Consider the following 243,793-nt stretch of genomic DNA (forward strand, 5'->3'; position numbering starts at 1 on the left):
GGCTCTTCATGCTCCCTCTGCTGGAAACTTCCTTGGTGTACGGATGCCTGATGTCTGAGAAGGTTTTGAAGAATGAACCTTCCTGCTCTGCTGATTGGCTCTTGCCATGTTTTCAGTGGTCATCCTTCTGAATGGCTTTAGAGAAAGGGACATGGAGCTTCAGGGCCTCAGTTTCCACATGTCTAAAATAGGGTTTATCTGGGGGTGCTGGTCGCTCACACCTAGAAGTCCTAGCTGCAGAGAAGACTGAGATCTGAGAATCATAGTTTTAAGTAAACCGTGGCAGAAAAATTCATGAGATTCATCTCTAATTACCTAACAAAAAGCCAGAAGTAGAACTGTCAAAAAGCCAGAAGTAGAACTGTGGCTTAAGTGCTAAAAGCAAGAGTACAGGGCCCTGAGTTCAAGCCTCAGTACTACCACAAACACAAATGAAACGGAATGAAACATTAAATAGGGATGATGATTTTTCAAAAATAGCCACATCACATAGGTGGACATAAAGATGGAGTGACGTCATCCATGGAAACCCTCAGAGCAGAGCCTGACCTGGGGTGACTGCCCAAGAAACGGCAGTGATTGTTTGTCTTGCAAGGCTTTTCCAGGGGCCTAGTAGTCTTTAAATCATGCAATCTTAGCCTGGTTGTTTTTTTTTTTCCTTCGTAGACATTATCCAGAGTAGCAGATCTTGTTTAATGTTTTCCTGGCTTCCTTCCCTCTGTTTTCAGTCTCTGGGGAGGACAGAAAGGGAAGGACATCCACAAACACCACTTCTGCACACTCCTCGGCTTAATGCAGCACACACAACTGAAATGACTTTATGTTTAGCATGCATGGGTACTTAATATATGATGTGGGGAAAAGGAGGACCACTCAACAAGTAGAGCTGGGAACGTGGGCTAGTTAGGAAAAAGGGAGTTTATTTCTGTTTTTAACCATACACCAAAAATGTTACAGATGGATCAGAAATGCCTTCCCCACTCCAATATTGAATATGTCAGCTTCACAATGAGGAATGCCTTCCTAAACACAAAAGTAGAAGATGTACAGATTTGACCACATAAAATACCAACCCATAGAAATTACCCAAAAAAATGTAAGTTCAGAGAGTTACTGTCACGTCAGGCTAAAATGTTTGTAACAAATATAAGAGCTCATTATCCTGTCAAGGTTTTTTCCACCTTCTTATTCACTTTGAAGAGCTCTTTGTATATTAAGGAAACTAGTACATGTAGATATGCCCACCTATCTACTTATATTCAGTATTCACAATCTCACAGAGACTTGCATCCTCTTTACCCTTAGATTTTAAGTCTAACAGTAATTATAAGCTGACTTCACGACATATATAGTCACCGTTAGTGTCACCTGTGATCTCAGCCTTCCCACGAATAACACTCTGCTGAAGAACTGCTCGTTGTCCAAGTTTTAATTGAGTGGGATTCCAACAACTGTAGATCTATATTCTCCAGTCTTAAAGTAAAAAAAAATAGAGTTGAAAACTACTTGTATTGGAATTCACACAGAAAGCTTCTACTCTGAAAGCCCCATCTGTTTTCAACCCAAGTCACCAACATTCACTTAATGCAGTCAGAGGCAGAGGCAGGAAGCCCTGGCATTTGATGACTGGCTTCACAGCTCCTGGAAGGCACTCTATGATGACATCATTCTCCATCACTGTCTCCCTCATCTGCAGCCTGTATGGCAATGTGCCCAAGTTCCTCCATTGGTCCCCATTGTGTTTCTCAAAGCTGGGCCCCTGGAATGTCCGCACAAGACTAGAACACGTAGGCACAGAATCCCATGCTACTGATTTCGTTCACTGAATCTCTGTGGAGTTTTTATTTGTTCCTGGTACCTGTGGAGAAATAATGAAAAATTAAAAAAAAAAAAAAAGATAAACACAAGTGGTTTGTTAAAGTCATGAAGCTGAACTAAGGGACAGGAAGGTCAGGACGCTAAGGGACACGTGGATCCGTTGGAAATGACTTCCAGGTCTAGATTTAGAGAAGGTTTCTGGCTCCTGAACAAATTTGTCTGCCTATAAATTTCTTGATTAAGGGAAAGGCCTCTCTGCCAATAGACTTTCAATTCAGCGTGTCCTTCATGTGAGCTAATACCACATTCAAACTGGGTGACACAATATGTAAATTTGAAATTGTGCTCATAGCCTGCTTCCAAGAGATCAATTTATTAGCTCAGGTGGGAGATGGAAACCACCAAGGCTGTATCTAGGGCACTATTTGCATGTTTATTCATTGGAACTGAAGGTGGAAGTCAGGAGCCTTGTCTGACTCCACGCTGCCACTGCCCTGCTTTCGTGTTATCAGTGCTCCTTTTAGGAAATTGCCGTCCGGTACTTCTTTCTGATGATGCAGCTCGGGTTCCATGAGACACCACGGAAATGCCCACAGGAAATTCCTACTACAAGTTGCTGGCATTATACATAAGCCAGTTGCTTCCCGTGAGTATCGAGGACATCCAAACAAGGGCTTTAGCTTCTATTCAAAAGGACGTCTTGGAAACCTGAGCCTGATGCTTCAAGAACTGGAAACAGAGATGTGCGGACAACACATGCCCTTTGAAATATGCTCCTCGCTTCCTAAAAAATTCTTGATATTCTCTTCCATTAAGAAAATAAGCTTATACATAAGCCAGAAAAGAAAAGGCCCAAGGTTTCTTTTTACTTTCTAGAACTTTCTTGCCCCAAGCAAGGAATCTATTTTCTTCTGTGTAGATTTCCCCCTACCAAGTAAATAAAGAGCTCTTTCTACCAGAAAGAGTCAGAACAAAAAGAAAAAGACATTAACCTCTTTCATGGGTAACTTTTGTTTCTGTTTTTCCCTTTACCCAGAGTGAAGATCAAGACAAGAAAGTGCTCTTATTGTTCCTATCTATGTCTGGTGTCACTGTTCTAGTTCAAAAATAGTGCTCTTCATGGGTCCTGGCTTTGTGTGGGTATCTCTGCTCGGACTTTCCCTCTTGTGTGGTCCCGGGCTTTATCCTCTGCCACAGGGACAGAGCCTCTTAATGCTCAAGGTTAAGGCTACCGCTTTGGTCTTCTCTTGCTCCTTTTGGGCATACAGTGATATCTCTTTCTTCCCCTTTCCCTTAGCCTTCCAGGGTGTTATTTACAGGATGTGTCCGCAGATACCTTGGCTGCCATATTGCTCACACATGATTTCCTACTGCATCTTCTCCCTCCCTCCTTCTCCTTCTCTCCATCCTTCCCCCACCCTCTTCTTTTTGTATTCCGTTGGCCCTTCCAATGCTTTTATAATTAATTTCTCTATTAAATCTTTCATTTGAAATACTTCGATTTCTGCTTTCCTGACTGGATTTCTGATACAAATACAACTTTCATTGCTGTGTCTGACTCAGCGCCTCAGCCTTGGCCTTCCCTCTTCCTGCCTCCTGTGAGAACCACTCAGTAGGGTGAGAAAATATAAGCCTGAGTAAATCACAAACACCAATTAATTAATAGCTAGAAGCTATTATCTGAGAAGGAAAGGCGTCTGGAGGCAGTAACAGGCTGCGCTCCTCCCGACCTCTTGCAAGTGATGCCATCTTGAGTAAGGTATTTTGTGCTTCCATGGGTCCCCATGGAAGATGAAACCTAACTACCAGTACCACCAAATGTGAGACCTTATTTGGAAAGAGAGTCAATGAAATCGAATTGGTTAAGTAGATAAGGTCTTACTCACTTAGCAAGGCTGTTAATCCACTCGGGTGTTATCAGAAGAGATATAGACTGGAGAAAGCTACACAGTGACAACTGATAGCGAGGAAACACAGCTGCACAGTAAAGGATGTCCAGGACCCGCAGCCACCTCCAGAAGCTAGGAAAAGCCTGAGACAGATTCGCCCCAGTGCCGGCCCAGCCTCAGAACTAGGAGAGAAGACCCTTCTGTAGCATAAGGCAGCCTGGGGACTCTAGGCTCAGTCTCCTCCCCTATGAAGGTGCCAGAGTCATACATTCTGGAGATCTGAAGATGAAATAAGGAGATATACAGGACGCATCTGACAAGTAGGGGGCAAAGGAGACAGATGATTACTAGTGTTCTGCCAGACAGAGGGAGCTCATTCTCCACAGCTCTTCTTCCTGGCAGTGTTTCCCAAACACTGCCATATACATGCGCCATACCAGGTACTACATGCATAACATACAGATGCCATGGACCCACACACACACTATCTCCTACTCACACTAATCATGTCACACCTCACACACAACATACATGCACCCATACACACCTTATTCCTATACACACATGACTCCATATCACACACACACTACTTATTTTAAATGACACATGTGCACATCATATTGCATACTTACAGCATACACCACACACACACACACACACACACACACACACACACACACACACACACCAGTAGGCTCTGTATGTAGCAGCAAACTCAAAGGCACTTCTGTCCTTCCTTCCAGGACTTTGAGGATGCTGCTTTCAGCTGAGCTAGGGATACAGGGTCCTGAATCCACCAAATCCAGCCATGGCCTGGCCCTGGAGCAGAGATGGTTGGAGAACACCCAGCTTCTAGCGTGGCCCTGCCCCACCTGGAAACATTTCTGCCTGTGGCTTTCACATCTGTGACCTTAACTTGAAACCACAAGGAATTGCCAGTTATTTTTTTAAAGTTGAACAAAAAGGGGCACTTGTTTTATATTTGCCGAAGTATTTGCACATAATAGATTAAAATGATTCTAAGTTTGACCCTCTTATGAGTGTCTGTCTGTCTGTCTGTCTCTCTTTCACTCTCTTGTGGCAGTAATAGGGTTTGAAATCAGGATCTTGTAGTTGCTAGGCAGGCACTTTACCACTTGAGCCATGCATCCAGCCCCTTGGACCTTTCGGTCATTTCTCACATTTGTGGACCATGATCCCCCTGTTCACACTTACCCCTGGCAGCTGAAATGCAGGCATGTACCACCAAGCCTGACATCTTATGGGTTGTATTGGAGTTTCAAGAGCTTTTTGCCTGGGCTAGCCTTGAACTATGTTCCTCCTCACATCTGCCACCATGCTCAGCTCTGAATTTTCTTGAGAAACAAAAGTGAAGAAAGGTTATTAAATGACAATCCACCCAGAGAGGAGCAGAACGGCTTGGTCTGGATGAATCTGCAGGCCCGTGGGAAGCCTGGGGAGCGGGGAGCCTGTAGCACCCCCCACGTGGCAGCTTGTGCCACGTTCTCCATACCACTTGGGAATACTTGAAAATGATTTTAAAGGAAGCAGGTAACTTTCCCAAGTGTCCATGGAGTGCAAATGAGAAGCAGCTTTGCACCCACGAGCAGCAGGAGCCGGGGCTGCGGGGGAGCAGGGACGCGCCGATCTTTGGCAAGGCCTGGTTCCTGGCTGCCAGCTGCCCAGAGCTTAACTTGGAGCTGACACTGACCAAAGATGCTACGTGAAAACTAGCATTTGGAGCTCCCAAGGCTCCCCGTGGCCTTGTTGGGGAACAGATCTGGGCTCTAGGATCAAAACAGAACTTGAGGACTGACCTATCTCCAGCTGAGTCATCTCACCTCGAAGCCATTACTAGTCTCTCCACCAAACATGGAATGGAGAGAGAAAAGCAGTCCCTGGGAACTCTAAACAGCACCTAGAGAAAATCCTAAATTACAGAGTTCTCACTCCACAATGAAATGCAAATTGTAATTTTGCCTCCTCTAAAGGCTTATGGCCTGGTTTGATTATATCCAAAAACCTTTCTCCAGCCAGGCTTCTGGGACAGACTGAGAAGGGGACAGACCGGCTGTCAGCTCAGTCATGCCACACTCCTAAAATCTGAGAGAGAAGGAAGGAAGGGAACAGACTAGAAGAGAAAAAAAGAAAGAGGAGGAGGAGGAGGAGAAGACAGAGAGATATGGACAAAGGCAGAGAGTAAATGGGAGAAAGGACAGGGGGAAAGATCATTTCTTTTGATCCTTTTTAGCATGAATTCTCAGGTACTATGTGCTAAGTAGTACTGTGGAGAAAATGAGGGAAGGAGTAACCATGTTTGACACAAAATGGACTCATTCCCTTACTTATGTAACTGTAACCCTCTGTACATCACCCTTACAATAAAAGAAAAGAAAAAGACAAAAAGATGGAACCCTTATGCTTCAATATTCCCCACCCACTCCAAAGAAAAAAGCCACTGAAAGCCATTTATTTAGTCAAGCTCTTAGTTCTCTGCCACTAACAAAACTACAGGATGCTGGGAGGCCCGTGACAGCAGGAGAGGAGGTGGGGGCGTGGAGGTGGGACAGAAGAATTTGTCCCTGAAAAGACACTGGTCAAGCACCCCTTCATCCTTGAGGGCTCCCTGCCCCCCAAGTTCCCAATGAGCACCTACATCCTTCAAAGCCTTTGAGGTCCCACTGCCTGGCTCTCCTTCATGAGCCCGATGTCCATCCAGTTTCCCCAGGTTCCCAGAAGATGAGATCTTTCCCACATTGGGCACCCAGCCAGAGCTCAGGGCCTGAAACACAGGAAGTAGACCTGAATCTGGTGAGTGAATGGGCCTGAATAACACAGACTGGCCAGGATCTGTCTTCTAGAAAACTCTCTGTGACTTTTGATGTACCATCATTCCCCTGTGTTCAATCATCTGATGGTCTTGGAATATGGGGGAGGGGGAGACACCATAAAGGAATCAAAGGAGCGTCCATTGGGAGCCATTCCTGCCTTATCCCTTAATGGTGACTCGCTAGTCCCTCCCTTAGTCTGATTCTTTGTTCCGGGCCCCAGTAAGCTCTCCAATTGCCCAGATCTGAGGCATTCTCCTCCTGCCTCCAGGCATCTGGTGCCACCTCAGCATCATGGCTGGGGCCCTGGAACCAGGTGGCAGTGTGGGGGGCCGGCCTCGTTGCCTGCTTTTCTGAAGGCCTTGCCTGAGCCCTCTCTTCTCCACGGGCGTCCACCTGCAAGGACTCAGCCAAGTTCTGTGCAGTTCCTTGACTGTCTACAGCTGTCTGGACCCCAGGGACTCCCCGGCTCTGGCCTGGGCTGCCTCTGATACTGCGTCATCTCAACACCACGCAGGAGGCAGGGGACAGGAGCGCAGTCTGCAGCTGATCTGAGTTGGGCTGGAGGAGCAGGGTCCCAGAGGAGGTGAAGGAGAGAAAGGCACAGGAGGAGGAAAGGCAACCAAGGATACTGAGTGCCTGGAATGTAAGTCCTGCCGGGTTGGTGTGGGGAGACTGGACAGGCCCAGCATTAAGAATTTACCTTGGGGGGCTGGGAAGGTGGCTCAGTGGTAGAGCGCTTGCCTTGCATGCTCGAGGCCCTGGGTTCGATTCCTCAGCACCACATAAGCAGAAAGAAAAAAGCCGGAAGTGGCGCTGTGGCTCAAGTGGTAGAGCGCTAGCCTTGAGCTGAAGAGCTGAGGGACAGCGCCCAGGCCCAGAGTTCAGGCCCCACGACCGGACCAAAAAAAAAAAAAATTTTACCTTGGGCAGAGGAGAGCCATTAATGAGTTTTGTTTTGTTTTGTTCCGGTCCTGAGGCTTTGAACTCAGGGCACTGTCTATGAGCCTCTTTGTGCTCAAGGCTAGTGCTTTACCATTTGTGTCACAGTACCACTTCTGGCTTTTTCTGAGTAGTTGATTAGAAAAAAGAATCTCATGGACTTTCCTGCCTGGACTGGCTTTGAACCAAGATCTTCAGATCTCAGCCTACTGAGTAGCTAGGATTAGAGGTATGAGCTATAGGCACCCGGGCTATTAATGAATTTTAAGCAGAGGAGACTCATGGATTGATTTGTGTTTTGGAAAGATAACCTCCAGCTTTGATGTTTTTAGCTATAGGAGACTGCCTAGGTTAATGCATCACTATTCAAAGGCCCTGTCCAATACACACCCATTCATCAATACTCTCTAATTTGCTATCTAGACATCCAGGCGCTCAGAGTTATAGGGCTGGGGAGATAGTCAGGTGTACCACAGGCACACAGATGGCCATGGAGAGGAGCTCTGAAGGAGTCTGTGTGGCCCTCAGTCCCAGTGTAGGTGTTCTACCTTAAATTCCTAGTATGAAATTTATTTTCTCCATAAGTCATCTGAGAGTGTTTTTACATCTGTTTCATAACACACCAGAAGCAGACTGCTACCTAACTCGGTCTAACAGGCGATGGTGAATGTAAAGCATTTGATGAAGTTGTTACTGGGTAAACCAAGAGCATGTGGTCTGCACAAGAGTCAGACATCCCAAATACTGGTGATTTGCTGCAGTTTTTAATGCACTGTCAGCGAGTCAGGGGGTGTGCATCAACTGTCACCCCTCAGTTAGCCCTGCAACCACCAAGACACGGGCTCTTAAGACAAACTGCCTGGCTCTGATGCCAGCCTTATCATTTACATGTTGTGCATCCTTGAGTAAGATCCTGCATGTGTATCTTCATTTATAATAAAGGAATTATAATGAAATTTACATAATAAAGGTGTTGTCAGAATGAGTTGAATCAGAGGCTGGGAAGGTGGCTCAGTGGTAGAGCACTTGCCTTGCATGCCTGAGGCCCTGGGTTCGATTACTCAGCACCACATAAGCAAAAAGAAAAAAGCCGAAAGTGGCACTGTGGCTCAAGTGGCAGAGCGCTAGCCTTGAGCTGAAGAGCTGAGGGACAGCACCCAGGCCCAGAGTTCAGGCCCCACGACCGGACCCAAAAAAAAAAAAAAAAGAATGAGTTGAATCAACCCAAACCACAAATGTTATCTCTCTCTACTTAGCATCTCCTGGGATAATAATTTAAGCCCCAAATTGGGCTTAAGTGTGTGGCTTTTCCATAAACTCACTATTGTTTTTTGTTTGTTTGTTTGTTTTGTCAGTCGTGGGGCCTGAACTCTGGGCCCGGGCGCTGTCCCTCAGCTCTACCACTTGAGCCACAGTGCCACTTCCAGCTTTTGCTGCTTATGTGGTGCTGAGGAATCGAACCCAGGACCTCATTCATGCAAGGCAAGCACTCTACCACTGAGCCTTCTTCCCAGCCCTCACTATTGTTTTTTAGACCTTTTATATCAAAGGAAAAGTATGTTCCAACAACTGTGAAGCTCCCATTTGTACTTCTTTCCAGCTTGCTTCCAGAATGCCTGTAGGGTCATAGCATAGTGTCCATTCCTATCTCATTAGTAATTAACATGTTTGCAGGGATTTCAGATTAGGTGCCTGATAGTGAATTACTCTGATTGTGTGATGTGAATTAAACCAAAGGCATTTGCATTCCCAGTTTCTAGAATGTTCTAAGCACTCATTGTTTGGTGGATGAGTAGTAATATTAAGGGAAGCAACAGGAAGTTCTAACTGGGCCACTTTAGACCCATTATTGTATCACAGGCACCCCACATTAACAATCAGCCTTACATAAAGAGTAGATACAAAATGATCTCATGTAATTTACTGAGTGCCAGCCTTAAATCATACTGTAAGGATGAACACAGACCTGAAATCACATCAATTAATTCTGGCCATCCGATCAGATCCTCTGCCAAGCAATCAACTTTAAAAAGCACTGTTTATAAATTTGTGTTAACCTGGCTTAAGACTAAATCTAGAATTACCAAAGTGGCCAATTAGAGGTTGTTACTTGACTTATTAAAGTCTTTTTCAGTGAAATATCCATATATTTCAAGCTCCGGCTGTATGCTCAAATGTTAATCAATTTGCCAAAGTTTCCTTTTTTTTCAAGCATGCACCCATTTCACAAATAAATCAAGCTTTTAAATATTGCTTTTAAAGTTCAAGAACAAATTCTAAGAATGAGTCTAGAAGATGACAGAAAACCCAAGATGAAAGAAGAGTAAAGTGGAAAGAATACGAAGCAGGACATAGTGGTGCATTCCTGAAATCTCAGTATTTGGACCACAGAGGCAGAAAAATCACAGTTCAGGTACAGCCCTGGCTACTTAATGAGATCCTATGGGGAAAGAGAAGGGAGAGTAGAAGAGAGGAGAGCTAAGCCAGGGAGAGGAAGAGAAAAGAGGGGAGATGAGAGGAAGGGAAAGGGGAAAAGAGAGCGCGGGAGAAGAAGGAAACTAAAGATAAAAAAGGGGAGGGAGGCTGGGTGCTAGTGGCTCACGCCTGTAATCCTAGCTACTCAGGAGGCTGAGATCTGAGGATTGCGGTTCAAAGCCAGCCCGGGCATGAAAGTCCGTGAAACTCTTATCTCCAATAAACCACCAGAAAACCGGAAGTGGCGCTATTACTCAAGTGGTAGAGCACTAGCCTTGAGCTGAAGAGCTGAGGGACAGTGCTCAAGCCCAGAGTTCAAGGCCCACAACCGACAAAAAAAGGAGGGGGAGGGAAGGAGAAGGGGAGGTAGACAAGAGGAGAGGAGAAGACAAGGGAAGAGGGGGAGGGAGAAGAGGGGAGAGGAAGAAAGGGAAAAGGGGGAGAGGTGTCAAGAAGGTTCAAGCCCAAAGTAATCAAGATGGGTGGGAGAGCCTAACAACAACAGAAAGAGTCTGTGGTGTTCATCCTAGCTTAAGAGGATAAAGTGAGGCTATACTCACTGGCTAACCGCTCATTAGTAGCAGGTACCAAAGAGAAAGACGTTTCTTAGCTCTCCAATGGTTGGACACCAGGCCAGTGACCACTCAGGATGTTGCCCATAAATGACTCAAAGATGTCCAATTGTCCTGACCTCCTAGCTTGGGTTTTCCTTCTGGTTCTTCATGGTAAATAGCTCAACCTCTGACTCACTATGATTCCACCTTTCTCATTTATTCTTGGCACTCTAGAACCTGAGTTCTCCTCCCTCTGAAGTTTTCCAGGCAACAGGCACCTGCATTAGCCTGCAACCCCTTGGCACAGTTCTGAAAATTTCCCCTTGTTTACTGCCTTTGTAAGGCTAGCAGGGTTGGAAGAACACAGGCTTGCTGGAGGAATGAGGGTTCCTGATCACAGTAGAACACTTAGTTAAGACCCCTGTTAACCCTTGTTGAAGTAGCCTAGACACTTAGATGTTGGCTGAAATCCAATACCATTCATTCTACCGGTGTTTCCTCAGTAGGCCTCAAGGGACGTCATCAGATGCTCTCCTCACACTCAGACAGAAGCCTACAGAGTATCGCATGTTTATACTGATTTACTGGGCACAGTAATAAAGACTCAGAAGTAATGTTGTTGTTGCCTTCCTTTAAAGTAAATCTCACTACTAGAGGAGCAGTTCCTCCACCAAGCACACTCTGAAGAATTCTGCACTTGTGGCAATTCGTAGGTGGTTTAATAGCTATACTACAGACTGACATTCAGTGTCAATCTGTGAGATGTTGCTAGTTCTATCTAAATGAAAAGGCTTCTTGTTTAGCCCTGGTTGACTTGCTTTGTTTTTTTTCCCCTCCCATTCATGACACAGTGTCTTTGCCTATCAATCAATAGGAGGAGGAAAGCTAATATAATGAAAAGCAGAGTCAAGATCAAAATAATCTGAATAATTAGTATCCCTTGTTAGTTTTTGATTGGCGCCATCCTACATTTATGTTTAAGTGGATTTGGTAATGGTTCATGAATGGCCTATCAGCACAACCCAAGTCAACACCAAGGTGCTAATGTAATTCACAGCCACAGTAAGAGAAACTTATTGTCCAGGCCATGCCTAGAGTATATACTCAATTGAAAATACTACATTAAAAGAGAGTCATTTCAGACTCAGTTATATACAGAAAGTGGCTGGACAGGAGGAACCCTACCTTCAAATGGAAACTGAAGGAATAAGTATGCCTAGTTGTCAGAACAACAAACTCTAGGACAACAGAGAACCAATTCACCTTCAGTACACAAAGGACTATTATCATGGGTTCATTGTATAAGACTTGATCTCTGTGTTCAACGTCTAGAGGATGGTCCAGAGCATCACAGTGAAATTCCCTTCAGCATAAGGACCTCTCTCAGTTTTAGGTGGTTTGATGGCGGAACAGGTTATCCTTGTAAGTGGTCGGCCCCCACCATGGAACCTGTTCAAATGGATGCTGAATTCCAGAGTGTCAGGGAAGAAGGCGAAGGGTGACACCAAAGGATGCTGAGATGTTTCCCTGGCAGTTTAAGTGCTTTACCAACGTACAACCGCCCGGCTTGGAAGAATGACAACCGAGATTTTCCCTCCTGACCTCTCTGGATGTCTAAGAATTATATCCTTGGCTTAACTCTCTACTTTAGTCCCAGGTCAATCTAAATGTGCGCCCTGAACCGCAGCCTGTGAGAACCCAGGCTGTCTGGTCCCATGCCTTTCCTCCTCAAGTCCATGTGCAACGCTTTCTTAGTGCCACAAGAAGCCTTGATCTGATATGTTGCAACAGATTCCTCTTTTAGTTCATACTAGCCAAACTCAGTTTCTGATACTGAAAAATCAGTAAATAGCCCAAACCCAATCTAGCATCCTTTTACAGTATAATATCACCACAAAATGGTTCAAGTTAACTTGGTCATAACTTTAAAATCGACTTCTTTCCTAGTCTTACACATTGATCTCTGGATTCCACACACAATGGAGCAATCGAACAGAAATTCAGACTGATCTCTTAGTAATTCCTCTTCCAACATGCTAGCTTTCTAAAAGAACCCCAAAAGCTGTTGAGAATACATCCATTTACATTTTAATCCTTAAAGAATACGTGTCCTGCAATGCACATTGATTGAGAAGGCAATCCTTTATTATGCAAATACAAATTTCTCTTTGAAATATTTCACTAAGGAACCAGGTTTTTGTTTTTGTTTTCTAATACCTGTCATTTCTGGACTAGAACCAAGAAAATAGCACAGCCACTAAAAGTTCACTTGTTGTGCAGCTGGTCTGGCAGTTCATTAATGGCTTTATTAGGCTGGAGGATGGGAGGCCTTCCAGAGCCAAGTTTAGGAGTCAGTTGGGTTTCCAGGGTCGGGTGCCTTGAATGAAGCTCAAACATCAGGCTGTAACTCCCCAAATTCCTAGCAAGGCATGGCCTTCTGTTTGGTAAGTAATGGCCTCATGTCTCTTGTGAACAAGCCCTATTAAGAGATCAAAGCCATCCTCTATAACCCTGTTTTGATGAGTTAAGGAAAAATGATCCAGAAACATGAAGATTAAATGTCCTTAACCCTCCTACCCTCTTGGGATCCAAATATTGAAAAGAATGTGCTGGGCCAAACTATATTTGGGATGTTATCAGTCCCCTAACCATGTGGTGAACACAGGGCAGGACTCGGGTAAACTGAGACCCATCTGTGTCTGCCTCTCCCTAACTGGTCCATAGTGGAAAGGGAGCTGTGCTGTCCTATAGTCTCTCCACTTGGAGCCATCTAAAATTTGAGTTGCTGCTATGCTTTAAGTCACTCATTACGAATTGGCTCTGCACAGCTGTAGACATCTCATAGGGCTCCAGGCTCATAAGTAAACACAGCTTTCTCTCATGGGGGTTTCTATAACACATCTAACATCAAAGAAGACTGCTCCTTCAGTCTGCTTCATAAATGTGCTACGAATAGGACAACAAGTAAGACCACAGGGGCTTTTGCTTGTCTGTTTATTTTGATTAAGGTGCAATTCACATACCATAAAATTAACCATTCTAAGTGAACAATTCAGTGGCATTTACCTTCCTAATGCTGTGGTTGCCATAGCATTGAGAAAGTACTAAATCATTTCCATCCCCAGAATGAGCACCCCATGTCCATCGAGAAGTTATATCCCAACTTTCCCTCTCCACAGCCCCTGCTTGTGTGGAATATCTCTCTTGGACACATCTTGAAAATGGAGTTTGAAGGGGTGTAGTTCTTGTGTCTAGCTTCTTTCACTGAATAGCATAGTGTTGAGGCTTGGTTATATTGTAACATGTATCAACACTTCATTCCTTTTTATGGACTAATACTATCCCATGATATGTATATACTCTCACAAAAGTGTAGAGTAGAAAGGCATTCGATTTGTTTATCCACTTATCAATTGGCGAACATTTGGGCTGTATCTACTTCTTCTGTATCTACTTCTGTATCTACTAATATGAATACTACTGCTGTGAACATGTGTATGTGTTTATTTGAACATGTATTGATTTGAACATCTGTTTATACTCTTTTGGAATACACCTAAGTGTTCAATTGCTAAAAGACAATCTGTTGCTATACAGAACTGTAGTTGTAACACACCCTAGATATTAAGAAAACCAGTGGTCAGTTTCTCTGAATTGCACTACAGCTACTAGCCAAAATTTTCATGTGCCTGCACTACAAAGGGAACAGCAAAAATGGAGGAGCCCGTGATTGCTAGAGGAACTGGTCTGACTGTGAAAAGGGTTACAACAGTTACTACTGCCACTGCCATTCAAGAGCTGGAAGAGTATTCATGGGATCTCAAGGCTCACTTCTTTGAGTGTCTCTGGTTAACAAAGCAAAACCCAACATGGGCAGATGGCCAAGGACTCAAACTCCTTGGGATTAAATATTTGGGTTGCCTTATAAAGCAGACTCAGCCAAGTGAGGTGCTGGTAAAAGGCACAAAAGTGTAGAGTGGAAAAGACATGCAGCCAGCCTTACTGCTGTGGCCAGTACAGCATAGCAGACATACTTCTTTGCCAGTCTTTCTCAGGGTGAGCTTGTGGGTAACAATCTCCTCTCTTCTGATTTCCATAGGAGTAAATTTTTTCCAAGTTACAAATCTGACTTCTGGGAAAAACACACAGACATCTTCCTCCTCTCTTCAAATATACTCAGTCTTCCAGCCACTAATTGTCAATTTTTTATTATGTGATAGACACTGTTAAATGTTTCATGGAAATTGCAGGAAACAAAATAGGCAAAGTTTCTGCCTCCCTAGAGATTCGTTGTGGTAGAGAAAGATATAATACCTAAGCACATAATACACTGCATGGTAACAAGAACTAAGTAGAAAACTGAGAGAGATTAAGGAGAGTGCTACCTTAGCCCTTGCCAAAGCTATCTGGATGAAGACTCTACTGAGAGGAAGAGGTGGAGCCCGGGACTCCCAGAGCAGAGCAATTCAAACAGAGCGAGAAGCAGGGATCTTGAGGAAGTGGTGACTTTGCTTGAGGAACAGCAAGGAACCTGGATGGAGCGATAATAGGAAGGGTGGTAGGAAGGAATGGAGAAGTAGTGAGGGCTTCGTGGTCATAGTAAGAACTGCATAAAACTAGTAAACCTGATGCCAAAACCAAGTGAGGGAGTCCACATCAAGGAAATTACAGTTCCAGTCACAGAGAATATGAACGTCTTTATTAGAAAACTGATAGCCTAGGAATGCAAGAATGGTTTGGAATGGAAATATAGTCACTAGTAATGACCATTTTCATAGGTCAAAGGAAAAGAACCACATAATTATCTCAATAATTACTGATAAAGCATTTGATTAAATTCAACATTGATTAATGATTTTTTAAATTATAATAGATTAGAATGTGACGTTAATGAAAGTCTTTAACCATGAGATGCTAGTGACTTACACCTGTGTGATCCTAGCTAGTTGGAAGGCAGAGATACGGAGGATTGCAGGTTAAGGCCAGCTTGGGTAAAATAAGTTTATGGGACCTCATCTCAACAGAAAAAGCTTTCCACCAGTTATAGTGGAAAGAGGAAACAGGAGGATCAAGTTCTGTGTCGGTTTGGGAAAAAGGAAGACCCTGTCTCAACGACAGCCATAGCAAAAAGGACTGGGGGCATGACTTGAGTGGCAGAGTGCCTCTTTAGCAAGCACAAAGCCCTGAGTTCAAGCCTTAGTGCTGCCAAAATAAAAACTAAATGAAAAGACAAACTCTCTGATCTTATACACAGTTTTACAACCACATCCTCAAACAAGCAATATCAGAACCATTTCCTCTAAAATCAAGAACAGGACAAAAATGGCTACTCTCAACATCTCTCCGGAGACCAGTCACTAAGACAAGAAAAAAGATGCGCTAAACTGGTGCAACTATATCCACGGTACCAACACCACTTCCTATCACAGTTTTCATTCAGTTGTGCAAGAAAGCCAAAATATATATCCTCCCCATCCCCTCATATGGTTCTGCATTATATAAAACACCTCTAGCTTCATACAGCCAGGAAACAGTCTGGCAGATCCTTCAAAGCTGAAACAGAATTACCATATGACTAGCAACTCTACCTCCAAAATAAAAACATATGTCCACCAGAACTTGTATTGCACATAAATGTTCACAGCAGCATCACTTATTGTAGACCCAAATAGAAATCATCCAAATATCCATCAACTGCTAATTAAGCAAAATGTGACGTATATGCATACAATGAAGTACCAGCATCAGTTAAAAGGAATGACATGCTAGTGCATGCACCAACATGGTTGAACCCTACAAGCATTGTGGTAAGTGAAAGGAGCCAGGTTCAGAGCAGCACGTATTGCACGAATCCACTGGTAAGATATTCATAATAAACTCTTAGAGACAGAAAGTAGATTAGTAGTAGCTTCTGGCTTAGGGGACCAGAGTGATAGAAGGGAAACAGATAAGGGATGATGGGAACAATATAGAGCTGAGTATGGTGATGTATCTGATCAATAACTCAAAATCTTCTTTTCACAGTTCATGAAAAGAAGACTAAGGTATGCCTAATAAAATAAATCTATGAAGCCAGGTACCAATGGCTCATACCTCTAATCCTAGCTACTCAGGAGTCTGAGATCTGAGGATTACAGTTTGAAGCCAGCCAGGATAAGAAAGTCCATGAGACTTATCTCCAATTAACCACCAGAAAACTGGAAATGTCACTGTGCCTCAAAGTAGTAGAGTGCTAGCCTTGAGCAAAAGAGCTCAGGGAACCTAAGCCTTGAGTTCAAGCCCCACAATTGACAATAATGATAATGATAATAATAATAATAATAATAATAATAACAAATTAATTTAATTAATCTACAAAAACTGAAAAGAAAATGAAAGCGAAGGAACAGAGTGGATTCCTTCAAAGATAGGTTCATTCTCAATTCAATTTTAAATTATACATGTACTTTGTTTTTTAAGAACTGAATTTAAAATGCCATCGTGACTCACATATAATTATTTTAAGTCCTAAAACAATGACAATTTTCTCCTCTGCTGGCATTGCCTGGTTTTTGGTAAAGCTGGACCCCAAGCCTCTTACGACCACAATGTAGACACACACCTGTCATTCACAGCTGTGCCACAGGATACCACTCTTGTGGCTTTGCTATAATAGACTTTTACTCCAACTGAGGTGAAGAAAGAATAAAAGGAAATCTAATTTCTTTACAAGTAGCCACATGCAACTAGTTAAGGTTTAGTATCCAAGTCTTATCTTGTTACTTATGACTAATTTTGCACATTAAATATTAAAAGTATGTGAACTTTTTATTCATGGCATTCCAGTACCAAATCAAAGCAATATTGGGAATAGTTTTAAAAGTCCAAGTTCAAAAAAGCTCAAAACAAGGTCCACTGCCAGTTAAATTCTCACAGGAGCTTTCTATGTCCGTGTGTGAAGCTAGTTGCTATTTTTATAGAGCAATGAGAAGTCTGTGATGAAGTCTTTGATGAAACTGACAAATAATGTATTCATGACTATTTAAACCTCTTTAAAATGATGTTTTTAATGGTGACATTCTATTTTTGAAATGAAAGTGTTGAGTAAATTGTATTTTAGTTTATCTTTGACTTACCTAAAGACACTTTATTTGTATTTCTAGTTGAATCACAACTGAGACTTATACCTGACACTTGAACTTTTCTGACCATTCCCAGAACTCAGTCCCCCAGCCAGTAATTAAATTATTATAAATGAACAACTATGGATTTTTAAAAATCTGCTATGAAAAGCAAAAGCATTCTTTCTGTCTTGTGAGGGAATAAAATATAAAAGCATCCCCAAAGGAATAAAATATTAAAAAGTGACCATGTTCATGACTTCCTAGTATATGCAAACAGCAAATGAATAAATTATAAGATCTCAACAGGACTGCAATGCACTTAGGGAGACACAATACATTCACATGGAAAAGAAAACACTTTGATGAGGAGTATGTGCTGCTGGCTGAATATTTATGTTCCCACCCCCTAGAATTCCTATGTTGGCATTATTAAGATTAATGTTACAAAGTGGTCATGCCTTAAACCGGCTACCAACTGCTCACATCTATAATCCTAGATACACAGGAAGCTGAGATCTGAGAATCAAAGTTCAAAGCCACCCTGGACAGACAAATCTGAGAGATTCTTATCTCCGGTTAGCTAGGGGGAAAAAAAGCTGGAAATGGAGGTATGACTTTAGCAGTAGAGCCCCAGTCATGAGTGAAAAAGGAAAGCAATAGCAAAAGGCCTTGAAATCAAGCCTCAGAATCTGAAAGAAAAAAAAAAAGAGGTAGGGTCTTTGGGAAATGACCAGGTCATAAGTGCGGTGCCCTCATGAATGAGACTAGAGTCCTTATAAAAGGGACCCCAGGGGGCCTCCCCTCTTCTGCTATGGGAGGACCTAATGAGAAGGGGCTGTCTGTGAAGCAGAAAGTGATCTCTCACCACACACGGAATCCCTTTATCTTGAACTTCTCCAGACTTGGTGAAATAGATGCCTATTGTTCTATACACCTATGCTATTAGCTCTATTTTGCTTCGTTATAATCCAGAGGAACTCAAGAACATGCAGGGGATGGGATATTCACCCAACAGACAAGGCCCCTTAGCACGCACACAGCTTATGTTACATTATAAGCTTGTGTGCACAGTTGTGGAGACAAAAACTCACACATTTTCTAGCAAATAGTGAGTGGCAAGGAAGAGTAGGGCTCATCGGAAGACCCATAAAGGGGGAGAAGGGGACCCCCAACCCATTCTACCTGCAAGGAAACAAACACTGTGAGATTCTGGCTCTCAGTGCCTCTGTCCCAGTTCATGACATTCAACCCCAGCCACAGGTTCCATCAGAGTGGGGTTGATGCTAAGGAGGCCGGGGGGGGGGGGGGGAGGAGTAGGTCCGTGTAACCCACAGGGATGGGAAATACCTGGGAAGACGGGATAAGTGGTTAAAAGGTCATATATTTGCAAACTTAACTAAAATAACCAGAGTCTTAATTCAGGATAATGGTTTCCTAAGCAACAGAGAGATTAAAGCCACAATAAATTATGGCCACTCTTATCAAAACAGAGCGGTTACTGTTTTACAACAGGGAATTAGCACCCTGGTTGTTGGCTGCCAAACACAAGTCAGTGAGGGAAAAACCATCAGGCCTTTATCAAAGGAAAACAGAAAACCTCAACCAGAGTCCAAGGTCCAAGAAGACTGAGGTCCCAATTTCAGAGTTTAGAAGACAGAAGGCCTCACACCCCACCTCAGCCCAGCTCTGTCTCACTACTAGCAGTATCTTGCTGGGAAGCTCACTTTACCACTGAGCCTTTGATTGAACTCTTTGTAAAGGAGACACGTGAGGCTCCGTGAACAACTCCCAATGGGTTGCATTGCTACTGTGCTCTTGGGTCTGCCTTTAGTTAGACGGCTAGCTCTTTGAAGAAGGCCAAGGAGTTTATTGCAGTACACCGCCCAAGATTCAAGACTCCGCCTGTACAAGCTGTGACCCATTGTCTAAAGAGGAAGAGGTGGATTAAGAAGATGGCAGAAGATGGAGACCATGATCAAATACTTCTGGTATACCGCAGAACTAGCACAGTACAAATCCCTAGACATGCCTTTTGGCAAACACTTGAGTTGTGTCTTTAAAAAAAAATTTGGTCTATCATGAAGAAGAGCTGATGTTGCAGTCATGCATACATCTTACATGTATGGACAAATACATAAGAATAAATCCTACCTCAGAAGCTTACATGAATGTTAACTTTCTAAGAAGCTGTCAATTGGTTTCACTAAACTTTCCTACCACTATACATTCTCAGCAGCAAAAACTGAGAGCTCTGTCTACTGTCTCTTCTTGTGAAGATCTAGAATTATCTGATTGTTTAGGGTTGTTCGGCTTCGTGGTGCTAGTTAAAGCCAGTCTAGCAGGGACACTGGAAGCGCTGTGGTTTGTATTTGTGTGACAGCTGATGATAAGGGATGCCTCTCTCTTGGCTTTCATGGCTCCTGACAATCTTTGGTGTCCTTTGGCTTACAGATGCATGGTTCCAATCTCTGCCTCCTTCACTTGGTCCTCTTCCCTTTATTGTCTCTGTGTGCCCTCACCTGCACTTCATGTAAGGATATCAATCACTGAGTTGGAGGTGTACTCCAACCTGGAATGACTTCATCTTAACTAACTACACATGTGAAAACCCTATTTCCAAAGAATGTCATATTGTATAGCTCTCTAAGTTAACATGAATTTTGGAGAGAGGACAATATTTAACCCAGTACATCATCCCCTAACAAATAATATTTTGCAGTTGTATTGCTTATTTTCTAGATCCTCTCTCTATGCAAATGCTCTGCTATAAAGTATATGAAGATTGGGCTTTCCTTCCTTCCTTCCTTCCTTCCTTCCTTCCTTCCTTCCTTCCTTCCTTCCTTCCTTCCTTCCTTCCTCCCTCCCTCCCTTCCTTCCTTCTTCCTTCCTTTCTTTTTCTTTTGTCTTCCTTCTTTCTCTTTCATTTCCTTCTTTCTGGAAAGAAATCTGGAATCATCTGGAACTTGTTAAGGCCCACCTTTTGTTTTCCAATTTAGTTTTAACTTGTTTGGCTTATCTGCTCATACATTCATGAAGATTTAATACCGGGCAAAGTTGAATATCACAAATTACTACTTCATAGTAAAATAAAGCAGAACAAAAACCAGAGCAATGCCTGGCACTTAGGAGACACTCAGCATTTAGTTGTGTAACTTATATATAACTGTAATATGGAATAAATTTAAGGTGAAGACACAATGTGGTGTGAGGGAATCGGGAGGTGGGTGAAGAAGGAACATTCCTAGAATGGAAATATCCCAAGGTGGAGAAGTGGGGGAGAGAAGGCAGGCTTTAAAAAGAGAATGAGCAGCCTAGTACGCAGGAGGAGAGCCAAGAATCTATGTTAGTCCAGAAACTCAGTAGAGGACATGTTTCAAGGAAGAAAAGGTCGACTTGTGTCTGATGGATACACAAAGCAGAAGAAGAGTGAGTCTTTAGCCACATGGAATCACTAAGGACCTTGAAAAAAGCCAGATTGCTGGAGCTGGGGACCTGAAAGTCAGATCAAACATACAAAAATCCTCATCTGGTTGGAAACACACCAAGACAAGGATAGTGATCACTACTGGTGGCTAGAAACCCTGGTATTGCCACTGTTTCTTCTGACTATTCATCTTTAGTGGATGAATAGGTGCTAATCTAATTCAAACAACTATCATCTTAAACCATATATAATTAAGTAGAAAAAAATCGTCTGGAAAAAATTAAGGTTCACCTTTTGTTTTCAAATTTATTTTTACTTTGTTTAGCTTATCTGCTCATTCATTCATGAAGATTTAATACTGGGCAAAACTCAATATCACAAATTACTACTTCATTTTTTCTTTATTTTGTGTCAGAATATAGATGATTTTGATAACGCATGTAACGAATTCCTTTTTATTCATTTTGTGGTTATTGCCAACTGAACTCCTATTGTTGATGAGTTTGACTCCTTCCCATTTTGGCCCCTAACAAGCCAACAACAGAGCACTGTATAAATCTAAGCACTGGGCGAACCAAACTGACAGAGCCAGAACAATTGGGTGAAAGTAAATTACACAGAAAGAGTAGGAGTGAATAAAACAGGAAAAACCCTGTGGAAATTCTGGGAAACTACACAATGTTTTCTTGAGGAGAGATTTTTTAAACTTTTTCTTCATACAAAAAAATTGCCAATGTTTGCAACACTAAAATCAACAGCTAGAGGCTATTCATTTTCATTAAGTCATTGGTTTTGTTTTTAGAACTCAGTGGTTACTAAGTTGTTTCAACAAAATCGTGAGCATATCTTTCCTAGGCAGTGACCTGAGGAGCTGTGCCACCATTGTGTATAGCCATCCAGTTGTATAAATTGAGAACTTAAAAAATTTTAATACTCGCAAGATTGTTTTCTCTAACCCTCTGCCTTTTGCTCAAACCTCAGATCTGGCAATGGTTCTGGTATATGTGTATGTATATTATATTAATATAAATATTATATATATATGTGTACATATATATATGTGTATATATGTATAGATATATATGTATATATCCCTGCCATAGATCAGTAGTGATGCAGGCAAAGGGTTTCAATTCACACTGATCACTCAAATTCAGTATCTAACTGGATCTTAACCCAATACCGAGAAAGTAAATTCTGCCCTTTTGCCCCACATTAGTCCCAGCATGATTCAGAGTGGCCTGTGGAGAGAGGAGTTCCAGGGAGTCTGGGCCATTGCAGCCCAAATGCCCAGAATGCAACAGAAATGGAGAACCACTTCAAAACCAATTTGTTTCCACCCTCTGCAGTCCCACCCTCCAAATAGTGAGAGAGCTCTTCATTATTTTCAAATGGATATGAGTTTCAGTAGCCAGGGTCCTTGTCAAACCATCTGTCCCATTGGTTTTTCCCTTTGAATAGACTTAACCCTATTTCTTCCGGTTCTCTGACACATGATCAGTTCTTGTTTCTGACAGAAAGATAAAAACAAGGTCCAGCAACACACTTGTCATAAAGCCACAGTACCAGTTCTCATTTCCAGGGAGGCCAAACCCCCTTCTGGCACGTAAAGTTGCTAGTCTGGTTCTTTAGAGTTACAACATTAAGTTCATGCTGAGGTATGAAGAAAACCTCAAGCATTTCTTATCTCTTCTGTCCAGAAAACAAGGTGAGAATTCCATCCAGGTAAGGTCTTTAGAACACAGTCTTTTCTGTAAGAAAGTGTAGCCTGCTTTATCTCTTCCTTAACACCACCATATATATATATATATATATATATATACACACACATATATATACATATATATATACATATATATATATGCACACACACACACACACACACACATGCATGCATGCATTTTGGTTGAAGCACTGAAGCCCAACATTATCACACCTAGGAAAATCAACATGAACTTCATAAGATCTAATGTTATAGCCCATATTCAAACTTACACAAGTCTTCAAAGTATTTTATAGAGTTATTTTAACATGCAGTTGAGGTTGATATATTGCCTTTGATTTTCATGTTTCTTCTAATATAGAAGAATTCCCTGATTTTATGTTTTATTTTGTTTTTCTGTAAATATTTTGGAGATTTTTTTTCATCTTTAGGTCTGTCCCAATTGCCTGTTGATTCTCTCCCTCATCCTAGATCTGTCTGCTTTTGCTGGTGTTGAGTAGACCGGGGTTAAGCACTGGGCATGTGACTATCACACAAACCTTGAAACATATTTACAGCATTGCATCAGAAACAGAGTGTGTTACATGTCCAGATGTTATATTTGATCATTCTGTAGCTAACTTTTTTTATGTCCATACTGGAGCTTGAACTCCAGCTCTGGGTGTTGTCCACTAGCATTTTCATTCAAGGCTGGTGCTCTACTGTTTGAGTCACACTGCCACTTCTGGCATTTTGGTGGTTAGTTACAAATAAGTCTCTAAGACTTTTCTTCCTGGGCTGGCATCAAACTGAGATCCTCAGATCTCAGCTTCCTGTGCCTGGTGCCTGGTCAATACATTTTGTAAATAAAATTAGCAAATCACACAGTGACCAAACCTGCCTTTTCAAATCACCTCTGTATGTGATAAATCCCAGTGCATCTCCACACAGTTCCAAGCACTGGAGCAGCTGGAATTTCTTAGTTTAGCAATAATCAATATCCCTGGGAAGGGAAGGCTTTAATCGCCTTTGCTGAAGCCATCTTGCAAGGAAAAAACCTCAACCTTCACAAACTCTTGAGTTTACAAACTGGATTCCAGATTGAAACAGACTGTGAAGAGAGAAGGCAGCAAGCTTGCAGGTCTGGCCTCTCTCCTTGTTTGGAAGTCATTAGAGCCCTGGTCCAAGTACAACTCACCCAAATGGGGATTGAATTTTGCCTCACTACAGATTTAGACCCAATCAGAAGTCCTGAGGTCATAGGGTTTGTGGGGGAATGGCAGGGGATGGCTGTTCATATTTTAGGAATCACTTCTGAACAGGGACTGTCCTATTGCTGAACCCCAGGGCAGCAGAATGAGGAACGAGCCTCTTGGGGTGGGAATGACGACGTTTTCAACTAGTTAGGAAGAATTGAGGGATGGAAGGGAGAACGGGATATTGTGAATGTACCTTGAAATGATTATAATCATTTCCAGGTTGAAATTTTAGATTGACAACATTTTTCACAGAAAAGGAGTAACTTGTCTGAGTAAATGTTATGCTTGTAAACTTGATCAGGCATTATTATGATCGGCTGTTAGGTATGGGATGCTTTGCCTGTGAGCCATTCCGGCCTTCAGCAGGTCTTCCTACAGGCAGTCTCTGTTCTCCTGGCTTAGTGGATATGTCAGTGCATGCAGCTCCTTATCACCACTTCTACGTTGTTGATAAGAAAATGGGCTGAACATTCAATCAGTTCGAGTTGCATAGGTATTTTTGAGTTGCATAAGCAAAACTGCTCTGAAGTGAACTGTCCTGTCCTCCTCTGGCAACAGCAAACTACTTCTTGGGGGAAAGACCCTAATCAATATGAAATGTGAAAAGAGTTTTGTGAACTTGAGGCACGACATGAAATCGTGAAAGACTGACCTTAATGAAAATCTGTTTTTCAGCTGCCATTTCTGTTTGCCAAGAAATGAACTGTCCTCGTAATTGAATTTGAGAGTCATCTTTTGATGATACATCAAATTACAGGCAGGTAAATGTGATCTGATGAGCAGTTGGGTTCAAAGCAAGACATGCTTGGTTCCATTGTCTGTAGACATAAAAATCTGCATACTCTTTGGAAATCTCCCTGGCAGTGGCCAAGAACATACTGATCTCCAAGCAGGTCAGGGATGAATCTGGGGAGAGAGAAAGAGTAGGGCAAGGGGAGGGGCTTCTCCTTTAATTTTAAAACAAATTCCCCTGGTGTTTTGCACTACATGGGAAAATGGTATTCATGTGACAAAGTGAATTAAAGGGCAGGCCTGTGTTCATTCTCCTCGGCTTTGACTCTGAGGGACACTCCATTGAATGCTCTAAATAACGATGTACTTGGAATCGCCTTGCTGTGAACTACCTGACGAGTGGCTTGTTTTGTAGAGGCTTCAGATTTATTGAGACAGATTACACCCCAGTGTGTAAATCACTTTGTGAAAGTAAATCAGGCAGTTTTCCATAATTCTCTCAGGCCTCTGGGGTACAATTTAATACACTAAAACAATAATTTACTATTAAGTGAGGCCCTTGGGGTGGCTTTTTCTTAGGAAATCGTCTTCTCATTGGGAGATGGATTCATTATGCTACAATAAAAGAAGCCTCCCTATTTTTCTGTCTGCTCTTGTCATTCCTTGTTTATACATCCAAAAGGAAAATGTTCAGGCTTCAGGTTCGGAAGGTTGAAGTTCAATTCCTGTGTTCCTGGCAGAGGGAAGGCGTTATCTGTTCTCAGGGATAATGAGGAGACGTCAGAGAGAGGACACACATCTCCTGGCACTGGATCAGCAGAAGTTCCCCCCTTCAGCTATCCCAGCTTCAGGAGATGCTTTGAAGAAACGTCAGCCTTGTACCCTGGCACTCTGCTTCCTGACAGAATTGTGACTATCAAAGCTTGCTTCTCTAAAACATATAGCTTGCATTTTTATTTGATTTATGATGTGGCCATCTTTTAAATGTTCTCAGATTTCTCCTTTGCAAAAAAATAATAATCACAATAACCCATTAGTGCCTTAATCTTCAAGATGAAGAAGTAGGACTTGGAAGGATAATATTTAAATATTTACCAAAATGTATTGAAATGCAGATGAGTCATTTGAGAATGAGTAGCTTAAGTTTATTGAAAAAATTAATTACTTTCAGGCTTTGTAATTTTGTGCCCCTTTCATGGATAAAGACAAGAATTCCACCCACAATGCCACTCTGTGGAACTTAATATTCAAGAGAGGATTTAGATGGTTTGAGATGAAATTAAATCACATGCTTGGGTAGGCTGCATTATGAGTGACCTCCGAGCTGCATTCTTGGATTTCCCAGTTTCTGGTTTCCTCCTACATCAGGATGATGCACCTCCCCACTGGCAACCAGTCATTTCCTGCCACTCCAGTGGCCAGTCCCCTAATAGCTCGGTAATCCCTCTTTCACACTTAGACTTGCCCATTGCATTATCAAGTGAACAGGATTTAGACAACCTTTCTCCTTAGGCCTCTTTTTCTCTTGTCATGGCTCTTCTGCTTTCGAATTTAATTTCGTTTTTTCTCAAGCAGTTTCTCATCAGAAAGGACTGTGTAGTACAGTGTACCATGTTTATACATGAGATCAGAATTCATATTCTCCCTAAATAACCTGGATGAATGCCACGGTACAGAAGTGCCTTCCCCGAAGAGTTACGGATTGTCCTGTGTTGCTTTAGAAAACAGATTTGATTATGATAGAGATGTTTAAAAAGTAGATGAAGCAAAACTATACGTAAATTAAAGTTTGCTTTTAAAATTTCCCCGAGTATTTTTTCTGCCTAGTGATATATAAAAATTCAGATCTAACCTATTCCTTCTTTTTCTGAAAACTGGGAATTTCAGTGTATATTATTTATAGCTGAGATTTTTTTTTTAATTCACCAGTCTATTGTGAACATTTTTGCATATCATTAAATGCTTTATAACACCTTTTTTTGGGGGGGGGTCCGGTCGTGGGGCCTGAACTCTGGGCCTGGGCACTGTCCCTCAGCTCTTCAGTTCAAGGCTAGAGCTCTACCACTTGAGCCACAGCGCCACTTCCGGCTTTTTTCTTTTTGCTTATGTGGTGCTGAGGAATCGAACCCAGGGCTTCAGGCATGCAAGGCAAGCGCTCTACCACTGAGCCACCTTCCCAGCCCTTTATAACACCTTTTTAGAGTTACCTATTATTCTATCTTATGGATGGTCTGTCATTTGTTTTTTTCAGATTCTTTTATTTGGGTCTAGGACTACAGTGACATATGTGTTTATGTACTTACATAGGTGTCTTCTCTCCTGGCTTCCTGATTTCTTTCTGTATGTAATAAGGAGGAGGTGTCGTCTGGCAAGATGTTGCTTGGATGAGCCATCTGTATGGCTTCTTTCACCAACAGGTGACTCAGCCACGGACGTGATCTCAGGAATCCCCACGCATTGAGGTCACTTATTTATCAGATGCAACCAAACTCAAGAAATTTGCAAAAAGCCTCATAGTTAGTTCAAAAGCACAGGGTAGAAGCAGAATGCCTAATCTACCCATGCTCCTCCCATGCTATACGATCAGCTCTAGATCATCTGAAAATGACACATTTAGAAACCTGCAAAGAACACACGAGTCTTGATTGCAAATGTGCTCCTGTGCATGCACGTTCACACACATATTATTCAAATTTATGATGAATTAAATAAAATTTACAAGTACATTGTTACTTGAAAAAAAATCCTCCTCATCATATTTTACAGATGTGACTGCAATGTTCCATGTCATGTGACTTAGGTCTAGCTTATCATTCAGGTCCTTGAAAAGTTTCCAGATGAGTTGGGCAGCGGTACAGGCTGGAGAGCAAATCCCCGTGTCTCCAAGGGCTGAGCTCATGCAGGGAGCTGTCTTGTCCCATGTCAAATGCAGTGGTGGTTCCTGGACCCCAGCTATCAAAGTGCTCACCTCTATTTCCTCTTCCCTCTTCTCCCAGCAGTCCTTGCAAGATGTTTGTCTGAAACCAGTGAGACAATGAAATAATTGCTTCATCCTATCTTTTCCCAAGTGTTGCTGCCCCAGGCTCACAACCAAATACTAAGATGACAACCATCTCATTGACATGCCATTGGTCTTTGAGGTCCAGGAAGGTCTTCAGTGCCAAGATGTGTAAAAAAAGCAAGCACCTGGAGACTGGGGTTCTGTGTGGGCATCTAGAGCCCCTTCCAGTGACTCTGTACAGTGAGGAGTCTATGCTGGAGCATTTTCCAAGTCATTCCAGGTGAGACTTACATTCCTATCCCCTTTTGGCTCTTTGTACAATGGATAACCAGCGTCAACACGGCCTCCATAGGACAGAGTCACCTGATGACATCACTTGGTTGGTGTCAGGAGAGACTTGTCATGTTGCTGCCTTGGGAAAATAAACGAGCGCTTACCGACTTAGAGTAGACAGATTCATGAAAGTCTGAGTTGCTTTTAGATTTTTGCAAACAGTTGTAAGCCTGGTATATTTCAAAAACCTAATAATACAGTTGTACTTTACATAATCGCCTTCCCTACCAGTTGTAGAAAACTATAAATAGCCCTCTTAATATGCAGAGAAGTGCTATACTCCAGATGTTCCCATGGTGAGGGACTCCAGCTATAATTTCCACCTATTTCCTTGGAGCTCGGAGACACGGAAACTTGACAAGTACATTCTTTCCTACTCCCTCCCACAGATTCCCACCAGCCCAGCCCCCAAGTCCGTGCTCAAGACAATTCCATGTCCCTTTGTTGGGGAACCCAGACTACCCATAGAGATTCCTGGGCCTCTCCTCCCCCCAAAAGAACTGGTGAGAGAAACTGAGATTTTGCCCAAGCTGTGTCCTGTTTGCCATTTGTTCCCATATAAAGACTTACGGAGATGAGTTGAATAGTGGCTTCCTGGGTTTGGATATTAGGGTTTATTTTCCTAGATGACTATGTTATTCTGCCAACTTATAAAAGCATGAATGGGAGAATCTAAGGGGGAAAACACTGCTTCCATAATTTGGATTCGAATCTTGACCAATATTTAGTTTTACTGTTTTAGGCTGAACTAAAATTAGCAGCACTATTTCCATACACTCATTGTCTCCTCCAATCAGAATCCTATTTTAAGGCATTTTGTCCCTGAATTGCACCTCCACCCCCAAATATCATCTTCAGAGCTTCCATGGATGTAATTCCTTCTAATCCTGGACCTGTGTCAGAGAGGGAACACACTTGTAAACATTTGAACTTGCTGTTACACATTCTTGCACACCCATATACAGTCTTACAACACTATTACACACTTGCACATGCCCTTACACATTCTTACACCTCCCTACACATACATGCTCTTACACACTCAATCACATAAACACAATCTTTCATGCCTGCAATACTTTTACACATTTATACATTCTTACACACTTAAACATGCTGCAGCATAGTCTTACATATTCATACACATGCCAAGTTTAACATGCCAAACCACACTCAAACATAATCATACTTACACATTCTTGCACAAATACACTTACTCTTACACACTTGAACATGCTTTGGCATGCCCAAACACACTCTTACACATTCTTACATGCTTCTACACACGCCAACTGAAACATACCAAACTCTCACCTTCTGGGTTGGCAAAGGTTAGGAGAGTTTAGGAGCTTTGTCAGTCACATCAGTCTCAGACAAGATTCCCAAGGAAGCTGGGGATATGTTAACTCTCCTGTAAGACTGTGGGTCTTTGTACAGCCAGGCACTCTACAGTTGAGTTCGTGCAAATGAATTTCCAAGGTCTACAACCTACTTGGGAATCCGTTGTGAAGTTCTTGAGCTAAGTTTCACCAAGACTCTTTTCCCTTCTCCCTTTCAGACATGCTCTTCTCTGTCCTTACAAACAGGAAGTTTGCTTTGTATGAGTGCCTCAGAATAAGAAAACTAGAGCAAACCCAGAGCATTTGAGACTACTATTTAAGCAAATAGCTAGAGTCAGGAAATTGCTATCCTACATAATCCATGAAAGCACAGATTTTTAAGTTGTGCTTTTTAGACCAAGATAGGTATTTGGACTATTTTAACCATCTTTTACCTCCTAACTACTAAGAGTCTTTGCCTCTAAAGGAAAAGCAAGCAAGAAGTGAAGCTGTGTACAGAATGCAAGTCTCTGTGCTTCGTGCCCACAGTTTTTTGTAGTCTATCTGGGTAGATGTGACTCCACAGATAATGCTGAACACATTCACTTGAGTCCAGGATGAAAAGTAGATTTTTTTTCTCAAGTATAAAGTCCAAATCTAATTCAGTTGAATGGTAAGACAATGATGACTGGCTTTTTATTTTTATCAATTTGTTCATCTAAAAGATATTTTCCCATAAGTTAACTGAGCTTAATCAGTAGCCCCAAGGTCATTCCCAAGGATGTAAAATCCTTGGTTAGGTAATGAAAAAAATGCTCCTGGCAAAGGCATACCAAAATGAATAGTATTTTGGGTTTTCTCATGCTTCCTGGTAATATTGGGTGAAATAGCATGCCTTAATGAAATAATAAGTCAATATAATTAATCATCATTTACATCTTAATAAAACTGTTTTGGTTATATTATCCCCAAACAGAATTTCAATGACTCTGGTGACTGAAGAACACGTCTTTTCCTTTTGAAGGCATGGCTGTTGATGAATTTGAACAAGGACCTTCCATTGTCAGCTGACAGATTACTAACTATAATTTTTGATTATGGATTATTGAGTAATTTGGGGATATTCATTGGGAGAGACAGAAGAATTGAGTAGCATGACTGTGGGAAAATGCCTGCCATTTATTTATGGCCACAATAAGTTTTAGAATTTGCAATAGAAAAGAGACTAGAACTAGAAATAGAACTGAAGCCAAACCCTTTCTATTCTAGCCATAATGGTCAAGTGTGGACAAATTTCTCCCTATGAGAGCCAATTCCAACAGTTTTACTTTTGTCTGAGACAATTATGTAAGAACATTTGAAATACATTTATATTGTTTTAATCAACTGTGAAATCATAATAATTACAGTGATCCATCAATCCAGATAAAAATCAACACCTAACCTCTTGTGGTCACTGGCTAAATGGTTTAAAAATTCTAATTTATATGCATAGTTTTGTGGCAGAGAAGCTCACGGGTACCAATGATTACTTTGAAGCTTGCAGATATCATAATGGGATAATGCTCTGTGGGAGAAGGAGAATGGAAATGTGGGTTCTAGAAGGAAAAGGAACAACACAGAAGTTCTGAGAGTTTAGCAAAAGTGTGGTTCAGATCTTGCATAAATGAACAACAGTGGTTTTCAACTCTTGCGGTATTTCAACTTCGTTATTTATACTTGAAAGAGTTCAATCTGTAACGTTTACTTTTTGAAGTGTCAGTATTTACAGCATACTGGAAAGTATACTTTTTGTGACTATCTTAACTTACAATGAAAAATTTAAATGTCAACTGAAATGTATGGGGAGAGTGTCTTGCTTTGTTTTAATTGTATGTAAGCCACAAGAGAAAAATTTGGGAAGATTTGGGTTTCCTGATTCTAAAGAGCATGGCTTCTCCTTCACCTGTGGATCTGTTGACTGGTGGCACTCCCCCATGATCAAGTTGGATGGTCTCTTTCCTTCTATGTGAGTGTGTGTAAGCTTACACACATATGGTCCCTTTAAAACAAAGTGTCTTTGTGGACCCCCACCATTGATTTAAACTATTTCTGGAGGAACATCAAAGTCAGGGGTGGTAGGATATTCCTGCAGTCCCAGCATTAGGAGCCTGAGACAGAAGAACTGCGAAGTTCAAGACCAGCCTTAGCTACAAAGCGAGGCTCTGTCTTAAAAACTAAAACAAACAGCAACAACCAACAGATGCTACTTAAAAAGCTCTGTATTTGATCCATTCTATTCAGAGATTTTATAGATATATAACAACGCATTTCTAAATCAAAAGTAAACCATAAAACCAGGGAAGTTATTTACTTTTTTTTATCTAACACTGCCGTGGATATTGTTTGCTGACACTAAATTGCTACTCTCCATGGAGATGAGGATTGATCTTTGTAGCAGCCAGTTTTGCATTTGGTTTGAGTGACTAGGCCTATATTTGCTGGAGGGTGGAGCCTAATGACTTAATAACTCCCTCACCTTTTCTTGACTCAAATTCTCCTGAACCTTTGTGGATTGTGGTCTGAGGTGCTGTCCTGGGCTTCCCCTAGTGACATCTTCTTTTCCACATCCCACTGTGCTTATCTCAGTTGCCTGGGACAATTATCTGCCTCTTGGTGATTTAAAAAAAAAAAAAAAAGATTGCAAGCACATAGGCATGTACCTTACTGCTGGAGTGGGAGTTAGTTTTGGAATGGGAGCTAGTTTTAAAGCAGTCCACAAATGATCTCGGACTCATCCACTTTTATTACATTTAGCATCAAAACAAAGATGAGCCGGGCACCGGTGGCTCACGCCTGTAATCCTAGCTACTCAGGAGGCTGAGATCTGAGGATCACAGTTCAAAGCCAGGCCGGACTGGAAAGTCCGTGAGACTCTTATCTCCAATAAACCACTAGGAAACCAGAAGGCACTGTGGCCCAAGCAGTAGAGCACTCGCCTTGAGCTGAAGAGCACAGGGACAGCACCCAAGCCCAGAGGTCAAGCCCCACAACTGACAATTATTAATTAATTAATTAAAAAATAATAAAAACAAAGATGTGAAAAAATGTGCAATACATATTATGAATTATGTGTGGTTTCCTATCACACCCTCCAACCTCCAGAGTTCTGTGGATGTCAATGAAGATACACACACCACAGTCTCAGCTGCCACACTCAACCTAACCCTGTGCACTGCTTACCAGCTTAGGCAGCTCCAAGAAGACAGGTAGAAAAGAGAGACCATGAAATAGCATTTTCTACCTAAGCCACTCAAAGCAACTCAAAACAAAAACATCTCTTCTCATTTGCTTGCCATGCCTGGCAAGGTGCCTGGTATTTTCAGGAAGCACTAAATATTTTGCTTGTTAAAAATCCCTATTTGTATAAAGGATCCAAGTTATTATGTCACCCCGGGTGGTCCTCTGATGATTGACTTCCTTGCCAAATCCCCTAAGAATAGTTTTCCTGGGCTTAAGGTCTCCATAGATCCCAGCTGGACCTTCTGTGATCACACTGCTGTGGTTCTTTGCAAGGGAGGAGGGGCGCCCTGGGGCTTGAATTCAGGGCCTGGGCTCTGTTCTGTAGGCTTTTTGGCCAAGGTTAATGCTCTACTACTTGAGCCACAGCTCCACTTACAGCTTTTTGGTAGTCAGTTGGAGATAAGAGTCTCATGGATAAGTCTCATGGGTAATTCTGCCTGGGCTGGCTTTGAAGCACACACTTCAGATCTCAGTCTCCTGATTAGCTACGGTTACAGGAGTGAGCCAATATCAGCAGCTTCTGCTGTGTTTCTTAAGCTCCATCATACATGCATTTATACTTATTATATTTATACATAATTATGTATATATATTATAAACATTCCCTGTTTATAATGAAACATATGCTATAATTGGACATATGTATTTCTAAGCTCCTTCTTCCTGTATATATTGTACACATATATGATAAACAATATATAATATAGGAAGTAATAAAAATTTTATATGCCATCCACGAATAAGAAAGTTGTATAATATCTAAGGAATGTGAATGAGTTTCCCAAAGGATTTAATTCATTCTCTAACTTCAAATCCACTTGGTTCTTTCTCAGCCACAAGACAGGGCAGTACACACATCCATCCAGTCTCCTGAACCAGAGCAGCGGGCTTGTGGTCCTGCCTCTTACCCCAGAAGCTCTCATCCAGTGGTGTCTGCTCTTCACCTGAGAATCCCTTGAAATAAGACACAGCTTTTTGTGTGGGACTCAAGGGCTTGCTCTCTCAACTCTCTGACTTGAGCCCTATGAATTACTAATAGGGAAACGCTGGAGTTCTCTCCTGCTTGGCTTGTTCTTTTTCATTTTAAAATTCCAGGACATCCACAGGATTCTAGATCAGAATCTGAACTCTGACAGGACAAGCTGGTGTGGAGCACTGGGTGGAGTCTCAGCAAGGTCAGGGCCTGGCTGGCCGACCTTGAGCTCACTGCACCATGCTGCGCTTCTATTCCTATTAAATAAGAGGATGTTTTACATGAAGTCCAAGGTTCTGAGGTCCCATTGTACTAAAAGTAGTAAGCCAAATCTTCTTCTAATCCAAGAACCAAGTACTTAAAATGTTTATAGGCCTCTCTGATCTATAAAACACTGTCTTGTTTGATTTCTACAACAAAGCCATGAGACCTTATCATATCATATTATTTGTAATGTTGAGCAGGAAAGCAGCAAGAAAGGTATGCAGCTGCTGACCCAGGACCCTTCTATCTCAGATGTCAAATTTCTAAGTTTTCTCTCAACTTTTGGCTATCTGATTAGAAGAGAAATTTCACACTGTGAGCCCATAAAATTCTCTGTCCCCCCTTCATGACCACTTTCTGGTTCTTAGGGCTATGAATTTTTATATTTGCACCACTTATTCATTCATCCATTCATTTACTCACAGGATTTATAGGCCCTGCCACCCACCTTTGGAAGTGCTGTAGGGGTATGTGAGGTGCACACAGATGCTTCCCAAGGGCAGGTCTCTGCTAATTGAGAGAAGACCCACCACTCAACAGGGTATGGGGCTTGGCGGACCAGAGAAGGAGTGAATGAATAAAATAGTAAACAGGATCAATTGTGGGGTTGCATGATCATGACCATACCTCTTCTAGAAAGACTTCCCCTCCAGTGTAGCACCTGACTCAGCTGCCCGCCCACTCCTGTAGCTTGTACCACACTGCAGTTATCTTCCTTCAGCTTTACTTATTTAAAAAAAAAACACAGCAAAGTCACATATACACAGTTACAAACCAGATTGTATCTGAAGGCTGGCAATACATCACACCAACCCCTCCCCTACACACTCATCCTCATTCTTCCAAAAGAAGCCACCTTGAACTCTGAGATGCTGTGTCTGGCCATCACCTTCCATTACTATGTAATCCGCTTACGTGGCTAGTTCTGCCCGCCAAGAAGGGTCACCATTTTAGATATTATTTTGACTGGAAATATATTCCTCTTTTGTTTCAAACACTTTGACAGCTCTGCCATCCTTTATCTGGGCCAGATTTGGAAATTCCACAGATCTTTAGGATTTCCCTCTTTCCCCCCAAACCCTCTCTGAAAGCACTCAGTCGCTGCTTCCTTTTGGCCTGCTGCTCCTTGTGCCTCTAAAACTTCTGTCCTGGTTCCAAGTTTTCCTCCATTCTACCCCTTCACGCTAGTGTCCCTTTCTTGGATTGTGTCTTGACAAGATCCAGAATATAGACCGCCCTGTTTATTTCCTGTGATGGAATGAATAGACAGCAGTGTCTGAGTCCTGGTACATCTGAATCAGTTCTGCCTAATGTTCAAGTTCAGCTGAGTGTCAAATTCCAGAGTGAATTCATTTCTCTCCATATTTAGAAAGCATTGCTTCTCTATCTTCTGCAGCCCATGTAGAGATGCCAGATGCCAGGCTATGTTCTTTCCCTCTGGACCAGCTTTTTGGATCATTTCTGTTTGTTGTTCACAGAAATGTGCTCTGATGAGGACCTTCCCCTGTTGTCCCCAGAGTTACTCAACCTGGAGATTTGTGTTTCAGTTTGAGAAAATGTTTGGTGCATTTTTTTCTCTCCATATTCTCTGTTCTCTCATTCTGAAACTCCTATTAAGTTGGACCTTCAGACAAAACTTTCAATGCCTTTTGGCAAGGAATGGTGACCCACGCTTGTAATCTTAGCTACTCAGGAAGCAGAGACCAGAGGGTTATAGTTTGAGGCCAACCAGATGCAACAGTTCATGAGAACTCTTTCTCAGCCCATAGCTGAGCATAGCTAAACGTGCCTTTTGTCCAAGATAAGTGGAAGATGGAGATCAGGAAGTTCACAGCTCTAAGAGAGTGTAAGCAACAAAGTTTGTAAGACAGATTCCCCCCCCCCACACACACACACATCTCAACAAAAGAAGCATGGTATGGAAGTGCAAAGGTATACATATACCTACATGTGCCTCCATTTAATTTTATTTCAAAATTTCACTGAACTCTCTTCTCCTCTGATGTCCTTTAAATTTGTTGTCCTTTGAGTTTGGTTTATGTCTTTACTATTATAGTTTGAATATGAAATGTCCCTCATAGGCTCATGTTCTGAATTCTTGGCTGTCCACTAGTAGTGTTATTTTGGGAAATTCTGGAAACTTTAGGTGATGAGGAAGAAAAGAAGGCAAGATTTTGACGGCTGTATCTGGTTCCCCTTCCATTCCTCTCCCTGCTTCCTGTCCACCATGAGGTAAACAGGCTCCTCCACACACTCACACCCCTAGTTCCTGTCTACCATAAATGGAACAGTCTCTTCTATATACTCACTCTCCTGCCTGTATCACTGTGAGCCTAGAATCAAGAGTTGAGGATTTTGGACTGAAACCATGAGCCAAAATAAATGTATATTTCCCTATTAGGAGAGGTATTTTATCACAGTAAAAAAAAGTTACTAATATACCATCATTTCATGTGAAAGGTGACAAAGAAGCTATGATAAATACTTGTATTGACTAAGTCAGCTCTGTCTATGATTTCCTTACAGCAATTCTTGCTAATGAATGACAGATCCTCCTTTGTCTTTGAGGAAGGCCTTTCTTGGTGGTTCTCTGGTTTCCATTTAGGGGAATGAGTTCTTCCAGCTATTTGCTTTGTGATTCTTTTATTCTGTTGTCTTTCTTCACTTATATTCTGAGTTAAAGTTGCACAGTCTTCCTGCATGTACATTTACTTCCCTTACTTCATTTGCTCCCTATCTAGAAATGAGTCCATATTCCAGCAAAGCCCCCTAAAGAGCACAGATTACATCCAGGACTCACATTGGGCTGGCTTGGGGCCATCTTCTGGGGCACATCATACTTCAAGTCTGAAAGCAGATGTGCAACTCAGATCTAGAGTCTGCCTCTTCCCCCCACCCCAGGGAAGCTGCGTGTTTCTTACTGCAATGTTTCTGCTGAAGAGAAAATGATTCCAGGAGCTCAGTTGACAGGCAGAGAATGGTCACAGGCATATGTCCCTGGATTCAAACTCTCAGTATCAAAGAGACTGCGGAGTCTTCCAGCCTCCAAAGGGCTTGACTTGGTTTACCACTCTTTGCCCTGGTCTGGTACTTATAGCTTCCATCTCTGCTTACTATTGGAGTTGTCCATATTGTTTCTGGTCCAGAGATTTTTCTTTTACTTAGACTCTGCTATTTCACTGCTTCCATGGAAAGTCATTTCCCATGTACACTGAATCTATTCATGCTATCATAAATGACTCCTGGGGTTCCATGATCAAGGAGAAATTTCCAGAAAACTGTGTTCTTGGTAGCTGAGTACTTTGTAGTACTGGCTCTGAGTCTCTCTTTTTGGGGTGCTTGTTGTATTAAGGTCCTGTGTAGCTTCTTGTCTTGAGTGCTTACATTCTGAATGTATGGGATGCTTATACTCTCGATGTAAGCATTCTAATATTGGCCAATCTGTCTATATATGTGCATAAATATATTTCCCCCTTTATCCCTGGGCTTAACTATTAAAGATGACAACCCCTATTACTGTTAGGAATTGTAAATGAAAAATCTCATTTTGTGCACTCAAGCAGATTCATTTAATCAAGTTCTCCTTGACTTACACAAAGGGAGTTTGAAGTTCAAGTTCATGCTTTAGAAGGCTTTCTGTAGGACTTTTTTCTCCCACACTGCACATCAAACTGACTTTTTATTCAATTGCTAATGATGTTGGGATAATTAAGATAAGGCTCTGAAACCTTGCATGAAGACAAATAGAAATTACATTTATATAGTTAAAAAGAAAGAATTGTCAAAGTGGTTATTTCAAGGAATGCATTAAGCACTGTGTCAATATCACAGTTTCAATCCATGCATTTTTCATAATGTAGTGTAAATTGGCTCATCCAAACAGAACAAAACAAAAAACTAAAGAAAGGAAAAGGAACCTTAATTGTATGTGTCCTCTTTTGGGAATAAAGCCTTTTTAAGTTGCAGCCCTGTAGTAAAATTAGAGGGTGCTGGGCTTGTTTTCTGTTATTTCCTTTGCGCTGAAAGGTTATTTAAGGTTTTAACTCTACTGAATCTTAGCTTTACTATATCTGGGTGGTGTGGGAAGGAATTTAGAAATAGGAGTGAGTGGGACAAAAAGCAGGACAGAATGCAGGACAGATCTGCATAATAGACAGCAGCCTGGGGCAGGCTGTAGGCTCTATCTCACAAATGTGGACAGCTTCACCATCAGTGGTGTCTTGTTGGAGATGCAGATTCGCTGGTCCCACCTCAGAACTTGACTCATAATCTGTATGTTGATGAAATCCCCATTCAGTTGTGAGACATACTTCTTGAAGGATCAGAGCTGAAATAAATATGTTATGAAGGAGAGAATGACTGCTGGATGCCAGTGTAATCTTAGTGTAATGTCTGTAATCTTAGCTACTTGGGAAGCTAGGATTGTAGTTCAAATCCAGCCTGGGTAGCACAGTCTGTGAGACTCTTATGTCAGTTACCTACAAAAATCTAGCAGTCGGACTGGGAAGGTGGCTCAGTGGTAGATAGAGCACTTGCCTTGCATGCATGAGGCCTTGGGTTCGATTCCTCAGCACCACATAAGCAGGGGAAAAAAGCCAGAAGTGGCGCTATAGCTCAATTGGTAGAGTGCTAGCCTTGAGCTGAAGAGCTGAGGGACAGTGCCCAGGCCCAGAGTTCAGTCCCCACAACCGGACCCCCCCCCAAAAAATCTAGCAGTCAATCTGTGGCTCAAGTTGTACAGCACCAGCCTTGAGTGAAAAAGCTAAGAGACAGTGCACGGGCGCTGAGTTCAAGGCCCAGAATGAGAACAAACAAACAAACAAATAGTGAGAGAATGAACTGTTTCAAAGTCACGGAATGGCTATTTTACTAGGCATTGCTGTTCATCTCTGCAGCAGCTGCAGTTTCAATTTGCCTGTGATGAAATTCCTGTATTTGTTCATTTAAGATATTTTGTTTAGGGCTGGGAAGGTGGCTCAGTGGTAGAGCGCTTGCCTTGCAATGCATGAGGCCCTGGGTTCGATTCCCTAGCACCACATAAGCAAAAAGAAAAAAGCCGGAAGTGGCGCTGCGGCTCAAGTGGTAGAGCGCTAGCCTTGAGCTGAAGAGCTGAGGGACAGCGCCCAGGCCCAGAGTTCAGGCCCCACAACCGGACCCAAAAAAAAAAAAAAAAAAAAAAAAAAAGATATTTTGTTTAGTATTGATAGATCATTTTTGGCTTCTTTTCTTAAAAAAAAAACTGAACAATGTTTGGGTTTTCTAAATCTTCTCTAATATATAAACATTTTGTATTAGCAACTGGTTTTACCCTTATTGTTTTTCTTTTTATCTTTGGACTTGTTCTGCTATTTTTTTCTACCTCTTCAGTTAGCTCTCTAATTTTAGTTTAATTCTTTTAACTTCTTATGATAAGCATCTAAGGCTATAAATAGTTCTCTAGGTATACTTTTAGCTGCACCTGACAATTTTATACTCAATTTTCAGCTATAGTTTATTCATGTAGAGCACATCCACAAGTTTAATGTACTTATATGAAATTGTAGATGTATGATGCTTGTTATACTTTTCATTTCTAGTTTGATTGAATTATGATTAAATATTTTAGTATATTACAGTTGGTATATTAAAATTTCCCATCAGCTACCGGGGATTCACACCTGTAATCCTGGCTATTCAGAGGCTGAGATCTGAGGATCACAGTTTGAAGCCAGCCTGGACAGGGAATTTCATAAGATTCTCATCTCCAATTAGTTACCAAAATAGGGGGAAAGCTGGAAGTGGGGCTGTGGTTCAAGTGATAGAGCACTAATTTAGAGTAAGAAATGCTCGGGGAGAGTGCTCAGGCCCTGAGGTAAAGCCCAAGAACCAAGGTAAACATTTTCCATACAGTTGGATAAGTTGGTAGTTTCTGCTGTAATGCTGTTAATTTTTGTTGTACGTATATTTGACATACTGTAATTAGTCACAGTAGGATACATTTTTTAATACAACTTATTTTTCATCATTATTGATTACACATATTAAAATTCTTGTTCCAAACATCACGTTTGTAAATCTTGGCTACATCCTAAATGTTTTTCAGACCCATCGTCCAGTTCACAGTCAGGTGTGCCTAAGCAGCCCACTGATTTATCAATGTAGATTTGTTACTATTTTTATTTGTTGAAGTTCTCTTGAGTTTGATTCATTCTCAAATCTTACTCTTTGTTGACATTTTTAGACTTCCCTTTCAGGTTTAAAAACAGTAGATGCAGTCAATATATGCTTATCACCTAAAAATGAACGTTTAAAACCATTTCTACTCATTTGGGTAAACACATCCCTACTCCTTTTTTTCCCCCCAGTTGTGGGGCTTGAACTCTGGGCCTGGGCATGGTCCCTGAGCTCTTTAGCTCAAGACAACTGCTTTACTACTTAAGCCACAGTGCCCTTCTAGTTTTCTGGTGTTTAATTGGAGACAAGTGTCTCACAGACTTTCCTTGCCCAGACTGGCTTTGAACTGCCATCCTCAGATCTCAGCTTCCTGAGTACCTACTCGTTTTGCAGCCAAATTCTTTCATCATTTATTTGAGGTCTAATAATACCTCAACTATCTAATTGGTTGCTGTACAGTATTGTTGATGTGTTTTTAAGTTTAGTTCTCAGACACAATTCTATTTTTATTCCCAAGGATGGACACTTCATCTGACCAATGTCAGTCCCAAAAGAATTACAGGAGAGAACAATGCCAAAGCTGAGATACTATATATAATAGCCAATACTTATTGAAAAATATGCAAATACTGGATTGAGTACTTGGCATATGTAAACATTAATGGTCTAGGAAACTTACATTATAATGGAGGGACACTGACAGGAATGTGCAAGAAATTGATACCTTGCAAGGGGGAGAGGTGGCAGGTAAGCTCTAACCTGAGCATGGAGCAACAGAGGAACATGGAAACATGTAAAAAAGAGAGTATAATTGAGTTATCTTAGTTCTTTCTAGCTCCATAGCCCCTTTGTGTAGAAATAAATATTTTGTAATAACGAATATTTCAAAATTAAATTCTTAGGTAATATATCTATCCAAGTCCATGATATCTCAAAACTGTATATAAGTGCCCTAATTATAACATGAACACCTATAATAACATTCTAAGCATTGTTTATCAATCTATGTCCAATTAGGAAACCAAACCACTCGAGGGCCCTCAACAGAGGTTAGACGATGTAAGGTTTTGGAAAGGCTGGAAGAGCAAGCTGAAGAAGGTAGGGTTTTTCTAGAATCCGTAACTACAGAGAATCATTACCTCCAGATACTGAGGTAGCCAAAGGGAAAACTTTATCACTTAGAGCCTCTGATGGCCAGGCTACCATAGCGATTCACACCAGAAGGAACTTGGACGCTGGCGAAAATGTCTTCCTTACCCTTTGCAAGTACCCCTCCCCCCACACAAGAACATCTCTTGGCAGATCCCCAAATGAAAATAGATAAGGAGGAATCTGGGAACTGGAACTCAGGGGTTTCCAGACCCAAAGGTAGAGTGCAGAGTGTAGAAGGCATGCACAGAACCAAGAGATCATTGTTTCAATTTGCAATTTTTAAGCATAACACTTTGAAGATATAATGAAGAAGCCAGATGATTGAATCTGCTTTCAAATAAATTGGGCTTTCGTAGAAGGAAGACAGTGTTCCAATAAATATTGTAGAAACTTTCTTCATCTGACATTTGGCAACTAAAAGGCAAAATAGCTGAATTGTCTTGGCTGGTGAGATTTTCCAAATGGTTCAGTCAACATTTCATAGTCAAATGTCTGAATAAACTTGAATGTGCTGTTAGAAAATTCAGTATATGGTAAAAAAAAAAAAAAATCAGGCCAAAAGGCTTTGTGCTTGCTTGTAAAATGAGTTTGATTTTTAGGCCTAAATCACTGTAAAGAGCTTTATTTTGTCCATAGGATGTTCAAAATTGAAGCTACACGGACTGGGGCTGTCATTTGCACACCTTGCACACCCTCACTTCCACCCCCCACTAATTATGACAACCAAAAATATCCTCACACATTTTTTTTTGTTGGTCATGGGGCTTGAACTCTGGGCCTGAGCACTGTCCCTCAGCTCTTCATCTCAAGGCTAGTGCTCTACCACTTGAGCCACAGTGCCACTTCTGGTGTTTGCAGATTAGAGTCTCATGGACTTTCCTGCCCAGGCTGACTTTGAACCACAGTCCTCAGATCTCAGCCTTCTGAGTAGCTAGGGTTACAGGTGTGAGCCACCAGCACCCAGCTCACACATTTTTAATCTCCCCCACGGGGCAGTACTGTTCTTGTCAAGGGTATTGGAAAAGGAAAAGGAAAATTATATGATGTATTTTATAAAAGCCAGGTTTAAAAGTAGTATTACAAAATGATTCCCTTTATTAGTATAAAAAAGGTTTATAAGCCAGGTGGTAGTGGCTCATGCCTGTAATCTTACCTACTCAGGAAGCTGAGATCTGAGGATTCCAGTTTAAGTTCAACATCCTGAGAGACTCTTATCTCCAATTAACCAGCAAAAGTCAGAAGTGGAGGTATTCCCAAGTGGTAGAATGCCAGCTGTCAGTAAAAATACAATGCAAGAGAGGAAGGCCCTAAGTTCAAAATCTGCTATTGGCACATACAGAGAAATGCTTATACAAACAAGAGAGCAGAAGTTTTGCAATTGTCTTCATCCATCCATGCTGCTATAACAAAATCTCATTGGCTGAGTAACTTGTAAACAACAGAAATGTATTTCTCACAGTTCTGGAGGCTACGATGTTTCTGATCAAGGCACTGGCAGACTTGATGTCTGCTCAGGACCCATTGGTTCAAAGATAACATTTCATCTCTGTGATTCAGATGGCAGAAGGGGCAAGGCAGATATCTAGTGTGTATTTCTGGGGGTGATGGGAGGTAATGTTGGAGTTTTGAACTCAGGGCCTCACACTTGGTAGGTGCTCTACCACTTGAGCTATCTCCTAGGCCTTTTTTGCCTTACTATTCCTTGGATTTTTTTTTTTTTTGCCTCAAGTCACCATCTTCATGTGTTTAACGTCTCATATAGCTAGATTACAGGCATGCATGACCACACCTAGCCTCTGGGGCTGTTTTTTATGAGAGCTACTCCCAGAAATGAGGTGCTTGCATCATGACCTAATCACCTCCCTTGGGTCCAGCTGCTCTTACACTGGCAGTGTGGTGCAGGACACGAATATATGAATTTGGAGGGGCGGAGACACAAACGTCCTGCCAGCTGTAGCAGATTTCAAACCCATGTTAACCGCGGTTATCTCCGATGTTAGATCTTTGAGAAATGATTTTTTTCCTTTGCCATTTTTATCTGTTCCTTTAAAGTTATTTATTAGGGAAATTTTAAAGTTTATTCCAGGGAAAAGGCAGAGTTATCAGTAAGCACAGGATCTGTTCTGTCTAGGGTTGGCTGTTTGATGCAAGATCTTGAAATAAGCATTTACTCTCAGAAATGTCCCCTTGCCTCTTACTGGTAAACCAGTCCTGATGCTCGTCTTTCCTTAGGGATGGCGCACTAAGCACTTTCTGCTATAGACAGGTATTGCTGGGCTGAACTAGGACCTGCTATATCTTTTTCTCTTTGTAGCACAGGTTTTTTTCTTTCCTTAAAGTTGGGAGTTCTCAACACTTCGTGAGGTAAAGTATTTCACCAGTATACTTGTATCACAGATCTCAGCCTTGCCCCCTTCCTAAACAAGAGTACCCAACTCAGAGTAGAATCATTGTTTCCCATTCACGGGCCAAACCCAGGAGGAAGCATCAGTGAAGTGCAGAGAGGAAAAGGGACTGTGTGAAGATGTTTGTGAGCAGACAGGTACCACCAGCCCTGCTAAGGAAAACCAATAAGAAGGATGCTGGCCAGAGGTCTCAGCATTTGTCTAATGACTTTCTGCTGGGATTTCCCCCAACCGTGATGTCTCCAACCCCATCAGCAGACTATAAGACCTTGGCCGTCAGATCAACAGGCAAGGGTGTGGTTGTACCTGAATACACATCTCCTAAGCCTGAACCAAGCCTGGGCCAAGACCAGGGATCATTTCCAGATGTGGGCTTCACATCTGGGCCAGCCATCAGAGGCTGTTGATTCGAACAAAGACTGTAAGCACTCAAACAGCCCCAAGGCCCAGAGAAGCCTGCCAAGGCCTGGCGAGCAGATGAGTGTGGAATAGACCTAATTTATGGATTGACGGGGGAAAGATATTCCCTGGTCCACACATGCGCAAGTTACTTTTCTCTCCCAGGCCATGCTTTATCCCAGGGCTGAAGCAGCATGGTTCTGGGATGAGCAGAGCTCTGTCCTACGCACAGGCTCCTGCTGTTAGCATCCCATGCCAGGGCATTCCCCTGCCCCCAATTCATGCCACCTCTTCATTGCTATTTTCTGGCAATGGCTTGAATACAGCGTTTTTACAACTGCATGATTTAGCAGACCTTTGTAGCCCATTCACCCCACATAGTACATTTTCTTTCCTTTTTTTTTTTTTTTTTTGCTGGTTGTCTGTCTTGAACTCTAGGTCTGGGTGCTGTCCCTGAGCTCTTCAGCTCAAGGCAAGTGCTCTACCACTTGAGCCACAGCACCACTTCCAGTTTTCTGGTAGTTAGTTGGATAAGAGTCACACAGACTTTCCTGCCTGGGCTGGCTTTGAACTGTGATCCTCAGATCTCAGCCTCCTGAGTAGCTAGGATTACAGGCATGAGCCACCAGGGCCTAGCTGGAGTACATTTCCTTTAGTGCATGACAATGTCACTTGAGAATTTCCCCACTAAAAGAGAGACAAATGAAGAGAGTCCGTAAGCAATCTCCTTTGGAAGATGTCAAGATAGTTGTGACTGGGAGCAAAATCCTGCATGCCGAGGAAAGGGAAGATTTGCTTTCTGCTAAGGAGTTATGAGCCAAGTTGTACCCCTGCTCCCTCAGAGTTGCATGCTCAAGTCCTGCCCCTCAGTATTTCACAGTGCGATGGCATTTGCGGGACAGACAAGGGACAATGTGGAGGGAGGGAGATCTACAAGCCAAGGAGAGGGGCCTTAGAAGAAACCTAGCCTGCCAGCACCTTGACCTTACACCTGCAGCCTCCAAACTCTTGAGAAAACCCATTTCTATCTTTTAAGCCACCCAGACTCTAGTGCTGTGCTACAGCAGCCCAGGGAGACTCTCCAAGAGATGGGGTCGAACCTGGAGCATGAGGTGCCGGAACTAGGCACCTCACGGGGTGTCTGGCTTGAACGGCTGAGGCAGGCTGTTGGCCCCATGAGAAGTCCTGGCTGAGCTGAGCTTTGTCCTCACTGTCAGTGAGTCACTACCAAGGGTCACCACCAGGCCCCTGTGCTGTCATGGCGCAGCAAGGATAATGGCGGAGTCATGTAAGAGCCGCTGGCTCTCCTCCACACACAGAGTAGGCCAGTTATGTCGCCCAACGCAACACCCAAGAGCAGAGGGGAGCGGCCCACCCACCCCACGCAGCCCCTGGGCTCTTCAGTACAGCTGGCGGGAAGCCTGAGCTTTCTAGTTTCCTTCTATGAAGCTGGGATGGTCTTATTTCATTCTAACTTGAGTGACATGTGGAATAAAAATGTTCCTAGCCATGTTACCTTAGAAAAGATACTTAAACTGTCTGATCCTGATCCTTTTTGTTGTTTTGTTGTTGTTGCTGCTGATTTGTAAAATAAGGATGGTTGTTGTGAAGATGAAATGAGACAAGTTAGAAAAGTTCGGCACTTTCTGTTATTTATGAAGTATTTATTGAACACCTACTATGTGCCAGGTACCATATTATGCTATAATAGAGAGGGAGGTGGAGGAGAGAGAGGGAAGGAGGGAGGAATAAGAAAGGAGGAGGAGGAGGAAAAGGAGGAAGAGGAGGAAAAGGAGGAGGAGGAAGAAAAGGAGGAGGAGGAGGAAGAAGAAGAGGAGGGAGAGAAAGAGAAGGCCCATATTTCAGAAGAGGGAAAAGAATAAAGACAACAAAGTATGGCATTCTAGAAGGAAAAGGTAACCCACAGGGTCAAATGCCATGTGTTTTACTCATTCATGAGGCCAGACTTTGAGTCTGAGTGAGGCAGAACTCTAGGTGAACACTACATCAGGAAGACACTGGAAAGACTGACACCCAGGGAGAACAAGGCTAGAAATACCCTATTTACTGGCCCAGAGAAAGGATTAGGAAGTTTATTTACAGACAGGATCCTGAGTGGGGAGTGGAAGCGGGTGGGGGGAGGTGGGAAGGGGAGAAGAGTCTTCTACTTAAAAACAAGGCATTTGGCAGTTCCTCAAGAAGTGAAACATAGAATTACCATACGATCTAGACTTCTTCTCCAAGGCAGATAGTCCAAACAAGGAAAAGCAGGACTCACACAGCCTGCGGTGCATGAGCAGTCACAGCCAAAGGGTGGAAAGAACGCAAGCATCCATCACTGGCTGAACGGCAGATAAACACCATGTGGTGCATGCGTACAAGGGAATATTGCTCAACCTCTCGATGGAATGGTGTTCTGATGCTGCCAGGCGGGGCCCCGGGATGCCAAATGAAGTAAGGCAGCCACAGAGGGACACACCCTGGAGAATGCCACCTACAGGAGGTAGGGACAAAGTAGAAGGGGGGCTGCCCAGGTGGGGGGAGTGGAGAGCTAGTTAGTACCCTAATCGGTACCCCCTTTGTGCTGAGGTGATGAAGAAGTTCTAAAACTGGACGGTAGGGGAGACGATTCCAGGGGCCATGCTGCTGGAGCACGCCCTTACAAAGGGGGAAATGTCGCCGTGTGTCATTAATTTACCGTGGGAAGGGAGAGAAGAAAAGGAAGGAAGGAGAAAGTACTCTAGCGGCCCTGCAGAGCGAGGGGCGAGGGGCTAAGGCTGGCCTTCCGCTGCCCACCTTGCGTTCCTCACCTCTGTCTGCTGGCTGTGCGTCCATCCCGCCCTTCCCGCTGCTCTGGCTTCTTAGCCTTTGAGCTATCACCAGCGGGGCCGCACGGGAATGAGCAGGGAGGCCCGATGCACGACCCCCCTGACGCCCCCTGCCCTCGGGTGGGCAGGATCCGCTCAGGGGGTCGTGGCGAAGACAGAGTGAAGGGATCCCCAGGGCTTCTGGACGGGGCCTCCAGGCGCCAGGCGGGGGGTCGTGCTGTTAGCACTGCCTTCGAGGAAGGCGGCTCTCAAACCTGCAGACTCTTCTAGCATGCGGTCTGGGCAGGAGACGTGACAAGGACACAGTGAGTCGCGTGGCGGAGTTCAGTGCTGTGACTGACGGGCAGCGCATCGAGTGTTTCTACAAGTCCAGGCGCCCAGCTAAGGCCTTCACCCGGCACCCAGCGGCGCCCTCCAGGGCAGAGCGGCCGGGACTCCTGAGCACTGTCCTGAGACCTCCCCACAAGCTCAATCCTCATTCTGCTCGCTCTGAAACCCACGGGTGGGATCCTTGTTGCACTCTGTTCCCATGCCCGAGGAGCTGCTGGCCGGGCAGGCGGGGGGGGGGGGGGGGGAGCACCGTGACCTCCTGGGGAACACAGCTTCCAGGGCCCCGGGCAGGCCCCAGGCCCCGTCCCACACACACGCTTTCCAAACCCGGACTCCAGGCCCCAAGGCAGACGAGAAGAGCATAGCAGGGGCTACCACATGTTTAAAGCTTTTGTATGGAAGGAAAAAATGGCTATCCTATGTTAACATATTTTACTGAGAAATGGAAAATATACTTTTGTGATTCACATAACAAGAAAGACCTGAATTTCCTAATAAATACGTAATATATTTTACATTATATATATATATATATATATATATATATATATATATATATCGAAGTGAGAGAGAGGAATTGAGGGAAAGAAGGAAAAGAAGGAAAGAAGAAAAAGAGATGGAGAGGGAAAGTAGAAAGGAAGGAGAGAAGGAAGGAGGGAAGGAAGGAAGGAAGGGGGAGGGAGGGAAGGAAGGAAGGAATGGGGGAAGGGAGGGAGGGAAGGAAGGAAGGGAGGGAATGGGGGAAGGGAGGGAGGGAAGGAAGGAAGGGGGAAGGGAAGAAGGAGGGAAGGGGGAAGAGGGGAAGGGAGGGAGGGAAGGAGGGATTGGAATGTGTGTGTATATATATGTATATATATATATATATGATGGAGATGCATGAATAGAAAGAGTAGAGAGGGAAGGAAAATAGGAAGGGAGGAAGATAAGGAAGGAAGCAAAGAAAGAAGGACAGAGCGAGGGAAGGAAGTGATAATGCAGAAGAAAAGAGGGTTTGAGTTGCTATAGATGGACCAAAGTGTGGTTTGGATGGAGATCAAGTGGTTTTCTGGTTAAATATGATGGAATGAGGGAAGGCTGAACGAAGGTACAAATTAGTGAATAAACTAGATGAAGCTGAAATGGATGCTACTGGAGTCTGAGCTCAGGTCCTTGCTTAGAAGGCAAGTGCAGGGAACCTCTTGAGCCACATTTCCAGTCCCAGAGCTGAAAATGATAGTAAAATATAATCAGACTCTTTCAAGCAGTGGCCTGTTCAGAAGTGGAGGAGCTACTGCCATAATTCTCTTCTTTTCTAGGAAGGGTGGACTTACCACAGCTCTCCTTACAGCTGTCTCATTAGCAGCTCCCACGATAGAAGCAAGGTGCTCCACAATAACCCATCCTCCTGAGAGCAGAGCACGCTGAAATGAAAGGGAGCCAGGGTCAGTATCTTTATTTTACAGATTAATAAGAACTTCCCAAACTACTGAAGACACTACACAATATCCTGCATTGAAATACAACTGTAAACCATCAAGATGAACAAAAGAAGAGAAAGAAGGGGCTTCTTAAAGTCATTCTTCAGGATGAGACAGATTACATCACACAGTTCCCGCCAAGGCTAAATTATAGAGTGTGGTGCCATCTGCCCTTGCGTTCTTCCTGTCACTCCCTGAAGCTTTTTATTCCAATTTATTTTAGGAATGCCCAAAGGTGTGTTTCTAATTTTATCCCTCTGTAGATCTTTTTATAGTAACTGAAATCTTGGAAAATATCTGTGCTATAAAAGTACCTCCTCTTCCTCCTCCTTTTTTTTCTTTCTCTTTCTTTCTTCCTTCCTTTCTTTCTTCCTTCCTTTCTTCCTTCCTTTCTTTCTTTCTTTTCTTTCTTTCTTTCTTTCTTTCTTTCTTTTTCTTTCTTTCTTTCTCTTTCCTCCTCCTTTCTTTTTCTTTTTCTTTCCTTTTCTTTCTTTCTCTTTCTCTTTCTTTTCTTTCTTTCTTTCTTTCTTTCTTTCTTTCTTTCTTTCTTTCTTTCTTTCTTTCTTTCTTTCTCTCTTTCTCTCTTTCTTTCTGTTTTATCAGCAACAAGTTTAAGTCTCCCAATTTCCTGCTTCTCTGATTGTAACTCCTGCTATTTCAGTGTCAGCTGCACCTGTGTAGTTTGAAGAAGACATGGAAACTAAATGGACTGCCTGTCAGGTCATTAGCAACACCACTGGTGTTTTCCGAGTCTGTTGTTTAAATGCCAGGGAAGAGTCCTTGCAATGTCTGGAATTGGAGGCCAGGAGTTCAGGTATAATATAAAATGCCATGTAAATAATAGAAGGATCTAAGCCATTTTTAATCTGTGAAGGAGACAATTGATTTTTCCCACTGAGTTTGTTGGGGGTCATTTTTGTGCAAAAAGGAAATTCTCCTAAGTAACCAAAATAAAGTGTCAGCAGATACTGCCAGTACCTGTGCACATCCCCTCCCTCCTCCCTCCAATGCTGACCAGGTCCAGTGCCAACTGCCAGCGCCTGTGTCTGGGTCTGAGGACCTCTTCTTCCTCTAAAGCTCCCTTTGACATCTGTGCAGGAAACTGGCACTACTGATAGCAACCTCCCATTGATGATCGACAGAAGGTAGAGTCTACGCAGCCACCAATTCATTCTATATCCTCCTTTGAAATTCCTGTTGGGAACATGATAGCTCTTATTCTATCCCCTGTGCTTCTTAAACTCAACTTCATATTCCCTATGTCTTGACTCTGTCTTTCGAGTTCTTTCGTTAGCTGTGTCTAAGAAACTGCTTGACCTCATCCACTAAGTGCTTGATTTAAATATTTAAATGATCCCATTCTTTCTTTCTACAAAGTCTGTTTTATTCTTCTTTGTCTACACCTGGTCATATTTATCATTAGTCTCTCTCTGATGGTTTTGGTTTTAAACATATATTCTCTTTTAATTTGGGTGATACTGGTGTTTAAACTCAGGACTTTGTACTTGCTAGGCAAACTCATCACTTGAGTCTGATTCTCTGCTCAAACATATATACTCTTCTTTACGTGAGTCTTTTACTATCTGAAAGCATCAGCGTTTGGTGTGGAAGCTTATTTTGAGTCAGAAGGAAAGTGTCCTTTCAGTGTTTGGGAATTTGTGTGACTGTCAGCTTGTGTTCTCTTGTTTTTTCTGTCTGGATTTCTGGGAGCATCTCAGTCAGCTCAAGTCACAGCCGTGTATGTATAGTTCAATTTTGCTATTGCCAGACACTTGCAGATAGTCAAGGCAACCGAACAGTTACCACCTCTGTAGCTTCCTCTGGTCTCTTTCTATCATCTGAGCCCTAGAACCTTTTCATCTCTGTATCTCACTGCTGCAGTACCACAAAGATACCACATTCCGTTCTGAAGCTTATGTGTCTGTTCCAACGAACCCCTTACCAGCCTTCAAGTTTAGCACAGAGGTCGTAACTATTGAAAGACTGAAGCTGGAGAATAAATTCTCAAACCTCAGCTTCTTTGAATGGGATGCTATCTTTCATCCTTACCCCACAGGATATGGGGCACTCATAAATTCTCAGGGTCAAAGTGTGCTTTGATTCGGTCCACAGGAAGAACACATGACATATTGAGTTCCCTACATAAGACAGTTCATGAAAAGGCCCCACCAGATGGCAGAGACCAGCGAAGGTAAATGACAGTGCTTTCCCACTGTACCAGGCAGCTGGCTCACTGCAACACGATGGCCTTTCTTTGTGCTTTGTCAACCGTGGGTAATGCAATGGAGAAAACCCTTTAGAGAGTAAACCGTTCAAACTTTCCTGAGGCCAGAATGAGGCTGATTTCCTTGGGTATGCCTTGGACTTGACAATTCTTCAACATCAAATGACAACCCAGAAAGCTGTGTAAAGTTTAAAGTCTGCTGTCTGCTTGTTTCTCACTGTCCCATTTCAACCAAACACTCTTGGAGGGCAGTGAGCACAGCACATGGCTTATTTGCATATTTGTCCATGAATTTACACATGCATTTACACGTTCATTTGCCTATCCCTAGAGCTGAATTGACAATATAGTGATAAACAGATCTGAATTAAATATTAACCTTTAAGTTTCAAGTTAACAACGGTAGGGCCACATTTGATACTTAGAGCCACATTTGATACTTGGACCCTAAATGTAAAATATAAACTACTTTAGGATACTAGAAAAAATTTTGATTATTAAAAGCAGTGTGTGTGTGTGTGTGTGTGTGTGTGTGTGTGTGTGTGTGTGTGTGTGTGTGTGTGTGTGTGTAAAATAAAGACAGAAGAGTTGCTGTGCCTTTAGTAGCTCCAAATAGCTATCTTCCCCTGCCCTCTAGTGGATTCATGACAAATTATCAGAATCTGCACTTTGATTATTCTCAAAGACAATTTTCTTCATTCCTCCTACTTTTATTTTTCTCTTTGTTTTTACTGTTGCTTGTGAAAAAAGATTGTTCAACTCAGGATTTCCCCATGCTAAAAATAAAATGTGTCTTTCTCCTACAAAATAGGTGTGAAGTCATCTGACCTTGTGCAGATTTAGAATTTAACTGAGTAGAATTCAGAAAGTGGTCCCCCTCAATCCATGCTTCAAGGCCATTTTTCTTGGTGTAAATACCTTCACTCTGGGGTCCTTTGTACCACAGTTCCATCCAATCCAACAGAAAATGTTCACATCTCCAGATGCATTCCACTACCTGGAACTTCTCAAATGAGCCCTGAGCCTACCTTCACATCACCACCACCCGCAGGCCAAGAGTAGCTACTTATGTACCTTGGTCCTGCCTCCTTCGTAAACACTAATGGTTTGGAGGTCTTCAGTCTTCTTTTTTTGATAATTGTGTTTATTGTAAAGGTGATGTACAGAGGGGCTACAGTTATATGTCAGGTAATGAGTATATTTCTTTTTGAACAGTGTCACCCCCCCCTCATTGTCTCCCACATTTTCCCTTCCTGACATCCCTACCCCCCCCAAGTGTCTAGTGAATATCACTGCTGAATTAGTTCATCCTTTGTCCTACCATTTCTGTGCTTCCCCTCCCCAAATTAGATACACTTACATATAAGCAAAGGGTACAGAAATCAAAAAATGACAAACGGGAGAAAAAATAGAAGAAAAAAAAGAACTGCAAACAATACAATGAAAACCTTTTTGCTTTCATTTCTTGGAGTTCATTTTGGTAAGCATCATTTTATATGATAATATGCACATAGCTATGGAGCCTTTGTGATCCTCTCCTAAGAATATCCTCCTTTGGTCTAACTCTGTGAATGCTTAATAGTCCTGTTTAATTAATCATATCCAAGTGCAATTTTGTTGTCTTTTACTATCCATTGGGTTTTAGATTTATAGACACATTCTAGTTACAACAATGAGGGAAACCATGCAACCTATGTTTCTTAGGTTACTTCACTTAATATAAATTCTTTCCAAGCCTTTCAATTTCCTTATGAATGGGGCAATGCCATTCTTTTTAATTGAAGCAATGAATTCCATTGTGTATATATATCACATTTTCTTGATCCAGTCATCCACTGAAGAGCATCTGAGTTGATTCCATATCTTAACTATGGTAAAGTGCTGCAGTGAACATGGTTGTACTGGTAGCTTTAGTGTGGCCTTGTTTGTGGTCATTTGGGTAAATGCCCAGAAGTGGGATTGCTGGGTCATAGGGAAGCTCTGTGTTTAGTCTTTTGAGGAACCTCCACACTGCTTTCCAGGATGGTTGAACAAGTTTACATTCCCACCAACAATGTAGTAGCATTCCCTTTTGGCCACATCCTGGCCAGCGTGTTATTGTTAGTTTTCTTGATAATGCCATTCTAACTGGGGTGAGGTGGAAACTCAATGTTGTCTTGATTTGTATTTCTTTTATGACCAGAGATGTTAAACATCTCTTTGTGTGTCTGTTGGCCATTCTTATTTCTTCTTCTGATTAGTCTCTTTTTATGTCTTTAGCCCACTTAGTAACTGGATTGTTGCTTCTTTGAGGCTTTGTTTTGGAAAGGTTTAAGTTTTTGAGCTCTAAATATATTTTGTTTATTTTTATTCTTATTTTTTTTTTTTTTGTCGGTTGTGGGGCTTGAACTCTGGGCTTGGGCGCTGCCTCTGTGTTCTTTAGCTCAAGCCGAGCACTCTACCACTTATGCCACAGCGCCACTTCCAGTTTTCTAGTGGTTTATTGGAGATAAGAGTTTCATTGAGTTTCCTACCCATGCTGGCTTTGAACCATGATCCTCAGATCTCAGTCTCCTGAGTAACTATGATTACAGGCATGGGCCACCGGTACCAGGCTCTATGTATATTTCAGATATGAGGTCCTTGTGTGATGTATAGCTAGTAAAGATCATATCCCATTCTGTGGGTTTTCTATTTATCTTGATAGCTATGTCCTTTGCCATGCAGAAACTCTACAATTTGATGCAATCTTATTTATCCAATATTTCTTTGATTTGTTGTGTGGAGGCTGTCTTAAACAAAACATTTGTAATATGTAACAGCCACAGTTCTTTCCAATGAAGCACATAATATGCAAACCTTCCCTTTTGCCACTTAAGTTTGCATTTATTCTTTTATCAGACACGAAATCTGATTGTCTCTTGCTGAATTTTCTGCCTCCTGACAATGCTAAATCATCTTCCTGTCCTCCACTACCAAATCAAACCTCTCATCTGCTCATAACAGAATTTTCTTATTTTAAAACAGATAATGGGCACTTTACTTTCATCTTAGCAGCAATCTGGACCATGAGCTGACCTCTAAGCAGAAATTTCAACCTGGATAACTTCAATAAGAAAGAAAGAGCTATTGGGCAGTGAAATGCAATAGGACAGCCCTGGGCCAGAAGTCAACAGTCTTAATCTTAGCAAAGTCTCATACCCCCTGCTGGCACCCTGTCTAAATCACGGAATTTACCTCCCACATCTCTCTGAAGGGCAGCAGCAGGAGAGACCTTTGCAAAGAGGAGAGAGATGATTGCCTTGAGTGGACCAATGAGGGACACCACACGATCTTAAGAACCTCTTCAAGAAACCATATTAAATTCCCTTTTAGAAATTAGTGTTCATTTTTCTAGTTAATGGGAACCTCTGTTCACAATTTTGGGTGTACTGGAAATATCTCATTTAAAAATTTTTTAACAAATTCAATTCTAGATTTCTGTATCAATTTGCTAGAGCTTCCATGACAAAGTTCCATCATTGGAGATTTAAATATCAGAGATGTCTCCTGCCTGTAATCCTAGCTACTCAGGAGGCAGATATCGGTAAACTACAGTTCATAGACGGCCCAGAAAGGAAAGTCTGTAAGAATCCTATCTCCACTAAACTACCAATAAAACCTACAAGTGGAGCTGTGGCTCCATTGGTAAGCTCTAGCCTTGAGCAGAAGCCAGTCAAGGACAGAGCGCAGGCCCTGAGTTCAAGCCCCAGGACTGGCACACGTGCGTGCTCACGCATAGGCACAGACACACAGACACACACAAAATCGAGAAATGTGCTGTTTCACAATTCTGGAATTCATGGCATCTTCTTGTATACATGACTCTAGTTACCAACTTCCCATTTACATAAGAATATCACTTGTACTGAATTAGAGGCTACCATATTAACTTCATTATAACTTGACTTTGTTATGGTTTAGTTTTTAAGGGACAAGGTCAGCCCAGGCTGACATGTAACCCACCATGAAAGCCTAGGCTGGATATAAACTCACAATTCTCCTGCCTCATCTTCCTGAGTACCAGAACTACAGGTTACTATCATACTCTAGGGACCCATTTTGACTAGGCAGCATCACTATGAGGGCCACTTGGTCAAAGTTGATTGGGAGTTTTATCATGGACTGAACAAATTAATATACTCAATCTACAGATCAATATTAGCTGACCCCCCAAATTTGTACATCAATTACATGTCTGTATGAATATATAAGTTTAGAGAAATTATATCAATATTGAAGTGTGGGAAGTATCAACTCTGCATTAACCCATTTGGGTGATCCAAGCTGTGTGAAGCCACATGTGCAGCATGTACAAGGAGAGTATGAAGCCAGGATCTATTCCTTACAACTATAAGCACACATACTTGGTGAAGATCAGAAGGATCTTAGTTTGAGGCCATCCAAGGCAAAATGTTTATAAGACCCCAGCTCAAAAAAAAAGCTGTTTGTGGTGGCATGGTGGTGCATGCCTATCATCTCAGATACACTGGAGGTCTAAGTAGAAGGATCATAGGTCAGGCCAGTTCAGGTAAAACATAAGAGACCACTCTCTTAAAAATAACTAACGTAAAAACGACTGGGGACAATGGGAGACCAAAAGTCTCTCATGGCTGGTGGTCAGATGAGAAGTGCTGGGAATCCAAGAATACAAAAGTGGGTGGAGTTTCAGGTTCATTTGCATCTGTCTTCAGAAATGAATGAATTGGTAAGGTGGTATACAGGGGCATGCATGACACAAACATTGCCACCTCTACGATGCCCCTTTTAACTTAGTAAGAACCACTTGGCTTTCCTACAGTGTCAATCCATAAATTCAAGCCAGTTGTATCATTTTGAATCATTCTTGCTCTTACATTTGACCTAAATGAATAAGAAACCATGCCCAAAGGAAGAAGGATACAGGGAGGGGGGAGACAGCTGGGGGCAGAGAGACCTCGAGGAGGGCACTGCCTGCTTCCCCAAGGTGGTGAAATGTGAAACGATTAACCTTTGGAAAGTCTGTGAGAGCACTTGGTATTTTCTCACCCGGCTGCAGCTGAAAGGTTAATTAGTTTGCCCTGGTGGAAGAGACAGACCTAAGATTCAGGGGCTGCTTGGATACCCCATCCTCCCATTTCTAAGCACAATGCCCTCTCCATTTTGGGGGGATACATATTCTAAGAAACAACACATACCACTCAGGCCTTCCCTCATCCCCCAGTGATCCTCAGGGTCCCCCCAAGGCCCTGTGGTGCTCTAACAGAGGCACCTTCCATGCTCTACCCTGTGTCATGACTTGCCCTTTCGGTGATCTGCCCTTCTGGCTCAGGTGACATTTTCAGGCTGTTGCCATGTCAGTACTGCTTCCTTTGTTGGCAGGCACAGAAATTCTGAGAGGACCAAGGGCTGATGGGAGTTTGCTCTGGCCTGTACTCCTTGTCCTCGGGGCAGCTACATCCAGACCTGGCATGCCAGCTCCTGAGGCTCCAGAGGTAAACATGTCAGTCAGAGCTTGTGGCTGTTCTGAATAATCAGTGTCCCACTCTAGATGTAGTGTTCAAGAGGGTGCCCATGTTCTTTCCTCACCCCAAGTGATTTTCTCTGCTCATCCTCCAACAGCTGTGAATTTTCCACAGTAGTGAAGGAGGCTGTAGAGAAGTGCATGACTTTCTCTAGGCCAAGACCCAGGCAGCAGTGCTTTTACAAGCTCCCACTGACTGACTGGTAGCTGAGGATACAAGCCACATGGTGAAAGGTCCTAGGAAAGATGTCTCTATCTCAGTTTTCCCACAGTGCTGTTTAGGAAGCACCGGAATTATCCTTTGTGCTTCAGAATGGCTTCTTCAGTCTCTGTCAGCTGAGGCTATGGCTCTGCCCAAGGTGTCTAGATTCTGAAGCTCAGCTGAATTTGCAACCGGGCCTGTGGCAAAGCCGGCCTTGGTTCTTCTCTGTGACTCCTCCTCTGTGTCACCATTCAGGGATGACCAATGGTGTCTCTTCTTGAGTTCAGAAGCACACACCTTTCCCTAGGCTTTCTGATCACCTGGACTGGTCCTGCAACCAAATGTCCTGGAAATGGCCTGGGCAGTGTTCATTGGAGGAACAAAGCTCTGAAGGGCTGGGCCTCAGTTTCCTCTGTTCCACCAATCCTGTCCCCCTGTCCCCTTGTAGTTCTCCCTTAGGACACTCCATATTCCAGGCTTCTCCATTGCTGCTAAAACTGGAGATACTTCTCCAGATGCTTTTCTCTCAGATCTGCCCATGTCTAGGGCTTGCAAGAGCCCTGACCACTCCTGGCCATCCTGGAGGAACTGTGGTGTATGGGGTGAAAGCATCTCTGTGGGGGCCAGAGGGACAGAGTGAGCTCTAGCAGACCATACTACAGCATCCCCCCTGTCAGTACTTCCTGACTGCCACAGGGATTTGTGCTGTGATTCACGTTTCTTGTGAATCCCAGAATATTACCAGGGGGCTTCACAGCTCTGAAGTGTCACTGTCCTAGGCACACTCACAAATCAGCACCAGGTCCCAGGAGTGAAGATCAGCTCATGGTGCAGGCTAGTCCCAAATGAGTCCCTCAAATGTGATTAACACAAGAAGCCTGACTCAGTTGCACAAGAGGTCACTATGATATCAGAGCCTCTTGGTTCCCTTGGGTTTCCCTGAAGTTATTTTGGAGAACAATCAGGTATTGTTACAGAAGTGCCTTGGGAAGAACTTATTATGGGTGTACAGACTTCCATCAGATTACTAGGTCAGAGTCCTAACTCCCGAGGCCTCAGAGAGAGAAGGACCTCCTTTGGAAACAGGGTCCTCACAGTTTAAACAGATGAGTTCTTCTTGGCATAAAGGTTAGAATGGGGAGCCAGTCATGATCAAAACTAGGGAGAACCCAGAGTACCCCCCCACATACATCTGAGACATTCCAAATATAGAGGATACCTAGATTTCTAACAAAGACCATCTAAGGACCCCACAGCATGACAACATGTACACACACCTGGCCCGTTATGGCAGAGTTAAAAGTAGAGCCAAGGGTCTGAGGGTTTCCCCAACCTGTTTCTAGACAAAGAAGTCACCAGACAATGATAGGTTGGGACAGTTGGTCCCTCAAGATACATAGTCCCCACTCAGGCAGGCAGACTTTGTACCCTGCCTGGCCCACAGCTCTCTTCAGAGGAATATAGCATTGTCATTTCTAAGCAAAGACTTTTTCTTTTCAATACTGAAGTCTGCTTCTTTACCATTATTAGATTTATCAGTTTTGAGAGACTGGGCTTGGCTGAGTAGTGTCCCCCAAAAGTTCATGTCTACTCAGAGGTTGAGAATGTGAGTTCCGGTGCATATAGCACTCTTGCAGACATCATCAAGCTAAGACATGGATTAGGTTCTAAAGTCATCATGATCTAATGAGAAGAAATTCTGGAAGAGTCGCCCACCTAGGAACAAAGGCTCCGTGATGACAAAGACAGAGATGGGCATGAGCATTATGAGCCAAGGAATCCTAAGGTTGCCACAGCCCCCGAACCCTGGGAGAGATGAGGAGAGCTGTCTCATGGCCACAGTGAGGGGTCACTGTCAGGGAACATGGTCTCTGACCCTTGCTTTGGGATTTCCAGAATCCAGAACAGTGGGAAAATTAATTCCTACTGTCAGAAGCTCCATGGTTTGTGGTGCTTTCTAACAGGAGTCTACCCACAACCGTCCTTTCCTCAGCTCCCCTCCCGAGTGAAGGCCTGCAGGACCTGAAGAAGCCATCACACACATACAGCCAAATTGACTCTCATGGCTGATGCAAACAGACAGGCTGAATTCTGTATTGCAAATTGCTTGATCCAAACAGATACGCACACATGGGTAATGATGATGAGGTGGGTATGTGAGTACAGGAAATACCTGTGAAGGAAGACTGTCATTGTTCATGCACCTCCTGGGGAGTATTGGATGGCATCAACCAAGACTCTTCTATGTATATGTGCACACTCACTTTGCTTCTGCCAAATGTTTTTCTATATTCATGCATTCAAAGTAGGGTTTGGAATCAGCTCCCTAAAAAGCATATCCAAAGTTTATCCTTCTGGAGACCAAAGGCCTCCAAGTAAGTGTTAGGACCCGGTGAGCTGTATATTCTTCTGCAGCCAAAAGAAGCAAACGCCTAGAGTGTTGTCACAGCCAGGGCATTGTCTGTGTGTGTATATGTCACAATCTAATGAGCCTTTGGTTAAATACCTGGAATCTTCCTTCAAACAGCAATTCTTCAATGGCTTTTCCAATGTATTCCCTTAACATTGGCCTCATAATAATGAGCTCATCACAGAGCCAAAACAATGATCAGTTCTGGCCAGGCACCTGTGGCTCAGGCCTGAAACTTGAGCTACTCGGGATCACCATTTGAAGCCAGGCCAGACAAAGTATGTTCGATTCTTATCTCCAATGAATCTGCAAGAAGCTGGAAGTAGAACTATGGCTCAAGTGATAGAGCACCAGCTTTGAGCACAAAAGCCAAGCAAGAGGTTGAAGTTCTGAGTTCAAGCCCCAGCACTGGCAAGTGCACATGAGCATGTACATGTGTGCGCGAACACACACACACACACACACACACACACACACACACACACACACACACACACACACACAAATAGGCAATTTTTGAGTCCAAAGAAACTAGATTTCCCAGATGCTGTTGCAGTGGGAACCACAGATTCTTGCTTGTTCCTTGCCCACCCCTCCATCCCTGGAATACAAAAGCCACAACGCATCCTAGGTGATTAGTTCAAGTCTACTGATGTGTGGTAGACGTGTGCTTTCGCAAGCTGGGAGTGTGCTGAGCAACTGTATGTCTGTAAGAAAATCATAACGTGATGTACTGTTATGTGACAAACTTCAATATTTGACATAAATTCTGCCGACAATGCCTTTTCTCTTGCTCCTAATATTTAATTGTAATGTATTGTAGTTGCAAAGAGCCGAGTCCATTGAGACTGAAAAAAAAAAGTGGAAAAACATATCCTTTGTGGTTAATATTAATCGTTCACAGGGTTTTCTTCCCAAAGGGAAGCCTGCCAAGAGCCAGAGTGAAGGAGACAACGAGGATGAAAGTGACTCACAGGAACAGCAGGCACAAGAGGTGGGAAGTGGCCTCAGTGTTTGGCATGGAGAAGACTCTGGAGTGTGCTTTGGGCTGGAGACCGTGCAGAGATGCATCCTAGGAGGAAAGGAGGGATGGAGGGTGGCCAGGAAGTCAGTGAGGCCAGGCAGTGGTGCAGGGTCACCCCTAGAAGGAAGGACCCCCCCCATACACACACACTGGGAGATAGCAGGGTGCCTTCCTCCTTCTGGATTAGCTTCCTGACTAGAAGTAACATTTCCAGGTTCCCTTGAGTCAGTGACCTCTGTAAAACCAGACTATTCTTGGTTCTCTGGACTTCCCCTTGGGCTGTCTCAGAAGTGACCCCTCTGCACAGCAGAGACCAGCACATGGAACCTGCTCAATCAGAAGACTGGGCCTGTGAGGTCACTCACCTGGGACAGCCCCTCCCCCGCTCAGCAGAGTCAACAGACTACAAAGGGTAAGGTTGAAAGACAAGGCCCAAAGTGAACAACATACTCTCATCCGGCCCCAGAGTCCCAGGATAGGGCTTTGTCCCAAGGAATGTGTTGTCAGTGGACTCCGAAGCTGTGTGGACAGCATACAATATACAAGCTAGGTTGGCTTCAGTGTCACTAGGCGATCTTATCTTATGGAACTAACTTCTGAGCATGTCCTTCTCTGACAGTAGAGTCCATCTGAAGGCTGTTCCAAGGCTGTGATCGTGTGCTGGAATTATTCCAAGCATTCTGTGATATCCTCATCCCCCACTCCCTGTCCTTCCAAAAACCCTCGGTAAAGGAGAAGGAAGTTATTCATGTATACACTCCACATTTGTTATTTGTCACCATTTGTTGTTTTAGGGGCATTTGAGACAGACAAGCCCACAACAAAGGGGAAGCCAGTGGCTAACTAGATAAAGCAGGTCACTTTGGCTTCTGAGGGAGGTGTGTGCAGAGACTAAAGGGGAGCGAAGGGTGACAGGGAAGGAGACCCCGGGGTCAGGTGCTTACAGCTGAGCCAAGGTGAGACCAGAGATGAGAGCCAGCCAGAAGAAGGCCGAAGCAGAAGCCTCAGTGAGGGAAGCACAGACACATGGATCTAAACAGGAAAGAAGTTTGGTTTGTTCAACAGGAAGGAAGCCAGTGAGACTACTTGGTGGCTGTCAATGAAGAATGACTTTTTGCCCCAGGGGTTTGTGGCAATGTCTGGAGACAATTTTTCTCCCTACAAGTGCGGAAGGACGCTACTGGCAGATAGTGGAGAGGGGCTAGCGATGTAGAGTTCTAAACATTCTCCAAGGCACAGGATAGCCACCATCACAAAGAATGATCTGGACTAAAATGTCACTTGTGCGAAGTTAAGAAATCCTGGGATAAAGTAGCTGAGATAGCTCAGTTGGGAGAGCGTTAGACTGAAGAAATCCTGGGATAGATGGTGTGAAGGAAGCAGAAGTGATCTGGAGGTGGGGATGCTGGTGAATCATACTGGACTGTGTAAGCCATAATGAGGAACTAAGTTTTCTATTTTAATTTTTGGGCCAGTACTAAGGCTCAAACGCAGGACTTGGGTGCTGTCCCTTAGCTTATTCTGCTCAAGGCTAGCACTCTATTACTTATGGCACACCTGGCTTTTTGGTGATTCACTGGAGCTAACAATCTCTTGGATTTTCCTCCATAGGCTGGCTTTGAACCTGGGTTCCAAGATCTCAGCCTCCTGAGTAGCTAGGATTCTAGGTATGAGCTACTGGCACTTGGCTAGAATTTTATTTTTTTGATTTTTTGGTGCCTGTCCTGGGGCCTAGATGCTGTCCCTGAGCTATTGTGCTCAAGCCTAGTGCTCTACCACTTGAGCTACAGCTTTACTTCTGGATTTTTGGTGGTTAACTGGGGATGAGAATGCCATGGACTTTCCTGCCCATGCTGACTCTGAATTGTGGTCCTCAGAGCTCAGCCTCTAAAGGAGCTAAGGCTATAGGCGTGAAGCACTGTGCCTGATACATTTAAATGAGCTACTTCTGATCCACTGATATACTTTGATCGTTCATTAATGGTATTATAGACCATGAGGCAAATAAAAGGTTGTGTGCTTGACATATTTCTGGCTTACATGACAATTTTTATTAAGAATTGGTTTCATGGGCTGGGAAGGTGGCTCAGTGGTAGAGAGTGCTTGTCTCGCATGCATGAGGCCCTGGGTTTGATTCCTCCGCACCACATAAACAGAAAAAGCTGGAAGTGGCGCTGTGGCTCAAGTATTAGAGCGCTAGCCTCGAGCTGAAGAGTTGAGGGACAGCGCCCAGGCCCAGAGTTCAAGCCCAACAATGGACCTCCCCCCCCCCCAAAAAAAAGAATTGGTTTCATAACCTCTGGAGAGGCTAGGTACCAGTGGCTCACACCTGTAATCTTAGCTACTTAGGAGTTTAAGATCTGAGAATCTCAGAAAAGCAAATGACTGTGGATGAGCTTAAGGAAAGCCAAAGTCTGGAGATTGTATAACATTCCAGAAAACCATCTCGTTTGATGTTCTGACTTCTTATCAATAAGTTGGGCTGCTCATTAGAACAAAGCCCAGGTTTATTGGAAAAAGGTATAAGTAGTAATGCCTAGAAAGACATTTTAGTGTGAGACCAGCTTTAGTCCATGTCCTTAAAAGAACGACAGGAATAACACCAGGAGTAATCCAGTCATAAGCAGATGGAAGAAAATTCTCTAAGTGTTCTACTGTTCTCCCTTTAAAACACAAGAACACTGTGTTCTGATTTAGTATAAAATGAAGAAACTAATGAACCAAAGCCAAATAAACACAGTACTTTTTTATGGGTGAATTCGGGGCAGGGGATGTGGTAGCCACACAGCCTAGAAAATGGAAGGGAGCCATAGGGATCATTTCTTCTTGACAAGTGTTCAACTAGTCTTCTAGGAGGGAAGGCAGGCCTGTAGGGACTCGGCTGTGGATTTTGACATTTGTGTGGTCTATAGCTCATCTTCAGGCTGGCTCAGACCCTCAAGTCCTCTCAAGAACAGCACAGCCATCCCCACACCCAAGTCAGGAATTAAGGGCCCATGATAAAGACCAGAGCTGGGCAAGGGGTTTTCTTGGCCACTGCTGGGTAGAGCCAGAGAATCCGGTGGTATGGCTGTCATAGTGTCCCCTATCATAAGCACAGAGCTTTGCTTACTAGAAATAGCTCCCACTTTCACTTACTAATTAGGCCAATAGATTTGCCAAATTAAGTCTGAACTTGGTTCCAGTCTTGGTATTTGGTAAGGTGAGCTCTAAACAACAACTGGAGAACTGTCTTTCAAACACACAGCAATAATAATCAACTACTAACAGATGGTAGTAATCAAAACAAAGCTGCCTACACTCATTTGCACAAAATGTGAGTTAGGGAGGTGAATTAATGAAATTCAATGGCAAGAAAAGGGAAAAGCTCACTTTCTACCAGCACCTCATCTTCTTAACAGCTGTTTCTCTTGATAGTTTGCCATGTAAAATGGTTCTTTTGCTGTGTTCTCAAGCCACTCTTACTTCTATAGCAGTGATGCTTAAATATGCTTTACTGGCTAGGAATTATTTCAGACATCCCTCAGTCTGATCACTGGGGGGTAGGTAGGTAGGGCTGACAGCACAGCCCCTACTTCTTACACAAAGCTTGTCTTCTGACATCTCAAGAATGAATTAAAAAATACTCAGGAAAGAGTTATCACATGGGATTCAATGTAGTTATAATAATGATTCCTTTTCTACCTTTTGGGCAGTGCCAAATTTCAAGGTGTATTACACATGCTTTTTGTTTCATTTTATATATATATTTTAAAATCCTGGAGACAAGGGAGTTGGGAAATGGATGGGAAGTAGACATAAAATCTTTTACATTTCTGGTAAATATTTCTCTATTACTGCCTCATGGGAAACAGTACTATTACAAGATCAGTAGTCAATTGTACTTTCTTCTTCATTATTCTTATTCTGATCAGTGCTGATTCTGGGGCTTGAATTCAAGGCCAGGGCACAATCCCTTAGTTTTTTTAGTCAAGGCTGGTGCTCTCTACCACTTGAGCCAGAGCTCCATTTCAGCCTTTTGGTAGTTACCTGGAGATAAAGGTCTATGGACTTTTCTGCCCAAACTAGCTTCAAACCCTAATCCTTAGACTGCAGCTTCCTGCGTAGCTAGGATTATAGGTGTGAGCCACTAGCACTTGGTTTAAATACACTACCTTAAAAGGCTAAAAAAAAGATGCAAATTACTAATGTAACTTAGTACTGTCTCATTCAATGTAATATAGTTACATTTAACAAGTCTGTCTGTCCCATTGCTTTCTATCTATTCTAGGAAAACAGTAAGAAAATTTTCTTTGGAAGGAGAGGAAACTTCACCAGCAGGTGGTGCTATGACAAAAGCAACTGAGAAACCATACAGGGTGAGACTCTGGAACTCCTCGCCAAAACTAGTACTGTGTGAGCAGTGGCCAAGGGAGGGTTGAAGGCACACACATGTTAGCAAGTGGCTAATTCAAGTGGCAGATCCAACACTGACCAGCTGGGAGACCCTTAATCAGGATCTTCTATTTGGTTGTAAGCCTCATAAGAGGTTCTAAGCTTCTGTTCTAACCTCTTCTTCCTCTCCCTGAGCCCTTCTCTAGTTAAATAGATTTCTCTGTAGAAAGTAAGAAATATAGCAAGGAGGGAGAAATACAGCCCTTCTCCCTCATACATACTCTGCAAAGCCCTGGCCACTCCTCAGCCCTGCCTTTTGTTGGTTATTATGCAGGTGAACTTTTCTTTTTTTTTTTGGAAGGTCATGGGGCTTGAACTCTGGGCCTGGGTGCTGTTCCTCAGCTCTTCAGCTCAAGGCTAGCGCTCTACCACTTGAGCTACAGCGCCACTTCCGGTTTTCTGGTGGTTTATTGGAGATAAGAGTTTCACGGACTGTCCTGCTGGGGCTGGCTTTAAGCCTCGATCCTCAGATCTCAGCCTCCTGAGTAGCTACGATTACAGGCGTGAGCCACCAGCGCCTGGCTTCTAGTGAACTTTTCTATCCAGACTGGCTTCAAATCTCAATCCTCTGAGGCTCAGTCACTTCACAGTTTTATAGGCAGTTCCACAGCGACTGTAAGATGCTATCTTGGTGAACAAATAAAAACTCCACCTCAGAAAGTAACTGGGGATGCTCTTATGCAAGAGCATGCAGACTTTAGTATGTTTATTCTTTGGTCACTCAACATGTGCTCAACAGAATCATCTGTTCATCTCTATGTCCTATGTACCCCAAGGTTCCCCAAGGGAAAGTTTTATTTTTATCTTCACAGTGCTTTGTAGGTAGCAAGCACACTTCATGACAGAATAGACAGACAGGCCAGTGTCCAGGGCACTGGGGCACTCTGGAACACCACTTCTCAGTCTGTTCCTTTCTCCTTTCGGCCGCAGACACCAGGAAGCAAGTTTCCATGAGACCTTGTGGGTCTTGAGGCTACCCTTGAACATTAGTGGCTATGGGATTGTACCTGTTGGCTCTAGCTGACCAACTATACAGGTTCTAATACCTCTACGTGTCAGCAGTAGTAGAAGCAGCAGCAGCAGCAGCATTTCCACACTGTTGATCTAGGTCTGTTCCAAAGAGAACAGGTGAACATGGCCCAGAGGGAGATCTAAGAGCTGAGGAAGCCAGAGTGCCAGTCCACATCTCCAAAGGGAATCACTGGGAAAGAAAGTACCTGGAGCTTGATGTGTCTGCTCTGATCCATGTGGAATGGGGCAGACGAAGGAAGGCAGAGCTCCTGAGATGGCTCCACTTCCAGTCCAAGGCTGATACATTTGGGAAGATCAGTGCTTTTAGCCACTGGGTCCTCCACTGGCTGGAATGAGTGAATTCTTCTTCCATGACCACGATGGTACCTCAAGAATCCTGTGTGCATACTTGTACAGAAATGAAGTCATTACCCCCTGCCTATGAGAGGAGCAGAGCACCTCCCATCAACCCACAAGTCATGATATGAAGTGCCATCATAGAACCAGGTTGATTATTAGGAGCAAACCTCAAGGGAGACATGGGGACATGGAAAGTTGGCCCATCTGAGACAGAGAAGCCAAGAGTCTCTTTCCCATGTGCTTCAGTGTGGAGGGGGTAAGAGGCCCAGAGTCTGGGAAGTGCCTGAGGAATCAGCCTGGAACCTGAGTGTACCACTCACTACACCTACACTTGTGTCTGCTAGTGGTGGAACTCCTGATTTTCACTGTTGCAACACAAGGTACAATGGTTTGTTTATGTGATGATCTAGGGGCTCCTGGGAGAACTGAAAACAAACTTGGCTTTATGAGATGAGAAGATTTCTGGCGATCTCAATGAAACCTCTATGTATTTCCCCAACATAATAAAAGTAAGAACAAGAAAGGGTGTAACACCAGCTATTAGCCATATGATCAATTTCAGTACCTTGTTCACTGTAGCCTGAGAGGTGTATTTCCCTTAAAAACAACAACAACAACAACAACAAAACCAGCAACAAAACCCCAAGACAGTAAACGTCTGATAGACTCCAAAGTTCCATCTATCTGTTGCAAACCCAAGCTGGTGGGATCATCTGCAGGACATACCTGGCTGCTGAGACAAAAGCAGAGGGATCCAATACTTGTAAATTTCATGTTTATTATAACAAAAATGATGACATGTCCATTTGTGCATTCTGCTTTAATATGACTCTGGGTATGTAAATGGTCTACTGGTCTCTATACAGTCATGCTGATTGTGGCAGCGGTAAGGAACATAATTAAAAAGTGTCTGCAAAGGTCAAGAGGCGTGGCTCAGGGAGGAAGGAAACAGGTTCCAGGGCCCAGGCAGGATCTTGCCCAGTGTCATCAGAGCTGCCTTGTCTTATCCAAACAAAAATGGGTTTGCCAAAGCCTCAGCTGAAGGTGAGCTAGGCATGGGGACAAAGCAGGAAGGGCTTCCCAGAGGGACAAGAAGAGAAGTCAGTAATTTAGGCTGCGTCCTTACACCAAGACTACAAAACATTTGAAGCATCACTATATAACACTGAGCTATTTACAATAGAAATTTCTCAATCAACTGTTCTCTCAGAGAAAATTAGTGAGTCCCAGTGACTTAAGTCACCTGACAGAGTAAAGCAACTCCTAGGAGTTAGTCTCCATATTCTACAAATGTCTATCATTTTCAAGACAAAAAAAGCCCCCCCCACCCCGCCCCACCAAGAAATACAGTATCACAATATTATTAAATCATTTAGCAAAGGCAAGCTGGCCTGCCCTCCAAACAAACAAGACAACAAAAAGCCATTTTAAAAAATATTACATTATCATTAACTGTTTCTCTGTAATATATTAAACCTTTTGTTCTTTGTCTTTACACATCTGATATGTTAGGGGAAAAAAGTTAACAAATTTAAATCATATTCATAAAGCATCACTAGAAGAAAAGTGGTAATTATTTTTTTTAAAAAAATAATCAACAGAAAGAACCTACAGATTAGCTGCAGAGACAGTGGGGCAGTGTTTGGGAGGATGTGGAGTAGAACCCCTGGTTAACGTGAGCCTAGGAGACTGCTCAGTCTTTCTGGGTTAGTTTATTTTTATAGAGCAGTGCTCGGACTAGGTCATAATGGTGTATCGTAATAGTCCGGCAGCTGGTCCGTGTGGAATTGCCGCTGTGGCGGTGGCTGCTGTGGCTGAGGTGGTGGTGACGGCTGCTGCTGCTCTTGGTGGTGTTTCATCATTTCTTTGACTTCTTCTTCTAGCTCTGGGGGGATGATAAACTGATCATCAGGATCAGGCTGAGCCGGGGCAGCAAAATAGCCTCCAGGCTTTCGAAGCGGGGCATCTGTGGCAACCTCTATCACATTGTGGCTTCTTTCCTGGGGTGCCACAGAGCCATTCACCCTGCGGCGCCCGATAGTCCCCAGGAAGTCTGCCTTCCTGGGCAGACCTGGCTCATCCTCATTGGCACTGATGACAATGCCCTCGTCGCTGGCCTCCGCTGGCACTTGGAGCAGGTGCTGCTGTCTCTCCTTCTCCTTGGCCCTGCCGCAGTGGATGTCCACTTCCACCTCCACACGGCTGCCATTGCTGAAGACGCCCTCAATGGGTTCTTCGTCGTCACTGTCAAGGCCATTGTCAGAGAAGGCGCTGGAGAAAGTGGCGCTGGACAGCTGGCGTTGGAAGGAGTTGGAGAGGGAGACTGGGTGGAGCATGCATCGCTGCTCGCTGGGGTAGGCGGGGCTGCTCTCGTTTAGGGCTCCAGAAGACGGGGGCTCGTCTGAGGCTGTGGACCCCACCTCACTGCTCATCTCTGAGGTGGACAGCTCACTGCTGATCTCTGATGCCATACCGCTGCTGGAGGATGGCACGCCTAGCCCATCAGAAGGTCGGTCTTTGATCACCATGTTGACAGAGGGAGAGAAGATGCCTGGGCTGGGTGGTGGCACGCTGCTGCTGGCACTGAGCTCACAGCAGCAGAAGCTGTCCTCCGTGACACTGAGCTGAACCACCACGGCGCTGATGCTGTCATGGCAGCCGTAGCTCTGGGCTAGGGTGCAGAGCTTCTTGGCAGCAGCTCGGGCATCGGGCACGTTGCGCACAGCCTCCACAGCCTCCCCAATGGACAAGCTGTCCCACAGCCCCTTACTACCCAGGATGAAGAACTCATCCTGTGGGGTGAGGAGGACAGACTGCACATGGGGGCGAGGGACCACACTGGGATGGAGGAAGGTGTAGCCCAAGATGCGTGTGGATTCTGTCACTCCATTCACCTTGCCGTCCTGGAAGAAGAAGGGTTTCCAAAGAGATAAGCGAGCACAGAGCACCCCAGTTAACTGCACAGCTGCCCCTTGGGTGTCTGACTATAGGACTACAGGGAAGTATGGGGTGGCCCACAGTGGTGGATTGGTTACCTTCTAGAAAGTTTTTAGTATGTAGGCCTGGGACAAGTGGAAAGTACTTCAGGCATTCACTTTACTAAGATTATGTTCATACTAAGAGGCAAGACCTTATATCTCCTAGGCAAGCTATCCATCCACCCTCAAACAGGTGCAGGCTCACTAGCTCCTGTCAGCGATGAAACCAGCCCAAGAAACGCACAAGTCAGGTTTATTTCCACTCTACTAGCATATGGAGCACCAGGGGACAGACAGTGAGAGGCCTTAATTGGTGAAGAAAATATTATGTGACTAGCTGAGTCAGAATTCTCATGTTTGGAGGCAGATGCTAAAGAAGAGGTGCTAATTCTTAAGATTTACTTAAACTTGATTTCTTAGGACAAGCGGGGAAAGCAAACCTCCCAGATTTAGTTCAGATGGGTTATGACACTTAAACAATTCATGTATCTGCTGGATTCTCTCTTTTTAAGTTCAAGGTTCTCAGGCCCACTAAATGGTTTTACATGCTAATTTTAGCACTTCTTTCCACAAAAGGCGCTGACTATTAGTATATGTCTAAGTTGAGCAAGTCTCCCAGGGAACACCCTAGTCTTCCCACTCCCACCCCTGGCCTTGGACTCTGCAAAGTGTTTGCTTGTTCTCAGGGTAGCTTACCCCCCCCCCCCCCCACGTAATCTCATGATGCCACCCTTATGTGCAGGTGGCATTTTTGAAGATAAGTGAAACAGGGCATCTAGCACACTTTAAATGCTCTCTTTCTTGGGATGTAATTTTCCCCAAAGTGGGGGATTTGCCAAGAGCTACCCTTGCTGTTTTGGCCACCCGTTAGATTTCTCCCAGCAGAACCAATGGTTTTATGTACTGTATGTATGTGTTTTAAGGGTATGCCTGACAGAACCAAGATGAAAAACAAAACAAAACAAAACAAAGCAACATTCTCCACCCCCCACCCCACCCAATCAAGTGAGTAAGAGGAGAGGCAAAGAAAACAAAAGGTCGATCTACAAACTGTGATTCAGTTATACGGTAGATATCTTTAACCTTCAGATCACGTTGGACATGTAACAGTGATCACTTAAGTGCAATACATTCTGCATAATATCAGACTGTCTTTACTTCCTAACATAGTCTTCCATCCATTTAAATTCCCCCTGCTCTTAGAATAGACAGACTAAATTTACACACAGATGCATTTCCATGGGATCCCAGTGTATCTTAAGTCTTACTGTATCTTTCTTATGGCCCTTACAAAGCTGATCTGTAATTGGTCTTTTATGCTGCTGGACCAATTTTCAATGGTCTATACATGATTCTGTAGGTTTTATCAACAATAGAAGACTGGCAGGGTTTTTTGTTTTTTACCTCACAATTTTAATAAGCATCAGTAAGATTGAGAACTTCTTTTGGGCAGATGTATATCTATGAAGATCACTGCTCTACTCCAGTATCATTTTTCAGGCAAACGAAACCAGGTGAATTAGTAAATGTAGACTTACTCCAGGGTTTTCAACAGCATCACTGGTGCTATTTTGAGGCCAGAGAAGTCTCTTATGGGGTGTCACTTCTATTGTAGAATGTTCAGTATGAAGTTCATTATATCTCCACCCTCTACCCACTATGTGACAGTAGACAAAAGTGCCCTCAGCTGAGCACTACATGCTACTAAAATGGAACAGTAGGCAAGGAGAAAAATAACAGTTCCATAGACACTTGTTGTGTCCCAGTCAGAGTAACTTTGTAAGATGAGACCAATATGCTATTACTCCTAATTATGGGTGAAAAAACAGGCTTAGAGATATGCAAACCAGCCCTAGAATTTCAGGAACAGAGCTCCTGACTACACAACCAGCACTGTGGACCAGTGGCTGTGAACAAATGAGATGATACCCATGAAGTGCTATTCTACCTGGCCACTAGTACATGCTAAATTATCCTATAAGCTACAATACCTTTACACACAGCATACAACTGATATGTGTTTCACAATCCTATAGGTTAATAATACTTTTACACACATCATATAAGGAATTTACTGTGGAACACTATGGATTCAAAAAACTAATTTTAAACCGATTTCAAAAAATGTTCTTTGAAGGCAAACGCCCACAAACTTGTTTCTGCAATGACCTGGCTATTGCTCTCTGCCATTCCAGGAAATCCCTCTGCTCACCTCGGTAACAATGGCCTTGTGCTGCTTAATTCTCTTCAGCTCTTCTTCACAGCTCATGACGTAAGATCTGGACAGAGACAATGGCTTCCCATTTCTACAGAGAACAGTTTGGCACTTGCCCACATTAGCAGAAGTCAAGGTAAAGGACCCTCCTGGGTCAACAGGGTCATGCTTGATATGACAAAGGACAGCAGCACCTCCAAGTTTCTGCCCAGCAGTTCCAAGTTTCCTGGAATTTAAGGAGATGGAGTGAGAACTCAAGGAACTCATGTGTCATCAGTTCTGTGTATCAATGGGAAGAGAGCCACCGGAATCTGAGGTATAGAAGAAAATGCCATATTTTCCACTAAAATCCAAACGAGGTGTCTGTAATGAAGGGGCCTTTGTTCTGCTGTGCCCAGCCTGCTACCCAAAGTTAATCACACTGCCCTAGCAACACACTCCAAAGATAGCAAGAAATTACCACTTCTTTCTCCATCCACTTCTCTAAATCTTCTGTTCCTAGGAGAGGAAAACTGAAGGGCCCACTTATTCCAGAATAGGTGTGAATACAGAATGGTTGCTCAGAAAAACCTGGCTGCCCTCTTCTTCTGAAGGATTGGACTGCAGCTGAGATTTGCTGCTAATCAAACACTAGGTGCTTATGATTTTTTGACCATTTATCATGGTCTTATTATTTGAAGCACCTACAAATTCTTTTGGCTAAAAAGAAGCAAAGATTACCAAATACAATCTCCATAAATGACCATTTCTCTCAGACCCATGCTGTTTCTGAGTGGTATTGGAACGAGGCAATGATAAAAACAGCACAAGGGCAGGGAGACCCTCCAGCACTGTCAGCTCCTATCAGCTTCTAAGTGAAGCAACTGGCAATAACAGCAATGAAACTGGGCACAAAGAACATGCAGACCCCTAAGGATCAAAGTGCTCATCATGAACCTGTACCTTATTAACAAGAAAATAAAAAGTATACCACAGACCCTAGAGATAGGCCTATAATTTAGGTCTCCAAATTTGAACTTCCAGATATCCCTGACCAGATCTGGCTCCAAGGTGGCACTACTTTCTTTAAAAGGCGCAAAAAATAGGAAGGGTATATATAGCTACTAATAACAGGAATTTGGACTTTTCAGACTTTAATTCATTTTCTTTCTTTTTTGCTTTTTTGGTGGTACCAGGTTAGAACTCAGGATCTCATACTTACTAAGGCTAGTGCTCTACCATCTGAACTACACAAGCCCAGCTTTTTTACTGGCTATTTTTAGAGATGGAGTCTCCTGGACCTTTTTGCTCATGCTGGCTTCAAAGTGACTGTGAATCTCCTAAGTAGGTAAGATTACAGGCTTGAGCCCTGGGTGTCCAGCTTTCAGTTTGTAATTCTTACCCATTGAGGATAAAATCTGGGGAGGTTTTGAATACAAGACTGTGTGTGTGTGTGTGTGTGTGTGTGATTCATTTTTCTCTAAGACAAGGTGGTGACTTGTGTGTGTGTGTGTGTGTGTGATTCATTTTTCTCTAAGACAAGGTGGTGACTACATCAGAAAAGCTGATATGCCTGGTACCAGAACAGCATCTGGAGTTGCAGTGCTCAAGAACAAACCCTGTTGCACAACTTACTAGCTCTGAGGGCACTTTGCTTCACTTCTGTCTCATCCAAAAAATAATAGTAGCAACACCTGCCTCACTGGGGAAAACTGAAGATCTGTAAAGTATTTACATCAATGACTATACACAGGAAAAGCTCACTATGTATTCGTTAGCTCTTACAATTGTTCAATTGTCATGGTTCTGCCCCTGGACAGAGAGGTCAGGCTGGTGGCCAAGACTCCCACCCGACAACCTGCAAGACCACCTACAGACTCTGCAAGGGTAACCACTCACAGTACAGGCATGGCTCTGAAAACTGCAGAGGACAACATTGTGCAGCAGACACTTCGTACCCTGGTTATGAAGCCACCTCCTCTGGCAGAGAGAGGAGGAGCAGATTGCCACTGCTGCCATGACCCTTAGAGCCCAAGGTCATCTGTCACTCTGGGCCCCTTATAGCAAGAGTCTGCAAGATGGTATTTATACACAGTTCAATTCCAAGCCCTTAAGTTGGCAAAAGGATGAGCACACTTCTTTTACTTAAGTGATAGTAACAAATGTCAAATAATCCCAAATGACACTCCCTAATTCCCACAGTGAGTGAGGCTCTGTTGTGGGTGGAAGTGTCGAGTCTACTAGTGACCCTGTCTTGAACACTGAAGAAGGGGGAAACAAACATAATGTGTTGGCCCCTGGACTGAAATCTGTCCACTTCCAAAAATCTGACCAATTCCAGAAAGACTTTTATAAGCCAGGCACCTGATGACTCAAACTATAATCCTAGCTCTTCAGGAGACTGCGATCTGAGGAGTAGTTTGACACACACACACACACACACACACACACACACACACACACACACACACACACACACACACACACACACACACACACACACACACACACACACACACACACACACACACACACACACACACACACACACACACACACACACAGAGCAAGAAAATACAGGAGGGCAGGTACTTCATGTTTTACCTTTGCATTACTATGAATGTGTTGACCATGTATTCTTCCTCGTTTTTTGTTTTCTGCAATTCTTCAGCCAAAATGTCACTCATGGTACACTGGAGAAGATAGGGTACCTCCACATTCCGATCCCCATCAAATACACCATACAGGGCCTCTCGGTTGTCACGGAAGTTATTCACAGACAGGGCTGCAACACACAACCTACGAAGGAAGAATTGTGATAAGTGTACTCATCTTTACTCCCCCATGACCAACTCAACAGTAATTTCTAAGGATTTATCCCAGTGCTTCTTTCCTTATGACTCCAGACAAATTTATAGGTAAACTGAGTCCAGAGAAGTTGTACTAACCAACTTCTATCTGCAGAGAATAATTAACATTCATTGTAATATGATTCACTATGATTAACAACTATTAACATGCATCATATACAACACATGCCTTTCCTCACCTTTCTCTTCTGATTATTATTTTGTTGTTGTTGGGACCAGGGTTGGAACTCAGGTCCTCGTCTACCACATGAGCCACACCCCAGGTCAGATATGGGTATTTTTTTGAAGGAGTTGTCTTATGGACTTTTCTGCCCAGAAAGCCATCAAACTGGAATTCTGTGGACCTCAGCCTCCTGAGTAGCTGCAACAACAGGCCCGAGCCACTAGGGGCAGGCACTGATTTTATTTATTTTAAGTAGTTATACAAAAGGGTTTCAACTCAACAGTCAGATTATGAGTACACTGCATCTATATCAGTGGCACCTGATTTTATTTATGCAGTCAATGAATGGCTATTCAGGAGAATCTGCACATCTAACCAAAACAGAGTGATAATTAGGAGCCAAGCTCTGGTATTCTACTGAGAAGGCTGAGATCTGAGGACTGTGGTTCAAAGCTGGCCTGGGCAAGAAAGTTCCTTAGATTCTTATCTCCAATTAACTACCAGAAAACTGAAAGTGACACTGTGGTTCAAAGTGGTAGAGTGCTAGCCTTGAGCAAAAGAGCTTAAGGACAGTGCCTAGGCCACAAGTCAAGCCCTACAATTGAATACCCCTTCCAAAAAAAAAATTAGAAAACATGAAATGTAAAGCTATATGAAAAGTTTTTAATAATTTTAAAAGGAAGTAAGACACATACATACAGCTTTTAGAAACTGGACACAACCTGCTGTCTGCCCTGTTTATTCCTGGGGAGGAAGTTTCCAAATTGCATCAAGACAAGAGCTACGTGTGAGGCAGGTGGTGCTTGCTGGCAGCTGAGGGCTGCCCTGCAAAATGCTGGAAGAGAGGAGCTGCTTCAGCCACTGCGCACTGGAGGTCAAGAGTCTCTCTACTGCAGCTTCAAAGAATCGAAATGACCAAGTAATTTGTGTTCCAGAACTGCATGACAGAGAAGCTGGGCACGGTGCCACCTGCCTGCCATCTCAGCACAGGGACATGAGCTTATATATGGCCCTATCTCTGAAAAGCAAAAGGAATCAAACAGATGAATAAAAAATATACCCAAAAACCTAAAGAGAGAAAAACATGGACGAGAAAACAACAACAAAAAGGTATTAATGAGTGGAGGGCAAATGTCTATGACTTGGAAGATAGTCTTGGAAAGAGGACAAAAAAAAAGTCAAATGAGTATTTATGACAGACATCTGAAATTCAATGTAAAGTATAAAACTACAGATAAGTTCAATAAACTGCCAACAAGAGCAGCATGAAGAAAGCTGAGGCACATCACAATCAAACTGGTTGGTTGGTTTGTTTCCTGGTCAGTTGTGGGGCTTGAACTCTGGGCCTTGGTGCTGTCCCTGAGCATTTCAGCTAGCACTCTACCACTTGAGCCACAGTGCTACTTCCTACTTCCAACTTTTTCCTGTTTATGTGGTGCTGAGGAATTGAACCCAGGGTCTCATGCATGAGAGGCAAGCACTTTACCACTGAGCCACCTTCCCTGCCCCACAATCAAACAGTTAAAATCCAGGAAGGATGGTAGAGGGTGGACTATGGCACAAAGACATGAATGACTGCACACTTCTCTAGGAACATCAAAGATTGGGGCCACATCTTCTAAGAACTGATTTTAAAAAACCCTAAAAAAACAAAATTATAGGCCAACATAGATTTCTAAATTAGTAAAAATAGCTTTGAAAAGTGAAGGTGAAATAAAGGCACTTTTAAGAGATGGATATGTGGATCTCTATAAATGTAGTCATCACAAATGATGAAGGGGTGGGGACATCTTACTACTACATGCCTCTCCTGGGACAGGGGATGTTACTACCTGGTGAGTACAGGCCAGGCATGCTACAAAACATTCTATAATCTGCCCCCAAACCTCAACGGTACTGAAGTTAAGAAACACTGTTTTAGAAAATAATACACCAAATGCACAAGAAAAACAGAAGACAACAACACAGAGACAAACACTGGAGTAGTAATAATATTTGTAAGATGCTTATCCGTGACACGATATGATACAATACAATGCGACTTGGAGGTAAGCTGTGATAACTTAAAGATTATATTATAAACCCTAAGCAAGGATTTTCCAAAAGGAAATCTTCCTCTTCCTCTCTCTTACACACATATAGAATAGATGAGAAGGAAAAAATAACCAGCTCATGTAAAATACAAAACTCCCCAAATAAAAAACAAAACAAAAAAATACCAAACATTCTCAGTATACCTCTGCTGGCAGAGTAAAAGAAGCCACAGGAAATACAGCAAGGACAAAGGTGGCTACGATCCTGGGGCATTGTTCAGCTTCTATCTCCCTGAGCTTGTGGCAGTCTGCATCTATGCTTACTTTAGGACAATTCACAGAGCTACACACCACTACTCACACACTTTTCTGGACTTAGGTCATACTTTAATACAAACAGTTTTTTAAAAAGAAATTGTGGAAGAGGAATTATGCAGAGAAAAGCAGACCTAACTGATTACTTGCTTAATCCATATGGATAAGTAGGTAAGAAAAGTTTATTATCCAGGTTATTTTTAAAACACTTTTATATTTCACATCAGTGTTCGGAAATTGGAAAAATAAGTAGGGATTTGTAAGATACTCGATTCTTTAGTCTAAAAAGCAATTGCCTCTAGAAAGGAAATGTGAGCACTGTAATGAACACACAGCTAACCTAATGGTATGCAGTACAACGAACATGCTAATGAGGCAATAGCCAGAACCATGGAGGAGCTGAGGCTGGCCTGCTTAGGTTATTCTGCCTTTGCTGAGCAAAGGGAACAGAGGCTGAGATGGGGACTGTCTCTCCTCTAAGGAGCAGGCAGCCAAATCACCCTGTAGGGAAAGTAGGAGGGATCAAATGTTCCAGATCCAGAACTAGAGCAGATACTACTTCCTGTCCCAGAGAAAAGCAGTCAGCATGCAGCATTAGTACCACATTCTACATTCTACTTGCTAGTCAGCAATTCTCAATCCTAAACACTTTAGAATCACTTACTTGGGACTTTAAAACATTCAGATTCAATGAGTCTAGGCTGAATAATAGCTATGTGCTTATATTTCATATATCTGTTTTATGTAGTTAATACATAATTTATATAAACTTAATTTTTTTTTAAGCCAGAGTCTCATTAAGTTCCACAAGCTGGCCTCATGCTGGAATGACAGGTGTGCACTACCATACCAAGTTGGGAATTTTTATTTTTAAAGTTTCTTAATCAGTTGTGAGCTATTATTGGGTCTCCCTCCACTTTCTGTTCTTTCTTTATTCTCAATATTGTGCTGTTATACCTTAGGACTATTGCTGGATTCTTTACTTTCCTAGTATTACTTATTAGCATGCCCTCATATAATGTAAGCATGCCTGATAAGTTTGATAGCATTTCTTGAGAAAAAAAATCAATATTTTTATTTAAGAGAGGGTTGGTTGGAGAAAGTAGGAAAGAAAAAGAAATTAAGGCAGAGAACTCTGTGACAACTTGGCAGCAGGACAAATGGATGACATTACAGGGAGTTGCCAACCTAATTTAGACTGTAGAAATAGCTCTGGTCACCAATGTAAATTATTTTAAATATGGACAATCAAAGCTACTTCTCCCTTAATGCTATCCCTGTTCTGCTTGATAAACAAGCTTCAGAGAAAAGATAAAGGGTCTTTTCAAAGGAGCAGGGATGCATTTCAATACTTATGCCTTTTCCAAACACAGGAGTCTTACACAGATATAGTGTGTCAGTTACACGGTATCCTAGCAACCTCTCTCACAAAAGGGGAGTATGTGATGCCAAGCACTGCCTTAGCTTGGTGTTCAAACAGATGTCATAAAGGAGCCTCACTCTGGAGAAACATACTCAAAGAAACTTTACAGGAGAAAAGTGTGTGCAAAAGCCCTACGTTTCTTTGTACCCTACTAAACAGAGGAACAGTTTTTGCTCCTAAGTTTCATCCAACTTACTTGTTTTTCACTCCTGAAGCTTCAGTGTAACCATGGCTCCACACTGCTGGGGCTCCAGATGCATCAGCTGCTGAAGGCTGATCGATCTTGAAGCAGCGGATATTACTAACAGAACAAAAAAGGAAAGAGAATCATTAAAGCCAAACAAGTGTGAACTGCTACCTTTACTTGAGTAATAAAAAAGTCTGCTAGGCAGTCTGTACTTATAAATTCTTACATATAATTTTTAAGTACACAGCAATTTTTACAGATCACAGAGTCTTCATAGAAACAATTTTGTTTTCTAGCCTGATCATTAAAGGAAAAAATAATCCTCAGTGCCCCTTCCCCATTCAATAATCTTTTCTAGTGAAGTAATTTCTGTCTGTGGCCTAGCTGAACAGCAGGTGGCAAGGAGCAATCTGAGGGGCACTGCAGCATGATGCCTGCACATCTTCAAGAATGAAGCACATACTCATCCACTCCAGCTCTTGTACAATGTGTAATACAGGCACAGTCTCCTGACTTGGCTTGCTTGTTCACAGCTGTGCTTTACCACTTATGCCAATCCTCCTAGCCCTACTTTTTAATGGAGGTAGAGCCTCACAGACCTTCCTTTCTGGGCTAGGTTTGAACTTCAAGCCTCCAAATCTCAGTCTCCTGAGAAGCTAGGATTACAGGCATGAACCACTAGTGCTTGGCTTAGATTTATTCTTGATATATTTCATAAAAGGTAAGTGTAAAATTTATGCCTATATAGAACATAAATGTCAAAACGAATCTGTATATACTAAGTTCTTGATACTTTCTCCCTTTCTTTTTAATCTAAAAAATAACATTTCTAGCTTGTGAGTATATTCAGATGATTTTATTATACATAATTCACCTTTTTTTGGATACAACTTTTCTCTAAAGCTAGTTTCATTCACTAACAACTTGACACAATTCTGAAACATAAAAATTTTGGGGAATGTGGCTTAGCGATGGAGTACTTGCCTAGCATGCATGAAGCCCTGAGTTTGATTCCTCAGTACCACATAAACAGAAAAGGCCAGGAGTGTCGCTATGCTCAAGTGGTAAAGTGCTAGTCTTCAGCAAAAGAAGCTCAGGGACAGTGCCCAGTCCCTGAGAATTCAAGCCACAGGAGAGGCAAAATAAATAAAAATAAAAATCATATTTACAAAAAGTCCTCATGAAAAGGGAAATGTATTTTGATGATTGATCACCTATTCAGTCTTGAAAAGTATCCTTTCAAGAATAGATTCTCCTCCTCCTCCTCCTCCTCCTCCTCCTTCTTTTGAAGTCTGCTCCTCTTACTCTTATCAGGTAACTGAGGACTGGCCAGTGGAGGGCCTGAGGCCACGGTTTCACAGAATGGTGATCCACTGGCGGGAAGCCAGGCCTCCATGTCTCCTCAAGGATGCTCTGCTCAGCAGGCTTCCTCCACTGTACAACAAATCAACTTTTTCATGAAGTATTTTAAATGACAAGTGGGCACTGACCAGACCAATTCTATCCAGGAACTACTGTAAAGCTCTTCAAGTTTAGTTTGTACTAAACCAAAGATTGTATGTAATGGATCATTCATCAAATTTATCTTCTTTGTATTTTCTGTGATACTGGACAAACAGTGACTAATGTGGGTCAATGGTCAAAACTGCAAATGTGGCAAAAACCTGTAATCTTAAGTACTCAGGAAGTAGAGATTAGTAGTACGAATCACAGTTCAAAGCCATCCTGGGCTAAGAGCTAATAAAAACCCATCTCAAACCAATAATCTGGCCATAGGAAGCATTATCTATAACCCCAGCTACACAGGAGACACTAGGTAGGAGGATGGCAGTTCAAGTCTGGCTCTGGACAAAGAAACTATACCTAAAAAATAACTAAAGTGACCAGGAGCTGGTGGCTCATGCCTGTAATCCTACTCAGAAGATTGAGATTTGAGGATGGATGTTCCAAGCAGCTCAGGCAAGAAAGGAAAGTTCATGAGACTCTTATTATCTCCAATGAACTACTAAAAAAAATTTGGAAGTAGAGCTGTGGCTCAAATGGTAGAGCACTAGCCTTGAGCAAAAGACACTCAAGGACAGACCCTCAGTTTAAGCCTCAGGACCAGCACAATAGACAGACAGACAGACAGACAGACAGACAGACAGACAGACAGACAGACAGATAGAGCAAAAGAAGTTGTGGGTATGGTTTAAGATCAAACACTAATATCAAAAGTAAAGATACTGTAACAAAATGAAAATTCAGAGAAGTTTAAAGAAAATAAAGACTACTCATAACAGAGAACATAATCAGAGAACAACTTTTTTAGCTTGTTACACATCCTTTCAGGCATTTTTTTTGAGGGTGGGCACACACACTATTTTTAAAAAAGGGGGAATTACATATATACACATGTCTTTGAAATTTTTATTTTCATTTAATTCTATTCTGTGGAGATTTTCCAATTTATACAATAGGGCTACATAATAACTCTATCCACAAGTGGAGCATAATTTAGTTACCTCTACTAAAAGACATTTAGAGTTCTATGATAAACATTAATACAAAACTTCTTGATAACACCATAAGCAACTTATAAACTTATGATTCCGTTTGGGGTGGGAGGGGTGGAGGCCCGGCGGGGAGAGAGGTAGGGAGATGTCATACTTGCCAGGCAGGTACTCTATTAGTTAAGCCATGGCCCCCGACTTTTTGCAATAGGATTTCACAGTTATACCAGGCCTAAATTTATATTTCCCATGTAGTGGGGATGATAGGAGTATAGTACTATGCCCAGACTTGCCTCAAAACATGATCCTGACCTCTGCCTCCTGATCACAGAGGATGACAAGTGTGAGCCACCACACCCAGCATGAAATTATTTAATGTTGATGATGAAGCAGTATTAATGAACTCTTTCAAAAACACAGAGAGAACTTTAACAGGATCTAACTAATCCAACTTTTCCAGTTAAAAAATAATAATCTGGGGGCTGGGAAGGTGGCTCAGTGGTAGAGCGCTTGCCTTGCATGCCTGAGGCTCTGGGTTCGATTCCTCAGCACCACATAAGCAAAAAGAAAAAAGCTGGAAGTGGTGCTGTGGCTCAAGTGGTAGAGCGCTAGCCTTGAGCTGAAGAGCTGAGGGACAGCGCCCAGGCCCAGAGTTCAGGCCCCATGACCGGACCCAAAAAAAGTAAAAAAAAATTAAAAAAAACAAAAAAAATAATAATCTGGATTCAGTTCCAAATTGTTATTTCCCCCCACCCCCCATCATCTCTTCAAAATTCTTCCTTAGTACCTGCATTAGGTGTTACCATCCCTGTGTTATCATGAGTCCTGAGATTTAAGTTCCTATTGTAGCTGCTCCTTGCGTTCCTCATGTTATTTTTGTCCTTTCAAGTACAGAGATACAAACTGTGTTCACCAAGGTAGAGAGCAGTGGCCCCAGTATTTTACAGAATACCTACTTGAGCAGTTCCAGGGTTTTGTGATCAAGGGTGAGGCGAGGGTTTCCAGTCAGGTCTAGCTCCTGCAGTTTGGGAGGCAGGCTTTCAGGTAAGGTAACTTCGCTTAGCTCATTACAGCTCAGATCCACGCACTGAGGGAAGAAGGGGAAACAAGAGATGATGAGTTCTTCCACCCAGCTCTGAAGGTCGTGCTAATGCTCAATCTATATTTCTATTATTTTTAATAGTCTTAAACACTGGTTGACAGTTATTCAAAAGAGCTGCTGGCTAACTCTCATTGCTACCACTAAAAAATCCTCAAAATATTTGGGGGAAACAAGAGGGAAAAATAGTGCCACTAGATTTTATGTTGTAGCTTAAAAGATTTTTTTTTTAAATTGAGGACAGAAATTGTAGAATACTGTAGAATTTATGACAATAAAAGTGGATTGGTGAAATAAAGGATGAGATTTTTAAAAATTGTTGTTCTACCAGATAGTAATATTAAAACTAAATCATGTGCAGAACCTGAAGTAAAGGCATTAACTGAGAAATTCTTTTTACATCATCTTTCTCCCCCTCCCTCTCTTTCTCCCTCCCTCCCCTCCTCCCTCCCTCCTTCCTTCCTCTCTGCCTCCCTCTGCTCTTTCTTTCTTCTTTCTTCAGCAGTCACAGAGATTGAACTCAGGACCTTACATTCTGTAGCTCTGCCACTTGAGCCAAGTCTCTAGCCTCTTCTGATTTAGGTTCTTTTTCATAATGTCTTGTGTTTTTTGTTTTGTTTTGTTTTGTTTTGCCCGGGGTTGGCTTGGACCATATACTACATATACCCTACTATATAGCTGGGATCTCCACATTGACTTATTTGTTGAGATGAAGGTCTCACCAACTTTTCTATTTGGCCTTTTTTTTTTTGCTGGGGGGGAGAGCGTGATTGGGGATGCTTAGGATTAAACTCAGGGCTTCACAGATACTATTTATATTAAATATTATATTCTAAAACAAGAAAGTGAATTACTCTATACGCAGGAATTATGTGACATTGAAAGCAAGGTAAGGAAATTAATCAGCACCCAGGAGGCTAATTTGGAGTTTCTGCTACTCTTTTCTCTGCAGGCTTATCAACCAGCATAGTACATAAAGAGCAGTTTAACACCCCCTTGAGAAAGATACCACTGTTCAGCCACCACTGTGCCAAGGAATGGACAGGAACCCTGAAGCTTTAGCTGTTAATATGTTTCCTGCACTGGAGGCAAAAAGGCATTTGCTTAGGTATTAACTTTTCTGGATCTTGCTTAGTTTCAGCCAAAATAGTGTTCTGTATAATCAACATCACAGTTGAACCACACAGGGATGTATATCAAAAACAGCTGACATTGAGGGAATTCTGACTGTATGACACTCCTGTTTCAAATGCTTTATATGTATTATTTCATTTCAGCCTTGCAACAGAAGTGACTCTTTTCCTCTTCTTACAGAGAGGTTAATTTTCAGCTGGGATCTAACTCTGAAAGAGTTCTACTCTTTTTTTTTTTTTCCAGTGCTGGACACTGTCCACTGTCCCTGAGCTTTTTTTGCTCAAGGAGAGCACTCTACCACATGAACCACAGTGCCACTTCTGGCTTTTTGAGTCATTTATTGGAGATAAGAGTTGCACAGACTTTCCTCCCTAGGCTGGCTTCAAAACACAATCCTCAAATCTCAGGAGTGAACCACCAGCCCCCAACAAGAGTCTTACTCTTCACTTATGTGAAAAGTACGACAACAAAATACACGCATGGTCTTTCTGGCAGTTTGTAATAAACAGCTTAAAAATGTTACAGTAACATACAAGGTAACAGAGCTCTTAAAGAGCAAAGCAAAATATTCTATAATTTAAAGCACATACATATGCACATTTAGAAAATGGTTTATAAACACCTTAACCAAATAAATGTATTAAAAAACTGTAGTGATGAAAAATTATATATGCTAAAGAATATGCAAATGTCTGCAGAATTTCTAAATCTGATATATAAGGTTTGTATCAGAAAGTACCTAAAAAGTGAATGGCTAAGGAGGACTACATTTTATCCCCAGTTAAAAGATTAGAATGTAAAACTGGTAATTAGTAATGCTTGACATAAAGTAAAAAGTATATTATATACAAAGGTTTTGGAACCTCAAAAAGGAACAGAAAGTTGTGAGGTGGCTTTAGTTTCTCTACCCTTGTAAGTTGAAATGAATGTTTGGTGACAGCAATGATGCTCTGTGGGGGAATTATCACTGCTTACTGTGGTAGTGTATGTTACCTAAGTGAAGGGTCAGGGGTAGGTAGTGGTACTATTAACTTTTTTAAACTGTTCTCACAATTGACTAAGCCTTCATTGGCAAATGCCCTGGAAATATGTGAGTCTAAGGACTACTCGATAGGGAGACCAGCACTGGGTGACTAGAAGAATGTTATTCCAATAATTAGGGACAGAGCCCAGGAATATAAATTTCAGAACATCTAGCTCACGGTTTTGTTTTGAACTCTGTTGACCCAACAGGGTGTCACTTTCAGCCAGGATGTAGTAACTACAAGGATCTTGATTTGGTGTTAAATTCAACAAAAGCATAAACATCTTGAGCTAATAAATTAGGAAAATCAACATTCTTTGCTGACTCAAAGCCAAGAATGTCTAGACTAACCTACATACCTTGATTTCTGGGAGCTGCATAACTTCCGGAAAGACTTCAAGGCAATTAGAGTGAGCAATCACCGTATGCATGCGTCTGCAGTTTATGACCGTTGTTGGGATGGCTTTCAGCTTGTTCCCACTGATATCAACTTCTTCAAGCTCCTCCAGTTTTGCCATTTTACTAAAGAAAATCCATGGGAGGGGTTGTTAAAAACAAGACATTTTTCCCCCCAGTTTTTGAGTAGCAAAAAAAAATCTACTTCCTTTCTTATTACAAAACAAAAACTTAATGTGGACTCTTCAAACAGACAACAAGGAGAAAAATGGTGGTTCTTTTCCCCCTAAAAAAAAATCTCTGTGTCAACCAAGTTACCTGGCAACAATTCATTTATTAAGTAATTGGTCTGAACTCCAATGGAAATCCTACTTAAATGGGTTAAAAACTAGCATGAATCTAAAGCTTCAAGAGAGCTTAGGTTGAGCAGAAGATTTCTTTATACTGGCAACAAACTCCCAAAAATAATCAGAAGAAAACTGAGCAATAGTTTCTATTACAGTATGCTTTTCTCTATGCCCCTCTGATGCCATTTATGACTACATGTACATGGTGAGGAGTGAGGGTATGTTGAGTCATTGAGTTATTCCTTGGCTTTCTGGGAGAGCCTGAATTCAAACCAAGCCCTGGGGATATGGGACTCCAAGAAACAGAAGCTTCCCAGTTAGTATAAGTCAAACTTGCAATCTTGAGTCAATTAGTTTGGAGCTATTAATATTTTTTCTGTTCATTATAGTTTCACTTATTCAATATGCTTTAAAAAATTTACTAGGTTGGGCGTGTTGGCACGTGCCTATAATCCCAACTATGTGAGAGGCGGAGTAGGAGAAATGAGATCCAAGCAAGTCTGGACAAAAGCATAAGATGTTATCTAAAAACCAAACTAAAATGGAAAGGCCTGGGGATATGGCTCAAATGATTAGAGCATTTGCCCAGCAAACACAGTCCCTGCCCTAGTACTGCAAGAAAATTAGTGAAATGCTTTTCTTATCTTGAAAATAAATACACAACTACAATATAACAAGACCTAAATTTTTAATCTGATGAAGTCAAAACTTTTTGTTATTAAAAAATCCGCATGTTGTTGGGTATCAGGATATACTGTAAACAACATTATTCACATATTTACACACTATGAAGTAATCTCAAATTTCTAGGATTATTTGGATATGCTGTCCTTCATATTTTCAAAGAAATATGGAGAAACTAATAGGTAAAAGGCATACAAAATGATCGTGGGTACAGAAACCAGGCTCATAAAAAGAAAAGTTAATGAAATTTCAATCTCTCAACATAAAGGTGGCCAGATAGTGACTTGATTGCTGGAACATGTTCAAAATCTACTTTGAAGGAGTAAAGTTTCCTGAGCAGCTCAGGTTTTCCAGGGGAGCTACTATCTTGTATCATAACTCACAGGGAAATCAGAACAAGATGAAAAAAAAAGTTCTCTTCTCTATACTTAGGGTACACAGTTACATCTGGCACCAGTCACTGAGGGGACAAAGATAATGATCACTTCTCATCCACGGTTTAGATACAGGCCATCGAAAATGGGACAGGGAACTATGGGACTATCATGTTTGTTTGTTTTTTGAAAAACTATTATTTCTACATTCCATAATGAAGTGTAATACATAGAAACAACAGTTTAATCATCAACATCAAATGAGGGGTAAAATAGGAAGAAACTGGTAGCCAAGCCAAAACAAGACTTCAAGCCAACATATATTTGGGCCTTTGTCTTTCTGCAAGGGAAGAGACAGACTAGTATGTAGCCCTGAAAGCAACATAGAAAGGCTGGCCCCTATACAAAGCTGCAGTTACTAGCAGAACACCAGAGGAGTCAGTATTTGCTTTGTTGATGTATGAGTGTGTGTTCAAGTCCAACTTATCAGATGGATGCATGCCCAGTGAAATGGATGTAGAAGATATCCTCAGCTCAGTGTGTGGACCACACAAAGCTAGATACTATGTCACTTCCTCTGCCGAAACTAGAAATTCAAATAAAGGCATATTTAAGAGACCTACGGAGGGCATGATATGCAATGTCACAGGCCACTGATGCTTATCTGTTTGTATTTGGGAATAGAATCCAGGGTCTTGTGCATGTGAGGAGGCTTTCTATCACTGAGCCACATCCTCAACTCTCCATTATTTTTCACATCATGAACATGAATATAGTCTGGGTGTTGAACATTCTAATTCTCACCCACCATATTAATTATTATTTTTTAAAGTCTGTTCTGAGTAGTTAGGAGAAAAAACATATAACTAAACAATCTATTTCAAAATCCTAAGAACACTGTAGTGGCTAAGTCTCTGGATACATTCATGCTAGAAAAACCAATACGTTTTTCCTGAGGGAAATGTTTGCTGATCACAGCTTATATAAAAGGCAACTATGACAAAGGGAGGAATAAGCAAACGTGTTATCTGTGAAATAAACATTTCAGCTTTGATCTTCCCTTTTACAAAATGCTTGTGTAGGAATGCAACTATGACATCACTCTACAACCCTCATTACCTTGCTGGAAAACTCTGGAGTCGGTTATAGGCCATGTGAAGGATCTTCAGATGGGGGTGTCCTGTTAATAAGGGCACACATTTATCGGTGAGGTTGTTATTTGTCAAATACAACTCCTGTAAGATACTGCTTGTCTCTTCAGAAAGCGTGGCTGGAGGAAGGCTTTCCAGTTTGTTTGCAGATGCATTCAGGAATCTGAGGCTATAATGACAAAATACAATAAACACCACTGATAAGCCACAGCTCTAATTCGGAACACTCAACAAATTTAGAAGCTACCTGATTGAGCACAGGCATATATGAAGTTGAGTTTAGAAACATGAGTGAAAAGACAGGTTCTGGCTTCAAGGAATTCAATGTAGCAGGCATACAGATCACTGACCTACTACCTGTGATTAATATGACAACTATCTACAGCTATTAAATACAAATAGCTATAAATTTATTTTCATGGAAGCACACAGGTAAGAAAATGATTATTTTTATAGCTGGGAGAATGGGTGAAAAGCAATAAAGTAAGGTTAATAATCTGACTTGAGGAAGAAAAAACTAATTTACTTGTCTTTTTTTAAATGAAAGGGTTCTTATAGTCATACAACACTTAAATATTAAATCATAATAAAAATAAATCATATGACAGTTCTAATGTTCTAATGATGTCTAAATCATATTTTACTGCCATATATTCACAGCTACCAAAGGTACTCTACTTTTCAGAAATTAATAGAACATGTAACAATGAGAATGAAGAATTATAATATAGCACCAACAAGATAAATCTTAGCCAGGCACTGGTGGCTTTACACTGTAACCCTAGCTAGTCAAGAGGCTGGGGTCTGGAGAATTGTGCTTCAGCCTGAACAGAAATGCTCATTAGCCTCCGTTTCCAAAACAGCCAGCAAAAAACAAAAAAACAAAAAAAACAAAAAAAACCCCCACAAAAACAGGGATAGAAATGTGGCTCAAGTGGTACAACGCCAGCTAAACAGGTCTGAGGCTCTGAGTTTAAAGTCCAGCACTACTGCCAGGTGCTGCTGGCTTACACCTGTAATCCAGCTACCCCGGATCCTCAGATCACAGCCACCCTAGCCAGGAAAGTCCATGAGTATCTTATCGCCAATCAACCACCAAAAAATGCTGGAAATGGAGTTCTGGCACAAGTGGTAGAGTGCTAGCCTTGAACAAAACAGCTCAGGGATAGCACCTCCACCATGAGTTCAAACCCCAATATAGGCACAAAACAATCAAACAAAAAGCAAAAATGATGACTCTCACAAGTATGTTAATATGCTGTCTGAGAGAAATGAGACATATAATAGAATATACTGCATGATTTTGTCACTACTAAGTCCAAAGTCAGCACTCCAGTGGTCTTAACCTTTGATAGGAAGGACAGTATCCAAAAGACAGTATCTAATTCTATTATTTTGGTCTTCAACCTGGTTATGATTCAGGTGTTACACTTATGAAGAGGCTACATTTCTGTATTTATATTACATTTTAATAAAATTTAACCTAAAACCAACATGCTAGAAGATATATACGTTGACAGTTTTAAGATGATAGTGAATAATGGAAGAAATACAAAAAAGAAAATTACTGTCAATGCACACCTCAAGGCTTAAGGGATTCCCTGCTGCTGCAATGACTTTCCAAATCATTGCAGAGGAATGGAAGGGCAGTGCAGGGATGCATTGTGCCCAGTTCAGAAGTCACAGGTGACCTTCCTGCCATGAAAGATGTGCAACTGTGCAGCTGCAGCAGCTCGAAAGCTGGTGCTCAGCTCATGGACTCACCATCTAGAAGTCATGGGCCAACTCTGCCCCGCCACTGCTCCAGTCTACCTTTTCCACACACCACATCATTCTCATGGTAGAAAATCACCTTGGCTCTCCAGCATGGATTAGCAGATATCCTCCCATGTGTTTAAGAAAAATGTGGGGTTCATTTTTTTTAATTCCAGTCTTGGGGCTTGAACTCAGGGACAGGGTTCTGTCTTACAGATTTTCCTTCCTGAGCTGGCTTCAAACTGTGATCCTCAGATCACAGCCTCTTGAGTACCTAGGATTATAAGTGTAAGGCCAATAGTGCCCAGCAGAAAAAGTTTTTAAGAGAATGTAGAATGCCAAGTACAATTGGCATTTTATGCTGAATAAAAAGAAGGCTTTCTATTAGGGGTCTTCTTGAAGACTGTCATTTCAAGATCTCAACTACTAAGTTAACACACTTCAATTTTGCATACTTCTTACACTCTGACACCCCTCCCCCAACTCCATTATTTATTTGAAGAAAAGCAGCGCCCTCAAAATAGAATATTTTCCATTAAAGAAACACGTATTCCGCTGACATTTAAAAAAAGAAAAAAAGGAAGTTAGAGACAGGCTGTACAGACCATAAATAGTCATGGGAAATTATAGTCGTGTGTGCTACGGAGAAGAAAATAAAAGGTCATTCATGCTGTTTCTGAAATGGTTTTGAATTAGGAAGGAAAGCAGTTTCAGTACCATAATTCATTGAAGTATTTTGACACGTCTGTTTCTTTAAGCTTCACTTATACTACCTAACCTAATATCCTTAATATCTTGATTAAGAATTTCTTCAGGGGGGAGGGGATGAATGGGAAGGGATGGGAAGGGGAAACAAAGGAGGAGGCAACAACGCTTGATAAGAATTATACTTATTATCTTGTCCATGTAATTGTAATCCCTCTGTACGGTATTTTCACAATAAAAAAAATAATTTCTTCAGTGCAAAATTAGAATAAAAATGCAAAAAATAGTTTTATTGCCTCAAAATCTCAAGGATAAGGTCAGCCAGAAAGCCATCTGACAATCTCATCTTACTCAGTTCTTTAGGAAATATGTGGTCAAGGACACAGAAAAGAGAAGATAGAAAAAATGCATGAACACTGATACATTGTTAGTCCAGGAAGAGAGCAAATGTTGTGAAAACATGGATAAGTTACTGCTCACCTACAAAGTCCCTCTGCCTCTGAATAAAGGAGAGAAAATTCTTTGCAAAAGGACTTCTTTCATCTTTTTTGAAACTCGCCTATACTTAAAGAACTATCTACTTTCTCTCATTTTTGTGGAGAAATGTTTCATTTTTAGGAGAACTTGTCAAGATAGAGTAACTTCAATAAATAAAAAGATTTAAATAGTAGGCCATGGGGATTAACACGTGAGAATACCCAGGCTACCACAACGGCACAGAGCATACATCAAGCTCAACAGCCTTACAGCTGAGGTGCCAATGGGACACGGTCCCCAGAGATATGTGGGCAGCATGCGCTACAAAATGCACCCATACACAGCAATCCCACTGCTAGACCGGAAACAACAGAAGGCCCTCTGTAGTATAATTGAGGACACGAGGATCCCACAGTAATGTCTGCCCACCTCCAACAGGCTGGGGATTTACAAGGCAGCAAGTACCCAACATGAGGATCCACCAGGACTGCAAGACTCCACAAACCCCACTTCAGATCCACAAACACCCTGGGCCTGACTATCCTTATCGGCAATGCCACCTCTATTTGGTGCTAAGTGTCAAAGTGGAGATGAGAGTTCCTGGGAGACCTCTACGGCTGTATCCTAGGATGTGGCAGAAACTGCGCTCCATAGCTGGCAAGAACTCTCAAGTGCTACACAGTGGGACTGAGAAAACCTATGTTGCTCATGAGCAGACAGGAACCCTGCTACTGGGTGCCTTATAGCTGGGATACTTGTCCAGCCTGAAGCAGTCCTCAGCTTGCCAAGGTGATTCTAGGCTTTGGAAAGGAGATCTTGAGGCCCTAGAGTGTCCAGTAAAGCACTTGGCTCTTGCATTATGGCTCCTGCTTTGTTCTGATGCATAAAACTTAAATATTTTTTATGAAAAATTAAGAGATGGGAAAAATCTTGCATCATATTCACTACGAAATGCAATGAAGTTAGTTAAAACTACTTGGGCTGGTTCTAGGGGACATCATTAGGACCGCATTAATTGTGACTGAATCACCCTGTTAATGGTTAAACAGCAATCGAGTGACTAATAAGACATTCACTGATAATGTCCTCAAGGAAATTAAATTCAAAACCCATCCTCTTAAAATATTCTTTCCCCAATGTCACAATCACATTATCTTTCCTGGAGACAAATTAAATCGTTTTAAGGGTCTGGGTGTCATCTTTCCAGTAGAATGGACAAAAATTCTCCAGTACAGACAGCAGTACACTCAAGAAACTGGCTATATAACCCCACTCTGTGATTTCAGTCCTGTAAAACAGGACTGGAAGCACTGAGCCTGGTCTCAGATGATGTGATAATTGTCCTTAAGCTTCTTTCTTATACTTTTATAATAACTGTAAAAAAAAGCAGTTTGATATGTTCAGAGATATTTGATCTCTGTAACCCTTCTCACTATGCAATCCTAATTAGAGAAAAAGTAGTAGAACAGTATCTCTGCTCTATTTTCATTTGTAAGGTTTTTTGTAGAAGCCAAAGGTTTTTCCCATTTTCTATCATCTCCTTTGATCTCCCGTCATCCCAGAAACTCCTTCTCCTACTTCATAGCAGACAGACACTAAAGCTGAGAACCAAATCACTTGGCAACAATTAAACAGTAACTAGTAGTTGAGTCAGAAATAAAACCTAGATCTCATTAGCCTCGGCAGTCCAAATGTATTTCTAACTCTCCATAATTTTACACACACACACACACACACACACCCCAAATGATGGTTGGGTGGCTGGGTGGCACACACACACACACACACACCCCAAATGATGGTTGGGTGGCTGGGTGGCACGCATGCGCACACACACACACACACACACACACACACACACACACACACACACACACACACACACACACACATATGATGGTTGGCTGGGTGGCTCATGTCTATAATCCCAGTTACTTGAGAGGCAGATATCAGGAGGACTACAATTTGAGTACAGCTGGGCAAAAAATTTATCCAGGCCAGCCTGGACAAAAACTCAAAATTCTATCTCAAGAATAATTAGAGTTGGGCTGGGAAGGTGGCTCAGTGGTAAGAGTGCATGTCTTGCATGCATGAGGCCCTGAGTTCCATTCCTCAGCACCACATAAGCAGAAAAAGTGGCGCTGTGGCTCAAGTAGTAGAGTGCTAGTCCTTGAGCTGAAGAGCTGAGGGACAGCACCCAAGCCCAGAGTTCAGGCCACACATACCCATACCCACACCCACCCACACCCACACCCACACCCACACCCACACCCACACCCACACCCACCCCCCCCCCCCCCCACACACACACGAAGAAGAATTAAAGCAAGAAAGATGAGGGGTGTGGCTCAAGTATACATGCCTGCCTAGTAATCAGGACCTGAGGGCTCAGTCCCTAAACTTTTTTTTTCCCTCAAGCTTAGTGCTCTTACCACTGGTGCCACAGCTCCATTTCTGGCTTTTCAGTGGTTGCTCTGATCTCTACTGTGGAGATAAGAGTTTCTGAAACTTTCTGCTTAGGCTAGCTTTGAATTTTAATCCTGTGATCTCGACCTCCAGAGCAGCTAGGATTATAGGCATGAGCCATCAGCTCATCATGGCTGCATATATACGTTTGACAGTTTCTGGTTTATCTTGTCTCTATCCAGCTCTAACAGTAGAATCAATCCTATTTCCAATGATTTCTGGCTCCTTTTCTGGAGAATAATAGTCACATCCAAATTCTGGGTGTTAAGTTACTCTCACTGGTATGAATATCCTATTTCTAATTCATCTCAGCACAAAGAACAAAAACACTTGTTTAGTTTGGCAAGGTTTGGCTTCCCCTTGTCATTTTACTTTTTCATGGTTTTCCTAGATATTCTTGCATATTTCTTTTAAGAACTGTAGCATCAATTTGTATAACTCCTTTACTGGGGTATTTTTTTTTCAAGATTTTGTTAAATTTACAGTATAACACAAAAACCTTTTCAACTTAATATTAAGTCATTCTGTCCATTTATTTACTTTAGCTTTTACACATTTGTTAAGTTTATTCTTAAGTATGTAGTCTTCCTTTAAGCTATTTTAAATGGGGGCTGCTCCAGAGTAATATATCAACCTTTTGTAGATATATACAGAGTCTTGTTCTATACTATAGCCAGGGTGGCGTAGATCTCGGAATCCCAAGCATCCACCAACTTTGCACAGCTTAAATATTGCATTTTTAATGGCTATTGTCTGTGTCTACAAAAGCTGCTGTAGAGCTGGTTGCTGGTGGCTCACGTCTGTAATCTTAGCTACTCAGGAGGCTGAGATGTGAGGATCGTGGTTTGAAGCCAGCCCGGGCAGGAAAGTCTGTGAGAATCTTATCTCTAATAAACTACTCAGAAAAAGCTGGAAGTGGTGCTGTAGTTCAAGTGGTAGAGCACTAGCCTTGAGTACAAATTGGGTAGGGATAATGTCCAGGCTCTGAGTCCAAGCCCCAGGACTGGCAAAAAACAAACAAACCAAAAAACAACCTGCTGCATATAATTTTATATCCTAATGAAGTGCTTTATTGGTTGGCTTTATCACTTATTTCATTTTCTGCCTTTCTTAAACGTCCCTTAGTAAATTTTTACTTGACTTATTGCATATTGCTTACCTGGCAATGTACTAGTTATTTCTGATAGTTCAATTGCCTCTTCTCATTTTTTGTCAATTTTATTCCTAGTATCTTGATTTTTTTTTAATATTTCAAAATGTTCTTTTGAATATATGTAATTCTTTGGATTCACAATAATTTGAAAAATATTTCAAAAGACAGGTGTTGCTGTAGGAATTAGCAATATGGATTTGTTCATCTTTTCTCTGTTTATTTACATGACATCAAGTTGTTTTTACAAGACACTTCAATCAATGGGCCACCTGCTATCAGCATCACAAAGACAAGATACACTAAGAGAGTTCTGTTTAGATTGAGTAAGAAAGGATTTTCTCCTCTCCAGGTCCTGGTTTACTTTTATCTTGGATAACTTTTAGTTTTCCCCTTCTTGCTTCTCTTTTATCTACCCAAATGCCAATTTTTCTTTAGTAGATATGTTTTCTGCATGCTAGCCCTCCAAATTGTATATCTGGAGGGTAGGATGTCCAGCTTGTCGCAGTACAAGGGCCATGAAGTTGTTTAGTAGATGATGAGACAAACACAAATGCTTCTCATTTGCCTTTATTGATAATATTGTAAGGCTGGAGAATTATGTTATAAATATCCAATGGCCTCTGGCATAAAAAAGTTTCTTATCCCTGAATGGTAGTTGAAGGACTGCCCCAGGCCAGGCCCCTCTCTCTTCCCTGAAGTCAATCTCATTGTGGTTGTGTTTGACATGCAGCCTCGGAGTGAAAGGAGTGGAAGTACGTGAGATACTTGCTAAGGTGTGGTGCCTGCTTCTCTTTTTATTCACATTCCACCACTCCTGAGTTAAGATTAGAGCCTGTCACACTCTGAGGCTGCTGAAGGAGAGCATGCCCCACAGGAGATGCCCCAGGTCAGCCAGTCATTCACACTGTGACTGCCCCTCAGAATCAACAAGGGAGTTTTCATTGCATTCTTATTTTTAACTCTTAGTTGGTAAAGAGGTCATGGTAAGGTCTCAAAATCTATCTAAAAGAATAGTAGACAATCTGAGAATCATTACTGTGCACAGCCACCTGTCCCAATGCATTCTAATTTCCTGGGGACAGATAAAGGAATGCTACCAATACAATTAGCCAATCCTATTCATATTAGGAGCTTAGAAAAAAGTAGTGGCAAAGATCACCAAGGTAGCCTCTTTGCAGAGGCAGCACTCTGGATGGTCTATTCCTGGCTTGACGTTCACAACTGACTTAGTGCTTAGAACCTCTGGCTAAACTCTTTAGCTTTGTTCTGGTTAACAACATGTGGAGTTTGTCACTACAAGTCCAACCCTGTCAAGATCACATCATAAGCCACTCTCCAATGCTCCATCCATCCACTCCCCAAGACTGAAGGAAACCTCAGGGAGCAGGGGTGGAGGCAGTTGAAATTAAGTTCATCTTAAATCTCATTAACTGATTTTGGGGTTTGAAAAACTGACCACTTGATTTTGGTGCTTAACAACCCTGAGTAACAACCACTACCTTAAAATATTTGAAAAACACACTTACATAAAGAAGAAATGGGATATATTTAATATCCAGAAATATCACTGGACCTATATAATTTTCATATTATGGGTAAATGTCACACACATATCCTTTGTAGGCAACTTAGTTTTCCAAAATGCCAGAAATATCTGTCTTTGCCAAAAGGCACCAGTTGTCACGGTCAATTGATCATGTGCTTCTAAATTTTTTGCTCCTTTTTAAGTCTCTGATATTTACCCATATTCTGTCTGAGTCATTAAAACTTATGGTCTATGATGTGACTAATACCTCTGGGGAGATGTAACAAATACAAATGAGTAATTACCATTAACCTCATTTGCATATATATGTATATATATATATATATATATATATATATATATATATATATATATATTTCTCCCCTCCTGGTCTGAAAATACCTTGTGCTATTCCAACCTGACATAAAAACACATTTGAGTGGCCATCTAATCAAGGATCTGTAACTTTCCTTCCATAGCATCCATTTTGGTTTTATTAATCAGATCAATCCTATTGGGAGAAGCTGTCAGGCCATCAAACACATGTGCAGATGCTAGGTGGACAGGGAGTCAGTCACTGCCAAGACTTCAGGAAGGAACAGAAGGATGGCAGTACCTCTGGCAGTGACTCATCCAGTCTGCTGACCCATGGGAAATCACCTACCCCTTCCCCTGCCCATCTGTTGATGACAACCAAGTATCTGAAACTTTTCTGGAGTTTTTGCCAAGAAAATCCTTAACTCAAGAAAATCCACCACCCAAGAAGTGGTGGTACATACCTGTAATCACAGTACTGAGAAGTCACAGGTGGAAGGACGAGGCCAGCCTGGGCTAACAGGAAGACCCTATCCTCAACAAACAAACAAAACATTCTCAACTCAAAACAAAATCAGGTAATTGAGTTGTAAAACCCAGGTTAAAATATTTGCCAGTTTACCCAGGAGACCCAAACCTGCCCCTATTTAAGACACAAAATCAGTCAACTTCACAGCAATATAGGCTCCATCATACTTCACATCTGTCTGTAGTTCTGAGTTGCAAAGCTTATCACTTTTTTTTTTTTTTTTTTTTTTGTCGGTCATGGCCTTGAGGCTAGCACTCTACCACTTAAGCTACAGCACCACTTCCATCACTTATTTTTATATTTGAAATTCATTTATTTTGATCATATAATTGTCTATATTTATGTGATAGAGAATAACAATCCAATGCATCTACAACACGCTCAATGAGCTGCTGCTTTCTGAAAAGCAAGTCAAAATAAATAATACTCAAAGATGAATTCGGAGAGCAATATGGTATACAAGTTTTAGTAAAATGGCCTCAAGTTTTCAAAGGAAAATGAAGAATTTACTAAAGTCATCTAATTTAAATTTGATTCATCTCTTATTTGATTACTAAATGCTTTCTGGCCAACAGAAACAGCAGATTAATACGCACTATTCTGTAATACTTACTAGACACTATCATGCAATTAAAACTGTGAGATTGATTTTAGTAAGATTCAGATCAAGTGAACACTCTCAAGACTGCACCCACAAATACATTTTCCTGTCAGTTCTCTCAAGAGACTCGTGCTTGAAAGCATGAACTAAACCCTTTTAACATTCAAGACCTTCCCTTGGGTTATTTAATTCAAAACAAAACTGATAACAATAGCTTGTCACAAAAATATATTTTAAAAAAAGTATGAGCATTTTTTTAAAGATTTGTCTTATGGAGCAAACCCAGTAGAAGGAAATAAAGTTGCATTAAAGTCTGAAGCTACTTACTAAATACAAACAGCAATTGCTGTACTTACTGTACAACAACAAAGCAGGCTTTCTTATACCATTAACCTAGATATATGCCAGACTAACCTTCTTGTCCAAGTCTTCTCTTTTAAGCCATTTTTAAATAATGCTTTATTGGGTAGCTATTTCAAACTTTGCATTAGAGTGTAAGCTTGTTGAGGGTAATATCACTCATTTTCAATGTTTGTCAGAAGACAAACTTACTGATCAATATGATGTTGGCTCTGTTAAGCCATAAACTAACACAAATCACCACTGAAATCACCTGTCAGTTTCAAAGGCTCCTTCCTTTAAAGTTATTGTTAATGTTACAAATGTCGTATTTTCTGGGCCAGCCTGCTTCAATTAAGGTTAGTATTATTTTATTCTTTCTCTAAAACTCATCAGAACAAATACATAATGCCCATACATTTTCCTGAATGTGAATTATGTCTAAATAAAGATTATACAATAAATTTTATGAAAATTAGGTAGATAAAACCTCCATTACCTAGGTTGTTGAAAGTGGTAAGTAAGTAGCAAAGTCAACCTATTTAAGCAGCAGTTTGGTAGAAATACTTTAAAAAGTTACAATGTTATATAATGTCTAATAATTAAAATAATTTAAAGTGCTTTAAAAAAGAGCTAATCCCATCTCTCCCTAATCCTATCTATTTTAATCCTTGAGTTTTTTGCAACCCAACTGCTACTATGCTAAAGAAGTAGCTACTTATTTGTTAAAAAACAAAAGCTGAGGAATACATATTCCTAAACATTTGCTTTCTGATCATTTCCTTTTCTCTCACAAACTAAAATTCACTAAACCCTTATTGCAAAATTCTACTATGGCAGAAAAGCATTTAGCATGCTCTGTCCTCCTATCAAGTCCTTCAGAGGCTGGCAGATTTCCTCCTCTACTGGCCCTAAGTTTCTAATTGCATTAGTCTAGTTAGAGAAATCTCATAACTTAACTGTGGGGATTTCTGGCTAAATGCTTTTTGGTTGGCATTCCTAGTTTATATTGTTCATGAAAGCAATGCTTTCCTTGAACCCCTTTTTTAGTGGTTCACTTCATATTTTAATTTGTCTTGTTGCATTACTAGAAATATTTCAGCTAATATAATCATTCCTTTTCAAATAGCAGGCTCTATTTGAATAGTGTAACAACATAAACAAAATAAGAAAATTATTTTAAAAATTGCTTAATTATGAGAGGAAAACTGATAAAGGATTGATAATAACAGCTAAGCAAATAGGAAAACCCATCTCTGTCACATAGTCATAGTATGGGAAAGTAGGAAAAGCAAGTACTAACATAATTAATTAATCTAAGCCTAAAGTGGCCTGTAAAGTTTTGACTATGTAGCTGTACTCCAGTACACTTCTCATCCTGTGGTTTATGTACATTCCACAATAAATGCTTATGCACAATGTAACAACCTTCCCTGGGCAGAGAGCAATGAAACTAGTAAAGAATGTATGGTATGATCACAGTCCCATTTCCTACCAATGGTAAGAGGAGTGGCTGACAAAAACCTAGGATAGATATCTAGATAATCAGAAAAATGGTCTTAGATTACAGAAGACAAGAGAGATTCAGATGACTACACCAAACAGACAAATCTCTTACCTGTCGGCTTTCATGAGAAGGTTAGGAGGTAGCTCAACGAGCTGGTTGTGTTGCACATCTAAGACCTCTACTGAGGTTCTTTCTAGCCTTTCAGGCAGCCTTGTCAATTGGTTGTGTCCTGCTAGCAATTTCCGGAGACTGCTGTTACAAAATAAGCTGTACAAAAGGACAAAAAACAGAAGCAATTTTCTTAAAACTAATTTGAGATTAAGATTAGAAAATGAATGAAAGATTTAAACTTTCCTCTAACATCATACAGCCATTCAGAGCAACTAACAAGCTAATTTGAATATACACTTGAGGATGTTTATATTTTAATATGTTCTACACTTAAAATAGAAGGTGGGATCTAGGAGTTGGTAGCTGTAATTACCTATACCCTTAGCTATTCAGGAGGCTGAGATCTGAGGATCATGATTTGAAGCCACTCAGGACAAGAAAGTCCATAAGACTTACCTTAAAAAAACAAAAACAAAAACAAAAAACGTGCCAAGAAATCTAGAAGTAGAGCTGTGGCTCAAGTGGTAGGGCACTAGCCTTGAGCAAAAAATCCTGGCACACACACACAAACAAAAAAAGGGATGGGGGAGACTATGCAAAGGAATATTGAACAAAGCTCTACTTAGTAAGAAACAAGTTTCACAAAGTCAGTGAAGAGATCAGTCTATTTTAAACTCACAAGGTAAGTTGTAAAGGTTGTACACTTTGCCAAGGTAGGGTATACATTATGTATATAACTCAACAATGATTTGTTTTACTCACACTGAATCTAAATAAATACAGCTGAGCAATCTTTACATAAAGGATCAACATTAAATAAAGGATTCTTCTATCCAACTGAATTTATGAAACTGAAAAATATTCCAGTTTTGCTTAGATATATTTTATAATCCTAATCATTTCTCCCTTTGCTCATCAATCTGTATATTTTGGGGTTAACTTTGATTTAATCCTTCACAAAGTAGATATTCCCTCTTAAAGAGACTGAAATGCATTAATAGATTGTGTTCTTGGGAGCCTTGAAAGTTTGGCTATATTTCTTCAAAGCATTATGATGAATACTGGCTAATCTAATGTAAATCAACATTATGACCATCTCAAAGATTAAAACAGGCCCTGACTTTAAACACAGATATCTAAGGGCTGTGGAAAAGGCCAGGTAATAATTTATCTCACTATTATTATCTCACTATTCATTTACATTGCTAAAGAAAGAGGCTTCCTCATCTACCTCCTGTTTTATAATGTATCTATCAATCTACCTACCTATCTACACATTCTATATATAATATATAATATATATGATGCACACTTATCCATTAGGAATGGCTAAATCAATTTAACACACATTTCATTGCCTGCTTATCATTTTTTTGGAAAGAACATTTAAAATATACTGTTTACAGATTTTCAAAAACATACTGCACTATTTCATTAACCACAGCCATCACATTTTTACAAAGACTCATTGAACTTATATATAACTGAAAATTTGGAACTTTATATCCACAATTGTAAAAAATCACGCACATATTAGTACAACTTTATTTACTCAGAACTAGATTCTTTGCTTACATGGATGCTAGTAACCTGTCTCAGCCCTTGACAGCATGGGCCCCACCATTAAAGATATCTAAATTTGCAGGTTTAGCTCTCAATGTAACAGGACAGATGATTTATGCAGGTCAATTGTAGTTATGCTGTCACAGGAAGTCTCTGGAATGTTCTCTCCAACTCAGTAACTCAAATTTTGCTCATGATATTGCACGTATTTTTAATATGTAAGACAAGGATGAAAAAAATTTCCTTTTTTTTTTTTGTAGTATTGAACTTAAGGGTTTGGGCTTACTAGTCTGGTGCTCTTAACACGAGCTTATCTCTAGCCCTGCTTTTTCACTGCTTATTTCAGAGGTAGAGTCTAATGAGTATTTCTCCCTGGGCCAGCTTCTAACCCTGTTCGTCCAGATCTCAGCCTCCTGAACAGCTAGTATTATAAGTGTGAGCCAACTGTGTTCAGCAAAAAGACGCTTTAATTTTTCTTTCTTTTTTTTTGCCAGTCATGGGGCCTGAACTCTGGGTCTGGGCGCTGTCCCTCAGCTCTTCAGCTCAAGGCTAGCGCTCTACCACTTTGAGCCACAGAGCCACTTCCAGCTTTTTCTGCTTATGTGGTGCTGAGGAATCAAACCCAGGGCCTCATGTAGTGGAAGGCAAGCTCTCTACCGCTGAGCCACTTTCTTAGCCCGATGCTTTAATTTTTCAAAATTAAAAAATGCATGTTTGGGGCTGGGAAAGTAGCTCAGCGGTAGAGTGCTTGCCTCACATGCATGAGGCCCTGGGTTCGATTCCTCAGCACCACATAAACAGAAAAGGCTAGAAGTGACACTGTGGCTCAAGTGGTAGAATGCTAGCCTTGATCTGAAGAGCTTAGGGACAGTGCCCAGGTCTAGCATTCAAGCCCCACGACCAATCAAAAAAAAAAAATGCCTGTTTGATCAACTATAGAATGAGTAATAGGTTAATTATCAGATTAAATTCAATTATTGTATATTCTAAGCACAAAAATATTTTTTTCCATTAGAATACATCTCTACTTCTAAATAAGAATCCCTCTTGTTTAACCTTTCACATAGTTCACTTAAAGTTTAAATATTAAAACAATTCTACTAAAGCTTTGTTTTGTATGAATATTATGTTAATAATAAAGCCAATACCAAGTTTATACCATAAAAACAATACATATTAGATTTTGTCCATATTTAAAATAATACACACTGAGAACCACTTTAAATTCTTGAACAATAAAGCATTTAGCATTTTCCTTGAATGAGATTTGTTTAGATGACCTAAAAACTGCACAGCCAATCTAAGTAAAATACCAGTTATCTTCTATTTATTTACATGTGCGTATGTGTATGTTTACATGTAGAATATTCTCTTGTAGCCTCTAAAAAAACAACAACAACAAAGGCCTTAGTTCCTAACATACTATTTAGTAGATAGAGGGATCCCAAGCAGGGATATTAAGAGAAACAGGAAGAAAGAGAATAGTAAACTTTTTTTCCTAATGTTTTTCTCTAGTAATAGTCGCCATTTTTATTTTAGGTGTTCCCCTTCTAAAAGTGTTGGGTATGTGACACACACACTCACACATACTCATAGCAGTCTTCTAAATAATGATGACTAGCTAAAAAAGCCCTAAACCACCTAAAAACTCAAAACATAGTGTTCTAGGGCAGAAAACGTTTCAAATTTACAAGTACAATGTATGGCTAAAGAAGAAAGAAAAATTAACAGATCTTTATAGACACTGAAAAGCTCTCCTTTATGAGAGCTATATTCTAACAATATTACCAACAGAAATATAATGAAAGCCACACATGTAATTTTAAACTCTCTAGTAGCCTCTTTAAAAGAGAAAAAGAATTCTTATAGTACACTTTAGTTGATCCACTATGCATAAAATAATATTTTATGATGTGATTAATCTATATCATTCATATGTTGCATGGAGTATAGTTTCATGCTTATAGAATCAGTCACATTCCAGGTGCTCAGTAGCCACTTGTAACACATATACTATGATTATCATCGTCATTCCTTTCTGAAAACAGAGGAGTAATAATTACATACCTGTAAAGATGATGTAAAAGCAACCTAAAGTAAAAATCCAGCTAAAGTACAAAGGTTCACTAAGAAATTACAAAAGAGTGACATACTTTTGCCGTATTTTCATTGAGATATTAAGACTGTGCACTGACCAAAATAACTGACTTTCTCTATTATGTGACTGGCTAGAAATGTTCAAAAACTGAATCTAAATTAGGGTGGACATTGGCCATGAGTGACGACCTAAATTAGACAAAATTAAAATTCATATCCTTGATCACATCAACTCTCTTTCTAATGAATGTTCAGCAGCCACATGGGGCTAGAGGACCTCAGTGGACATCACAGACAAACAGTTCCGTCATCGCTGAAGAAGGTACAAGATAGCCCTGGTGGTTATGAACTGCTGGCTAGTCCAATGGCTCAGTGATACTTTGTATCATAATTAGTCAACCTGAAAATATGGTCTATATATTGATGGAAATTAGATTCCATCATTCAGCTATTATGAAAATCTTTCCATTAAAATGGACATCATAAAGAAAAAAATAATAACAAAGAGTAAGGGAAAATAAGGAAGAGAAAGTCTTGGATTTCCTACTCTGAATTTCAAAAACAAAGAAAAAAGAGAATCTTGTTTGCTCTTCCAAAGATTAATGATCGATTGTTCTGCCACTACCCCAATACCAAAGTTATACTCCAGAGAAAACAAAAATTGCTTATGGGTAAGAGAGACATGTTAAAAGAAAGTTCCCAAGGGTGAACCACTCATATCATTGTTGAATTCCTAAACCTTTATTTTGTTTAAAATATTCCACCAAACAGCTCTGTCCAATTTTTAACCATCTGCTTGAGTATCTAAGCCTTGCTGTACTCTTTACTCCATGGAGACAAGACAACACTAAACAAGTTTTTTAAATGCAAACTCTTTTAGGGGTTCATTATAATATACTAAATCAGCATTTTTACTGCACTTATATTTTCACATTTTCTACCTTGATCTGTAATACTCACCGGGCAGGAAGTTCACATATTTGATTATGGCCAATATCCAGAACTTCTAACTTTCGGCTTTCACATACCCACTCAGGCACATTTTCTAAGTGGTTCCTAAATATAAGAAATATAAATTATTAATTAAATTTTGTCTCAAATATGGTTTTAAGCTCTAAATAACTACAAAGAACTAATAAAACTTTGAGTTTATGTATCAAAAAATACATGCATTATTTTACAAACAAGATGAATTACAACAGGAAAAATAAAGAAAGAACATAAACACACCATTTGCATCATCTTTCAAGTTTAAGAAATTCTAGTTCCCAGAATGGGCATATGGACCCATGCAAGTTTAGAGAGTGGTGTTGTCTACTGAAATAAACAGGCAAGCAAATCAAATCCATGTATACTTCCAGTTATATTACAAACAGTCAAATGGGCTAAGTGCAGTGGCTCAAGCCTATAATCTTAGCTACTTGGGAGACAGAGATCAAAGGTTGTAATTAAAAGTCATCCCACATCCAAAAAATAAAAATAAAAAACAACAATTTCCAAGATCCTATCATGACTGGTAATAAGTACTAAATAATAAATATAATTTTATAATAAAATTAAAAATAGTAGCAATTCTCCCAATAGTTAAATATTGTTACACAACTATGATTCAGTGTATTATTAAAATAACTAAAATTCTTTGTATGAACCATTACACTGCAGTTGTAATTACAATGTAGGGACACAGTAACAAACATACCAGAAATTTATACATTGACATGACTTAATGGTTGCTACTTTGTAGGAGCCACAGGCTCTCACATGTTCCAAAATTTGGGATATTTCTCTTGTAGTTTACTTAAAATAAGCTTCACTTTTAATGTGCTAACAATTGAGGTTCAAATTGTGTAAATACATGCTATACACAAGAATCATATATTTGTGTCATTAGAAAAAAATCTATAACAATATATGTGGCCACTTGAATAAATATACTACAGAAGGTAAAATGGTCTGTTTACCAAAAAATGAGATAATGTAACTGAAAAGGCTTACATGGTAATTTTTTAAGTGTTTTGGCAAGGAAATAGATGCACAAAATAACAAAGGGGTAAACAAAATAATAGTATTCCAGGGAAACACATAAGACATGATTAATATAATTAAAAAGCTATTGGGCCTTCAAGTCATGATTCTCAACTCACTAGACTTTCAACCCATAATTTGCCATCCAAATTGGTTCCAGGGCTCAGTGGCAGAATGTATTCCTAGCATGCATGAGACCCTGGGTTCAAACTCCAGCACAGGGGAAAAAACTGGTGTCCAATATAACACCTTAGTTCTTCTTTAAACTACAGTACACAATGCATTTTAATGGAAATACATGAAGCACTTAGGAGAAGAGCTGTGATGTAAGCAGTCTTATTAAATAGTTAAGAGTTTGTTTTACAGTGTCCCTGTGGATATAAAATTCAGGTTTACCTTAAGGTGAACTTTTTTGCTAGTGAAACATGAAAGTGCTATTCCTAAAAGTATATCATATTTTTAAAGAATAAAACTACTACATTTCACTTTTATTAGTTACCCCTAAAGCCTTAAAAAACCCTTTATATACTCAGAATCATTTAAATAACTTCTGAGTAGATCTGGAACTAATACTCTGAGATTTGTTTTCTTACCTTGAAACATCCATATAAGAAAGATAATTTGGAACTGGGTAAACATCGAGTTGAACAAGTTCTAAGAGGAAGAGAAAAACCCACAAAAACATTACTGTCCAATTGACACTTTTTGCATGCAGAGTATCATTATTGTGCCTTATCTACTGTGTATGTTATTTAGAAACAACAATATTGTCCAACTTTGAAACTGTAGGAAAGTAAAGGTAATTTCTACCTTTAACGACAAGATTTTATGAAAGGGTTGAAATAAGCCATTCATTCCAATTTCTTATTTTCCTTTTTCATTTACTGTGTATCTCTTTCTAAATGTGCTAAACTGTATCCCAATAGTATCATTTTTTTAACACTCAGGTTTCCACCCATAAAACCAAAGAGATCTTGTCTTTTGCCTTCCTTACTCTACTGAAACAGCCCTCTCTGGAGAGCCACAAATTACTTCTTCATTCAAGTCTGAAAACTCTTCTTCCAAACTTTATGAAATGTTACACTATTGTTCACCAAGAACTTTGTTCATTAGGGAACTTTCTAAAATGTTCTGCTGTGCTAAACCCTTGTCACACAGTTGCTTGTTAGCTTCTATCTGGTTGTGCACTCTGCGCAGCTATGAGGAACTTGTAGATGCATTTGTGGTACCAACTCTCCTCTCTCTTCCATTTATCTTATATTCATAGTTTCTAATATCTACCTCAGAGTAGATGAACTGAAAATCAGCATCTGTAGCCCTGGCTACAACTCCCAGGAAGCTCATCTCATTAACCTAAGATAGTGGACTAGCTCTTCTCCCATAATGCATCTGTACACTGCTTTCACATTAGCAGTCTGAAAACATCATTTCTATCACATGTCTCCTCCTAAGAACGTTTCCCTGTGTCTTTATAGCTTACTGTCATAGGGTTGAAATTTCATCATCTAACTCCAAACCATACATTCTATAATTACTTCTACTAATTAATTCTACAGATTCACAATTCTGTCTTCTCTCAACTGCTAAATAAGTGACATTCAGATCTTTTTTCCTCCCATTTTATATGCTCCAGCGATCTAAATCCTATAATCTTTCAGCCAAACCTTAAAGTTTGGATAATTTTTCAGTGAGATGACAATAAGAATAGTGTAGTTAATAAATGTTAATCAATTACAACTTGTATAATACATGCTTTTATTCAGTTTGTTAACTGAAGGGCACTGAGTTTTCCACCTTAGTAAATATGTGCCATATGACATTTGCTCTTTTTTTTGGAAATATCACAATTTTTATATACTGAGGAAGAGATCTTATTAGATGATTAAAACTCTTGCTTTATGGTATCGGTAAATACATAATTCAGGTTTATCTTAAGGTATGTTTGGTTTGTGAATGGAACATATGTCCTGAACAGAGCCCACACCAGGCTTTCTCTTTACACCAGGTAAAGAGAAAGGTTCCAGGCTACTATCTTAACAAGGTAGCTCCCCAAATCGTTCATTATATCTCCTTACTTTAACAGGAAAAACAGATCAATGTGGAAATGATTTATCTAAATATCACAGTATTTTAAAAGTGGCCCAGCAAAATCTTCCTTTTTATTTCTTTAAATACTAACCTAGAATGCCCCTATGATTGTTATCATGGATAAAACTGACACTTATTTTAATGAAGATGAGTAAAGTAGAGAGGATGGCCATGAGAAAATAGATCTGCTTTGATGTTGACATGTTCACATGTTACATACCATTAGAGGAGGCATAGAGTGCTTTTAGGAAATAGCCACAAATGTTTAATGTCACCAATTGATTCCTTTCACAGTGCAGAACTTCGATGTTGTTGAAAATCATAGCATCTAGATCACCAAGTTTATTGTCTCGTAGGTCCAGCTGAGTAACATGTTGCAGAAACTCTACTTCATCTGATACAAGCTTCTTAATTATGTTCAGTCTTTCAGAGAAAAGGACATAAATAGAAACTACAATTAACTGCATGCTATAAACAATTTTCTACACTCTAACATGCTGGGGTGATGTGAAAGGATTCATGTCTCACTGCATTAGTTTTCCTTAACTTCTTTAATTTCAGCATATGGCCTTGTTTAACTGGCCAGATTCACTGGATGGATATTTTTAGTTATAATTCCAAGAGGTCTGAGACTTCATAATATATTAAACCATGAAGTCTGGAAGAAGAACAAGCATATTGATATCTTAATTCATTTTCAAAAGGAAAATAAAAATCCATTTAGGCATCTATCTCCAAAGAATTAGGTTGTGAAATTCCTGATTCCATACTTGTAGTGACAAAGGAAAACAAATGGTATTAAACATACTGCAATTTCATTGAATATTTAAGGAAGGAGAGATATGAACAGTCAAGGAATACAGAATTAAGAGGTCAATATGGAAACAAATAATGAATGAGTAGTACAAAGAATGGGAACAACAGAGATGGAGGTAAGTATAGGACTGACAACTAAAGCTAACTCTATTTGTGAACTACTAAATCAAAGAGAAATACTAAATCAAAGAGAAAAGAGTAGGAAATATTGAAAATGGGCAGTCAGCATTCACTAAAATGAAAGATACCAATTAGGATCATCAATTCTAGGAGAGAGTAAGACATAGGGAAAAACTAGGCATGAAAACCAGTGAACTGACTTAAGTTGATATGGTAACATGCCACAAGACAACTAGTAACAGGGACTAGGAACCAATATAACAAAGATAAATTTAGCTTAAAATTTTTCTCCAGAATAAAGATGAAATCTTAACTCTTAGTTTAGTGGACTATGACTAAACTTTTTTAAAGGTAATTTTATTATTATTAAGATGTTAATACTAAGAGGGGTTACAATTTCATAATTCAGGTAATATATATGTTTCTCTTTTAGACAATGTCACCCCTTTCCTCTTTCCCAGTTTCCCGGTCCCATCCCTGCCCCAAGTTCCACAGTTCACTTTCACAGTGTATACTGAATACCATGTATACTGAATACTGCATTTGTTCACTCTTCCTCCCTCCCTTTCTGTGATCCCCTTTGCCCTCCTTAAAAAACCAAAAAAAAAGGCATGTAGGGGGTGGGGTGGGGAGTCAGACAAGCATACACACACAGCACCACCAACATAAAATAATCCATGTTTCCATTTCCTGGAATTCGTTTTAATAATTCATTTTAATAGTATTTTAAGTGTTCAGGAGAGTTACGCCTTTGGGTTCCTCCCCTACTGGTATCCTCCCTTCCTATCAGCAAATTTAAAATTGAAAAAATAATAGTAATAACAAAGCCCCTCTTTACTTTTCATTACAAAGCCAATGAAGTGTGTAGATCCTTTAACTGAAGAGAACTGATACTTATTGGATGGAGTTTAGGAAAAGACTAAACATTCTCTGTAATGAGTTTCTATCCTTCAAAAAAAAATAAAACAATAAATTATTGAGAGTGGTAGCATAAAACACAAGGATGAGTGACAGCATAGAGCTAGAATCTGCCAACATATGGCTTCTTCAAATATCCACAAAGATGATGTTTTCTGGCTCTTTTTATTTTTTGTTCTAGGCTTGAAGATTTAAAAATTGGCCTCAACCCAGCAATTTGCCTATTTCCAAATGTTCACTAGATAAGTAGAATGTGTACACAGAAGAAAAAAAGAATTTCATTTTGGAGACAATAGACAGCAGGAACAAAAAAATGTTCCATGTTTTCCCCAAACTACACTTTGAATAATCTTCCTACACGGTATTATCATCTTCATTTAAAATAGCATCGATTCACACCACTTCACTGTACTAATAAAATGAAAATAAAAGTAATGGTCTAAGCAGGAGACAAAATAAAATGTAAGAGGAGTTACCTTCATACTGTTTACCTTAAATTGCCAACACTTAAATATCACACGTTTTTGAGGACAGCCAGTAACACACCTGTTTAGGATAATCATGGGTGGGAGGGTACTCAGAGACTCACATTTGCTAGGCAAGCACTCTACCCATTGAGACATACTGCTAACCATTTTGAGGTTGGTTACTCTTCAAGATAAGGTCTTATTTTTATGTCCAGGTCAATCTGGAATGTGGTTCGCATATTTATACTTCCCAGAATTGCTGGGATGACAGGGGTATGACATCTCATCCAGCCATCGATGAGAACTGAGACTCTAAAACTTGTGGGGTTTTTTTTGGCCAATCCTGAGCTTGAACTCTTGAGCCTGGGTGCCATCCCTCAGCTCCTTTTGCTCAAGGCTAGCACTCTACCACTTGAGCCACAACTCCATTTCCAGCTTTTTCTACAATTAATTGGAGGTGAGAAGTCTCACAGCCTTTCCTATCTGGGCTGGCTTTGAACTGTGATCCTTAGATCTCAGCCTCAGCCTCCTCAGTAGCTAGGATTATAGGTATGAGCCACTGGTAGGTTTTGGTTGGATTGGAACTTTGATTCTCCACTCTCTGCCTCCCAAATAACTAAGATTACAGACTTAAGCCAAGTGATTGGCTTATGATAAACTTTTTAAGAGATAAAATGTAATTAAAATTCACTTCCATACAAGCATTTTATTTCATAAACCTTCACTGAGGCAGTGCTGGTCTGCATATTACGTTCTAGCCCCAGATGTCTGCTTAACACTGTATAGATGACCATGACCAAACCATCTAACTCTCTGAGCTTCGTTTCATCTGTGGAATTTGGAAAATACCTTTCTTGTCCTGAAAAATATGAGTTCTGTGTAAAAATGTGAAGGGCTATGGTAATGATGACAGCTGATGGCTTTGTGATGGTAAGTATTTTTCAAATGATTTTGTAATGTTTGAGAATCTGATATACTTCAAAACATTCAATACAGGAAGTACAAGTACATGGTTAAGTGCTATAATGACATAAGAACATAGAGAATGTTCAAAAAAGATGCTGTGGAAAAGGAAACATCTGAATTCCCCAGTAAAATTGAATTTAAGATATGCATGGTAGAAGAAAATCAGTCCACAGTGGCGACTGTACTGAAGAGTACAGGAAGAGTTGATGTCTAAGTGCAGGATTAAGGGGAGAGGTCATATGGTGAAGAAGGTAATCAGTCAATATTTATCAAGGACTATTCCTACAAAGTGCTAGTACTGGGGGCTCAAGGATAAATGAGCAATGTTCAAATTATCTATGGTGATAGAGCTATTTTCTAAATTTCTAATTTATCACAGACTGCCATACGTTCCTGTGACACAGGACTGTACATAGATTACATTCCATATGACTCACCATGCAAGTCTAACAATGCCCTCACTAGTCAGTTCCCTGTACAATGAGATGAATCTATTAAAAAAGCACTTGGATTCTGTGACAATGTCAAGTCATAACACATATCTAAAAGATGAGTCTCAATTTCTACACACAGTGGAAAAGTGGCAAATATGTGGCATGCCAGCTCAGGCTGAAGGACCAGACCTGAGCACCCTAAGACAGAGCCTCACCCTTATATGCTAGTGAGCAGAAAGAAAATATGTATGCTTGAATGCCCTGAATTAGAGAACTACAGCTCTGAGCAGGATTGTGCCTGCTTGAGAGGCTGAACAAAGGAAATAAATGGCTCAACAATGAAAATGGAAAAGAAGAGATGAGAGAAAGTGGTATGAAAGAACTAATTCAATCTAGTAGATAAGATGTGTAACCAAAAGTTCTGTGTAGGGATAACCATGAAGTGGTATTACTATAAGCAAAAAAAGAAAACAACTGGCTGAGTAAAGAAAGAAACTGGGCTGTTTCACACGTATTTGGTTAAATATGTCATTGGGGGGGGGGGATCTGGTTGTGGGGTCTGATCTCTAGGCCTGGGTGCTGTCCCTCAGCTCTTCAGCTCAAGGCTAGCGCTCTACCACTTGAGCCACAGCGCCACTTCTGGCTTTTTTCTTTTTGCTTATGTGGTGCTGAGGAATCGAACCCAGGACCTCTTGCATGCAAGGCAAGCGCTCTACCACTGAGCCACCTTCCCAGCCCCTGGTTAAATATGTCAATAGGGAAAAAGCAAGGAGAACTGCTCCAGCTGGCAGCTGAAATGAAACTGGTCCCAAAGTGATAAAGAAGAACTAGGAGAAATATTGGAGAATAATTAGCATCAAGACAAAAGGTGGGAGAGGAAGGCCCAGAGAATATGCAACCATGAAGGCAGAAAATATAGACAGAGAAGAGATTAAGGAAAGAGAATTGGGCAGTACTTGCACTGAAGGAGATGATAGTTAATAATGCCAAAGAGGTAATAACAGACTCAAAGAACATCAAAAGCAAAGAAAAGAATATAAGAAAACTAATCACTTTTAATCTGGTGAAGGAAACCCAATCAATAACATTAGTCTTTCACTTAGAAACACTAAGTAAAACTCCTCCTTAAGTAACTTCCACTAGAATCAATTTAAAGTACTAGGGCAGAATTATACACAAAACTGATCAGATTTTTTTCCCTCCTTAGCTTTGGGGTGTACTCAGAATCATTCAATGTTTATAGAATGTTGAATGTCTATTCTGATACTTACCCACCATATACATATCTAATGTCATTTATATCTAATATAACTTAAAAAGACGCAAGTTAGAACTAGAAACGTGAAGAATTTCTAATACTTTTTATAAGAATTATTATTTCTAGACATATTAGATTAATAAAGCTAAGCCAGATCAGGAAGAATGATTTCTTTTTACTTGCAGTAAGTATCCTGTAAGAGAAATCATTTCATGTTTGTACCTGAGATTACTGTAACCTATCACCCTTGGCTCTTAAGAACTTAATTTCTGGAACATGATAGGTTTCAAAATCCAAGTGACTCAGAGGTAAATCATGATAACAGTTTTGAAAGAAAGTTAACAAAAGTGTCAGCTCCTATTCTGAAAGGTTCTCAAAGTCAGAATAATGATAAATGATAACAATTACACTTTCCCAAATTAAGATTTTTAGTGACAAGATTGATTCATTCATTCTGTGGAACGGCAAAGTCAAACTATTTTTTGTGGGAGCAGTATGTGTGAATTCTACAGGTTAAACCACAGTAAAGGAGAAGAGAAGAAAGAAAGGATGATACTACTTTAGGTTAATGACTCTGGAAGAGTATGAGTGAGGGCCTGTGGTTAGCCACAGAAAGGACAGTGGATAGTGAAGCAAGGACAGACCCACCTTTGACAAATACAGTGCAAAGTTGCCAAGGTCAGCTAAGCAGGTTTCAGAGAGGGGACGAGTTCTCAGTCAGGTAGTACTAATAGTACTAGGAGTGCTAAACAATTTAACTCCATATCTCTCCACAACTCTGAATTAGGTTCTGCTAGTAACTCTAATTTACAGATGAGAACACAGAGGCACAGAAATTAAAATAACTTACCAAAGATTTAACATGGCTAGGAAGCAGGCATCAATCTTTAAGTAGTAGGAGAATTAATTGTTGAAAAAGTATCAAATTGGACTAGATAGTATTAAGGGGTAACCTCTAAATGATGTTCTGTAAGAACTTGAGTAATGATAGGCTCTTACTTCCTTAGAAAGAGAAATTTTATGAAATGTCCTTCTTTAATGGTTCTCCATGCATTAGAAACTAAGCCTGAGCTTTGCTTGCAGTTGGGGTTTACTGTGATCATATACAAAATACAAGTCTTCTGTTTTTGCAAGGAGGCTTCTGATTCGTGGCTGTAGCCAAAATTTTGGTCTAACAGATTATGGATTTTATATTTGTGTAAGGAATAGTAAAATGGGCTGGGAAGGTGGCTCAGTGGTAGAGTGCTTGCCTTGCATGCATGAGGCCCTGGGTTCGATTCCTCAGCACCACATAAGCAGAAAAAAACAGAAGTGGCGCTGTGACTCAAGTAATAAGATTGCTGCTAGCCTTGAGCTGAAGAGCTGAGGGACAGACCCAGGCCCAGAGTTCAGGTCCCACAACCGACCTCCCCCCACAAAAAAAAAAGAATAGTAAACTAAGGAAGGATAAAGCTACTGGGTTGGAAGTGAAATTAAGTATAATTAATTGCTACATTATAGTAGGAAAATCAAAGGAAATTAATCATGCTAAATTCCTCAGATAAGCCACAACTAAGAAAGATTAAGAGAAAAATTTCCACCTTTCTCCAATTTTACCATTTTCATTCACTATGAATAATGCTGATTCAATGGCCTTATTCACTAATATAAATTATAACTCAGTTAAAATAAACAACGCATTCAAGACATAAGACATTTATCAATGACAATTTTTTAGAACAAGTTTCATGGTAGATCAAACCTTACTATTCTTCAGTATTTGTCCCTCTAAATGGAAATTGGACTAGGCACTAGTCAACTAACTAACCTGCCCCATTTCCTTTGACTAATCTCACCAAAAGGAATATAAACTATTCCACAAATATAATCCAACCATTCTGATGGGATACATTTCTCAAAAATACTTACCTTAGATCCACATGTTTAATATGAGGCATTCTTCTTAAAGACTGTAGCCTAAGGGTCTCCATACAGTTTCCAGACATACAAAGTTTATCCACAGCAGTCAATTTCTCCAGTACCTCTGGAATGTCAGTGAACTCATTGAATGAAAGACCAAGATAACTGAGCTGGTGCATGTTCTCCAACTCAGCAGGAAGGGACTGGAGAAAGTTTCCATCCAACAAAAAAGTCTGCAAGCTATTAAAGAAAATTTAAGAATTAAACAGAGAAGTACACAGTTTTATTAGCTATACTCCCATAAAGATCCTATTAGTTAAAATATGTACATTTTACAGAATGCATAAAGATAAGGCTGGGAGCAGGAATAGACATGGTAAAAACAGATCAGAATTAAGTACTATAACCTTTTCTTAGAAATGAAAATTATGACCAATTTTCTCAACTTGTATAGGCACAAATAGAAGCAACTTTAGTTAACTGCAGTGAGAACCGGCCCAAATACCATCTTTACTATTTCTTAAAATTAATTTCTAAGTCTTAAAATTCAATCTAACTCAGAAAATGAAAAAAATAATTCTCCCATGCTCAGGCACACTCACCCACAGGGAACTTCAAATCAAAGAAAGGGTTTTTTTTTCTTGTTGTTTTTGGTTTTTTGCTGGTCCTGGGACTTAAACTCTGGGCCTGGATACTATCCCTGAGTTTCTCTTACTCAAGGCTAGCACTCTACCTCTTGAGCCATGGCCCTACTTTTAGCTTTTTCTGTGATAGATTAAAGTAAAAGTCTCACAGACATTCCTGTCCCAGCTGACTTTGAACCATGATCCTCAGATCTCAGCCTCCTGAGTATCTAGGATTACAGGTATGAGCCTGGTGCCTGGCTCAAAACAAGGGCAAGAGTTTAGCTAAACTCTAACAAATGAACTTTCAACACATATCACAGGGTGCCTGGTGGCTAGGTTTGAGGCCAAGACTGATATAATCAACAAAATGTGCTATGAACCAATACACCTTTTCCTGAGGTTTCTGTTGGATTCCCCCACAATGTGATTTAAACTACGCACTTGTGCATAGCTCCAACAGCTGCTGGGACTGTTCGAAGGGCATTGCAAGATACATTCAGCTCTGCCAGTGTTGGAATACTGCAGACTGCTAATGGAAAGTTCCCTAGGTGATTATTGGAAAGGTTAAGACTCTTCAACTTGGTGAACCTATCACAATAAAACACAAACAGAAGAAACAAATGTTAGAAGTATAAAACCACATATTTTCAGCACAGCTTTAGAGATCATCTACCAAACTATACATTTGATATCATGGCCAGCATTTTATGTAAAATATAAACATGTTACAAACACACTTATTGCTCTCTAAGGTTAAGTATTTGAAGAGGTGAGTTCTATTGGAGTCATTTTTTAGCAGTATCTCAGTTTCACATAATTAACACCCAGGTAAATGACAAGAGTGAGGAGACCAGAGAGTAGGCAGTACTGGGAAGTTAGTTCTTCTGTTATCTCAGACAAGTCAAAATTTTCTGCTTATCTGAAATAAGAACAAATAACCAAAACTTGATTTTCTCCAGTCAGGATTTTGTAGTTCTAAACATTAGAACCAATGATCATTCCTCCATCTCAATCTAGCACTTGATACTGCTGCTCACATACCATTTGTGAAAAGCTCTTCTTATTTCACCATAGCCCTTTCCTAGTTGTCCCTTTCATTACTTAACAACTATTTTACTTGGATGGTAAATATAGACCTGTATTTTAAATTTTTGAAAATTAGGAAAGAATTACTTTTAGGAAGATACAGAGAAGGATGATTTCAAAACTAGTAATTACTCAAAAGTGGAAAGCAGAAAATTATCTTTTGGTGAAATATAGGTCAGTAACAGAACCGAGTATAATTAATCTACGCAAACAAATTTACTAGGACTCTATCACTGCTGAGTACTAAGAAGTAGTAGTAAATAGAGAGTGTAAAACAGACAAGCTTACATGGAAACAGGGTAGGACAAAGGACAATAATGGCCTCAAAGAGAAAAACAAAACAAAACACCAACAACTCATTCATTTTATGGATGTTTCTCTTGTTTTAAATGGCTACTAACTCAATGAAAAAACACTCCTGGACTTAAAAGAGGAAAACCCTCTATTCCATAGACCTAGAATTTCCAGCAGAACAAAACTACCTATGTATTCCTTATAGCTATAAAGCAGCAGCTAACTACCTGAAATAGTCCAAATTGAGATGTTCTCCAACTATAAGTACTGGTGGAATATCTTTTAGCCAAGATACTTGGAATTGCAAGTGTTTCAGATTTGAGGGGTTTTCAGATTTGGGAACATTAGTATAACTTTACTAGTTAAGTATTTTGAACCCAAAATGCTCCAAAATTCCAAGCATTTTTGGGTGTCCTGTTAACAAACAGTCAAAAAGTTTTAGATTCCAGAACATTTTCAGAGCTCAGATTTTAAAATTAAGGATTTCAAAAACTTAGGGAGAAAAACCCCACAATGTAAACTATCTTGTCTTTTTAAAGTAGTAATTTTATATACTGGATTAAATGAAAAAAATACAAAATGAATTTCACCTGTTTCTTTTTACTTTTTTTTTTTTAACATGGATCCACAAAGTTTAAAGTTACTTAAGTGTATTGCATTGTCCCATTTAAAAAAAAAATGCTTTCTCCATATCAGAAGTATGCAGAAGCCGGGCACCGGTGGCTCACGCCTGTAATCCTAGCTACTCAGGAGGCTGAGATCTGAGAATCAAACCACCAGAAAACCGGAAGTGGCGCTGTAGCTCCAGTGGTAGAGCACTCACCTTGAGCTGAAGAGCTGAGGGACAGCGCCCAGGCCCAGAGTTCAAGCCCCACAACCGACAAAACAAAACAAAACAAAACAAAAGAAGTATGCAGAACCCTGAATTCTCCACCCAACCAATCCAGCAATTGTTTCCAGGGTCTCTCCCTCCAACTATGAGTACGACCATAGGCACACACTGTGAGCTCTCAAGTGGGACATGAATGAAAAAACAGGACATGGATACTTGGAGTATTTGCATCTAAACTAGCAGAATCTAGTGCTCCCTAAGTCAGTCTGGAAAGATTGGCTTCATTTTCCAGAGTAAATAAAGTTTTCTTTAATGACAAATAGAACTCATATCCATTTGCCCTACAACAGAGCTCAGAGGAAAAGAAGGTCATATTCATGCAGAGCCTAATAAAGAGTAATCTTAGTTAACCATTAAAATAAAGTTATAAGACACAGTATTACAGAATTGCATGGAGCCAATGGCAATAGGTATTCCTAGGTGTTTAGACTCAGATTCAACTTATGACAAAGCTCCAAAGTACAGTTGCTTTTTATTACTGGCACAGACAAGTTCATATCCCTAAATAGACTGGACAACTTACAGAAACAGAACCTGTAACTGAAGTTTGTTTAACAAGCAAAGCCTGTAGTCCCTTCCAAACTAGGTCTATGTTCCTCATACCACAAAGTGAGTGATTGTTTGCCAGGGATGGGACACAGAGACAGAGGTCAAAAATGAGGACAGGAAAAAAATTGCAGAATGGAGACAGTAATAAAACAAATAGCCAAATCAATATAGCTTTCATTTGCATCTGCTACTCTATTTACAATGAAACAGAATTATATTTACAATAGCACTGTTTCTAGACATGAAGTATCAAAATTATCTATGTGTGTGATCTATTAATGTTTTCATTTTGTTCCTTTCTCCAACTTCACAGCTGTTTCTCCAAATAGTCATCATTTATTTGGCTTTATTTCCTAAACATTACAAACCATTTTGTATAGCTTAATATAAAGGACTATGCACATAAAATTTTGACAATGGATAAACTGAGTAAATAAGTATTAACAATAAAAGTAAAATTAAGCATGTCTTATGATCATGGTATGCCTAGAAAGGTAAAGAGGGCTGAAAAGCAATAAATGTACTTCCTTAAAACTGCTGATCAAGGCACATTGTATTCATAGATTGATCTGCTGAATTAACCCCTTAGTATAACTACTTAACAATAATAATAATGCTCTTAGAAACTGTTACTGAAGAAACAGAACAATAATTAATTTTGTCCCTATGTTTGTCTGGCTTTCTATTTAATCTAACCATATATCACATACGTGGTTTTGTCTGCCTTCACTTTACACTGATTTTTTTTTCCTTTCAGTTACTACATTTTGAGGCATAATCTCCCAAACTATATCCTTCGGCAAAATATTACCAAAAGGAAGAATACTTAAGTTTCTTAAATTAATCATAGTTAAAACATACCAATTCATACACCGAACTTCTTTTTTTTGGGGGGGGGCCCAGTCGTGGGGCCTCAACTCTGGGCATAGGTGCTGACCCTCAGCTCTTCAGCTCAAGGCTAGCGCTCTACCACTTGAGCCACAGTGCCACTTCCGGCTTTTTTCTTTTTGCTTATGTGGTGCTGAAGAATCGAACCCAGGGCCTCTGGCATGCAAGGCAAGCACTCTACCACTGAGCCACCTTCCCAGCCCTACACCCAACTTCTTTATCTTTATTAGATATAAATGTTTCAAAAATAGGTTAACCACAGTTCTATACACCTATTTCATGCTGCTAAACAAAAAAACAAAACAAAAAAAAAACTACTTGGGAGAAAATATTCCTTATTAAATAACATGAATTAACTTTTATACAAGGGCTACAAGGAAAAAAGCTACTGTACTCCAGTATCAAAGCTGAGAGAAAGAAAGAAATATATTCAAACAGTGTCATATCCTCCGGTACCGTTTTTCCTGGGCTTATCATGAATACAAGACCTGCTTAATTTTTCTCTCTTCCTTAGTATTTGCTCACTCAACCTATTCATGATCAAATACTTACGTATCTTTTATATTGAATTGTACAAGATGGCCAAATATATATGTGTATGTATATATAGGGATGCTTATAATTTATGTTAGTTTAAATTTATGTTAATGTGTATTTATATATAAATAGGTTATATATTTATGTTAATGTGATTTTTATTAACATAAATCATACTGTATATTATACAAGTATAATAGTGTGTGTGTGTGTGTGTGTGTGTGTGTGTGTGTGTGTGTGTGTGTGTGTGTGTGTGTGTGTGTGTGTGTGATTAGGAAATAAAACCAAAAACCAGTTGACTATTTGGAAAGTCTTCTTAATGACTTGGAAAACTAATTGTAAATATTTAGTAATTTTCCTTCCAAGAACTATGGATATTTAGGTTTACCTGGAAAACCCGATTGTAAAATAGAAGTATGATGGAAGTAGCTGTGGCTTTACCTTAATGGTAAGGCTCATGCAGTTAAGATGAATTCACTATATTTGTTTTTATTTCTTTGTTTGTACCAGTGGTAGGGCTTGAACTCAGGGCCTGAGAGCTGTCTCTTAGCTTTTTCACTCAAGGTTAGCGTCACTAGTTGAGCCACAGCTCCACTTCTAGATTTTTGGTGGTTAATTGGAGATAAGTCTCTTCCACTTTTCCTGCCCAGGCTGACCGTGAACCACCAGCCTCAGATCTTAGCCTCCTGAAAAGCTCAGATCACAAGTGTAAACCACCAGTGCCAAGTTTTATATTTGTTTTTAAAAGAAAGAATTTACGTTTATCACCCAAATAACACATGCAAATTTTAGCTAATAAATACATAGACGTCTAAAAATTCTCTCCTCCAGTTTTCTTTTTTTTTTTTGGGTCCGGTCGTGGGGCCTGAACTCTGGGCCTGGGCACTGTCCTTCAGCTCTTCAGCTCAAGGCTAGCACTCTACCACTTGAGCCACAGCACCACTTCCGGCTTTTTTTTTTTTTTTGCTTATGTGGTGCTGAGGAATAGAACCCAGGGCCTCAGGCATGCAAGGCAAGCACTCTACCACTGAGCCACCTTCCCAGCCCCTCTCCTCCATTTTTCTAAAACCCATCCTCCTGAGATAACTAGTGTGAATCATTTGGAACATATCCATATTGAAGAACTGATGAATGCCTACTAATCGATCTATAATTCTGAACTCTTAAAGGTTCTGCAAAATAAAAGGCCTTGCACTGACTTACACAGACTTACACAGTGGCAATGTCTGAAATGACTACATATCCATTTGTTCTCTCTAGAGAACACATTGTATTTTAATTGTTCCCATTATTTATTTTTTGCATATAAGGCTAGGTGGAAGTCTATTTTCTTTCTGGCAGCTAATTTCATTAGCACCATTTTCTATATGAATCACCAATTTTGGTGTTCAATTAAAATATACACACATACAAACACTGGAGAAAGAGGAGAACACAAGAGAGAGAGAGAGAGAGAAAGATAGTGTTGTTTCAGTAAAACAGACAAACACTTAAGTAAAAACAAGTTTAATTTATAAAGCGCACACTGCTCTTCTTCCTTACAGCTTGCTTTGTGATTTAAGTAAGCAAACTGCTTCAGTACGACCATCAGCTTCACAGAGTAATTTTTCTCTTTTATCTTCACAGGGACCAATCTCCAGAAGGTATCAAAATTCATTTTAAGAGGTTTAAGCACAATTATCCTTCAGAAACAGTTAAAGAAAAGAATGAGAAATCATTAATCAGCAACTTCCTTAACATAACTCCATGTTTTCTTCCAAATTATGACTCCTTTAGTGAAACGCTTTATTATCTTTTTTTTTTTTTTTTTTGGTCCAGTCGTGGGGCCTGAACTCTGGGCCTGGGCACTGTCCCTCAGCTCTTCAGCTCAAGGCTAGCGCTCTACCACTTGAGCCACAACGCCACTTCTGGCTTTTTTCTTTTTGCTTATGTGGTGCTGAGGAATCGAACCCAGGGCCTCATGCATGCAAGGCAAGCGCTCTACCACTGAGCTACCTTCCCAGCCCCCGCTTTATTATCTTATAGACCTAGTCCTACAGCCATGTCCCCATCTGGATGGGGACAAAAATGACATACAGGAACCTAAATATGCTTCAGAAGTTACATAAGAAAGCTATCTGAGACTAACCCCAAAGACATCTGAGACTAGCCCTGCTGGATGCAAAGGAAAGGAAAAACACAGCTTGCCTCATGTTGTTCTTACACTTGTCTGTGGCTGTGATGACAAGAGGAACATTTGACCCGTTAGGCCTGCCTCAGCATTACTGGTTACACCTACCTCTTAGAAGGCATGACTCAACTCCTTTGGCTTATATACTGCTCTCCACACACCCAAACTCTACTGCCCTGAAACTGAACTACCATCTCTTCATTTTTTGGTATAGCATGTCTCTTATTGTCCCTTTATGACTTTAGAAGTGAATTCACATGAATTTATGTATGTCCTTCTGTTCCAAGATTCCAGCAACACTATCAGCTGGCTTCCTAGGAAACACCTACCATATTTGTCTGAGAGGCTCAGCACCACATGAATGCTAATGTGGCATGTGACCAACTTCCCAACACTTGAGCCAAAATAAACAGAAACCACCCTATCTGAATTGTCATCATCATAAATGACTCTAGTTACAAGCAAAATAAGCTGTCACTTCATATGACTAGAAAACAAAATTATACACAGGCATTATTTTACTCATAAATATTAAAATTCATAACTATGAAAGAATCTGATCAAAATTTGAGCAACAGAATTGCTACAGACATAAAAATCCAATTCACAAATGCTGGAGATAGTTCATTGGAAGAGTCCACGCTTTATTATACCAGGCCCTGAGCTTGATCCTCAACATCAAAATACTAACAAACATAATCTTTATAAAAACAAAAAACCAAAAAAACAAAGGGCACATAGTGTTGGCAACAATGACAATAAGCAAAATGACAATAACCAAAAATCATTCCCTAAAGAGGCAACTTTTTATTTTAATCTTAATCTCTCTTTTAAAAGCAATTCAAGGGCTTATAATCCTAGCTACTCAGGAGGCTCAGATCTGAGGATCACAGTTTGAAGCCAATCCTGAGACTCTTATCTCCAATAAACTAATCAGAAAAATCTGGAAGAGGCACTATGGCTCAAGAGCCCTAGACTTGAGCACAAAGAAGCTCAGGGACAGTGTCCAGGCCTAGAGTTCAAGCCCTAGAGTTCAAGGACTGGCAAAGAAAATCAAGGATGGAAACATGGATCAAGTGGTAGAGTGCCTGCGTAGCAAGTGCAAGGCCCTGAGTTTAAATGTCAGATTGCCTCACATCCCCCCCCCCCAAAAAAAAGCAAGTAAATAGTATTTACTGCTTACGCTCTACATGTGAAATCCTAGGCTAGGTTAACCCTATAGATGTAATGGTGAACAAAGAAGGGGCTCCTGCCCATAAGACAGGGAAAGTATGTGCTGGGAGAGGCTCCCATGAATTGAATAAGTATGTTATCTTCTGATTCTTTAAAAAATTTCAGTATTAGAAGCAAAAGACAAGAAATATGCTGCCATGTTACAGTTAAACATATCTCATCTACTAAATGGGGCCTTAATTTATTCATCACCATATTCTATTATTTCTCACCAACATGTAATTGCCAGTGCCATTTGGAAGTTTAATATTAACCCTCGCAGTAGCAGAACAAATGACAATGTAAAAAGAAGAGCTCTGTACAAGTCAAAGAACATCACTTTTACTTCTCAAAGCAAAGACATGAAGATCACACAGTATGCTAGGATAAAACCCAGTTGAGTCACACAGGATATATAAAAGTGAGAATCAGACAGCTTCTATATCAAAGATATCATATTATCAAAGGGATAAGAAAGTGAGCATGAGCAAAAACCAGAGAGAATAGCTATGTCACGAAAATGTGCTTAGACATGAGTGGCTTAAGCTCTGTATCACAAACAAACCAAATGTATCTCCTAGTGAGGCCAAAGAAAAATCTATTACCCAACCTTTACTGGATACAGTACAAGGCTGATACTGAGATTAAACCATTCAACCACTAAACATTTACTGAATTTTTTTTACAATTTTTAAAATTGTGAAAATACGGTACAGAGGGGTTACAATTACATGAGCAAGTAATGAGTACATTTCTTATCAAGCATTGTTGCCTCTTCCTTTGTTTCCCCTTCCCATCCCATCCCTTCCCCTGCCCGCTCCCGCCCCTCCCCCAGCACCAAAGTTGTAAAGTTCGTTTTTCTTGTACATCTCATTGTTTTTGCAATGAGTCCACCGGTATCCCCATTTAAACAATTTGTTTTTTCCCTTCTCCTCCACAAATTATACCAACATCAAATACAGTGAAAACAGGGGTTCTTAACATAACCTCTGAGACACAAAAATTAGAGCTAGAAGCCAAACATGGCAACTCACACCTATTTACTCAATAGGCTGAGATCACAGTTCTAGGTCTGCCAAGCAAAAAGGCCTCATCTTAGCAGAAAATGCTGGGGGATTGGGGGGGGGGGAGGGCACATGCTTGTGATTCCAGCTATGAGGAATGCATAATTAGGAGCATCATAGTACAAGCTGACCTGGGGGAAAGAGTGAGACCTACACGAAAAATAATGAAAGCAAAAAGGGATGGGTCATGACTGAAGGGGTAAAGCACCAATCTAGCAAATGCAAGACCCTGTTTTAAGCCCCAATACCATCCCTACTTCCCTTCCCCTTAAAACAAACAAACAAAAACGGAAAAAAAAACAAAAAAAATGATCTATATTTCACCCTCCAGACACTTGAAACCATTTTATAAAGTAGAACATGAAAGCCTGGAGAAGAAAAAGAATATCATAAATGCTTACAGAGGAGAAATCTCTCTCTTAATCTGAAGAACATGAACAGGAAGAACTCAACAGACAGATAGTGACTAGAAAACAGAACATTTGAAGAAAACAGTATGATGACTATTTCTAAACATTACCAAACACTGTGAAGACTTCTGGGCCCTATAACTGGAAGTTCCAAATGAACAGACCCCTGATGCCAAACAGGTACCTGTCCTTCTAGTAAACACACAGGTGGTCCTGATGTAGGCATTTCATGAGTCATTTTTTTAATTTATAAAGTAAAAACTACAAGGCATACTTGGGAAATATGAAGTGGGCCTGATTATTAAGGAAAGAGAACTTCATATGGCTGTAAAAGTTGTACATCAAAATGGACACACTGGCATATGCATATGCCTAGAAAAACTTTGATCTAAGAAGGGACATTGTCTATCCTAGGATACAGATTTATGTTTCACAGAATTTTCATCTCCCTTCCCACTGTTGCACGATAGGCAGATACACACACGATGGCATAAAAGTATCCTACTCTGACAGAAAAATTTAAAATAGGAGGAAAAGAAAAACTATTTTAAAAGTTAGGCCTTCCCTAAAGCATTTTTCTTGTTATTATTAGGTCCAAAACCACCACCATCAATATCCTGCCAGCTATACAGTCATCATCTTAACCTATCAGGGGAAATAACACCACCAGACTCTTTCAAAGCTCCATTACTACAGAACATGGTAACATCAAAATGATAGTCACTCAGAAAAAACAGAAACTCTTGTAGTTTGTTAGCTTACAAAAGGTATGTGTAGGTAGGTGCGTGCGTGCGTGCGTGTGTGCGTGCGTGCGTGCGTGCGTGCGTGCGTGTGTGTGTGTGTGTGTTGTCTGAATATGGTAGAATTTTGTCTGGGATAAGGAAAAGAAGAAAACATTATTGTTCCAGCAGTGTTCTCATACTGGTTACCAGAAAATTACTTCAGAAGCCATTAGATTCCCCACTTATGATAATATTCATCACTGATAACCATGGAGCCCTCTTAACACCACATTCATCATTGTGCACCAGAGCTATGAGGAGGGAAAGGTTGATTCCCAGAGACAAATACGTATCTACAAACTCTGTTTAGCATTGTTAGGCTAAAGCTTAGAGAGTACAGTGAAAAGCTTAACTAAAACCACAGAAGGAGCCGGCTGTGGTGGTGCACACCGGTAATCAACGAGGAGGATGAGGCAGAAAGATCATTAGTTTGAGACCAGCCTGAGCTACACCTTAAAAAACAAACAAACATCATCAACAACAAAAACCACAGAAGGAAGTAGGCGAGATATAAGAAATCAATTGAATCAGGCTAAGGTTTTAAAGCTATCTCTCCCAGCAACATACTATTTTAAAGTGGGGGAAAAGTTAAAGAACATCTTAAATGATCCCAAGAAGTCAGTGGGGCAAAGTGTAATTTAGTACAGCCTGGCTAATAAGTAAAATCCTTTGTTTCCCTTTAAGCTCCTCTTCAAAATGTGCTATCTGAATAAAGAAGAAAATGGGTCATTATTGCCAGAAATGAGGTTGGCAGCAGAAAACCAAAGGCTATACAATCTCAGTGCTCCAAGTACCCTGGAAAGGCTTCTCTTTGATCAAATGCTCAGGGAAGGAAAGTGGGAATCCTGTGAAATGCAAATCTTCCCAAGAGGATCAGAATTCCATCTACAAAGCAAACTAAGAGGAACTTCCAGTGCTGGGAACAGTTAAGTGGGGAAAAAAAAAGACATATATATATGTATATGTATATATATATATATATATATATATATATATATATATATATATATATATATATATATAGGATTCTGAACATTAAAAGTTTAATGATTTGCTTAATCTAGCAGGCCCAGAAACAGATAAGAGATGCCAGGTCTTCTGAAACATAGTCACAGCTAGATCATTGCTATCTTCTGACATCCATATATGCTATGAAATTCCTTTCACATGCAGCAAGCCTCCCTAAATTCCCATAGTGGAAATTCCTTCCCAAGATTTGCTCTTCCCCTGAGCAGCACTTGTGCTGCATGTTTTCTTCTTTAACTATGAACAATGAGTCTACTTGTTTACCTATATGAGAGTATGTTTAAAGAACCTGAACCTGTCCTCACTACTACAGTCATAGTCAAATTTTGGAAATGGGCTGTAAAAATATTTTAGCATGTCATTCCTTATTCCACTATGCTATAATTTATTCCTACTTCCACTAAAAGGAGTTTTCAGAAATTACTGAGAAAACAAAACCTGAAATCCCTCTTACAACAAAAATGAAAACGTGAATGTCTAGTAAGGATAATTAACACTAAAAGACTTTCTATCTCAAAATAACAAGATTTCCCAAAGAATTGAATAGGAAATAAAGTCATTTGTTTTCTACTCTATGGGAACTAAAACAAAGATTTGAGCCAAGAAGGCATAATTGTGAGAAACTCATAATTTTTCTGTAACTTTCATTCTATTACAAACCCACACCCTTGCACATTTAACTCAACTTCATTCTATCTCCCCTACTGTTTTCCCATTTGATAAAGTCCCTGCACCCATCTCTCGTATTCCTTTCAGCTAAAACAAACCACGTCTAATCAGGGCTGAATCATTTCATTCCTCTAAGTTGTTCACTCACTCCTTCCTTTACCCAAAGGTAATATTTACCTTATTTAGATGGCATCATACCCTATTTATACTGCAGCCTCTAAGATACAGACCTAGTTCACTGATATTGATTAGGTGTCAAGATGTATAATGTTATTAATCAAAAATCATTCTAAATGACTGTGGTTGCCTTAAAATGGTCAACTGAGTGTTACATACACTTTACATTGCTCTACCCTTATCATCAAGAATTAAAAAAAAAAAAAAAAAAAAGTCAGTTCCCATGGCTCATACTTGTAATCCTAGCTGCCAAGGAGGCTAACAGCAGAGGATCTAGATTAAAAGCCAGACCAAGCAGAAAGTTCATGAAGCTCTATCTCAAATTAATCAATGAAATGCCAGACCCGAGGCGTGGCTCAAGTGGTAGAGTACCATCTGTGAGCAAGAATATGCCAGGCACTGAGGCCAAGTCCTGGTAAGGGAGTGAGGTATTGATTTATTAATTTTTTTGAAAGCTAACAATTAGATGTGGAAAAGGACACATGGAATTGGAAATACACCAAAAGCTTCAAGGAATAGAAGTCCTCGCAAATATGCTCTGAAAGGAGGGCAGCATTCTCTAGCTTGTCTCTCAGCCTGATAGTGGTGAAGGGCTACTAGGGGTAGCACATTCTTGCAAGGAGAGAGACAAGGCATTTTTAGAGAAATGGATTTTAATTCCATGCTGCCCATTTAAAATTTAATGTCTCCTTTTGCAACTACCAAGCCTTTGGCTATAAATTTTTCCTCATATGGTGTTTTCTAAATTGTTTCACTGTGCTTACTTCTCATCATGCCTTCCACACCAAAGAGAAATAAGATGAATTACCAGCCTCACTTCCTTCTACAAGTTGGCTACAGATACCACTGACAAAGAAGTGGAGTATAGTTAACATTGAAGTAAACAACAATTCCCACCCACTCACATGTTCATTCATTTATAGTGCACATTTAATGTTTTACCTCATCACAGTAACTACTTCTTAAGAAGACCTGATTCCTTCTCTGTAGGAATCCAAAGCCAAGCACAGATAACAGGATAAATAGACAAAACAGTTAAATAAGAAAAGTAACAACATCAATGATTTCTCTATGGGAACTACAGGGTAAATCACTAAATGTAAACAAAAGTAATCTTGTAATCTTAAGTAACAAAGGTAACAAAGTTATTTCCTATGTGATCTACATTGAGAGTCACTAAATGTAATGAAGTCTTTTAGAATTAAGGCAATACTGTTAATCTTATGATTATAAGATCTTTACCAAAAAATAGTATTTTAAATTGTTGCATAGAATTTTATAAACATGGGAGGAGACAATAGCAACAAACAACAAAATTTAGTATTCAAATGAAAATAATTTTTAAAAGAAAGCTGATGGCTTTGTATATGGTTTACTGTCAGGTATGGTAAAAACCATTAGTAATCCACACACAAGCATTCAAGTCTTTTAAAGTACCAGTCTCTAAAGAAATTAAAGTTATTACTCTCCCTACAAAAGCAGGGAAAGAGTCAGGCACCTTTACTGTGCTAAATTTGTTTCTTGTACCATATTTGCCTACAAATGGCAAAAGCTACAAAGCAGATTCATTTCCTTTGTTAATGGAATCTATAATAATTTTTATTTATGAAGTGATTTATAATTTGTCTGATTTCCCACATATAGGGTTAAACAATTTAAATGCATTTCAAAGATCATCAGTATGTATTAAACCTAGACGTATCTCCAAATGAGATAGGTAGAAATTATTAAAGTGTCAAACACTTAGGTTTTACTACTTTAAAATTAGTCTTCATTTTTCCTGAGGTAGCATGTACATATAAAAATACATATGTTTTACCCTACTAACATGTCTTACAGCAATGACAACTGACAGGTAATGATTCTTAAGAGGAAAAAAGATTTAAAAAGAAGAGTTTGCAGTTGGGTGCCTGTAATCCTAACTACTCAGGAAGCTAAGATCTCAGGATCAAGGTTCAAAGTTAGCCCTGGCAGGAAAGTACATGAGACTCATCACAAGTTAATCACCAAAAAGCAGGTAGTGGAGCTGTGGCTCAAGTGTAGAATACTAGGTCTTACACACAAAAATTAAGGAACCGAGTCAAGGACTTGAGTTTAAGCCATGTCCACACATAGATACACACACAAAAGTTTTGCTTTCCTGCCACTCATGAACTCTAGATCCTTCAGTGATCCTACACATGAAATCTTAAAAAAAATTAATAAATAATTATAAACACAAAACTAAATATATCAGTATGATAAAATGTCTAAAAAAAACCCTATTACAATGAGAGTAATACATGGCAAATTTAAAGGAGCTAAACTTATGTATATAATAAAATGTTTGAACCCATTATAACTCAGTACAATTATATTCATAATACTTTGCTATTATATTGTAAACTGTAAAACTAAAACATAGGGAAAAGTTACAGTCCTTGCTTTAAATCAGCAGAAAGCTGTCCTACACTTCATTGATTCTACAAGAAACAATCTATTTTATTAAAAACCATTCTTACAAAACCATACTAAAGCTACCAACACAACCATGTTTACTGCAGCATTATTTACCATAGCTAAGATATGGAGCCAACCCAGACGCCCCTCAGTAGATGAATGGATCAAGAAAATGTGGTATATATACACAATGGAATTCTATTCCTCCATCAGAAAGAATGACATTGCCCCATTTGTTAGGAAATGGAAAGACTTGGGAAAAATTATATTAAGTGAAGTAAGCCAGGCCCAAAGAAACATAGGTCCCATGGTTTCCCTTATTTGCAATAACTAGTATATATCTAAAACAAGCAGAAAAGGTCAGATAAGTTGATCTTAGGTGAAATGAACCCCAAGATAAGTATTCAAATGTTTTTTTCTTTCTTGTGATTGTTTCTAACATATTTATAAGATGATTTCTTTGTTGCTTTGTATCCCTCCCCCATGGTATAACCCCTGCTTTCATTGTATTTGATGTTGGTATAATTTGTAGAGGGGAAGGGCAAAAACAAACCATTTAAATAGGGATACAGGTGGACCCATTGCAACAAGTCCTAATGCTGAAAAACAAACTTTACAACTTTGTCTGGGCGGGTCGGGGTGGGGAGGGGGGAGGGATGGGAAAGGGAAACAAAGGAGGAGGCAACAAGTACTCATTACCTTGCCCATGTAATTGTAACCCCTCTGTATGGTATTTTCACAATAAAAAATTTAAAAATAAAATAAATAAAAATTAAAAAAACATTCTTTATGGAAAACAATAACAATCCTGTATTAAGACTATGCGAGTCATCTAAGATATAGGTGCCTATATGTAAAATAAAATCTATTAATAAAACAAAGATGTAAATAATATACTGTAATTTTAGTGACATAATCACAAAGATATTAAATATCCAAATTATTACTCTGATGTTTGTCTCTCCTCTATATTTTGAACAGACGAAGAGTTTTGATGCCAATAAAGAACAAACAAACAGCAGTAGATCCAAGAACAATGTTTTTCCTCTCAAACTGCCAACTTGTATGTGTACATCAGCATGCCATTTTTCTAGATTTAGAACACTGGAGGAAGTTCCAATTTAAATTCTCTGTAAAAATAGCTCATTTGCTTAAAGAAAAAATTTACAATTATAAGGAAAAGTAATAAAATATGTGCTTACAGTAAGAATCTCTCTACCTAGTCTAACTGCAATCTTCTTAAAAGTTTCTCCCCAGAAATCTATCCTAACATTAAGTCTCTGATACTTAGGTAAAAATATAAAAATAAATTATCTTAACATATACAATTATTTTCATATACAAACAATAAGCAATTACTATGTGACTTATCTCAAAACCATCACACCACCACACCAACTATATAAACATTTAAAAAGTACATTGAGGCTTTCTGAAGTACAAATGTGACTTTCTTAAATTAAAAGCAATGCCAGGAATTAAAGTTGTAATTTATATGTGTGTATGTGTGTATACAGACATGTATGTGTGTATATATTATGTATATGGTAATTATATATACTTATTACTTTGAAAATATGTCATTCAAATACTCAAAAATGGAGAGGAAAATACCTCATAGTAACGTGTGGTATAAAACAAAGTAATCTGTAAACAAAGGAGGAGGCTGCAATGCTTGATAAGAAATGTACTCATTATCTTGCCCATGTAATTGTAACCCCACTGTACAGTATGTTCACTAAAAATAAAAATTAAAAATTAAAAAAAAAACAAAAAAACGAAGTAATTTAAAGTCTAAAAGTCTAGTTTTTTCTGAAGATAAGCAGTTCCTGAGCCCTCATATGCTATTCCTTCAGGCCTACCTTTCCCAGAGGGCAAAAGAAAGAACAAAAATACACCCTTTTATTGTAGTGTAAAACTTAAAACCCTTCCATCTTAAACTAAAACATGGCTCCTATCACACACTATAAAGCATAACCTAATAAATAACATATTACTTGCTATGTTCTTTTCACAAAGAAACAAATGAAAAAAGCCGGACCCACACACATATTATGTGACAAACTTATAGCACATCAGACAGGAAAAACCAATTTATGGTAATAGAAGCCAGGGCAATGATCATCTTTGGGTAACAAGAAAGGCAGAATGAGAGCTTCTAGGGTGCTGGTAATACTCTATTTCTCAGCATGGGCATTGGTTGTATGGATGGGTGCAGTTGATGGAAATCCCCCAAGGTGCACAATACTATTTATAACTATTCTATTTTTTTGTTATATTAAAAAAAAGGTTTTCAAAAGGTTATCTAGGGAGGAGAATCCTTAACTCAGAGGCATGAGGCATAATTTTTTAAATACTTCTGAAAACAGAGATTAAGTTAAAATCTGCACACTAAACGTCAAGATTCCAGCTGTTTCCCTACTCAGTTCCCTGAATCTTGGCATGCAATCAATGCCTCAGAAGACCAAAGGATTCCTTTCAAGTAAAACTGACACATCCAAGGGAAAAGATGCACAAAAATTTCTTTGCCGTGTAGAGGGCAAAGAAGCAAATACCTATATTGACTTCAGAAAGGTAACTGTTGCCAAGAAAATGCTGTTGAAATCAATGATGAGGTTCTGTCAGAAAGCTTACAAATAGAAAATTGTGTATGTGTGTATATATGTATGTATGTATATATGTGTATATATGTAGATATATAGATAACTATATATAAGTGTGTGTGGGTATATATAGATATAGATATATATAGATATATCTATATCTATATATACCCACACACACAAGTAAAAGAGAGGCTACCATCAAACCAGTAGAGGAAGAGAATAATCACCATGAATAACAGTCCCCTGCTCATACTAATGGAAACAGTGAATTCTGGCACTACTAAAACTTGATACCTATATACTGAGAAGGTGAGGATTTCAACAAGTTGTTTAGTAAGGAACACAAAAGCTAAATCCTTATTACCTATGACAATGTGTCAATATACAATGCCTATAGATGAAAAATCAAAGCACAGAAGAATAAACATAAAAATCAGGAAGATGAAAACAGAGGAGCAAGCCAAAAGACTCAAGAGTGGCACTCGATTTTGGTACCCTGGTATTGTATATATAATTATCTGAACTAGGGAAGGAAAGGGGAACAACAAAATGGTGAGACAAAGGACAAAGGGGGAGCCTATGCAACAGCAATACTCACAAGACAGTATGTTGGAAATGATCTGTACAACGTGGGAGGGGTGAGATTGTGGGGGGGAGGGAAAGAGAAAGAAAAATGAGGGAATGTCTAGTAAGTTAGACGAGAAATGTAATCACTACCTTACTTATGTAACTGTAACTCCTCTGTACATCTTGACAATAATTTTTTTTTAAATGGCTTCACAGGAGACCAGGGCTTGGAAGAAGGGGAAATGGAGCTTTCAACAACTATTTCTGTTTTTTTTCTGAATATAGAATATATGTATTTTTATTAGTTTTTTTAATTTTTTTATTGTGAAAATACTGTACAGAGGGGTTACAATTACATGGGCAAGATAATGAGTACATTTCTTATCAAGCATTGTAGACTCCTCTTTTGTTTCCCCTTCCCATCCCATCCTCCCCCACCCTCCACCCAACCCTCCTCCCCCACCACCAAAGTTGTAAAGTTCGTTTTTGACATAACGACTTGTATGTCTCGTTGTTGCAATGGGCCCACCTGTAACTCTATTTAAAGATTTTCAACAACTATTTCTTATTATAAACCTTATTGTTTACTAAGATTTTTTTAATCTACTTACGATATTACTTTAGTGGGAAAAATCTAAACCTTTTAAAATAAAACCAAGAAATTTTCAAAAAAAAAAAAAAAGACGACAACAATATAGAGACTAAACTGAATTGGGGAAAAACAGCAAAATAATCAGTTTCCAAAGCATTCCGGCTGTTACTGTGACAGTGGAAACACAGTCCATGTGGTACAGGGTGGGAAGTAGAGGGAAAACATACAGATTCAGAGATGACAGATGGTCCAAGGGAGAATGCGGTTAGGTGACCCTGAAACATCCAAGAGACTAGGCAGGACTTGAACCCTACTGAAGTCAGGTCCATAACCAAACTACCTTCTTGTCTTGAAAAATATTCCATAAACACTGTCTTTTTAAGTGCATATTTGTCCACATGATAAGAAACATTTAAATCTGCTTTAGATTTTAATTTGGAAATTATGATATACTCAAATACAAAAATATAAAAAGCAATAATAATCATTCAAATATCTACTTTTTTTCAAATATTAACATTTTTTACCATATTTGCTTCTCAAGTTTTTTTTTTCTTTTTAAAGAGATAAACATTACAGACACAATTGAAATCCTATTCTAATCACTGTCTAATGCCAGCCCCCTGCCTTTCTCTCCAGAAGATAGCTACTAACCTGGAGTTAGCAGTTAACATTCCCCATAGACCTAAAAAGTAAACATTAGCTCAGATGAATTCCATGCCCCTTACTGTTCTGAGACAATGAGATTTGGTGGTATGGTCAAAAGTTCTTGATGTTCTGTAATAGAACTGCATGGGTCTACAGTGCTGACATACAATACTTCAAAATAATGATCTTCCCTTTTAGTTTAAAAAAAAAAGTTGTTATTAACTTTTTGTAGATATGCCAGTATGAACATTAACATCAATATATAGAGTATTATAAAAACTGAAGCTCAGTAATTCTGCAATAGTTTGCTTTCTGCAATAGTCTGCTTTCACAAGAAACAGCTAGAAGCAAATAGGAACTGTATAAGCACAGTGTTCTTTCTGGGGTATCTGCTGTCTACATAATTGTTTCACAGTAGCACCATACTTCCCAGTTGTCATTGTCACTGTAAAAATATCCTTCAGGGGCTGGGAAGGTGGCTCAGTGGTAGAATGCTTGCCTTGCATGCATGAAGCCCTGGGTTCGATTCCTCAGCACCACATAAGCAGAAAAAGCCAGAAGTGGCTCAAGTGGTAGAGCACTAGGCTTGAGCTGAAGAGCTGAGGACAACACCCAAGCCCAGAGTTCAAGCCCTATGACCAACCAAAAAAAAAAAAAAAAATCCTTCAAAAAATGTATAATGCCAGTTCTACTTAAAAAAAAAAAATCTAGCTACTCAGGGGGCAGAAACAGGAGGATGTCTGTAACAGCCCAGCCAGGACAATAAGATGAAAACAAACTCAAAGCAAATGAAGTAGGAGTGTGGCTCAAGTGGTCTCTTGCCTAGCAATAGCAAGTAAGAAACCTTAAGTACAATTCTCAGAACCAAAAAGAAAAGAAAACAAAATGTCCTTGATGGCCTCAAAAAGTTATTTCTATTACAAGTCCACTGTTAAATACCTATCTTTTTAAACTTGGGGAGCAATAAATCCAGAAGCACAAAAAAGCACTTGTGATGTATATTCAATTATGATGGTTATCGCAACAAAAATATAAATGATGATTGGAGTCACTATCGTCTTAAAATATCATTTTTACTTGAGAGAACAGCTGACAAATTAGTTATTAAGTCCTGGGTATTTGGCAGATACTTTCTCAAAAATGAAGCAAGATGGTTGCTTTCAAGAAAAACAACTGATGGTATTTGTTGTCAATGAGTCTTCAAGCTTTCAAGTGAAAATTAAAATTTTAGAAAACTTGTTTCTGCAGCAAGCTTGACAATTTCCCAGTACTTTTCTGGTAAGGTCAGCACTGATATTAACAAATGTGAATTCTTGAAACTGAATAATGAAATGTGTTAACATTTAGAACATCTGTATTATATAATAAACCAGAATTTCCCAAACAACCAATACTTAATAAGATGATGTGCAAGTAACCATTCACTCAAAGTGCAAATAACCTAGTGAATCTTAAAGTATTTCAACATGTCACTGATTGGGTTTTTGCCATATTTCACCTAACATTTAAGATACAACTACTTGTTAAAAATTCTGGTATAGTATCAAGGAATGTTCAGAATTATCTGAAAACATAATTAAAATATCCTTATTTTCAGTTATATGTACAGATTTTACAATATGCAATGATTTGTGTACAAACTTTATAATAAGCAATTACTCAGTTATTCTTTCTGGGATGTTAAAAACCATAAACAAAATAATCACAATGGTTAATTACCATACAGTTAAGTTATGTCTAACCATCTCAATTGAGTCAAAGAAAATAAACTAGTGCTTATTCATTTAAAACAGGATTTTGCAAATTATGGTCTGATATACTTGCAATTAAAGTGTAACTATTGGTATTTAATTTAGCACAGAATCAAGACTGATCACTGCTCCAAAAAGGAAAGCTCTTAAACTTGCTTTACAGACACGCTCATCCTTTCTGTCTACTTACAAAGACTCAGACTCTATTTACTTGATATGAAAAACCTAATCTTATGTAAATTTCAAAAGAAATAATTTAACATGAACAAATCAGATGTTACTAACTTTCCACTAATGTATTTATAGCTAGCTGAAGGAATAAAAGTGGTTTAAAGACCATTGTTATTATATAAATCTAGCCAGTTAGTAAGTAACCACAACCTTTAATTCCAATGGCAGGGACTTTAGGAAACTTTTCAGAAGGAGAACTGACAAATAATGTCCTATTTATCTGTCCTCTAAGAGAGAAAGTTCTTACATTAGTTTTTTCCATCTGAATATTCAAGAGGTAACGCCAGCACTCAATCCATACCCCTTCCTCAGAACACAAGCATTCATTCAGACTCACCTTTGCAGTTCACCTAGACCTCTGGCAGCTGGGAGGCTGGGATTTTGCCTTAGAAAGTTTTGTTTTAAATTGAGATGAGTGAGGTCTTGGCTATAGAAGAGATTGGCAGGCAGATGTTCCAGGCTACAACATGAAAGATCCACTGAGCTTATACGCTGGGATGCAACCTAAAAGGAGACAAAATATATCTAATTTGAGTATCATCCATTTAGCTTATACTCTCTATGGACAGAAAGAAGATAATGCCATTTGAGAAGACAGACATAATATATGAATAACAGTTAGTCCAAATACCAGCCAAGAGAGAGTTCACTTATCACATGATAAAATCAGGAAAGTGTTCCTGTTGGAGGATTCATACAGTAACCTAGCATAGGAGGTGAGTTCTAAAGAGCACAGACTACCACAATATTCTCCTTCAATGTAGGAGATTTTATTCCTGAAAATATCTGTGTAAGTAAATTATGAGTAAACTAATAAAGAATTTAGAGGAAATACAGAGTTGAGGGACAGGTACTAAGCTCTAAATGGACACTTTTGAAAAAGTTAATATACTGATGAAAAAGAACACAATGTATTATTGATGTTCTTCTACACATAATAATAAATAATCATTACACTGTATCATGTAATTAGATTGTATTGTCTACCTGCTATAAAATTCTCAGGTTCTCTCAGTTTCAAGTAAGATCCTTATAATTTCATTCTACTATTATTTCACACTTAAATATTTATTCAAATATCCAATGCCTTTCTGATTCAATATGTGCTGAGCCAGGTGCTGGTGGCTCATACCTGCCTGTAATCCTAGCTACTCAGAAGGCTGAGATCTGAAGATAATGGTTCGAAGCCAGCCTGGGTAGGAAGCTCTGTGAGACTCTTATCTCCAATAAACTACTCAAAAAAGCCAGAAGTGGCACTGTGGTAGAGCACTTGCCTTGAGCAAAAGCAGCTCAGGGATAGCTCCCAGGCCCAGAATACAAGCCCCAGGACCTGCAAGAAAAAAATGTGCTAACCATCTAATGGTATTTCAGGCTCTGTATTCCTGAAACTCAATAGTGAAACAAGAGACAGACACAGTGTCTCTACCCTATATATCAAGAAAAGAAGGCAATAAAGATATTATATGACAAATAATAAAGTACAAGGGTCCAGACAGAACCAGATCAGAAAAGGCTTTCCAGAAGATACAATGCATAGGCCCAAACTTGAAGCAGTACAAGCAGAAATCTGATTGATTGATTGATTGATCGATTGATTGATTTTGGTGGGTTGTGGAGCCTGAACTCTAGGCCTGGGCACTGTCTCTCAGCTCTTCAGCTCAAGGCTAGTGCTCCACCACTTGAGCCAAAGCACCACTTCCAGCCTTTTCTGCTTATGTGGTGCTGAGGAATCGAACCCAAGGCCTCATGCATGCGAGGCAAGCACTTTACCACTGAGCCACCTTTCCAGTCCAAATATCTGATTTTTTTATACTCCAGACTCATTTTCCTTAAACAAACACACATGACTCTGGGGAGAGATGCAGAGTATCTTGACCCTTTGGCTACAGGGAAGGCATGAGCTACAGACTTTCACAGTCCTAGTGATGACATGGGACCAAGCTAGGCAAATCAGGGCTTTTCTGGGATTTGCATACTCTGAAGCCAGGATAGAGAGAAAAACTGTCTCAAAGAGCTACAGTAAAATGAATGACTATAGATGTATCCATTTGAACTGGCCAAAAATGTACACTATAGCATGTTGTATTGTACAAATATGTATATATAGCACTTATACACACCATTTCTGAAAGACATTTTTAGCTCTAACACACACAACTCCATATATTAAATATGATTGATTGTGGTTACTTCCAGATAGGTAACAAGGGAAATGGAAAATCAGAAATGGAGGTAAGAGATTTTGAGCTTACCTCTAATGCTTGTATCCTTATAAGGACAAGGAGAAGATACAAAGCAACTAAGTCAATGTGTTAACAACTGTGGGGGCCAGCACATGGAAATCTGAGTGTGTCTTTGTGTGTAATTAACTTGAAAGCAATAGTGTGATCCCATATAAAAATGTCAGTAATGAGAAAAACAATGAGTAGCCTTCTAGATTCCCTTCAATGTTCCTCTAAGTGGTATACCAGAGATGATTCTTCCCGCTCTGATCAAAACATTCCTTTCTTTGCAGTAGGCAAGGGATGACCCCCAAAATACACATTCATGTTCTAATCCTTGAATCTGTGAATATTATCTCATATGGCAAAAGAACAAATATTACCTTATATGCCAAAAGGTGTGACTTAGTTAAGGATCTTGAGAGAAGGTATTTATTATGGAGAACTCAAGTGAGTCCTATTTACAAATAGAGATGTTCTTAGAGAGGTAGGGTTGAGATAGAAGAAGAAAAGGTAACATGACTATAGAAGCAGTGACTGGAGCCACTACAGGCTGGAAAAGGCAAGGAATAGATTCTTCCCTCAAGCCTTTGGAGGGAACAAGGTCCTGCTGGCATCTTCAATTTGGACTTCTGGCCAGCAAAACTGTAAGTGAATACATTTCTGGCTTTTTTTTTTTTCCTAAGCACTAAGTTTTTGTTAATTTATAACAGCAGCCACAGGAAACAAATCCAAACCTTGTTTAATTTTCTTATAGTACTCTTCCATTTTATTCATTCATGTATGCCGATCAACTATGATCAACTACTACTATGTGCCTACTACTCTTCTAAGTACTTAATTCAGTAAACTAAGAGAAGATCTCTGCCTCCATTAAGCTTACTTTTAAAAACAGATATATGTTAAAGATTGCTAAATACTATGAAAAAAGATAAGAGTTCAGGATTGTAGGGAAGATAAGAAATTATAACTTTTTAAATTTTTATTGTTAGTTTAAAAGTAATGTACAGAGGGTGGGAGACACTATAATATAAGTAGGCTGATCAAGACTTACTGAGAAGGCCACATTTAGACAGAATAATGAAAGTTAGCTAGCAAAAAGAATTTATCTAGAAGAACATTTCAGTCAGAGTACAAAGCCTTACCAAAGGAATATGTCTAGCATGTCAGAAGCAGATGACAACCAGCAGGAATAAAAGGACAGTAACTGACAATTAGGTCAGAATATAAGGTGCTGGGGCTGGCAGTAGATCCTAGGGGCCTTATTTTAAGCCACTATAAGAACTCTGCTTTTAATATGAGAGAAACAAGAAGCATGGAAAGGTTCTAAGAAGTTATATACTATGTGACTTCATTATTTATTTCTGTCTCAAAATTTTATGCTCCCTACACAAAAGTTTCTCTATCTTGTTCACTGACATCCTTAAGCTTAAACTGGGTGTGCCCCTCAGGATGTTTGGCTGGAAGGGGGGTACTGGACTGCTCACAATTCCTCCTTCCTTTCTCACCTTCTGCCTCTGACCTATCTAGTGCATTCTTCCATCAGGATACTTCTCTGAAGAAATAAATTCTATTTTAACGAAGGCATCCCCTTAAATGCTCCCTTGGGACAGATAAGAGAAAATGATTAAATGTCAAGTTGTATTTGTTTCTCTCCTCATTCTGGACCACAAACTGTCCCCCTGGAAGCCAAAGAAGCCACATTAATAAGGCCACAGGCAGCTAGAGTGAACTCATGGAAGCTGCTGCAAAAGTAGGAACAGCTAGCATTAAGAACATAAATTTAACGTGAGCTGCCAAGGTGAGCACTTTGGTATCTCCTCTGAAGAAGATGTGTAAGTGCTTCCCCCTAGATCAATCCAAGTCCAGCAGGCTTCCACCACAGACAAGAGAGAAACACTGTCCAGATAAGAAATCTATCAGCTGGGCAGTCCTAAGAAGCTGGGTCTACCTACATAACAGCCATTAAAATGAAGATCCTTCTCAAAGTGACAGACCTACATACATAATACTTATGGAGTAAAGTCACCTGAATACACCTCAGAGCAAGCAGCCTTTGTTGTCTAGTCATTTTTTAAGTAGTACTAACAACATGAATAGCCAACATGTAGGAAGTGCCATCCTTATTACAGTTACTGAGAGCTGAAGAAGTATTTAATCTTTACCAGTTTAAAGAAGACATCCCCATCTCAAAGGTAAATCAGAGAGAGCTGAGGCCACGTGGTTAAAGCAGCAGCAGGACCACAGTCTAATGAGAGCCTGCACGATTAACTCGATCCATCTGGTAAGGGCCTAGACCATAATCAAGAGTTCAACAGAACAGACCCCCGTTAACTTCCATGCAAAATGCTAACAAAAGTAGTCCCTGAGAGAAGTTTAAGCCCTAGGAATGAAGAATAGGCCATCACAGATAGTGAGTCCATCTTCACAGCAAAAGGGACCATCTGCTGACCCATACAGATTTCATGGAAAGAACGGTCTTTGCAACCAACATTCCTTGACATCAGGTCTCACAAAGCTTGTTAAACTTGGCAATGGTAATGTGCCCTAAAACATTTCATCAAACCTTAACAGGTTACAGGGAAAATGTAAAGGGTTACAGAAGAAATTTTAAAAGAAAAGTGAAAGAAACTGGAACTTAGGAAATGCTTCAAATCTCTGTTATTGAAAGGGCCTTCTAAAGTAGCTATCTCATAATTAACAATATAAAATCCTTTTGGCAAAAGCTACTGTACTTCTGTTATATCCATAAACATCAAGGTAGTAGAAGGCTCAAGAGGTTAAGAGCTGAGGGAAGACTTAACTATATACAGAATTTATAAAGACAGTTTTTATACTACTTCTTGGTTATATGGCTTTGATCCAGTCAATCTGTCATTCAGTTTTCTCATCTTTTAAAGTAGAATAAATAAAACATGCCTGATCAACTCAACAAATTCCAGCAAAAATAACAGCTTTCTCCTTCCTTCCCTTTCCCTCTCCCCTTCTTCATCCCCTCTGTGCTGATCCTGGTATTTGAACTCATGGCCTAAGTGCTGTCCCTGAGCTTTTTTGCTCAAGGCCAGTGTTCTGCCAACTTGAGCTGTGAAGATAAGTGTCTTAGGGACTCTCCTGCCTGAGCTGGCTTTGAACTATAATCCTCCCAGATCTCAGCTTTCTGAGTAACTAGGATTACAAGCATGAGCCATGGGTGCCCAACTTACTTTTCCCATTTTAAATAATCAAGAGAGGTTCTGTAGAATAAGTATCTTAGATCAACCTCCACAGTCACCAAAAATACAAATCCAGGGTCTGGGAAGGTGGCTCAGTGGTAGAGTGCTTGCCTTGCATGCATGAGGCCCTGGGTTCGATTCCTCAGCACCACATAAGCAGAAAAAGCCGGAAGTGGAGCTGTGACTCAAGTGGTAGAGTGCTAGCCTTGAGCTGAAGAGCCAAGGGACAGTGCCCAGGCCCAGAGTTCAGGCCTCACGACCAACAAAAAAAAAAAAAAAAATACAAATCCATAAACAGTGCTACACTGTACAAGCTACTGTGCTTGCCACTTTGAACAGTTAGTTCAGAACAATCCATAAAGTCAAACATGAGTTAACTACATATGAAAATTCAAATTTTAGATCAGTCCAAGGTAACTACGCTTTAGGAAATCTGTTATAGTCTGAATTAACAACATTAACAATAAAATTACAGGCAATAAAGTTAGACTGATAGACATATTCTGGGAATATGAATCCCAGTCACCTGCTCAAATAGTCTTCCTAGACTTGTTAGCCCTAACATACCTCTTCATGCTTTCAAGATCAATCAAACCTTCCCAAGCAACAGGACTACATGCTGCACTACTATTGTAAAAGCTCATTTAGAGGACAATTGACTTTCTTAGGCGAGGGTAAGTACAGTAACATTCATGGGATATTTTCTACCCTTTATACTTGAGTAAAGCTGTATTTATCCTTTTATGTTCACAGTATACTTCACATTAACACAAAATGATTCTGAAGGGCTTGGTCAAAACAGTTAAAACAGCACAAATAATTCTGTTGTAAAAGAACAAACAGGATTTCTGAAAACTGGTATTCTGAGTCATTAATTGCTCTGGGTAGCCTTCAGTGGCTTGGGAAATTATGTCCCTCGCTAAAAGGACAGTCTCTCTGGAGTTGACAAGATTTTGGTAAACAATTCTTAACCTCAACTGACCCAATTTAAATTCTTATCCCTCCCTGTCCCTCAAAATTACTTCGGAAAGGCTTGAGTTTATTGATCTTATCAGCCAAGCAATTAATAGCTTCCTTTCTTTCAACTTTATATCAACACAAAAATTTTTATTTTAATTTCCATTGCTTCATAAGGCAATTTATTACTTTTTAAGAAGTCTTCCAAAATGCCTTAGCTTAGTCCCAGTCCAAAATGCCTTAGCATAGCCCCAGACCTTAGCTTAGCCCACAACCTCATTTCTCGATCTTATACTAATTATCATTTTATAAAATCTGGTTACTAGATATAGAAAACTTCCTCATAAAATTAAATATATACATTAATAATGTCCTAATTAGAACATATCAATTTATCATTTTAGTAACTAGTAACTGGAATTTCAGTATCTTAACATCATTTCTTAAGTGTCATTTCCTTAAAAGGTTAAATGACTGAGAAAAATTTTAAGTGATAAAATATATAAATGTATCTATAGTTTTAAATTATTAGAAACAATGAAATGGTAAATCAATTAAGGCAATATGAAAATCTGGAGAGCTCTCAAAGCCAACCAAAAATTAGAAATGAGAGTCTATGGGAACAAGCACACAGGGAAGGAGCTATGATTTTAGAACCATGAAGTACCAGTTAAAATTCAGCAATGGATACCAAAAATAAAAGTATTAGAACCACAGCCTAAAGTACAAACAGAACACTTGTATCATTGTTAAAGCACTAGCCTGTAACAATATAGAAAGAGTAATATAAAGAAATACATCCTAACAGATGTTCCTTGGTATTCCTAACTCTCTCTTTGCAGGAGAGGCGGGGATGTCGATGAGCAGTTGGCATCCTTGTGCTATGAGCCAGTCATTCCATATAGATTCAGCATTTGTCCTTTGCAAACCAGGCACTATATGTGATACTGAAGCAGTACGACACTTGAGATGCACTCTTCATCTTCAAGGGCTTAGCCTCTTGAGGACACAGAGATCTAAACTACAATTCAACACCATCTGTGCAAGGATGCATGAGAGTACATACAAAGACTATAGATCTTAGCGCTCCATGTTAACTGTACCAGCTACCAACAGGAGGCCTCTTCACTCACAAACAGGCCTAGTATTCACAGGCACTTCTGTGCTGTCCAGTGAGCTCACTAAGTAGCCTGAACTGGAAATGTAGACCTGGTACCTCACTGTTTATAAGTCAGAATCAAATGAACAGGGTCATTGGAAATGATATCAACAGCCTTTCAAAATTACAAGAGTGTCAATCTAATAGTTATCTCTACCCCACACACATAAACACCATTGTGCTTCTCAGTAACAACAAAGAAAACAAAGCATGGTTTGGATGGATATCAAATCTGAACTCAGAGTTCCTTGCTCATTTCCTTATTGGCAAAATATGGGTAAACAATGTCTTAAGAATGTTACTACCTGAAAATGTTTCTGAAAGTCATAGCCAAGCATTCTTCAGAAGATGTCACACACACACACACACACACACACACACACACACACACACACACACACACACACACACACACACACACACACACACACACACGTTACATGTTAAATACTTCAAGTATTAGAAATAAGCTACTTGTTTTATATTCAGCATACCAAGAATTGGTTTAAGTTCCTAATTTAACATATAAGGTCCAGCATGTATTATAGAGATTTCCAAAGTCTTATTTTTCCAGTTTCCTGACTTATAAAATTATAAATTAGATCAATATGTAGAAGAATTAAATCTAACACAACAGTTGAAGATACTTCAATACTCTGGATTTAAAATACTGGGAATTCCCAAGATTTAAAAAAAAAAAGTATTAGGATAGAATTTTTAAGGGTCTATATTTTTTAATTAAACACTCAGATGAAAAGAATTCAACTTCAAAATATAAAATGACCAGATACAGAAGCCTGGTTAATCCCGTATGTTAAGCTCCTACTATCTTCATATTTCATCAGTTTTCAAATAATCAGACAATGGTAGGTCTGGTCCCTGTTTTCAACATTGAAAACATTTCATCTGCCGTTGTTCATCATGAGTCAAAGCTATAGGAAAAAGATTTCAACTCGCAAGAAAGAACTTCTTATCACAGCCTACAGGCATCTGAAACACTACAAATAATCTGGCAGAGGATAGGGAATGTCTACAAGTCCACAGTCTTTTTTTAAAATCTTAAATGCTAAGCTTGTGAACCTAGTGTCATTTTATGATGACTAGAACTTAATGTTAAAGAATGTTTAATGTTATAGAAATTATATTCAATATATATTGCATAAAAATTAACTACATAACTTAAGGAAAGGAACTGGGAAGAAAAATGGAGAACAAAGGAAGGGGTGACATTAAACAAAAGGTATTTAACTCATAACCTAACATATAGGACTGTAACCCCTTTATACAACAATTTAATAACATCAATATTAAAATGCAAAGAGAAAAAAGTATTTACAAAGCCAGGCACAGTGGCTCACCAAAATTGGAAGGTAGAGATAGGCCAGTTAAGTTTCTAAATCAGACTAGGCAAAAAAAAAATTAGTGATACCTTATCTCAAAGAATAACCTGGTTGAGGTGAGTAGTATATACCTTTAAAACCAGCTATGAGGAGGTTTAGGAAGGAGGATCACATGCCCAGGCTGGCCCAAGCAAGAGACACAAAATTCTAACTGAAAAATAATTAAATGTAAAAAGGACTAGAGATGTGGTAGAGTATTTGTCTAGGAAGTATGAGGCCCCAAATTTAATCCCCAGTAGTGGAAAAAAAAGGGGGGGATAATTATTCCAGAGAACTGCAATTAATATTACTTTACTTTTTTGGCAACTTCCTTACAATCTTACAATACCTCCTCAATTTTAAAATAACGTTATTACTTTAAAATAAAGCTTTAAGTTCCTTGTTTGAAACCTAGAATGTATTTTATTAAAGATAACATTATTCAGACAAAATCCACGTATATTTTAAAGTACTAATTATAATAGTACAGATCCCAACCAATTTTCTTTACTATTTCTATGGAAAACTGTTTCCTGAGTTCCACCAGTAACAAGAGGAACATGTTTTCATTTGCTCAAGTACTGACAATCCAAGTGGATCCTAGAACAGCAGCTGGTGCAAAGGAAAGATGCTTTTTTCTTTCCTCGGTGCTTTTTCCAGATCAAAAAGCAAGCAAGAAGGATAGAGAAGACAGGAGGGAGGAAGATGCAAGAACATGAAGTAAGTTTAAAATGGGAAGAGCCTAAATACAAACAGGTACTGCATGCATCTTTTGTTATGAGATGGTAAAGTGAGATACTTCGCTCTTTACAAGTGAACTGCAAAACTTCAGAAAATATAGTTTAAACGTTTTAAACTGAACTAGCTCAGAAGTGCAGTGAAAACCTCTTCTTCAGGAACGTATTAACTAGGATTTCAGAAACAATAGTCACCATAGAAAAAACAGAAAGGATCAGCAGTAATGTAAACAGGAGTAGATGAGGCTTAATGATAGCTGTAAGGAGAACATTCTATTATTTCATTAACTTAATCACAGCTTTACAAATAACAAAAACAAAATCTAACACAACTCAAGCTAGTTTATCTTTAGCCTAAATTCAAAGTGAAATTTCCCTTTCTTATTTTTTTCCTTTGGTTGGGGGCGGGAGTGGTGCTGGGGTTTGAACACAGGCCTTTTGCACTTGGAAGGCAGGGCACTCTACCACTGAGCTATACCAATGCTTTTTGCCTTGAGTCAATTTTCAGATACTCCTTTTAGCTGGGGTCAGTCTCAAGTGAACATCCTACCTATTTCTCCTGTGTAGCTGGGATTACAGATGTATACTACCAAGCTTGCCTCAAAGAAAAATTTCTAAATGTCTTAATTCCTAATATTACATCAGTATTAATGAAAGATTCTATAATACAAGTTTTATGTTACTAGTCATTATTGTGTTGAAAAGTTAACTATAGTTATTTGACAAATCAATCAAATTTCCATGAAATAATTAAATAAAACTGGCAAGAAATACTATATATTAGCTGCAGTCCTTTTCTTTATCTAGCTTCTTCGATGTCTCTCTCTGACCTGCTGTAGGCTCGGGGGGCATGCCTGCATCTTTACATCTGATGCAGTTGTGCCTTTGCACACATTTCACTTCTCCTTAAAATGAGTTTTCCTCACTTGTTTTTTGCAGTGAACACCCAATTATCCTTGAAGACTTCTTTCCTCATTGTTTTCCTATACCCAAATATCATATACTAAATCTCCAATCTTTTCTACCTTATCACTACAGAATTAGTACAAAAGCAATCTTCTCACATTAGGGGGGTCCCTTATAAGCAAAAATTCATGCCACTCAGACAATTATTTCCACTTCAGATTCTACCAGAGGCTTGGTAGACTATCCATGGTCCTTGGGTCTTTAAGCATAAATAATCAGTTTAAGAAGTAAAGGGGAAGTTTCCAGAAAAGCCTTGGCTCAGTAAAATGGTTCTCACAACAAGGCTATTTACCATTAAGAGCTAATATAACCAAGTAGCATGATCACTAAAGGGCAAGTGACACATTCTTAAACTACATTCAAGTTAAGAGACAAAATACACCTAAAAGATAACTAAGCTGCATAAAAAACTCCATTGTGACTACCTCTGATGATATGAATCTTCCTCAATTCTATTCACTAGAATGAAATGGAGTACTATTTGAGTTAAATATGGACAGTATATATTGTTTTTAAACACTTCACTCCAAAAGTTCAATTGTGATTCACTATGTATCCTGTTTCTACATATGGAGCAGTATTTATATGTGGCTTCACATGACTTTCATTCAACATGAGATCTAGCCATGATCTTTTACAACAGTGACTTTCTTTTTGTAAATGGTGGAAAATTAAAATACTCTATTGCATAGCAAAAGAAATGACAGTGGTGACAGTAACAGCTACCTCAACACAGACATAGCGATAATCCTGGGTTTATGTCCACCCTGTTTTAACTAAACTAGCCTGGTTAATGTCCTAAGTCTTGGAAGAGAACATGATCAGTCCCCTTCTCTCCTACAGAAGAGCAATAAGCAATAGGGCAGGGAGGCTATTATTAGAAATAGTACACATTAAGCTGCCTCTATCTGAGAATCTGAAATTCAAAGTGCCCCAAATCCAAAATTGTTTGAGTGATGCCTCATATGGAAAATTCCCTATCTGACATTATGTGATGAGTCATAGTTAAAAATGCAGGGGTACTAAATATGTAATATAAGATTGCCTTCAGGCTATGTGTATTATGTATGTATGAAACATAAATTTTGTTTTTGGTCTTGGGTCCCATCTCCAAAATATCTCATTATGATTGTGCAAGTATTTAAAAAAATCACCAAAAAAATTTCAAGTCCAACACATTTCTGGTCCTTAGTATCTCAGATAAAAGTTAGACAACCTATATTCCTAACTACAGGGCTTCACATTTAATTCAGTCATTTTACTATTCTAATTCAAAATACTAACCTTGAAAATTTGCTAAGTAGCAAATTGCTTTCAGCTTCATTTGGCTAATCCATACTTGGAAACATTCAGTCTGTCTGATAAAAGAAGAATACACCAGAGACAGAAGGAGGCTGAGAGGATCACTAATTACTAATTAGAGGCCCTATCTGAAAGCTAAACTGAAAAGCAAAAAGGCCTAGGGTATGTGGCTCAAGTGGTACAGCACTTGCCTAGCAAGCTCAAGCATCTAAGTTCAAATCTTAGTACTGTCAAAATATTTTTTTAATTAGTTAGAAGAGCAACTTATAATAATGTCCATTTCCACAATTTCTGTGTATTCTCTTTGGTATCAGATGTTGCAACTATTTCAGGATTAAGACACTTGAATGACCTCTCTCTCTCATTTCTGCAATATGAACTGAAGATGTGGGCATTCTTTAAAAGAAAAAAGTAAAAACATAGATAATAGTACTGTGCTTGTATTTTGTAAGTTTGGTCTTAGAAGTTAAGTTCATATGGTCTGGTTACACATAGACACAAACACACTTATACATATGTAATACATGTCTTAGGTCTGCTGCATCACTAACATACAGAGAGATGAAATGTATACAGACGGAACACCACTGACTGTGAGTAGATAATTACGGAAGCTGGGTTAAAACTATGTAACTATACTCATCTCTGCTTCTTAATATTTGGCATTTTCTATAATAAAAAGTTTAAAAATATTTACATATAACCAGGTACTGGTGGCTCATGCCTGAAATACTAAAATGTGAGGATCAAACTTTGAAGCCAGCCAGGGCAGAAAAATCTGTAAGACTCATATCTCAAATTAACCACCAAAAAGCCAGACATATAGCTGTCAGTCAAGTGAAAGGTAGAATGCCAGCCAAGAGTGAGTGAGAAGCCAGGAGGTTCAAGTCCCAGTACTGGCATATGTGCAAGTGTGTGTGTGTGCGCGCACACATACACACAGAATTAAAAACAATAAACAGTATCCACAACATTAAATCAGCAGATCTGAATCCATGTTTGTTTGTTTGTTTGTTTGTTTTTGTCAAATCCTGGGTTTGAACTCAGGCCATGGACACTAATCCTAAGCCTTTTTGTGCTTAAGACTAGTGCTCTACCACTTGAGCCACAGCACCACTTCTGGCTTTTTCTGAGTAGTATATTGGAGGAAAGTCTTGTAGACTTGAATGCCTGGGCTGGCTTAGAACCGTGATCCTCAGATCTTAGCCTCCTGAGTCCCTAGGATTACAGGCCTGAGAGACTGGTGTGCCTGGCCTGAATCTACTTTTAAACTTGAATTAAAGAATAGATTTTAAAGTGAAATTAACTCAATGTCATAGAAGTAAGACTGTAAGATAAAAGATTCACATCAAAGACTACATTTGAAAAGAAGTCACAGGATCAATCAACATGTCTAAAGCAAAGATTCTCAAAATAGCAGGTCATAAAGATAGAAATCCATGTCAGCATTTCCATAAAGGCACCCCAAACAGATTGTCTGTAATTCCTATTCTCTCTTCAACTACTACTCTTAGCCTTTTTACATAACTACCTCTCCAACCACTTGGAAAACATGGTGGATACGTGTTTGTTGAACAAATAATTTTTTATACATCACACATGGGATATTTACTAAATTTTCAAAGCATGTTGCTCATTCATATTTTAGGGATGACTTCAAAACCAATCCTGTAATTGTCCCAAAGGAGCTCCTCCTCAGGCTCTCCACTAGCACACACACCCAACATAAAAATTCTTAAGGGACTGCCTTAAGTATTAGCTTGGCAAGTAATGTCAAGTACTAAACTTGAGCTTTAAAAATTAGCCTATGTGAGTAAAACATATATAATAATAATCTTTTTAATTTTCCCAAAATTAAATGAAGTAAAATCCAGAAGCATAAATGAAAAAAAAGAACTTGCTTTTTTAATTACATATTTAGTTCAATAATTCTGACTTAAAATTGGAGTTTAGTCCTTTGTATATTCTTACTGTCAATGGAGTAGTGATGGTCATTAAAAACCAGGAACTCCGGATTTTTCTTTCTGTTGTTGATTTGGTTTTCTTTCAGATCCTCATCAGGATGAATCCTCATTTAAAACATCAGGACGTAAAGACAAATCTATTCTGTGAATGTTTTGTTTCCTCAATATGAGGAAAAGATAGTTTCCATAGTAACCTTGAGTATGATTAAATTGTAAAACTTCCTTATACCTACATAGAAGGAAAAGTAGATGGCAATCAGATCTAAAGGTAGAAAGGGCTTATGGTATTCAGCCATATCTACTCCAAATCTCTGCAGGCATATACTCTGAAGCACAGTGACATTTTCACCCACTGTTTGGCAGCCCCAACCTACTTTCCCTTGGTGCAGGGTAAAAGCAAAATAAGCTTAAAGTAAGATAATATCTTACTATCAGAAGATTATCCTCAATATAGAAAATTTAAATAGGGATGTAACCACATTTTATATTTGATTCCTACCCAAATGAGTAGTCCCTTCATTCCTTTTTTTTCCTAATCTTTTCAGTCAGCCCCTAATAGTTCATTCCCCCCTCCCTTTTTTTTAAAGACATGCTGCTTCATTCTCCTGGCTTAGACTCAGTGCTGGAATTACAGACATGTACCACTACTCGCAGCTCCATTTGTCCTTAAATTCAGTTAACATAATAACTTGTACAGTTTCTTTTTATTTGTGCTAGGTATCCAATATAGGGCTTCACACATGTAGGCAAGTGATCTACCACTAATCAAAACATACCCTAGTCATTCAGAAAAGTTTTGAAATCCTATGTAGTTTTTAACATTTTTATGAAGTATTTTAAAATATTTTCTCTCTTTTCTTCTACCCCTGTCTTTTCAGAAGAAAAATCTATCATTTCCCCTAAAAGGTTGCTATGCAAGTTAATAAAACAGAATGTACCTTATTCAGATAAATAAGTGCTCTTTTAAGTATACTCTTATCTGCTGAAAAAAGCCATATAAATGAAGAAATACTTAAAAAGACTACCTGTGGCCAGGTACAGGTGGCTCACACCTGTAATCCTAGCAATCACTCCTGATTGATAAGCTCAAAAACTGAATGAGCTGAGGATTAAGGTTCAAAGCCAGCCTGGGCAGTGAAGTCTGTGAGACTCTTATCAGCACTTAACCACCAAAAAAAAAACAGGCTCAAGTGGTAGAGCAAAACTGCTCAGGGACAACACCTAAGCCCTGAGTACAAGTCCCAGGACTGGCACGTGTGCGGACGTGTGCGCGCGTGCACACACACATGCATGTGTGCACACACACACACACTCACACACACACACAACTACCTGTGACCAGTTTCTGATGAATGACAGGAATGAGATACAATTATTTATTTCTTCTGTCATTCACATATACACAGATCACCCCCTTCTAATATATACTGTATATGCCAATGTAGTCCATAACATGCATATTCCATAAGCCCTAAGAGGAAAATTATTCCCTTTATCAGATGAAAAAAGCTTAAAATCTAAGGTAATTAAATCAAAGTCTTTCCTCTCTCCTAAACACTCCAACTCAATGTAAGTATAAATTGTGTTTTATAAATGTCCAAATTCCTATGTATGTACACAAGTGTGAATTTGGTGCCTAGATGAAGACATGTCGTTTTCTCTCTACTGGAGATATAATGACTAATCAGTTGAAAGGGAAACTAGAATAAGCATCCTCTCCCTCATTCTGCCACATCCATGTTCTCATCTGGCATCATCTTCAATACAGCAGAAGCTACATTCCAGAGACCCTCACCACAGGTGAAAATGGGTGAAGTAGCAGAATTAGACTGACCTCCCACACTATATCATGGTTCACTTATTGCTACTTCACAGGTGAAACCTATAGTGGAGGTCTCTGGGTAATTCCAGTGATGGATGAGGAATCAGTGTGTGTGTGTGTGTGTGTGTGTGTGTGTGTGTGTGTGTGTGTGTGTGTGTGTGTGTGTGTGTGTGTGTGTGTGTGTGTGTGTGTGTGTGTGTGTGTGTGTGTGTGTGTGTGTGTGTGTGTGTGTGTGTGTGTGTGTGTGTGTGTGTGTGTGTGTGTGTGTGTGTGTGTGTGTGTGTGTGTGTGTGTGTGTGTGTGTGTGTGTGTGTGTGTGTGTGTGTGTGTGTGTGTGTGTGTGTGTGTGTGTGTGTTTTAACCTGAGATATAGTGAAGCCACGATAAGTGAGCTGCGATATAGCATGGGCCGACTGTATCTCCCACTGAAGAGGTCTGTATTATCTCTGTGACCAAACAACTGATAGGAATAATTTACAGGAAGAATAATTTATTTAAGCTCATTATCTTAGAGATTTCAGTCCATCTTTGCAGGGAGGGCATGGCAGAGAACAGCAGTTCTCAGCTGGGGCCACAAAGCAGAGAGAGATACAGAAAAGGACAGAATAAGAAAAAGACCCTGATATCACATCTCCAATTACCTAGTTGCTCCACCCAGGCACTATCTCCTACCTATCACCACCTCCTGTTGCTTCACTACATTATGAATCCATCAAAGGATTAATCCATTGACTAGATTGGACCCCTCATGATCTAATTCTCTCTGTTAACACCCTCACAGACACATTCAGAAGTGTACTTTACTAATCTCCTAAGCATTTCTTAATGCAATCAAATTGACCACCAAGGTGGATGAGCACAAAGTCTGATGCTTTAATCTGTTCATCATTTATGGAGTAATCAAACTGTGAGGCTCCTGATGGGTGGACTACTACAGTACAGAAATGACACATTAGCCAAGCAGGAATAAGAAACAGTAGTAACCAAGCGAACAATTTACATTTGCTATCACCAGTAGTAACACAAGTTAGTATTTTAACATTCTATTTAACAGTAATTCAGCCTGGATGCTCTAGCTCACATCTATAATCCTAGCTAATCAGGAGACAAATCAGGAAGATCATGATCCCTTCATCCTAGGCAAAAAGTTCATCAGACCTTCATTCCATCCAATAAAAAGCTGGGTATAGTGGTATGCAGCTGTCATCTCACTTATGTAAGAAGTATGAATAAGATTGTCATCCAGGGGCACCTGGGTAAAAAGTGAGATTACAAGTGAAAATAAGGGATGGGGATGTGACTCAAGTGGTAGAGCACCTGCCAAGCAAGTGCAGGCCCTGAATATAAATGCCAGTAGCACCTGAGGGAGGAAGACAGGGAGCAAAGAGAGGAGGGTGAGGGAGAAGTGGGGAGGAGATAGCGGAAGGGGATAGGGGAAGAGGAAGGAGAAGGGAGGAGGGGAGGGAGAAAGGGAGGAAGGAAGGAAGGAAGGAAGGAAGGAAGGAAGGAAGGAAGGAAGGAAGGAAGGAAGGAAGGAAGGAAGGAAGGAAGGAAGGAAGGAAGGGAAGGGAAGGAAGGAAAGGGAAGGGAAAGGGAAAGGGAAAGGAAAGGGGAAAGGGAAAGGGAAAGGGTAAGGAAAGGGGAAAGGGAAAGGGAAAGGGAAAGGAAAGGGGAAAGGGAAAGGGAAAGGGGAAGGGAAGGGAAGGAAAGTGGGAGGGAAGGAAAGTGGGAGGGAGGGAAAGAGGGAATTTACCTATCTCTTATGCTTTGTATTTCTAGTCATTTTTGGGAACAAAAGCCTTCAAGTCCAAAACTGTATTTTGCTAGTTTAAATGAGTATTATGGCTTTTAGCTTAGGCTTCAATCTACCCAGTAATGCAAAGTAATATCTAGACGCTATTCTTCATTTCTTCCTGTCCTTTTCATTGTCTATAATATAGTAATCTATCAGTAATGTTGTCACTCAATCTCTATCATATCCATATCTATATTTGCCTGCATTGCAAAGCCACCCTCACTTCATGCCTGGATAAGCCACAAGAACTGTGAAGGGCCAGGCCATGCTGGTTATATTCTTGTTCTCTATAATCTAGTTACCATACATGTCAGATTATTCAACTGAACAAGAAAGCTCTTTTTAATGGCATGCCATTATATTAATAATAAAATCTAAACTTTTTACTTTGTTCTGTAATAGCAGACCCCTGACTACTTTGATTTTCTACCCTGCTATGGCCATTGCCATCTTAGGGCCTTCCTATCTTTACCTCTGTCTGGAAAGCTTGTCTTACTACATCTTCAAATAATCACATTCTTCCTTCACCCAAGTTACACTTAAACGTCTGCTCCTCTGAAAGATTTATCCTGCTGTCCCCATTGTTCTATCGCCCTGTACGTTATGATTATTTGTTCATTTATTTCTTGTCTGTTTACTTGCTAATCATTTGTCTCTCCCAGGGTAACTTCTATCTAGTGATGGGGAATGGAAGCTGTTTTTCGCATGTTTATTTCCTGGGAAAATAAAACCGTCTTGACTAATAGAAGGTGCTTGGTAGATGTTTCACGGATTGATTAAGTTAGCAATTATGTGCATGTTTAACATACAAAACTATGAGTATGTGTTGAACCTGCTTCAAATGATCTGCTGTAGTATGCTTTTTCATTTGTGAACATTCTTACTTATATCTATATCCATGCTTAAAAATTCATACCTCTGATTAACTTCAGAAAGAATATGAAGCAGCTGACAACTACTCTAAAATGCATTACTCTGTGTTTGGTCTGAAAGATCAGCACATCCCCTCACTGGGCATTCTCTAAGACACCTCACCAGTATTCCTGAAAAATCTCATAACCATAAAAAACAGAAAGACTAAAATCCTGTCACAAATCATAGGACATAAAGGAGATACAATGACCAGATGTCATGTGGTACCTTGGATTAGAAACTGGAACCAAAAGGGGACTATGGAACAACCAGTGGGACACAAAGGAAGCCTAGAAGAGAGTCCGGAGGAATGCACTAGAAATATCTGCATTTCCGATTCTGAAAAATGTTTCAGAACAATATGTTTAGGAAATTTAATGTGTGACATATGGAAACTATACTCTGCAAACTTTCCTTCACATAAAAAATTTCCAACATATCTAAATAAGAAGATTACTTTAAAAATTCACTATCTCAGTATAGCAAGCAATTTACTATACTTCGATTAACGCAGTGTCAGCAATTGATTTCCTTTGGACCTACATGACTACTTATAGATAGATAGATAGATAGATAGATAGATAGATAGATAGATAGATAGATAGATAGATAGATAGATAGATAGATAGATAAAACAACACAATAAAAAGCACAACCACTTAGATATAAAAAAGCATATTATTTAATACTTGTCTTTCATATTTGCAATCACAAAGTAACTGTAAAGCAACTAGACAGATGTACTGATCTATCCCATTAATCCCACATGAAAGTCTGAAGGCAAAGTGTTGCCTTTCCCATTTTCACCTGTAGGGGTGCTGAATTACACAGACAGAGCCTCCATTTGTCTATTAGGTTAGAAAGTCTAAGTGCAATCAATCAAAACCCTGCCCACGGCCTTCTTCAGGAAAGGGAGAAACTAATGCTCCTAAATGATACAACATCACCATGGAACAGTTTTTAATCTGATAATTCAAACGTAGTGTTGCAAAAAGACTTTCTAGACATACTCTAGCTTTCTGTTAAATGTTTTAAAAAGTTATTTTTTTATTCATTCATTGGCAAGTAATTATATCACACAGCAAATATGACTCACACTAAACTTGAATAAAAATTGGACTCTAGATTCAAAACCATAAAAGTAAATTGTGTCTTAATGGTCCTAGAGGTTGCATCATTTCAAAAACATATCCAAAATCAAAGTGCTAGAGCAGCAGTCACTCCATCAAACATCACATGACACGCAAACCACCTTTTTCACACAATCCCAAAAAAAACCCAGCATTTACCATCATATTTATAATGTTGCTACGGTTTCTACTACACATACAAAGGTACATAATTTAATGAGACAGGGTCAGTTCATATAATCAGGGGAATCTGAAAATAAGGTCAAAATAAGGTGAATGGTACACTAACAGCTTAAAAGGGATATGGCACAAGATTAGACTATATGAAAATATAGTGACAGGAAGTGGGAAATTTGTAATAATTCTCTGGGTATTCTGTGGTCTTGTGTTCCACCCTGGGATAGTCCCTTACATATTCTTAATCACATTTTTAATCTCAAGATGTATTGATCTACCCACTAAATTTAAGTAAAAAGACTAAATAAAATCAATTTTTAGTAGGCTGTTTTTCAGTTACAGTTTAAAAAAACTAAAACTTCCTTATCATTGGTTGTATCTGGGAAAACAAAGTATAGATAGATATGTTTTGTATACAGCTATGGGTGAAACAGAAAAAAAATCTTGATTTATGTGTGAGTGCTGCTTACCTTGGAGACTTGTCTCAGCCACCTTAAATACTCAGTGAAAGTATCAAAGCAAATGTAGTATGTCTGGCTTTGAGGTCCAGAAGAGCTAAATGCTAAACAGTGCTGGTGCTTCTTCACTTCTTCTACCTAAAAAACAAAGAGAGGAAAAAACAGTAAGAGAACAGAACCACTAACGTATTTCCCAAACTATACCTTGGATCAGTAAGCACACAAAGATCTGCACCTTTCTCCCATAGTCTTCCTTACTTATAACACCTAAGTTCCTGCAGCTGACCAACCAATGTGAGTTACAAGGAAACAAAAATGAAGCAAGGGGGGGGCCCCCCCGCGGGGGAGTTTTCATTAGATTTTTCCCAGCAGTGAAAAATCTTTTCTTCCTGTTTAAAAGTGGTACAGACTTCTTATTTCTCTACACCCTCACAATAAAACTTTCGGGACCTTACTTCCTTCTTAGGAAGATATTTACTTATGGGACTAAGTTCTTTTTAAAGAGACTTACTTCTTTTTAAAGTTTTTAAAACTTTAATGGAAAAATAGTCAAAATAATCAAATGTACACTCCCAGGAGGAAATATCTAAACAATAAAGTAACATATTACCCTCTTGTATTTCCCTTACAAAGATGACCATAAGACAAGTCATATAGAACATATAAAACCAAAGCCAATTAAGTTAGAAATCGATCCTATATACTTAGAAAATTAATAACATTTCTAAATAACATACATCTAAAGTACTATAGTTCCAAACATCTCACAGCTTAAAAGGATTATGACCTTGAATTATAACCTAAAACAAATTATAACTTAAAAAAATTTTAAACTATACAATCATGAAATATTACACAAGGAAGTCTGTGGATTACAACAAAAGCAGATACAGAAGGAAATTTGTACATTCTAAAACCATTGGAAAAGAAAGCAGAACTTAATATGCTTTGAATGAGATTTTAGAATTTGGGGGTGAAAAAAAATCAAGGCCAAAAACTGAATAAATCCAGGACTGAATGGAAGTGATGTTTATAAAAAGTGATGTTTATAAAAACAGAAATGGCTGACATGAGATACGAACATACACAGAGAACATTAACCAAACAAAATGCAGACTCACTACAAAGGCTAGTAATATTTTCTGGCAGGTATTTTCAAGAAAAAAAAAAAAGGCACATAAATGATACAACAAAAACAAGAACAGGGCTACTGTGTCACTCAAGAGTATAAACCACTTTTTGTGGAGTGTGTGTGTGTGTGTGTGTGTGTGTGTGTGTGTGTGTGTGTGTGTGTGTGTGTGTGTGTGTGTGTGTGTGTGTGTGTGTGTGTGTGTGTGTGTGTGTGTGTGTGTGTGTGTGTGTGTGTGTGTGTGTGTGTGTGTGTGTGTGTTTACCAACGATTAACCAAGGGAGGGAGAAAGGCCAAAATGGTCCTATAATCACTTTTCAAATTTTTTTTTAAATTTATGAGTACCAAAATTTTCTTTCACAAAAACAATCAGGCCCATATGATTTTACAGGGTGAGTTTTACCAGTTTCCAGAAAAAGACCATTCCAAGTTTGTGTAAACACTCATCAAAGAAAAATTTTAAAACATAATAATACCTAACCCAGGCCAGTATAACCAAAACCAGATCAAACGACTAACAGAAAGAAAAGTTAGAGGCAACCTCAGTTATAAAGACTTATCTAATGAAACTTCTTCCGATATGAAATCAGAAGCCAGTAGCAGATGGGGCCTGGTGACATGCACCAGTAATCCCAGCTAGCCCACAGGCAGGACCAGAGCATCATGGTTTAAGGCCAGTCAGGGCAAAAAGTGTGGCCATGTTATAAAATGGACCAAGCGTTGTAGCACATGCCTATAATTCCAGCTACATTTGGAGGTGAAGACATTTGAACCAACACTGGAAAAATGTACGAGATTTTATATGAAAACCAATTTGATTTTATATGAAAAGCAAAAGGGCTGGGGATATAGCTCACTGACCTAGATAGCACAAGGATTGGAGTGCAATCCCAGCATAGCTACAAACAAAACAATAACAAAGAAAAAAATACACCAAAACCAACTTAAATTTACCTCAGATAAGCTTACCATTATTAGCACTATAAAGCCATTAGTTGCCTTAAAATCTTTGATAAGAGTCTGTAGCAAAAGGCAAGACAAAAAAAGAACAAGAAAACTGTCCTTATTTGAATATATAAGATTAGCTACATAATAATGTCAAACAATCCATCTAAGAACAATTTCAAAGAATTCACCCAAGAACTGCATTCTCAAGGAGGTAACTACAGGACTTGGGGCTGAGTGCTCTTCATTGTCTACTGAAGCATGTAATCTTTTGTGTGGTATCTGCCCCTTGTGCACTATCTTCTTCACCCCATTTCCTAGACCTTTACAAAGGGTCACCACTCTGACAGAGTGGCATGTGTCACTTTTCCATCTCAATCTACAAAAGCCAGTGAATGGAACTCTAGTTATCTCTTCCCCTGCCATATTTCACAAATGTTAAATTACAAAAGAAGGAGCCTCTATGAGTCTTGTCCCTCCCTCCACAAGGTGTAAAAATGGAAACATCCACCCTTCCTGACAATGCCACCCATTCATACTGTAGTGAGAAATAATTACAACTCAACAAGATTTGAGAGGTTTTGTTGCCATGGTATAGCAAGCCTGAATTAAATGTTAACTGTAATCTTTTGACCATCAAAACACTCCCACATATTGCCAAATGTCCCTCAGGCACAGTAATTCTATTGCCAACAATTGCCCTAAAAAAAATACTTGCATACCAGGAGACATTATCACCAAAAGATTATGCCAACAGCACTGTTTATGACAACAAAATCCTGGAAGCAACCCATCAGCAGGAAAATTAAGAAACTAGAAATTATGGAATGTTTACATAGTAGAACATTATACAGAAATAAAAACCACATAAAATGAAAATCTTATTGTAAAACAATACTGGGTTAAAAAAATCATTTTGATACAGTCCAAAAGCTAATTTCAAAAAAGAAATGAATTGAAATTATGGCCACCCCTTCTTGGACAGTGGTTACCTCCAGAGTTATGACAAACAACAGGACAGATGAAAAGAGAACACAGGCAGAAAGACATTGGCACTACTACAATTCCCAATTGACTGGGAGAGCTTAACAGTTACTCAATTTATTTGCTCAATTATAAAACATAGTCAAATGTATTTTAATAATGTATCAAAATTCTATGTTAAATTCCAAGTCAAATTAACTATAGCATAGCTGCACCATAAGACATAACTTTATTAAATAAATATTTTTCACAATCAAATTGTAAAAGAGCTTTACTTAATAAAGACATTTATTATTTGAAAATGGAATTACCACCATACTCCAGTGATATATGAATTTGACAACATAGCAATTATTGTTATGGTTTGACCCACGTAGCTTTACCTTAATTCTAGCTCTTCCATATATATAAATTTAAAAGGGGAAAGAAAAAGCAAAACTTCCATTTACTGTTTTTCCTTTAACAATGGAAAAAAAGTAACAGACAAACACTAATGAAAGTTCAGATTACAAAAAAGTGAATTATTCCTTCCCTAACTGGGTCAACAGGTTTTAAAGGCTCAGTATTTCAATGTACTCAATTATTTTTAAAGGCATAATGCAAAACAGGTTTTACAAGGTTTGCTAGTGAAAAAAGGAAGCTATTAACTTTCAATTCACTCAATAGAAGAAGTCTATCCAATAACAGGCTTGGGAAACAGGACAGGGCTCCAGTGCTGAATGAAAATGCTAATTATAACTGGATTTTTCTGACCTCACCTGAACATTCCACATGCTTTCATGTCTTGGTCTCTCTCAACATGACAAAAATCTTTCTCACCATCTCCTTAATTTGTCAGCAGATTCTTCACCCTTCAAGTTCTATCATTAATTGCTACTCTTTCATTATAAAATCTTCCTCCCTCAAATGCAATCTCTCCTTCCATTAATCTGCCATAGTACTGTTCTCTTTTCTGTACCTCACTTACAGCAGATATTGCTGTAGTTCTCCTTCATCTCCTGACATGAAATTATAAACTAAGATGGTGAGTAATGCACGTTGGTATTTTGGAGGTACCTTGCACAATGCCTTCCCTAAGAGATACTTAATAGCTGTACTACATTTGCCTATAAAAACACTTATCATCATAGAGAAGAGATTGATGATGGAATAACATACCATCAAATATTAAAATATGTATTTAAGAAAATGACTTAAAATAGAACTGATGATGATTTTTCAGTAATCCATCCAAAAGACAAGTAACTAATTAGTCTACATCACTGATTCTTAATCGTCATGCAAAAGTTAAGAAGCAGTGGGGGTTGGCAGAGTAAGAGAAGGGGTGACACTGTCCAAAAAGAAATGCACTCATTACTCAACTTATGTAAGTGTACATCCCCTTTAGAATACCAATTAAAAATCTTTAAAAAGATAAGTAATGGGGATGGGATGGGGAAAGATAGGGGGAACAATGGAAGGAGTAATATTAAGATGCATTGTACTCACCATCTTGTGGAATTGAAAACCCTTTGTACACTACTTAATTTTTTTTAAGAAGCAATGGCTTTAAAATGAAAGCCTAAAATAGATCTAAATGTGCATTCCATTCTAGTCTATTTGTGAAGATGATCAAGTATTAGCCTTCTTAGGATAGACTGTTCAATAGTACAGGGAAAAACAACCAATATAGACTACTCACAAGAAAAGACTAGTTTAAAATTAGGAATAATGAGCTTGCTACATAGTAGCTGAACAACAAAACAATTGTTACTATACAGAGCCAGTTTTATTTTCATTATCCATCCCTAGAGCCAAGTTAAAACTTAAACAAAATTGATTTCTTATTTTTCCTCTTATTACACTGCTATTTTCTTTTTTTTTAATTGTGAAAATACTGTACAGAAGAGTTACAATTACATGGGCGAGATAATGAGTACATTTCTTATCAAGCATTATAGCCTCCTCCTTTGTTTCCCCTTCCCATCCCTTCCCATCCTCCCCCCCCCCCGCCTCCCTACACTGCTATTTTCTTTCCCCTTCCAACTTGTTTCCTCATCTACTCCCTTCCTATTTATTAGCAGATCATATCAATCAAAAATTCAAGACATATTGACATATAACTATGATCATGCTATCCTACTACCAACACTTTGTTATTTTAAAAATCTGACAAAGACATTGTTTTCCCAACCAATCTGGTTCTTTCTATTTTATAAATAATAGGCATAAGATAGTCAACTTGTCCAAAATATCTGTTGGGTATACCTGAAATCAGTAACATTTCCAGTTAAGATGTATGACCAGCCACAGTACTAGTTATTGCACTGCTCAGTAAACATAAATAAACAGAGCTAAGGAGTAAAATGTGATGAAAGACTTAGATGCTAGTAGCTTTAAGCTATTTGAATGTTCCTACGATCCTGTCCAGGGATCAGTATTCTGTACTACAAAGTACATGTTCACAGTTACCAAGGAATGTTAACATGCATTGAATTTATCATCTACAATCTAAAATAAAACAGTGAAAGTCTATCTGATCCCTTTTCATCCTAGTTCGTACACTGCAGCATATACTAATAAAGTCAAGATCACCAAGATGTCCGGTGGGCTAATGTCACTGTTATTTTCTGCAACTTCATTAGCCAACAATACCCACTGGTAGACCACAACCTTAAATGAGTCAAAACCATCTACTACTTAGTACAGAAATGGCTCAATGCAAATATCTTTTATTATTTGGGAGGGGGGGGGTTAAACTTACTTTTCCACCAATTAATGGCAGAACATGCATCTTTCCAGTCAGGCTGTCTTTCACAGATGAAACAATCAAGCAGGTTCCACACAGGATAACTTGGCGTCGTGTCCACCGGTTCACTGGTAACTGCATTTTGCCTTTGCGAACATTGTACATTCCTGAGAGCTGAATACGTTCAGAACTACCAGTGCTGTGAGGCTTTCCTAAAAACAAACACAAGCAAACAGGTTATTCTTTTTTTTTGTCAGTCATAGGGCTTGAACAGGGCGTTGTCCCTGCACTCTTCAGCTCAAGGCGAGCACTCTACCTTTTGAGCCACAGCACCACTTCTGGTTTTCTAGTGGTATATTGAGATAAGAGTCTCACAGAGTTTCCTGCCCGGGCTGGCTTTGAACCATGATCCTTAGATCTCAACCTCCTGAGTAGCCTGGCTACGTTATTCTTTTAAATGAGCTTTTCCCCCCTCCTCCTCTGCATATCAGATAAATCAGCTGGGCAGTAGTTTAACAATAGTGAAACAATGTATAACTGAGAAACAGCTGCAGAAATGAAATATGATAAGAACTACTGTATTTATTCTGCTGGTGTATTTTAATATCAGGTGGTAAACAGCCTTTTCTTAAGAGTCAAGGAAAAGACCACATTATCTCCTGTTTTTGTTAAAATCATATTTCTATTATCTTTTTTTTTTTGGGCGGCATAGGGCTTGAACTCTGGGTCTGGGCGCTGTCCCTGAGCTCTTCAGCTCAAGGTGCGTGCTCTACCATTTGAACCACTGTGCCACTTCCAGTTTTCTGGTGGTTAATTGAAGATAAGAGTATCAGGGACTTTCCTGCCCAAACTGGCTTTGAACCGAGATCCTCAGATCTCAGCCTCCTGAGTAGCTAGGATTACAGGTGTGAACAACCAGCACCCGGCCATATTTGTATTATTTTTAAGTGGTGTGCAAAGGAGTTACCCTTCAACATGTCCAATGCATTTTGATCAATGTTACCCCTTTCATCATTGTCCTTCATTTAATTTGTTTTAGCCCAAGTTTTATTTCCATCTATATTCTTAAATTTTAATTTTACATCAAAACAGATGAATTCAAGATTTTTATGGATGGTTTAAAGTACTCTTCACTCTAAAAAAGAAAACACTATAGATTAAGATAGGAAAAATAACATCACCACCAAATATTTAATGAAAGAGACTCAGTTTTAAGAATTCAAAGTTTTGTTAACCTGTCACATTGATTTAGATCTCTGAATAACTAGAGACTGGAGAAAAAAGCAAACAGAGTACATCAGGACAGCCTTTCAATTCTCCATCTCCATACATGCACTAAAGAAAGCCCTACCACAAATCACCAAATAGACTGAACTTTGGTCAGGAGGGGTCTTTACAACTATGAGATTGGCTTTCTGTTCTACCAAATAATCTTGGAGCACAATGGTAACATCATCTATCCTAGGAAAACCCTGAACATCACAACCAGAAAATCTGTCTTATCTTGCTCTGAGAGAATTTCTTGTCTGTTCTCTCCTGGGGTGTTCCAGATTAGACACACCCTTAAGGATTTGGCTGTTTACCTCTGGACTCTGAGGAATAATGGAGATGAATGAGGTAATATACACCTAAGCAATCACCCAGGTGCACCCTCCTTTGTGTTAAGACTACCTTAATCTATGACATAAGGAATTATTTTAGCTCTCAGTTGTCAAAATTCTCAGCTCAGAGGCATTCCAACTGTCCAGTGCTCTAATAAATGCTGACAATAGCAAAGAAACCAAATGCCTGCCAGTTCAAAAGTGGGCCAGTTGTAAATTTTACTTTAGAAATGTTATTCTAATTTCATGTTATTCTAATTTCCTGCATGCTCAAGGAATTTTTACATGATTCAGAAGAGACAGAAAAAGCAAGCATTTCTCAAGCTAAGACAGACATGACTACAACAGATTTTAAAACACACATACTTTTTCTTGTATTTCACACTTGGTCCATGGAAGATATGATCTATATTACTCTACTTTAAAAGCCAGACACTGCTCTACCAGGTAGTACAGCTAATATGCAGAAAATTGTACTCTGATGCTAGAGGATTACAACAGAGTTTCTGGGTCTTCATTATTTACTGAAAACTCCTCTCCAACACTGAATTAATAATTCTTCTTTTATGCAACAGAAATTGTTGTTGGGAGATATGAAATGTGTACTATAAGCTTAGGCCTATGGTAAATTCCAGGAATATCAAGAAAATGGTCTTAAACTGAGTGCAGGTAGCTCAAATGGTTTGAAGCTAGCCTATGCAGAAAAGTCTGTAGTCTCTTCTCTCTCCAAATAACCACACACACACACACACACACACACACACACACACACACACACACACACACACACACACACACACACACACACACACACACACACACACACACACACACACACACACACACACACACACACACACACACACACACACACACACACAGTGTGTATGCCAGAAATGGAACTCTGGCTCAAGTGTTAGAATGCCAGTCTGAGGCAAAAAAGCTAAGGGACAGTGAAGCCCCAGTGCCAGTGCAAACAAACAAATGGAGAGGGAAAGAAAACGTAGGGAAAGATTTCCATTTTGTTTTGCCCTCCCACCCCCGTTATCAGTCACTTTAACATTTTTGTGTAATACACAGCTACCTGAAAAATAACATGGAATCTGTGGGGGGGGGGGGGACCATAAATATGCACAAACATCAAATTTGGCAGGTATGTGTGGTGTTGCTTATTTGACCATTCTTAACAAAATTTAAAAATGATGGAGTTAATATCAAGAGTAGGTTCCCATTTCCACAAATCATATTCCTAATACTGCTGATTTTAGTACAAACAGCCATTATTTTATAAGGTAATTTAAAAAGTCTGCTGTACTTATTATTCCCAGTGTTGTTCTTTCCTTTACATAGATTGTCTGGCTGATATTTGGATGATTTTTTAAACATTTGTTATAGTGCAAGTCTCCTGTGGTGATGAAGTTCATCTGCCTCTGAATATGTGAGAAAGCCTTTTCCTGTTTGAAACAGCATTTTACTGTGCATAGACTTCTAGATTAACAGTTCTTTCTTTCAGTATTCTTTCAGTATTCTGAGGATGATTTTCAGTGTCTTCTAGTATGTACTGTTCTGATACTGTGCAGAGCATGTTTCTCAACCACCTGGTTGAGAGTTTTCCTTACACTGCTCGTTTTAAGCAATTTGATGTTTGATACTTTGTGTGTCTCATATTAAGGTTTGTGTTATTTCTGAGATTCACGGTCAAAGTGGAAAAACTGTCAGCAATTTACTGCTTCCAAGCCTTTTTCCGATCTCGCAAGGCCTCTTCTGTGACTCCAATTGTAAATACATATATTAATCAATTTGAAGTTAGCTAACAACTCACTGATATTCTATTCTCCCTCTCCCTTTTCATTATTGGTTGTGTCAATTACAATACATTCAAATTTGCTTATCTTTTCTTCTCCAGTATTTAACCTACTCTTAAATCTAGTCAGTATACTTTTCATCTCTAAAAGTTCAATTTCAGTATATGCCTATATATATACATATATATACACACATATCAATATATGTGTCTATGTATCATTTATTTTGACTTAGTTTCTATTGAATTTTCTTCTTCTTATGCATATTTTATAACACTGGTAATTTTGGTTTAAATGCCATCATTATGACTCTGCTTGATGAGCACTAATATTTGTATTTCTATAAATATTAGTTTTTCTCTAGGACAGTTATTTAGAAATAGTTTGGTTCTTATAAGGCTTGTTTCTAAAATGTGTTAAGCTGGATGACAGAGGCCTTAAGTCTAAGCTAATAATATTAGCAAGTAACATCATACTGAGTACTCTACCTCATACCTGTAAATTATAAGATTTTTCCATTCCTGCTAGAAGGAACATGAACTATTCCTGGTCCTATATAAGCTGCTTTTCAAAGTCTTTCCTTAAACCTTGCATACTTTCCGCTCATATGAGCACTGATTTGTATTCAGCTTAAGGCTAACTGGTAACCCCATGCTCCCAGAACTCCACCTCTCTGAGTAGCTCTTTGCTTTCCAGCACCCCACCCCTATATAAAACCCGCCTGCTTCTCATCAATGGACTCCCTGCTCTTTGCCTAGATGACTACTGAAACAACACAGAAATAGGCACATGCTGGATGTCAATTAAATGCCTCTGCTAAATATTCCCTAGAGTCGGTCTATCTTTAAAACTATGTTTACAAATTCTTCTAAATTTTTCCTTTAAGAGGTGGAGCCTCCTTCCATTCCCCCTATATATGGACTACACTTAGTGGTCACTTCTAACAAACAGAAAGTGGCAGAACCAACAGTGGCAGCCTGTGACGCCTGAAAGGAGGTCATAAAAGGCATTAGAGCTTCCTCATGGCTCACTCTCTCTAGGATCATTCCCTCTGGGAAGGCCAGCTGCTACGCAGTGAGGACACTCACACAACCCTATGAATAGATCAAGGAAGGGAGCAATATAAACTGCTGCCAATGGCCAGCAATGTACCCCAACTATCGTATGAGTGAACCATATTAGAAACAGATCTTGAAGGCACTGTTGAATGCAGAGAACTATCTATCTAGGATATCCTGATTTAAACCTCATGACAGATCCTGAGCCAGAACACTCACCTAAGCCATTCCTGAATTCCTAACTCAGAGAAACCACAATACAGTAAATATTTGATGTCTTGAGCCACTAAGTTTTTGGATATTAGCTAAAATATAATGATATTAATATGATGGCTTCACTTAGTTGTATTCACTAATCACAGTGGTACTTGATTACAATTTATTTTCCTAAAATAATTCGCTAAACTGCTTCCAGTAGTATGAAGAATAAACCAGGAGTAAGGGTCCACAACAATCAGAAACAGTCAAAAACAAGAATAAGAATGGTGCTCTGAGCTAATACAACACCCCCAAATGATGAGAGTAATGCAGCATCAAATACTAAAAGAGTTTGGTCAGTTCAAGAAGTTGATGGAAGAATTTGCCATGTTTTTGGAACTGAAAATGGTCTGGAATAAGTGAAAACACTCAATACTCAACCCATCTGCTCTATTTTTGGAGCTTAGACTGATAAACTCTAAAGCATGTTTCTTATTGCATATAAACCTCTAAATCCTTTTTGACTACTTACAGTGGTAGAATGAATTAAATTACTTGCCTAGGGTCATTTCAAGAGCCAGCAGAAGATTGAAATGACTCTGTAAGAGGTCTAGAGACCTGAGCATTAAACTGTATCTGGGAATTTTGTCTCAGAGTGAAGAGGCTAAAACATCTCAACGAGAAATGCTGACAGGAGCTCTGAAACAGATTTAAGACTAGTTGCTCTTTAGCTAATGGAAATGACAAGCAGCTCCTAAATACATTGGGAAAGGGTTAATTTATGCACCATATCAAAATGTGTAAAGTCAACTACCCAGTAAATGTTGCTCGCTTTCTGACAGTTACTTAATTTGATTATGTTTATTTATATCTCCTAAATTTTTATAGACTCTTCCACCTGACAAATGTCAAGACTTGAACCTTTAATCATAAAATTTTTCAATACTAGTAGATAATTACCTTTATAGTATTCATCAAACAATACCTAAAATAGTAAGATACCCTCATTCCCATCAAAGATTCTGTAAATATAATCAAAGAGGGGTATATCCACCATACTAAGCTGCCATATAAACTATATCATAATTAGATATGAACTTTTCAAAGAGCCAAGATCAAAATAATGAAGATTATTACTGTGACTGTACTTTTTGTAATATACACCAGAAGATAATAAATACTCACATTCATACTCCTGTTCCTCTTAAAACATAGTGAAGGGGGAAAAAAACCTGCTTTTCGATTTTCATTGCCAAGGAGAATTCAGCCAAAATGAATTCGGAGATTATAGAAACCAATGCACACACAGTCACATAATGTTGCAATATAATTCCAAGTTAAGTTTTACAGTGGTTCTCTCTGGGAGAAAGAGCTATAGTTTATTTTCTATTTTATAATACAAATAATGTTAAAATTGTCTTAAATAAAAATGAAGATTCCAAGGGAATATAATTTCCCAAAAACTTTATTTCTACTCCTCTACTGCATTAGATTAGTACTATTTTCTCTACAAAGTTGAAAGTAACAAGAAGAATAGAACAAAAGGTCTAAAACTGACCACCTTCTACATTCCCACATACAAAAGTCCACAGTTCACACTTCAATATTCTCCAATTAATAAGAATTAAAAAAACAGCCCCTTCATGGAGAGTTTTTTTTTTAAGTTATAATATTGTAAAAAGGGGAGCTTTGGTCACTTTTTAAAATTTGCATATGTGTATCATACTAATGATAATATACATTTACATATATATTATGGCCTTCAAATTATATCACATATGCTTTTCTAAGTTGTCAGCCTCTGTATCTTAAACACTTAAAAATGTTTAAAATTTATTAAGCATCTGTTTCTATTTGACATTGTTTCTGATTTTTCATTTTATGAATTAACTAGGTCAAGAGAACATAATTTTTTTATAGTTCCAGATTCTTCTTTCATGTAAGCATTTCTTTCTAGCCACTAGCAATAGGTCAAAATGAACAAAGATAATAATGGTTCCAGTTCTGAGTATTTTCCCCCCACAGGAATGACCTCTTTCCAGACATTAAAAGAGCATATGGGAAGAGACCTTAGCTACTTAGCTACCTTATTAATTAAAATGTTGATGCCAGTAGCTTCATTTGAGTAATACAGCAAGTGAAGTTACTACTCTTTAAACAGTTTAAAAGAGCCAAGAAAGAAAGAAAGAAAGAAAGAAAGAAAGAAAGAAAGAAAGAAAGAAAGAAAGAAAGAAAGAAAGAAAGAAAGAAAGAAAGAAAGAAAGGGAGGGAGGGAGGAAGGGAAGGAGGGAGGGAAGGAGGGAGGGAAGGAGGGAGGGAGAGAGAGAGAGAAAGAAAAAGAAAGAAAGAAAAAGAAAGAAAGAAAGAAAGGGAGGGAGGGAGGGAGGGAGGGAAGGAGGGAGAGAGAGAGAGAAAGAAAAAGAAAGAAAGAAAGGAAAGAGAGAGAGAGAGAAGAAAGAAAAAGGAAAGGGGAAAAATAAAAACCATAATTTTTCTAGTGAAGGCTTTCATAGTTGTATTTAAATACTTTTCTAATTTTTTTCAGCACCCTATATTGAATTCTCTGGTCACTACCCCTGTCCCCAAAAGACCACTTTTTACCACTTTGAAAAAATGGATGAGAAAGAGGTTAGCCATTGTTCATGGCTATAAAGAACAGGAACACACTTACCTATGAATTTAAAAATATTTGCAGCTGGGCATCGGTGGCTCACATTTGTAATCCTAGCAACCCAGGAGGCTAAGATCTGAGGATCAGGTTTTGAAGCCTATTTGTCCGTGACACCCATTTCCAATTAACCAACAAAAAGCCAGAAGTAGCACCGTGGGTCAAGTGGTAGAGCATTAGACTTGAGCAAAAGAGTTCAGAGATAGCACGCAGGCTCTGAGTTCAAGTCCCAAGTTGGGCACCAAAAAAAAAATAAAATTTACTGAAAACAGAAGGGATTAGGGATTCTTTGCTAGTTCATTTTTCAGACCACAAATAAAGCAACCAAAAAAAACTAAAACCTTTGAAGGAACATGAATTTCCAGGTATTGTAAAACCTCATATTTGAAAATTTGAAAACAATCTTTTTTCCACTGTCATTTAGAAAAGCAGTATTATATTGTAATAATATTTGAAGTCATACCTTTTACTCCTGAATTATCAGAAAGAATTTTTTTGGATGACAAATTATACAGTGTTTATTTTCAACTACAAGTGTGTGAAGAATGATTTAGGACACACAACTGGAAACTGAAATTTTACTTCCAAAATAAAAGCTTCATGAGGCAAAATATATTTAAATGATTTCATATAACACTCCAAATTCCAAAGATTCTATTTTGGTAGAGACTGGCTAGATATTTATCAGTCTCATTTTATATTCCCTGGATATACACGATAATTACATTTTGTCACCTCTCCTGAGAAAGGCCACACATGTGGTAGGGGCTAACAAAATGTGGGCAGCAGCATATAGACCACTTCTAGATCTGCCTAGACATTGACCCCTTGTGTTCATGCACCCTTCCCTCATCCACCAAAAGAATGAAGTCCAACCAGAAGATTCTAAGAGCCTCTAGAGGATGAGTTCACCACAAGGAGGATCCTGAATCCACTGGGATAAAGCTGCCTTCCTAGAGATATCAGCATGGACTAGTCATGAGAACAGAAGAAACTTGTATTGTTAAGCCAATGGATTTGCACAGTTACAAGATTTCTAGAGAAGCTAAAATTTCCCGAGCATATATTCAAGTTAAAATTTCATCCTCACTGAAACAGAAATAAACTGCTGTCATACACTAAAAGCAAACTTCTACAGTCAGCATAATAGGCATTTTCCCTCACAGCTGTTGCTCTACAACTTATATCACACTTCCACTTCCAGCTTTTTGCTGGTTAACGAGATAAAGATTCTCAGACTTTCCTCCTTACTCTGGCTTCAAACTGTGATCCTGAGACCTCAGCCTCCTGCATAGCTAGATTACAGGTGTGAGCCACCAGGCCCAGCGATAGTTTTCTGTATCCCAAGTTGGGAAAATGACTGCTTTTCATCTACTCAGTACTTGTCTATCAGCCTCGACTTTTCATCATCTTTACTTTTACTTAAGCCTTTCAGCTCCAGCCTTTCAGCTGGAGAGGAAAATTTCTCCAATCCTAACATAAGGACAAACATTGTTCATCTCTGAAATTGAATGTGTGCTAGGCCAACTCTGTTCTCTTAACTCGGATCTGTCTCCGCTGTACTGAACTCACCCACCTTCTCATCCTACCCAGCATAAGTAGGATGCAACAGTGAAGCAACTATTTCTAAATACTCAGAACAGTTCACAAGTATAAATGTCTTAATCTTACTGTGGTTTAAAAGATATGATGAGAATACAAAGATATTATCTTCTTTATTTATGCTTCTGTCCCAGAAATCATAAATCGTAGAACAAATGTTCAACATATAAATATGAAATTTAATTAAAATTTTAGAGCATTCCTTTTAATTAAAATTTTAGAGTATTCCTCTAATTTTATCAATATAACAAAAGAAGATATGACAGTGGATAAACTCCAAGTTGTAATAATGTAATAAATGTGAAAAATTCTTTTGTTTTCTATAATAAAGGAGAAAACTGATACAGTTTGAGTTTAAAATGTCTCAAAAAGCTCATGTGCTGAATGAAGCATTGGATCTTGGTACAAAATTCATAGAAAAAGCCCTTTGGGAAGTAATTGGATCATGAGGGCTCTAATTTCATTAATGAAGGAATCATATTGCTAGACTTATACTAAATGGGGTATGGGAGGTGGTAGAAACTTCAAGAGATGAGGCCTAGTTGGAGGAAGTAGGTAACTGGTGACATGGCCTTGAATGAGTTATTTTGTCTTTGACTAGTACTGCCTTTCTCTCTGTCTTTGCTATGAGAATAAGCTCTGTTCCACCATGGATTCCCACCATAATATTCAGACTCATCACAACCCTAGATACCAAGTTACCATGGACTGAAACCTCTGAAACCATGGGGCAAAATAAAATTTTCTTCATTAAGCTGAGTGTTTTAGGTATTTTGTCTCAGCAGTAGAAAACTAACAGTTATCTTGTGATCACATAATGCAATATTCTCTGAAGATTATTAGCTTGAGAAAATAAAGCCCAATCAATAGATTCACCACATACTAAATCAGAAGATTTTGTTGTGAAAGAAGATAGAGAAGTGAACTTTGTTTATAAGGAGTTGAAGCAAATAGCTGACAAGTATTCAGTAGGTAACATATGGATTTAAACTAATTTCTGATGAATTACACATTCATGTCAAGGTTCTTATATTTTGGTTTCCTCAAACAATTATGAGTAAACCCTCAAACAATTGTGATTCTTATAGACAACACTTTAACTGATATAATCCCAAATAAATTTAAATGGAAAACAAAATGGTGTTTAAGGGGTTTAGAACTGAGGAATATCTCAATCTAAGATCCGAGGACAAAGTTCTGTTCTGTCACACAGAAAATTATTAATTTCAAAACAAGTACCAAGCTAACCTTCAAAGACATTATTTCAACATTGCAAACATTTTGTTATCCCAAAGACATCCTCATTTTCTTCATTCTCATCTTCATTTTGTAAAAATGTTTTGTAAAAATTTTGCCTTGAAAGTATGATTTATCTTTCAGAAGAAATCAATTTCCTTAAAATCTTAGGAATAAAAAATTAAAAATAAACCCCCCAAAACAAATAAGTATAAGACCTATTATCCATTCCATTGCCATAACCATTTCTATGTCTTCCACTTTTGAAGAAAAGTACAATAAGCAGAATAAAACACATAAAAATAAATATTAGAAGAAAGTAACACTGAAGGTTTCCTTTCCTTCCAAATCTACAAATAAATTCTTCCTGAAATCACAACAATAAATCAATTTTAAATAAATTTTAAATAAATTAAAAAGATGAAATAGAAGCCAAGCATTCCTAATAAATTAATCTAAATTTTATCTATCAATTCTGATTTTCCACATACCACAAACATATCCAATAATGACCTCAGAGAGAATATGTCTTGTGCTCAATATAAAGATACAAACACAAGGGCTGGGAAGGTGGCTCAGTGGTAGAGCATTTGCCTTGCATGCATGAGGTCCTGAGTTCGATTCTTCAGCACCACATAAGCAGAAGAAAGAAAAAAAAAAGATAAAGACATCATATAAAATACAAGTCAGTTTTTATTTTGATTTTTTTCTCTATAGACAAAGAGAAGTCCATGGAAGGCAGAAAACTCAATTGATATGCAATCTAGAGTACTATAAACAGAAACAGAGCCATTATTTATACTGAAAGTTTTAAAGTCATTTAAAAGGAGGCAATTACATAATTACGTTTTGAAGTGCCCATAGTCTATGTCTTACTGTCTCTCTCCCTATACAATTTTATTTAGCAGTATGATGTCCTAGAGCCACAAATACAGTAACCAAGATGTTTATAACAGTTTTAATGATCAAAAGCATTCCTTTTGGAAGAGCATTAATTCCCATGTACTCAGGCTTCACTTTGTTCCCTTCCGTGGAATTAAACCTGCCCCTTTTGTCCAATGTCCCCACCCCACTCTGCTCTCCAGGAGACATGGGATCCCCTCTCCTTTGCTCATTGAGTTCTTCATGATCAGTGGCTCAGACTTAGCCTTGAGGTTCTGGTAAACTTGCTGTTCCCCTTCTGTCTGTTCACACAGCAATTCCCCATTGATGATCTAACTTTTTCTTTTTTCTGGGTTTCTCTTCTAAGATAGAAGAGAGGTAGACCACACACCTGCTCCTGCTCATTCACATCATCTCCTGGATGCTCGCATACACACACTGGCCAATGACGAAAGTTAAGCAAGAGAATGAGAAGGAAACTGAAGAGAAAACAAAGAGAAGTAAACTTAGAGGAGGAGGAAGGGGAGAGGGGAAATAAAAAAGTAGTGGTGCTGGACATAAACAAAGCAACACAAAGCCAATCATATTCCTGGACACTAGTAACCATTCTAGTAACCATTGTTTGTATATACTAATGTATATTGACATAATAGTAAATGTAAAGGATACATAAGAAAAACAAAAAATAAGTGAGAATTCTTTAACTGAATTTCCTATAAAGATTCTATCAAACCAGAAGGCTTCTGTAAAAATTATATAAAACAAATAGAGTTAAAATAATGTCAAGTATCACCAAAGCATTCAATAAAGTGAGGATTTTATTAGATAAGGTTAGGCAATAGCTACAAAAACGGCAAAAAGGGGTACAGGTGTGGCTCAAGTCACAGAGGGCCGGCCAGTAAAGTCCCCAAACCTCTCTTACCAGTTGTAGCTGCTTGTTAGAAAATAAAAGAATGCCGGGCGCTGGTGGCTCACGCCTATAATCCCAGCTACTCAGGACGCTGAGATCTGAGGATCGCGGTTCAAAGCCAGCCCGGGCAGGAGAGACCGTGAGACTCCTATCTCCAATAAACCACCAGCAAACCGGAAGTGGCGCTGTAGCTCAAGTGGTAGAGCGCTCGCCTGAGCTGAAGAGCTGAGGGACAGCGCCCAGGCCCAGAGTTCAAGCCCCACAACCGACCAAAAAAAAAAAAAAAACACTGACATAAACCAAATGACATACATTACAAAGGTTAGTTTTAGGCTCCTTTCCTGATCTATTTCATAAAATATCCTATTTACCACTTCTTTTTTTTTTCTCATAGACGATTAAGAATTTTTCAATTCTTCCCATAAAATCTCCCTCAGCATTTGTGAACTTCATTCAGCAGAGAATATTCAAGACCAGAGGAAGGATATAACATTCAAATAAGTCAATTTTGTTCTAATTTTAATAATTGGACTAAAACACTTTGGTTTGGGAAGAATATTGACCTAAACTCTACAAATGCTTGACCAATATTTGCTAATTCTCTGAATTCTGTGGGAGTTTTTTTTTAATATTAACATGCCTTTAATATCAAGTAGGAACATAAGAAGATCAAGGAACATTTGACCTTCTGGCTCTTATCAGAGATGACTTGATCAATGAATCATTTAAACAGTGACCACCCAGTTAGTTTAGCCACAAAGTTAAAAAAACTGACTGTGAAGCAATCTCTAAAGAACAAATGAACAATTAAAAAAAAAAAAAAAACCATGAGGAAAAGATTCATCTTTGTATACAATTTTTGCTGGGGTTTTCAAAGTAAGCCTATAAACTTTCATAATAACACAAACTTTTCAACAACATAACTCTAAAATATTTCTGAAGGCTCTTCAAAGGATCTTTTAAACAAAAGTAGGGAGCAAGTCCTGAGGAGACTTCTGTGAGTCAAAATTAAACTATTTTATTTAATTTTGTTACATAAAGCATATCTGTGTCAAACTGAGGAATAACAAGAAATAAAGGATGATGTATTTTGCTCACTTCCAAGTAATAATCCAAGAAGGATGCACACACACTCAAAAAGAATGAGTGGAATCATAGAGACCTGGGTTCAAAGCCTCTTTCCAAATAGGTTGGGGTGGGGGGAATCATCAATTTCTGAGGTATGTAGTAAATTAGTGATTCTGGACCCAGTAAATCAAGATCTCACGAGAACTTTTTAAGAAATGGACATTTGTCAGACTTACTCTAAATAACTGGGACTAACAAGTTTCTAATAAGAAACTCTATGAATGGAACCAAGCTAATCTATGTTTTAACAAACACTTTAGGTTTATTCTGGTGCATTCTCAAGTTTACAAAATAATATTGTAGCTGGGGGCTGGGAAGGTGGCTCAGTGGCAGAGCGCTTGCCTTGCATGCCTGAGGCCCTAGGTTCGATTCCTCAGCACCACATAAGCAAAAAGAAAAAAGCCAGAAGTGGTGCTATGGCTCAAGTGGTAGAGCATTAGCCTTGAGCTGAAGAGCTGAGGGACAGTGCCCAGGCCCAGAGTTCAGGCCCCACGACCGGACCCAAAAAAAAAAAAAAAATTGTAGCTGGACACTAGTAGCTCACACTTACTACTAATCCCTGCTACTCAGGAGACTGAGATTCAGAGGATAGCAGTTCAAATCCAGGAGATGGAGGGAGGAGGAGGAGAGAGGATAAGAGGAAAGAACTGGAAGAAAGGAATAAAACCAGGTCTACAGGGTCTCTAAATTAGAAAAGGGTGAAAGTTATTTTTTTAATAGTACTTGAAATTCTACATCTTTCCTTTTTAAAACATGTACTGAAACTAGTACATAACAGGAAGTAACTAGATATAAGTTGTCCTACTTGACTTTCTAGTGGTCAGGCTAACGCCTCTCAGTGAATTAGTGATAATTCCAATCATCTTTTCAGGTTTTATGAATTATATTTTACTGTGCATAATCAAGCTCTATTTCACATAACACTTATATTGAGGCTCTTTATAATTCCATCCTACCAAGAAGCTTTATCATTTTAACGTAAAGAAGGCTAAGATACTAAATGATATGTGTTTTATAACCAGAACTTAAATTAATTTGACATACAATCTGAAAAAATAATGAAAAAACAAGAGATGGCAATCTTTATAGTTAATTAGCTACATGGCTTATTCTCTCTTTTCTTTGCACAAATACCAACAAAATCTCTGTTCAAATACCAACAGAGCCTGTCCTGAGCACTGACCACATACTCTATAATAATATAACCTGATCTCCACTTTCCCTTACATGTCCTTCCCTGCCCTACTTTCTCTTTCTTCACAACATCTATTGCTTTACATATTACAATTTACCTAAGTGTTGTTTATTATCTTTTCCTTCAAATATGTAATTCATGAGGACACTAAGCTCGGCTTTATTCATGGATGTATACTGAGTACCTATAACAGTGCTTTGGACAAAGAATACCTGGCACACAGTGGCTTCAAAAGAAAGTTGTGAAAATATTTAAGATATAGGTAATGTTTTAAATGTTTTATTATAATAAAAAAAAGCTTTAGTTACAAAAGAATAATCTATTTTTATCCAAACAGGCTGAAATTTATATATGAGCTTCTAAAACATGCCAAGTGCTGGTAGCTCACACCTGTAATCCTAGCTACCCAGAAAGCTGAGATCTGAAGATCACAGTTCGAACCTAGCCCAGGCAAGAAAGTCTGTGAGACTCTTACTTCTTAAAAACTACTCTGAAAAGGCCAGAAGTGGTGCTATAGAGTTCATATGGTAGAGTGCTAACCTTGAATAAATAAAGCTCACTGACAGCACCCAGGCCTTGAGTTCAAGCCCTAGGACTAGCACACGCGCGCGTGCACGCGCACACACACACACACACACACACACACACACACACACACACACACACAAATTCTTAACTTTTTTTTTTCCTTTCCTGTGTGAGGCTTTAAGTGAAACAGTTAAGATCAAAGTTAATTATTGGTCAAAAAGATCAGATATCGTTATCTTATGTGGTCAACACTCATAAATAGCTTAACTAAATATAGAATTCTAAGAAATAGCAATTTAGACTTGGATTACAAAAGGAACCCCTAAATAGGATTTCTTCCAAAGCCAATTAACAATCCAGATGACAATATGCAATCCATAAACAAAACACTAATCAAGTTTTCTGAAACAACTGCAAATTCATAACAAGTTCCTTTCTTTCTTCCAGCAGATGGCTGACAAAAGCAGTGTTTTGTTGATATTTTTAACAAATTTTCCACAATGAATAATCACACTCAAATGCTTTCTCTTGTCTTTTGTGTATGAAGTCTCTGGAACATTTTATCTAAAGGCACCAACCTGACTGGGTTCAAGAAAAAGAGCACTTTTTCTGTTCTCACAGCCTTCAACTCTACTATTTCAAAGGTTCAAACACTTCCATCTATAGAAGTTTAGAAAAGTCCACAAACTAGCCAAATGGAAGAGAAAAAAAAAAAAAGACCTGGGACCTTGGCAGGGAAAGAAATGAAGGTTAAAGCTATGTTTGCAGTATTTCTTCCTGTCTTCTACTAGGTTCAAAGTCTTTAATCTAACAATTCACTATGGAAGCAATGTAGCAGAACAGTTTAAAACATGGCTTCCAAAGGCAAAAAAGTCAGATCTATCTTACTCCCACCGGTAACCCTTCTTAGTTGGTTTCTTGTCTATATAGGGGTATAAGCAATAGCATAGCCCTCCTTAGTTTGTGAAGACTAAACAAGCAAACGTGGTCTTTAAAGCACAGTGAATGATATTTGGTATTTATCTTAAGTCTGAGAGCTCCTGAATATTGTCTCTAAGTTCTAGAAGCATGAAATTCACTAATAAATTATAGATTTGTCAAGGAATTAAAATTAAAATCTGCTATATAAACTGTAGGCTCACATACAAAAGTAGTAAGAGACTGCTTCCCATATTAGCCTTTCAAAAGTTAGAATGAGCTGGGTACGGGTGGCTCACACCTGTAATCATAGCTACTCAGAAGGCTGAGATCTGAGGATCATGGTTCAAAATCAGCCCAGGCAGGGAAGTCTGTTATCTCCAAATATCTATACACCTCCCTTCCACCCCATCCCCCAAAAGCCAAAAGTGGAGCTGTGGCTTAAATGGTGGAACACTCGTCTTGAGCAAAAGATTAGGAACAGTGCCCAGGCCCTGAGTTCAAACTCCAGAACTGGAAAAATAAATAAACAAACAAACAAACAGATACACACATACACACATATAAACACCTACTTGGGAGTGGGGAACTCTTGTGTTTGAATCCTGGCTCTACCTCTCCCTAACAGTATGAATTTGGGCAAAATAACAGCTTATTCGTCTATAAAGCAAATTAAAAAAAAAAAAAAAAACTACCATCTAAATCACAAATCTGTAGTATGTGGCAGAATCCCTGATACACAAATAAGCATTCAATAACTGTCAAGTGTTATAATGGTCACGGTTATTATGGAAGAGGTGAACAGCAGGCTATAGATTGATTGTTTGGACAGAGACCACTCTGTGTCAGGAATGGTCATAGCTAAACAATCAGTTCTATCACCAGGTTCTATCCAGGTTCTATCACCAGGAGAGATTCCCAATTAAAATGAGATGATTTAAACAGCACATAATCTGATATGAGGGTGAATCATAGTACAGACCCAGCTTTGAAGATTATTAATCAAAACCAGAATGATTTTTCAGAATTGACTTTTCATGAAACACCCAGGTAACTTGCTGCCAGTAGGCCCTTATACTGTGTTTCTAATGGAACTATGTTCTTATCATGATTCAATATCATAAATTTTATTCTTATTTGCCAAGCAATTTATTTATGCATCACTTACAAATATAGGGAAATGTTCCTTTTTTTCTTTTTTGCAGAAAGGCATAAAATATACACTCATGAACAGGATACTGTCATAAGTTGCAACAATACATACTCAGTAATTAAAAAAAAAAAAAAAGACCACTTCATGGTCTTCATGACTAATCTGGCATGAATGAATTGAATGAGTGAATTTGGTATGTTACATATAGATAACATGTTATATTTATATATAATGTATATATTATATACTTTTTTTTTTTTGTCGTTCGTGGGGCTTGAACTCTGGGCCTGGACGTTGTCCCTCAGCTCTTCAACTCAAGGCGAGCGCTCTACCACTTGAGCTACAGCGCCACTTCCTATTATATACTTTTATATAATATATATTATATACTTCTTTTATAATATATACCTTTATATAATATATAGTGTATTATGTTATATAAGTATATATTTTATTATATATACCTTTATATATTTTGTATATACATATAAATCTTCACATTTTATATATAACTTTCACCTCTCCCAGTGTTTTAACATAGTGACAACCTGTACCAATCCTATCATCTCTGATCTAAAAAAACCAGGAATAAGGAAAACAAACAGGAAGTGGTGTTGTGGCTCAAGTGGTAGATCGCTCATCTTGAACTAAAGAGCTCAAGGACAGATTCCAGAGTTCAAGCCCCACAATTGACAAGAAAGGAAAGGAAAGGAAAGGAAAGGAAAGGAAAGGAAAGGAAAGGAAAGGAAAGGAAAGGAAAAAGGAAAGGAAAGGAAAGGAAAAAGGAAAGGAAAGGAAAGGAAAGGAAAAAGGAAAGGAAAGGAAAGGAAAAAGGAAAGGAAAGGAAAGGAAAGGAAAGGAAAGGAAAGGAAAGGAAAGGAAAGGAAAGGAAGACAGAGACAGAGAGACAGACAGAAAGGAAAGGAAGAAAGGAAGGAAGAAGAAAGAAAGAAAGAAAGAAAGAAAGAAAGAAAGAAAGAAAGAAAGAAAGAAAGAAAGAAAGAAAGAAAGAAAGAAAGAAAGGAAAGAAAGGAAAGAAAGAAAGAAAGAGAAAGAAAGAAAAAGAAAGAAAGAAAGAAAGAAAGAAAGAAAGAAAGAAAGAAAGAAGAAAGAAAGAAAGAAAGAAAGAAAGAAAGAAAGAAAGAAAGAAAGAAAGAAAGAAAGAAAGAAAGAAAGAAGAAAGAAAGAAAGAAAGAAAGAAAGAGAAAGTTGGGTCGATTTGCTCCAACATTGTGTATACAGCCTTTCATCTCACATATTGAGGAAGTCAAGTCAATCACATGCTATTTTGAATCAGTCCTTTGTATCTATATACCTAAATCACCCATTTATAAATTTCCTCAATGAAGTCTTGGCTCTAACACCTCCCATTCAGTTATATCTTTTACTCTGACTAACCTGTTTTAATATTTAGAACTTACTATTTTCTATTTTCCAAAGAGAAAACAAAAAGAAAATCAACTGTAAAGGAAAATGGGGGGGGGGGAGTATTTAATTACTTCAAAACTGTTTCAATTCAAACTGAAGAGTTTGACAGTAAAAAGAGAACTGTCTTTAGAACTATTTATCAACAGGGTTCTTTGGGGTGGGGGGAGAGAAGCAGTACTAGGGACTGAATACTTACCTACACAAGATATGCTCCCAGCCCTTTGATTGTATTTTGTTTCTGAGATGGATCTAACTTTTCCTGGGTTAGACTCAAACTCACAATCCTGTTTTCTGCTTCCCAAGGCAAGGATTACAGCTGGGATTGCAGACATATACCAATATGCCCAGCTAAGAAGCAAACATGTTGAGAAGTTATCAGAACAGATTGATAAAGAGGGGAGGAGTAGAAGAAAGCAAGGAAAGAAAAGTGGTCAGAAAGGGTAGCAGCAGCAGAATTCATCTTTCCCCAAAGAAAGACTGATGCCATCTAAAACTTCCCCAAAATCATTTATCCTAAAAGGGTTATCAGAAATAAAAACTTTAATTCAAGTGTTCCATAGAGCAAGTATATGACAGCGAATTACACTTTTACTGTGAAAAATAATAATTAGAGATTCAGTAAGTCATGAAAAAAATACTTCTTTCCAAACTGCCTTTCGGCTCAGTATTTTGAAATACAGGAACTCCCCCACGTTTGGAAAAAAAGCTCAGTGACTATGATGAACTCTGGGGTTTAGGTTTCTATTTCTCCAACACTCACAGGGAAAAGATGGCTGAGAGCAGAAAGAGGAATTTAATTTATTCTGTGACTAGAAAAAAATTCTGTTTACATTTATAATAAATGTATTTACTGTAAATCTCCTTGATTAGAGGAATTCAGGCTGACTATATTCAGACTAAAAACAGAAGAGTTAATTTATGATTTCTTTATTCAGAAAGAGAGAAAAAATATGTTCCAGAAAAAAATGTTAATTAATTAGCAGAATACTGGAGTTATAAAACATAAAAAGGTATTAATTCAGTCGCCCCAGGCTGCCTTCCTCAACAGACTCAACACTTCAATGACAGTATCTTCCATTATTAGTCTTTTTTTTTTTTTTTTTTTTTTTGGTTGGTCATGGTGCTTGAACCCTGGGCCTGGGCATTCAAGTCTAGCGCTTTTCAGCTCAAGGCTAGCACTCTACCACTTCAGCCACAAAGCCACTTCTGGTTTTCTGCTGGCTTATTGGAGATTCCAGTCTCATGGGCTTTCCTGCCTGGGCTGGCTTTGAACTGTGATCCTCAGATCTCAGCCTCCTGAGTAGCTAGGATTACAGGAGTGAGCCACTAGTATCCAGCTAATTACTCATCTTAATGAAGGGCATTATTTCCTATGAAGAGGAAGTCACTTTAGAAGTTCTCTACCACTGTTTGAAAGTCATCCACAAAATGAAACTGACTACCTTGTTTTCCTAATAACATCTCAGAATATTTGACTAATTTCAAATATGTCTATAAATCAAGGAAATAACAGCAAGAGCATTCAAAGATGTAGCATCAAAAGTTGTGCTCAAATAAGTTAAGAACAAAATAGCCCCGTGTAGGAGCAAGAAGCCAAACAAATCCCAAGAAATGTGGTGAGAAACTTCATTTGGACTGATGATAATTATTAATACTTTCATATCTTTAAAACTACGTTCAAACAAGCATGATGGAGTTAAATGGTGATTTTCAAGAGACAACACGCTTCACACAATGATGTCAGGCTAGCAGGCCTGCCTCTGCCTCTGCCTCTGCCTCTGCCTCTGCCTCCGCTCCCCTCCAAGTACATGCGCATGTGCAGGCCTCATTACTGATTTCTTACTTGTAAGTAAAACTAGGTATCTGAACAATTTGTTTTCAAGCAAATCCAGTTACCCCACAAAATTCAAAAGAACTATAAAACAACCAATAATTATTAAGCACTTCCCAGGGCAACAATAAAAGCAAGCCTGTCTCTGCTTGCCTTGGGAGCTGCTGAAGAGTCTCTCAGAGCTGCAGGCCACTAGCTCCAGCTCCTGCCAGGTCTCTTGCCCGCTCAACTCAGTACCTCAAAAACAGAGTCGGTTTTCCTCCCTGTTGTTTGTCCCATTTCTGCAGTAATAACATTCTCCCAGACTTAAAGAGCTGAAATCATTGTTTCTCATTCTGCTTTGTTGTCTTCAGTTTATCTTGCAGAATTTTCCCAGCATGGTTTGCATCCATCCCTCTGTCCCTAAGCTTGAGCTTTTAGCTCCACATGTACCTCTCAGCAACAGCTACCTCACTACTTTTCTTGTCTCTAGTTTCTCTGTAATAATTAGCACCATCACCATACATCATCTTCCTTCATCCCATTCAAAAGTTTGTGACTTTTCCTGGAACATTTTAAAGTTCCTAAAGTTTTAGAGTTCCTAAGTTTGTATATCATATGCTATACCAGACTGCTGAGCTTTATAGACACCAAGTATGTACTCTTGCAATAATTATGATTTCAATAATGTTGAATACCCTGTAACTTGTTTGCCTTGTCACAAATCAAATAAGCAGTGACTACTTTTTTTAGGACCATAGGTCATCATCATTACAAAGGTATATAAGAATATAATAATTAAAATCATAAAAATGTCCATAGCTAGCTTTTCTGTCTTCCTTCTTTTCTTTCTTTCCCACTCTCCCCTTCTTCTCTTCCTCCCCTCCCTTCCTCCTTTACTTCATTCCTTCATTCCTTCTTTCCTTCCTCCCTTCCTTCTTTCCTCCATCTCTTCTTCCCTCCCTGTGTTTCTCAAGATTGAACTCCGGGCCTCAAGCTTGCTAGGCAGGTACTCTACCACACAGCTATAGCTCTTTTCTGTGCTGGTTATTTTTGAGATAGAGTCTGACTTCCAGTACAAGAGTGAACCTGATCTATTTTACACTTCCTGTCATAGCTGAGAGGACAGGTATGTACAATGCACCCGGCTATTAGTTGAGAAGAGGTCTCTTGTGTTTGTCAAGCTTCGCCTGAAACCACTATGTTCCCAATCTCAGCCTCCCAAGTAGCTAGGATTATAGGCATCAGCTATGGGGACCTGGCTTACTACATTTCTTATTTGTAAAGCCTTGCCTTTCAAACTTCTATGAAAATGTATGGAAGACACTGACTTTATTTTAATCAAACTCTATTACCTGCTATTTCTAGTTACTGCCTCCTTATAACACATTAACTCACTAGCCTCACAGAGGCTATTTATTTATAAATGTTAGTAAGCAATTTACAAATATAACTTCAAGCACAATAAATGATATCAAAGTTGTTGCTATGAAAGCCCCACAGGTTCATATGTTTCATTTTCTTTCATTCATTTATTCATTCATTCAAACGCAGGGCCACTACTTGAGCCACATCCCTAGCCCTTTTATTTTCTAACTGTCCACACCCCTAGTACCTGAAATTACAGGTAAGAGACACCACAACTGGCTAATTTACATATGTAAATATATAAAATATTTTATATATATTTTAAAAATTGGCTTCAAGTATAGTGTGGAACTATTTACTTCAATAAAAGACAAAAAGGCTCCATTCCAAACCAGCATCAGCAATCTAGCACGAAGTGGAAACTTTTTGGTAAAAACTATGCTACCTCAAACTAGACCTCACAAGTGCAGAAGGTTTTATGCTAAGAAGCTCTCACCTCTGCTACTGGGCTTCCCTAGTAATACACAATATCATCATTGCCAAGAGCAAGACCTCTGGGGAAAAACTTTGGGCTAGGATGTAGCAATTGCCTGTCAAGTAAAAGGCACTAGATTCCATCTCCAGTACCAAAAAGGAAGGGAAAAAGAGAGGGGCAGGGCAGGTGCGCAAGCAGGCAGGCAGGCAAGCAAAAGCCACCCAGAAAATTCTGGGGAGAAAAAAATCATTATTTGTATAAAATCTGAGCTGTATTTTGTTCTGTATTTTGTCACTCAAAAACAAATCTGTCATTTGATCAATATAGCTATACACACAAATACTTGAGTTTTTTTTAAGCAATGGTTTTCCACAGGACAATAATGCCATCTGTTTAAACATGGAAATGTTCACCTGCTATTGTTTGCTTCTATGAAAACAAACAACAACAAAAGTCTTCCAACTAACATTTAAAGAAACAAAATCACAGCATAGCTGGAACTACTACAATATTTTAGTTCAGCTTGCTCTCCACTTTCCCATGTGTATCATGTGGCTTGGTAGCTGTGGGACTCTCCCAGCTGGTTTACTATTTTGACACAGAACCTTGATGTGGCTTTAATTCAGCTTTATGAGCTTCCATATCACAATGTCAACATCTCCAAACATGGGAAATAAAGCAAGCCCCCTCTGTGACAAGTTAAAGCTATTTTTGCACTCTTCCATTATTTATTAACACAAAAATGGAAAACCCCAGTAGAACTGTTTTCTTTCACAAACATGGGCATATAAATGTAACACAAATAAATATATATATGTTTATATGTCTATATGCATATATATCCAAGTTAGGCATGCCATTAAAGATGCTAATAAAAGGAAAGAAATTTCAGATATCCTAAAATTAACCACTTTAATGCTCTGTGATTTTTCTGCAAACTATACTATTCCACAAAACTAAACTAATGACTGCAAGCTAAGATTTGAGAGCAACAGTGATTGATGGCAGTGACCAAAATATCCTGGAACTTTCCTGTGTACCCCTTGTTACATACAGAAGTAGAATCAAACACATTTTAAAACTTGTGAGCAATCTGCTAATCCAAAAGGCACAAGGCAGCCAAACATTTAACAAACATACACACACTATGCATCATCAAGCAAGGGCTGCCTATGGTTATTTTGATGGATTTTTTTAAAAACAAAAGATGAAACAAAAGATGCAATTTTTGGTAACCACACCTCAACAGATTAAAGAATTCAAGTTATTAGGCTTAATTTTTTTTCTTTAAATTTTTAAAAGTTCTCACTGTCCACATTCATTAGTTTTTTGTTGTTTTGTCTGGAAGGAAAAGAGGTGTTGGCAGTGCTGGGGATTGAACCCAGAGCCTGGAGCTTGCTTCTCAAGTGCTCTTCCACCTAAGCCATGCCCTCATTCCTCCATCTAGTTGGGAAAGCACAGTTCAAATCATATAAAATGATGTTCTGTTATAAATAGCCAGAAGGCACAATTCCAATATAAATTGAGTATAGGATTTCATGTCAAATTTGCCCTGGCTTTGATGGTGGGATTACACTTGCTCTATAGGTCCTGCCTGGCCCTGGCTGTCCCTCACAACTGTCAATCCTCCCTCTTCCTGAATCCTAGTTCCTGAATTACTGGGCTTCCTGTACTTCTAAAAGCCAGCTGATGTAGAAAATGCAAATATGCTAAGCTATACAACACCTGGGCAGTGTATGGCAATCATCTTCCTTCTAGAAATGCAACTAAGACTCACTGTTAACAACTAATCCAAAAGAAAGAATTTTAAAGTAAATAAACATAAAAAGGCTCTCTACTGATCCCCAGGAAGAGTATAGCCTCCAACAGAAAATGCTATTTATTGATGTCTCTTCTTCGCTGTTGTAATTATTTTTTTAATAAAGTAACACAAAGCAAACATGCAATGTTTATGACGGGAGAACAGTGGATGCATACTGTGCCGCTGAGGTCTGATAAAACTCCTAACGATGGAAGATTTGACAAGAATCTAAAGATAGAAAACACTTTTCTTACAAAATTCCACTTAGCCAGTGGCCACACTTCCATTCCTGGAGTGATGATACCCATGAAATCTATGTGCAGTGGGGTCCCCATTAGTAGTATTGCATATTATTTCTAGTTCTCTTACTGACTGTTCTATAATCATCGTACCAAAATTTATATGGAACGATGAAAAAAGAAGACAAATGTGATTTCTAGGATACTTGAATATTTTCAAGAAAATAAATCATTATTCAAAATATAAAAATGAAAGATTTGTTGAGACAGAGAAGTAGAAGGGCAAGGAGAAAAGGAGGTGAGGAAGGAGGAAGAGGAAGAAAAGAAGGAGGAGGCAATTATAGTATACCTCACAAGTTAACTCTGAAAATGAGGAACAGGGAGAATAATAATGTTACCCAAAGCTAGAAAAAAATAATACAACAGCCAACGAGTTTGCTTCCTTGAACTTAAGTCACCCAGTAGGTAATAAAAAAGATCAGGATTTTAAAATGAAGACAGTGATGATAATAAATAAAACTCTGTGGCTCAATTTATTGAAATTAAGAAATAAGAAGCATAAGACCCCTTAGCCCACATTCTGAGCTCATACTGTCCCCTGTGAGCTTTAGCCACAACTCCCTACATTAAGAAACAGAATGTTTTCTTATAGGGAGATGCTCTAGCATCAGAGTACAGAATGCATGAGATGCTAGGAAACCACATGGAAACTATCATTTCTGCTGTCTAGTTAAGTTTGTTATAGGACAAGAAACCAGTGAGGGCAGAAAGTCAAACACAAAGATCAAAAGTATGTTTAGGAAGTTCTATCATCCTGTATTTATCTATCTGTTAATGTTATTATCTCAAATTATTGTAGTTACTGACTAGTATTTATTATGGCTCAGGTACTCAACTATAACAGAAAATATTGAACTAAAATTCAGTTCAAAGCCTAATATACTTCCAGACTAGGTGCTTACTACTCTTCTCTAGCCCATTCCTGTCATAGCACAGGATGACATGATTTGCTTATTTCCACATTAAAACTGTCAAGCAACATCTTGCTTTCTTAGGTCAGAAATTCCAGCATAACAAAAAGTCATAGGAGGGTGGGAAGGAGGATAGGGGTGGGGAATGGCAAAATCTTGGCTAAACAGCCCAGTCTTTGGCATTCCAAAACTATTTGGTTTCCCACCTGTTTGAGGAAGCCTTATTTCTTTCTTTTCTTTTTTTTTTTTTTTTTTTTTTTTGCCTTATTTCTTTTTCCCCATCCAAATTTTGCCATTTTCTTTCCCAAAGGGAGGCTACTAATCTACAAATGGTATCAAAATTTACAGGTACATTTGACAACTTTGCCCAATGCCTATACTATGTGGCTATGTACATACAGCCAAGCATAGAAAAAGTTAGAAAGCAGCATCGTTTTCTACATTTCATCCCCAAAGTGCTGCGGCTTCTGCTCTAACAAGCAGAGCAACTGCTTCCACTGTAGACAGCATTTTCTCTTTTCCAGGAAGATGTTAAACATGATTTGTAAGTTACAAATAATTAAATGTTGTAAACACTATCATTTAAGTAACAGAACAGAGGAACACAGTAGGAATTTTAACACTGCTTCCAACTTTGTACACATTCTTCCTGTCTTGTAACGATGATTATAAAGAGCCTTAAATGGCTCTTTATCTGCTGTCTGTGACATCACCACTGGCAGCGGCTGCACTCTAATTGTTCTGGGGAGAAGAGCTGAACATCACTGAGTGCTATCACATGCACTCTCCATCCCTCCCTGTATCATCCAACACTGTATTTAGTGAACAATATAAACAATACATCAATTTAGAGGCCTTTAAAACTGAGAGTCAAACAGAAAAACCTACCAATTATCTGGTTTTCTATGTTACACAACAACATAATTTTGTAGCTATAATTTGCCTTAAAAGTTACAAATAATGAATTTTTTTAAATTATTCCCTATTCCTTTACATTGGTTATGTTAATCTTTTCCCACAAATACCTCTCTATTATGACTCATTTTCCCTGAACAGATCATGCTTCAGTTTCTCAATTATAGCAACTACATCAAAAAAACCATAATCACTAAGTTCAAGAAAGGGTTCTTTATAAACTTCTTTTAAGTGTCAGTGGAAGTAGACTTGTGCTATGTCCCAATTCATTCTCCAAAAGTCCAATTCGTATTAAATGAAACAGCAGGAAAACACATGTCCAACATGCAGAAACTACCAATTTTCAAACTAAGGTTCTACTGGTAATAATTCCATCATTTTGTCAGCATACACAAAATGTAGGGCTTGAGCAGTTTGTGAATTCACACCGCTCCAATAAAGGAAGGTGGACTACACTGAAACTAACTTACTACCTGAACTTCTTTGTAAAAATAAAGATTATAGATAAGACCATAAAACTTGCCAAGAATTCTCATAGTACATCAACTTCACACTAAATAAGGTAGTAACTGAAATAGTAATTCCCTGCTTTCTTTTCTGAAAGCTCTTTTCAGGTTGAGAAGATTATAGAAACCTCTGCATCTCTCTGTTCCTTGTATCAGAAAAACAATGCTTTAATATTAAGTTTGCCAACTTTAGCACTACTGAAATTTGAGTCAAAAAATTCTTTCTTGAGAGGCTAATCAGTGGACTGTAGGATGTATTGCTGCCCAATGACAAAAGAAGTCAGGAGTGATCCTTCTAGTTTTGACAACCAAGAATATCTTCAAATGTGGCCATATAACCCCTGAGAGTCAAAATCGATGCAGATGTGAACCGCTGTCTGGCTCTTCACAAAGCCTAGGAAGAAGAAAGTGGATTCAAAACAGGACACCATTCAAAATTCTTCCCATTGTCTCCAATGTTGATGAACAACCTTGAAGACCATTAACCTGAAGCACTCTAAGCCCTGCTACTTCAGCTCTCATTGACAGACAGTATGCTTTCTTTACTGGGGTCATCACCCTTGTCATTCTCAGGCCCTCGAATAAGAAGAGAACAGGCCAAATCATAAAAGTATGAGTTTCCTAAAAGACAATTAAGAAAATCCTTAATTGCTTTTGAATTTCTATTGTGGGGACTGTTGTACCTTTTCATTTCACTCTACATGCACAGTAATTTAACTAGACTAACATACAAATTATTGAGTGTTATTTCTTTTTTTAATTTTTCACTAATACTTTATTTTTTTATTATTATTAATTTTTATTGTAAAAATGTTGTAGAGGGGTTACAGTTACATGAGTAGGGTAATGAGTCCATTTCATAGTAAGCATTGTTAACTCCTCCTTTATTTTCCCCTACCATCACTTCCCTCCCCACCTTCCCAACTGCTTCAGCCCCTGGGTGTTATTTCAAACATAAACTGCTAGCTGCTGTAAAAGGGGAGAAAAATGCATCAAGAATCTTCAAAGAGACCAGATGTAGTGACACCTATCTATAGTCTCAGGCCATCCCAATACATTAGTGAGACACTCTCAAAAGTAAAATAAAACAAAATAGCTGAGGGCTTAACCCAAGTGGTAGCACAAGACCCTGGGTTCAATCCCCAGTTCTGGGGGTAGGTGGAACTTTTCTTCAATGCAAGCTTGCTAATGATGCTATTTCATGGACCCAGAAAAAAATACCCATTTCATGAAAGCAGCACAATAGCTTCTTGACACAATAACCACAGCAATAAAGCACTTATCTAAAACCTCATAGAAAATAAAATCAAAATCTAATAAATATAGGTGAGCACTTAAAAAAAAAACTCTGGAGGCTGGGAAGGTGGCTCAGTGGTAGAGTGCTTGCCTTGCATGCATGAGGCCCTGGGTTGGATTCCTCAGCACCACATACACAGAAAAGGCTGGAAGTGGGTGCTGTGGCTCAAGTGGTAGAGCACTAGCCTTGAGCTGAAGAGCTCAGGGACAATGCCCAGGCCCAGAGTTCAAGCTCCACAACCAACAAAAAGAAAAAGAACAAAAAGAAAAAGAAAAATTCTGAAACATTATTAACTCATCAAATTTTAGCATGAGCATCATTGATGGGTACCACTTCCATCTTCTACAAGAATAATGTTTTACTGGTCCCTAAACTATGTTAATAAAGATTCTAATCAACTCTCATTAAAGCTATTTACTTAAACTATGGTTATGTGTTAACAACATTATAAGAGTAAAGAAATTCACTTAACCTCAACACAAACAAACATCAAAAGCAGACCACTAAAGTAAAAAACCAAATTACTTTTTGCTCTAAACACATTTGATGCTAGTCAGTTAAAACCTCACTCCATCTTTTATTGTTGTGCCACTTTCAAAAGAACACTACCATTACTCCTCACTATATCTCTGACCTTCCCAGATTTTATGGTGAAGTTCCATCTTACTCAATGATAGCAATTTAAATAAAGAAGATATAATCACACCTAACTGAAATTAGCTTTGTAAATTTCCTCAAATTCTTTCACATGTACCATATTTACAGCTAATACAAAAGCTGGAGTGTCTATATCCAAATTCACATAAATTAGTATGAGATACGTGCACTCTCTATTAAGATACTTTAAAGCAAGACTATAAATGGCAAGGATAGTTCCATTGTTTAATACAGTGAACTGTTCATTTCCACAGGTTCTATAGTTAGAGGTGCTGCATCCACAAAGATTCTTAGTGGAGAAGGGTTTGGGGGGAGGTGCTAGGCATATATATACTTGTTGCCATTATCCTCCAAACAATACATTGTAACAACTGTCTATACAGCACATACACTGTATAGGTGTGTTTTAAGTATCTAGAGATGATTCAAAGTACTTGGTCTTATTCAAATACCAACCACATTTTTTTAATGTGGGAGGAGTATCCTTGTTGCAATAACCTTTCAATAACAAGAGAGAACTGTTTTCAATTCTTCATAGGATTCCATCCTGCATGAATCTTACTTGGTCTAGAATATGAGGCTTCTACATGCTTATAAATGCAAACAAAACTCCTGTTTTAAACACACTGCTCAAGCACACAGACTCAAATATATCTGCTGACACTCTGCAATTAAGCCAGATAAGTCCTAGTGAAATGAAATTCAACAAAAACAAAGATGCTCTTTGATATCTGAAAAGCATGAAATCATAAGAATGGCTGAAAATGTATAATACAATAGGTCTTAGGACAACAGAAAATTCATGGACATAAAAAAAATTAAGATAACAATGACAAGCCATTGAATCTTCTACTGCTACCAAGCATAATCTGTGATGGGACTAACTGGCACTTTCTCACAGTTGTTTAGTCACTCTCTTTCTTAAAGGACCTCCCTTCCAATCAACAGAAATCACTGCTGCAATTTTCCTAAATGTAGTTAGTCCAAGCCAACTAAAATCTGAATATTACAAGTACAACACAGTAAATTGAAGTTCTCTTCTAACGAACATCCAAGAATATTAGAACTTAAAAAGCAAAAGAAAAGTTAGTCATTTCAATCTAGTAACACTGAAATCACACACATTTTGGGAAATATACTGAATCTAAAGCTTACCACTGTACATTTTGAGAGCCAGGCATGCTGGGATACACTTGGATCCCAGCACTTGGGAGGCTGTGCCATGACAAATGCTAATTTGAGCCCAACTTGTGCTACACATGGGAGCTTGCTTCAAAAAAGAAAAAGAGGTCATCCTATCCCAGGTAAGAAGACAGAGTTACCTTCCTATCTCTGGCCACATGAGGTTTCATGTGGCATCAGAAAGAAAAGGAAAAAATCACACTGAAACATGGTGAAGACTGGTGCCAGACAAACAGGCCATAACAGGTTATCTTAGTAAGAAGGACTGCTTGATCCAGGAGCAAAGCTAATGCCCAGGGATACAGAGCCAGGTTGTGCAGGCATTTCCAAACAAGTAAGCAGAAGCAGGAACTGTGGGAACATACCAGACTCCTAGCTGCCTGCTACCCACCAGTAAGCCGGAAAGCTTAGACGAGCAAGATGTGAGTAGTGCTCTTGAGTAACACTGCCCAAAACTACATCAAAATTTATAACCACAGACTCACAAGTTTTTCTAAAGCCACCAATTATTAAGTACCTATGAAGTACTTTATAGATCTTAGCAAATTTAACTAAGTCTTCACAAAAATCCTACTAGGCAAATATTATCAACTCCATTTTAAACAAAAGAAAACTAAACTCAAATAGTCAATAAGTCAAAGAGCTAGGACCTTTTTGGCTGGCGACATGGCTTAATGGTGTAATGTCTGCCTAGCAACCCAATGCCCTGAGTTCAAACTCCAGTACCACTCCCATCCCCCCAAAAAGTCTTTTGATTCCACAAGCCAGAGTTCTCAAACTAACAAAATGCCTGTCATCTCTAAATGTATGTTTGTTTGTTTTTTCAGTTAAGCACTTAATCCAAAAGTTACTGGTAACCCCTTGCTGTTAAGACTACATTTGTCTTTTTTTTGTTTTGTGTGTGTGTGTGTGTGTGTGTGTGTGTGTGTGTGTGGTCATGGGGCTTAAAGTCAGGGCTTGAGTGTTGTCTCTGAACTTTGTGTGTGTGTGTGTGAGGTCATGGGGCTTGAAGTCAGGGCTTGAGTGCTGTCTCTGAACTTTGTGTGTGTGTGTGTGTGTGTGGTCATGGGGCTTGAAGTCAGGGCTTGAGTGCTGTCTCTGAACGTGTGTGTGTGTGTGTGTGTGTGTGTGTGTGTGTGTGTGTGTGTGTGTGTGTGTGTGTGTGTGTGTGTGTGTGTGTGTGTGTGTGTGGTCATGGGGCTTGAAGTCAGGGATTGAGTGCTGTCTCTGAACTTTTTTTTGTTCAAAGCTAGCATTCTACCACTTTAGCCACAGCTCCACTTTGGGCATGGTTTTTTTTGGGGGGGTGGGGAGGAGGAGTTAATTGGAAATTAAGTCTCAGGGACCTTGTTGCCTGTGCTGGCTTCAATCCACGATCCTCAGATCATAGCCTCCTGGGTAGCTAGGATCACAGGCATGACAGCCATACAGCCACCACCACCCATGACATTTTTTAAATGCTGGAAAGGAATATGAAGAAATGCTACCATCACAAGGTAAACCCATCAGCACACACTAGTTGCAATACATCCATATACAACGTGGGAACCTAAACTATTTGTATGGAAACACTGTTAGCTCATGCAAATTTAAAAATAATAACAATAACAATAATAATAACGACAGTAACTATGGCAATGGTGCTCAGAGTTTGGGTCTCAGAATAGAAACATCAATATAACCTAAGAAACTTATGAGAAGGCAAGTCCTCAGGCTACACTGAATCAGAAACAGGATAGGGTCCAACAATCTGTGTTTAATCAGGTCCTAAAGGTGATTCTGATGACCACACTGAAGTGTGAGAGCCACTGAACCAGAATAAAGACCAGAAACATAATATTCTATAATATTTCTTAAAGCTGATATGTTTCTAATGTCTATTTTATTCTAAATAAAACTGATGTTAATTTAAGGCACATAAGACCAAATCCATTACCACAATTCTTAAATGATTTTTAAACAAGAAAGATTGGTATTAAGGTTAAAATTGGTAGCCTGAAGATAGCTATTTGTTGCTCACTTAAATAATTCTATCCATTTTTAAATCAGCATATCCAATAAATCATGGACGGCATTTCTTACAGTAACTACTATCCCACCCCTCAAAAAAAAAAAAAAAAAGATGTAAGAAACCACTTCTGAATTCTTGAGGTATTTTAGTGTTCAGCTAAGTGAAACAATTTTGACTTTTCATTCTTGCAAAAGTTTAATAATATGCAACTATCATACACACATATCCATACTCAAAAATACAAAAATGACCAGAAGAAGACAGAAATTTATGATCATTTCACTCAATCCTAGTATTTTATAAACTAGGAAATTAAGAGGCAAATGAGAGAAGAGTTACTGTCAGAAATACAAGGAGTGCCTGGGTTTTACGATGTCCACTTCCATTGTTCTCAACCTACCACCCTGCCTTCCCAGGATTTAACTTAACAAAAAATAGAAGGAAGACGAGGAAAAGGAAGTAAAGAAAGAGGAGGAAAAAGAAAGAGAAGCAATAACATTACAGCAAGTTCCAAATGCTGCTGTAATTAAAATAAACTTTTTTAAAAGGTAATTATTATCCAGACCTGTCATAAAGTAGAAGGAAGAGGAATAATGACCTGACAAATTGAATACAAGACAGGATCTTGTATCTGCATACCAGCTACAGCCGCAAGAGACAGTATCTGTTTTTACCATAATTGAATCCTGTACAATGTAATGAAAAGATAAACCAATTATTGCATAATTTAAATAGGCAATTGTATGAATTATTACCTGTTTAGTCACAAGTTGTTTTTAAGTAATCACTTGACGTCATTCATCTCTCTGAACACTTACGAAGCACCCAGCAAGTGGAGGACACAGCAGTAAGTGATCCAACAGCAAGGCAACACTGTTCTGAGGATTACAAACCAATGAAAGGGGCACAGAAGCATAAGATGGAGGCAACAAAAGTAGTGTAACGCGAGAGCTGTCTAGAGATAAAGGGAAACTGACATAGACCTTTGTGGAAGGTGACAACAATCTGAGGCCTGAAAAGGGCAGTTGGAGGTTTGCAAAAGGATTAGAGACAGAGGTGAGAGCAGGTAGAAAGGTCTAGGACAGGAGTGGACTTGCTTGCTCAGAGGCACAGAGAAGGAAGCAAGGCTATCAAGAAAAGAGGCAATAAAACTGACAGGTGGCAGGAGCAGGCCTACTTGGTAGGGTGTTTGGATTTCATTCCAAGTGCAATGGGAAACCCCTGGAAGGTTTTAAATAGAAACACAACAGGATCTAATTACATATGAATACAACAAAATCACTACAAATTCCAAACAGCCTTAGAGTTTTTACCACCAGCAACTATCATTACTTGAATCAAAGATGTACAAGCCACAGCTAAGCTCATGAGACCACATAACTGAGAACATTTCATTTAAAGTATTTCCATAACATAGTATAAGCAAAGGAATGACTCTAAATTACACTATATCACCAAGCTATAAACATTAAATTAATGACCTTCTTCACTTGCTCTTGGGTAGTAGTTGGCCTGTATGCTGTATAACAGTAACAAATATTCTTAAGGTGCCTATATAAAAACTCTCCAAAAAAACAATCTGAACAAATGCTAGTATATTTCTAAAAATAGGAAATCTTGTTCAAAAACCTCTATGTCAAAGCAAAACAAAGCACTAACAGAACCACCACAGTATGCGATGTCAGAGGAAATTAAAGATAATCAATGATAGATACCCTTATACCATTCTCAATACTTCGAGTTATACTTCTCTTATACTTCCAGTTCAACAAGTTATTTCCTAGTTAATAATTTATAACCAGCATAAAGAACTCTTTCAACTCAATAATTAGGAAAAAAAAAATGGGCCTGGTACCAGTGGCTCACACCTGTAATCCTAGCAGCTACTCAGGAGGCTGAGATCTGAGATTCAAAGCCAGTGCAGGCAGTAAAGTCTCTGAGACTCTTATCTTCACCTAACAGAAAAGGCCAGAAGTGGCACTGGGGCTTAAGTGGTAGAAGCACTAGCCTTGGGCAAAAAGGAGCTCAGGGACAGAGCCCAGGCCCAGAGTTCGAACTCAGGACCAGCAAAAAAAAAAAAAAAAGTCAAAAACCACACCTATTCATATCACAAAAATGAAGTATCTTCCAGGGCGCAAGTGGCTAATGCCTGCAATCCTAGCGACTCAGGAGGCTGAGATCTGAGGATTGTGATTTGAAGCCCACCTAAACAAGAAAATCCATAAGACTGTTATCTCCAATTAACCATCAAACCATTTTTTTTTTTTTTTTGTCGGTCATGGGGCTTGAACTCTGGGCCTGGGCGCTGTCCCTCAGCTCTTCAGCTCATGGCGAGCGCTCTACCACTTGAGCTACAACTCCACTTCCGGTTTTCTCGTGGTTTATTGGAGATAGGAGTCTCACGGTCTCATCTGCCCGGGCTGGCTTTGAACCATGATCCTCAGATCTCAGCCTCCTGAGTAGCTAGGATTACAGGCGTGAGCCACCAGCGCCCGGCTCCATCAAAAATTTTTAAAAAGCCAAAAGTAGAGCTGTGGCTCAAGTGGTAGTGTGCTAACCCTGAATACAAAAGCTCAGAGACATTACCCGTTCCTGAGTTCAAGCCCCAGGACCTGAAAAAATTAAAAATCTTAATGGTAAATAAGTACCCCCAAAAAGGCTAAAAATCTGAGCCTGGCATTGAAATGCATATGTATTTTCCAGGAACACAGAAGGTTGAGACAACATGGAAATATGGAAGCTAAACCTGTATTGTATAGCCAGACACAGAGTAATAAACACTCAAAAAAATCATTAAGGACAGGCGCTGGTGGCTCACGCCTGTAATCCTAGCTACTCAGGAGGCTGAGATCTGAGGTTCAAAGCCAGCCTGGGCAGGAAAGTCCGTAAAACTCTTATCTCCAATAAACCACTAGAAAACTGGAAGTGGTGCTGTGGCTCAAGCGGTAGAGCGCTTGTCCTGAGCTAAAGAGTGCAGGGACAGTGCCCAAGCCCAGAGTTCAAGCCCACAACCAACAACAACAACAACAACAACAAAAACATTAAGGATATACAATTTTGAACTATAAGAAGTCATATCTGTAAACTCATTAGAATGGCTAAAATTAAAAGATTAACATAAAATATTAGAAAAAATTTAAAGCAACCAGAAGTGATTCCAATATCATGAGAAAACTTTCAAGGGTAATGAAAATATTCTATATTTGACTGCAGGGTTAGTGAAGATAACGTCAAAGTTAAATACTTTAAGGAGATCCAAGTTTACTATATAATAAAGGATACTGGAATAAGTGACACCTAAACCAAGCAACTAAGTGAATCAAAGTGCCATTAGTAGACATTTAACAAAACAAGAAAGATACACAGTGAAATGGGAGTTAGCTTTACTCACATGAAGCTCTTTTCTGTTGAGATGTCCTTTGGTAATGCTAAAGAAAAGGCAATAAATGTGAATCTATGCCTCCAAAGATATTATTAGAGTACAGCTCTTGAAATTGTTTACTCTAAGTAGTGAGAATAACTAGGAACAGATTTGATAAAAACAAGAAAAGTACATTTCACAGTGTTTCCTGGATGTTGCTACCAAGTCTTTTGTGATCTTAGGAGCATAGTTTTAGTAGGGTATCAAGGCTGAATATGGGACTGAGGAAAGCATTTTTTGTTTTTTGTTTTTTTGCCAGTCCTAGGGCATGAACTCAGGGCATGGGCACTGTCCCTGAGCTTTATTTGCTCAAGGTTAGCTCTCTACCACTTGAACCACAGCGCCACTTCCAGCCTTTTCTGTTTATATGGTCCTGAGGAATCAAACCCAGGACTTCACACATGCTATGCAAGCATTCTACCAACTAGGCCACATTCCCAACCCCAAAAGCATTTTTTTTTAATGAGATGCCACCTGTAAATGGAAAAGTAAAAAGAGATTGTTGAATGAGAAGATGGGGTTTTTCCCAATGGGTAGTAAAAGACAAAAAATTACACTTGGACATGATAAATTAAACAAGACTCTAAACATTCGCACAGTGAGACCAAAAGGAGGATATTCTTAGGAGAGGATCACAAGGGCTCAATAGGTATGTGCATATGATCATATCAAATGATGTTTATATAAATGGAAACGAGGGTTTTTTTCTTTCCTTTTATGAGGTTTTGTTCCATTTTCCTCCTTTTGTTGCTGTTTTTGCTTTCTGTACCTTTTGTCTTGTACAAAGATACAAGTGTATCTGATCTGGGAAGGGAAGGGGAAGCACAAAAATGTTAGGACAAAGAGTGAAGTAATTCAGCAGTGAGATTATATTGAAAATGAACTGTACAACTTGTGGGGTAAGGGGGCTGGGAGAAAAAAAACTGGGGAAAAAAACAAGGGAAGAGGTGACACTGTTCAAAAAGAAATATACTCATAACCTGACATGTAACTGTGAGCCCTCTGTATATCATCTTTATAATAAGCTTTTAAAAAGAAAGTTTAAAAAGGTGAGTATCTAAATTTGTTTTGGGGCTTTATAAGAAAGTATTTTTGTATTTTATTTGCTACTCATTTGATGATATAATGTTTTGTTTGTACATAGATAAAACATTCACACTTTCATAGTCTGGGAGAATTATCCCAGAGCATACACAGGCTGATGTGATAAAGATTATTTTTCTAAATGGAAAATCAAGAACACAGATGGAACTGTTATTGCCTTAAGTGATCATTTCAATAGGTACTATAAGTTTTCAAAGAACTTTCAAATTTACTGTAACTGCATGATATGCATGTGTGCATGAGAGAAAAAGAAAAGGCATGTATGCATGAGAAAAAAAGAGAAGGAAAGAGAGAAAGAGGAAAAGAGGATGGGAGAGGAGATGCTCTTGCACAAGGAGGTAGGGATTCTTATATTAAGCTCAGTGAAGGACAAGGAACAGTGACCTCCCTTAAGCCTTTCACATTTATCACATTTTAACGTCAAGACTCTGTGATCCATTTGTAGATGAAAGGCTCAGAGGGGTCAAGTGACTCTCAGGGTCAAAACACAGTTGGCATCAGAATAAGTCTCAAAATGCTGCTGGTCTGACTTCAATTGCATTGGACTTCCTCATGCCATGTTAAATCCCTACCAATGTGGAAGTCTCATAGTGGATAAAGAATTAATCCAGCTGTAGTGAACAATATATGGAAGGGAAGGGGAAAAAATCACAAACTGTGTAGAAGTTTGACTTGCCTCCGGCATACTATCAAGTGTCCACTGTACTCCATTTTAATATTTTGAATATCTTTTTTGAACAGTTCTATTTGTAAAGATTGCATTTCACAACAAATTATTTTTCCTTAGAGGTCTTCTAAAGAACAAAAAGAAAACTCAAGGATTTTTTAAAACAATAATATTTTCTCTATCTTTCAACTGCCCAAGGGGTAATATTGGACTGTCTCATAAATCTAAGAAATATTATGTGATCTGAATGATCTTTGTGATTTCATCATCCTAATCAATTATTCTTACCAGTTATTGCCAGCTGTGCTTTTAAAACTAAAACAACAGGAATGGCAAGAATACCTATATAAGAATGATACAATGAAACAAATTGTTACCAATGTATCAGCCTTCAGTTTTGTTCCTATATTATCCAAGGAATAATTGAATTCTGAAGAAAGCTTTAGAAGAAAGACAACTTTAGAGTCAGCTGCTAGCTTTCTTTCTATGAACAAGGCTGAAGATAGAGATTTTTCATTTTCTACCCAAAATGGCACAAAGATAACTGACAAAAGGAAAACGTCTTAAAATTAACTCAAAAAGTGAAACATTTTACCATGTAAACAAAATTCAGAATTTGATTCTTCAGATGAAGACACTAAGTTTTTTCATATTCCAGATCTGATGAGTGACAAAGAAAAGAGAGTATGGTGTTCTTGTCCGATAAGTCATTCAACATAAAGGACTGTCATATATAGTATTTTACAATAAGAACTTAGATATCATTGTACCAGGAATGCCTGAAGCATTCATTTATATAAGATTGGTATACATCAAAATTCACTTTATATGATTCATTGGTGAATCATAAAAAAGCTAAGTTGAAGACAAAGAGCTAAAAGGAGATATATGAAATAGAGACTGACCGTACTAATTTTTTTATAAAGGAATAAAAATATTTTGCAACTACAAAGTGAAGATAACTTTTCTTCAATAAAACTATAAGTTAACCAAAATTTCAAAAACTTCTTTAAGCATAGTGTTTAATAAATGCAGGTGTAAGAACAAATAATGGTATTTAAAATCAGGAATCAATATTAAGACAGATATGCTCTAATTTCATGTATTAACAATTGATGAGCTGTTAGTTCCATTTGTAGAATATTACTCATTTTTAAAATCTCATCTAAACTAGAAAATATAGAATAACGATTTGGGTTTTGTTATACTTAAATTCTTAAGCTTTTTTTGTTGTTTTTTTTTTGCTGGTCGTGGGGCCTGAACTCTGGGCCTGGATGCTGTCCCTCAGCTCTTCAGGTCAAGGCTAGCACCTTACCACTTGAGTCACAGCACCACTTCCAGCTTTTTCTGCTTATGTGGTGCTGAGGAATTGAACCCAGAACCTCATGCATGCAACGCAAGTGCTCTACCACTGAGCCACCTTCCCAGCCCCTTCAACTTTTTTTTTTTTTCTGTCAGTCATGGGGCTTGAACTCTGGGCTTGTGCGCTGTCCCTCAGCTCTTTAGTTCAAGGCTAGCGCTCTACCACTTGAGCCACAGCGCCACTTCTGGCTTTTTTTCTTTTTGCTTATGTGGTGCTGAGGAATGGAACCCAGGGCCTCATGCAGGCAAGGCAAGCATTCTACCACTGAGCTACCTTCCCAGACCCTCCCCTTAAACTTTTTAATAAGGCTGTTTTGCACTGTACTCTTTTGTTGTTCTGTAAATTATTTATAAACCAAAAACTATTTTTTTTAAATGTAAGAGGATTCACTGATCCCAGATGGTTAAATGGTAATAGTCTGTTTTTTCTTGGAATACAGAAGATCAAGCATCTTGGAAATACTTCTGTGAATGTTCAAAAGGTGTACTTTGGAAACATAGAATATATTTTTTTGTTTTTAAATTGTTTTTATCCTCCTTCCCACAACAATTATTAAATTATTGTACCCATTTCAAAGTCAGACATAATTGACTTATAGTCAGACATACTGATTTATAGTCAATACAGACAATAGAGATTATATGAAATCCTCTTTAGGACTGTTCCTACCTGTGGAGTTCTGATTCCACAATATTATTGTTCAAGACTTGTGCCCAACAGCCCATTAAATTTTAAAAGTGCCTCTAATTTACAACTTTTAATCATGATTGATATTCTGTTTCTTTCATAACTATACAATCTCTAAAAGTCTGCATCTAAAGTTTGCATGTGAAATGCCAAGAGAATGAGCAGTTAGTTAGCTTATCCCTTCGTTTCCATACATGAGAGTTACTTTAAGACATCTTAATCTCTATTAATATTAACAATCACTTAGCACATGATATATTAAACTTTCAAAAGTGTATTTCCTATCCAACCCTGAAAGTAGTAGTGACCACTAACAGATTGTCATGCTCACCACTATCATCCCAGGAAACACAGTATCGAAGCCATTTTCTTCATGTATACAAAATAATAATTCTAGTACTTAAAAATGAATGAATTGCTTGCCTTGATCATAACTGAACCCAGTTCCTCAGGCTTTAATCCTTATATTTGCTTTCAATAGGTTAGGGATTGTTTTGTTTTTGCCTACTTTCATTATTAGGTGAGCCATCATCCCCATCCACACACTTGCTTGGTATTGTCACCAGGAATGTCTATAGTAGCCTCTTTCCAAGATTCATATCTCTAATAAAACCACATAAACAAATGTAGGAGAATTATTTACAAAGATAATGAAATTTGATCTAGGTTTATTTTAGTGGTGTCAGTTTAGGATATTTAGAATTTTTAGCATATTTTCTCATTATTGCCTATTCCAGATAGATATGACTATTACACAGCCTTTCACTGTGTGCTGTTTGCAGAATAATGTAATTACTAAACTCATATTCCTGAGAGTTATAAAACAGCCTGCACCATCGCCAGTCAATGATATCATTGTTGAGTTGTTTTCAATGTAAGTTCATGCTGTACTTCCTGCCTCACAGGTCGGGTCTGGTTCTACTCTTGGATCCTCTCCACTGTATTCAATCTCTTTGGTTTTCAAGGTGCCTACTCATGGTTCTAGGCTTAAGAATAGGAGAGACAATACTGGTTTAAGGGTTTATTTTCTGGTTACTTTTTTTTTTTTAATGATAGCAGCTTAAACTTTTCTTCCAAGTCATGGCTTCTTTGCTATATTGTAGTTTTCAGAATTTTAATCTTCATACTTTCCTGAATAGCTTCTAAAAATTTAAATTGAATGTCACAAAAACAAATTTATAAAACAGAGATTCTGGGCAGTGCTCGCTCTGTCAAAAGTATAGGCACTAATAGATTTTCATCCCTCTTGGAAGAGCCTTGAGATAACTTAGGTTTCACATCTCTCTTATACAGTCAATGTGGCTAACTTATACCAGCAAGTGCTATATATTAGCATCTTTCATTCCAGACCACTTTATGGATAAAGACAGCAGGAATGAAATAGACCACTCCCAATTACACTGCGGGGCGGGGGGAGCCTAATTTCTATAATGTAAAATCAGCCAACTATCTTCTCGCCTTAAACACATGCCATCCCCAGATCCATTTACCCATCTATTTACCCATTCAGAAATGCAATTAAGGGAAGGGAAAGGGAACAAAAAAATGGTGAGCCAAAGGACAAAGAGCGAACTAATCCAAAGTGATACTCACTGTATTGGAAATGATCTGTACAACTTGGGGGGGAGGGGCGGGGAATGGAGGGATGGAAAGGGAGAAAAATGAGGGAGGGGGTTACAAGTTCGACAAGAAATGTTCTCACCACCTTACTTATGTAACTGTAACCACTCTGTATATCCCTTGACAATAAAATTAAAATTAAAAAAAAGAAATGCAATTAAACATAAATATTTTCAGAGACCTTTCAGTACCTGCAATGCAAAACTCTGTGGCAGGCCTAATTCCCATGAGTCATTACATCGGATTCTTGCCTATGCCACAGATGAGTCAGCCTCCTAACTATTAAATCATTTCATTTAAAGTTTTCAAAAACTGAACTAGGGTTTGACCATGTATGGGCTCTATCTTTTCATACAAATAGGAAAGGATCAAACCAACAGAAAACTGGTTTTCTTCTTTCTAATTTAATAGTGAGTATATTCTGCCAAACTCTAGTACTTTCTTAAATGGAATTGTAGGTTTGGGCTCTCATAATCCACTGCAATTACTGGCATTATTATTTGACTTTCCCCATTCCTGTTGGAAAATGAATTTTATTGATCTTATGTCTCCTTGTTTCCATATTCTGTGGTATTGTAGCACTATGATTTAGAGCTGAAAACCGGTTTATGCCCAAAGTGTTTTAGTTCAGTTCAGCCACAGGTATGCAAGCACTGAACACAACTACCTTCTAATCCTAGTCACAAGATGTTTTGCTCTATCTATATCCACTTACCACCACCCCCCCCTTCTACCCCGTTCCCTGGTAATCCAAGGGGTTGTTGGAGGAGGTAGAATTAAATCAGTGGATAATTACAAAACTAACTTCTCTCCTAGTTGGGATGACTCTGAAAAGTAAGAAACTGCTAAGGGAAGAATAGAAAAAGAATGATATCTGAGAGATGGGCTAGTATAGTATAGTCTCTTCAGGCTTCCTTCTGCCGGAAAGCATGGGTGGGAGGGACAGTGATTCAATGTACACAGCAAGAAACTGACACATGCACATGGCTTCCTGCATGGAAGATGCAAGAACCTGTCTAAAAGAGCTGTGGACAGCCTAAGCCCTCTCCCCCTCCCTCCAACATTTGCTCCCTCCTGAATTCCAAGTGTCAGAGCAGATTCAGGCCTTTACACTGTAATTATCTCATAAGCAGTTACAAAGAGAAAATAATGTTCAAAGGTGAGACAAATTGGCGCACCATTTTAACTGCACAGTTAAGGCAATCACGGCTATACTTTCTGATCATGACTGCAGCAGTGTATGAGACCTCATGCATCTCCAGAAGACACAAACAACAGTTAGAAATTAAAAAAAAAAAACTCAGTAACCAAGTCACCCTGAGACATTTTTTGTGGCTGGGGGGGGTGGGGGGGGGAACACATGGGGAGATCTTAATTAGCTAGATGGATCACTGGACTGGTGTATTTTGAGAATTTAGCTACAAAGTAATATTAAAAGTAATAACTGCATTCTAGATACCATATTTTATAAATCCAGGAACAGAAACAGTAACGATGACACTTCTGTCTAACCATGGGTAAAACTAGAAAGAGTAACCATCTTAAAGTGTGATACAAGTATTTCCTTTGAGCAATTTATAGCCTAGTTGAAGTAATCATAAAACTCAAGCTCATAAAATTTAATAATTATTCTATTTTAAATCTAAACTCTAAACATAAACAACTAAAAATCATGCTAATATTAAAAGAACAAAAGTGTTTTTGAACACTCACAGTAGGGTTTTTTTTAAGATATTTTGTTTATAGTAAGTGTCAGCAGGTAATTACTTGTGAGATCCTAAACAAATCATTCCCTCCTGAAGACTGTCTCTTCAACTGTGAATGTATGAATGGAACTAGATATAAGGTAGATCCTTACAGTTTTACAAATGCAGATAACTTCTATAACTGAATCAGGATTCTGATTAGCTAGACAATGAGGAATAATTATTATAATATTTATAATTTATTAATTTAAAGTCACTATTGTGGAGACTAAGGATATAGCTCAATGTTAAGAGTCCAAAAGACGCTAGGTTTGTTGATCCCAAGTTCTGGGCAGAGGAACACACCTAAGGTAAATATTGCTATTAAGAAAAATAACTTGGGGCTGGGAAGGTGGCTCAGTGGTAGAGCACTTGCCTTGCATGCCTGAGGCCCTGGGTTCGATTCCTCAGCACCACATAAGCAAAAATTTAAAAAAGCCGGAAGTGGCGCTGTGGCTCAAGTGGTAGAATGCTAGCCTTGAGCTGAAGAGCTGAAGGACAGCGCCAAGCCCAGAGTTCAGGCCCCATGACTGGACCCAAAAACAAAAAAAAAGAAAGAAAAAGAACTTGGTGGGGCTGGGAAGGTGGCTCAGTAGTGGACTGCTTGCTTTGCATGCATGAGGCCCTGGGTTCAATTCCTCAACACCACATAAGCAGAAAAAGCCAGAAGTGGTGCTGTGGCTCAAGTAGTAGATTGACAAAAAAAAAAAAAAAAAGAAGAAAAGAAAAAGAAAAAAGAAAAGAAAAGAAAAATAACTTGGTTAAGTGAGGTAAGCCAAGTTCAAAGAGACAAACAGCGTGGTTTTCTCTTTTATGCAGAAGCTACATCTAATAGAAAATGAAATATGGTATATTATAAAAGACTCTAAACATTCATATACAGTGAGACTAAAGGAAGATATTCTTAGAAAAGAAACACAAAGGCACAATGCCTGTGTGCATCTGATCATATAAAATAATATTTATCAAAATTAACTCCAGGAAAAGGAAACAAGAGATTTTTTTTTCTTTGTTGCTGTTTTCTTTTTGTCTTTGTTCACTTATCTGTTTTGGGGAGGGGGGGACTGAAAGAGAGAGACAAAGGGTGAACAAATGCAGCAGTGGTACTCCCTAGCTACTGTGTTGAAAATGAACTAAACAACTTGTGAGGGGGAATGGTAAGGAAAAACTGGGAGACGGTGAGGGAAGGGATGACATTGTCCAAAAGGAAATGTACTTAGTACCTGACTTATGTAACTGTAATCCCTTTGTATATCACCTTTATAACAATAAAAATGAAAATTTAAAATAATAATAAAATGTTACCACCTATTCAAGTACCCAGTAAAAGCTTCATAAAGGCAGCCCTGAGTTCAATATATAAGGAGTTAAGGAAGGAATGAAGGAAGGAAGGAAGGAAGGAAGGAAGGAAGGAAGGAAGGAAGGAAGGAAGGAGAAGGAAGGAAGGTGAGAGAGGGAGGGAGGGGGAGGGAAGGGGGAAAAGAAAAGAGTGTCAGTGAGCTACTCATCAAGTTTTGCTAAGTAGGCCACTAATTTTTTTAAAAACTATGTATAAATCGTGTTCAATATTCACCTTTCTTTTACCCAAACTCTATACAATTAAGTTATATATTATCTACTTCACAATGTGAAGACTGAAGCTATATAAAACACCCTGTTGAAGGAGAAGGGAAGTAAAAGAATTCATATGGACAATGGCCTTACACAAGGGCCAAACCACTCTGAGGAAGGAATGTGAAGCTTCCAAATGCAACATTAAAAGCATAATGATAATTCTAGGATTCAAAACCAATTCCACCTGGCTCTAAAAACCATCTATTTTTTTTCAACTAGTATGCAATACTTAGTGAACTTATCAGCAACAATGAAGGTTAAAAAAATAACACCATAAAAATGGGGAAGCACCTGTAGAAAGACTACTTTTGAGGCATGGATTGCACGCTGAAAATGCCTTTAGGAGCCAGGCAAGTAATCGACAGCAAGAATTCAATAGTATGTGAGTGTGAGACTGCAGCATGCGAAGAGGCGGCTGCTGGCTTCCTTGGATCAGGTGTGTACGTGGGCCTGGTGTCACCACAGTGTCTGCTTCTTTTCAGAAAACACTGGAAAAATTAAATGCTCTTCTATTTCAAGTAATATATGTATGTGGGCCACTAGCATCTGGCCTCTGTAATTGCTAGGTCCCAGTCACCGTATTGGAAGCAATACTATCATCTCCAATACAAGTTGAAATAGTCAAGGGTGGAACCCAAAGAACAAAAAGAAACAGGTCCAAGAACAGATGGAAAACTACAAAATTAGAAAATTACATGTGTTTACCTAAGCTAAAATTATTAGCTGTATGTTTGATTGTTAGTGTTTTGGTTCTTAGTTGTACAATGTTAAAGAGAGAGCAACAGAGGAAGGAGTTATGATATAGCAATGATTTTATGCAAAAAAAAAAATTTCTTTTAACTAAGTCAACCCTCCAGTCACAGAAACTACAACAACAGCAATTCTGCACAAGATCAATTTGGGTAAAATATAATTAGTCACTTTGTTATTAGTTCTTGTAAACAAAGTATGGTCAAGGGAAAGTAAATGTATTAAGTAGGATTACATTTTAAACAAGATCTTGAAATTAAAATAAACATTTCATATGTTCAAGAGATATTGCCAGAAAGGATTAAAGCCAAAGATGCAACTGAGCACAAATCTAGTAGACCTAACTTTTCACACCTCTCCATGTGTTCTTGCTTTCTTATAGTTTCTAGGAATATAGTTTATAAATAAATGTGGCTTCAAATACAACAGAATTTCTGAAAATAAAAAATGATCTAAGATTGAAAAGAGGATTTTTGTTTTGGGGTTTTTTTTTTTTGTTTTCGTCTTTGTTTTGGTGGGTTTTTTTGGTCCATCATAGGGCTTGAACTCTGGGCCTGGGCGCTGTCCCTCAGCTCTTCAGCTCAAGACTAGTGCTCTACACCACTTGAGCCACAGCGCCACTTCCAGTTTCCTGGTAGTTTACTGGAGATAAGAGTCTCATGGACTTTCCTGCCCCAACTGGCTCCACTTCCAGTTTCCTAGTGGTTTATTGGAAATAAGAGTCTCATGGACTTTCCTGCCCCAACTGGCTTTGAACCACGATCCTCAGATCTCAGCCTCCTGAGTAGCTAGGATTACAGGTGTGAGCCACCAATGCATGGCAGAACAGGTGAATTGTGATCTTTAAAGCTTTCAAGGAAAACAGTTTTCCAAATTTTTTACCTAAGTCCTCACGGCACTGTTTTACCTATGGCCCTTTCTGCAGCAATCTTCTCCATAAATGGGATGACATCTGACATGCTCCACCCTACCAAAAGCACTCAAAACCATTTGAAGTACACAGTATTGTCACAACTCTTTGTGTCATTATATTAATGGGATTCTTTTAAGATTTTAAGATTATCTTCAGAACTGTTCTCACATATTTCCCACAAAGTAGACTGAGATACAACAAATAAACATTTCCATATGAATCTTGTTTTCATACTCAAAATCACCACAGATAGTTCTATAAACATTACTGAGAAATCAGACAAAATTTTCCCTTTTGTTTGGTGTAGAAAGACTTGAATTTACCAAGGATCTCCATTCTGCACAAAGATTTAACCTCACAACCCTCCCTTCACCAAAATCACCATATGAAAAGAAGCTGATTTGCATTTCATTAAAAAAAGGAAATTTTCAAAAAAAAAATAGAAGAATTTTTTTAACTCTTAAGGAAATAGTTCACTTTGTCTGCACAGGTTTTCTACACGCAAAATCGAAGAATGTCTAATTTTCTTTACTAGGAAAAGATAGGAAGAGGTATCTCATCTCTACCTAAGACTAATTCACTTAAAAGTACCTAAAAAGTAAAGTGCCAGAGGCTCCTTACCTCAGAAATAGAATCTAATATTATTTTTTCTATAATGATGTGTTTTCTCTGACTACTCAGAAATATACTGAAAAGCTTTGCTTTTATCTTCAAAAAAATTCAAAAATTTTATCACCAACCTGAAAAAATTAAATTGTGGAATCAATGCATATATAGCCTTCTTTTCATTTAACTGTACTAAAGAAAGCCAGGTGCTAGTGGCCCATGTCTGTAATCCTAGTTATTCAGAAGGCTAAGATCTAGAGGATCTCTATTTGAGGGAAACCAGGGGAGAAAGTGTGTTAGATTCCATCTCCAAAATAACCTGCCAAAAGCAGGGCTGAGATGTAGTTCAAGTGGTAGAGCATCAGGCAACCAGGAAACTGAAGCAAACAAGCAGAGTGAGCAAGAGGAAGGGAGGGAAGGAAAGAAGGAGGGAAGGAAGGAGAGAAGGAAGGAGAGAGGGAGGGAAGGGAAGGAGGGAGGGAAGGGAAGGGAAGGGAAGGAAGGGAGGGAAGGAGGGAGGAAGGGAGGGAGGACAGAGAGAAAGAAAAAAGAGAAAAAACAAAGAGAAGAAGGGAAAAAGGGAGGAAGGGAAAGAAAGAAGGGAAAGGGAGGGAGAAGGAGAGGGAGGGAGGGAAGACAAAGAATACCAGTAGCTATAGGAAGGTAGAGGGAGGAATAGAAGGAAAAGCAAAAAGGCTAAAGGAATGGAGTAGCACGAGCATAGTGTTATACACCAACTGGTCACAAATGGGTATTTACTTGCTAGGTGAATAACAGTGATCAAGTTACTCAGCCTCTGTGTGCCTATTTTCTCATCTTAGAAATGTCAGTTCACTGCCCTGAATGAAGTGTTTCTTTTTTCTCCTCTTTAAACAAATAAACAGGAAGGCTGTGTTATTAATTAGTGAATGCCAAGAATATGATTTTCTTTGACATTCATTCCTAAAAGAATTGAAGAGAAAAATAAAGACTGAAAAGGAAAAAGAAGGTTACAATGAAAGAAGCATATTTCTACTCTCTGAATAACAATGAGCTTTGTGTTGATCATTTTGCAAGTACTTGGGGAAAAAAGTGGTTTACATTTGTAGAAACTCTTCATGGAATTAAAGTGCCAGTTGTCTCTACTATCCTGTAATTATGAAGTTGTATTTAAAAGTACCCATAACTTTGGAGTTTCAGAGATGAAAACTAATTCAATATATTTTTTTCAAACCTCAAATGTACAAATGAAAAGGTCTTTGCTCATAAAACTAATAAACCCCATAAGGACCAGAGTCAATTGGGCAGGATGGAAAGGTTTCTTCATGAAAAGAAGTTGATTTGTTCATACATGTCTATAACCACGTTAGAAAGCAAGCCACAAAGAGGGCTCAAAGCTAAAAAGCAAAACTAGAAAACAGCATTAGGGCACCCCAAGTTAAGCAAGCATCAAGCCATTCCTTCAGATAGTGTCTGCCAGCTGAGGACCACAAGGGTCCTGCTACGACATAAGCATCTCTCCCCTCTAGAAACAAACACTGAACATTCACACTAATAATAAGTATGGCAGATGCTGTTGGTGGTTCATTCTATATTCCTCATCATTTTTTTTTTTTGGCAGTACTGGGATTTGAACTTCAGGGCCTCACACTTGCTTTGTCTGGCATTTTGCTGGTTATTTTGGAGAAAGGCTTTCTGCCCAGGCTGACTTCAAATTACAATCCTCTAGATCTCAACCTCCTAATTACCTAGGAGCTTGTAAGGTATGAGCCATTGATTTCTAGTTCTACATTCTTCTTCATTCAACTTTTGTTAAAATATCTACTCCTGCACGCATAGCCATGTGTTACAGGGGGGACTCAGTCCTGATCCTAACTTCAACAAGTAGATTTGATTTCTGAGCCAAGCACAGCTGATTTATAACTGATTTTATGACAACTCTTCCCACTGAAACATGAGAAATCTAACTGGGGCGCTTCTAGGAAAGATTTAAGGAAAAAATAGCAGTTTCTTCCTGAACCCCTTATCTCCAAACACCATCATTTCTGAAATTGCAATTTTAGAAATACTCTCTGCAATTGCTGAGCAGCTTATGAACATGACGGTAGCCTGCTTACGAGCAAAGCTCCAAGTCATGGATGGCAGAGCTGAGAGAACTCAGGGCCTTCTCATAGGACATCACTAAGTTCCTGATCATACCATACATTGTGTGGATTCAACAACTTCTGGGTCCTCAGTGCTGTAAAATAATAAATCTCATTATTTAAGCTTACTTGATTCAGTTTATCCATTAGTTGTAGCCAAAACCATTCTAAATCATCCACACTGTGGTATGAGTAGCTTTTCCTACTGGGTACATTACTCTTCCTGGCTCTTGGAAGGTGCTGGGGCCAGGCCACTTCTGCCATGTGAACTGAAACACTCTAGCGCTCTCTTTTCCCTCTGGCAACTAGCAATGTTCCAGACACTGCTCACTCCATTCTGAGCTCTTGAGTAAATGCACAGAGCTCCCTTCTCCTTCCACAATGTTATGTACAATATGAGCAGAAAATAAACCTTTTATTTTAAGCTGCTAATATCATGAGAGTTATTAGCTAGTATAGCATAACTTAGTCTTTATTTAAAAAAATAAAAATGAAAAATGCAAGAAACATGAATCTAGGCTTCTTTCCAATAGAGAGAAACCAACTGTGGGAGATACCACAAAATGCTCTAACAAATCATACTTCTTTCCCTACCCAGTCATGATAGGCAAAAAGAATTCGCTATGCTTGAATTCTAGAATAGTCCCTGAAGAAAGAACAAGACAGGCACTGATAGCACATGTTTATAATCCTATAAATTTATTTCTCACAGCTCTAGAGGCTGACAAGTCCAACATCAAGGCACCATCAGATCTGGTATCTGGCAAGACTCGTATTAGTTCATAGATGGTGCCTTCTAACTACAGCCCCATATACTCAAAGAGCTGAGAGAGTCTCTCAAGCCTTCTTTATATAAAAACACTAATCCCACTCCGGATTAAAGGTGGAATGGGTGGAGCCATCATGACCTAATTACCTCCGCAGAGAGTCTACCTCCTAATGCTATTCCCTTGGGGTAATTTCAACACTGAAAACTTGGAGGAGGTAATGCACCACTATCTAAACTTCATCCCCTTCCTCCCCCAATAGAAATCAGAGGGAAAGGAGTTATTGGTATTGGCTGACAGAGCATGACAAGGTTAGGTTTTGAATATCCCTGTTAGAAGTGCTTTTTAACTTTGACAGAGAAACATATTAATCTAGATTATAAAATAATTTATCTAGGAGACAACAAAACAAAAAGAATATAGCATTTTACATCCTACCAAAAATTAAGAAAAAAAGAATTAGTTTATCTACATGGTTTGTTCCCAACTGTTTTTACCAACCCAGTGTAGTAGGTATAACTTCAATCCATGTATTTCTTTCTTGATTCACATATGGAACGAAGTATATTACATGTGATACTATATTACATTACAGCAAATTGCAAGATAAAACAATGATTTCTATGATGTACTGATAAAGTAACTGAGTGGCCCTGCCTTCTGATATTTGTCAGGAAGGCAGTACACTTGTCAGTGCAGATTCAAAGTATACTAAGCTTCTCAAACACCTTTCAGTCCATTCTGTCACACCCCTAAAAGCACCAAACCTCTCAGCATAGCTGCAAAATGCAATCTACTCATCTTCCTATCCAAAAGCCGTTTGAGACAACCAAACACATTTTGTGACACTGACACTGATTTTTTAAAAAAGAGTTCAGAAAATTAAAAGTTTGAAGCAACCTCCACACCTCAGTGATCAAACTTGCAGCCTGTCTATCTATCTGTCTATTCCTGTGTACACACAGACAAGCACTGTTGCTACTCTCAGCAGTTACATGCAACCACTCTAGTCTACCAGAGTGACAAGACAGGTGATAGGGAAGCCTGTCACAGGAGTGCAAAAGGAATTCTACAGCAGGATAGGAACAGCTGAGCAAGAACTCAGGCACAACTGAGAGGCCAAAAACTAAGACAGGGCACAACAGACACACTCTCTTCACTTTGGAGAAGGGAAGATGGTAAAGCAGTGTAGAGAAACAGCTGCAGAATCCAAGACCAGAAGGGAAAGGGGGGGCGGGGTGCAAGCTGAAGGGATAAACACACGACTTGAGTATGCTTTATCACACAGTATTGATTGGGAATCAGAAATAGGTGACAGCCCAAGGAAATAACCAATCCAACTCTAAAGGGAGTGTCTCCAAGAAAAAGCTAGGCATTGGAGGCTCTGGGTTGTAATCCTAGCGACTGGGGGGCTGAGGTCTCTCTGTTTAAAGGCAGCTCCAATATAAAAGTCTGAGAGACCTCCAATTAACCAGCAAAAAGTCAGGCTGGAGGCATAGCTCAAGTAGTAGAGCACTAGCCAAACACCCCCAAAAAAAGTTACTGTAATTTTTTTCTCTTTCCTTCTCCATAAGAATTCTTTAAAACCAGTCAATTTATTTAAGAAGTTTGCAGAGAAAAAAAATACCAAACACAAGCATAACCCTGAAGAAACTACAAATTTATTAGCCTAATTTGTTGCAAAGTACATCAACAACAATCACACTATGTCATATCCTGAGTAACAGTGAAATTAATTAAACTAGAGCTGAAAACCTGGGTAAGACATGCAGGTTCCTATTTCAATGTTTATGCTACGAAGTCCCACTATGTAGCAAAGACCCTAAATGCAGCTACACACATCTTTTTAAGGTCTGAATATGAAATGCCCCCCCCCCCAGGCTCATGTGTTAACAGCTAGGTCTCGGTTATGTTTCGTCTCTGGTACTACTTTGAGAAGTGCTGGAAACTTCAGTTGATGGGTGCTAGCATGTCTTAGGGGGTGGGAGGAGGAAGGGGGCTATACCTCATCCTTTGGGGGCCCCTTCCTGATTCTGTTTCATGGCTTCCTTGAGGTGAGCAACTTTGTTCTTCATGCCCTTCAGTCATGACATTCTGCCTCACACCACCCAGAAACAACACAAGGGAAACCTCTGAAACTGTGAATCAAAATCTTCTTTCCTTTGAAATGGATTCTCCCAGGTATTTAGTATAATGATGTCGAGTCTAACACACCTCCTGGTACTGAACAGTTCAAATTCTCAGCAGCAACAAAAAATAAATTCAGACATCTGCTAGGGAAAAAGATATGCATGCCAGCAATATTTACTAAGTAACTAAGCAGCTTAGGGATGTTATATGGGTTCAATAAAAAAGTTATTATAATTACTATTACTACAATGAGCCCACCTTATTTTCCAATAGAATTCTCTATATACCATATTGGAGGTCCTCTAATATGACTTACATAAACTCAATTGACTTATCAGAAAAGAGCCCATTAAAATAATAAAACATTCAGAATATGAACATAAATACCTTAGATAATTGCACCTTAATATAAAATATAAGCACATATTAACTTGTCAACTTTCTGATGCATAGGCAACATGTAAACTCATCAGTCTTGCATAGAATATACAACCTATTCTCTAAAATATTTGGCTTCTGTCTTTTTTTTTTGCCTGTCCCGGCGCTTGAACTCAGGGCCTGGGCACTGTCTCTGAGCTTCTTTTGCTCAAGGCTAGTGCTCTACCACTTGAGCCACAGCTCCACTTCCAGCTTTTTCTCTGTGTGTGGTACTTAGGAATTGAACCCAGGGCTTCATGCATGCCAGGCAAGCACTCTACCACTAAGCCACCTTTCCAGCCGAGCTTCTGTCTTTTTTAAAAGAAAAAAAAAAAAAACTTTGTTTACCAAACACTGACCACTTAGTGCAAGCCAAGCAGGACTCTGGCTACTACTCTTCGTTTTATCAGGACTCTGCTGGGTTTGGAGGGATTTATAACCAACCCAGGTAAGAGATGATGAGGCCAGGTCACTGGTGTGGAGGCTGTCCTTCAAATTGAGAGATGCTTAGCAGCATCACTGTTCGCTTCTTATGCACTAGATGCCAATAGCTCACCCCCATCAGCTGTGTCAACCAGTAGGTCTCTAGACACTACCAAATGTCCCCAGAATACAAATGACCCCTGGTCAAAAATCACTGTTGCAGAAAAATTAAAAAACAGTCCTATTTTAATTTCAAACTGAAAACTATAAGTTACTGAGATTAAAAGTATAACTTCAGTTAGATGAAATGAAAAGAGATTCTGGCATTTGTGTAAAATCATTCTATTCAAAATGGTAGAAAACATTTTCTTTCTTACTTCTATTTCCCAAGGGCCCGATGCATAGTGCTGAATAATTTGAACTAAATTACAGACATCTTAAAAATCTGTCTCAGAGAAAAGAATCTATTAACAACACAACTTCACACTAAAGAGAAAAAGATTTAATCGTTCCTTTTTTGGCCAAACTGGGATTTCAGCACAGTATTTCACACTTGGTGGCCAGGTACTCTACCACAAGTCACACCCTTAGCCCTTTTACTCTTGTTAGTTTTGAGACAGGGTGTCATAGGCATATTTTATCATTATGCCTTTTTTTTTTTTTTTTGTCAGTCCTGAGGCTTGAACTCAGGACCTGGGCACTGTCCTGAGCTTTTTCAGTCAAGACTAGTACTCTACCACTTTGAGCCACAGCTCTACTACTGTAGTCGCATAGACTTTCCTGCCCAGGCTGGTTTTGAACCATAATCCTCAGATCTCACCCTCCTCTGGAGTAGCTAGAATTACAGGTTTGAGTCACTAGCACCCAGCTTGAATTGAAAACATAACAACTCAACATCCACTGGCAAAACATCATATATTCTAAACTAGACCAAAATCATAGTTTTTAAAACTTTGGAAAAGAAGGGAAAACTGCATTCATGGGCTTTTTTTTTCCCTTCTTGATTTTAAGATTCTTACCCAAAACCCCTGCTTCTAAGAACTTCACTGCTAATACAACCTTAAAAGCTACTCTTTACTCAAAAAAAATTGAAAGAAAAAAATCCTTAAAAATAGTTGAAGAAAATAAATCATTTGGAGAACATTACCATCTATTCTTCCAATGCCTCCTACCTCATCTGACCTGAAATGTTTTTTCTGGATGTTTTGTAAATAATGCTAAAAGCAAACACGTTTTCTGTTATTCTCTAGAACTTATCAACCCATTGAGTCACTTGAGAATCTTTTTTATAGCTATCTTCCTGAGTTTGCTTTTTGTTTGGGGCTATGTTTTTTAAGGGACAGAGCAGGAAATGAAAGGGAAAAAAAAGATCCACACAGTCCTGCCTCCCTCCCATCTTTCCCCTCCCCCTCAAGCCACCCCAAATGACTGTGAGAACTTCCTGCAGTGAGAACACTATGAATAGGGCCTGGCATGCAGACAGGAAAGATAGTGCAAAACTAGGACCGCTCTGAATAAAGCTTCTGTGCAGCCACGAAATTAAGGGGATTCAGGAGCCGCACAAAAGGCCTGGCTATTTAATGGATTCAGTCTTTTATTTTACAGTATAATTAGGCAGCATACAAATGAAAGCCTTTTCCAAGGAGCTGGACTGGACTAACAAGGCCAGATGAGTCTTCTCTCATGTTAGCCATCTTCCCCTTGAGTTGATGTTGTTCTTACTCTTAGGCAAACATTGGCCAGATTTAATAATTTAATCTACCCTTTTAAGAAATATAAATTATCTCCTACCTAGAGGTCAAATGCTGGAGCACCTTCCAAGTTTTCCACACTATTTTGGATGGTGTTCAAACAGGGCAACACTACCTCCCTTCCACCCACAAACACTCTCTATGCTTCACATTTTTTGAAGTAATAATACTAAAAACTGTGGAAAGTGAACTATGCAACTTGTGGACAGGGACAGAAGGGGGAAACTGAAATAAAGAAAGCCCAAAAAGAATGCATTCATTACCTGACTTATGAAATGGTAACCCCTCTCTACAATACCATAATTATAACAATAAAATTATATCTTAAAAAATGTTACTGATCAGCTGTACAATGGACTTATGAATAAGAAAAGCTAGCATGCCTCTGAGATGTGCAGCTGATTCAAGAGACTCACTCTAGATCAATGACATCTGAGCTGCATGCAGTTCTTAAAAGCAGTGTCCACACTTTTTGTTTTGATACAACTCTCTTATCAGGTACCTGAGGACTCAAGGAATCAAGGAATCAAGCAACAGCTAAAGTAAACCCTGAAGCAAAGTAACCAGACAAACTTCTCCTTGACTCCAATATGCTTTAACTTTAATTTTCTTTCTTTTCGTCTTCAAACAATTCTGTTTTCTTTTTCCTTCAAAAAGGGGTGATTTGATACCTAAAACTTAAAGGGGGTCTGATTTTATAAGATACAGAAAAAACACAATTATTAAAGTAATAATATATCAATTACAGAATAAAAGCTGAAATCCTAGTAACTTGTAAAAGTCACCTTACATTAAACTTGTAAAATGAAGTTTTCCCAGAATATCAGCAATTCACACAAGAAAAATAAAAGCAATAAATACAAAAGACAAAAATTCAACAGAAAGAAATCAGAACAAGTTGGATCTAGGTTAAACATTAAAAAAAAAAAAAAAAAGTAAAGCCAGGTACCACCAAGCAGCTTACCTCTATAATCCTAGCTACTCAAGAGGCTGAGATCTAGGGATTGTGGTTCAAAGCCAGCAGTGGCAGCAAAGTTTGTGAGACTCTTATCTCCAATTAAGCAGCAAAAAGCCGTAAGTGGAGCTGTGTGGCTCAAGTGACAGAAATGTAGCCTTAGGCAAAAAAGCTCAGAGATAGAGCCCAGGCCCTGAACTCAAGCTCCAGGACTGATGTGCACGCACGCACGCGCGCGCGCACACACACACACACAAAACAACATAACTAACTGTAAAAACATCAATGCCAGGTTTTCAAGGCTACAAAGGAGTTTTCCTTTTCCATTGTATATACAAAATAGAATGGCTATATTAATAACTCCAAAACAATACTAGGAGACTCAAATAGGAAGATCACGGTTCAGGCCCAGGAGGCATAAAGCAAGACCCAAATTGGAAAGTGCTTAGGCTTGAGTTCAAGCCCCAGTATCAACATGCACACAAAATGGACTGGCAGAGTAGCTCAGGTATTAGAGCACTTCCTAGCAAGTATGAATTTCTTAAAATCTCAGTACTAAAAAAGAAAAATTACTTGAACTTCTCTTCCAGCTATCTCACTCTACTACTTAAACATACAAATTCATTCATATGGCATGCATTTTTTTTCTTCCTCTAAGGGGCCCTGAAAGAAAATTAGTAGTCAGCTATCTAGAATTACTACCTCTGACCCAGCCTGCCTGTCAAATAAATAGTTCATTTGAAACTAGTTCAATATTTCTGCTTCAAATCCTTAAATCATAATTTTCTTCCAAATTGTAAAAATTCTTATCATAGATTCAGAAAGAAAAAACATTAGCTAACATAAGCAAATGTTTTTGAAAATAAGATCACAAATGGAAAACTGTCAATTAAAATTTTTCCTTTAATCAAAGATCTCTCATAAATTTGTCTAGTAGTTATCACTTCAATCTTCAAATGCTTTGGAGGGAAAAAAGAACATTTTATTGAGTGGTGATATTATTAAAAATCTTCTACTGTAAATGACCCATTTCTTTCAAATTTGCAGCCCTTCTTAGCAATACAACTCATACTACATTATCTCAACCTACCTGAAAACGAAAAAGGGAAAAAAAAAAAAAAAAGAAAACAAAAGAATGAGCATTCACCACTTTAATGGTGGTTGTCACTGTGTATCAGCACCAAGGTCTGAACTCAGGGCCTTGGTCTTGCTCAGCTTTCACTTGCTAACCTGGTAATCTACCTTGCTAAGCTGGTCATCTATTTCTTCATCCATACCTCCAACCAGCTTTTTGTTGATTGTATTTTTGGAGATGGAGCCTCATGAGTTTTTCTGCCTAGGCTGGCTCCAAATCACTAGCCTCTGAATCTTAGCCTCCTGAGCAGCTAGGATTATAGGGATGAACTTCTCAATTAATGTTGAGCCACCAGTCCCCAGTTCCAATTTTAATGTTTAGATATGCATTCAGATAACACAAATAAGATTACTCAAACCCAAAATAAAATAGCATTTTCCAATGATATTCAAATGCCACATTTAAAAACATAATGTGGGGGCTGGGGGTTTAGCCCAGCAGAAGGGCGCCCGCCTGGCGTGCCCAAGGCCCTGGGTTCGGTTCTCAGCCCTAGTTTAAAAAAAAAATAAAATAAAATAAAAAAAATAAAAACATAATGTGTGCAGATATAATGATGAAATCCTTCCCTATATAACTAATATAAACTAAAAAATACATAAATTTTAAAAATATTAAACTAAATTAGTAAAACAAAAACATGATTAAGCCATGCTCCGTATTACTTGCTATGCCAGTTCCAGACCAAGCTTTGAGACTAGCAAAACCTGAATCAATCAATAAACGAATCAATATAAAATTACAGCATACCCATTTCCTAAACTATGATCAAGTCTGTGAGCTGTCTATGCCCATAGTTCTTCCTTGTTCACACTTGCAGTGAGTCCTGGTTAACATTGGACATAATTCAAATGAAGGAATGGAGGAATTCAAACTCACCCCCTTATCACTCTATTGCCCTTACCCTGTTCTTAAAATAATTTCACAAGCATATATATCTTAATCAGAATAATCCTCTCTATTGCTCTTTCCCTATCCCCTCCCCTCAACTCTCTACTATTAAACAGTTTTCAGTGAGATTTTTATGCCATCTTTGTAAACAAAATATATTTCAATATTATTCACCCTAATCATTTTTCTCCTCTCCCCTTCTCACACAGTGCCTTATATTTGTATGTGTACGTGTGTGTGCGTGTGTGCGTGCGTGCGTGCGTGTGTGTGTGTGTGTGTGTGTGTATGTGTGTGTGTGTGTGTGTGTCTTTAAAGTCTAGGTTCCAGGAGTAGGCAAGAGGTGACAGTGTCCAAAAAGAAATGTACTCTTTACCTGACTTATGTAATTGTAACCCCTCTGCATATCACCTTTAATAATAAAAAGAGTGAGAAAGAAAAAAGTCTAGGTTCTACAAATGAAAAAAATCATGCAATATTTGACTTTTTGTACAAAAACTATTGCTAATATTATACAGCATTATACTGATGACACACTATGATTACAATGCAAATGGAAGAAGTAGGTGTACTAACTGTTGAATTTTAAACATGGACATGCATTACATGTTTTTTTTTCCCCTATGATTTAGCTGGTAGTTGGTTTATTGCTTCCTCTCTTCATTCACTCATTCATTTGAGTATCTATCTGCCAAGTACTCTGTTAAAAACTAAAAATACAAACACCAATTTCCACAGTCCAAATGGAGAGGACTGTTAGAATAAATCATACAATGGATTGGGTATGTCTTTTGACAGATGTATAAAGCACAAGAGGAACACCAGCTGGCATTCTGACTACTATCTGAATAAAAAGCAATTCTTACAGAGTAAAAACCACATCTTAGAGGGGAAAAAAAATTTTAAGGGAAAAGTACCATGCACAAATTTTAAAATAAACCACACAATAAAATAAGTTCATGTGTTTTAGGCTATAGTTTCTAAACCCACCAGCATATTGGAACCAGGCAAGATAATCACATGAGTATTAGATGGGGTATGAAGGGCAAGTACCTCTGAAGACAGCTGCCATCCCTGACTGGCTACACCTGCAATTGCCAGACCTTTTGAGATTTAAAAATGATGGATGCTAGCTTTGATTCTTACAGAAGTTAAACGCATGGAAATTAATTTTAAAATATTCAGACTGTTCACCAAATAAAACAGCTCTGTGGCCATGTGTGGCCTCTGCATACCATTTTTGGCCTCTGCCCTAACTCCACCAAAAGAATAACAATGTAACTCTCTTTATCATGTTTCTAAAAGGTATGCTTAATTCAAAATGTACAGAAGGACCAAGTGTAGTAGTACATGCCTGTGACTGCAGCTGCCTGGGAGACAGAGATTAGGAGTATCCATAGTTTTGGTCCAGTTCTAGGCCAGCCCAGGCAAAGAGTTAGCAAGACCCCCATCTCAACAAACAAGCCTTTCTGTTAGTATGCACCTAAAATACCAGCTACTGAGACAGATGTGAGAAGATCAGGGTCTGAGGTTAGCCCTAGGCAAAAATGTGATACTCTTATCTGAAAAATAAAGCAAGAAAAGGGCTGGCGGTGTGGCTCAGGTGGTAAAGTGCTGCCAAGTGAGCACAAGACCCTGAGTTCAAATACAAAATAAAGACACCGAAGTATATACTCAAACTCTCAGTGTAATTTTGTTAAATATCTCCTCGGAAATATAGTCCCAAACAAACCCAACAACTTGATTTCTTCAACTAGTAAAGTAACCACAATGAAAGAGGGCAAGGGGGAGAGGAAGATGAAAAAAGAATAGAAAAGAGAAGGGAAATCCAAAATTAAACAACTCAAAAGATACAGAAATTAATCAAATCACAAGATATGAATCACACTTGGTTCATAACTCAAACTAAACTAGGTATTTGTTGAAAAATAGTAACTAGGTTTAATTTTTAACAAAATAGTTAACGACTTGTAGATACTTCAGTTTAAAGGTCCTGATGAACAAAATGATATAAGATCTTAGAATTACTTCAAAATCTAGTCAGAAGCCATTCACAGGTGGCTCATGCCTATAATTTAGCTACTCAGGAGGCTGAGATCTGAGGATCTTGGTTCAAAGCCATATCACATGGGAATGTTTTAAGATTTTTATCTCTAGTAATAAACTACCAAAAAAGCCAGAAATGTGGCTCAAGCAGTAGAGTGTTAGTCTTGAGTACAAAAGCTCAGAGACAACGTGCAGCCCCTGAGTTCAAGCCCCAGGAAAAGCACCAAAAAAAATCTACTTTGTAAATTTTCCATAACAAAAATTTTTTAATGCTTTGCCTCTTTCCTGATAACCATCACTTGATCTCTTCAAAAGTAGGGAGGGGAATGATTCAAAGGATTAAGAGAAACCAAGAAAGGAGAAAAGAACAGAGTAATGACTTCAATAATAACTATGAAGATGCATGTGTTTCTAACGCATTTATAAGATTATCTCTTTGTTGCTTTGTATATCCCTCCCCCACAGTATAACCCCTGCTTTAAGGATACAGGTGGACCTGTTGCAACAATGAGAAGTACAAGTTGTCATGTCCAAAACTAGCTTTACAACGTCGGTGCGGGGGGGGGGGGGGGGGGAGAAGGATTGGGATTGGGGGGGAGGGGGGAGGCTGGGAAGGGATGTGAAGGGTAAACAAAGGAGGAGGCTGCAATGCTTGCTAAGAAATGTACGCATTATCCTGCCCACGTAATTGTAACTCCTCTGTACAGTATGTTCACAAATAAAATTAAATTAAATTAAAAAAATAACTATGAAGAAACTAATTAAGCTACTTCTTAATATAAAAAATAACTGTGCATAAATGACCCTAGGATCTCTCTTGTTTATGGGTAAAAAGTATTAAAAAAAATCCTAAACAGGTATAATTTCATTTAATATCTCCCTAAAAGGACATAAAAAGTTTAATGTTGTATTGCAACTTCGTTAAAATGAGAGTTGGCTGCTGAAGTGCCAAAAGAATACATTAAATTGGAGATTTTTAATTTCTTTAAGTCAAACAGACATGATGTCCAACACAGCATTATTTACCTGGGGTGAGTTGGGGAAGCCAGAGTTCCCTACAGGGGATGTTTATATACTCTTCATTAAGAGGTACTAAGTGTTTCTGAGAAAGGAAAAATGAGTGTGTAGGAAGGGGACAAAAGGCAGAGCTTCTGTAAAAGTGAATGTAAAGCCAGTAAAAGGGCAACATATACCTTTATTTTTCAGAGCATGGGCTTTGTAAATTGCAGGCATCCCTAAGCATCTCAAGTCAGTGTAGCTGGGCAAGGAGTTAGGTGACTAGGAAAAGCTAGAAAGATGGAGTAAGCCATATGTATATAATGAAGGAAGAAGAGTTGGCTACTGTCAGCATGTATTGGGTTCAGCAAATTAAGCAATGAAAAAGTTGTCGAATCCTCCTTCTATCCCTACTATTGACCAGTCACAGCACTTGAAAATAGAATAGATTACTATTTCTTTCTTTTTTTTTTTTTTTTTGGGGGGGGGGAAGGGTCGGTCATGAGGCTTGAACTCAGAGCCTAGTCACTCTCCCTGAGATTATTCTTAAAACCAATTCCAAAACACCAGTTGTAGTTTCTCTGCTACAGAGAATGTATATCTACATATTTTGCATTAATTTAAAGGAGAAAGGTAGAGGACCCAAGGTGAACAACAAACACACTCTGTAGGCAGAAGATGGCCCCAGATTACTCACCCAGGGCTTTAGGATTCCCTGCTACCTTCAATCTGGCTGTGCTCACACTCCCCAAAATCTTTAACTTGCTGGGCTCTCTGCCTCAAGGGCTCCACCCATACTACTCCTCCATGTGAAACATTCTTCCAGGTAACCTATACCCCAAGCACTATTCAAGGTTGTGTAACCTTAGCTTATACAACAAGGATTCATTGCATACTATTTGGTATGTTTCCCTAGAGGCACACATCACAATTATAATTGACTATGTAAGTATTTGGTAAATTTTCTCCTTAAGTTTCTTCATGTGAGTCAGGACAGCAGAGGCATGGGTATTTGATTAAAGGTAGAGTAGAGTAGGCACACACAGTGTGCTTCATTGTACTTACTCTGCTCTATTTGATGACCCTCTGTGTCCTTGTGTAATTTGGTTTAATCTTCTGAAAAGGCAGAAGATCTGGATGACTCATCTTTTTCCTCAACCTTCAAAGCACCTGATACCACCTTGGGAGGCAAGCACTCTACTATTTGAACTAAGTAGATTAAGTAGCCAAAAAAAAAAAAAAAATTACTTCTGTTAACCACTGATCAGTGACTTTTGAACACAAACGAAACCTTGTGCCAGCAATTGCTAGCCTGGTAAATATACAAAGTTCCTGAATAAATAAACAAGAACAACAAAACTCTACATTCACTCCATCAGACTAAATCAGTATTCCAGGCCCTGTGGTGAAATCAACAACAGACCATTTTTTCCCTACTTTCTGTTTGACAATTCATAAGGTTTTGATACAAAGAATTAGCAAGAATAATTCTTGAAGAGTTTCTATTCTAGTCCTAAACATCTTTGTTAAAATTTTATAGAAACCAATCAATAGCCAAATGATCCAAGCACTTTAGTAAATGCCTGGAGAATTACATTCTTAAAACCAACCAAATATCGGCATTTATCCCAGTACTAAGCATAAAATACAAATTCACCAGAAGACAGCAGAGAAGGGATGACACTGTCCAAAAAGAAATGTACTCAGTACCTGACTTATGTAACTGTAATACTTCTGTACATCACCCTTATAATCAAAAAAAATTTAAGAATACACAAAAAACACAAATTTGATGCTTACTAAAATTAACCAGAAGAAAAATAATAGGATTATCATGGTTTTAATAGTATTTATCATATACAAAACAATAACTGTTCTCTATGCCTTGTGATTTATATCTATCTAAATTTACATTTTACCATGACTTTCTGCACACTTTATTAAGAGATTTAAACGTTGCATCGTTTTGATAATCTAGCATTGGAGGGGAAAAATTATCAAAACTATTTTAGCAGTAATCCAAAAGTGATTTTACAAACAGAAAGGAATCTATACTATTAACAGAAGGCACAATCCTGGTTTTGTCACCTACTATAAATGTGACTTCCCTGAAGGCTTTTCTGACCATTCTGTACCCCTATCAACTTCTCTCCCACCACATAACCTCAAAGATTAAGAGGAAAGAACCACAAACTGTGCTATCAAAACAAACCTGTCCGATGCAAGCATTGCCAAACCTATAAAAACACATCTGGTAATCAGTTCCTTCACCTCTAATTTATTCAGTGTAATAAAGTATTTCGAACAGCCCAAGAAAGGACAAATTACTCAGCACAGATTGAAATCAAGAGTTAAGAATTTTCAATAGTTGTGTATTCACTATGATTACATGGTTAATTCATTCAAGAAAAAACATATTAAAATACACAGAGACCCCACTTTTCCTTACCTGCTAGATCACTAACAAAATTGAATGAAGCCAATTAAGGCCTAACCCTCAGAACTCTTAAAAAGAAACCATCTTTATCTTTACTTACCTTTCTTAATAGCCTCAATGAAATAGCTGGCCCTCTTCTCATCCAACGCTAACTCCAAAGATGCTCACCATTGCACCCCATTTCTTCCAGGACCTTCCCCTGTTTATGTTTCTTCTCCATTCACTTACCCTTCATTCTTAGCCTATTTCTAGCTCTTTCTTGCCCCTCAAAACAGAAACAATGTTCCAATTTCTTCCTTCCAGATTCCTTTTTTTCTTCCACAGAGGTATACCTTTCACCTAATCAAGGACATAAACTGGAGAATACAATTTGATAGTTTTTAATCCCAGAAAAAACAAGTCACATATCAATACAGAGATATTTCCAGGAATATTCACATGAATATTTCTGTAAAATGTAACCACAATCATTATCTATAATTAAAAATTAGTTTTGCTGTCAATTGACCTTCATATCAGAGTGCATCTCTTTTGTTCTGAATTATTTTAGTCAAAATAATTCATTACCACTTTTTAAATAAAAGTATTAAAAGTATTCTATAGACGTGCTTCCCCTAGCACTCTTTCAATTTCATTCCCACTCTCAATTTCATTCAATCCAAACACTTCAACTACTACCTGAATATAGACCTTGAGCTCTTCAGATATACCTTCACGGCCTTCCAGAACCCCAAATTTAACACATCCAAATTCTAACTCATCATCTCTCCCCTATATCCAAAAAAATTCTTAAGAGTTAACCAGAAATTAGAAATCACCAACTCATCCTGGCATACAAAGCCTTGTCAGTTTTGTTTACACTATATCTAGTTCTCACCTTGGAAGACACACTAGAATTAGCTCAGGAATGAATACAAAATCCTAAACTCTTACTCCCCCAGACACACACATATGTAATCATTCACTAAAACCCAACAACTCTATACTCTAAACAATTCTCTAAAGTACAAGGTTTTTCACTTTTCCTGACTCATATAGGCCCCTTCTGATTAGCTAGGTAAACCTTTCTCTTCTGCCACCAATGTCCTTTCCCATCTACTCTGGTCTGCTCTTTCCACGCTTCAAAATTATCTCCCCCTCTCTCTCCCCCTACTATCACAGAAGTGATATTTCCCTATTTAGTATAACAAGAACACTGAATAAACCTCAAGAGTGGTACACTATATGTACTGCAATTCTTTCACTCCTAGTGCTAAACTCCTTGAGGCAAGGGCAGCATACTATCATTTCCTTGGGTCTCTAGCCTTGTGTGAAAGTATTCACACAAAGAACTGCAATGAATCTTTATTATGTCAGCCTCCAAGTCCCTAGGAACTTCGTCTCCAATCCATTCTCCAGCCAGCTGCCAGTTAACATCCCAGAATACAAATTTAATCATGTCCCCACTTTATTGCTTATGAAGTCATTCATTACACAGCATGAAACTTTTCATCATGTGGCCCAAACCACCCTTTTAGTTTCATCTCTTACCACTTTTAATTTCACTGCCTAATACTTCACCACCCCAAATAACTTGCCATTCCTCATCCACATCATACCCCTACCTTTAGTATCTCACATGCTCATTCCTGCAGTGCCAGTTGCCAATTCACACAGGGAATCCTTCCCAGGAAGAATTTCCAGAGCATCACAGCCAGGGAGTTGGTCTGTCAGCTTTCTGTATTTCCTTGACATTAAACACCTCTATTAAGGCATTTTGAAGTTCGTTATAATCGTTTCCATAAATCCCAACCCCCACTAGATAGTAAAACATCAGCAAACAAAAGTAATACCTCCTGAAGCTTCAGAAATTTCCTATAAACACTCTGCAGAACTCTTTCCTGGTATCCCTTTAGCTATAATCAAGACTAGCACTCATTTTATATATGAAAAAAAAAAAACCCACAAAGCTCTTATAAGAAAATGAGGTAAATAGTTCCTTCCCAAGAGATACCACACATATGGTAAGTGTAGAAAAGCAGTAAAGCTCCACTGAGATTTGGAAGCTGGGTGGTGAGCCAGGTCTATTTACCAGCTAACTGACAGCTGCAGTCAGTTTAGCATGCATTCATATTTCAAACTTATGCTTCAAGAAAATCAGTACTCTAATATTCAATTAGTAAATACCAAGGAAACACACCTTCATCTATTATCACCAACCCCTAACTCCAGTGCCTGTGCCTCAAGGTTGCTGAGTTAATTAGTGGTATTTCTGTGTATTCTGTTGTTTCATGCTTTCACAAATTGATCCACAATTCTCCCATCAGCCAAACCACAAACATAATCATCTTTGAGTTTCTACCACCAAAACTGCCAGTCTGGCTACTACTCTTTAATTTAACTATTCTAATTTAACCAGTACTACCACTTCTCAAACAAAGATGTAGATGAAATGCCTAGAAGCTTTTAAAATGGTAATATTTCATATAATTCAGGTGAAGCCTGAGAGTTTGTATTACTAATAGGTCCCGAGGAGATAATAATAAAGCTAGTCCAAAGCTAACCTTTCAAGGAGCAAGATTTCCATGCCAATTAAGAAACTAGACAGGATGTCCTCCAGTCCCATTCAGGACTACACTGTGTGGGGATATGAAGTTGTCACCCATTTTACACCAGGAAAACCTTACTAAGCTAAACGTGAGCAGGTGTTGTTATACTTCAACTACTGTATTCAACAAGTTCTCTCTAAGTCATTACAGACAACCCTAGTCTTACAAGTATTTGGGGGAAAAAAAATACTATGTTGATGGATGCCATAATGAATTGACTAAAGTGTCTAAAAAGATGGTCGAAAACTGTATATTGACAGGTAATTGGCCTGATTGCTGATTAGTTTAAGTCATTTGAATTAGAAGCCTGACTAGGGAGGTGAAATTTTTTATGGCATTGTCATAATTTTAAGACTAATATAAAGAGCAAAGTGAAGCACTTCTTTCCAGGATTGTGAGCTATACTACATGAGACAATATTTCCTATAGTCATTTGCAAACTACCTAAGAAATCATGACAGCTCATTAGTAAAGATGTATAATACAGAATTTATAGACATAGAAAAAAGAGCTGAAAAGTTAGCTTTCCTTATGTGTGTTTGTTTTGTGTTTTGTTGTTTTTTGGTTTTGTTTTTGTTTGTTTGTTTGTTTTGGGGAGGGTTACCGGTCCTGGGGCTTCAACTTAGCGCCTGAATGCTACCCCTGAGCTTCTTTTGCTCAAGGCTATTACTTTACCACTTGAGCCGCAGTGCCACTTCTGGCTTTTTCTGAATAGTTTATTAGAGGTAAGAGTCTCACAGACTTGCCTGCCCAGGATGGCTTTGAATCCCGATCTTCAGATCTCAGCCTCTTAAGTAGTTGGGATTACAGGTATGAGCCACTGGCACCTGGCATTTATGTTTCTTACTAATTAACATTAGTTTTTCAAAATCGATTCCTCTGAGAAGATCAGATGGCAGATTTTCAGGACTTTAAAAAAAAAAAACTTCCGGGCTGGGAGGGTGGCTCAGTGGTAGAGCGCTCACCTTACATACTTAAGGCTCTGGGTCCAATTCCTCAGCACCACATAAGCAGGGAAAAAAAAGCTGAAAGTGGTGCTATGGTTCAAGTGATAGAGTGCTAGCCTTGAGCTGAAGAGCTGAGGGACAGCGCCCAGGCCCAGAGGTCAGGCCCCATGACCGGACCCAAAAGGAAAAAAAAAAAACTTCCAAATTATGACCAATTAACTATCCTTCATATTTTATATTAATGTGGTCTACAAATGACACTGAAGTATGTGCCTTCAGAAGCTGTACACAGAATTTGTCATAAGTTTCATTTGCCCATAGAAACACAAAATCTCATGAACCTTAAAAAAGAGAATAGCTTCCAGAATACCACAGGCACACTGACAGGCCTCAGTGCACCTCACGTAGGCACATCTGCTTAACCCAAAACCTAGATAATCACTAACTGTGATACCAACTGAAGCCCAAAATCATTCAAGTGCATTTTTAAGTCTATTTTTTATCTAAATTTTAAATTTATTGTCAAGGTGATATACATAGGAGTTACAGTTACATAAGTAAGGTAGTGAGTACATTTCTTGTTAAACTTAAAAAAAAAAAATTGTGCCAGGTAGTCTGTAAGTTACTAATGAAATTTCAAGACCCATTTTGGAATAAACAAATGTGTTAGTGGAAAAAAAAAAAAGTCCAGGTGTCTAGGGAAGTACTTTGTGAAATTTAAAGATTATAGTAGAATGAATAACCCAAACTTCGTCTGACTGGACTTTGAGCTAAAAATATATGGCTGTTCCTAAAATAACTCAAGATCCTAGAATAAGGCAACAATCTATACTACTCAGGTCTTCAAGGGCTCAAGCTTTCTGGCAATGTTCAAGATGAAGTGAGAAGACTTCTCTGCTTTTCTGCCATTACAGTAATCTATGAATTACATATTTCATTAGGTTACTTTTCACCTTTTTATATAAATATTTGCTTACAGTTTTCCAAATCTACAAGTATTTCAAGGCGTCACAGACACTTCATATTAATTACTTTTGAATCAAAAGCACCTTTAACATATTAGATACTCATAGTAATTGCTGACTGGATAAATGAGTATTATCTTCTGCATAACTAAGCATCAGAGCCCCATAACACTATATCCCACCTTCCTTAATGAGCCCTAATCAACAGTACCATCTGTGGCAATTTACTATTGCTAAAAATAAAACCACATTGTATAACACCTCAGTTTACAGAGCACTTCCACGTATATCATCAAATTTGAACCTCATGAAGTTCCTTCACAGACTTTTTTTTTTAAATCACCATGTTCTCCTTCTCTAACTGATGAGGCTGAGGGAGGTTTCATGTAAGTTAAGAAGCCCTCATACCATCAGCCACCGGGCTGCAGTTTCTCCCAAAGTGCACTTTCCAGCCTAGAAGTGACAGCATATACCCCAAAGCAGGTAGAGATTGACTTGGAACCCTAACAATACTTGTCCCCAGAACTTCAGTTACCACATTTGATCTTCTCAACAACCTTGTTGTTTATATCAGTGTGAAGGAAGGATGAACTTGAGCTCTTGGCTCAGGGGTAAAGCTGGAACTCAAGTCTAGAATCTTAACTAGTTCAAAGTCTGTGTTTCCCAAATGCTGATGTGCCCAAGTTCACAAAAGAAGAACACTGTTTATTTAATATGAAGCAAGGCAATGGGGGTGGAGGGACCAGAGAACCAGTTAGCTCTGGCATCAGATATCCTAGACACCTTTCTCACTATGCAAAATCCAGACAAGTTACCAAACCACTCTATAATTCAGTTTGTCTTTTTGCAATACTGGAGAATAACTATCTCACATAGTGCAACAATAAATCATAACTGATCATGAAATATCTTTAAACAAATAAAGCTGGGCACTGGTGGCTCAGGCCTGTAATCCTAGCTACTCAGGAGACTGAGACATGAGGATGGTGATTTGATACCAGCCCAGGCAGAAAAGTCTGTGAGACTCTTATCTACAATAAACTACTCAGGAAGAGGCGGTGTGGCTCAAATGGTAGAATGCTAGCCTTAAGCAAATGAAGTTCAGGGACAATGCCCAGGTCCTGAGTTCAAGCCCCAGAACCAGCCCAAAAACTAAAATAATACTCAACTTTTCATGTATATATGGATGAGAATTGTTAACCTATTCTTAATTTCTCCTCCCAATCAATTTTGTAAAATATAGTGATTTCTTTTTCTAGCATTTCTACTCTTCCAGAAATGTCAATTTCAAAGAACTGGATAAGCCAACCCTGATTTACTAGTATTACACCTCTTTTTAGTCACCTGTTACAAGTCCTACCATAAATCCCCCAAAGAGTAATATCACTAATGAAAATGAATTTGCCTCATGCAACTGAATATCCAACTGCTCCATTACAATTTCTCTTACAGTTTGCTACTTTGAGATGCAACCTTCCCAAAGCACTGATTAGAATGAACAAAATTAGAAAAACTTTGCAATAGAAAAACCACTAAATGTACAAAACACTCACTTCCTGAACTTCTGAGCAATAAATAAAAAGAGCATTCAAAGACATTGAGCATACATGTTCAGTGGAAAGAACATTAATGTCCTGAGTGTGAGCCCTAATTTTGAAACAGATCAGCATCAATGGACCTGGACCACACACTTAAATTCTATGGTTTATCTTCCTTGTCTATAAAAATACAGATGTTGCTGGCCACTGGTGGCTCACACCTATAATACACAAGTAGCTGAGATCTGAGGATCAAGGTACAAAGACATCTGAAGCAAGAAAGTCTGAGACTCTTATCTCAATTAACTACCAAAAAGCCAAAAACTGAGCTCTGGCTCAAGTGGTAGCACTTGCTTTGACAACAAGATAAAAAAAATCCAGAGATGCAAAACTAAATTCTGCGGGATCTTAAATTCTATAATCTAATCAAAAGAATAAAAAACCTTCATTTTCTCTTAGTGCTTTTTCTTCCACTGATTCTAGGTGCCAGCAGATAAGACACATGGCTCCCAATGAACTAAAACTAATTAACTAGCAAGTTTCATCCATATGGATCCCACTAAAGAAATTCTTATAGTAAGCTACTAAACTGGATTATGAAGATAACTTATTTTATAAATCAAGTTAAGAAAAATAATTTTACTTTTAACTTTAAAAGTATATTTCTTTAAATCCATTTCTAACATGCTGAATTCTACTGTAGGACTGACCAAGAGAAGGTAAAGCAAAAGCAAATATTCTTCATTCTTTTCAGCTCCAATCTCAAGCAAAAAGGAAGTCTGATTTCAAATCTCAGTCTTTCTCTTACACACACACACACACACACACACACACACACACACACACACACACTTTCCTTCTTCAAAAGAAAGCAGGGATTTTGACAACTTCCACTCCATTATTTTACAGATGAGGAAATACAACTCAAGAGAAGTGAAAATGAACTCCCCAGCTAGATGTGGTAGTACACACCTGCAATCTCACCACTTGTAACAGAGGCAAGTAGATCTCAAGATCTCAAGTACCATGCGGTACACAGCACTTGTCTCAAAACACAGGGTTAGGGATACAGGTCAGTCACACAATGCTTTGTGTCTCAAAACACAGGGTTAGGGATACAGGTCAGTCACACAATGCTTGCTAGCATTCGCAAGACTCTGAACTCAATTCCTAACACTACGCCCTACCCTCATCCCCGGCCCCATCCCAACAAAAGCACAAAATCATATCAGGTTTCACAACTCTCAGACTAATTTCTTTTTTTTTTGCGGGGGGGGGGGGGGGGGGAGGTCCGGTCGTGGGGCCTGAACGCTGTCCCTCAGCTCTTCAGCTCAAGGCTAGCGCTCTACCACTTGAGCCACAGCGCCACTTCTGGCTTTTTTCTTTTTGCTTATGTGGTGCTGAGGTATCGAACCCAGGGCCTTGGGCATGCAAGGCATGCCACTGAGCCACCTTCCCAGCCCTCAGACTCATTTCTTTAAAGTATCATTCCAAGTAAGAGGTAACTTTTTCTCAAAATTCTGTTTTTCCTAAAGTGTTAATTTCACTCAACCCAACACACAAACATACACAAACTCATAAACTACAAAACATAGCTTCAACAACTAAGGTAGGTACATGACAAGTTCTCAAAATACATTCCTTAGAAAGATATTTCTTATAATACAGCCAGGATCAAAAAACTGGTCCTACCCATAAAATTTCAATCTTTAATCCATGTTTCAAAGAGTCAGCTGAATGTAATACCTAGGTAATTGTTAAATTACAACAAAAACAACTATCCGCTGGTGGCTCTTGCCTGTAAACCCAGCTACTCAGAAGGCTGAGATCTAAGGATCTCGTTGGAAGCCAGCCCAGGCAGAAAAATTTGTGAGACTCTTATCTCAAATTAACCATCAAAGAGCTGGAAGCAGAGCTGTGGCTCAAGTGGCAGAGTGCCAGGCTTGAACAAAACAGCCAACAGAGAGCACTACATCCTGAGTGCAAGCCCCAGAACCATTAAAAAAAGTACAGATCATATACTTTTGTTTTATTTGAAATCATACATGGTACTTGAGAAAATCCCAACATCTGAACACATCTATTAACAGAGGAAGTTATGTGCAAAGATCTATTCTCCGACTGCTCAGAAGAAATAGATATCGCACATATAAAGTCTCTTCCAGCTTAAAAAGAATGAAGAAACATCTTAGAAAAAGAACTAATTCAAATTATATCAAATTTCTAAACAGATGTTTCACACATTATTAAAATGGTAAGTTATTTCAAATTTTATCCAATCTTATAATTTAATGTTTTCACATAGCTGGAAATGAGACGAATTTACTTTTAGTCAAGCTTCAATGGTGAAAGTATAAGCCAATAATTCTAGGGGTTTTTTTTAATTTCCTACTAAAGTTTTGATATTTGCCAACTCCTAAAATGTATGCACCATATAAATAAAGTATTTTGCCCAATTTTCAATAGAGCATCTTAGGTTACAAACGCAGAGATCAGTAAATGAACACCTCAAAAAGACACTTCATAATTAAATACATTTTTCAATGTATAAAAACAATCCCAACTATAAAAATATAAAGGGGAAAAATTATTTCATCATGAATGTGGCATTATAGCATCATTATGCTTTGTTTCATTTAACATATTGACAGATACATCATGGTAAAAGTCATTCCATCTATAAAATTTAAGTGTAATATTACTTCACTAATCAGTAACTGCTATTAGGATCACACAATTGAAAGTTTTTATGCTATTTGAATTCATCAAATAACCTATTATTAAGGTTTGTTTTATCCAGATCTTTGAGTTTCAACTTTTCCAAATATTCCAAATCCTACAGTTAAAGTTTCACACAAATACAAACACAGTCAGACATATAGTCTTAGGTTACAAACATCTCTTATACCTAGAGAATCCACATTTTTTTTTAAATTACATTATCTTTTAGAAAACCAAAGTTAAGTATAAAAAAGTTTTGCCCTAGGAGCAACAGTGACATTAGGCTAGATTCCAAACCTCTCATTACCAATGTTTCGCCAAATGTATGTGATTAAGGGGGTAGACTGGGTTTTAGAAGGTAGGATTTTTAAAGGGGACGGTGGGGGGGGGGGGGGGATACTTTATTTTCCCAGTCTACTTCAGGCATTTTGACAACATCTCTTTTTTTTCTTCTTCAAATTTTCAGGTGTCTTTACAGGAATAGTTTCCTACTGAGTGAGTCGGGGCTTCTCAACTTTCAAAGTACAATTAAACCCTTCTCCTGTCCAGGTAGACTGAACTATGGCATATAACAAAAATCATTAAATCTAAGATGCTTCATTTGACAGGTGACTCATTAAACTCCTCTCAAAGTCAGGAGATGTCTTAGGAAGGGAGAGGGATGTTAGCTCTAAAAAAACTTTGAGAGAGAATGCTCTCTCCAAGTTCACAAAGTTCATTCATGTGAAATAGAATATATTAATAATATGTGGCACATCTCATATCTCCTGACAAGGGAGAAATGTCCATATGTGTGTTTAGCACATCCCAGGACACCCAAACTGGATGATGGAAAGCTAAAGAATCAGGCACATGCCACCAGCTGCCTCACGAAATTTAATAAATTCAACAAATGCTATACAAATATGTCACATTTTCTACCTTGCTTAGATTTTATCCATGTCAGTGAATGTTATGTCATTAATAAATCCAATAAATATGGGGTTCTAAGAGAAAGAAAAATTAGAAATAAGTATGTGTTACAACACTAAAAAAGTAATCATCAACTCAGAATTACTAATCATTTAAGGTAGTTGATTTCAAAATTCATGTGTATGCAGGTAGGGTGTGTGTGTGTGTGTGTGTGTGTGTGTGTGTGTGTGTGTGTGTGTGTGTGTGTGTGTGTGTGTGTGTGTGTGTGTGTGTGTGTGTGTGTGTGTGTGTGTGTGTGTGTGTGTGTGTGTGTGTGTGTGTGTGTGTGTGTGTGTGTGTGTGTGTGTGTGTGTGTGTGTGTGTGTGTGTGTGTGTGTGTGTGTGTGTGTGTTTACTAGGGTTTGACCTCAGGGCCTCATACATGCTTAAACATGAACTCTACCACTAAGCTAAATTTCACACCATCTTACAGCAAAAAAAAATATACCTTTTAACTTGAAATTTCACCCAAACTCATTTATACCCATTTCCTCTCTAAAATCATTGTAATGAGTATAAATGACATCATTTTGGGAATGAAATTCAGGGAGAAGAATTTACTCTATAGCTCTGTAACATGAATTATAAAAATGGTACAAGAGCATACATAGCAATACCAATAGAGCATTAGTTATTGTGAGTGCTTTACCAAGTACAGATAATCTCACTTTCAAAATAAAAGGCAAGTAAAAATGTTAATAATGGGTATTTTCAGAATTGTGAGGGAACCAACTGTTCACAGCCCTGCTCTCCATTTTTTAGGTGAAATAGTCTTACTTCACTTCTCAATGAAGATTTGCAGTTTACAAAAGAGAATAAAGAACCATTAGGTAAACCTTGTTTCATTTCAGACCTATTGCTATTTTTGTAAGCAGAATATTTACATTACTTCAGCACTTTTTATATTATCTACTTTTTTGCCAGTCTAGCTTATGTTTTAAAGGTAGTACAATAAAAACAGAATCACTCACATTTACAAGGAATTCCACTCAGGACTACAGGATAATAGCACCTCATTACCAACAAACATAGAGTATTTTCTGAATGCTTTCAACCAAGTGAAAAAATTTTAAGTGTAAATGAAATTCAGCATCAATTCATGGAAAGTGATATGAATTGCAAAGCAGAACATCTAGCTGTCTATTTTCAGCTCTACCAAGGACTGAAAAAATGAGTCAAACCTCTCTCTGCATCCATTTCTCCATCTAAAAAGGACTGACACTGACCCCTCCCTAATAATGTTTTTGAAAGGACAAATAAGATAATTTATGTGAAAACCCTGTAAGATTTTTGAAGACAATAAAATCCAAAGTGTAACAGATGTTATCAAACCACAGTTAGAAGAAAAAGACATCTTGTACTTTACATCAAAAACAACCAATACATAAATATGACAAAATGTAAAATACGAAAAACAACAAAATAAATTTAAACATTCTGCACTTAAAAGGACTACTGGAGCATACCCTGGAGTCACATGTTCAAAATACGTTATTCAATACTGCTGTAATTATAGTAATAAGAACCTGCCAGTCAATACTACAGCTTAATGCTGAACCACTGCTCTTGGTTTCCATGTAGGAAACCATCATTGGGAATCTCATTCCCAAAAAGAGAAAAAGATAAGAAATATGAGATGGGCAAGAAAACTGTTCTACCAAGCCATCCCAAGGATTCACATACAAAACATCTTGTCCAAGATGCACTAGGTACAGTGTATATATTCTTCATTCTGTAAATGCCCTTTCCATTATTATAACCTGAACTGAAACAGCCAGAATATCAGATCTAAAACTTTAAAAAAAATCAAAAGTTTAATACCACTCAATAAGACAGACCTCCCAGGGAGTACGAAACAGGAGCTCATTCATGCTTAGGAGTCCATAAAACTTATGACAGGCATGCTAAATTCTTTAACTTTAACCTAAAGTTATTCTTTCAGGAAAAATTTAAGATAATTTTAAAAGGGAATTAAATGTTCACTAAAAATTTCTCTTTTTTAAAAAACAGCTAAAAGGATCCTTACATGCAATAATAATTTTCAATCTGTTTTCATTATTTCTGTAATTACATGGTACTTTTTATCCAAAGCCTTTTACTTCATTGAAGACTTTCATTTTACCTTACCCAAATATTTAGCCATTCTAAGTAACCATAAATGGCTTTCAAACACTTTCAAGAACAACCTGGATACTAAAATTCATTGAAAAGGTGACAGGTGACCCTCCAGAGAATGAAAATTCTTTCCTGGACAAGAACTTGTTGAACAAGGAAGCTAAGTGGGAAACTAAAAACAAGAAGGAAAAACAAAATCACAGATGATAATGAGCCCAACTTAAGGATGGAAAATATTCAGAAGGCCTCAAAGGTAACTTCTCAGCTATCCTTAGCTCCCCTACACATAAAGACATGCAACAAGAAATGCAACATATGTTATACAGATAATGATAAGATAGATAAGGCATAGAATAAAAGGTATAAAATAGATAAGATATAGAATTTTCCAGTATGCCCTTTAAGGCCGTCACCCAAAACAAACATTGTCTTCTTCTTAAAGAAAACAAATATCAAGATATAACATCCCTTTGGGGTGTCCTATATTCCACTGGAGCACTAGAGGTGGTTTCTAGGAATCTTGTCAGCACAGCGTGAAACTTCACTGTGTATGAAGTCCTGACAATGTCTCAGAAGGTGAGTTCTAACAAGACTAAATGTCCATGTGAAAGTTCAAAGTGCACTAAACCAGGTACTAAATTTTGTCCTAAGGCAAATGAGTATCAGCAGAGTTGTTATATTAACTTAAACCTAAAATAGGTTCAGCACTGTTTAAATACAAAACAAGCAATCAGACAACCTAATTATCACACACCTTCTTTCTAGAATCTTGTGTGTACTCTGACTTCACATTCGAGAACAGGATGGATAATTCAGAGTGACAGCCCCAATTTATTAGTCATTTTTATGAGCTTATAGACAGATGTATATATGTATTTATGCTGTGCATGTAGAATAGATCAGTTAAGTTCAGAGTGAGGTAACAATTACTGTTTTTCATAAAGAATAAAACAAAAATATTTAAATAATCATACCAGAAACTGAAGATTTAACAAAAGGATTTGTCACTTATATTGAGATTCACTGGAAGAAAAAAATGCTTATCATTCACTTGGAATACTGTAGACACTCTTAAAAACACAACCAAAGCGAATCAAAGATTTAAAGTTCACGACTGTGACAACCAAAACATCTCCTGTGGATATTCATCAGAACAAAATAAGAGTTGAAAAGCTCCTTCCTTCAATATAAAAATGTGTCCAAATATTGTTCATTTTCTATACCTTGTCATATATCTATTTCCCTCCATGTAGTTAAAGCACATTTATCATTCTCATGTCAACAAAATAGTCTCAAGTGTGCTTCCCCCCTTGAAAGCTGTCATAAAGTATTTATTGTTTCACAAATTACATGAGCTCTAGGAGAAAGTGATATAGTGCTTGTGTCTGTAAAATAAAATTTTAAAAATCACCCACTTTCTGGGCCCAAGTTTTTAAAGGCTATCATTCAGTTAGGATATTAGCTTTAGTACTACAGCTGCTATTATACTAAGATCTGGGGTTTTTTTAATAAGCAAAGGTTCATCAGAAGTCCACTTAAGCATTTCAGAAAAATTGCAATTAAACTTGAGGAATATCTCAACAGGGATACAACACAAATTAGACCAAATACATTAAATGTAAAAAGAACAGGTACAGACTAATGGAGTTGGTAGTATGATTACTTTTCTGACATTACAACCTAAAACCTAGAGCTGGCAAAGATTTGACTCATGATTTAGTTCTTCTAATTTTTTACGTTTCTTATGATAAGACTTATCACTAAGAACTTTTGTTCAAACCAGAGGAGGAAATGGATGCAAACTTACCAAGTTCAAATGCAGTACCTAGGACCTACAGCTCCCTAGTTTAGAACCAGCCAAGTCTTTAGCCAAAAAAGATACACTACATTTCTCATCAACCCTTGTAAAAATTTGATCTGGTACTTGAAAGACAGGAAGATCTGGGGTCCACCCCAAGAGTAGAAAAGGCAACTACTTAAATTCTTATTATGAACCCTAGTGCAAGTTCTACGTCAAAGGTCTGGACCAGAAAGCTGGAAGCGAACTCATTTGCATGCAAGATTCAAACTTGAAGAAAGTGGGGGGGGGGGGGCGGGGAGGGGGGTGGCTGGAGATCCCTAAAGTAAACCAAGAACGCTATCTGTCAGGTGTCTAAAAGGGCTGTAACAGCAGCAGAGTGGAACAAACAAAGGCATCAGTTAACAAGGCACAAGTGGCCCTTAGTGACCCTAGACCAGGAACGGGAAACTTCGGAGAGTCAGGGGCAGGGAAGGTGTTCATTCCTGAGGATTAGGCCAGTTTACCCGAAATCCAAACTGCCTGAAGCCAGCGAAAGCCTGAGCAGGGTCCAGAGCCGGCAGAGGCCAGGCACCTTCGGCGTTAAAGGTGTCCTCGCTGCCTTTCCGGACAGTGTGCCGCCGCCGCCTGCACTTCCTGCTGGCTGGGCCGCCACCTCCCCTGCCCCCCGCCCCGGGCCTTCCTACCTGAGCCGAGGGGTGACCCCCACTCTCCCATCTACAGACGGCGCGGGAAAAGCTGCGCCTAAGTATCAGAGGCTCAGCAGCCCCTCAGTTACTCTGGGGCTGGGCCCTGTGAGCTGCTCAAGGGTCGCTCGCTGTCAGAGTTTGGGGGACGCACGTCGACGTGCAGGTGACTTCCTTACCTGCATAGAAGCGGATGAGACAGCCGACCTCCGAGTCCAGGCCTTCTTCCTGCACCCTCCATAGTTCCCCAAATCCCAGTTGGAAGAGGTAGTCATTTTGGATCTGCAGGGGCTTCTCGTCCGCCTCCAGGCGCCGGGTGGTCTCCCCGTGGAGCTGCACGTACAGGGTGGGCGGAGGAGGCGCCTTCTCCGCCATCCTCTCCCCGCTCCTCCCGGTGGGGGAGAGGGGGCTTCCTGGGGCCGCCACCGCCGTGTCCCCCCGAGATCCCTCGCGGGCTGCCCCGTCGGGGGCTTTCTGCGGCGGTGGAGGTGGGGCGGCCGTCTGGGAAGGCGGCGGGGGCTGCACGGGGAGACCCGGGCGACGGGGCTGGCTCGGGTCGGCCTCCAGCTCTTCCGACGACGAGGAGCCGCCGCCGCCGCCGCCGCCGCTGCTGTAGGGGTCGAGGCGATCGGACACGCTCTCGGCACTGGGGCTCAGGCTGAAGCTCTCGGTGTCGGAGGCCGGGCCCGCGGGCGCACCGTCCAGACGCCGCGGGGCTCCGGGCGGGGAAGCCGGGCCTCCTCCCGGGAACGCCTCGCCGGGGCTGGAGTCCGAGGGCGCGGGGCTGGCGCGGCGCGGCCACCCGCCCGCGGGCAGCGGCAGGTCGCCGGGAGGGGCGCGCGGCGGACCCCCGGCGGGCCCCGGGGCGGCGATCCCCACGGAGGGCGAGTCCGGCGACGCGAGCCGCGAGCCGGCGTCGGGGGGCAGCTCCGCCGGGGCGCCGTCGGCAGCGGCGCCCGGCGCCCGGCCCGGCACCTTCACCACCCCGCCGCCTTTGGGGCCCAGCTGCAGGAGGCGCGCGGCCACCTCGCCCGCCGTGGTGTCCAGCGTGCAGAGCACCGGGCGCAGGTAGCTGGAGGCCAGGTGGCGGTCGAAGACGTGCACGCAGCCCCGCCGGAGCTGGTGCCTCACCCAGTCCCGGTCCGACGGCTGCAGCGGCAACGTCTGCCGGTGCTTGAGGAGCAGAGTCTTCCGGTCCAGGCTCCGGGTGCACAACGCCGCCGAGGCCGAGCAGGAGACGGGGAGGCCGGCGGCGCCCGGGGGCTGCGAGGCGGGCCCGGCTGAGGACGAGGAGGACGACGACGACGACGACGAGGCGGCGGCGGCGGCCGCGGACAGATTCCTCTTCAGCCTCCCTCGCCTCAGCAGCAGCGAGTTGGCGCCGCCGCCGGCCCCGGACACCGGGGCGATCCCGCCGGCGGGGGGCTGAGGAGCCCCGCGCCGCCGCCGGCGCCCCGTGCCCCCGGCCCGGCCCGCCGGCGCCTCGCGGGGGGCCTCTGCCCGCGCCCCGCCGCCGTTCCCGCCGCTCGCGGGCGCCGCGGTCAGCGCGGGCTCCGGGCTCCGGCCGCCCCCGGCCGCCGCCGCCAGAGCCGCCGCCGCCGCCGCAGCCGGAGCCGGAGCCCGGTCCTCCCGGCTGGGCTCGGGGAGTCGCTGCGCCGGGGCCGCGGCAGCGGGCTCCATCGCAGTGGGGTTTCGCGTCTCCCCCCCAGCTCGGGCGGCGGCGGGCGGAGAGGGAGGCGGTGAGGCGAAGGTGGGAGACGGCGGCGGCGGCGGCCGCGCGCGGAGAAGGGAGAAGCCAATGGCGCTCGGCGCGGCCGTTCCAGGGGATTATGTGGCAATTCGGAGCATTCCGTCGGTGTCTCGGTGTTCCATCCCGCGCGCCCGCCGGGCCGCACCGTCCCCCCCGCCACACGCGCCCTCCCCGCCGAGTCCAGGGCTCCCCCGGCGCCAGGCCCCGCCCGCTCCGCCCGCCTCACCCCCGCGAGCCAGCCGCCGCGCTCGGCTCATTGAATATTAATCACGCGCGCGGGAAGGCGGGCGGCGAGGAGGGGCGGGCCCCGCGCGGGCCTCATGAATATGCATCGGTCACATGACGACATTTCGGGGCGGAGCGTCGGGAGAAGGGCGGAGGGGCGGGACTTCGGGGTAAATAAACGTGACGCGTGCGTGCGAGGGCGGGGCCGTTCCTGGGCGGTCCCGGAGTCCACTCGAGGAGGGACGGCATGAGATGCGCGGTGCTCCTTGGGAGTTGTAGTTCTCTTGAGGATGGAGCATGCGGGAAGGGAGCGGTGGCGAACTACAAGCCCCAGCGGCCCTAAGGAGGTCGACCCTTTCAATACTGCCAGCTGCTGGCGGTCGCTGGTGGGCATTGTGCCCTCTGCTGTTGAACTCCTTGCCCGGGAACGTTCTTCTTTCCCCTTACTCCGCCACTCCTGCTTGCCAGATGACCCGGCTGACATATTTTCCCTGCTAATTCAGAGTGAGGGCTTTCAGGGACTCTTAAACGGTACGGACATCCTGGGTACGCCACTGCCCATTGTGTAAAATACAAGTTAAGTACACTCTCAGGACATCCCAGGACCCTGGGCGGCCCCGGTTCTCTTGACCCCCCCTTTCCCACCCACGGCTTTTTCAAGGTCGGGGAAGACATGCAGTGTGTGGAAATTCTAACAGACGATAGTTGCCTGTGTCTGGTGGGAATTATCTAAACCTGACCCCATCCTTTTCCATTCTCCTTTTAGGAGAGAAAAACCATGGCCAATGGTCCATCGTTTCCCACTGATCTTTACGTTTGAAGTAGTTTAATCACACAGAAAGGAGAGAAAATAGAAGGAACATTAGAATGGAGACAGTGAGATATGAAATAAGCTCTTTCCGGAGTTGGTTGTTTTGTTTGTTTTCTTATTTTTTAAGGGGGAAAGATTTATTCATTTAGTCTATTAATCTATTTATTGCCAAGATCTCCTAGTGTAGCTCAGTTCGAAGTGACAATCCCACTGCCTCAGCCTCCAGAGTTGCGATCAAAGGCATTTGCCACCCCACCAAGGGAAAATATATTTTCTACCGTTAAATGTTTAGTCTTGGTCTGAAAAGTGACCTTTCTTCTTTCTTTTTTGGATAATTTACTAAACCCTTTTTTAACGTTGTTTTACCAGAGGGTTTCATTGAGAGCATCCCGTACATACTTATGGAATACTTTTAACATGTTCATCCATGTTATTCTCTTACACTCCCTTTCTAACCTATCCCCCACCTTTCCAAGGTATTTGGTGGATTTTATGATCTTATCTACCTGACTGTCTATCTGTAATATACTTCCATCCTCTTGATACACCAATCCCCTGTCCTTTCCTCTTTCCCACTGATTCCTCCCCCTCTCTCACACACACAATCCCCTTTTACACTCATTTCCATTGTTACCATTTTAGACTAGATTTCACATATTAATGAGAACATGTGATACCTAGCTTATCTCATTCAACATGATGATCTCTACATTGATCCATATTCCTGAAAATATCTTCAATTCATTCTTTAGTATTAAACCTTTTTTTTTCTACTGAATTACCTTTTTTTTATTGAATATCCTTGAGTGCTTATAAATGTGAGCTTTCACATGTAAGACTTTTAAATAGTTTTAGATGCTTGCTATCCAGGACTTAACTTCAATAAAGTTGCTAAAAGTAAGAACAGAGAGAGCAAGCAACTGAAATTTGCCTGAAGAAAAGATGCATGGAGTTTTTCCATAAAATTGCATCGAAGAGAAATGGAAAAGGCTACTAGGATAAAAATGAATAATTTTCAGTGAATCTTGAAATTCCTAAAATTACTCCTAAAAATTATTTCCTGTATTTTTAAGGATTTACCCCTTGGCTTCATGAAATTAATTTTTATTCCATTTAACTCAATAACAACATTTTAAAAATTAGAGCTATTACATGTTCCCATAAGAGAGATACAGATTCAAGTAAGCTAGCAAACTACTATAGAAATATACACCAGTCATGTGTTCAGCAATGGAATAACCCAGTACAACAAAAGGAAAGAAGGATGAGAGGGGAAGGACAGAAAGAAGAAAGAAAAGACAGAGGGAGAGGAAAGAAGGGGGAGAGAATTTAGTAGCCAAAATACTGGAGTTGGGAGGGGCTGCTGGGGAGCCATCATATAATTCTGACAAAGACGAACTTGCCACAAAGGATACCTAATACTAAATTGCAGGTAGGAGAGATTTTTTAAAAAGTGAAACTATTATTATTGGAAAAGAAGATACATTACCAACTCAAAAAGAAAAAGATAGAAGTAGACTTGGGCCCAGTGTGTCATGCCTATAAATCTATCTAATCAAGAGGCTGATATTAGAGAATCTCAGTTTCAAGCGAGCTCAAGCAGAAAAGTCCTAGAAAAGTCCTTGCTGAGATGGAAGTATGGTTCAAGTGTAGGGCACCAGTCATAAGCAAACAAGCCAACTGAGAACACAAGACACTGAGTTCAAGAAACTGTAAACAGAAAAAAAGTAGATGTAAAGTGTTTGTTTTTCCCCAATTCATGAAAACAGTCTGTAATCTGCAAAATGATATATTTCATTGTGCTCAGAATAAGAAAAATCAGAATGCAGGGTAAAAAAAAAAAAAAGTTCTATGTAATCCAAAACTTTCGCAAGTCTATGCAATCCTAAACCTTCACCAAGTTACAAAACTTGTGAGTGAAAAGAGAGAAAGAATTCCTAAAGAATAGATAATCCTCTGAATGCCACATCAGCCAGAACCTAGCAGTTGAAATAACAAATTGATAAAGGGCCATGAAATTTGTACTTAGAGCTTGCTGGCATTGTGGGACATCTCCCAGACCATCTGTGCCAACACACACTGTCAAATTTCTCTGAATAAGGAAATGTTTTTGATAAAAGGCAAGTGTTTTTCCATAAACTCAAGGAATCGCAGCTTCTCCCACTTAAAAAGTGAAGCAGGGGCTGGGATGGAGCTCAGTGGTAGATCACGTGATACAGACCTGGGTCTGATGCCCAGTCCTGAAAAAACAAAAGCAAGACAGACAAATTTGACTCCATTTCTTTCACCATTGCCAGATGTGGGTAACTCATGCCTGTAATCCTATCTACACAAGATGATGAGATCTGAGGATTGCAGTTCAAAGACATCCAGGGCAGGAAAGTTCATGCAATTCCCATCTCCAGTTAACCAGAAAGCATCATCCAGAAAGCCAGAAATAGAGAACTGTGGCTCAAGTGATAGAGCACTAGCCTTGAATAGAAAAGCTAAAGGACAATGCCCAGGCCCTGAGCTCAAGTTCTATACCAACAGAGGGGAGGGGGGGGGGAGATATATAAATACATAAGGACCTACCCTTTAAAATATTCTATATACACCTATAATCATCTGCCACCTTTCTGACTGGCCACATTTCGTAAAGTATCTCATTTTCAAATGCTAAAAGAAAATCCTGAAAGGAACTGTCAGATAGAAAATTCATAAACCTTGATGCCAACTTGTAAAAATATTTTCACAGCTTAAGTTTGGAGATAGAGAACATTATTTTCTATTCTGTTCCACAGCTCCTTTTTGCTACGTGATTTGTAACTGGCTTGCTGTGTTCTGTATCGAAGTTAATCCTGTGTGCATCCTTGAATCTAAGATAAAAGAAAACATCTTTGGAATTTTTCCTAATGTAAGCAGTTGGAATTTTAATAGAGGCATCAATTGATGGCTGGGATAGTTTCATTCTGAATTGTTGAGGGCTCAGCTGCGTCCAGAAATACACACAGAAAGATGCAATATACAATGTAATTCATTTAGTTAGTACATTATAAACAAGGGATCTAATTATAGTTTCACATTTTTATATCCCCTGAGCTACTAGTGGTTTACCATGCCTAAATTGCTCACTGTTTACTCATTCTTTTTCTTTTTCTTTCTTTTATTTTTTTACTGGGAGGGACCCATTTAGCAAATTACTGGTGCACTAAATGGGCCCCAGGTGGCCAAACTGAATTAATATGTTCCCTGTTCACTGGCAAGATGAGACCTTATGGTCTCTCTCAAGTCTTACCCCTCCTTCATAAAACTTCCAATTTGAATTTGATCAAGAGCTCAGATTACTACTCTCATTTTACACAGTCTGTTTTATAGTTGGGGCTTGATAGCTTTTCAGATTTTACTACACTCTTTGTAATCCCTTAATTCTCTATCTTTTTCTCATTTCTCACTTTCTGCCTCACCCAGATAAACAGAGGTTCTGGATGTGACAATAATGATGCTTCACACTGGACGCAGGCCTTCCTCCTAGTGATATAAAAAACTTTAGCCTTCCACAAGTATTTGCAGAATTTATATACCTAGGCACCTTTACCCCAAGTAAACACTGTACAGGCAAAAATAGCTGCTCTCCATCAGGCTCATCTATAGGCAATGATCATTTTTTGTAGTTAAGCATCAACCTACTCTCTTTTGTATACATAGCTCTTGATTTGGACAAATAGGGAAATCTAGATATAAAATTATATATGAGGGCTGGGTGGCTCAGTGGTAGAGTGCTTGCCTTGCATGCATGAGGCCCTGGGTTCAATTTCTCAGCACCACATAAGCAAAAAGAAAAAAGCCAGAAGTGGCGCTGTGGCTCAAGTGGTAGAGTTCTAGCCTTGAGCTGAAGAGCTGAGGGACAGCGCTAAGGCCCAGAGTTCAGGCCGCACGACCAGAACCCCCCCCCCAAAAAAAAGAAAAAATTACATATGAATATAAACATTTTGTCCCAAAGTATTTCTTACTTCTCTTGTGAATGAGTTTGTCATACAATTGTTTGGAATACTTTTGTAATGGCAGTACATTAAAAACACATTATTTGGGGCACTGCCTGTAATGTTACCTAGCTACTCAAGAGGCTGAGATTGGAAGATCATGGTTCTAGGCCAGCCCAGCAAAAAAAATTTTTTTGAGACTACATCTCAACCAGTAAGTGGGTACAATGGTCTTAGCTCTGGAGGAGGCTGAAATCAAGAGGAGAGAGGTCAATACCAGCCTAAGGAAAAGGAAGTTTGCAAGACCCCATCTTAATAGAAAAAGCTAGATGTGGTTGTTGATACTTGTTACCTCTGCTATAGATTGCCTGCCCAGGTAAAAAAGCAAGACCCTATCTCAAAGGGGAAGAAGGACTGGAGGCATGGCACAAGTAGAACACCTGGCTAGCCAGCATGAAGCCCTGAATTCAAATGCCAGTTCCATCCCTCACAAAAAGATACATTAAAAACTAGGGCTGGGAAGGTGGCTCAGTGGTAGAGCGCTTGCCTCACATGCATGAGGCCTTGGGTTCGATTCCTCAGTACCACATAAGCAGAAAAAGCCAGAAGTGCTGCTGTGGCTCAAGTGGTAGAGTGCTC

General features: G+C 39.3%; 1 protein-coding gene across 1 annotated transcript; it reads right to left on the reverse strand.

Annotated features, from left to right (window-relative positions):
* Positions 1 to 66,566: 66,566 nt before the first annotated feature.
* On the reverse strand, positions 66,567 to 238,327 carry Phlpp1 (PH domain and leucine rich repeat protein phosphatase 1). Its single transcript, XM_070028994.1, has 17 exons — positions 236,586 to 238,327; positions 160,016 to 160,212; positions 154,227 to 154,352; positions 134,360 to 134,526; positions 113,874 to 114,020; positions 112,816 to 113,046; positions 106,149 to 106,351; positions 104,434 to 104,494; positions 102,776 to 102,871; positions 98,156 to 98,311; positions 86,641 to 86,841; positions 84,080 to 84,242; positions 81,420 to 81,550; positions 77,981 to 78,085; positions 73,585 to 73,779; positions 70,999 to 71,227; positions 66,567 to 68,711 (listed from the first exon to the last, which is right to left on the reverse strand). The coding sequence occupies exons 1-17, from the start codon at positions 238,084 to 238,086 to the stop codon at positions 67,551 to 67,553; spliced, it is 5,070 nt and encodes a 1,689-aa protein (XP_069885095.1). The 5' UTR covers positions 238,087 to 238,327; the 3' UTR covers positions 66,567 to 67,550.
* Positions 238,328 to 243,793: the final 5,466 nt, after the last annotated feature.

The sequence above is a fragment of the Dipodomys merriami genome, unplaced genomic scaffold (genome assembly GCF_024711535.1).
Source record: "Dipodomys merriami isolate MVZ:Mamm:240054 unplaced genomic scaffold, mDipMer1.0.p SCAF_2, whole genome shotgun sequence".
Lineage (NCBI taxonomy): Eukaryota > Metazoa > Chordata > Mammalia > Rodentia > Heteromyidae > Dipodomys > Dipodomys merriami.

Excerpts from the sequence above, each read along its gene's own strand:
- Phlpp1 (XM_070028994.1), bottom strand. The coding sequence starts at position 238,086 with ATGGAGCCCGCTGCCGCGGCCCCGGCGCAGCGACTCCCCGAGCCCAGC. Across the intron at positions 114,021-134,359 it reads GGTCTAGGTGAACTGCAAAG|GTTCACCAAGTTGAAGAGTC; the intron begins GTGAGTCTGAAT and ends TTATTGTGATAG. Across the intron at positions 106,352-112,815 it reads ATTAAACATGTGGATCTAAG|ACTGAACATAATTAAGAAGC; the intron begins GTAAGTATTTTT and ends TTTCTCTGAAAG.